General features: G+C 47.6%; 1 protein-coding gene across 7 annotated transcripts; it reads right to left on the minus strand.

Moving 5' to 3' along the window:
* Positions 1–74592: 74592 nt before the first annotated feature.
* DTX3 (deltex E3 ubiquitin ligase 3) lies at positions 74593–225138 on the minus strand. 7 transcript variants are annotated; one of them, XM_063952337.1, is made up of 6 exons: positions 224947–225137; positions 198308–198366; positions 197067–197145; positions 119630–120384; positions 91321–91538; positions 74593–75479 (listed from the first exon to the last, which is right to left on the minus strand). In XM_063952337.1, exons 4-6 carry the CDS (start codon positions 120362–120364, stop codon positions 75404–75406), a joined length of 1029 nt encoding a protein of 342 aa, XP_063808407.1. In that variant the 5' UTR covers positions 120365–120384; positions 197067–197145; positions 198308–198366; positions 224947–225137; the 3' UTR covers positions 74593–75403. The 7 variants fall into 7 exon arrangements, with proteins under 7 accessions (XP_063808407.1, XP_063808408.1, XP_063808411.1 ...); XM_063952338.1 differs by lacking the exon at positions 224947–225137 and adding an exon at positions 224717–224938; XM_063952341.1 differs by lacking the exon at positions 224947–225137 and adding an exon at positions 165679–165785 and having other exon boundaries at positions 198308–198457.
* Positions 225139–288358: the final 63220 nt, after the last annotated feature.

Below are 288358 nucleotides of genomic sequence, written 5' to 3' on the forward strand. Positions count from 1 at the left end.
ATTCTAGTCAAGTGGGACGGCCTGCCTCACCGGATCAGGTCTCAAATGATCTCTTTGACTCCGGAGGTCCGTCTGTCGCTGCTCTGGTGGCTCCAGGACCGACAATTGTGCAGAGGCCATCCCTTCTGGATATCCAACTGGGTCCTGTTGATGACAGATGCCAGTCTAAGAGGTTGGGGTGCGGTGCTGGAGCAGCACTCCTTACAGGGTCGGTGGACCATGGAGGAATCTCTCCTCTCGATCAACATTCTGGAATTGCGGGCAGTCTTCAATGCGTTGAACCTAGCCCAGCATTTGATTCAGAACCGTCCTGTTCAAGTACAGTCGGACAACGCCACCACAGTGGCTTACATAAATCATCAAGACAGCACTCGAAGCCGTTTGGCAATGAAGGAAGCCTCACGGATTCTACGTTGGGCAGAACGCCTACCGGCAATATTCATTCCAGGAGTCCTGAATTGGGAAGCGGACTTTCTCAGTCGTCAGGACGTGCATGCCGGCGAGTGGGGCCTCCATCCAGAAGTGTTTCAACTCCTCGTGGAAAGGTGGGGTCTTCCAGATGTGGATCTGATGGCGTCTCGTGAATGCGCTGGCAGTGCCGTGGAGATTTCGGCTGCCATACGTGTTCCCTCCGGTGTCACTACTGCCCAGGGTAATTCAGAAGTTCAAGCACGAAAAAGGAAATCTGCTTCTCATAGCTCTGGCGTGGCCAAGACGGCACTGGTTCTCAGACCTGCAAGGCCTATCGTCAGAGCGTCCACTTCTACTTCCACAATGCCTAGACCTCCTCGTTCAGGGCCCCTGTGTCTACCAGGACCTAGCCCGGCTGTCTTTGATGGCGTGGCTCTTGAAGCTTCCGTCTTAAGAGCTAAGGGTTTTTCTGAAGAGGTCATTAAAACTATGTTGCGGGCCCGGAAATCGGCCTCTGCTCGGATTTACCATCGGGTCTGGCATTCCTACTTTGTTTGGTGCGCATCTAACCATTATGACGCTTCCAAGTTTAGTACAGCCAAACTTTTGGCTTTTCTACAGCAGGGCCTAGATTTAGGCCTGCGTCTGGCCTCCCTCAAGGTTCATATTTCTGTCTTGTCAGTGTGGTTTCAGATAAAAATTGCAACTTTACCTGATGTTCATACTTTCACTCAGGGTGTGTTGCATATCCAACCTCCCTATGTCCCGCCTGTGGCTCCTTGGGACTTGGTGGTTTTGGAGGCGTTGCAGGAGCCTCCATTTGAACCTCTTGGTTCAGCTGACCTTAAGTGGCTTTCCCTTAAGGTGGTGTTCTTGCTGGCTATTGCCTCTGCTAGAAGAGTGTCGGATTTGGGTGCCTTGTCTTGTAGTTCCCCATATCTGATTTTTCACCGTGACCGGGCGATTCTTAGGACTCGTTCCGGATATTTACCTAAGGTGGTTTCTTTGTTCCACCTTAATCAGGAGATTGTGGTTCCAGCTTTTGTCTCTCCTGATTTGTCTCCCAAAGAGCGGTCTTTGGATGTGGTACGGGCTCTCCGTATCTATGTGAAGAGAACTGCTTCTATTCGAAAGTCTGATTCTCTCTTTGTTTTGTTTGGATTTCACAAACGTGGCTGGCATGCTCACAAGCAGACCCTGGACAGGTGGATTAGAGTGGTGATTGCGCATGCTTATGTGAAGGCTGGTCTGTCAGCTCCTGTTCACATTACGGCCCATTCTACTCGGTCTGTTGGACCTTCTTGGGCAGCCCAACGTGGTGCGACCCTTGATCAATTTTGCAAGGCGGCTACGTGGTCTTCCGGGAACACGTTCATAAGGTTCTATGCCTTCGATACTGCCGCTTCCCAGGATGCTTCCTTTGGACGCCGGGTTCTTGTGCCCGCTACAGTGCGTCCCCTCCCATAAGGAACTGCTTTAGGACATCCCCAATATCCAGACTTGTGGAGCCCAGTGTACCCCGCAGCAGAAAACGAGTTTATGGTAAGAACTTACCCTTGTTAAAACTCTTTCTGCGAGGTACACTGGGCTCCACAAGGCGCCCACCCTGACGCACTTAGCTTCTTTGGGTTGATATGGCATTAGCCGCTGACACTTCTCTTGTCGTGAGAGTGTGGTGTATGTGGCTACTAACCGTTGTCGTCTCTTTTCCTGCTACTGCATCGGGCTGGTTAACTAAACTGAGCTCCTGTGCTGGGAGGCGGGGTGATATAGGAGGCGGCGCTGTGCATTCTGGGAACAGTCAAAGCTTTGAGCCTGTTGGTGCCTCGGATCAAGATCCTACTCTACACCCCATTGTCCAGACTTGTGGAGCCCAGTGTACCTCGCAGAAAGAGTTTTAACAAGGGTAAGTTCTTACCATAAAACTCGTTTTTAAATGGGATGCGGTCAAGATCCCGCCGGATGGAATCCCGGTGGTCGGAATACCGACACCGGAATCCCGACCGGCACAATCCCGACATATTCTCCCTCTGTGGGTGTCCACGACACCCATAGAGGGAGAATAAATTAGTGTGCCGAGCGTAGCAAGGCACCGTGCCCGCAAGGGGCTGCGTTGCGTTCGCCTCCGTGTTGGGATTGTGCCGGTTGGGATTCCGGTGTCGGTATTCCGAACGCCGGGATTCCGTTTGGCAGGATTACGTACTGATACCTTTTAAATACATATACACACTTAAAGCACATACCCCTTGTGTAAATTAGTGATGTGCACCGGAAATTTTTCGGGTTTTGTGTTTTGGTTTTGGATTCGGTTCCGCAGCCGTGTTTTGGATTCGGACGCGTTTTTGCAAAACCTCCCTGAAAATTTTTTGTCGGATTCGGGCGTGTTTTGGATTCGGGTGTTTTTTTTTACAAAAACCCCTCAAAAACAGCTTAAATCATAGAATTTGGGGGTCATTTTGATCCCATAGTATTATTAACCTCTATAACCATAATTTACCCTCATTTCCAATCTATTCTGAACACCTCACAATATTATTTTTAGTCCTAAAATTTGCACCGGGGTCGCTGGATGACTAAGCTAAGCGACCCAAGTGGCCGATACAAACACCTGGCCCATCTAGGAGTGGCACTGCAGTGTCAGACAGGATGGCACTTCAAAAAATAATCCCCAAACAGCACATGATGCAAAGAAAAAAAGAGGCGCAATGAGGTAGCTGTGTGACTAAGCTAAGAGACCCAAGTTGCCGACACAAACATCTGGCCCATCTAGGAGTGGCACTGCACTGTCAGACAGGATGGCACTTCAAAAAAATAGTCCCCAAACAGCACATGATGCAAAGAAAAAAAGAGGCGCAATGAGGTAGCTGTGTGACTAAGCTAAGCGACTCAAGTGGCTGACACAAACACCTGGCCCATCTAGGAGTGGCACTGCAGTTTTCTAGCGAGAGGATGAGTGCTTCCATCCTCATGTGAATCTGAACCACTAGCCATGAACATAGGCCAGTGCCTCAGCCGTTCCTTGCCACTCCGTGTCGTAAATGGCATATTGGCAAGTTTACGCTTCTCATCAGACGCCTTTCATTTTGATTTTTGGGTCATTTTACTGAACTTTTGTAGTATACTTGACGACACAGAGGTAGGTACAGCAGTGGCCTACTGTACATACTGCTATATATTATATACTGGTAGTCAGCAAAATTATGCACTGTCCTCCTACTATATATATACTGTGCAAAACTTAAATGCACCACAGGTATGGATGGATAGTATACTTGACGACACAGAGGTAGGTAGAGCAGTGGCCTACTGTACCGTACTGCTATATATTATATACTGGTGGTCAGCAAAATTATGCACTGTCCTCCTACTATATATATACTGTGCAAAACTTAAATGCACCACAGGTATGGATGGATAGTATACTTGACGACACAGAGGTAGGTAGAGCAGTGGCCTACTGTACCGTACTGCTATATATTATATACTGGTGGTCAGCAAAATTATGCACTGTCCTCCTACTATATATATACTGTGCAAAACTTAAATGTACCACAGGTATGGATGGATAGTATACTTGACGACTCAGAGGTAGGTAGAGCAGTGGACTACTGTACCGTACTGCTATATATTATATACTGGTGGTCAGCAAAATGATGCACTGTCCTCCTACTATATATATACTGTGCAAAACTTAAATGCACCACAGGTATGGATGGATAGTATACTTGACGACACAGAGGTAGGTAGAGCAGTGGACTACTGTACCGTACTGCTATATATTATATACTGGTGGTCAGCAAAATTATGCACTGTCCTCCTACTATATATATACTGTGCAAAACTTAAATGCACCACAGGTATAGATGGATAGTATACTTGACGACACAGAGGTAGGTAGAGCAGTGGACTACTGTACCGTACTGCTATATATTATATACTGGTGGTCAGCAAAATTATGCACTGTCCTCCTACTATATATATATACTGTGCAAAACTTAAATGCACCACAGGTATGGATGGGATCGTATACTTGACGACACAGAGGTAGAGCAGTGGACTACTGTACCGTACTGCTATATATATATACTGGTGGTCAGCAAAATTCTGCACTGTCCTCCTACTATATACTACAATGCAGCACAGATATGGAGCGTTTTTCAGGCAGAGAACGTATAATACTGGTGGTCACTGGTCAGCAAAACTCTGCACTGTCCTCCTACTATATAATACTGCTAGTCCCCAGTCCCCACAATAAAGCAATTAGCACACTGAGCACAGATATTTGCAGTACACTGAGCACAGATATGGAGCGTTTTTCAGGCAGAGAACGTAGATATTTGCAGCACACTGAGCACAGATATTTGCAGCACACTGAGCACAGATATTTGCAGCACACTGAACCCAAGAAACTGAGAGGATGCCAGCCACATCCTTTCACGATCATCTCCAAAGCACGAGTGAAAAATGTCGGCGATGCGCGGCTCCTTATATAGAATCCGAATCTCGCGAGAATCCGACCACGGGATGATGACGATCGGGCGCGCTCGGGTTAACCGAGCAAGGCGGAAGGATCTGAATCTGCTCGGACCCGTGCAAAAAAAGGGTGAAGTTCGGGGGGGGGGGGGGGGGGGGGGTGTTTGGATACCGAGGAACCGAACCCGCTCATCACTAGTGTAAATGGCGAATTTAAAGCATTTTACACACACAAATTAGTCAATTGGCACAGCCATTCTCCTCCAAAGCCCGCATGTAAAAAGGCAGACTAAAGCATCTGCAGAGAGAAGCCTCATAAAGGCAATAGCCCTTCCCTGCGAGGAATGTGGCTTTGAATGTGTACGCATGTAAGCATGATGATGCAGGTATAAATTCTCAGAGGACCCACATTACAACATCCACTGCACAATGGATCCTATTGAGAAATACTTCACCAGTGAGATCCAGGCTGCTGAGGAGGCTGAAAGAACTTGCAATGCCCCTCAAGCACTAACTCCAAATGAGGACAGCAGCTGCTATAATCCAGGAACCAACAGTAAAGTGGTGGATAATGGTAAAGGCTCATCTCTATCTATGGCTGCCAACCCCAAGTAGTACAATGAATACTTCCTCGCTACTTACATCTAAGCTGTATTATGTTTTGAGAATTGTGGTCCTCTTTGTTACCTGTACTCTATTTTTGTTATTTATTTACTGTAATGCTAAGTTTTGTCTCCCTGTACTGTCCTTTATACGGCGCTGCAAAACACTTGTGGCGCCCTATAAATAAAATGTAATAGTAATAATAATGGTTATATTCCAAGGCCAAGTCATGTAGACACTTGTGCACAATGCAGGAGTACTGGCAAACACAGCAGGCCATATTTCAGCCAAAGGAGCTTGAGATCCTTGTGGCACTAGATATGCCAAATGTTCAGCATAGGCCACAAGAATTTGGGGCCAATAGCCAAGGATAAGATCTGGCAAGAGATAACAGAGACAGTAAATTTGGATGAACTAGTTGTCCGCACATTTGTCAAAGTACGCATTTGGGCCCTCATTCCGAGTTGTTCGCTCGTTATTTTCCTTCGCATCGGTGCGATTTTCCGCTAACTGCGCATGCGCAATGTTCGCACTGCGGCTGCGCCAAGTAAATTTGCTAAGAAGTTTGGTATTTTACTCACACATTACGAGGTTTTTTCTTCGTTCTGCTGATCGTAGTGTGATTGACAGGAAGTGGATGTTTCTTGGCGGAAACTGGCCGTTTTATGGGTGTGTGTGAAAAAACGCTGCCGTTTCTGGGAAAAACGCGGGAGTGGCTGTAGAAACGGGGGAGTGTATGGGCGAACGCTGGGCAGGGCCGGTGCAAGGTTTCTTAGCACCCTAGGCAAATCTTCAGCTGACCCCCCCCCCCCCCCCCAAATATATATATAGATATAGACACACACACATTAATGTTTTGCCATGCTATTTTGGCCATCTACAGCCAGCTGACACCTCTCAGGGGTACTGAGGGGTACTTAGAGGTACTGTTGCTGCAAATCTCCTCCCGGTCAGATGATTGACAGCCAGCTGAGGTGTGAGGCACTGACTGTGGTTGTCCTTCTGGCTGATGCTGTGGCTCTGGTGAGGGTGGAAAGTGGGCGGATATTGCCCTTTAAAATGCACTTGTGCACGGGGTAGAAACTGCCAGGCTTGGACTCCCTGTCGCTGGTACCTGTCAGGGCCGGCTGGGAGGGGGGGCAGATCATCTGGTGTTTGACAAAGCCCTTGCCACCCTGGGTGCAGTCGTGGCCTCCTCCTCGGAGTCCAACAGCTCCCCGCAAGGCTGAGGGAGTCCAGTAGATAGCAGTTGGGGCAGTACTCATGGCAAGCAGGGGATTAGGGGCAGAAAGTGTTGGGGGCAAGGGTAGAAAGCAGTTTGGTCAGTACTAGGGGAAAGGAGGTGACTGCTAGCGGTTCCGGCACTGGAGGAATGACCGAGTCCTGCAGGACACCCTATGAGTCGGTCCTGTGTGCACCTCAGCCAATACCATTCCTCAGCATTGGCTGAGGTACATACAGGACTCTGACTCACAGGGCATCCTGAAGGACCCGGTCTGTTGTCCTCTAGTTACTGTACAGCTATAAATAAAAGATAATAATAATGCAATGCCCAGCATGCCGGCAGTAAAAGGCTCTCTCTATTCTAACATCCAGATTTACAACCTGAGCTACTATCTATAAAATACAACACAGACTACACAGAAGATACTGTAGGCCTGATACGCAACCTGCTCAGGCTCCCAGGTGCAGTACCCATCAGTAAGCCTGGTTCTAATACTTGCACCATAGCCATAGAGAGCCACAGATTGCCTCCTCCTGCTGTACAGGCCAGAAAGGGAGAGACCAGAGCAGCATGGGAAAGGGACAAGGGACGGCTGTATTTATGTGCGCTCCGTGGTCACAAGAACGGGTGACAGAGCCACCCTCTGTGACAGCGTCGTCACACTCCTGCCCAGCCCAAGGCTGCCCCCTCCCGTGTTACCTGGCGCTGCTGCTCGTTCTGCACTGATGAGATAGACACGCACCCCCCACAGCGCTGCAGTGGCGGATCTAGATAAGTAACTGTCTATGCATATATTAAGTCCAGTGTTTCAAGTGACCATGTGTATGCATTAGCATTTATAGATATATCGGCCCTGCAGCACAGCTGACGGCCAATACATCTACCGATCTATTGGCACATCGTGCTGTGTGTACTGGCGGTCAGCCGACCACCCGTACACTTGCTGCAGACGCCGGCGGTGATTGACAGCAGAACTGGGTGTGCGCATATAAATGCCCGCCCAGTTCGTGATGGCAGTCACAACAGATCAAGCAGTGTGTATGCACAACACATTGCTTGGTCCGTCTATAGATATAGCGGATATCGTGTACCCAGCATTACTCTCTGATCTTACAGGAAACTAAAAACACTAATTACACACTGAACACACCATCCACAGTTGCTTGACCAAATGTGTGCAGACAAACAGCACTTCTCCAAAAAAAGAAAAAAAGCTTAATATGGACAAGAAATGTAAATAAACACAAAATAATTTTTATCTGCTAATTTGTTTTCATTTTAAATAAACAATAATCTGAGAAACACAGTAAGTGGACATATCTTTCGGTTTGGGTATCCTGCAGAGTGATTTACACTGCAGCTGCTGCCCGGGGGAGTGTGAGCGTTAGCAGAGTGCCGGACAGGCAGCTCAGCACTCGATACAGACAGACTGTGGCAGACATAATCAATCAATGTGTGACCCGGAAAAGTACTGCAGCATGCAGAGTTTACTAACAACGGAGGACAAGTTGATGACAGCCACACAGTGCCCTATCCGCCCCCCACCCGACACTGCTGCACAGCGCACCACAAATACCTTTCTAGTCTCCCCTTCTGCTGCAGAGGCAACAAACGACCAGGACCAATCCGGCTCCGGGTTCCCGCCCTGATATGATAGACAGCCTATGCGTTGCACGGAGGGGCATGCTGCCGAAGGTGATTGACATGGAAAACGGCCACTGAGGAATGACCGGGTCCTGCAGGACGTGCTGTGTGTCAGAGAACTGTGTGCACACTCTGACTCACAGCGCGTCCTGCAGGACCCGGTCATTTTTAAAAAGTGAGTTAAGGGAAAAATAAGGAAGGCATTCTTTCATCGGCATTGTGCGGTGCCGCCCTCCAGCGGCCGGCGCTCGTAGGCAGCTGCCTAAAGCTGCCTAATGGTAGCGCCGGCCCTGACGCTGGGTGTGTTTGTGACGTCAAACCAGGAACGAAACTGACTGAACTGCTCGCAGTGGCAGAGTAAGTCTGGAGCTACTCAGAAACTGCTAAGAAATTTCTATGCGCAATTTTGCTAATTTTTCGTTCGCAATTCTGCTAAACTAAGATACACTCCCAGAGGGCGGCGGCTTAGCGTGTGCACTGCTGCGAAAAGCGGCTAGCGAGCGAACAACTCGGAATGAGGGCCTTGGTACGATATATTGAAGTTCACATACATTTGTGTGAGTGCGTAACCTAACCTAAACCAGAGGTTTTCAAACGCAGTCCTCAAAGCACCCCAACGGTCCAGGTTTTAAGTTTATACATGTTTGGCAGGTGACTTAATTAGCACCTCCGTCAATTTGATTTAACCATCTGTGCTGAGCCATGGCTATACCTAAAACCTGGACCATTAGGGTGTTTGAGAACCTCTGACCTAAACAATGTAAAGTGTACTCCTGAAATTAATCTCAGTAAACTGGACTCAATTTGAAGAGGACCCAATGGTACACATGCAGTGATCTGCAAGACAGCAGTAGTGCATCTTTGAGTAGAAATTTTGGCAGGCTATGCATATTTGTTTTTCAAATGATGCACTTTTATAATGTTTTGGATGCTTTGTCAGATGAATAAACATATTCTATGATGTTGTTCTTTTTTTTTTTTTAATATTAAATTTTTATTGAATTTTCACACAGATTACATGTACGTGTATATGTAAGTTAGTATTCAAAATCTGGGTGGGGGGTAAAGAGACATACATAAAAAAAAAACATAACTAGTAAAGACATAAGATGGGGGGGAAAGGTACATATCAGGGATTCTGTAATATTACAATGCAAAACATAGTCGTGTGTAAAGCAAAAGTTCTACTTCGCTTAACCTGTTAATGCCCGGGATGAACCGGGGGATCGAAGCACGGAAAGGTCTGGAATAGTAACTGAATTTCTGGAAACACCTGTCTGGCCCGGGCTCTTCTTATATAGGGACCATTTAATCCATTTTTTGTTAATAGAGGTATTTCCTAAGGGATAGTTGACCTGTGCTGTTTCAAAAACATAATGTTGATGGACTTTATTTTCTATCATAGAGATAGTGGGGATGACCGCTGATTTCCATTTGGAGGCGATGGCGGCTTTGGTGGCTATAAGGATATGGCCTAAAAGATATCTATCACCGCTAGACATTTCCGTACCATGGTAATGGAAAAGTGCCAAGAGGGGCTCAGGCCAAAGGACCACACCCAGGATGTGGGAAATAAGTAGAAACACTTCCCTCCATGACGCCCTAATTACTGGACACTGCCAGAATATATGTAGGATATCTCCCACCATTCCACAGTTTCTCCAACAGCTAGCGGAGACATCAGGCCAAATTTTGTGCAGACGATCTGGCGTTAGGTATACCCTGTGGACCAGTTTGTAATACATTTCACAATGGTTTACGCATTTAGAAATTCTAAAACTAGATTTAAAGATATCTCTCCAAGCATCTTCAGTGAAAACTGTAGGGAGGTCTTTTTCCCATTTGGTCTGTGCAGGGAAAACCCCACGATGGGCCTTAGTCACAAGATGTTGGTACCATCGGGATATGCCTCCCCTATTGCCGCTGGGAATAAGGAGTGACATCAGTAATTTAGGGAAATCAGTATGTGTGACTCGATTTGGGGAGCAGCTTTGAAGCCAGTGTCGCAATTGTAGATATTTATAAAAGTCCTGCTTGGGAATCTGGAACTGTTCTCGGAGCAGGGAGAAGGGAACTAAGGCGCCGTCCCGAAGGACATCCTTTAGAGTAGTGAGACCTAAGGCCTGCCAGTGATATAGTTGCATATCTGGTATCAATAGGGCTATAGTGTGGAGGGACATCTGGGGGGAGGGGATAGCACCGGGAGGGAGATACCCAATTACTTCCTTCCATGCCATCAGGGTTGTGTGTACTGCGGGACATTCAGCAATACTGGTTGGAACGGAATTGGTGGGCAACCACAATAACTCCGATAATGTGAAGGGGGATATCGCGTTCCGCTCCAGGGATACCCATGGTTTAAAATTACTCTGAGTGAACCAGTCTCTGGCCTGTGTAAGTAAACAAGCAATATGATATCTCTCTAGATCTGGATACGCGACACCCCCGCCCCACTTAGGCGCAGTCAGCGTGGATTTCGCTATTCTTGGTTTCGAGCCCCCCCATATATACTTAGACAAAAGACGATTGAATCTGTTACAAACATCTTTGGGGAAAGCCCTTGGGATGGTACGGAAGAGGTACATCAACTTTGGCAAGAGAACCATCTTTGCTGCCGCCACCCGTCCGACCCAGGAGACCTCCTGCATCATCCAATCTTTAATTATCAGTTCAAATGTACGATAGAGAGGATCATAGTTGCACCCTATTAAGTCCCGCCCCCTAGATAAATGAACACCCAGGTATTTGAGCGATCTAAGTTGCCACGCATACTTATAGTCGTTCTTTAGGCGACTAAGAGCGCTGTCGGAGATATTCAAAGGAAGGGCCTCGGTCTTGGTAGTGTTCAGTTTATAATACGAAACTGCTGCGTATGAGTCTAGTAGTGAATGTAAATGGGGTAAGGAAGTTTCAGGCTCTCTAAGACACACCAGAATATCGTCCGCAAAAAGACAGATTTTATGCGACATCCCCCCTACCTCTGGGCCTATAATTGAATCTGACAGCCTAATTCGTTCCGCCAGGGGTTCCACTGCTAGTACAAAGATAAGGGGTGATAATGGGCAACCCTGCCGGGTTCCATTAGTAATATTAAATATGGAGGAGTTGCACCCATTGGTGAAAACCGAAGCCGAGGGTGAGGAGTATAATGCCAATATAGAATCGAGAATCCTACCTGCAAATCCAAAATGGCCCAGGGTAACCTTAAGGTAGTCCCAATGGAGCCTATCGAAAGCCTTCTCTGCATCCAGGGAAAGTAGCAAGAGAGGCTCATGCCGGGCCTGGCACCGGTCAATTAAGTTAATAACTCTACGCGTGTTATCTGATGCTTGCCTGCCCAGGACAAAGCCCACCTGGTCTGAGTTAATCAAACTTGGCAGGAGAGGGGCGATCCTATTTGCAACCATCTTAGCGAACAACTTAAGGTCAGTGTTCAGCAATGCTATAGGGCGGTAGTTCTGAACCACTGTAGGGGATTTCCCTGGTTTAGGGATGGTAACTATTCTGGCCTCCAGCATCTCTCTCGGGAAGCATGTAGAGTCAGAGGCTTCATTATATACTGACGTTAAGAGTGGAGCAAGGGATAATTTAAATGTTTTGTAGAAGTTGGAGGGATATCCATCCGGGCCGGGCGCCTTATTTATTGGACAGGAATCTATGGCTGCTATGACTTCGTCCAGTAACCAGGGGGCACTAAGGGATTCACGGGTCTGGGCATCTATAGTGGGGAGTGGTAACCCGTCTAAAAACCATTAATGTCTGCCAAAGTAGGCTGAGGGGTGCCAGGGTCCTCCTTGAGGTTATATAGCTGTGCGTAATATTCCGCAAACGCATTCGCTATCTCTACCGGGTCAGTTACCTTGACTCCAGAAGATGTATGGATAGCGTGAATGCGTTCCTTGGCTCTACGTCCTCTTAATTTGCACGCCAATAACCTTCCTGCTCTATTACCAAGCCTGTAGTAATTTTGATTTAACCGCTGCAGGTTGCGATGTACTTCAGTTAAGGCAAAGGCGTTCACTTTGTCTCTGGCAGAAAGGAGTTGCTTAAAAAGAGATTTATTATCGGGGCTTATTTTATGTGCCGCTTCCAACCGCGCAGCCTGTCAGCTGATTCTTGTCTCTTCCTGTATTCGCGTTTAAGTCTAGCTGCGATTTGAATTGCGGAGCCTCTAATTACGGCCTTCAGGGAACACCAATGGGTGAAAACAGATGTGTCTCCGGGGCAATTAGTGGACAAGTATAAGTCCAGAGAGTGCTGAATGGCCTGATGGGCCTCAGGGTGAGTCAATAAGTGCTGACCCATTCTCCAGGGACCGTGGGGAACCGCCCTCTTACTGATATCCCAGACAACCATAAGCGGTGAATGATCAGACCAAGACATTGGTAATATATTTATCTTGCTAATGGTCGCTAATGTCCATCTATCCGCTAATGCTAGGTCTATTCGAGAGTACGAACTATGTACATGGGAATAAAATGTGTAATCCCGTTCTCCCGGGTGTTTAGCCCTCCAGACATCATACAGCGCATACTCAGCCAGCAACTGGCTAAATTTGGCTGAGGGTTCCTGAGGCGGGCTGCTACGGAGGGCCTGGGTCGGACGGGAGCGGTCAACAACGGGGTCCAGTACCATATTGAAGTCCCCTATGATCAAAAGGGCTCCCTTAATACGTTCCTTGAGGTTTCTACAGAAGGTTCTAAGAAATGGGATTTGTTTGGCGTTGGGCGCATAACAGGAGACCAGAGTAGTCTCTATATTATCTAATTTACCCACTAATATTAGATATCTCCCGTCTGGGTCTTCATATTTATCGGACAGAACAAACGAGCAATGTTGTGCTATAAGGATAGCCACGCCAGCTTTCTTGGTGGGCCCATTTGCCATGTAGCAGAGGGGGAAACGTGTGTTAGTGAATGAGGGGGGGGTTTTGGCTCTGGAAGTGTGTCTCCTGCACAGCCACCACATGCGCCTTAAGTTTATAAAAATAATTTAGGGCAACTCTCCTTTTATGGGGGGAATTGAGCCCTTTGGCATTGATAGAGACTATGTTAACCATATTCTTTTGGAAAAGAAGCTAATAATTCCAGTGACCAAATTCCGTGCTTCAACTGATATATCTGATATGGGGGGGGGGGGAACCTTTCCGGGGACAGGATGATAGACAGAAAAAAAACTAAAAAAACAAAACTAAATTGATCTCCCTTGAGATCATAACCAGTCGCCATAGTAAGGCAGCTGTGTAGGCTAAAGGGGGGGTTGGTGGCATAACACCTACCCATTGCCATACTTCATACTATACTTTATATTGAACACATAAACATCTTGGTGGTATTAAGGCATATAGTGACCTATATATGTAAATATAACATGACATGCGGGGTGAACATTACATATCAAAAACTGACCAACCTGGACACAACGCATAGAAACAGACCCTGAAGTCAGAAAAATCGCTAGGGTCTCTCCAGCAACTCATCTTAACTATCAAACTCCGAATAACCAGAACTGATGAGTCACCGGAGTCAATATGATAACGAAATAGCATCTGTAAAAGATATCCACTCTCGAGCAGGGCACCTCACTTCACCGCGGACCAGTCCTGCTGAAGTCGACGGGGTGAGGCGTCCACTGAGGATTCCGTAATGTTCCAGGATTTGAGCAACTTTGCCCCTTCATCTATGGTAGATATAGAAACAGTGGAGCCATCCCGATGAATCAGTAGCTTGGTGGGGAAACCCCAGCGATAAGGGATATCCGCCTTTCTAAGAGCTGTCGTGATGGGGTGGAGGGAACGTCGTTTGTAAAGAGTAGCTGCGGACAAATCTCCGAAAAGCTGAAGTCCTTTAAGGGCAGAGGAGTTGTCCGAAGTCGGGCTTGATGCCTTCAGTAGAGCCTCTTTAACGTGAAAATAGTGCATTTTCATTAGGACGTCTCTAGGCGCGTCTCCTGGGGCCGCTCTAGCCTTTGGCAGTCGGTGTATTCGGTCAATTATGAAGTCAGCCGAGGGGGACTGGGGTAATAGAGCTTTAAATAGGGCTACAGCAAAATCGTGTAAACTGCTGTGTGACACAGATTCAGGAACACCACGCAATTTTAGATTGCTGCGACGTGATCTGTCCTCCAGCTCTGTAACTTTGTCCCGCAGAAGCTTTACCTCCGCCTCTAAGGCGTCGTGGGAGTCGAGCAGGCAATTATGTGACCCCACAACCTCTTCCATTTTGTTTTCCAGATGGTCAGTGCGTCCACCTAGGTCATCTATGGATTGCTGACACGCCGTTAATGTGGTACGAAACTCCGCTGCCACATCTTCCTTGAAGCGAGACAGAAGTAGTTTCATAGTACCCACTGTCAAAGCATCTCCATCTCCGACTTTATCCAGGCTTGTAGCAGTAATGGAAGCGGGAGGGGGCACCTCCAGAGGGGGGGGGGTGTTTGCGGGACTTTATCTGTTGTGGTGGGCCCGGTGGATTTAGGGCCTGACATTTTCGGGGATGCCTTGAAAAAAGACAGCTGCTGCGCGGGCTTAGGCGGCTTGCTACGTCTGGAAGGCATGCTAAGACCAGGAAAAGATAGCTTGACGGTTCCGATCACGTATGATAGGGAGAATTGAAGGCTTCGTTATCCTCGGGGTCACCAAGATGTCACGTAGATATTGGCAAGGGTAGGGGAGACTGCTCGTTTTACATTGGCATGAGCAGGGTTGGCAAGGCTGTGAGACTAGCCTTCATCTTCTATGAGCCTGTATAGTATTGGGGGGGGACTTCTGTCCCGCACCCCCCGGTCACCCAGGTATTCTTAAGGTCAGACCGCAGGTTGTGGAAGGTCGGAATCTAGCCCAAGGGCTCACAAAGGGATGGTATATCGTGTAGAAGAGAGGTTCTTGGTGGCCCCAGTTGCAGGACCAGGTGCGTTGCCTGCCGTATTTCCTGGATTCCTTTTTACCGCACCTGGGTCTAATGCGGGGCGCCAGCGAGTCGCGGGGCTATGTGTCTCCCCTCCGCTCCGTCCAGCAAGCCACCCACAGCCGCTGGTAAACCTGCTGAGGTACTGGGGTACACGGGCTCCTCCGGTATCCACCGGTATGCCAGTGCGCGTGGAGTGCGTGGGTGAGGGGAAGATCCCGTCCTCCGCTCGATGGGGGTCTGCACCCCAGAGTATTTCCCTGCTGACCACGGACCTCTGTATTCTGGCTGCACACTATTAATCTACAAGCAGGGGGGGAGGGAGGGGGGAGCCCCGGCCGGGCCCGCACTCCCTCACGGCAGCGCGCTGCTGGCGGATGGCACAGGCACCCGGGACTCGGGTAGGGGGACGAGCAGCCACTATAGTAGGGTGGGCGCTGCGAACCGCTCACCTCCGAGGGCCGTCAGACGTCTCCTCTGTGCCTCCGCCGCTTCACCTCCTGTGCTGCGTCTTCCAAGATGGCCGCCGCTCGCGCTCCGGAGCTCACTTCCCGGCTTCTATTCAGTCCAGGCCTCCCTCCGCTAGCCACCAGGGACCCCCGGGGAGTCCGGAACGGCGTCCCTGCGATGGACCGGGTGTAGGCAGGTCCGTTCAGCATCCTTGGCAGGCCCGTCTCTCTGCTTGGGGACGGTGTACAAATTTAGGCCCCGGCTTCTGGGCGACAAGTAGGCCGCAATCCGCGGGAGCCAGGAAACCGGCTCCCCGATTCCGCAGCTCAAACTCGCCACCTGCACCAACACTATAGGGTGTAATCCAGTTGTTTTAGGCAGCAAAATATCGTGGGAAGGCTGTGACTTTATATGGAAACTCCCAGATCCCTGGGAGCTCACCAAAAACACAGCCTGCTCATACAGCCTCCAGGCCACGCCCCCTATGATGTTGTTCTTATGGAAGCACAGCATTTCAAGATTGAAACAAAAACTATGGGGGTAATTCCAAGTTGATCGCAGCAGGACATTTTTTTAGCAGTTGGGCAAAACCATGGCCCTCATTCCGAGTTGTTCGCTCGCAAGGCGATTTTAGCAGTATTGCACACGCTAAGCCGCCGCCTACTGGGAGTGAATCTTAGCTTCTTAAAATTGCGAACGATGTATTCGCAATATTGCGATTACACACCTCGTAGCAGTTTCAGAGTAGCTTCAGACTTACTCGGCATCTGCGATCAGTTCAGTGCTTGTCGTTCCTGGTTTGACGTCACAAACACACCCAGCGTTCGCCCAGACACTCCTCCGTTTCTCCAGCCACTCCCGCGTTTTTTCCGGAAATGGTAGAGTTTTTATCCACACGCCCATAAAACGCCGTGTTTCCGCCCAGTAACACCCATTTCCTGTCAATCACACTACGATCGCCGGAGCGAAGAAAAAGCCGTGAGTAAAAATCCTATCTTCATAGCAAATTTACTTGGCGCAGTCGCAGTGCGGACATTGCGCATGCGCACTAAGCGGAAAATCGCTGCGATGCGATGAAATTTACCGAGCAAACAACTCGGAATGAGGGCCCATGTGCACTGCAGGGGAGGCAGATATAATATGTGCAGAGAGAGTTAGATTTGGGTGTGGTGAGTTCAATCTGCAATCTAATTTGCAGTGTAAAAATAAAGCAGCCAGTATTTACCCTGCACAGAAACAAAATATCCCACCCAAATCTAACTCTTTCTGCACATGTTATATCTGCCTCCCCTGCAGTGCACATGGTTTTGCCCAACTGCTAAAAAATTTCCTGCTGCGATCAACTTGGAATTACCCCCTATGTTCAAACGTACTCCTGGTAAAAAAATAAGAATTTACTCACCGGTAATTCTATTTCTCGTAGTCCGTAGTGGATGCTGGGAACTCCGTAAGGACCATGGGGAATAGCGGGCTCCGAAGGAGGCTGGGCACTCTAGAAAGATCTTAGACTACCTGGTGTGCACTGGCTCCTCCCACTATGACCCTCCTCCAAGCCTCAGTTAGGTACTGTGCCCGGACGAGCGTACACAATAAGGAAGGATTTTGAATCCCGGGTAAGACTCATACCAGCCACACCAATCACACCGTACAACTCGTGATATGAAACACAGTTAACAGTATGAAACAATAGAGCCTCTCAACAGATGGCTCAACAATAACCCGATTTAGTTAACAATAACTATGTACAAGTATTGCAGATAAACCGCACTTGGGATGGGCGCCCAGCATCCACTACGGACTACGAGAAATAGAATTACCGGTGAGTAAATTCTTATTTTCTCTAACGTCCTAGTGGATGCTGGGAACTCCGTAAGGACCATGGGGATTATACCAAAGCTCCCAAACGGGCGGGAGAGTGCGGATGACTCTGCAGCACTGAATGAGAGAACTCCAGGTCCTCCTCAGCCAGGGTATCAAATTTGTAGAATTTTGCAAACGTGTTTGCCCCTGACCAAGTAGCTGCTCGGCAAAGTTGTAAAGCCGAGACCTCTCGGGCAGCCGCCCAAGATGAGCCCACCTTCCTTGTGGAATGGGCATTGACAGATTTTGGCTGTGGCAGGCCTGCCACAGTATGTGCAAGCTGAATTGTACTACAAATCCAACGAGCAATAGTCTGCTTAGAAGCAGGAGCACCCAGCTTGTTAGGTGCATATAGGATAAAAAGCGAGTCAGATTTTCTGACTCTAGCCGTTCTGGAAACATATATTTTCAGTGCCCTGACAACGTCTAGCAACTTGGAGTCCTCCAAGTCCCTAGTAGCCTAGGCACCACAATAGGCTGGTTCAGGTGAAACGCTGACACCACCTTTGGGAGAAACTGGGGACGAGTCCTCAATTCTGCCCTATCCATATGAAAAATCAAATAAGGGCTTTTACAAGACAAAGCCGCCAACTTTGATACTCGCCTGGCAGAAGCCAAGGCCAATAACATAACCACCTTCCACGTGAGATATTTCAGATCCACGGTTTTTAGTGGTTCAAACCAATGTGATTTTAAGAAACTCAACACCACGTTGAGATCCCAAGGTGCCACAGGAGGCACAAACGGGGGCTGACTCTGCAGCACTCCTTTTATAAATGTCTGAACTTCAGGTACTGAAGCTAGTTCTTTTTGAAAGAAAATCGACAGAGCCGAGATCTGTACCTTAATGGAACCCAATTTAAGGCCCATAGTCACTCCTGCTTGCAGGAAATGCAGAAATCGACCTAGTTGAAATTCCTCTGTTGGGGCCCTTTCGGCCTCACACCATGCAACATATTTTCGCCATATGCGGTGATAATGAGTTGCTGTAACCTCTTTCCTGGCTTTAGTAAGCGTAGGAATGACTTCCTCCGGAATGCCCTTTTCCTTCAGGATCCGGCGTTCAACCGCCATGCCGACAAACGCAGCCGCGGTAAGTCTTGGAACAGACAGGGCCCCTGCTGCCGCAGGTCCTGTCTGAGTGGCAGAGGCCATGGGTCCTCTGATATAAATTCTTGAAGTTCTGGGTACCAAGCTCTTCTTGGCCATCCACGAGTATCGTTCTTACTCCTCGCCTTCTTATTATTCTCAGTACCTTTGGTATGAGAGGCAGAGGGGAGAACACATAAACCGACTGGTACACCCACGGTGTTACCAGAGCGTCCATAGCTATCGCCTGAGGGTCCCTTGACCCGGTGCAATATCTTTTATAGCTTTTTGTTGAGGCGGGACGCCATCATGTCCACCTGTGGCCTTTCCCAATGGTGTACAATCCTATTGGAAGACTTCTGGAGGAAGTCCCCATTCTCCCGGGTGGAGGTCGTGTCTGTTGAGAAGATCTGCTTCCCAGTTGTCCACTCCGGGAATGAACACTGCTGACAGTGCTAACACATGATTTTCCGCCTATCGGAGAATCCTTGTGGCTTCTGCCATCGCCATCCTGCTTCTTGTGCCGCCCTGTTGGTTTACATGGGCGACTGCCGTGATGTTGTCTGATTGGATCAGTACCGGCTGGTTTTGAAGCAGAGGCCTTGCCGGCCTCAGGGCATTGTAAATGGCCCTCAGGTCCAGAATATTTATGTGTAGGGAAATAACCTGACTTGACCAAAGTCCCTGGAAATTTCTTCCCTGTGTGACTGCCTCCCAGCCTCAAAGGCTGGAATCCATGGTCACTAGGACCTAGTCCTGTATGCCGAACCTGCGGCCCTCTTGAAGATGGGCACTCTGCAGCCACCACAGTAGAGATACCCTGGTCCTTGGAGACAGGGTTATCAGCCTATGCATCGGAAGATGCGATCCGGACCACTTGTCCAATAGGTCCCTCTGAAAAGTTCTTGTATGGAACCTGCCTAATGGGATTGCTTCGTAGGAAGCTACCATTTTTCCCAGGACTCGCGTGCAATGATGCACCGCTACCTATTTTGGCTTCAGGAGGTCTCTGACTAGAGATGACAACTCCTTGGCTTTCTCCTCCGGGAGAAACACTATTTCTGGTTTATGTCCAGAACCATCCCCAGGAACAGTAGACGTGTCATAGGAACCAGCTGTGACTTTGGACTGTTTAGAATCCAACCATGCTGTTGTAGCACTTTCCAAAATAGTGCTACCCCGACTACCAACTGCTCCTTGGACCTCGCCCTTATAACGAGATTGTCCAAGTACGGGATAATTACAACTCCCTTTTTTTGAAGGAGTATCAACATTTCGGCCATTACCTTGATAAAACACCCTCGGTGCCATGTACAGTCCAAACGGCAGTGTCTGGACTTGGTAATGGTAATCCTGTATCACAAATCTGAGGTACTCCTGGCGAGGATGGTAAATGGGGACATGCAGGTAAGCATCCTTGATGTCCCAGGATACCATGTAATCCCCCTCGTCCAGGCTTGGAATAACCGCCCTGAGCGATTCCATCTTGAACTTGAATTTTTGTGTTCAAGGATTTTAAATATAAAATGGGTCACACCGAACCATGCGGTTTCGGTACCCCAACCCGTGTGGAATAGTAACCCCGTCCTTGTTGAAGTAGGGGCACCTTGAGTATTACCTGCTGGGAATACCGCTTATTAATTGCCTCTAGCACAGCCTCCCTGCCTGAGGGAGTTGTCAGCAAGGCATATTTTAGGAAACGGCTGGGGGGAGACATCTCGAATTCCAGCTTGTACCCCTGAAATACTACTTGAAAGAAACAGGGATCCACCTGTGAGCGAGCCCACTAATTGCTGAAATTTTTGAGACGGCCCCCCACCGTACCTGGCTACACCTGTGGAGCACCCGCTTCATGGTGTGGCCTCACAGGAGGCGGAAGAAGAATCTTGATTCTGGGAACAGGCTGACTGGTGCAGCTTTTTTCCCTCTACCCTTGTCTCTGTACAGAAAGGAAGCGCCATTTGTTTCTGAAGCCGAAAGGACTGTACCTTTGTCTGTGAGGAAACCTGAGGTAAAATTATTTCTTCCCAGCAGTTGCTGTGGATACGAGGTCCCAGAGACCATCCCCAAATAATTCCTCACCCTTATAAGGCTCTCTATGCGTTTTTTAAGTCAGCATCACCTGTCCAGTGACAGGTCTCTAATACCCTCCTGACAGAATGGACATTACATTTATTTTGGATGCCAGCCGGCAAAATATCCCTCTGTGCATCCCTCATATATAAGACGACGTCTTTAATATGTTTTTATGTTTGCCAACTAGTATCCCTGTTTGACAGGGTCACCGACCACGCTGCAGCAGCACTATCTGCAGGTCTCAGTCTAGTACCTGAGTGTGTAAATACAGACTTCAGGATAGCCTCCTGTTTTTTATCAACAGGTACCTATTAAAGTGGCCGTATCCTAAGACGGCAGTGCCACCTTTTTTGACAAACGTGTGAGCGCCTTATCCACCCTAGGGGATATCTCCCAGCGTAACTTATCCACCTGGCGGGAAAGGGTACGCCATCAGTAACTTTTTATAAATTACCAGTTTCTTAACGGGGGAACCCACGCTTTCACACACTTCATTTATTCATCTGATGGGGGAACAAAACACTGCCTGTTTTTTTCTCCCCAAACCTAAAACCCATTTTTAGAGGTGCTTGGGTTAAAGTCAGAAATGTATAACACATTTTTTATTGCCGGGATCACGTCACGGATGTTCCTAGTGGATTGTGTATATGTCTCCACCTTGTCGACACTGGAGTCAGACTCCGTGTCGACATCTGTGTCTGCCATCTGAGAGAGCGGGCGTTTTTGAGCCCCTGATGGCCTTTGAGACGCCTGGGCAGGCGCGGGCTGCGAAGCCGGCTGTCCCACAGCTGTTACGTCATCCACCCTTTTATGTAAGGAGTTGACACTGTCGGTTAATACCTTTCACCTATCCATCCACTCTGGTGTCGGCCCCACAGGGGGCGACATCACATATATCGGCCTCTGTTCTGTCACCATATAAGCCTCCTCATTCGACATGTCGACACAGCCGTACCGACACACCGCAGACACACAGGGAATGCTCTAAACGAGGACAGGACCCACAAAAGCCCTTTGGGGGGACAGAGTAAGAGTATGCCAGCACACACCAGAGCGCTATATATATACAGGGACTAACTGAGTTATGTCCCTAATAGCTTTTATATAATATACTGTATACAGTGCCAATTTTAATGCCCTCCCTCTCTTTTCCCTCTTACTGTACTGTAGAATTGCAGGGAAGAGCCAGGGAGCTTCCCTCCAGCCGAGCTGTGAGGGAAAAATGGCGCCAGTGTGCTGAGGAAATAGGCTCCGCCCCTTTTTCGCGGCCTATTCTCCCGTTTTTTATGGAATTCTGGCAGGGGTATTTACCTCATATATAGCCCCTGGGGCCATATATTGAGGTATTTTAGCCAGCCAAGGTGTTTTTATTGCTGCCTCAGGGCGCCCCCCCCAGCGCCCTGCACCCTCAGTGACCGGAGTGTGAAGTGTGTGAGAGGAGCAATGGCGCACAGCTGCAGTGCTGTGCGCTACCTTGGTGAAGACAGAGTCTTCATGCCGCCGATTTTCCGGACCATCTTCTTGCTTCTGGCTCTGTAAGGGGGACGGCGGCGCGGCTCCGGGACCGAACATCAAGGCTGGGCCTGCGGTCGATCCCTCTGGAGCTAATGGTGTCCAGTAGCCTAAGAAGCCCAATCCGGCTGCAAGCAGGCGAGTTCGCTTCTTCTCCCCTTAGTCCCTCGCTGCAGTGAGCCTGTTGCCAGCAGGTCTCACTGAAAATAACAAATTCTAAGACTATAACTTTCTAAGAGCTCAGGAGAGCCCCTAGTGTGCATCCAACCTCGGCCGGGCACGAAATCTAACTGAGGCTTGGAGGAGGGTCATAGTGGGAGGAGCCAGTGCACACCAGGTAGTCTAAGATCTTTCTAGAGTGCCCAGCCTCCTTCGGAGCCCGCTATTCCCCATGGTCCTTACGGAGTTCCCAGCATCCACTAGGACGTTAGAGAAAAAACAGTTTACTATGGGGCATATTCAAGTGTGCGCATTGTTTTTTCCCAAAGCCACAGAGTTTTTCCTATTCAGTTGAAGGACAGAAAATGAGCCACTGTGATTTCTAAAGAAATTTTCTATAGAAATCACGGACTTTGATTTTTTCTAAAATCGTAATTTTTAAGAAAAATCATCAGGACTTGCTCTGGCACCCATGCAACACCCCCCTTAATGACTAATTAAGTAATTGGAAGTTTCCAATTAGCTTAATTAGTCCTTAATTACTCACCTAAATTACTCACCTTCCGAAGCGGTGTCTTCTTCCTCCAGCCTGTCGAGATCTGGTCTTCTGTAACAGCGGTGTGTGTAAATATGCGTGAGTGTGCGTGAGACCTCTGTCAGGTGTGTGACACTGGTGTGTGTGAACTCATACCCAACCCCGTGTGTGCGTGACCACAGTTATCGGGAGCGCACATACCTACGCTAATCAGAAATTGGATACCCTCTAAGAGTTGACGTTGTATGCTGTACGTATATGCAGGGGCAGAAACAGAAATATTGGGGCCCAGTACACTAAAGTTTTTGGGGCCCTCTATCTCTCCCCAGTAGGTACAGGGCCAGAGTCCCTGTCTCTCTCCAGCCTCAAACCCTCCCACCCCGTTGTCTCTCCGAGATCCCAGCGTTCTGGATCCTGGCACTCAAAATACAGACGCCAGAAACCCGGCACTACTCGGCCTAAACTAGAGTCACAAGCCCAGCGCCGGAATCCTAACGCCAGAATCCAAAACAAGCGTGTATCGCCGCATTTGACAGGTAAGTCATGCAGGGCGGGTTATGTTTAGGCTGTGGGGGGGAGGGTTAGAGTAGGCTACTAGAAGGAGTGGGTTAGGTTAAGGATGCCGGGAGGGGGGTTAGGTTTAGGCTCCACCGGGAAGGGTTAGGGTAAGGCTGTGGGGGTTGGGGGGCTTTAGGTTTAGGCTGCTGGAAGGGAGGGTTAGGGGTCCATTCTTAACCTTGGGATGCTTTGGTCGGTATTCTGACCGCCAGCATCCCAAACGCTGGCATATCAATCCCCTGTGTCTTTTGGGCCATCCCCCTCCTCCTGTGTCTCAGTCTCAGTCATCCCCATGTCTCTCAGCCTCCCCTTATGTCTCTCAGCCACAGCCTCCTCTTGTGTCTCTCAGCCTTAGCCTCACCCCATGTGTCTCTAAGCCTCCATGTGTCTCTCAGCCTACACGTGTCTCTCAGCCTACACGTGTCTCTCAGCCTTCCCATGTCTCTCAACCTCCCCCTGTGTCTCTCAGCCTCACCATCCCATGGCTCAGCCTCCCTTTGGGTTTCAGCTTTCCCCTGTGTCTTTCAGCCTCTTTCTGTGCCTCTAAGCATAAGTAATTTTTATTCATGGGATCACAAATGCAAACAGATACCAACAGATAGTGATTTCAGCAAGTTACATTACAAATATAGCATAACAGTTGGCAATTATAAAGATAACTGAAAAAGACAGTGACCCATTTTTGACCCAGAAAGCGGGTAGTATAAAATAGAAAAAAGGCCAGTCAGCAGCGTAGCTAACTGACGAACAGTAAAGAGTAAGAGTAGAAGAGGGTCGAGACGAGAGAAAGAAGAGAAAAAAGGAGAGGAATGGACAGAATAGGATAGGATAGATTCCCCGGGTGGGGTCCCATCAAATATTGTGCAGGGTATCACAGATTAAAGGGTGAAGGGGCATGCTGGGTGGCCAGCCATGGACTCTAAACCTTCTCGAATGACTTAGGGGAGCAATTTATGATGCTAGTCATGTAATCCATGCGGTAAACGTACCAGATACGGGCAACTATAGATTGCATGGAAGGCGGGATAGGGTTTTTCCAATCTGCAGCTAGTTGACATTTTGTTGCGGATACTATATGACGTAATAATTTATTTTGAGATTTTGTTAGTGTTGGTAGGTTTAAGGGGAGGAGAATGTATTTAGGGTCAGAAGGAATAGAGACCTGCAACAAACTAGATATAAAATTAATCACTTCCCTCCACATATGCACTATTTTAGGATATGACCATCATATGTGTAGGAAAGAGCCCTCTGCGCCACATCCTCTCCAGCATCTATCCATCGTGTCCGGGTACCTTTTGCTCAAGCGAGATGGTACATAATACCATCTATATAATCATTTATAGACATTCTCTTTGATTCTAATGCAGATGGAACTAGATGCCGCGTTACCCCAGGCCTCAGACCATTCCTCGTCATCTAAAGCCGAGCCTAGGTCTGTTTCCCATGCTCTCTCATGAGGATCACACTGAGAGGGAGTATCCCCAGTAAGAGTAGTATATATGAGGGAAAATAAGCCTTTGGTTGAGTGACGTCTGAAACATATAGTTTCAAACGTGGTCAGGGGTCTTCTAGAAAGGACGCGGCCCATTGAGGAGTGAAAATGTCTAAGTTGTAAAAATTTATAGAATACCTAGAGGGAATATCAATAGTGTCTTGAATCTGAGAAAACTGTGGAAAACTAGTATCCTTGGTAATATCATTCAGATATAAGATACCTCTATCTTGCCAAGGAGCAAACAGTGATTTATTTGTACCAGGAGGGAATGCAGGGTTGTGTAATATTGGGATGACAGGGGATGGGGCCGGGGGCCAAGCCATATTTCCTATTGGCAAAGTCCCAAATCATTAGTGAGCGGGAAACTACGGGATGGGATACTATAGTTCTGGGGCGACAGGATTTCGAAAACCAGAGAAGAGAAGAGAGAGTAGAGAGACCCACTTCGGCGGCTTCTATAGATACCCAGACCCTTCTAGATTCGGGGTTGCACCATTGTACGCAGTGGGAGAGCTGTGTGGCTAAATAATATCTTCTGAAGTCTGGGATGCCTAGGCCGCCACTAAATGTTGGGCGCTGTAAGAGTTTCAATCGAACACGGGGACGTTTATTCGCCCATATGAATTGTGAAGTATGATATTGTAAGAATTTAAAAACAGATGGAGGAACAAATATCGGGAGGGTCTGAAACAGGTAAAGTATCTGAGGGAGCACGTTCATCTTCACCGAGTTTACCCTACCTATCCAGGAGATAAAGAGGCTAGACCAAGAAGACAAATCTGACTTAATGCGATCTAGAAGCCTAGGGAAATTAGCTTGGTAAAGTTGATGATGGCTATGTGTTAGAAAAATATCTAGGTATTTGATCTTTTGCTTGTGCCATTGAAATGGAAAGGAATTTTCCAATGAGAGCTTAGTCGGGCCGGGGATATAAAAATTCAATACTTCAGTATTACTCGTATTGAGTTTATAACCTGAATATTTAGAGTAGAGGTCTATCTCAAAGAGGAGCGGCTGTAACGACTGAGATGGCGATCCCAGAGATATTAGGACATTGTCAGCATATAATGCAATTTTATGTTCAGAAGGGCCTACCCGCACTCCAGCTATATCTATATTAGCTCGGATCCTGGCTGCCAGCGGTTCCATAACCAGGGCAAATAGTAACGGGGAGAGCGGGCATCCCTGTCTGGTGCCGTTAGTGATGTTGAACGCGGAAAAGGTGAGGCGATTAACAGAAACCGTGGCAGTAGGGGATCTGTAAAGTGCCGAAATACCTTCTAGGAATTTGCCAGAAAAGCCCATCCTCCGGAGTACTGAGAAAGCGAAGGGCCAGGAGATTCTGTCAAAAGCCTTCTCGGCATCCAATGCTAGCAACAACGAGGGTAGCTTCTGTTTATGGATAGAGTGAATCAAATCTATGGCTCTCCTGGTATTATCGGAGGCCTGGCGGCCAGAAATGAAGCCCACTTGGTCCGGGTGTATCAGTTGCGTAAGCAGGGGAGCTAAGCGGTTGGCTAAAATTTTAGCGTATATCTTAAGATCTACATTCAGCAAAGAAATCGGGCGATAGTTGGAACAACGTGATGGATCCCTCTCCGGTTTCGGAATCACAATAATGTCAGCTTGTACCGTCGCTGGCGCAAATGATGCTCCCCCTAGAACACTATTAAAGAGCGAGGTAAGGTATGGGGCCAATCCCGTATGGAATGTTTTGTAATATTGAGCAGTAAAGCCATCTGGACCAGGGGCAGCTGACGACCGCATGGATTTGATAGCGGCAACCGTCTCTTCCAGCGATATATCCGCATTAAGAAGAGAAATCTGTTGCTCAGTCAAACCCGGCAAGGGGGCACCCAACAAGTATGAACATGTTCCCCCCAGACCAACGGAGGGAAGAGGGGGGGCAGGGAGATTATATAAGGAGCTATAGTAGTCCCGAAATTCCTTCACCATCAATTTAGGATCATAAGTAAGTGTGTCTAATGTAGAAGAATGCAATTTTTCTATCAGTCCCATAGCTCGCTTACTTCTTAACTTATTAGCTAAGAGACTATCAATTTTATCCGCTTTATCGTAAAATTTTTGACGGAGCTTCTGTAGTATAGCTGCCGCCCTCCGCGATAAAAGGGTGCTTAGCTGACCTCTGAGGTTATTTATCTGGGAAAGTAGGGAGTCGCACGGGGCAAGTTTATGTTGGGCTAAAAGCGCAGAAATTTTAGATTCCAATGAGGAAACTTCCTGTGCTGCTTTCTTACGTATGGCTGAGGCCTTAGACATAAAGTGGCCACGAATAGTGGCTTTATGTGCTTCCCAAACTAGGCTAGGAGAGACTTCTGGGGAGGCGTTTTCCTCAAAGAAAAATTTCAGGTTCAATTTAGTGTCTTAGAGGGTGGAGGGGTGTGAAAGAAGAGTATCATCAAGACGCCATTTACGGGATTTATTAGGGGATCCATAGAGGTCCACCAGGATATACACCCCTGCATGATCCGTCCATGAACAGGGAGTGATGCCTAAATCAGATATTAACATCGAGAGTGAGTGAGATACATGTATCATATCTATTTGAGAGTAATGCTGATGAGGTGCAGAGAAGTGGGTATAATCTCTGGCGTTGGAGTGTTTAAGACGCCAGGTGTCTCGTAAATCAAGCTGTGTGAGGGAGGATGTCAATGTGAGGGCAGCATCAGATGGGAGTGCATCCTTCTTAGTTTTAGGAGGAAAGGATTTATCTAAGGAGGGATCAAGCACAGTATTAAAGTCCCCACCTAAAATAATGTGGCCTTGCGCTACTCTATTAAGCCGCATAAAGAGTGTGCAAAAAAAAACGGGATTGGTCTTGATTAGGGGCATATACAACACGAACGTTAGGATATCAGTGCGGAGCGTACCAATCACTATCAGGTACCGGACGTCAGGATCAGCTACGGTTGTAGTGTGGACAAATGGGACGTTACGGTGAATCAATATAGCTACCCCCCTTTTCTTACAATCAGTAGAGGCAAAAAAGGTCTGGGTAAATTGCTTACCGTAAAGTTGAGAGTGTGTATCGGTGAAGTGGGTCTTTTGGAGGAAAACTATATCAGCCTTCTCTCTCCGACAGGCAGATAACATCACTGTACGTTTCTTGGGAGAATTAAGCCCGTTAACATTTATAGAAAACAATTTAAGCGCCATGTGATAGCAAAGAACAAAAGAGGAGCCGTGGAAACCCAACCCGGGGAAGAAGGAAAAGGAAAGAAGAAGAACAGCAAGAAACAAGAATCAGAGACATAGAAGAAAAGAAAGTGATAGAGAACCCATACGGGAGAAAACCCTGAGTTATAGGGTCCCAATCAGGGACCACTACACAAATATAAAACATCATATTCTGAATTAGCAAATAAAGGGAGCACGGGGACAGCAAGATAATGCAGGAGAAGCGAGTCCCTCTGGACCGCAATGGTTGAGTCGGCCGGAGCCGAAGAAACACAATAATGTAACCCAAAATATGAATAACAATAAACAAAAACTTACTGTGTCATAACCAACAAAAAAATAAAAAAAGGGGGGGGGAGGGGGGAGAGGAAAGGGGAACAAGGGGTGACAAGGCAAACGAGATAAGCCTAGCGTGATCGCACCAGGCTAGGCATAACAGATGATAAACATTAAAGCTTGGTGAGCAACATCAGAGCCCACGATAAGCACATTAAAAGATGGAAGATAATAACAAGAGTCTCCTCCTGTCAGGAGACGCATTCCTAAAGTATTGAGAACTGTTCAAGTGTAGCCAAAAAGAGTTCGTCAAAATCAAGGAGGGTCATTGGTGTCATTGCGATGACGAGTTACCCTTGTCCATTCAGGCGAAGGGACTTGGGAGCGTCGTGACCCAGAGGAAGAGGCAGTCCCACCATCGGATAACGGTACAGGGAGGAGGCCAAGTTTAGCCAACAGATCTTGACCTTGATTTAAGGTTTTGATGGAGTGGGTAGAATTGTTCGCTGTAACTTGTAACATGAAGGGAAATCCCCATCTATACAGTATTTGTTGTTGGCGTAGTATACGAGTAACAGGCTGGAGATCCCGTCTCTTGAATGGTGGAGGGGGCCAGATCCTGAAAAACTTGCAATTGCATATCTGGGAAGTTGATCACTGGATAGTCTCGTAGTGACATCAGAATATGTTCCTTTGAACGAAAATAATGCAGACGGACTATGACGTCCCTGGGTTGGCTGTGTCAGGGCAGGCTTCGCTCGGAGCGCGCTGTGGGCTCTATCACAAAGACAATCAGCATCTGAAAGGTCAGGTAAGACGTGTTGAAAGAAGTCTTTCAGGAAGGACGGTAGAGCTGAGCTAAGCATTGAGTCCGCCACATTGCGGATGCGCAAATTGTTGCGACGGGAGCGATTCTCTTGATCTTCTTGACGTTCTTTGAGGTCCTTCAGCTCATCATTGAGTCTGGAGAGCTCAGAATCAAGACATTGTTGAGAGCGGCAAAGGTCTCCTGTCTTTGATTCAAGTGCGTCTGTACGATTACCAAGGGCCGTGAGATCAGATTTGAACTGGGCGATAGCTGTGGAAAGTTCTTGCTTAAAAGCGGACTGTACCCCTTCAAGTAAACTGGTCATAACTTCTTGGATCTGTGGGTCAATACAGGGGGAGGAAGGAGAATCCGTGAGCAATGCAGGAGTTGGGGGGCCCTTAGATTTTTGTCCCAAAAAAATTGTGGGGGCCTGCGTGTTTTTCTTGTTTCTTTGCACCATTATGGGAAAGTGAAGAGGATAGGTGGTATATCACAAATGTAAAAAGAGACACAGACATTGTTTGTCAGATGTAGAAGAGGGAAAGGTATAAAGAAAACCATCACGGTCCAGGTAGGACAAATTGTGTTGCTAGGCCAGAATCCTAGACATTGCAGAGGGGGAGATGAGGGCCAGTGACCCTATCGCTATCCTCCTAGGGCAGCTGACAAATATTGGGTGGCCTTGATAGCAATGGACAGCAGCAGGACACCAGAGTCGGGGAGAGTAAGGACCAGGCAGTGTCGGGAGGGACAAGGATAGGTGGTCCCACAATCGTGCCTGGTCGTCCGTATGCGAGTGTTCCCAGAAGATGTCCACCGCAGTGTGGCATCGAAGCTTGTCCCCTGTCAGGTCTGTCGGCAGGCAGTGTGCGGCGCCGGGCACCGGCGGATATATCACGGCTCCAGAGGCTTATATTTCTCTTAGGGCGGCTGGCAGACGTGTGGTATTGTAAGCTGGGAGCTGTACTGTGGCTCTGGGCAGAGCAGGGGCTGTGCAGCACCTAAAAAACGGCTTTTTGGTATTTACATGGAGATGGATCCCGAATACCACCCCCAAGATGGCCGCCGTCACTGAGCTCCAGCTGGTCTGCAACATCGGGTAAGTCAGCCCAGGAGTCTTCTGAGCCGAAGCACTCCGCCAGCCCTACAGAGGGATATTTGCAGCGGGAGAGTCCCGGCCAGTACGAGCCGCTCGGGCGCTCACTTCGTCCGCGCAGCTCTCTTTGCCCCCTCCAAGATGGCCGCCGGCACCGGACGTTCCCAGGCACCTCGCGGCTCCGTTCAGCGCTCGGCTCCAGGGGCCCGTGCGTGCTTTCTGCAGCCCTTGGTAAGAGTCCATGGGGGGGGGGGAGAGTATGGTCAGCTAGGGCCGCTGAGATCCGCGCGACTCCCGCAGGCCCGAATCGCCCGGCCGGAAGGAATGTAAAATCTAGGTCCCGGCTTCTGTACAGGAGGAAGGCCGCAACCTGCAGGAACAGGAAAAACCTGTTCCCCGGCTCCGCAGCTCTTCTACTCTGATTGCCCTGCCTCAGGGACAATATAACAGGGCTCTAGGAGCTAAATAAACACTGATGGCTGGTTTATAATGGGGCGAATATGAGGCTTTTACTAGGAGCTCTCCAGAGACACCTCTGATCAGTCAGGCTGCAAGCCACGCCCCCAGTGGTACTGGTGTTTCATTGTGATACATGCCACTGTCGCCGATGGAAGAGAAGAGAGACCGGACTGACTGCTGGGAAGTAGAGGGGCAGGAGAGGAGAGCCGCATGCTGTACTCTCCTCTCCCTGACGCAGTGGCTGCAAGGTGGCGGCCCATTGGTGCTGTGTACTGGCTGCCATACTTGCAGCACTGCACAAAGGCTAATGGGAATATGCATACAGGTATGCTGCTCTTCTTGGCCAAGGAATGCCTGGCCTTCCAGCAGCATCAAGACCGGCCACACAGCTCTTCACCTCCTGTCAACATCCCCCCAGCCCTGGTCCCATCCCTGTACAGGGGCAAATAAGATATATCTAATGGTCACCCCTTGTAATGCTAAGTTTTCAGCAAAACATGGGTGCCACAAGTGACTGCACAGTAATCTCTTGCCAGATCTTAGTTGTAGATCCCAAATTTCTGATGTGCAGTTTTCTATCGTCACAGGGGTCCTAAGCTTCTTGTGGTTGAAACGTGGCATTTTTAAGTTATTGTTTAGCCCATACCTGATGCAGCAATTGTCAGATGAGTTGGTCCTGGAATCTCATGTTCCTGTAGCACTGATTCCTGGTTTTGTTGCATTTGGAGTGGGTGCTTGACAGGCATTGCAAGACTCATGTATAATTTTTGACAAACAATATAAATTTAAAAAATATGTTTGAATGGTATCCATATGAAAGAGCGACAATGTCTAAGTTGACAATGAAAAGGTTGACACTACATGGTCGACATGCATTAGATCAGGGGTGTCAAACTCAAATTCATCGGGGGCCGCATCAGCAGTTTGGTCCCCATCAAAGGGCCGGTTGTATCTGTAGGTCTATCCAAAATTTACCGCTCCACCTGCCTTATATGTGCCCAGCCATCTGCCCCCTTTTAAAGTGCCCAGCCATGTGCCCCCTTTTATAGTGCCCAGCCATGTGCCCCCTTTTATAGTGCACAGGTCCCCATTTTACACATTGCGGCAGGCACAGGTCCCCATTTTACACATTGCGGCAGGCACAGGTCCCCATTTTACACATAGCGGCAGGTACAGGTCCCCATTTTACACATTGTGGCAGGCACAGGTCCCCATTTTACACATAGCGGCAGGTACAGGTCCCCATTTTACACATTGTGGCAGGCACAGGTCCCCATTTTACACATTGTGGCAGGCACAGGTCCCCATTTTACACATTGTGGCAGGCACAGGTCCCCATTTTACACATTGTGGCAGGCACAGGTCCCCATTTTACACATAGCGGCAGGTACAGGTCCCCATTTTACACATTGTGGCAGGCACAGGTCCCCATTTTACACATTGTGGCAGGCACAGGTCCCCATTTTACACATTGTGGCAGGCACAGGTCCCCATTTTACACATTGCGGCAGGTGGTGGAAGGAGGGAGAGAGAGAGAAAGAGAGGAAGGGAGAGGGGCTGACTTACATTTGAAGCGGTTCTCGCCGCTCTTCAGCCGCCTCTCCCTCCTCGTCTGCGCGGCTCCCTTCTCCCTCCTCCGACGGGGTTTCGTTGAATGACGCGTTTGCGCCGTGACGTCACGACGCAATCGCGTCATTCCGCGAAACCCCGCCCCCCCCCAGCTGGGCACTCGGGAGAAGGGGGTTTCATGGCGGCGGCACCGCGGGCCATCAGACGAGGTCTGGCGGGCCGGATTTGGCCCGCGGGCCTTGTCTTTGACACCCCTGCATTAGATCGACAATTTTTCTTCTTATTCTTTTTATTATTATTAACGGTTTCTTATATAATGCAGCAAATTCCGTTGCACTTTACAATTGGAAACAACAATGATAAAACAAAAATTGGGTATTAACAGACAGTCATAGAGGTAGGAAGACCCTGCTCACAAGCTTACAATCTATAGGGAAATAGGCATTGACACACAAAGGTAGGCATTATCTATTGCATAATGGTCCACCAGATTGCAAAGGTTCTTGGTGGGTTGTAGGATATGGTCACACAGCAATGTTGGCCTGGGGTCAGGAGAATGGGAAAGTGAAGAAAGAGAAAATATATGGTTATCTGTGGACTGTACAGTGGGGATATAATTGGATAGGAAAGCTTATGAAGGTTGAGTGAGTGGTTCTGGATGTGGTAAGCCAGCCTGAAGGAGTGAGCTTTCAGGGAATGCTTGAAGGTTTGGAGACTAGGGGAGAGTCTAATTGTGAGTGGTATGGCATTCCACAGAGTGGGTGCTGCCTGAAGAAAGTCTTGCAATCGTGAATGGGAGGAAATAATGAGTGTGGATGAGAGACATAGATCTTGTGAAGAGCGGAGAGGTCTATTTTGAGATAAGTGAAGAGATGTACATTTGTGTAGTTTGGTTAATGGCTTTGTGTGTGAGTACAAGTATTTTATATTGATTAAGGTAGAACACAGGTAACCAATGGAGGGACTGAGAGAATGGATCTGCAGCTGATGAAGGTCTAGCTTTGCAGCTGAATTCAGAATGGATTGTAGTGGTCTCTTTTAGTAAGACCAACAAGAAGATTATTGCAATAATCAATGTGGGAAATAATGAGAGCATGGATTAGAGTTTTTGCAGTGTCTTGTGTAAGGTATGGATGTATTTTGGATATGTTTTTAGATGCATATAGCATGATTTTGAGACAGATCGAATGTGGGGAACAAAGGACAGTTCAGAGTATAATACCTAGTGTCACCATGACCACCCTATAATATAGAGAGTATTGCAGTGCAGAGGCGTAACTAGTGTCTTCGGCGCCCAGGGCAAGATGAAGAATCACACACACACACACATATACACACACACACACACACACCTGCCGAAAAAGTGGGCATGGCCACATGCCAGAAGTGGTGTGGTCACTGAAAATGGGCCAATGGTCTCTCGTCACTCTGGGAACATTCCTTTCCATTGCATATGCACCTTACATATATGATGGTTTCTCACAATGTGGAAATGTATCCTCCCTGGGAGGTATTCACTAAGTATTCACTATTCATGTACAGTAGGTCACATTGTCCAGAAGATGCCTGTTTGTGTAGGAATTTTAACAAGGTCATCATCATACAATAGCGGTTCAAACAGACTTGTGCCCCGTGTCACTTCCTGACTCCTACTTCATCTCTCAGCACACTATCATCTACCCCCTGTGTCTCTCAGCCACACCATCTCCCCCTGCGTCTCTCAGCCAGACTATCCCCTCGCATCTCTCAGCCACACCATCAACTCCTCCCTGCATCTCTCAGCCACACTATCATCTTACCCCTGCATCTGTCAACCACACCATCATCTCCCCCCTGTATCTCTCAGCCACACCAGCATCTCCCCCAACATCTCTCAGCCACACTATCATCTCACCCAACTGTCGCTCAGCCACACCATCATCTCCCCCCTGCATCTCTCAGCCACACCATCATCTCCCATGCGTCTCTCAGCCACACTATCATCTCACCCATGCATCTCTCAGCCACAACATCATCTCCCCCTGCGTCTCTCAGCCACACCATCATCTCCCCCTACATCTCTACGCCACACCATCATCTCCCCCTGCGTCTCTCAGCCACACTATCATCTCACCCATGCGTCTCTCAGCACACCATCATCTCCCCCTGCATCTCCGCCACACCACCATCTCCCCCTGCATCTCTCAGCCACACCATCATCTCCCCCCTGCGTCTCTCAGCCACACCATCTCCCCCTACATCTCTTAGCTACACCATTATCTCCCCCTTCATCTCTTACCACACCATCACCTCCCCACCGCATTGTTTCTCAGCACACCGTCATCTCCCCACTGCATCATCTCTCAGCACACCATTATCTCCTCCCTGCATCGTCTCTCAGCACACCATCACCTCCGGATGTGTCGTCTCTCAGCACACCATTACCTCCCACCCTGCATCATCTCTCAGCACACCATCACTTCCATATGAGTCATCAATAACCCATATGTAACACAGATATGAATACACCCACACATAATATTAATACTATACGCCCACCACAGACAGCATTAAAACACACATCAACCTCCACATAAAAAAACACTTCTCGATTTGTATAAACATACCAGTCCCCCCAAGATAACATTGAAACATTTTCACACATCCACTGGTACTTACCTGTTCAGAGGGAGGATCGGTTTGTTCCAGAGTGTCCTGCATCTGCAATGCTCCTCTGTGACAGGAAAGGAATAGGCAGGGACAGGCTACAGAAAAGGAAAGGTAGGGAGCTTGCTGTGAGGGGGTGGGCTCTCGAGCAGTGATAGGAGGGATTATCAGACCTGACAGAGCGAGCAGGGAAGAGGAGGGTGTGGGAATCAGGGTCTCAGTGGAGGTAGTACTTCGCATCACAGTTCATGTGCTTTTCTTCAGAGTAGGAACCAGCTACCATTAATTAATCAGTTCACCAGCAGGGTCCCTGTGTTCTGACACAGTGAGAACATGCTGTGCAGCATCCCCTGAACACCCTGCACCACAAGACACAGCTCGCTAACCAATACCACTTCACAGAAGGGACGAGGCCTTGAAGCAGTGGGGTTGACAGCAAATATATGGGTCCTCAATACGTCTAAGGTCCTGGAACATAGCACATAAACACATATGCCACAATTTTGCAACAAGGGTGACACTTTGATAAAAAGTTACTATATATTCATGGAGAACATGTAAAATAAGAATGCATTATTGTATTTGCTTATGAAAACTGCACTAAAAACGTGGCTGGAAAAGTGTCATCAAAATTGGTATTTGTGTTTCCTTACAGCATACTGAAGGTTTAACTTTAAAAGTTACAAATTTTGCCAACATTGTATAAGCTAATCGTGCTAATTTCCAGCACTTTCTCACATGAGGCTTTTCAACTACAGGGATCCTAAAGGCTTTAAAATTCCTGGAAACAGTGCAAGATTATTGTCCACACCCCTTGCTGGCACAGTTATAATTTACTGACAGACATGCCTTACTGACACAGACACCACTTACTTAAACAAACATAGTTACTGACACAGGCACCACTTAATGACTAATGCTGACACCCACACTTACTGATTCAGACACAACTTACTGACTGACACACAACACAGATACATTTACTGACACAGAAACCCCAGGGCCTCGTGTGTGCTGCGTCTCGCCGGGTGTGTCGCAAGCCCGCTCCACTCTGATATCCACAACAGTGATGATATGCACGGACCTGGCTTTCCTCACAGACACTGACAGTAGCCTCCTTCCTCAGACACTTCCCCTCTTTAACCCCAAATTTGATTGACGTAGGAATGGTAATCAACAACCGTGGACAGCCCATGGGGTGGAGCTTTAGACGGTTCTGGTGGCAGAGCTTCAGACAAAATCAGGCCAGAGTTTCAGAAAGGCCGTGGGGTGGTTGGGACTTCTGCCAGCCAGTTCGGGGTGGGGACTAATTTGGGCAGCAGGGAGGTGAGTAATTTGGGCAGCAGGGAGGTGAGTGAGCTGAGCTCCTGGTGATGACTGGATTTTTTTTCCTGTCAACACTGGCTGCACTGCATGGGATCATCTGGGCCTATTTTCAATGGGAGGCCTGGAGCTGGAGCTCCTTCCACCCCATTGTTATTGTGGCCCTGTCTGAAGTACACTTCAAACTAATAGCTAAATGTTGCGCAAATTCCTAACATCTGTGTGTAATCGTTTTTTGTTAAACCAGCATATTAGGTGACCTGTTACTTAAGCTATTAACAGCATTAAGAGTAATCACACCTGCATCTGATGGTGTTTGCTATGGTCTGAATGATGTTTCATATGAACAGTTATCATTAGTATCATATTCTGAGCAAGACCTCAGCTGCTCAAGTTAAGTATATTAGATGGTCCCAAGTAAGAACATATGTGCTGTGCGTCAAGACACAAATCTCCCAATACACACCCATGGTCTTGTGACTGCCACCAGGGCTCACGCCCATATTTCCAAAACCTCTGTTGAGGACCGTGAAATGACTTAAGAGAAGGAAATAATCTCCATAGGACATCGCATATGTTTTTGTGAGTATACAGTAAATAGTTTTTTGTCTGGGTTGCACGTGCACAGTTTTCTGATTATGACTCGTAACATGCCTCTCTCAACTGCATCCACCTCTGAAAAAGGCACAAATTGTCCACCAGTCAGAGCATATGACTTCTACCCACAGCCCTAGCGGAGGGACTCATTAAACCCCATTAATCTCAAAATGTAAAAAAATAAAACACATCATGTGGCTTTACCAGGACAATCCTTTGTAAGGCCTATGGGTAATCTGCTCCTGGTGATGCCCCACAGATTTATATGCCCTCGTCTGCAGGCTGTCAGGAATCGACTCACCACAGTTACATCTGTCCGTCGGTGCGGACTCCGTCCGGGGTCCCTACGTTTTGCTGTCACCCGACTCCCTGTTGCCGGACGTCATCCTAGGCCTGGGAGCACTCCTGTTGTCAGCAGGCGTGAGAGCACGCCGCGTTCCCGCCGGGCCGCGGCATGGGCGCCGCCATGACAGTCTCCATCAGTCTGAGTACGGCGGCCAATCCGGAGCTTGGCCGCACCTCCTTGTTCCACTCCAGCCAATGTCTGCACTCCAGGGGGTATATCAGGAGCTGCAGGATGAGCCTGTAGTTGTCCTGAACTTTGTGTCACTCCTGTGATCCATGTGCCTGGATCCTCCGTGTTCCTGGTTACCTTCCTGTTCCTCCGTGTTCCTGGTTACCTTCCTGCATCTCCGTGGAACTCCAAGCATCAGCAATTCCTGCGTTTGCTATCTGGCTTCACACCTATCTACATCTACAGTGTGCTTCAGCCTCAGCAGTAGAGACTCTCTCGTTCCAGGTGCATTCCATCACCTCACCTGTGAAGCAGCTTGCTAGCTGCCTGTGCCTCATCAACTGCACTGTGAACTGTTACCAAGTCTCCTGCATCTGCTACCAGGTTTGCTACCATATATCACCATCTCTGCTGGCTCCACGTTTTAATCAACTCTGGTTTCCATACCAGTGAACTCATTCATCATACTGTCATATTACATTTGCCATAGACTCTCAGCTTTTACGCTGCACCATTATCATTGCATTCCTTACTGTTTATTTCTGCTGCCTTATTGTGTGAACTTTTCAGTTAATAAAACATCATTGTGCCCATGCGCAGAAACCCAATCCAGCCTCCTCACTTCTTCCCTCCAACCTCCACTGACCCACTAGCGCCCCCTCCGGGGACACAAACAAAACCGAACCTGACAGTAAGTTCAGGACCCATGGACTCGGACGGTGTTCAGAGTGTGGGGTCAGTGGCCTTACAAAATCTGGTCTCCCGCTTGGATGGTCAAGAGGCTGTGCAGCAGCAGATGTTTCAGTTCCTGCAAGGAATGTCTTCCCGGATTGATACACTGCAACAATCCCTGCCTAGTGTACCTGCTTCTCCAGTTCCAGTTACCCCAGCACCTGCAAGTGCTGTGAGTTCTTCTATGTCGGCTGCATCAGCTCCAGTGTCACGCTTGCACCTGCCCGTGCCCAGCAAATATGATGGCAGTCCGAAGCTATGTCGCGGGTTCCTTAACCAATGTTAAATCCAGTTTGAATTATTATCACACAATTTCCCCACGCCAAGATCCAAGGTTGCCTACATTATCTCACTGCTCTCTGGTTCTGCCTTGAGTTGGGTGTCTCCTCTGTGGGAACGTGCTGACCCTCTGATGAACAACTACGCTGAATTCGTGTCAACCTTCAGACGCATCTTTGACGAACCGGGTCGTGCAACATCAGCCTCTGCAGATCTTATTCAGCTTCGTCAAGGTACCCGGAGTATGGGCCAATATGTCATCCAGTTCCAGACTTTAGCCGCAGAGATCCAGTGGAATAACCAAGCCCTGGTAGCAGCCTTCTGGCATGGACTTTCGGATCGGATCAAGGATGAACTGGCAACCCGTGATATCCCTGAGCAATTGTCTGAACTAATCTCTCTGTGCATCAAGTTGGACTCTCGCATTCGCGAACGCAACAGTGAGCGTGCTCGTAGTGAGCCTCGCAAGTCAAGAATGGTACCTTCAGTACAATTTCAGCCTCCACCTTCTGATGAGCCTATGCAAATTAATAGGTCCCGCTTAACTCCTTAGGAGCGGTCAAGAAGACTCCGTGAGAGACTGTGTCTTTATTGTGCAGCTACAGGTCACCAGATTAATTCTTGTACAGTGCGTTCGGGAAACGCCAGATCCTGACTTGTAAAGAAGGAGTCAAGTTGGGATCTTCTAGACAAGCTCCTTCAAATCAAGACCTTATTCTTCCTGTGACTTTAGAGACTACGGCTGGACTCCAATCTGCAACTGCGTTGGTGGACTGTGGAGCCGCGGGAAACTTTATCACTCAAGCTGCAGTGGATAAGTTTCATTTGCCTGTCTGCGAACTCTCATATCCAGTCTACATTACTGCAGTGGATGGTAGCCGAATTTCCAAGGGCTATATCTCTCACCAGACCAAGCCAGTGGTACTGGGAGTCGGGTTCCTGCATTCTGAATTAATAAAGTTTTTAGTTATTCCTCAGGCAACCCAGGAGATTGTGTTGGGTATGCCCTGGCTCCAACTACATAATCCGCGGATTGATTGGTCCACGTTACAACTCACTTCCTGGGGTTCACATTGCCGTCAGTCCTGCTTAGCTCAAGTTTACCCTATAAGGTCTTCTGAAGTCAAGTCCCAGTCAAGTCTTCCTGTGGCCTACCAAGATTTCTCTGACGTCTTCAGTGAACAGGCTGCTGATGTTCTGCCACCCCATAGAGAGTGGGATTGCCCCATTGACCTCATTCCCGGCAAAAAAACACCTAAGGGGCATACGTATCCGTTATCTGTTCCTGAAACCGAGGCGATGAGCGATTACATCAGGGAGAACTTACAGAAGGGATTCATCCGCCCCTCATCTTCACCCGCTGGTGCGGGCTTTTTCTTTGTTAAAAAGAAGGATGGAGGATTACTTCCATGCATTGACTACCGGGGTCTCAATGACATTACCATCAAAAATAGCTATCCATTACCCCTCATCACTGAGTTGTTTGATAGAGTCAAGGGAGTCCGCATCTTCACCAAGTTAGATCTCCGCGGTGCCTATAATCTCATCAGAATCCGTAGTGGTGATGAATGGAAGACAGCTTTTAATACTCGAGATGGTCATTACGAGTACCTGGTAATGCCATTCGGGTTGAGCAATGCCCCAGCAGTATTCCAGCACTTCGTTAACGAAATCTTCCGTGACGTTCTGTATAAGTATCTTGTAGTTTATGTGGATGATATCCTCATCTTCTCCCAAGATATCTCTTCTCATTGTCTACAAGTCCGTGAGGTCCTCCGACGTCTTCGTGAGAACCGTCTCTACGGCAAGTTATCCAAGTGTACTTTTGAAGTTTCTTCCATACCCTTCCTGGGGTACATAATTTCCGGATCGGATCTCCAGATGGACCCGACAAAGTTGGAAGCTATTGCCAATTGGTCCATTCCGAATACTCTCAAGTCCATTCAGCGATTCCTGGGATTCGCTAATTATTATAGGAAGTTCATCCGAGGATTCTCAACTCTCATCGCTCCTATTACCAGCTTAACTCGGAAGGGGGCAGATCATTCCAACTGGTCAGAAGAAGCTTTAGCTGCGTTTCAAAAAATCAAGCTGGCTTTCATGTCTGCTCCAGTTCTGTCTCAAGCAGATGTTAACAAGCCATTCGAGTTGGAGGTGGATGCTTCCACAGTAGGAGTTGGAGCTGTTCTCTCCCAGAAGGGAACTGATGGGAAGATTCATCCTTGTGGATTTTTTTCTCGTAAATTCCTTCCTGCAGAAGCTAACTATTCCATTGGTGACCAAGAACTACTGGCGATCAAGCTGGCCCTTGAGGAATGGAGGTATCTCCTGGAAGGGGCCAAATTTCCATTCAACATCTATACGGATCATAAAAATCTGCTTTACTTAAAGGCAGCCCAGTGTCTTAATCCTCGCCAGTCCCGGTGGGCTATGTTCTTCTCTCGTTTTAACTTTAAGCTTCATTTCCGCCCAGGTTCCCAGAATATCAAAGCAGACGCTTTGTCCCGATCTATGGAAGAAGGGACGTCCGATCCAGTTCTGCATTCCATCCTGAATCCAGTCGTATTTGCTTCATCTCAAGTTTCTCCTGCTCCGCCTCCTGGTAAGACTTTTGTTTCCCCAGAACTGCGTCCCAAGTTGCTGTCTTGGGCTCATCAGTCCAAATTCACTGGGCATCCTGGTGTCCTAAAGACCTTCAAGTTCCTCTCCGAGACATACTGGTGGCCGAAGATGAAAGTCGACATCAAAGACTTTGTGGCATCCTGTCCTAAGTGTGCGCAGCACAAGACTCCTCGTCAGTCTCCAGCAGGTCAGTTACAGCCATTATCTATTCCCAGCCGTCCCTGGTCACACCTGTCCATGGATTTCATCTCCGACCTTCCCTCTTCTCAAGGATATAATACCATCTGGGTTGTGGTTGACAGGTTTACCAAAATGGCTCATTTTGTTCCTCTCCAGGGTCTCCCTTCTGCCCCAAAACTTGCTCAAATCTTCCTACGGGAGATTTTCCGTTTACATGGACTGCCCACTGAAATTATATCTGACCGTGGAGTTCAGTTCGTGGCAAGGTTTTGGAGAGCCCTTTGTTCTGCCATGCAAGTCAGTCTCAAGTTTTCGTCGGCTTACCACCCTCAGACAAATGGGCAGACAGAGAGGGTAAACCAAGAGTTGGAAACCTTTTTAAGACTTTATGTTTCATCTTCTCAGGATGACTGGTTGGACCTGCTTCCGTGGGCCGAATTTGCCCACAACTTCCGCTACCATACTGCTACAGAAACAACTCCATTCTTTGCTGTATATGGACAACATCCTCGTGTTCCGGATTTTCAAGATCTTCCTAACATCGATGTTCCTGCCACCACTGTTGTTTTGGGTCAGTTCTCTTCAACTTGGAAGAAGATTCATGCTTCCCTCAAGAAAGCTTCCAGTCGTTATAAGTTCTTTGCAGTTCCTAGCCTGAAGCCTGGTGACAAGGTTTGGCTCTCCACTCGGAACCTCCGTCTTAGAATGCCATCGATGAAGTTCGCACCGCGCTTCATCGGTCCCTTCACCATCGAAAGAGTCATCAGTCCTGTGGCTTACAAACTCAAATTGCCTCCTTCGTTATGAATTCCTAATGCCTTTCATATCTCTCTCCTCAGACCGTTAGTCCTGAATCGCTTCCAAAGAGCTCTTCCAGTTGGTCCCAGAATACGAACCCAGCGGGGCGTAGAGTTTGAAATAGAGAAGATTCTGGATTCTCGTTGCCGGTACGGTCGTTTGCAATACCTCATCGACTGGTCCGGTTATGGTCCTGAGGAGAGAAGCTGGATGAATTCTTCTGACGTCCATGCTCCAAGGTTGGTCCGTGTCTTCCACAGGACTCACCTTTCCAAGCCACGTGGGTGTTCGGTGCCCACCCATAAAGGAGGGGGTACTGTCAGGAATCGACTCACCACAGTTACATCTGTCCGTCGGTGCGGACTCCGTCCGGGGTCCCTACGTTTTGCTGTCACCCGACTCCCTGTTGCCGGACATCATCCTAGGCCTGGGAGCACTCCTGTTGTCAGCAGGCGTGAGAGCATGCCGCGTTCCCGCCGGGCCGCGGCATGGGCGCCGCCATGACAGTCTCCATCAGTCTGAGTACGGCGGCCAATCTGGAGCTTGGCCGCACCTCCTTGTTCCACTCCAGCCAATGTCTGCACTCCAGGGGGTATATCAGGAGCTGCAGGATGAGCCTGTAGTTGTCCTGAACTTTGTGTCACTCCTGTGATCCATGTGCCTGGATCCTCCGTGTTCCTGGTTACCTTCCTGTTCCTCCGTGTTCCTGGTTACCTTCCTGCATCTCCGTGGAACTCCAAGCATCAGCAATTCCTGCGTTTACTATCTGGCTTCACAACTATCTACATCTACAGTGTGCTTCAGCCTCAGCAGTAGAGACTCTCTCGTTCCAGGTGCATTCCATCACCTCACCTGTGAAGCAGCTTGCTAGCTGCCTGTGCCTCATCAACTGCACTGTGAACTGTTACCAAGTCTCCTGCATCTGCTACCAGGTTTGCTACCATATATCACCATCTCTGCTGGCTCCACGTTTTAAACAACTCTGGTTCCCATACCAGTGAACTCATTCATCATACTGTCATATTACATTTGCCATAGACTCTCAGCTTTTACGCTGCAGCATTATCATTGCATTCCTTACTGTTTATTTCTGCTGCCTTATTGTGTGAACTTTTCAGTTAATAAAACATCATTGCGCCCATGCGCAGAAACCCAATCCAGCCTCCTCACTTCTTCCCTCCAACCTCCCCTGACCCACTAGCGCCCCCTCCGGGGACACAAACAAAACCGAACCTGACACAGGCTGATCAAACTGTTGGTTGAACAAGTGTGGTACCCCTGTAAAACCTGTGGAACTACAGGTGCCAGCATGCCTCTGCAGCCAGAAAGGCTGAGAAATGCTGCACACAGCCCTTACTACAGAAAATGCAGGAATAACAGGGGTTAATGCAGCCAAGGGACAATACATTGTTGCCAGCCACAGGTCTTCTTGCTCTCACCTGATTGGATGTCAAAAGAACAGGAATCCCAGGCATGGAATGTTGCCCTGGGAAGCCAGAGAGGTTATCTGGTGGAAGGTGTGCAGTGTCAGCAAGGAGTGTTCTCTGCGGTGTCCAGCTGTCGGTAGTGAGAGAGGGGTGAGTGTTGCAGCAGACCCAGACAGACTGCACCCTATCTATTGGAAATGAGCAGAACAGAGTGACAGCAGTGTTGGAAGCTGTAAACCTTCACCAGGCAGAAGTTAGCATAGCCCTGGAGCCAAAGACTTGCAGTACTGATGCAAGCTGCATCCAGTTGACAGCAGAGGGAGATATGAGCTGCCACTACCTTGGAAGCTGTGTGTGGTGAGTCTGAACTCTAGTATTACACACTATTCACAGACACTGTCCTTATTGAACTTTTTCAGACAATATCAACCTCCTTAAAGTGTACCTCACCCTGTGATGAGTGAGTCCTCAGCCAGTGCCACAGTTAAGCTCTAATGCTTGCTGCATATAGAGACTGAGAGACTATTGGTTAGACAGAAAAGAGGAGCACCTAGCAGCTATTAGCAGCCTATAACTTGCCTCCCCCTCCCAGTATGAAACAATCTGTAAGACAAGTACATACCCTAAGTGTCGGACTGGGGCATGTAGGGCCCACCGGGGGAATACAGTGGTAGGGGCCCATGTTTAGGGGTGTGGCCAGTCTCTAGAGGGGGTGTGCCCAGCCACCACATTGGTTTGCCTAACCATTTTGCATGGGTTGGTCCCCTAGATAAACATATACAGTAAATACTGTAGTGTATGCATGATAAATAATGTACTAGATTAGTTAACTGCACAGTCTGGAACCTGATCCCGAGAGTAGGGTGTGGGCCCCCAGGCAGTAGGGCCCACCGGTGGTTTCCCCTTTGCCCCTGTGGGCGAGTCCTACCCTGCCACATCCTGCATGGTGTGAGGGATTATGCAAGTCACCATACATTGAATGTGCAAATAAATGGATAGCATTATCATAACTTCAGGATTGTTCATCTCTAAAGCCACATCATATACCTCTATTGTCTGTAGCTGAGTTCAATTGCCTGTAAATCGGAGGGTTGTGGACAGGAACTCACTGTGGAGCTCTGATTTACAGTTATGCATCTGTGCGGTGCAAATGTTTCCTAGGCTGATTGAAGTTTAGTAATCTCCTGCTGCAGCTTGCACCATGTAAAGTGTTCACTAGCACATCACTGATCAAAAGAGCACCCTTCAGAGCTGCAACACTGTTCACTGTTACATTGCTTCTTGCAACAAACGTGGATTATGGATTATATTCTGACAAGTAGTGAATACTTCTAAATCGCTCTACCATCTAGTGGCTAAAACCATGCTTAGACCTTTTCTGGGTTTTATATATATGAATATATATCCCGATTCAAATTGCTATTGATGTCATACTGGGATCTCTTATCTCACCCTGAACTCACGTGTGCCGGAACTATGGGGGTCATTCCGAGTTGTTCGCTCGCAAGCGGATTTTAGTAGATTTGCTCATGCTAAGCCGCCGCCTACTGGGAGTGAATCTTAGCATCTTAAAATTGCGAACGATGTATTCGCAATATTGCGATTACACACCTCGTAGCAGTTTCTGAGTAGTTCCAGACTTACTCGCCATCTGCGATCAGTTCAGTGCTTGTCGTTCCTGGTTTGACGTCACAAACACACCCAGCGTTCGCCCAGACACTCCTCCGTTTCTCCAGCCACTCCTGCGTTTTTTCCGGAAACGGTAGCGTTTTTCCCCACACGCCCATAAAACGGCCTGTTTCCGCCCAGTAACACCCATTTCCTGTCAATCACATTACGATCGCCAGAACGATGAAAAAGCCGTGAGTAAAAATCCTAACTGCATAGCAAATTTACTTGGCGCAGTCGCAGTGCGGACATTGCGCATGCGCATTAAGCGGAAAATCGCTGCGATGCGAAGATTTTTACCGAGTGAACAACTCGGAATGACCACCCATATTCCGGGGACATTTGTATGTTGAACTGTCATAGTGATATGGTATATATGGTTCTTGCTAATGTACTGAAATATTACTGTAATAATTGAAAAGTAATTCATATTATTTGATATGCTGATTGATTCTGACTATTTTTACTGAAAGTGCTTAATATTTACATGACAGGTTTTCAGATTGCATTCATCGTATTCTACGCTCTATTATTGCATTTATGTTATTTAAATAAAACGCTTCATAGAGGCCTAAAATGCCATATTCCAGACTGGGCTTGTGCTTCTCATCTATATCTCCGAAACCACTAGCGAATCTGTAATGGAGACCGTAACCTGATAACTCGGCTGAAGAACTGAGAGAACCAGATCAGGTCAGTGAATTACCTCTCACTGCACACGGCAGGATATCACACAAGCACTGTTTAAGGTGCCATTGTTTTCAGGGCTGGATTAAGGACTGTTGGGGCCCCAGGGAAACTAATTCATGGGGCCCCACCAATAAAATTGATCCCACTTTTAAAACCTGCTTACAAATTGACCCCCCTTGCCATTGTGGGGAACCCCCCCAATAAAATGGAGCCATCATTTAAATCCTGCTCACAAATCAACATATAGCAGGTTAACCTACCTTAAACTGTCCTGTGCGGCTCTTCAAGTCAACTCCTCCAGTCTCCATTGATCGGCACTGGTAGCAGTGCAACATAATTGCATCACATATGAGATGCTGCCAGGAGCCGGCAGGCACTCAGTAGAACTGGGGGACTGGGACTCCAGTCCAGATGCTTGGCACCATAGGGGTACCCATTGTGTTGGGGGGGGGGCTCTCTATAATCCGGTCCTGATTGTTTTCAATTTTAACATTTAGACCATAAAAACAATTATCTTTATTTATTTAATGGCCATAATATGAATAACCTGCAACTAACTAACTAACTAACTAACTAACTAACTAACTAACTATCTAACAAAAATGAATAATGGTAATATATCAACAACAGCTTAGGGATTGGAAACTCCTGGTTCTCCAGTTTGTATGGCAATTTGTATTACAGCCTGCCTGCTTGTACTTTCCTTTGTCCAAGCCATTGGATAAACTTTCCTCCCATAATTTTAATATTTCCCAATCCTGCATCCTGCTCTCCCACTCCTGCTTCCTGTCCTCCCACTCCTTCCTGCCCTCCACTCATGCTTCCTGTCTTCCCATTCCTGCCCTCCCACTTCTGCTTTTTGCCCTCCCACTCCTGCTTCCTGCCCTTACACTCCTGCTTCCTTCCTTTAGCTTCCCTTACATTGACTTAATGGGGAGATGTACTAAGCAGTGAAAAGAGTGGAGAAGTGAACTAGTGGAGAATTTGCCCATGGCATCCAATCAGCTGCTCTGTATAATTGTATAGTATACAAATTATAAATGTTACTTCAATGCTGATTGGTTGCAATGGGCAACTTCTCCACTGGCTTACTTCTCCACGCTTTTTTCTGCTTAATTACATCTTCCCCACACTCCTTACGTCTTCCGTTTGTATCCCCATTAACTGTAGTCTGTAAGTTGCAGGGCCCTCCTACCTCACTCTCATAACCTACTTCTCTTACACACCAGCTTCATTCTACACCTCCTCCTTGAGCTCTCTGCCCCAAGACTCCACCCCTTCACTGTTTGAGCTTATGTTGAATATTTCCATTGTACTCTTTGCATCAGTTGGCTGTGTTGAGAGTTGTAGTGCTATTTGTAAATTGTCTACTGTGTTGTACTGTTCTCTGTACTGTACTTTTTTACCCTGTACTGTTTTATTGGTTGCCCTCTGTATGGCGAATATGGGAAGTATTCTCTCTAATGATAACTGTAGATCACAGAAAAAATATTAACACTTCATTTTCTATCTTCCTGGAGAGTTCAAAAGACCAGTTAATAAAAGTGGTAGCCATTGTAATTAGTCTTATTGCTTAATGCATAAAATTCCACAATTATTTAGCAAATGTCATGATTAAAGAGAAGAGTATTAACAATTTTGTGGTCCTTGTGTAATATTAACACACAATATACTGTAGCTTTGATTGCACAGGAAAACTGTATTGGCTGCATTCACACCTGCATATACTGAGTGATGACAGGTCTTGGGGTAGGTAGCACGCATACTTGCCTACCCTCCAGGAATGGCAGGGAGGCTCCCGAAAATCGTGTGGCACTCCTGGCCCCCCCGGAAGGGCAGACATTATAGCCCGCCCCCCACTACACAGTACCTAATTTCTTGACACTGCAGAATGGGGAGGGGGGGCCACAATGACGCAATCGTGCTGCCACGCCCTCGGACAGCCCACCAATATGTGCCAACTGAGCTTCCCTCTCCCGGAAAAGGGGACAGCTAAGTCGGTAAGTATGGTGGCATGTCAATCATAATACATTATATATTTTCATTCCCTAATACCCCAAGTGGTTAATAAACATTCAGGTTATAATAAAGAAGCTCAAGAGCTGCAGCCACATGGACCTGTTTATTTAAACTGCATTTTTTCTTTTGTCACTTAAAAGTTAAGCAGATGTATACATGCGTTTAGTATAGTAAATGCCTGCATAAATTAGCTGTGTTGCGAGGAGACTCCTCACCCACTTACATTTGTTTTTGGTCGTGTCTAAGGGGGGTACACACAGAGAGATTTGGTATCAGCGCGATGTGTGCTCAGCCCGATGTGGATTTAGAACACATTGCAGCGGGTGTCTGTACACACGCTGTGATGTGTGATAGCCTGATCCTAACTACACTGCATGGCTCAATGAGAGACTTGCGATCTAGCCAGATCTTGACTGCATGCAGTCAAGATCTGAGCCGACGACAGCGGCACACGGGGCCATGCATCTCTATCGCTATGGGGGATACACACGGAGCAATGTGTGCTTAATTTCTAAGTAATCTGGTCAGACTGCTTAGAAATTAAGCAAAAATCGCTACGTGTGTTCCCCCCTTAAAGCTCTGCAATTTGCCAGCATTCAAGATGGCTCCACCTGCAAAGTAAATGTTAACTATAAATAATTAGTATTGCTCACTAAGGGCTAATTTTATCAACCAGCGGTATCTTCTATTTTTATTTTCTTATGTTTATTTTGTATCCCTGCTTCTCGTATTCATTAATTATCACCAATCCAGTGACGTTGGGTCGACAATATGCATGTTGAACATTGTCATGTCAACATTTTGAGCCTTTCAACCATTTGTACCTGTTGGCCTTTTACGGGTTGACCTAATGACCAGGTTAACCTAATGCATGTTGACCATTAGTGATTGACCTATTGACTGTCAACCTTTTTACTGCCTCCTATAGACCGGATACCATTTGAATGATGATGGGGTGCATCGTGCCAAAAATGACACACCAGCATTGTAGACATTACCCTGTGAAGTGCATCATTTTGCTTGTGCTTGACGCTGCAATGAGATGCACTGTTTTAAGCACCACTTAGTGGTGTTCTCTGGCCTTTGAGTATGGAAAGAAAAAAATCCCACTTTGTCATGCATTGCAGTCTGGTTCTCACACCTCTTTACAGACAACCCTCAGGCATTTGACAATACTAGTTATTTTTTACTTATCAGCTTACAGGGTGTAAATGTAAGATGATACAATTCTATGACACCTCTGACACATATTTAGCTCTATGGGAATTCCAAATACCAGACAACTACTGTAGATGAGCAAGAACACAGCACTGAATAACGAGTTTTATGGTAAGAACTTACCTTTGTTAAAACTCTTTCTGCGAGGTACACTGGGCTCCACAAGTCTGGACAATAGGGTGTAGAGTAGGATCTTGATCCGAGGCACCAACAGACTCAAAGCTTTGACTGTTCCCAGAATGCACAGCACCGCCTCCTATATCACCCCGCCTCCCAGCACAGGAGCTCAGTTTTAGTTAACCAGCCCAATGCAGTAGCAGGAAAAGAGACGACAATGGTTAGTAGCCACATACACCACACTCTCACGACAAGAGAAGTGTCAGCGGCTAATGCCATATCAACCCAAAGAAGCTAAGTGCGTCAGGGTGGGCGCCTTGTGGAGCCCAGTGTACCTCGCAGAAAGAGTTTTAACAAAGGTAAGTTCTTACCATAAAACTCGTTTTCTGCTGCGGGGTACACTGGGCTCCACAAGTCTGGACAATGGGGATGTCCTAAAGCAGTTCCTTATGGGAGGGGACGCACTGTAGCGGGCACAAGAACTCGGCGTCCAAAGCAAGCATCCTGGAAAGCGGCAGTATCGAAGGCATAGAACCTTATGAACGTGTTCCCGGAGGACCACGTAGCCGCCTTGCACAATTGATCAAGGGTCGCACCACGGTGGGCCGCCCAAGAAGGTCCAACAGACCGAGTAGAATGGGCCATAATGTGAGCAGGAGCTGACAGACCAGCCTTCACATAAGCATGTGCAATCACCATTCTAATCCATCTGGACAGGGTCTGCTTGTGAGCAGGCCAGCCACGTTTGTGAAATCCAAACAAAACAAAGAGAGAATCAGACTTTCGAATAGAAGCAGTTCTCTTCACATAGATACGGAGAGCCCATACCACATCCAAAGACCGCTCTTTGGGAGACAAATCAGGAGAGACAAAGGCTGGAACCACAATCTCCTGATTAAGGTGGAACGAAGAAACCACCTTAGGTAAATATCTGGGACGAGTCCTAAGAACCGCCCGGTCACGGTGAAAAATCAGATATGGGGAACTACAAGACAAGGCACCCAGATCCGACACTCTTCTAGCAGAGGCAATAGCCAGCAAGAACACCACCTTAAGGGAAAGCCACTTAAGGTCAGCTGAACCAAGAGGTTCAAATGGAGGCTCCTGCAACGCCTCCAAAACCACCGACAAGTCCCAAGGAGCCACAGGCGGGACATAGGGAGGTTGGATATGCAACACACCCTGAGTGAAAGTATGAACATCAGGTAAAGTCGCAATTTTTATCTGAAACCACACCGACAAGGCAGAAATATGAACCTTGAGGGAGGCCAGACGCAGGCCTAAATCTAGGCCCTGCTGCAGAAAAGCCAAAAGTTTGGCTGTACTAAACTTGGAAGCGTCATAATTGTTAGATGCGCACCAAACAAAGTAGGAATGCCAGACCCGATGGTAAATCCGAGCAGAAGCCGGTTTACGGGGCCCGCAACATAGTTTTAATGACCTCTTCAGAAAAACCCTTAGCCCTCAAGACGGAAGCTTCAAGAGCCACACCGTCAAAGATAGCCGGGCTAGGTCCTGGTAGACACAAGGGCCATGAACGAGGAGGTCTGGGCGTTGTGAAAGTAGAAGTGGACGCTCTGACGATAGGCCTTGCAGGTCTGAGAACCAGTGCCGTCTTGGCCACGCCGGAGCTATAAGAAGCAGATTTCCTTTTTCTTGCTTGAACTTCCGAATTACCCTGGGCAGGAGTGACACCGGAGGGAACACGTACGGCAGCCGAAACCTCCACGGCACCGCCAGCGCATCCACGAATGCTGCTTGAGGGTCCCTTGTCCTTTCTCCGAAGACCGGAACCTTGTGATTGTGTCGAGACGCCATCAGATCCACATCTGGAAGACCCCACCTTTCCACGAGGAGTTGAAACACTTCTGGATGGAGGCCCCACTCGCCGGCATGCACGTCCTGACGACTGAGAAAGTCCGCTTCCCAATTCAGGACTCCCGAAATGAATATTGCCGATATTGCCGGTAGATGGCGTTCTGCCCACTGTAGAATCCGTGAGGCTTCCTTCATTGCCAAACGGCTTCGAGTGCTGCCTTGATGATTTATGTAAGCCACTGTGGTGGTGTTGTCCGGCTGTACTTGAACAGGACGGTTCTGAATTAAATGCTGGGCCAGGTTCACATTGAAGACCGCCCGCAACTCCAGAATGTTGATCGAGAGGAGAGATTCCTCCTTGGTCCACCGACCCTGCAAGGAGTGCTGCTCCAGCACCACGCCCCAACCTCTTAGACTGGCATCTGTCGTCAACAGGACCCAGTTGGATATCCAGAAGGGATGGCCCCTGCACAATTGTTGGTCCTGGAGCCACCAGAGCAGCGACACACGGACCTCCGACCTGATCCAGTGAGGCAGGCCGTCCCACTTGGCTAGAATCAGCTTCTGGAGGGGGCGAGAATGGAATTGAGCATACTCCACCATGTCGAATGCTGACACCATGAGGCCCAGCACCTGCATAGCCGAATGTATCGACACTTGCAGACGAGAAAGGAAGCAACGAATCCTGTCCTGAAGCTTCAGGACTTTCTCCTGAGACAAGAACAACCTCTGGTTGTGAGTGTCTAACAGCGCTCCCAGGTGCACCATGCTCTGAGCAGGGACCAGGGAGGATTTCTTCCAGTTGAGCCACCCGTGGGCTTTTAGAAACCGGACCGTCATATCCAGATGACACAGGAGAAGATCTGGGGAATTTGCCAGGATTAAAAAGTCGTCCAGATACGGCAGTATCCTGACCCCTTGACGGCGGAGTACCACCGTCACCACCGCCATAACTTTGGTGAAGACTCGCGGAGCCGTTGTTAAACCAAAAAGGTAACGCCCGAAACTGGTAATGAATGTTGCCAATAGCAAACCTCAGGTATTGTTGATGTGACACTGCTATAGGAATATGCAGGTAAGCATCCTGTATGTCCAAGGAGACCATGTAGTCCCCAGGTTCCAAGGCCAGAACTATAGAGCGAACGGTTTCCATACGGAACTTGGAAATCTTCACAAACCTGTTCGATGCCTTGAGGTTGAGAATGGGCCGGGAGGACCCATTCGGTTTCGGGACTAGAAACAGCGGAGAATAGTACCCCCGGCCCCTCTGAGCAAGAGGCACCTGTACTACGACTCCTGTATCCAGGAGGGTCTGTACCACCGAGTGTAGAGTTTTTGCCTTTGTCCGGTCCAAAGGGACGTCTGTCTGGCAAAATCGATGAGGGGGTCGGTTTTTGAAGGCAATGGCGTAACCTCGAGTGACGACTTCCCGTACCCAGGCATCTGAAGTAGTCTACATCCATTCCTGGGTATACCCTAGAAGCCGGCCTCCCACCCTGGGATCCCCCAGGGGGAGGCCCACCCTGTCATGCGGCAGGCTTATCGTCTTGGCAGCTGGCTGACGGGCTGCCCAGGCTCTTTTGGGCTTCGGCTTACCAGGTTTGGAAGTGCGGGCCTGCTTATGGTACGCCTGACCTTTTGCTTTACCTGAAGGACGAAAGGGTCGAAAGGACGTACCTTTAGCCTTCGACACAGAAGGAGCGGTATTAGGCAGATAGGCAGTTTTGGCAGTAGCCAAGTCAGCCACTATCTTATTTAAGTCCTCCCCAACCAGAATATCTCCCTTGAAAGGGAGTACCTCCAGGGTTTTTCTAGAGTCCAGATCCACAGACCAGGATCTCAGCCACAATATCCGGCGAGCCAGGACTGACGTAGTAGATGCCTTGGCTGCCAGGATACCGGCATTAGATGCCGCCTCTTTAATATATCGAGAAGCTGTGACAATATATGACAAGCATTGTCTAGCATGGTCAGAGGAGATTTCAGCTTCTAACTACGAGGCCCATGCTTCAATAGCCTCAGCAGCCCATGAAGCTGCAATAGTAGGCCTTTGTGCAGCACCCGTGAGGGTGTAAATCGCTTTTAGACAACCCTCCACACGTTTATCCGTAGGCTCTTTCAGAGACGTGACGGTAGTGACCGGTAGAGCTGAGGAAACCACCATCCTAGCCACATGTGAGTCCACTGGAGGAGGTGTTTCCCAATTCTTAGACAGCTCTGGCGCGAGGGGATAGCGAGCCAGCATCCTCTTTTGAGGCACAAACTTCGTACCCGGGTTTTCCAAGGGTTCCTGACGTATATCCACTAGGTGATCAGAGTGAGGTAAAACCTGTTTAACCACCTTCTGACGTTTAAACCTATCTGGTTTCTTAGGAAGCACGGATGGCTCGGGATCATCCGTAATCTGCAGAATTAATTTAATAGCCTCCAAAAGGTCAGGAACATCCACATGTGACCTACCCTCCCCATCAGCCGTATCTGAGTCAGAACCTGTGGGGTAAGTGTAAGTGCCGTCCTCATCAGACGAGGTGTCAGTGACAGCAGTGGATTGTGAGGAGACGAGCGCTCGCTTAGAGGACCTCTTGGACTTAGGCGAGCGTTGGTCAGACTTTTTAGTAGTCAAGGACTGGTTCAACTTCTTTAATTGAGCAGATAAATCGTCCGCCCATGGCGGGTTAGCTGCAGGGCCAACATACGGTTGTACCGGCATTGGGGGTCCCATAGGTGGTGTTAGTTTATGAACTAGCGTATGCAGAAGCGTGGAAAAAGCGGCCCACGGTGGGTCAGTATGTGCCTCCTTTGCCACAGTCCCACTGGGGGGCAAGGAGCCTCCAGAACCAGAGGCCACAGCTGCTATATTCTCCTCATATGTGCCTGTGGCTTCAGCAACACCAGCAGTGTGTTCCGCCACAGAACCGTTACCCTCAGAAGCAGACATGATATAACTTGCAGTATGAGGTAACAGTACAATTATCAGCAGCACAATATCCCAAACCCAAACCCCTGCGCAGTGTAGTCAGCACTAGCAGAGATAAAGGAGAGATATGGTAACCAAATCACAGAGAAAAATACGTAATACAGTATATCTTTGTGAAAATCCTATATTAGATAACACCTGACGCACCAAGCCCCCTCAGGTTATAAAATATAGGGATAGCAAGTTGAGTGAAAGACACAAGATGGACAACACTCAGCTATCAAATGCACACACAGAAGGTCACAGTTTGTACAATGCAGAGGTTATTACAGACAATAATACTGCACTGGACTAGCTTACACAGCTATATAACAGTAGATATAACAGTACACAGTAAGAACTGGATGTATATCACAGGGTAATTGTACTATAAAACCATGACTAAATGCACTCTTTCTTAACTATCACTGTCTAAAAAGGCAGGTAGAATACTTAAGTGTCATGTAAGGGCACAGCGCTGACAACCAGGCGGCTTTACATAGGAGGATTTGCCCAAGCAGTCCCAGGAACAGTGAACTGAGGGATAATGGCGTCGCAGACACTGACTGGGAGTGAGGAAAAGACAGATATGCAGCTCCAGGGCGGGAACATTTGCGGGAAATGGCGCCCTGGGGCTGGGGGAGGGGCTTCAGGTCTAAGCCTTATCCCCCTTGCTGGCAAAACCAACGGGTACTGTGGGCGATATAAGAAGTGGTTTAGAGAGAAAACCTGACCTGCGCCCATGCCCTGGTGATCTAGTGGGATCGCCTGTACTGCCACAGTGTCCACCGCCAGCGCGCGAGGCCCGACTCCCACTGACCGCACCGGATCACGATAAAGACCGGGTCCCGCGAGCGGGACCCACTTACCACCTTCCGAAGCGCAGCCACGCGATCCTGGAGAGCCCCAGCCGTGTGTGTCTAGCATGAAGAAAACCGGAGCCTCCGCTGTAGGTACCCGGCAACCAGGGCTCGGGAGTGTACAGCGCCGCTGGGGAGAGCTGGAGCTGCAGCAGTGAATGTCACAAAACATTTACCACCGCTGCTGCCCTTGAAGTCTTCACTTTTTACCTCATAAAAAGCTTTCTCAGGGCTGCTTGGAGCAGCCCCTCTGTTATGTGCCTGCTTACTGCAGCACCAACTGACAAACTGAGCTCCTGTGCTGGGAGGCGGGGTAATATAGGAGGCGGCGCTGTGCATTCTGGGAACAGTCAAAGCTTTGAGTCTGTTGGTGCCTCGGATCAAGATCCTACTCTGCACCCCATTGTCCAGACTTGTGGAGCCCAGTGTACCCCGCAGCAGAAATATACCCTTGCTCTACTCTTTGGTCACTGTGTATGGGAATGCAGGTGAACAAAAAACATCTTTCATAAAAAAAAAGACTTTCTGGTTAAGCAATGGAGGTTAGATTTTAAGGATTAAGCGACAAAACGTATAATGTTTTCCTCATGACATTTCTATTCCTGCTGAGAATATCGTTGCATGTGACCACCCCCATGGCCGAGCTGTTTAATCCCAAACAAAAAACTTGTTTAATGAGAAAAAAGCAGAGAATACAGAAACTAGGAAACATATTCTAGGAAATCAGGGCCAGTCTCACACATTAAGAATAGATCACAAACCATTACTTACACACAACTAAGGCAGGCATTTTGTGAGTCCAACATTCAGCCTATCAACTCGCTAGGAAGGGTGTGAGGCTTGGTGCACAAAGTACCTCAGTTATGTCAAAGTGTACAATATGCTGCACGAAGTGCGGCGTGCCATTGAAGGGGCATGAAGTGCTCTGCTCAAAGGGCGTGTCTAACTTCACCTATAGGCGTGTATATTGCCAATCAGGGCTGTGCCCAGTAGTGGCAGGTGAAAACTATTGTACTAAAACAAATACATGGCTGCTGCCACTGGAGAGATCTGTTGGGCAGGGTATTCCAGGGGTATTAATTAACCAGAGCATCATTAGTCACTGAACTGGGAGTTGCTGGAGAGAAGGGACATATGCCCCTTACCCACACAGTGAACAGCATACACACAATGCCCATACAGGGTACAACATGCACCCTTAAACGCACACAGTGCCCTGTATACACCCTCCGTACGCATAGTGCATGGCATTCAGACATACATATATACATACATACATACATAATAACAGCAGCAGCACAGTGATACTCAACTGTATAGTACCTGTAGCACAGCAACTACAGCCATAGCCATAGTCCCTAACGAGAGGCAGAAAGCAGGGATATCTGGAGGCAACATTAATGACCGCATTGCAGGAGGGTAGTGGCCATGTTACCAGAGTCTCATAATACCGAACACCACTCTGTCATTTGCTCTTTCTCTGGTGGCTGCAACTACTTTAATACTGTAATCTCTGTACATTCAGAGCATACTGTACCCGTGTAAACACACACAACTAGTTAAGAGACGGCAGCATGCAGGAGATTAGAAGAGAGACACGGTCCAAGCTACACAGACACCTCTGGTGGCTGGTGCACACCGCCGCGAGGCGCATCCGTCCCGAGCAGCAGGGGAACGGTAACTGTATACGGAGGCACACCTGACCCCGGACACTCCCGCTGCGGAGCAAAATTTGCATCAGGGGGTTAAAGTGTTCTCATTCACCTGCTTTTTGACAGCACACTCTGGAAATAGACAGTATACGGACACAATAGAACAAAGACAGGTGAGCCCACAATCAAATGGAGACTTTGTTGCATTCTGGTTTAATCACAGTGCATCACTACATCGGATCACAGTTAAGATACATATTATCTATTTGATGAATCCAGCCATATAAATATGGAATTTTTTTTAATTTTATTATATTATATTATTATGTCTATAGCAGACACGATAACAGTCACATGACCATTTTTTTAATATAACATTGGATGCCGTTTACGTATTAGTTGTTAATAAATGTTTGTGAATATACATTTTTTAAGATACATAAAAGGTATACAAATTAATTGATTAAAGTGTGTGTGTGTTCAGTCATTTATTATTATTATTATCCTTTATTTATATGGCGCCACAAGGGTTCCGCAGCGCCCAATTACAGAGTACATAAATAATCAAACAGGAAAACAGCAACTTACAGTTGATGACAGTATAGGACAGGTACAGGGTAAATACACAGTTACATCAGCAGATGACACTGGAATAAGTATCAGGTGGCAGAAGACTGCTGGAGTTGATGCAGTTGAAGATTATTAAAGTAAGAAAGGATAAGCACATGAGGGAAGAGGGCCCTGCTCGTGAGAGCTTACATTCTAAAGGGGAGGGGTAGACAGACAGAGGTGACACAGATGGGGTACATAGAGAGTGTAGAACAGAGGGTTAGGATGAGATTTGGCTGGGTTTGGTGAAGAAGTGGGTCTTGAGAGCCCGTTTGAAGTTTTGTAGAGGTGGAGAGTCTGAGGGGGAGAGGTAGGGAATTCCAGAGAAGTGGTGCAGCACGTGAAAAATCTTGGAGGTAGGAGTGGGAGGAGGTAATCCGTAGGCAGGAAAGTCGTCAGCATTAACAGAGCGAAGAGGACGGGTGGGAGTGTAAAGGGAGATAAGATCAGAGATGTAGATGGGAGATGAGTGGGTGAGGGCTTTGTAAGCGAGTGTGAGAAGCTTGAAATTGATTCTGAAAGGGAAGGGGAGCCAGTGAAGGTCTAGTAAGAGAGGAGAGGTAGACGTAGTGCGTTTGGTGAGGAAAATGAGCCGGGCAGCAGCATTGAGGATAGATTGGAGTGGAGACAGGTGTTTGTCAGGAATGCCAGTCAGGAGGAAATTACAGTAATCCAGTCTAGAGATGACCAGTGAGTGGATAAGAGTCTTAGTAGCATCCTGGGTCAGAAAGGGTCTGATCCTGCAAATATTTTTTAGATGAAAATGGCAGGTTTGTGAGAGGTGCTGAATGTGTGGTTTGAAGGAGAGGGAGGAGTCAAGGATTACTCCAAGACAGCGCACTTGGGGGCTAGAGGAGATAGTAGTGCCATCAATAGATAATGAGATTGTAGGAGGTGAGGTTATGCGGGAGGGAGGAAAGATGATCAGCTCGGTCTTAGACATGTTAAGTTTAAGAAAGCGCTGGGACATCCAGGAAGAGGTAGCAGAGAGACAGTTGGAGATACGAGTGAGGAGAGCAGGGGAGAGGTCTGGAGAGGAAAGATAGATTTGGGTGTCATCAGCATAGAGATATTGGAAACCAAAAGAACTAATGAGCTTACCTAGTGAGGATGTGTAGAGAGAGAAGAGGAGAGGACCAACGACAGAACCTTGGGGTACACCTACAGTTAGTGGAAGTGAGGGGGAGGTGAGTCATGAGAAGAGACAGAGAATGAATGGTCAGAGAGGTAAGAAGACAGCCAAGAGAGGGCAGTGTCGCGCAGACCAATGGAGTGAAGGATTTGCAGTAGGAGAGGATGGTCCACAGTGTCAAAAGCAGCAGAGAGATCAAGTAGAATAAGTAGAGAGTAGTGTCCCTTAGATTTAGCAGCATGGAGGTCATTGCATACTTTTGTAAGGGCAGTTTCAGTTGAGTGGAGAGGACGGAAGCCAGACTGGAATGGGTCAAGTAGTGAGTGTGAGGAAAGAAAGGAAGTAAGGCGGTTGTAGACAATACGCTCAAGGAGTTTGTAGGCAAAAGGGAGGAGAGAGATGGGTCGGTAGTTGGAGAGAGTGTTTGGATCAAGGGTAGGTTTTTTAAGAATAGGAGAGATGAGTGCATGCTTGAAGGCAGAGGGGACAGTGCCTGATGAGAGGGAGAGATTGAGAAGGTGGGAAAGATGGGAACAAGCAGAAGGAGAGAGGTAGCGGAGGAGGCGGGAGGGGATAGGGTCAAGTGGGGAGGTGGTGAGGGGACAGGAACGAATGAGGGCCATGACTTCCTCTCCAGTTGCATGGGAGAAAGAGGTCAGAGTAGGTGGGAGGGATGGGGAGGGGTGGTAAGGGATGGGGGAAAGGTGGTTACTGATGGTCTGGTGTGATGTCCTTACGTATGGAGTCAATTTTGGATGTGAAGTAAGTGGCAAAGTCAAGAGCAGAGTGTGAGGAAGGGAGACGAGGTGGAGGTAGGCAGAGGAGTGAGTTGAGAGTGGCAAAGAGGCGCCGGGGGTTGGAAGACTGGGAGGAGATGAGGTTCTTGAAGTATGACTGTTTAGCAAGAGAAAGGGCAGCACTGAAGGATGAGAGCATAAGTTTGAAATAGAGGAAGTCTGCCTTAGAGCGTGATCTCCTCCAGTGTCGCTCAGCAGTACGTGAGCATTTTTGCAGATATCTGGTGCATTTGGTGTGCCAGGGTTGAGGTGTTAATTTGCGAGGGTGAATAGTGGTTGCTGGAGCAACAGAGTCAAGAGCAGAAGTAAGGGATGCATTGTATATGGAAGTGGCTTGTTCAGGGCATGAGAGAGAGAGAATAGGAGAGAGGAGTGAGTCAAACAGGGAGGAAAGGAATGTGGTGTCAATAGCCTCAATGTTACGCTTAGTGATGGTAGCCTTGGGAGGTAGAGATGGGGAAGTCGAGAGAGATAGGTTAAAGGAGAGCAGGTGGTGGTCAGAGAGTGGAAATGGGGAATAGGAAAAATAAGAAATATCACAGCGGTGAGTGAAGACCAGATCCAGTGAGCTCCCATTCACATGGGAGGGTGAGGAGGTCCACTGGGAGAGACCAAGTGAAGAGGTGAGGTTAAGGAGTTTAGAGGCAGGGGATTGTGTGGGGATGTCAATAGGGATGTTAAAATCGCCTTGGATAATGGAAGGAATGTCAGAAGAGAGGAAGTGAGGAAGCCAGGAAGCAAAGTTGTCGATTAATTTGGAAGCAACGCCAGGGGGGCGGTAAATGACAGCTACTCTAAGATGGACTGGTTGGAAGAGGCGTATAGTATGGACCTCAAATGTAGAGAATGTAAGGGATGGTTCTGGTGGTATGAGTTGGTAGGAGTAACTAGAAGGTAAAAGGACCCCAACACCACCCCCATGGCGACCCCAAGGTCGGGGTGTGTGTGTGTGAATGTGAGGCCCCCAGCAGAGAGAGCAGCAGGAGTAGTGTCAGAGGGCGTAATCCAAGTTTTAGTAATGGCTAGTAGGTGCAGGGAGTTGGAAATGAAAAGGTCATGAGTGGGGACCAGTTTGTTACAAACAGATCTGGCATTCCACAGGGCACAGGATAGGGGGTATGAGTTTGTGGGAGAGATGTGAATGAGATTATCAGGGTTGCTGTAGCGATGAGGAGAGATTAACTTTGAGGGCAGGGATGATGAGAGAGTAGTCATGGTGCGGGTGCCAGAGCTAGGGAGGGAAACTGCAGGAGGTGGGCAGGGAGGGAGGTCAGTGTGATGTGGATGGGGGTGTGGGGAGGTGACAGGGAAGGGAGAGAGGGAGCAGGGCTGAGTTGTGGGGTAGCAGGACCATGGGGCAGACGTGAGTGAAAGTGGGGTAACAGGAAAGGAGGGGAAAGAATACAGAGAGATGGAGGGGAGACAGAGGAGGGGAGGGAGCAGGTGGTGTAGGAGACTAGGGGGGAAGGATAAAGACGCATGATTAGGTAGACACTGAGTAATGTGGGGAGTATAAGAAAGCCTTGAAATAGTGTTTAGTAGGTAAATAGGTTGAGGGAAAGTGGAAGTAGGAGTGGAGGCTGTAAGGAATTCAGAGTTGAAGAATTGCAGAAATGTAGGAAAAGCAGTGTCGGCTCAATGGGTGTAGATTTAGTATGAAATGAATCAGAAGCGTAGATAAAGTGGGTGTTGAAATGTATTTGGACCATATGTAATGAAAAGATTGTGAGGTTTAAGCAATGGTGGCTATGTAAGATTTTTTAGGTGTTTGTAGGTAAGATGGCATTGGTGCAGCTGTGCATGAAAAACAAAATTCCAATAATACAGATACAAGCATTTGTTGGTAAAATGGATGGTTTATGAAATGTCCAAGTAAGGTAGTTCCGTGCTATTTAATCAGATGCAACAATCAGGAGGTGAGTGGTCTGAAGAGTAAGTGACTCATATTTGTTATTAGTTCCTCTGGTTTCTTTGTTTTGTTAGATTGGTGTGACACCTTAGAGGTACATAGCGCATAAAGTAAAAAATAAATTGTACCCGTGTAAACCTGTCTGTACACAGCATTGCGGCACGGCAGGGGAATCTGGGGAGGGTGTTAATTAGCTTTCCAGGGCAGCGGGAGACTACACCCTGTTCCGGGAGCCTCTTGCAGGATGCGGGTATGTAGACAAGAATTATTCAATTGAACAGCGAAAAAATTATTATTTTAAAGGTAACGATGTCAGGATTTGGTTCAGAAACCCTGTTGAATCCCATCTCCCCAATGACAAATTAGGCAATAAGAAGTTCATTACTAGCTTAATTGGGCCTATATACATGTCATTATTGGGGTGAAATTCTGCAAAGTGCAGAATAAAGGGTTAAAAGATGTGGGTCAGATATATGAGGGTGTTGTATGGATGGAACAGGAGTTTAAAACTTTGCAGGTGGAATTTACAGGTGTTTTTTTAAACGGCCTAAAAGAGTCCAACTTTTTTACATTTTTAAGCACCCCACAATTAGCTACAGTATTTATTTAAAGTAAAAAAAAATACTTTTTATCCTTTTTAAAAATGCATAATAAGCCATATTAAGTGGTCAATCCAATTGAGGCCGATATTCTCGCCCCTGTTATCGTGGAAACAGCCGCACTTTACAGCAGATCAGACTAGCACAATTTTGTTCACAGTCTTTAGGGCTGTGTACAAAAATTTTGAAAATTTGGGGTGAGTTTGAGCTGCAAGATGCATTTTTTGAAAGCAAAAAAATTTTTTTTTTGGGACAAAAATACCCCTTTCACACAAAGCTTCTGACCCGGGATATTACAGATGCAACCCAGGTCCTGGCTTGGTGTGAAAGGGTCTACCTGTGTCGTGTGTCCAGGGACTTTGACCCTGGTCGTGACTAGAGTCAAACCCGGGTATGCTGCAGTGTGAACTGAGTTACGTTAAAAGGACCAGAGAGGCGGATCAGCTGCGCTTGGAGATGACGTCATCTCCAAGTGCAGGCAGATCAGTCAGCATGAGACACAGGTGCAGTCTGAAAAGGAATGATCCCGCAGTAACCCTGTCTAGCCTGCAGTGTGATTTCAACAGCTGTGACATGGCTTGAAACTGTGTTCACTAACCCAGGTTGGACCCGGGTTTTCAGTGTGAAGGGGTATAACAGACATCCATACTGTTACCCAATACATATTTGTAGTTTTCTGGAGACAGGCTGTTTCCCCCCTTCTTTTTTTTCAAATTTCCTGCAGGATTTTGCCAGAAAAATGCCCATGCCCAATTTATTACAATTGGAACTGGTAGTGCGCACAGCCGTAGTAATGAAAGATTGAGCACAATACCTGCATTACGTTTTGCAGGATAACCCTTGCGTTCAATTGAATATGCCCCAGTAAAAGCTGACAATATGTGGGCTGAAGGAATATTCATGAGACTGCAGTGTATCAACTCCACAGGAGCTAGCACTAGTGATAACAGTGAGGCGCAACTCAAGTAAGTCATTTGTACCTAGTGAGTGCATAGGCTTCATTTCTCAGAAAAAAAATGAATCAAGTCTCTGAATGGCTGCCCTGTTAGAAAGTGACAGGTACGCTACAGAGAAGCAGCAAAATAAAGATCAAGGTCAGTACTTTACATACAGTTATTAAACACTGATATCTATCTATCTATCTATCTATCTATCTATCTATCTATCTATCTATCTATCTATCTATCTGATAACTCAGCTTTCAGATGTTCAAAATAAAACAAAATCAAGTTGGAGTCAGTTTCTGAGATATGTCTTTTATTACTGCATAAGTGAATACATCAAAACCATACTGTACCCACAATGTCCCATTAAGTGATCTGCAATTATGTACAATATAGTACAGTACAATGCACACAGGTAAGATCTAGATGCAGTTCTCAAAAGCCCTTCTGGTTTTCAATGAAACGTTACACTTTTACTGCCAAGCAGGCCAACAACGCATTGACATTTACGCTGGCATTTAAGGGTATAAATACAATACAAATCCCTCCCACCCCCCCAGAAAACATATTTGTTCTACAAATCTCACAATACCCTTCTGACATAGGAGATATATTGCAATAACATATTGTTGCCTTTCAGGTAAGGTCCCCTTAATAATATTTATTTTTAAGTAAGCGTGTAAGACTTATAATGGTTTCATCATCTACAAACAGTTATTTTATGGTCTGAGCTAATATTCAGTCTATTAAATCATTAAGACTAAGTGACGTTACTGTGGGATGAGCCATAAAATGGCGTCAAACCAACAAAATGGCTGCCTGATCTGTGTGTAGTTTGAGATCACCTTAACATTTAAAGTTGCCTACAACGGATGTCTCTATTGCATCAACCTAAGAAAACTATATACCAAACACCACTGACTGCAGAAATTGCGTATGCACCCTTGGCAAAAGAACATATACAATATGAAATGTAGAAAGTGTTGAGACAGTAATTAATGAGGAACTTGTTGGCATCTTAAATTTACCATATGCAACATACCCAAGAAAGGCTCAATTGCTGTACAGCTGTTGAACCTGACATACTTGTCATCCAATTAAATGAACAGTCTAAATCTGTAGCACTATTAAGCAAGTTATTGTTGCCCCAGATTGCTGTGTTTGGAACATGTAAACGGATTGGTCCTTTGAAGCCATCAAACATATTTTGAGGCTAGAAATATATATTGTAGTTCTGTACAACTAACCTACCCGGAATGAAGGTAATATATTAATATTAGCTCAGCCATTGGAAACCTGTAGCTGTCCATCTTATTTGGAAAGACATAGTACAGCCTGCCCACTTGTACTTGCCGGGACTAGGCCCTTAGTTTCCCTTTAAGGTGGTAATCCCATAATTTTAATACAGATTTTAAAATTGTGTAAACTGTAGTAAGTGCAAGGGTTTTAACTCTTTAGACCAGGCTTAGACCAGGGGCATCTTTCTGGATCATATTGTCTTACAAGTCCCAGAAGGTTCTGGGATTTCACCCCTAGAGTGTCCTATATGGTCTACCTCTGCTGTACAAGGTCATTTGGGGTGTGTTCTCTGTATGGAGAACTGTAGATAGCACCGAAAACATGATGCACAGATTTTACTGGTTGAATTGAACATTTTGTAACAATGAAATGGTTTACAAACGATAATGAACTTTTAGGCTTTATTGGAAAAATGAGAATACTCAGGCTACAGCTTCTATGTTCCCGGTAGCCACTATAAACTGCTTACAGTCATTTGAACATGCATGTATGTAATTAGTCTTATACTTAATGCATACCATTGTATAATCATTTTGTAAATGTCATGAATAAAATGAACATCATTAATAATTCTGTGATATTAGAAAACAAAATACTTGTGTTTGCAGAGAAAGATGGCATTGGCTGCACATAGTGACTGAAAAAAGGTTCTGGGGTATGAGGTACATTGTCAGGTAATACTATCACATCCCTAATTTTTTTTATTAAACATTTAGGTTGGAAAAATAAGCGCTACAGCCTGATGTATGTTCACTTTAACTGCACTTTTATTTAGTCACTTCAAAGTGTTTGGGCACATTTTGGAAACAGTAAATGCATGTTTGCTATTTGAAAAGGAACACACCCCGCCCATTATTTACATACGTTCTTGGAAGTGTCTTCAGCCCTGCAATTTGCCAGTGTAAAAGACAGCTCCGCGAAAACAGAAAACAGGAAAAGTTGCAGTGGACATGGGCTTATGGAAACTGACTAAGCGTTTCTGTGTGCGGTGTGCAAACAGCCACACATCAGATATAGGGGTCTATTTACTAAGCCTTGGATGGAGATAAAGTGGACGGATATATAGTACAAGACAATCAGGTCAGAACTGTAATTTTTCAAACCCAGCCTGTAACATGGCAGTTTGGAGCTGATTGGCTGGTACTTTATCTCCATCCACTTTATCTTCATTCAAGGCTTAATAAATAGACCCCAAAGTTTTCAAAGCAAAACTATTAGTTTTACTACCCTACGATATGGAAGCTGAGAGCTGAAACTCTATTGGAGGTGTGGTGGTCCCAAAGTCTCAAGAACACTGCATGAGCAAACCAATGGCTTACATTTTAATCCTCAATCTGCACAATAAAACTCAGAATAACTTTTGCATAACCCCTTGCACTGGCCTATCTATATGGGTGCATGGTGCACCGCCCCCCCCCCCCCCCTCCTCCGCCTGCAAGCTAAATCTTGGGATTCTGGCATCGGTATGGTAACCGGCGGGATCCCACACACCGGTCACCCAAATCCAAGCCATATTGCGGTATTACATGTAACACATTGTTATCATCACAGATTAATTTCCACAACTCTTTACTGACATCCCTCAGGCACTTGAAAATACTAGTTATGTTTTCTATTAGCTACTCGTTAGTATGTAAATGTAACAGTATAATTATTTTACTCCTCTGACATGTTTCCAACTACCGGACAACTAAATAAGTAAGAACACAACACGGAACCTATAGATTCAAATCTAGTTGTCCTGCTCTTCTGGTTTCATCACTGTATATAGGAATTCCTAATAGTGCTACAGGGCACCAGAAAACATCCTTCATACTAATGGCACTGAGGCTACATTATAGAAGTTACAGTTTAAGGACTGAGGGGCAAAATAATATATATGTTTTCTTCATGTCATTTATATTTCTCTAGATACTGTCTTTTCAAATCATATTATGAGCAATAATACCCTTTTCAGACAGAAATGTCTGAAATCCCGGCTTTTAGTTTTGACGGTCCCTGTCTGACCCCCCCTTTTACACAGACAAGTAAATTACCGGGTCCAGAATTTCTACCCGGTAATTTCGTCTGTGTGAAAGGGTCAACACAGGTCGAAATTCCCGGGTCTTTGACCCTGGAAAATTCCTGGGTTGAAGTCCCGGAAATTTCAACCTGGCTTGACTCTTTTACATCGAAAAAGGACCTGTGTTAATCTGCAAATTACCGGGTAGAATCTCTTCACCTGGTAATTTGACTTTTCTGTGTGAAAGGGTATATGACATACTGTATGTTACACCTTTATCCATCTAGCTAATGGCCTGTAGACACATGGCCAGTAGTATAATGTGCACTTGGTGGACATGTCACCAGAGAATTGAATGTGCTACAGTATAACTTTCTCTGTTATTAGTAACACTAACTAACTTATTTTTATTCAGCTGGCAGTCCTGTTCTGTGACCTCACCGAGCAAGTGCTGGATGTCAGGTTTCACAGCCTTATCTTCCAAATAATACAAGAGACTCAAAAGTAAAAAAAAATAAGAATTTACTTACCGATAATTCTATTTCTCATAGTCCGTAGTGGATGCTGGGGACTCCGAAAGGACCATGGGGAATAGCGGCTCCGCAGGAGACTGGGCACAAAAGTAAAAAGCTTTAGGACTACCTGGTGTGCACTGGCTCCTCCCCCTATGACCCTCCTCCAAGCCTCAGTTAGGATACTGTGCCCGGACGAGCGTACACAATAAGGAAGGATTTTGAATCCCGGGTAAGACTCATACCAGCCAAGACCAATCACACCGTACAACTTGTGATTTGAACCCAGTTAACAGCATGATAACAGAGGAGCCTCTGAAAAGATGGCTCACAACAATAATAACCCGATTTTTGTAACAATAACTATGTACAAGTATTGCAGACAATCCGCACTTGGGATGGGCGCCCAGCATCCACTACGGACTATGAGAAATAGAATTATCGGTAAGTAAATTCTTATTTTCTCTAACGTCCTAGTGTATGCTGGGGACTCCGAAAGGACCATGGGGATTATACCAAAGCTCCCAAACGGGCGGGAGAGGGCGGATGACTCTGCAGCACCGAATGAGAGAACTCCAGGTCCTCCTCAGCAAGGGTATCAAATTTGTAGAATTTTGCAAACGTATTTGCCCCTGACCAAGTAGCTGCTCGGCAAAGTTGTAAAGCCGAGACCCCTCGGGCAGCCGCCCAAGATGAGCCCACTTTCCGTGTGGAATGGGCTTTTACAGATTTTGGCTGTGGCAGGCCTGCCACAGAATGTGCAAGCTGAATTGTACTACAAATCCAACGAGCAATCGTCTGCTTAGAAGCAGGGGCACCCAGCTTGTTGGGTGCATACAGGATAAACAGCGAGTCAGATTTTCTGACTCCAGCCGTCCTGGAAACATATATTTTCAGGGCCCTGACTACGTCCAGCAACTTGGAATCCTCCAAGTCCCTAGTAGCCGCAGGCACCACAATAGGCTGGTTTAAGTGAAATGCTGAAACCACCTTAGGGAGAAATTGAGGACGAGTCCTCAATTCTGCCCTGTCCGTATGAAAAATCAGGTAAGGGCTTTTATAGGATAAAGCCGCCAATTCTGAGACACGCCTGGCTGAAGCCAGGGCTAACAGCATTACCACTTTCCATGTGAGATATTTTAAGTCCACAGTGGTGAGTGGTTCAAACCAATGTGATTTTAGGAATCCCAAAACTACATTGAGATCCCAAGGTGCCACTGGAGGCACAAAAGGAGGCTGTATATGCAGTACCCCCTTGACAAACGTCTGAACGTCAGGAACTGAAGCTAGTTCTTTTTGGAAGAATATTGACAGGGCCGAAATTTGAACCTTAATGGACCCTAATTTGAGGCCCATAGACAGTCCTGTTTGCAGGAAATGCAGGAATCGACCCAGTTGAAATTCCTCTGTAGGGGCCTTCCTGGCTTCACACCATGCAACATATTTACGCCAAATACGGTGATAATGTTGCACAGTTACATCCTTCCTGGCTTTGATCAGGGTAGGGATAACTTCATCTGGAATGCCTTTTTCCTTCAGGATCCGGCGTTCAACCGCCATGCCGTCAAACGCAGCCGCGGTAAGTCTTGGAACAGACATGGTCCCTGCTGGAGCAGGTCCTTTCTTAGAGGTAGAGGCCACGGGTCTTCCGTGAGCATCTCTTGAATTTCCGGGTACCAAGTCCTTCTTGGCCAATCCGGAGCCACGAGTATAGTCTTTACACCTCTCCTTCTTATGATTCTCAGTACCTTGGGTATGAGAGGCAGAGGAGGGAACACATATACTGACTGGTACACCCACGGTGTTACCAGAGCGTCCACAGCTATTGCCTGAGGGTCCCTTGACCTGGCGCAATATCTGTCCAGTTTTTTGTTGAGGCGGGACGCCATCATGTCCACCTTTGGTTTTTCCCAACGGTTCACAATCATGTGGAAGACTTCTGGGTGAAGTCCCCACTCCCCCGGGTGAAGATCGTGTCTGCTGAGGAAGTCTGCTTCCCAGTTGTCCACTCCCGGAATGAACACTGCTGACAGTGCTATCACATGATTTTCCGCCCAGCGAAGAATCCTTGCAACTTCCGTCATTGCCCTCCTGCTTCTTGTGCCGCCCTGTCTGTTTACGTGGGCGACTGCCGTGATGTTGTCCGACTGGATCAACACCGGCTGACCCTGAAGCAGAGGCCTTGCTTGACTTAGGGCATTGTAAATGGCCCTTAGTTCCAGGATATTTATGTGAAATGACGTTTCCATGCTTGACCACAAGCCCTGGAAATTTCTTCCCTGTGTGACTGCTCCCCAGCCTCTCAGGCTGGCATCCGTGGTCACCAGGACCCAATCCTGAATGCCGAATCTGCGGCCCTCTAGGAGATGAGCACTCTGTAACCACCACAGGAGAGACACCCTTGTCCTTGGAGATAGGGTTATCCGCTGATGCATCTGAAGATGCGATCCGGACCACTTGTCCAGCAGATCCCACTGAAAAGTCCTTGCGTGGAATCTTCCGAATGGAATCGCTTCGTAAGAAGCCACCATCTTTCCCAGGACCCTTGTGCATTGATGCACTGACACTTGTCCTGGTTTTAGGAGGTTCCTGACTAGCTCGGATAACTCCCTGGCCTTCTCCTCCGGGAGAAACACCTTTTTCTGGACTGTGTCCAGAATCATCCCTAGGAACAGTAGACGTGTTGTTGGAATCAGCTGCGATTTTGGAATATTTAGAATCCACCCGTGCTGACGTAGCACTACCTGAGATAGTGCTACTCCGACCTCTAACTGTTCCCTGGACCTTGCCCTTATCAGGAGATCGTCCAAGTAAGGGATAATTAAGACGCCTTTTCTTCGAAGACAAATCATCATTTCGGCCATTACCTTGGTAAAGACCCGGGGTGCCGTGGACAATCCAAACGGCAGCGTCTGAAACTGATAATGACAGTTTTGTACCACAAACCTGAGGTACCCTTGGTGAGAAGGGTAGATTGGGACATGGAGATAAGCATCTTTGATGTCCAGAGATACCATATAGTCCCCTTCTTCCAGGTTCACTATCACTGCTCTGAGTGACTCCATCTTGAATTTGAACCTTTTTATGTAAGTGTTCAAGGATTTTAGATTTAAAATTGGTCTCACCGAGTCGTCCGGCTTCGGTACCACAAACAGCGTGGAATAATACCCCTTTCCCTGTTGTAGGAGGGGTACCTTGATTATCACCTGCTGGGAATACAGCTTGTGAATAGCTTCCAATACTGCCTCCCTGTCGGAGGGAGACGTTGGTAGAGCAGACTTCAGGAACCGGCGAGGGGGAGACGTCTCGAATTCCAATTTGTACCCCTGTGATACTACCTGCAGGATCCAGGGGTCCACTTGCGAGTGAGCCCACTGCGCGTTGAAATTTTTGAGACGGGCCCCCACCGTGCCTGAGTACGCTTGTAAAGCCCCAGCGTCATGCTGAAGACTTGGCAGAAGCGGGGGAGGGCTTCTGCTCCTGGGAAGAGGCTGCCTGGTGCAGCCTTTTTCCCCTTCCTCTGCCCCGGGGCAGAAATGAGTGGCCTTTTGCCCGCTTGCCCTTATGGGGACGAAAGGACTGAGTTTGAAAAGACGGTGTCTTCTTCTGCTGAGAGGTGACCTGGGGTAAAAAGGTGGATTTTCCAGCTGTTGCCGTGGCCACCAGGTCCGATAGACCGACCCCAAATAACTCCTCCCCTTTATACGGCAATACTTCCATATGTCGTTTGGAATCCACATCACCTGACCACTGTCGCGTCCATAACCCTCTTCTGGCAGAAATGGACATCGCACTTACTCTTGATGCCAGGGTGCAAATATCCCTGTGTGCATCTCGCATATATAGTAATGCATCCTTTAAATGCTCTATAGTTAATAATATACTGTCCCTATCCAGGGTATCAATATTTTCAGTCAGGGAATCCGACCAAGCCACTCCAGCGCTGCACATCCAGGCTGAGGCGATTGCTGGTCGCAGTATAACACCAGTATGTGTGTATATACCTTTTAGGATATTTTCCAGCCTTCTATCAGCTGGTTCCTTGAGGGCGGCCGTATCAGGGGACGGTAACGCCACTTGTTTTGATAAGCGTGTGAGCGCCTTATCTACCCTAGGGGGTGTTTCCCAACGCGCCCTAACCTCTGGCGGGAAAGGGTATAGTGCCAATAATTTATTAGAAATCAGCAGTTTTTTATCGGGGGAAACCCACGCTTTATCACACACCTCATTCAATTCATCTGATTCAGGAAAAACTACGGGTAGTTTTTTCACACCCCACATAATACCCTTTTTTGTGGTACTTGTAGTGTCAGAAATGTTCAACGCCTCCTTCATTGCCGTGATCATGTAACGTGTGGCCCTACTGGACATTACGTTTGTCTCCTCACCGTCGACACTGGAGTCAGTATCCGTGTCTGGGTCTGTGTCGACCATCTGAGGTAACGGGCGCTTTAGAGCCCCTGACGGTGTTTGAGACGCCTGGACAGGCACTAACTGATTTGCCGGCTGTCTCATGTCGTCAACAGTTTTTTGCAAAGTGCTGACATTGTCACGTAATTCCTTAAATACGACCATCCAGTCAGGTGTCGACTCCCTAGGGGGTGACATCACTAAAACAGGCAATTGCTCCGCTTCCACATCATTTTCCTCCTCATACATGTCGACACAATCGTACCGACACCCAGCACACACACAGGGAATGCTCTGATAGAGGACAGGACCCCACGAGCCCTTTGGGGAGACAGAGGGAGAGTTTGCCAGCACACACCAGAGCGCTATATCTGTATAGGGATAACCTTATATAAGTGTTTCTCCCTTTTATAGCTGCTGTATTTATATTAACTGCCAAATAGTGCCCCCCCTCTCTTGTTTTACCCTGTTTCTGTAGCAGGACTGCAGGGGAGAGTCAGGGAGCCGTCCTTCCAGCGGAGCTGTGAGGGAAAATGGCGCTTGTGTGCTGAGGAGATAGGCTCCGCCCCCTTCACGGCGGCCTTTTCTCCCGCTTTTTTTAGGAAAACTGGCAGGGGTTAAATGCATCCATATAGCCCAGGAGCTATATGATGCATTTCTTTAGCCATATAAGGTTTAAAACGTGTTTTATTGCGTCTCAGGGCGCTCCCCCCCAGCGCCCTGCACCCTCAGTGACCGGAGTGTGAAGTGTGCTGAGAGCAATGGCGCACAGCTGCGGTGCTGTGCGCTACCTTATTTGAAGACAGGAACGTCTTCTGCCGCCGATTTTTCCGGACCTCTTCGCTCTTCTGGCTCTGTAAGGGGGCCGGCGGCGCGGCTCCGGGACCCATCCAGGCTGAACCTGTGATCGTCCCTCTGGAGCTAATGTCCAGTAGCCAAGAAGCCCAATCCACTCTGCACGCAGGTGAGTTCGCTTCCTCTCCCCTTAGTCCCACGATGCAGTGAGCCTGTTGCCAGCAGTACTCACTGAAAATAAAAAAACCTATTTAAACTTTTACTCTAAGCAGCTCAGGAGAGCCACCTAGCATGCACCCTTCTCGTTCGGGCACAAAAATCTAACTGAGGCTTGGAGGAGGGTCATAGGGGGAGGAGCCAGTGCACACCAGGTAGTCCTAAAGCTTTTTACTTTTGTGCCCAGTCTCCTGCGGAGCCGCTATTCCCCATGGTCCTTTCGGAGTCCCCAGCATCCACTAGGACGTTAGAGAAAAACTTTTTATTTTCAGTAATTGGTGGTCCCATAGTGAGAAGGGACGTAGTGAGAGAAGGCTGGAGCTTCAGCTCCATAAAGCCTATATGCACGAGAACACAAAGACCAACATCCCACTGCTTAAATAGAAAAGCCATTTCATTCATCCTCCTTTCAATGAGCTGTCATGAATATTGGGATAGCTCACAAAACTGGTGTAGGCGACAGACACACTTCAAGGCGGTCCTGCTAAGATTATAGCAAAATGTTCCTTTCAATACTTTACATTTTACAGATTTGTATTTAAATATATTTTTCTTTGGGCTTTTTTGACAAGATCATTCTGCCGCCTCATACACTATTCCCAATTTGTATGTTCTCCATACCTACCTGACATTCTGCAGCAGCAACTGCTGTTTTCTGCCTATGTGCTTGTGGCCAACAAGAGACAGCAAGATCTTACAATCACAGATACTGCTGGTTACAGCAGCGCTTCTGTCACTACAAGCACATAATAACAACAGGGTTCCATGTACCTAAATGTCCACAGGGGATGCGTTCAGCATCCCAGCGGTTGGGATGTCGGCGGGCAGGAGACCGCTGTCGGAACACCGAAGGTAAGTATAGGGGTTTGGGTTAGGGCCCAAAGATGGAGAGGGGGGGTTAAGTTTAGGAACAAGGTGGGAGGTGGTTAGCCCTAGTTGCCACCCCCTGAGGTTTATCCCTACTAATAGCCACCTCCGGGGGGTTAGGGAGGTTAAAAATACTTACCCACTCCGATGTCGGAATTTTCAGAGTCGGGATGCCGCTATCAGTCATGTGACTGCTGGCATCCCGACCAACGGTATGTCATACCAAACCCGTCCACAGTTATATAAGTTATGATGTCTTTTGGATATGGCATCCACTTCTAAGTGATGTCAGAGGGATATTGAGCAGATAGAATGCTGCTAAGGTAGGGAGTGAAGATTGTCAAAACCTACGATTGTATGCCCTCCAAAACATAGAATTTTAAAAAACAATGGCTGTACAAGACACTGTATTGTAAGGTATAGTTGTACTATCCTGTTGACATAAATACAAAAGGTCTTTAAAATGGAAAATATCTTTTTTAACTTGGCCAACATAATCCTTCCCACCAACTAATAAATGGTGGGTTCATTCCTCCTGGAATCCAACAAGTCAACATTTACTGAACCCCATCACTATTGTTATTTATGCAAAAATCTGCAGTACCGTACAGTGCAGACTATCAAGTTTTCCTCTTGCCTGCATCAATGGGAGAACGTTGAAAATGTGCAGACCTTATACAAGTTTTCTAGATGCATCTGTTCCAATCAGCGGAAGGTTGTCCAAATATGTTCAAAATTCTCTAGCAGTTGCATCGCAGCCAGGAGAATGGCCCAAGAAGAGCTGCAGCTTGCAGTGTAACTAGTGGTGAGGAGAGTGTTGGCCAGCAAGGAGAGCGGAGCACACCTTTAAGATGTTACAGCACAAGTACACCCATCAAGACAGTACATTAAGGGAAAGTAACAAATTGCTAGAAAAAGACTGTGATATAACTAATATACAACTAGAAATGTTTGAGTCAACATTATATAAAAGGGATCAGTATGAAATACCTACAATCAAAATCCGAAGGTCGAAATCCCGACAACAATTGACAGACGGTCAAAATACTGACAAGGTCAAAATACCGACATTTAAAATACAGACAAGGCCAAAATACCGACATTTAAAATATCGTCAAGTCAAAAAGTCAACAAGAGTTTTTCATTGTTTTTTGGTGTGTATGTCAACATGTACACCGTATAAGTGTACCGCGTCCCCTCGCATGGCGAGCGGCTTCGGGCACGGTGCCTCGCTGCACTCGGCACACTATTATATTCCCCCCTCCAGGTCCACTGGGATGGTAAAGTATGAACAAGTCGGTTTCAATTAAAAACTCATGTCAACTTTTTGACCTGTCAACATTTTAAATGTCGGTATTATGACGTTGTTGGTATTTTAAATGTCGAGATTTTGACCTTGTCGGGATTTTGACCGTCAGTCAAAAGTTGTCGGTATTTTGACCGTCTGGATTTTGATTGTAGGTAAATTGACCGCATCCCATATAAAACGGTTTTGTACTTGTGAATACATGCAGCAGAGCTGGGAACCTTTCTTAGAAGCAAATTACCAAATGTGGTGTAAATGTAATAAGCCCTTTGTTCTCTAGCTGTTGTCTAATCAAAAGTTTCTGCAAGCTATTGAAGTTTCAAAACTTTGGAGAGGGGTCACACTTGGATAATGATGTCCTATTACAGAGATATCCCTAATATTAATAATAAAGAAATGAGAAGACTTCCTAAAGAGACACTTGGAGGATTACATTACTGCTATAAGGCCCTAATGTGATCAATAAAAATAGACACTTTATCTGCTGTGGCTACCAGGGGAAAATGCCAAGCCACAAAAACTATCAATGACACATTTTGCTAAACAAAACTAAACTGTCAAACCAGCCTTGGCAAAGTTTTTCAATAAGCAATCACTGCAATAAGTTACTGTTTCTCTAATCTTGTGGCTAAATATTATGGCCATGCATTCTTGTAAATGACGAGACAGCCAGAATTCTCTGAAGAGTGAACGAAAAAGAAAGTCCTTTGTTTATTGTTTTGAATTAGACCAGAAAAAAAATCCCAGTTACGTAAGAAAATGAAACAGAGAATGTAAAAGTAACACGAGGACTGCAGGAGTTGTATTGCAGCATCTAGTACAATGGGCATTTATAGTCGTGAAAATAAGATCTAGAATGCATTTAAACACAATGACTAAGTGATCCGGGCTACGTATCCAGAATGCGCTGAAACAAGTAGACTGGTTCTTTCTAATGGCTTTTAAACTACAAAGCTCAGAACATGAAGTCATTACAGATAAATGGATAGAACTGCCCGAACCGGAATGCACTGTAAGATCACAAACACTTGTCTTCTCCTTCTCAGAACTACAGCCATACACTACAGGGGAATCAAACTGATGACTAACTGCATTGACAGCTTCAGGAGGCAGCTCCACAGGGTACTCATCAGTGGTCCTGTTAGTGTTCCACCCACAATAATCTTTGATAAAGACAATTGTCTCTCCAGCCATCTTCTGATTTACCAGAAAGGTAAACTGACAAAGAAAGGTCATCAACACATAACAGATTAGCAGAACTTTGTAATGTCCCAAATGCTCTGTGCTCAATCTGGCTTGTCAACTATTTGCTGTTATCTCCTTTCTTAGTTCAAAAGGCTATCAGACCAGCAAAGGAGTAAAGGGACATAATGCAAAGAAAAACGAAGGTGACATTTTCTCCATGGGAAAATAAGTTTTGTCCACCTGGACAAGTAAGACTCCTCCTCTCTCTGTTCCACTTACAGATGGCAAAGTGTCTTCTCCTCTAGTCAGCAGTGATGCCTTTGGCTCGCAATTCCTCCTGGACTCTCAGCAAATAGGTGGGGTCTGGGTACCCAAATCTGAAAGTAATCCAGAGATTGTTTTACCATTAGCTTTGAGGTACATATGTAATGAGTATGACTATGTTAACAGCTTATTCAGATAGTGAACTACATTGTTATATAAATTTATATACAAAAAGATGCCCATTTTATGTTGTTCGTGTAACTTATACCCCTTTCACGCATACAGCAAAAACACAGTTTTTTCCCTGTGAATGCGGATCGACACGGGTTTTGCTAAGTGTGAACAGAAACGAACCGGATCTGTGTCCCGGGTCAACGACCCTGCTTGTTACCAGTGTTTTTTCCCCGGGAGTGACCTGGTCACCTGTAGTGTGAACGCATTCAACCCAGGTATTTAGACGCAGGTTGCAAGAAGTGACTAATACCCCTTTCCCACTAGAAGAAGAATCCTGGGTTATTGCCCATGAATGCGCAGCAACCAGGAATTTTGCTTAGTGTGAAAGCAAACTACCCGGGTACCACTTTACCAGGGTTGGGGCTGAGACCCAGGAATTTGCCAGCTTGCTAGACCCAGCAAATTCCCAGCAGTGTAGTGTGAAAGGAATATAATTGGCTGTTTGGTGCAGTTTTCAATTTTATCATTATTGTGAGCCAAAAAAAAAAGCATCCCTTTTTAATGACACACCAAATTCCCTGGCAGACCTGGGTTCAGTGATAATGCATGCTACCCGGGAACTGTAGAATTGATCTCAGGAACAACACACAGCACATATGTGCTCATCAGGCTGTAGGCAACTACCCTTCAGTAACTGCTGACAACACAGCATTGAGGAAGAGCTGCGATAAGTGTTTTTTGCTACGGTTGTGGTTACTAATCCAATGGTGACATATTTAACATTGTGGATATATATGTATCTGATTGTTCTGGAATAAAATCTGTATGTTGTTTTGGAAAAACAATGGAGTATTTACTGACATGTGGTACCAAAGAGTCAAAGAAACCATTATATGAGGATCCAATACCACTTATACGTAAGCACACATGTAAGCAACTAGGATCTGTGTTTCACGTGGTGTGAAAGTTAATGTAAGTAAGACGACTGATAAAGAAACCTCTTTGGGCATATACCATTCTAGAAGAAGTCAGCATACCTGTGAGCACCTATACAGATACGTTCATCACTGGGTGACCAACTACCGATAATAAACACACCCATAGGATAAACACACCCATAGGATAGAAGGAAAGATGGACATTTCAGAAACTGCTGTGATACCAAACCTACTATTCTATAAGAAAATGTTTTTGTCTGGTTTTTCATATCCACATTTATGAGGGATATCCAAAGAGAAACTGTTTAAACGGACAGTACCTAGAGGAATTGTATAGGAGTGATCTTGTATGGAGTAAAGGTTTAATGGAGTGTGGAATACCAACAGTTGAGCGCTTTTATTTTGTATTTGTTGTATATATTATGTAGCTGCTCATTCTGTGTGCAACAACAGATCATTGTTGTTTTACTTTACTATATCAGACCATCGCCAGTAATATAACACCAGTGTCTCTCCAATAATAATAATCCCATATATTCTACACAGAAGCGTGATGATTTTATATTAGGTGGTTTATAAAACAGCTTAATTGGGAATGAAACGCAGGAGTTATAAATATAGCAAAACTAACAGAGCTGTTAAATTTTGGATATACACTGAATACAAGAACTTGAATGGCAGACTGTTTCAGCCAAAAGGTTTATTCAGTGTCTGCCACATTTTAGACAAGCTGACCGTAAACTACTGTACCAAAATCCCAGGACAGGTACACTCAGTTTATCACACAGCGCAATACTGAGATACTTTGTTACACCAATCGTTCTGTTACAAACTACCTTCGATGTCGTTTTTTCAGAGCTGTGAAACCCGACTTCTTTCAAGGCATTCAAAGTACAATTGGTACTTTTATTGGGATGTAGTTATGTGACCGGCAGTGCGTCGGCCAAGCATAACCAACCCCTTTTATTAACAGTGTATTTTTACATAGTGAGACAGCACCCAGCCACCAATCCCACTATCACCCCCACATGTATGCTATGTTTCTCCACAGTAGGAGTAAAAAGGATTTCAAGATAAACAATTCAGCATACTGGCGGGTTTTAATACAGGGCAGGTGATCATACTGTACTGTATATACTGCATTTTCCCAACTCTCCAGGGGCCAATAGAGCATCATATCATATTGGACATAAATGAATAAACATTACTATTATATTTTGGTAATTACAGCATTGTGGTATATAGGTGCTCCTAAGTTGTGCAATACTTTCCACCATTTACTCACATTTGTTAATTCTGTCTTTCACATTTTTATGTTTGTTATATTTCCTATTAATAATTAATGTGTGCCATAAATATTTAATTTATATCAATAAAATTAATTTTAACATAACTGTTCATTTCTGTGCAGGCACCTCAGAACAGAAAAAATGGAACGATTCCCAATCGCTGTTTTCTACATATACATGTATCCTTCTGATGGCCTCCAACCACAGGTGTCCTCAAAGAGAAAAAAATGTTTGAACCATATGTACAGCTTGAAATATTAAGGATAATATTGTGAAAAGCGCAATAACTAAATGCAAAAGGACTACCAGAATAAAATCTAAGGGCTTCTATCTTTGTGGTATGTGTAGTATGTGTAGATCATGTAGGAGTGTAGAAAATAAAATTACCACATACAGATCTACACAGACTAATATCACTTATCCTACTAGAGACTTTATGACGTGTAGTACCAAAAATTGTGTCTATCTGTTGGAGTGCGTTTGTGGTTCCCAATGTGGGACGCACCACGCGGCCTCTGAACACGCGTATGGCAGAACATGTACGAAATATTAAAAAGGGCCTAGAGAGTCATAGTGTATCGGCCCATTTTAAGACTAAACACGAGTGTAAAATAGAAACACCTAGTTAGTTTCTGTGGCATTATGAATGTAATGTCAGATTGGCATAATAAAAATGGAGAGGCCAAATTAGCCTGGGCGGAAATGAGAAAAATCTATGAACTTCAAACTCTGGTCCCTAAAGGACTGAATGTGAAGTTCGAGACTAAATGGTTTCAGCAAAAAGTACATCACTATATAGGTGGGAGCCTAGACCATATATATATAATTTTTAGTATGTCTTTTGGATAGGGATTTGTCTTAAATTTATTTGAATTACTGCCATCTATGTAAATAAGTATATGAAGAAGAGATATTAGCTGCAGATGGTCAGCTAATTTGGTATTATAATGACTATGTTGCCTGATTTATACACAGAATAATATGTGGTCCGATATTAATCTATTCTTTTTTTCACATGGTGATCTCCGTATAAACAACGATGGAAAAGCACACTATGTGTAATCCATATGGAGAAATGGTTACTTGCTGATCCAGCTTTATAAAATGAATACAGCCCAAAAGGACCCCCAGGACAAGGGACGCTGCCGTAGCTATAGAAACATAAGGAAGTCGATGCGTCTCACAGCGGCGGTGTTGGACTTCCTGTTTGTGGTTCAGCAGCCGGAAGTGTGTGGATGTGACTTCCGCCAGCGGCATCCTTATTAATGGAGACGAACGGACGTGCGGTTACCTAGGTAACCGAGATCAACAAGAAACCAGATGACTGTTGTTCTGGACACATGATTAGAAAGACTGCATTATGGGACCCCAGTAAAATGCAAAAAATTATCCGGAATTAATAAGGAATGGGTCTTTTTCATACCAATTAGAATGGATTTTTGTTCCACTCTCTATTCCAGTACACTTAAATGTCATAACCAATTTATGAATTAATGTATTTTTATCATCATTTACCGGTACTTGTAATAGTGGATTTAAACCGGCTTTTTATGATATTAATTAATATTATGGTGGAGGTTTGATGTTTGTTAATAATGTTTATATAATATATATGGGTGTTTTAAGTGAAACAAATCCCATTGGTTGTTCTTGGTCATGTGATCTGGCCAGAGGGATAAAAGGACCGACAGGGCCACTTTCATCCCACAACCTGAGGAAGGAACACCAGTTCCGAAACGCGTTGGTGAGAGTAAGGGTATCATCCCTAGGCTTGACAATATCCCTCACTAGAGTATTTGTGGATTTTATTAATATTACTTAATTGTTGGCAAATTTATTTTTCACTTGAACTCCCCCTATACTTCCATCTGAGGATTGTGAGGTGATTTTTGGTCTTGCCGTTCCTTTTGAGGTTTTTGATATGCTGTATTTATGGACTGTTTTTTATGCCTTTTTTTAAAATAAAAAATATTTTTATGTACCTATAATATATGAGGTATATACTTTATTGCCGGTGTATACGATATTGAGAGTGGACTACATCCAAACCGTCTGTCTGTGGTGGAGTTGGAGAGAAAGATACCTTTCAGTGCACATAGGGTCTTGACTAAAGGTGAGCTATGTACCAATGAGACGAGTAATTATGTTGGGTTGGAACACACTAATGGTGAAGATTTGAAAGAAACCTTTATAGGAATATAAGGCTCTGCCCACAGGTTCTAAAATAGTGGAACTGAAAATTGAATGTACATATGGTTCAAACATTTTTTCTCTTTGAGGACACCTGTGGTTGAAGGCCAGCAGAAGGATACATGTATATGTAGAAAACAGCGCTTGGGAATCGTTCCATTTTTTCTGTTCTGATTGTATTAAGAAGTAGTGCTCTTAGGATTGGAGCCCGAGCTGCTGTTGGGGCGCAAGTTACTATTGTCTATATTGACTCCTGTGCAGGCACCTATCTAGAGGTATCCACCTTTTACCTGTGGGGAATTCAATTAGGTGCCGGGAGGATATGCCTGATGAATCTGCCCGACACTGCTGTACTTTACAGCGGCAGGGATATCGATTAAAAGTGCTCATTGACCCATAGGCAGCAAGCACTTTTAGTCGAATCCAGCATTCGGCCGGCTGGGTGAAGAAGGGGGCTATTCATCCCCTTCACATCTACCTGAATCCCCCCCGTGTCTCTGAGTCTGTATATAAAGTGTTACAATGTAACAGCCGCAGCTTTTTTCCATGCCAGATTCCATTGTACTTAGTATACATCCTCAGTCGCACATACAGATGTGTCCTTTTGCGCTGTTGCTGCGATGGGTTTGCATCGCAGCGCACAGGTTGGAGCTGCGCACACGCTCCCATTCATTTTAATGGGAGCCGCTTGTGATGCATACATACGCGGAATGCAGCGTTGTGTACGCATCGCAGTCCCGCTGTCAGCTGACTCGTGCCAGGCATCTCATGCTGCGTGGCATATTGAGGCTAGATATATGAGGACACATCTGTACTTCTCAAGTGTTTCTATTCCCAGTATCAGAATAGATGAAATGGCAGATTTCAAACATCTCTACTTTGCTGCCCTCCTAGGTATTTGTATGCAGGGAGCCATGGTCCCTATTCAGCTTGCATCAATTTTTGGCCCAGTGCGCATGCGCAGGTACCGTTCTGCGTGTGTGCAGGTCGGCCAATGCGATCGCATCGCATTGACGCGAACGACTCTGCCTGATCGACAGACAGTTGTGTTCGCAGGGTGGCGACTTAGTGTTGTGGGATCATGGTGACGGAAATGGGGGCGGCCACGTGATGTCACACACGGCCATTGCGAACAGGAAAATGGCGGCGGCTGGACTGCCTTTGCAGCCAGGCTGTGGAGGCAGGGGGCTTTCCTTAATCAGCAATGTGATTGCAATTGAATTGCAATGACATTGCTGGCTGCTATTAACATGCTGAGGGAAAACCGCAACTGAAGCTGAATAAGGCCCATATCTGTAACGGATCATGGCAACCATGCCAGACAACTTTTTAAAACATTTTTGGGGTGCTTATATTACAGCCTCTATATGTACGATGAATGCTATTATAGACATGACTAATATTGGGCTGCTTGAGCACCCACAGAGTTGGTTTCAATGTGTATATGTGGCAGGTTTAGGGTCAGAGAAGGGGCTCCAGCAAAATTCAAGGCTTGTGATCCACTTGGGTAAACATAAACCTTAGGACAAAGGGGGTCATTCCGAGTTGATCGCTTGCTAGCTAGTTTTAGTAGCCGTGCAAACAAAGTATGAACAACGAACGCATGTGCAGCCGAGCTCTGCAAAAACAGTTTGTGCAGTGTCAGAGTAGCTCTGAACCTACTCAGCGCTTGTGATCACTTCAGCCTATTCGTGTCCGGAGTTGACGTCATACACCCGCCCAGCAAACGCCCAGCCACGCCTGCGTTTTTTCAGACACGCCTGTGTTTTTGCAAACACTCCCTGAAAACGGTCAGTTTACACCCAGAAACGCCCCCTTCCTGTCAATCTTCTTGCGGCCGTCAGTGCTACTGAAAAATTCGCTAGAACCTGTGCACAACCACAACGCGCGTGCACATTGCGGTGCATACGCAGAAATGCCGATTTTTAGCCTGATCGCTGCGCTGTGAACAACAGCAGCAAGCGATCAACTCGGAATGACCCCCAAAGTTCCTATTGATGCTTGCACAATATGGTAATCCAGCCTTTATTCACCATGAGCTTACTTCAGGCCTGGATAACCGGTGACTCTCCAGCTGTTGTGAAACTACAAGTCCCAGCATGCCATGTCACAGTTTTGCTATTAGGGAATTCTAAAACTGTGGCAGGGCATGCTGGGACTTGTAGTTTCACAATAGCTGGAGAGCCACAGGTTGGCCGGGCCTGGCTTACTTAATCTAAGCAGGACAGAAATATTTCCCACTTCTAAAGTCAGACACATGTGGGTTGGTCCACAAGTCAGGCTTCATTTCCATAGGGCCACATCTCTGAGTGACAATGAACTTAGTGATATGCCCATAAATGATCTTTTTCAGCAGCACGGTAGTGCGTTTCACACTGCTCACCTATTCTGTCATTTTCTGCCATATGGCTATATTTGTCAACAGCATAAGCATGGTTTATTTTATACCCAGGTACAGAATCAGGTTAAGTAACAACTCGGACAAAGTATATTCTCTGTACGGGTTGGTATTGGGAAACCGGCGTTTGGGATCCAGAGGTCACCGTATCAACCCCGGGATCCCGATCTCAAGAATGCCGGCAGAGGGGTGAGCACAAGGAAGCCCCTTCTGTGCTCGCCACAGGTTCTATTCCCACTCTATGGGGGTCGTGGACACCCACGAGTGGGACTAGTCCCTGTCGGCATGCTGACTATCAGGCTGTCCAACGTGCAGGATTCCGGCGTCGGTATAGTGACCGGTGGTTACATGACTACATCTACTCTACATATACTATATGATTAAAAGTTCTAATAAAACAACACTGTCATAAAAGGGTATTTAATGACAGTGTTGTTTTGTTAGAAATTTTCATTGTGAATGCGGGTTACCAAATCATATATATTTATATAGTACATGCAGACAATATATATTCTTTTCTTTTTCAATTTGTTACTGCTAAAATAAGCTTGAGGAAGATAATAAGATTTTAAACCTACCGGTAAATCTTTTTCTCCTAGTCCGTAGAGGATGCTGGGGACTACGTAAGGACCATGGGGTATAGACGGGCTCCGCAGGAGACATGGGCACTATAAAGAACTTTAGAATGGGTGTGCACTGGCTCCTCCCTCTATGCCCCTCCTCCAGACCTCAGTTAGAGAAACTGTGCCCAGAGGAGACGGACAGTACGAGGAAAGGATTTTGTTAATCCAAGGGCAAGATTCATACCAGCCCACACCATCCACACCGTATAACCTGGAATATACGAACCAGTCAACAGAATGAAACAAACAGCATCAGTCAGAGACAGATCAAAACTGTAACATAACCCTTATGTAAGCAATAACTATATACAAGTCTTGCAGAATTTAGTCCGCACTGGGACGGGCGCCCAGCATCCTCTACGGACTAGGAGAAAAAGATTTACCGGTAGGTTTAAAATCTTATTTTCTCTTACGTCCTAGAGGATGCTGGGGACACCGTAAGGACCATGGGGATTATACCAAAGCTCCAGACCGGGCCGGAGAGTGCGGATGACTCTGCAGCACCGATTGAGCAAACAGTAGGTCCTCAACAGCCAGGGTATCAAACATGTAGAATTTCGCAAAAGTGTTTGAACCCGACCAAGTTGCCGCTCGGCAAAGCTGTAATGCCGAGACGCCTCGGGCAGCCGCCCAAGAAGAGCCCACCTTCCTAGTGGAATGGGCCTTTACTGAATTTGGTAACGGCAATCCAGCCGTAGAATGAGCCTGCTGAATCGTGTTACAAATCCAGCGAGCAATAGTCTGCTTAGAAGCAGGAGCGTCAACCTTGTTGGCTGCATACAGGACAAACAGAGCCTGTTTTCCAAACCCGAGCCGTCCTGGCTACATAAATTTTCAAGGCCCTGACTACATCAAGGGACTTGGAATCCTGCAAGTCCCCCGTAGCCACAGGCACCACAATAGGTTGGTTCATATGAAACGATGAAACCACCTTAGGCAAAAATTGAGAACGAGTCCGCAATTCTGCTCTATCCACATGAAAAATCAGATAGGGGCTTTTGTGAGACAAAGCCGACAACTCAGACACCCGCCTTGCAGATGCCAAGGCCAACAACATGACCACCTTCCAAGTGAGAAATTTTAATTCCACTGTTTGAAGTGGCTCAAACCAGTGAGATTTCAGGAACTGTAACACCACGTTAAGGTCCCATGGTGCCACTGGAGGCACAAAAGGAGGCTGTACGTGCAGCACTCCCTTTACAAAAGTCTGGACTTCTGGGAGAGAAGCCAATTCCTTCTGAAAGAAAATTGATAGGGCCGAAATCTGTACCTTAATGGAACCTAATTTTAGGCCCATATCCACTCCTGTCTGCAGAAAGTGGAGAAAACGTCCCAGATGGAAAACTTCCGCAGGAGATTTCTTGGTTTCACACCAAGATACGTACTTCCTCCAGATACGGTGATAATGCTTCGCCGTCACCTCCTTCCTAGCCCTTATCAGAGTAGGGATGACTTCTTCCGGAATGCCCTTCCCAGCTAGGATTCGGCGTACAACCGCCATGCCGTCAAACGCAGCCGCGGTAAGTCTTGGAACAGACAGGGCCCCTGTTGCAACAGGTCCTCTCTGAGAGGAAGAGGCCACAGATCTTCTGTGAGCATTTCCTGAAGATCCAAATACCAGGCCCTTCGAGGCCAATCTGGAACAATGAGTGTTGTCTGCACTCTTTTTCTTCTTATGATTCTCAATATCTTTGAGATGAGTGGAAGAGGAGGGAACACATAGACCGACTGAAACACCCACGGTGTCACCAGGGCGTCCACTGCTACTGCCTGAGGGTCCCTTGACCTGGCACAATACCTCCGCAGCTTCTTGTTGAGACGTGACGCCATCATGTCTATTTGCGGAAGCCCCCACAGACTTGCTATCTCTGCAAAGACTTCTTGATGAATTCCCCACTCCCCTGGATGGAGATCGTGTCTGCTGAGGAAATCTGCTTCCCAGTTGTCCACTCCCGGAATGAAGACTGCTGTCAAAGCGCTTACATGATTTTCCGCCCAGCGAAGAATCCTGGTGGCTTCCGCCATTGCCACTCTGCTTCTTGTTCCGCCTTGGCGGTTTACATGAGCCACGGCTGTGACGTTGTCTGACCGAATCAGAATCGGTAGGTCGCGAAGAAGATTCTCCGCCTGACGCAGGCCGTTGTATATGGCCCTCAATTCCAGTACGTTGATGTGTAGACAAGCCTCCTGGCTTGACCATAGTCCCTGGAAGTTTCTTCCTTGTGTGACTGCTCCCCATCCTCGGAGGCTCGCGTCCGTGGTCACCAGAACCCAGTCCTGAATGCCGAACCTGCGACCCTCTAGAAGGTGAACACTCTGCAGCCACCACAGGAGAGACACCCTGGCCCTGGGGAACAGGCTGATCTTTTGATGAATGTGTAGATGGGACCCGGACCACTTGTCCAGAAGGTCCCACTGAAAAGTTCTCGCATGGAACATGCCGAAGGGAATGACCTCGAAAGACGCCATCATTTTCCCAAGAACTCGCGTGCAGTGATGGACCGACACATTTTTCGGTTTCAACAGGTCCCTGACCAAGTTCTGGAGTTCCTGGGCTTTTTCCACCGGGAGAAAAACCCTCTTTTGTTCCGTGTCTAGAATCATGCCCAAGAAAGTCAACCGGGTTGTTGGAACCAACTGTGACTTTGGTAGATTGAGAATCCAGCCGTGTTGCTGCAGCACGCATAGGGAGAGCGACACGCTTTTCAGCAATTGTTCTCTCGATCTCGCTTTTATCAGGAGATCGTCCAAGTACGGGATAATTGTGACTCCCTGCTTGCGCAGGAGCACCATCATTTCCGCCATTACCTTGGCGAAAATCCTCGGGGCCGTGGAAAGCCCAAACGGCAACGTCTGAAACTGGTAATGACAGTCCTGTACAGCGAATCTCAGGTACGCCTGATGAGGCGGATATATGGGGACATGAAGGTATGCATCCATTATGTCTAGTGATACCATAAAATCCCCCCCTTCCAGGCTGGCGATAACCGCCCTGAGCGATTCCATCTTGAATTTGAACCTTTTCAAGTACAGGTTTAGGGATTTTAAATTCAGAATGGGTCTGACCGAGCCATCCGATTTCGGGACCACAAACAGGGTTGAATAGTACCCCTTCCCCTGTTGAAGTAGGGGAACCTTGACAACCACTTGTTGATGACACAGTTTTTGAATTGCAGCTAAAACTACCTCCCTTTCTGGGGAAGTAGCTGGTAAGGCCGATTTGAAAAACCGGCGAGGAGGCTCGTCTTCGAATTCCAGCTTGTAACCCTGGAATACAATTTCCATTGCCCAGGGATCCACCTCTGATTGAACCCAGACGTGGCTGAAGTCGAAGACGTGCCCCCACCGGGGCGGACTCCCTCAGTAGAGCCCCAGCGTCATGCGGTGGATTTAGTAGAAGCCAGGGAGGACTTCTGCTCCTGGGAACTAGCCGTAGCCGGCAGTTTTTCCCCTCTACCTTTACCTCTGGCGAGAAAGGAAGATCCCCGACCTCTTCTGGACTTATGCGACCGAAAGGACTGCATCTATCTGTCCAAGCTGCTACAGTGCTACAAACCCAAGCCGACGCTATTGCCGGTCTGAGCAAGGCACCCGTATGTGTATAAATTGACTTCAAGGTAGTTTCCTGCCTGCGATCAGCAGGATCCCTGAGGGCTGCTGTATCTGGAGTCGGCAGCGCCACCTTTTTGGACAAGCGCGTTAACGCCTTGTCTACTCTGCGTGAGGATTCCCACCGTACCCTGTCCTTAGCCGGGAAAGGATACGCCATAAGAATTCTCTTGGGAATCTGCAGTTTCTTGTCTGGAGTTTCCCAAGCTTTTTCAAATAATTCATTCAGTTCATGAGATGGGGGGAAAGTTACCTCAGGTTTCTTTTCTTTAAACATGTGTACCCTCGTGTCAGGGACAGAGGGGTCATCTGTGATATGCAAAACATCTTTAATTGCAATAATCATATAATGAATACTTTTGGCCACCCTTGGGTGCAATCTCGCATCATCGTAGTCGACACTGGAGTCAGACTCCGTGTCGGTATCAGTGTCTGCTACTTGGGACAGTGGGCGTTTCTGAGACCCAGAAGGGCCCTGTGACACAGTTAAAGCCATGGATTGACTCCCTGCTTTATCTCTGGACTCTGCTTTGTCCAACCTCTTATGTAATAAAGCCACATTTGCATTTAAAACATTCCACATATCCAACCAGTCAGGTGTCGGCGTTGCCGACGGAGACACCACAATCAGCTGCTCCACCTCCTCCCTAGAAGAGCCTTCCGCTTCAGACATGCCGACACACACGTACCGACACCCCCACACACTCAGGGAAATTTCTATCTGGAGACAGTTCCCCAATAAGGCCCTTTGGAGAGACAGAGAGAGAGTATGCCAGCACACACCCAGCGCCAACTGACACTGGAAACAATTCCCAGATAAACAGCGCTTTTATATACATATGACAATATACACTCACTGCGCCAATTATAAGTGCCCCCCCCTCTTTTTGCCCTCTGTCACTGTGTTCAGCAGGGGAGAGTCCGGGGAGCCAGCGTCTCTGCAGTGTACTGTGGAGAAAATGGCGCTGATTAGTGCTGTGGTACCAAGCTCCGCTCCCTCAGCGGCGGGCTTCGGTCCCGCTCAAATTTACAAATACTGGCGGGGGATTGTATATCTACTGCCTCCGCAGCCTATATAATATATTAGCCAGTCCTAGAGGTATATTATTGCTGCCCAGGGCGCCCCCCCCTGCGCCCTGCACCCATTCGTGCCTGCAGTGTGTGGGAGCAATGGCGCGCAGCGTTACCGCTGCGAGTTACCTCAGAGAAGAACTGGAGTCTTCTGCCGCCTTTGAAGTCTTCTTTCTTCTAATACTCACCCGGCTTCTATCTTCCGGCTCTGCGAGGAGGACGGCGGCGCGGCTCCGGGACGAACGGCTAGGGTGAGACCTGCGTTCCGACCCTCTGGAGCTAATTGTGTCCAGTAGCCTAAGAAGCAGAGCCTATCACTTAAGTAGGTCTGCTTCTCTCTCCTCAGTCCCACGATGCAGGGAGTCTGTTGCCAGCAGTGCTCCCTGAAAATAAAAAACCTAACAAAATTATTTTTTCAGAGAAACTCAGGAGAGCTCCCCTGTAATGCACCGAGTCTCCTCTGGGCACAGGATCTAACTGAGGTCTGGAGGAGGGGCATAGAGGGAGGAGCCAGTGCACACCCATCTAAAGTTCTTTATAGTGCCCATGTCTCCTGCGGAGCCCGTCTATACCCCATGGTCCTTACGGAGTCCCCAGCATCCTCTAGGACAGAGGTTCTCAAACTCGGTCCTCGGGGGCACACACAGTGCATGTTTTGCAGGTCTCCTCACAGAATCGCAAGTGAAATAATTAGCTTCACCTGTGGACCTTTTAAAATGTGTCAGTGAGTAATTAATACACCTGTGCACCTGCTGGGTTACCTGCAAAACATGCACTGTGTGTGCCCCCGAGGACTGAGTTTGAGAACCTCTGCTCTAGGACGTAAGAGAAAATTCTGTTATTATCTTATATTTATTGTAAATGAGGCTTTTCTCTGTGGTAACAGGATCCTCATTTAATAGTTCCAGGGAACCATGAATGGTCAGATTACACCAGAGTCACAGTCATGTATCCTTTCCAAGGTTTTATAAAGCACCAGTTAATGGAAAATATTAATATGCATTTAGAATATACAATAGAATTATGATCCTAAGAACCAGACTGAACTGCCCTTGGTCACATTTTGTGTAAGTGCACAGATATAAAGGTCCATACACATGGAGCGATATAGCTGAGCGATTTTGACTATATAGTCAAAATCGCTCAGAAAGTTAGTGCATATCGCTCTGTGTGTATACAGTGAGCGATAGCGATGCGCGTCCCCGCCAGGTCGCTATCGCTGGGAAAAATAGACTGTGCAGGCAAGTCAATTTTGACTAGGTCGCTGCATAAGTTAGTTAAAATCGCTCATGTGTTTTCTCGCCAGCGATTTTTCCCAGCGATAGCGATCTTTAGCCACTCCCCGCCGCCCGTTTTGGTACCTCAGTGCGCTGAAAGTGAGTGCCTGCAGTGTCGTGTCGTGTCCGGGGGGGAGTTGGGGGAGGGGGGAGGCTGCAGTGTCGTGTCCGGGGTGGGGGAGGCTGCAGTGTCGTGGCCGGGGTTGGGGAGGCTGCAGTGTCATGTCCGGTCCAGCGGGGAGAGGAATGGCCGCTGCTCTGTACTGTCCGTCCCCTGGCCGATCTGTAGTGTCCGCGGTCCAGGGGGACGGAGGGGAGGAATGGCCGCTTCATACAGTCGGAGGGGGGGGCGGAGTAATGCCCGCACTGTAGTGTCTGCGGCCCGGGGCGACGGAGAGGGAGTAATTGCCGCTCTGAAGTGTCCGGCCGGGGGAGGGGAAGGACGGGCCGGCGCGGCGCACACAGGGTCACAGTGGGCCGGAGCTCAGGGGAGCAGCTCCTCTGGCTGACGTCCTGTGTGTGTGTGGGGGGGGAGAGATGGTGATGTTCTGTCTGTCGGGGGGGGGGGGGGGGGAGAGAGAAGGTGCTGTTCTGTCTGTCAATGGGGGAAGGGGGGGAGAAGATGATGTTCTGTCTGTCAATGGGGGGAAGGGGGAGAGAAGGTGCTGTTCTGTCTATGGGGGTGAGGGGTGATGGTACTGTCATGTCTGTCTATTAGGGGGGGTGCCGGCGCTGTCTGTGTGTGGAGGGAGGGCGGGGGTGCTGGCGCTATCTGTGTGTGGAGGGTGTGTGGAGGGAGGGCGGGGGTGCCGGCGCTGTCTGTGTGTGGAGGGAGGGTGCCGGCATTGTCTGTGTGTGGAGGGAGGGTGGGGGTGCTGGTGCTGTCTGTGTGTGGAGGGAGGGTGAAAGATGCGCTGTCTGTGTGTGAAGGGAGGGTGAAGGTACATGCGCTGTCTGGGGGCTAGATGCATCATCCCTTGGAAAGTGATAAAATGGCGAGTGAAAAAGTACCAGCCAATCAGGTCCTACCTGCCATATCACAGGCTGTGTTTGAAAAATGGTAGTTAGGAGCTGATTGGCTGGCACTTTTTCACTTTCTATTTTATCACTTTCCAAGCGATGATGCATCTAGCCCTGGGTGTGGAGGTGCATGCACTGTCTTGTGCGGAGGGAAAGGGGGCTGACCAGGGTGCCTGCGCTGAGTATGGAGGATGTAATATTAAACACTATGTGCGCTGCCTAGCTACAGGGACACACTCAGCACCATCCCACTGTTCAGCCACCCCCCACCCCCAAACCTGACACTACTGGGACGAAGTAAGCCGAACTCCATCGGATATGTGAGTATTTTTTTTTTTTTACAGGTACCCCTATTGGATTCTACTGGACAAGGGGACGTGATTGGCGGCGTGGGATGTAGGTAAGTATGTGTGAGTGTGTAAGTGTGTTTAAATAAAGTTTTACTTTCACGGTGTGTGAGTTGTGTTTTTATTTGGGTATTTCTTTTGTTGTGGAACTACAGGTACCAGCGGGCCCGTTATTTCCCAGCATGCTGGTACTTGTGGTCCTCCAAGTACCAGCATGCGGGGGAGGCTTGCTGGGACTTGTAGTTCCACAGCAAAAGACAATATTCTTTTTATGTCATTTTGAAAGGCTATCAGCCTCCCATCCACCGCCCACGGATGGGGGGGACAGCCTCGGGCTTCACCCCTGGCCCTTGGGTGGCTGGAGGGGGGGACCCCTTGATTTAAGGGGTCCTCACTCCTCCAGTGTACCCCGGCCAGGGGTGACTAGTTGGGGGGGTAATGGCACGGCCGCAGGGACCAATATAAAAGTGTCCCCCGGCTGTGGCATTATCTCCCTGACTAGTGGAGCCCGGTGCTGGTTTTAAAAATACGGGGGACCCCTATGTCTTTTGTCCCCCGTATTTTTTAAACCAGGACCGGACGCAGAGCCCGGTGCTGGTTGTCTAAATATGGGGGAACCCTACTCATTTTTTCCTCTGTATTTTAACAACCAGGACTGGCTCAAAGAGCCCGAGGCTGGTTATACATAGGAGGGGGGACCCCACGCAATTTTTTTTTAAAACTTTTAGCTATTTAAATACCAGCCACCCTGTAAAATCGTCCTATATATGACACTCCCCCACTCATCCCTTTATTTAAATGAGTCAAAATCTCCCATAGCCAAAATCTCCCATAGCCAAAATCTCTTGCATAGTTAGACAAAATCTCTGGTAAAGTTAGTCAAAATCTCCTACTGCCAGTTCAAGGGAAATCTCTCAGTCAAAATCTCTCATAGCCAAAATCTCTCCGTGTGTATGCACCTTTAGATTACATGAGCAATCAGGTAACAGGTACTGATAGGATAATAAGGGATACTTACAGCTGTGGACCTCCTGTGCAATTAGTTTTATGATGAATGTCATTCCACGTTATGACATTAGGTCTTCCTGTGGTCATTGAAGTCCCAATAGTGAAGGTCAAACGCTGATCAAATGCTTTCTTAAATAGGGTAAGAACTTTGTTCCCCTCCGGACAATCAGGTAAGTAAGCCACACGTGTTGTACCGGGATACCTCACGCCAGGATTTGGGTGCTCTGACTGCAGAAACAGAAGAAATGTCACATTTACAGGCATAACAATAATATTAACAGTAAACCAGGGCCAGTACCCTGTAAGTGTCTTTTCTCTTTACCGATCCATGCCAAACACCTTTAAAGTCTAGGTGTGTGTGTGTGTGTGTATGAAAGGGGGATGACGACGGGAACTAAATATTCAGGCGCAGGGTTGTCTGTGGGGCCCAGTGAGCTATAGAGGAGGAGGAATAATGTCTCAGCTCACAGCAGCGTGCATAGTATTTATCATTATTTTTCAGATGGGGGGGGGGTGACCACTGTTCCTGGGTTTGGCTATACACCCTTGTATCACACATAACGTCTTGAGAGCAGTGATTATAAGGACTGCTGTAACTACCTTTTCAATGTTCCATCAGCATTTGTTTTAAAAAGGACATATAATTATTTCCAAAAAGGAGATCATTATTGCAGTTTTGTAGAAAGGGTGCAAAATTCTAGGTTTGGAATATTAATACTGTTTCCAATTCCCACTTCCCACATCTTATAACAAATACTTATTCTAAAGTATACCTGTAACGTAGTTCAGAAAACTGTGACATCAATAATACAAACTGAATAAAAGGGTAATTGTACTGTACAATAATTACCACACATTTCTTATATAAAACTGTGCCATTCTCTCTTTCATACTTGTAGCTGTAATGCCGTAGGCATACTTAAGGCAGTAGCGTGGGCTGAAGGCCTGCGACAATAGTATCATGTGATTATTCAGAACCTATTATTATTGTCGTTGATTTGTAAGAGGCACAGTGCTCCGGAGTGCCGGACAGTGGAGGAAAACGGGATACACATAAGACAGACACAATCAATGCAGGCGTGAAAACAAAGGGTAGAGGGGACCCTGCGCACAAGAGCAACATGGTTTTATTCAGATGCAGATTTGCATCATTAAGCTGGTTTTACTCCTAACTGTAAATTATGTAAATGCAATGAGCCGGCTATATCCACTGCATGGACTGTGCACACTTATACCTCTTTCACATCGCACAAATAACCCGGTTACCAAATTGTCTGGTCAACCCGGGTGGAGGTGCGATGTGAAAGGGCAAAGTTGAAATATACCAGGTTGAGCCACCCGGCATTTCATCCTGGTAAAAAAGAAGGGGTTTACACAGGTTATTACCGCATCAGGTGCGGTGTGAATAACGTTACCCGGGTCGATGTGATCAAGGACCCACTCACACTATGGAGGTCAGCGCCGCCTCTGTCCCTCATGGCAACCTGACCCGGCATATTGCCAGATTGGGTTGCCAGTCTGAAAGAGGTCTCATTGCGGGTCGCACCCAGGAAGGACCCATGTACAATACCTGGCTGTGACCCGCCTTAGCGATGTGATGGGGGTATTACTAATACTCCTGAATATTCAAAGATGACCATGGAGTCACATGCTTTAGCTTCCAAAATTGTCTGATTGACACCCACACCTCTGGTATTACTTTCTAAATTGTTATTTTATACAAGAATATTTGTGTTTCAGTACATATGAGAGGCAATATAGGGATGATGCAGGTAATGTGCCGTCAGGACAGTGTGTGATCTCTGGCAACTACACCTTACATCATGCAGTCAAACTTGCATCCTCCCATAAGGGTGCACTAGAAAATGCACAATCATAGGCTACTGTATGAATGGTAGATGTGTGCCGGAACAAAGAAACGTAGGGGGATTTAAATTGTTCACTTGCGCCCGATCTCCTGTCTAAAATGACGGTACATCACGAGGCGATATTCAATTGCTTCCCCACATCGTGCCCTTATCAGTCGGATTTAGCTGCGTAAAACGACAAAACCCAACTAATGAATGGCCACCCCCAACGGTAGTGAGCTGAAATGAAGGCTTTGCACCCTCCAGCAGAAACATTTGAATAGCTGCTGTCGGGTGGGCGTGGGTGCAGGGACCCGCGATAACAATTGAATTATCCCCATAGAATTTTAAGTCAGATAAGAACCACTTGGCCCATCTAGTCTGCCTCCTTTTTTTTTCTTTTATCCTTTAGGTAACCTCAACCCTATTTGACCCTTAGTTCTTTCTAAGGATAGTCATGCCTATCCCAAGCATGTTTAAATTGCTCTATTGTCTTAACATCTACCATATCTGATGGGTGGCTATTCCACTTATCCACTACCCTTTCTGCAAAGTAATTTTTCCTCAAATTTCCCCTGAACCTACCTCCCTCCAGTTTCAGTGCATGTCCTCGAGTTCTAATACTCCTCTTCCTTTGAATGTTTCCCTCCTGTACTTTGTTAAAACCCTTGGTATATTTGAAAGTTTCTATCATCTTCCCACTTTCCCTTCTCAACTCCAAACTAAACATGTACAGTGACATTATTACTTATTTTTTTCCTGCTACTTAATCCTCTCCCTATGCAAGCATTTGACTTGCCTTTCTCATTGCTTTGTTGCATTGCTTCCATGCCTTTAAGTCACTGAAATAGTGAAACCCCTTTCCTCAGTAGTTTCCATTATAGTACCCTTAATACTATATTTAGCCTTTGGGTTTTTGAGACCCAAGCGCATTAGTTTGCAAGTTGCCATGTTCTTGACCATTCCTCAAGTCTACCTAGATCCTCAATCATTTGTTTTACCCCTCTCGGTGTGTCTACCCTGTTGCATATCTTTGTGTCATCAGCAAAAAGGCATACTTTCCCTTCAATATCATTTGCAATGTCACCAACAAAGATATTAAAGAGTACTGGTCCAAGTACAGATCCCTGGGGTATTCCACTGGTAACATTTCCCCCCATAGAATGCAGTCTATTTACTACATCTCTGTTTTCTATCCTGCAACCAGGTTCTTATCCATTTAACCATTTTATAATCCAACCCCTCCTTTCGGATTTATGTAGCAGTCTGCGATGTGGAACAGTGTAAAAAGCTACAGACCCCATTGATCTTTTATTTTAGACACTGCATGTAATTGAGTTGAGTCCTTAGTATTTTCTTTTGCCAACATAAACTTGCAGAGTTTCCCAGACTCCACCATTACAGTCCAGGTTTTAAGGATATTCATGCTTGGACACAGGTGCCTTAATTAGTACAGGTTGAGTATCCCATATCCAAATATTCCGAAATACGGAATATTCCGAAATACGGACTTTTTTGAGTGAGAGTGAGATAGTGAAACCTTTGTTTTTTGATGGCTCAATGTACACAAACTTTGTTTAATACACAAAGTTATTAAAAATATTGTATTAAATGACCTTCAGGCTGTGTGTATAAGGTGTATATGAAACATAAATGAATTGTGTGAATGTAGACACACTTTGTTTAATGCACAAAGTTATAAAAAATATTAGCTAAAATGACCTTCAGGCTGTGTGTATAAGGTGTATATGAAACATAAATGCATTCTGTGCTTAGATTTAGGTCCCATCACCATGATATCTCATTATGGTATGCAATTATTCCAATATACGGAAAAATCCCATATCCAAAATACCTCTGGTCCCAAGCATTTTGGATAAGGGATACTCAACCTGTACCTCAGTAAAATAGGATTTTAATTACCTACCGGTAGATCCTTTTCTCGTAGTCCGTAGAGGATACTGGGGTTCCATTTAGTACCATGGGGTATAGACCGGTCAACTAGGAGCCATGGTTACTTTAAGAATTTGATAGTGTGGGCTGGCTCCTCCCTCTATGCCCCTCCTACCAGACTCAGTCTAGGAAACGGTGCCCAAGGAGACGGACATACTTTGAGAGAAGGATAGATAACGATAGTGGTGAGATTCCGAACCAGCACACACAAAACAGAGGAAAGCTATGGTAACCCAACTTTAAACAGGAACAGCAACAGCTGAACCAACAATACTTAACCAAGTAACAGTGCAGGAAGAACGAAGCACCGGGCGGGCGCCCAGTATCCTCTACGGACTACGAGAAAAGGATTTACCGGTAGGTAATTAAAATCCTATTTTCTCTTACATCTTAGAGGATACTGGGGTTCCATTTAGTACCATGGGGATGTACCAAAGCTCCCAAACCGGGTGGGAGAGTGCTGAGGTTCCTGCAGAACTGATTGACCAAACTGAAGGTCCTAGCAAACGTGTTCGAACCAGACCAAGTAGCCGCTTGGCAGAGCTGTAAAGCCAAGACACCCCGGGCGGCCGCCCAGGAAGAACCCACCGATCTAGTAGAGTGAGCCTGTACAGATCTTGGAACCGGCAAACCTGCCGTGGAATAAGCATGCTGGATAGTGAGCCTGATCCAGCGTGCAATTGTCTGCTTTGAAGCAGGACACCCAATTTTATTGGGATCATATAGAACGAACAGCGAATCGGATTTCTTGTGACGAGCTGTCCTCTTTACGTATACCTTCAAAGCCCTCACAACATCCAAAGACTTTGAAGTAACGTAAGTGTCGGTGATAACCGGAACCACAATGGGTTGGTTGATGTGAAACGCAGACACCACTTTAGGAAAAATTTGCTGACGAATTTCACGTCCAGCTCCTGTAATGGTTCAAACCAGTCCGATTGGAGGAACTGCAGCACCAAATTGAGATTCCAAGGTGCCGTGGGAGGCACAAAGGGAGGTTGGATGTGCAGAACACCTTTCAAGAACGTCTGGACCTCAGGGAGAGAAGCCAATTGTTTTTGAAAGAAAATGGACAAGGCCGAAATCTGGACTTTTATGGAGCCAAGACGTAGGCCCACATCCACACCTACCAGCAGAAAAAGCAGGAAACGTCCCAGGTGAAATTCCACCGCAGAATAATTTCTGCTCTCACACACTTCCAAATACAGTGGTAATGTTTAGACGTTACCCCCTTCCTGGCTTGGATCAAAGTCGGGATAACCTTGTTAGGGATCCCTCTTTTGGCTAGAATCAGCCGTTCAACTTCCATGACGTCAAACGTAGCTGCGGTAAGTCCTGATAGACAAACAGGCCCTGTTGCAGAAGATCCTCGCGAAGAGGTAGAGGCCATGGATCTTCGAGGAGCATCTCCAGATGGTCCGCGTACCAAGCCCTTCTTGGCCATACCGGAGCAATGAGTTCTGCTTGAACCTTTTCTCTTTTTATTCTTTTGAGAATTCTTGGGATCAGAGGAAGTGGAGGAAACATGTACACCTGATAGACCCATGGAGTTGTCAGAGCGTCTACCGCCACTGCCTGTGGGTCTCTCGACCTGGAACAATACCGCTTGAGCTTCTTGTTGAGACGAGAGGCCATCATGTCGATTTGTGGATAGCCCCACCGACGTGTCAAGCACCTGAACACTTCCGGGAAAAGGCCCCACTCCCCTGGGTGCAGGTCATGTCGGCTGAGGAAGTCTACTTCCCAGTTGTTTACTCCCGGAAAGAAGACTGCTGACAACGCCACAGCATTTTTTCTACCCAGAGGAGAATTCTTGACACCTCTAACATTGCTGCTCTGCTTTTCGTTCTGCCATGTCGGTTGATGTACGTCACTGCCGTCACATTGTCCGACTGGACCTGAATAGCCGATCGTGAAGAAGATAAGAGGCCTGCAGAAGGGCGTTGTATGTGGCCCTGAGTTCCAGAATGTTGATTGGAAGGATGACTTCCTGACTTGACCATCTTCCTTGAAACTACACCCCCTGGGTGACTGCTCCCCAACCTCTGAGGCTTGCGTCTGTGGTTAACAGGATCCAGTCCTGAATTCCGAACCTCCGATGAGGTGAGAAATCTGTAGCCACCACAGAAGGGAGATCCTGGCTTTTGGCGACAGACAGATCCTCTGGTGCATGTGAAGATGCAATCCGGATCATTTGTCCAACAGATCGAGCTGGAAGAGTCTTGCGTGAAACCTTCCGTATTGAAGCGCTTCGTAAGAGGTCACCATTTTCCCCAGAAGGCGAATGCATAGATGTACCGATATCCAGGTTGGCTTCAGGACATCCCGAACCATCGACTGGATTACCAATGCCTTTTCCAATGGAAGGAACACTTTCTGTGATTCCGTGTTCAGTATCATTCCCAGAAATGGGAGCCTCCGTGTTGGCTCTAGGTGAGATTTCGGAAGGTTCAGAATCTACCCGTGATCCTGGAGAAGTTTGGTTGAGAGACCAATGCTGTCCAGTAACCTCTCCCTGGACGGCGCCTTTATCAGAAGATCGTCCAGGTACGGAATTATGTTCACTCCCTGCTTGCGGAGTATAAACATCATCTCTGCCATCAGTTTGGTGAATACCCTCGGTGCCGTGGAGAGACCAAATGGCAGGGCCTGAAACTGGTAGTGACAGTCCTGCAGTGCAAACAGTAGATAAGCCTGATGAGGCGGCCAGATCGGAATGTGAAGGTATTCATCCTTGATATCCAAAGACACTAGGAAATCCCCTTCCTCCAGACCTGAGATCACCGCTCTCAGAGACTCCATCTTAAACACCCTTAAGAACGGGTTCAAGGATTTGAGGTTCAGAATAGGTTGTACCAAACCGTCCGGTTTCGGTACTACAAACAAGTTGGAATAGTACCCCTTGTTTTGCAGATGAGGTGGAACTGGAACAATGACTTGAGTCTGTAACAGTTTTTGGATGGCCTGCTGTAAAGTTATACTTGCCTCTTGTGAAGCGATAAGCCTGATTTGAAGAATCTGTGAGATGGGAGCTCTTGGAACTCCAGTCTGTAGCCCTGGGAAATAAGATCTATGACCCAGGGATCCCGGCACGAGCTTGACCAGATGTGACTGAAGAATTTTAGACGGGTTCGCACGTGACAGTCCTCCAGGCACCGTGGTTCACCGTCATGCTGAACGCTTTGCGGAAGCAGAGCATGAGCTCTGTTCCTGAGCACCTGCAGTTGCTGGTTTGCGTGGTTTACTTCTTGCGCCTCTGGAGGCCGTAGAAACACCTCTGGATTTTCCCTTAAATTTGAAGCTGAATAAGCTTTCCTGGCTGGGGGAGCTGCGGAAGGAAGATACGTAGACTTACCCACAGTAGCTTTGGAGATCCATTTGTCTAGTTTGTCTCCAAACAAGGCCTCTCCTGTGAATGGTAGGCCTTCCACGCCTTTCCTGGAGTCCACATCAGCAATCCACTGGCATAGCCACAAGCCCCTGCGTGCTGACACTGGCATAGCGGTGGTGTGTGCATTAAGCAAGCCTATCTCTTTTATGGCTTCCACCATAAAGTTCGTAGAGTCCTGTATATGCTGCAGGAGTAAAACAACATCCCCCTAGACAAGGAATCTAACCCCTCAATTAGGTTACCTGACCATTTAGTACTGGCTTTTATGATCCACGCACATGCAATAGTGGGTCTCTGGGCCACCACAGCAGCTGTGTACAATGATTTGAATGTAGTCTCAATTTTACGATCAGTCGTATCTTTTAGGAAGGCTGCACCAGGGACAGGCAATACAATTTTTCGTGACAGCCTAGAGACTGATGCGTCCACTATCTGTGGATTTTCCCATTTTTTCCTATCCTCCAGAGGAAAAGGAAAAGATGAGAGCAACCTTTTAGGGATTTGAAATTTCTTATCAGGATTAACCCACGGTTCTTCAAACAGGGTATTCAATTCCTTTGACGCAGGAAACGTGACTGAGGACTTCTTTTTTACATTAAAATAAGATTCCTCACACTCCTCTGACACCTTATCTGCAGAACATCTCTGATAACTTCTATAAGAACCAATGTTCCTTGTGAGAGTAGCATGCCCCCCCCTCCAAATCCACCTCACCCTCCTCCATGTCTGACCCGTCAGAGTCAAACTGCAGGACATGGGCCAGACATCGCTCTTGCGGGCAAATGGGAGGGGATTGAGACGCTGGTTTGGGCACTGAGTCTCTATTCATAAACTCATCCACAGTCTGTCTTAAGTATTGCGTCTCTTTCTCATTGCGGGATAGTTTTGTAGAAATATTTGAGATCATTCCCTTAATGGAATTAACCCACTCCGGTTCAGCCCCGCTATTCGGGAAAGGTGCACTGCCCTGAGTACCCAGTAGTGAGCCCCCTGGTGAAGAGGAACACTCTGCTGTACAAGAAACACACTCTTTGCCTGACATAATGTAAATGTGACTGCACACACACACAGGAAAAGGTTAAGCACAATTAACCCACAAAGAGCCCTTCAGGGAGACACAGAGTTATTTGGAGCCAGCCCTTACCACGCATTTATCGCTAATATCAAGCTTAGCCGGGTCGCAGACTAAGTAACCTGATAGGGGACTTAGTACTCTAATAATCGCTCCCCCCCCTGCTATGACCCCCTGGTATCGCTGAGGTAATCTGGAGTCTCTCCGGAGGAGCTGCACGTCCCTATCAGTCAGCGTCTGTGTCCACTGCAGAGGGAAAATGGCTCTGGTGAGCTGCTAGATTCGCTCATAGTGAAGGCCCCCCATTCAATGGCACGCGGTCTTCCCGCTTTTTTTATACTTGCTGAGGTAATCTGGTGCTTAAAATGGTGAGAAAACCAGCCCTGCCTGAAAATAAACATATAAAAAAAATGCAGAAAACTCTTCAGGAGCTTCCATGAGCGTGACCGGTTCCTCCGGGCACATTTTCTAAACGAAGTCTGGTAGGAGGGGCATAGAGGGAGGAGCCAGCCCACACTATCAAATTCTTAAAGTGCCAATGGCTCCTCGTGGTCCCGTCTATACCCCATGGTACTAAATGGAACCCCAGTATCCTCTAGGACGTAAGAGAAATGTTATTTAACCATCTGGACTCAAGCATGGATATCCTTAAAACCTGAACCGGAATGGTTAAGTTTGGTCATCTATGAAATAGAGAAAACAGACACAAATCACAAAAAAATATTTATACACTTTTCCCAAAGGTGTTTTCTCTAACGTCCTAGAGGATGCTGGGGACTCCGTAAGGACCATGGGGAATAGACGGGCTCCGCAGGAGATAGGGCACTTTAAGAAAGCTTTGGATTCTGGGTGTGCACTGGCTCCTCCCTCTATGTCCCTCCTCCAGACCTCAGTTTTACACTGTGCCGAGAGGATGAAGGGCACACTGCAGGGAGCTCTCTTGAGTTCTTTGCTACAGAAAGCATTTTTGTTTGGATTTTTACTTTTTCACAGGGAGCACTGCTGGCAACAGGCTCCCTGCATCGAGGGACTGAGGAGAGAGGGGCAGACCTACTTAACTGATAGGATCTGCTTCCTCGGCTACTGGACACCATTAGCTTCAAAGGGGGTGAACACAGGTTCGTCCTGGGCGTCCACCCCCGGAGCCACGCCGCCATTCTCCTCACAGAGCCAGAAGAACAGAAGCAAGAAGACGTCTCAGGCGGCAGAAGCCTTCAGCTTCACAGAGGTAACGCACAGCACTGCAGCTGTGCGTCATTGCTCCACATCACCTCACACACTCCGGTCACTGTATGGGTGCAGGGAGCAGGGGGGGGGGGAGGAGGAGGGGGGGGGGGGGCGCCCTGGGCAGCAATAATAACACCTCTTAGATGGCAAATAGGTATATACATGTACAGCTGGGCACTGTACATGTACATAATTGAGCCCCCGCCATTTTACACAATTTTGAGCGGGACAGAAGCCCGCCGCCGAGGGGGCGGGGCTTTTCCCTCAGCACTCACCAGCATTTCTCTCTCCACAGAACGCTGAGAGGAAGCTCCCCGGACTCTCCCCTGCTTACACACGGTGAAGGGAGTTTAAAAAGAGAGGGGTAGGGGGCACATAATTGGCGGAATAAAGTATAATACAGCGCTGCTGGGGAAAAGCATTCTGTGTTGGTCTCCAGGTTGTTGCGCTGGGGTGTGTGCTGGCATACTCTCTCTCTCTGTCTCTCCAAAGGGCCTTTCAGGGGATACTGTATTCAAAAAAAGTTTCCCTGGGTGTGTGCAGTGTGTCGGTACGCTTGTGTCGACATGTTTGATGAGGAAGGCTCGCTTAATGTGGAGGGGGAGTGCTTGAATGTCAGGTCGCCGGCGGCAACGCCGACACCGAACTTGGTGGATATGCTGAATGTCTTGAATGCAAATCTCCTGCATAAAAGATTAGACAAGGCTGAAGCTAGGGATCAGTCAGGTAGCCAGTCCGTGCCTGTCCCTGTGGTGCCAGGACCTTCAGGGTCTCAAAAGCGCCTCATATCCCAGGTCACTGACACAGATACCGACACAGATACTGACTCTAGTGTCGACTATGAGGATGCAAAATTACAGCCGAAGGTGGCAAAAGGTATTAGGTACATGATTATTGCCATAAAAGAGGTTTTGCATATCACGGAGGAACCCCCTGTCCCTGACACGAGGGTTCACATGTATAAAGGGAAAAAGCCTGAGGTCACGTTTCCGTCCTCATTTGAGCTAAGCGAATTATGCGAAAAGGCTTGGGAATCTCCGGATAGGAGACTCCATGTTCCCAAAAGGATTCTCATGGCGTATCCTTTTCCACAGAAGGATCGGATACGATGGGAATCTGCGCCTAAAGTAGACAAGGCGCTGACACGCTTATCCAAGAAGGTGGCACTGCCTTCTCCGGATACTGCTTCCCACAAGGATCCTGCTTATCGCAAGCAGGAAATTACCATGAAGCACATTTACACACATTCTGGAAATATAGTTAGGCCGGCCATGGCGTCGGCCTGGGTTTGTAGTGCTGTCGTGGCATGGGCAGACTCCTTATCTACGGAGATGGACACCTTAGATAGGGATACCATTCTAATGACCATGGAGCAAATCAGAGATGCTGCCTTGTATATGAGGGATGCTCAGAGAGACATTTGTTTACTAAGCTCTAGAATAAACGCTATGTCTATTTCTGCTAGGCGGCTCTTGTGGACCCGACAGTGGACGGGAGACGCCGACTCAAAGCGGCATATGGAGTCATTGCCTTACAAGGGGGAGGAGTTGTTTGGAGAAGGCCTCTCGGACCTAGTCTCTACTGCTACGGCCGGTAAATCGAATTTTTTACCTTATGTTCCCCCGCAGCATTCTAAGAAGGTACCACATTATCAAATGCAGTCCTTTCGTTCCAATAAAAACAAGAAGGTACGAGGATCGTCCTTCGTTGCCAGAGGTAAAGGCAAGGGAAAAAAGCTGCACTCAGCTAGTTCCCAGTAGCAGAAGTCCTCCCCTACTTCCGCAAAGTCCACAGTATGACGCTGGGGCTTTCCGGGGGGGTGGGGGGGTCAGATCAAGTGGGGGCACGTCTTCGTCTTTTCAGCCACGTCTGGGTTCAATCACAGGTGGATCCCTGGGCAATAGAGATTGTTTCCCAGGGATGCAGACTGGAATTCGAAGACATGCCCCCTCGCCGTTTTTTCAAATCGGCTCTGCCGGCTTCCCCGTCAGAGAGGGAGCTAGTGTTAGCGGCAATTCACAAATTGTACATTCAACAGGTGATAATCGAGGTTCCTCATCTCCAGCAAGGAGAGGGTTATTATTCATCACTGTTTGTGGTACCGAAACCAGACGGTTCGGTCAGACCCATTCTAAATCTAAAATCCCTGAACCTGTACTTGAAGAGGTTCAAGTTCAAAATGGAATCGCTCAGAATGGTCATCGCCAGCCTGGAGGGAGGGGATTGGATGGTGTCCCTGGACATAAAGGATGCGTACCTTCATGTTCCGATTTTCCCCCCTCACCAGGCGTTTCTGAGATTTGCAGTACAGGATTGTCACTACCAATTTCAGACGTTGCCGTTTGGGCTTTCCACGGCCCCGAGAATTTTCACCAAGGTAATGGCGGAAATTATGGTGCTCCTGCGCAAGCAGGGAGTCACAATTATCCCGTACTTGGACGATCTCCGTATAAAGGCGAGATCTCGGGAGAAGTTGCTGGACAGCGTGTCTCTGTCCGTGAAGACGTTGCAGATGCACGGCTGGATTCTCAATTTACCGAAATCCCAGCTAGTACCTGCAACGCGTCTGACCTTTTTGGGCCTGATTCTAGACACAGACCAAAAAGAGTTTTTCTTCCGGTGGAGAAGGCTCAGGAGCTCATAGCCCTGGTCAGGAACCTTTTAAAGCCAAAAAAGGTTTCAGTGCATCATTGCACAAAGGTTCTGGGGAAGATGGTGGCTTCATACAAGGCCATCCCCTTCGGCAGGTTCCATGCGAGGACTTTCCAATGGGACCTTTTGGACAAATGGTCCGGGTCCCATCTACATATGCAGAAATGGATCACCCTGTCTCCCAGGGCCAGGGTATCTCTCCTGTGGTGGCTGCACAGTGCTCACCTCCTAGAGGGTCGCAGGTTCGGCATTCAGGACTGGATCCTGGTGACCACGGACGCGAGCCTCCGAGGTTGGGGGGCTGTCGCACTGGGAAGAAATTTCCAAGGTCTCTGGTCAAGCCTAGAGACTTGTCTCCACATCAATGTCCTGGAGTTAAGGGCCATTTACAACGCCCTACGCCAGGCGGAGGAGTGGCTTCAGAACAAACCGGTTCTGATTCAGTCGGACAATATCACGGCAGTGGCTCATGTAAACCGCCAAGGCGGCACAAGGAGCAGAGTGGCCATGGCAGAGGCGACCAGGATTCTGCGCTGGGCGGAAGGCCATGTAAGCGCACTATCAGCAGTGTTCATCCCGGGGGTGGACAACTGGGAGGCGGACTTCCTCAGCAGGCACGACCTGCATCCGGGAGAGTGGGGACTTCATCAAGAAGTCTTCACACAGATCGTGGATCGGTGGGGACTGCCTCAAATAGACATGATGGCGTCCCGTCTCAACAAAAAGCTAAAGAGGTATTGCGCCAGGTCAAGAGACCCTCAGGCGGTAGCGGTAGACGCTCTGGTGACACCATGGGTGTTCAGATCGATCTATGTGTTTCCTCCTCTGCCTCTCATACCCAAGGTGTTGAGATTAATAAGACTAAGAAGGTTCAGAACAATTCTCATTGTTCCAGATTGGCCAAGGAGGGCTTGGTATCCGGATCTGCAAGAGTTGCTCACAGAAGATCCGTGGCCTCTTCCTCTAAGGCAGGACCTGCTGCAGCAGGGGCCCTGTCTGTTCCAAGACTTACAGCGGCTGCGTTTGACGGCATGGCGGTTGAACGCCGGATCCTAGCTGAAAAAGGGATTCCGGAGGAGGTCATTCCTACCCTGATCAAGGCTAGGAAGGATGTGACATCCAAACATTATCACCGTATATGGCGGAAATATGTTTCTTGGTGTGAGGCCAGAGCTGCTCCTACGGAGGAGTTCCATTTGGGCCGTCTGCTTCACTTCCTTCAAACGGGAGTGAATTTGGGCCTAAAATTAGGGTCCATAAAGGTCCAAATTTCGGCCTTATCCATTTTCTTTCAAAGAGAATTGGCTTCTCTTCCTGAAGTACAGACTTTTGTGAAGGGAGTGCTGCATATTCAGCCACCCTTTGTACCTCCGGTGGCGCCTTGGGATCTTAACGTGGTATTAAGTTTCCTCAAGTCACCTTGGTTTGAACCACTCAAAACAGTGGAGTTGAAATACCTCACTTGGAAAGTGGTCATGTTGTTGGCCTTAGCTTCTGCAAGGCGTGTTTCGGAATTAGCGGCTTTATCATATAAAAGCCCATACCTGATTTTTCACGTGGAAAGGGCAGAGTTGAGGACTCGTCCTCAATTTCTGCCCAAGGTGGTCTCATCTTTTCATATGAACCAACCTATTGTCGTGCCTGTGGCTACACAGGACTTGGAGTACTCCGAGTCCCTGGATGTGGTCAGGGCTTTGAAGATTTACGTGACCAGAACAGCTAGGATCAGGAAGACTGAAGCTCTGTTTGTTCTGTATGCGGCCAACAAGGTTGGCGCTCCTGCTTCAAAGCAGACAATTGCTCGCTGGATCTGTAACACGATTCAGCAGGCGCATTCTACGGCAGGATTGCCATTGCCTAAATCGGTTAAGGCCCATTACACTAGGAAGGTGGGCTCTTCTTGGGCGGCTGCCCGAGGTGTCTCGGCACTACAACTGTGCCGAGCTGCTACTTGGTCGGGGTCAAACACCTTTGCAAAGTTCTATAAGTTTGATACCCTGGCTGAGGAGGACCTCCTGTTTGCTCAATCGGTGCTGCAGAGTCATCCGCACTCTCCCGCCCGTTTGAGAGCTTTGGTATAATCCCCATGGTCCTTACGGAGTCCCCAGCATCCTCTAGGACGTTAGAGAAAATAGGATTTAACTTACCGGTAAATCTATTTCTCGTAGTCCGTAGAGGATGCTGGGCGCCTGTCCCAAGTGCGGACTTCTTCTGCAAGACTTGTATATAGTTATTGCTTACATAAGGGTTATGTTATAGTTGGTCGGTCTTGAACCGAGGCTATGTTACTTGTTCATACTGTTAACTGGGTAGTTTATCACAGGTTATACGGTGTGATTGGTGTGGCTGGTATGAATCTCGCCCTTAGGTTACATAAATCCTTTCCTCGTACTGTTCATATCCTCTGGGCACATTTCTCTAACTGAGGTCTGGAGGAGGGACATAGAGGGAGGAGCCAGTGCACACCCAGAATCCAAAGCTTTCTTAAAGTGCCCTATCTCCTGCGGAGCCCGTCTATTCCCCATGGTCCTTACGGAGTCCCCAGCATCCTCTACGGACTACGAGAAATAGATTTACCGGTAAGTAAAATCCTATTTTAAGGGGGCGTGGCCTGACTGGAGAGACGACTGGAAGCAGGGAATTAAACCTCCTGCTTTCCTCTCAGAAAAAACAATATAACCAACATCAATAATTACCCCCAATCTACCCTCATTATCTACACTGAGGCTCAGGGTGTTGATGTGCCTGGTCGCGGAGCCGGGAGATCGTTTTTGCGGTCTCTGCAGGTTGTGGCCTGCACTGGACGCCGGAGCCGCGGCCTAAATTTCAACAGCTGCCCGCCGGGAAGCTCCGGGAGACGGACGCGGACGCCGGGACTACCCACGGCCGTGAAAACACCCCGGGGGACCCTACGACCTGCTGGGGAGCCTGGAAGGTACCCCCCCCCCCCCCCACCTGCATCATACCAGAGGACCTGCGAGACGGGAGTCGGGACCTGGCGCTCGGAGACGGAGAGAGCCGCGGAACCGCACTTCCGGTGCTGCACTGACACAGGTCTCCCTCGGCGTGCAGTGAAGCCTCTCTCACCAGGTGATAACCTCCCTGCACCTCACTCCCCATTACCCCGGGCACTATTATATACACCAGCGGTGGGACACAGGAGAGACCCGGAGAGGAGAGGATATATTTATATGATAACTATAGGAACACTCGCTTATATATAAACAAACACAGAACCACAACAGGTCTGCCATATCCTCCCTTCCCCCACCCTCTACAGATTGATATACCCTGGATAACATCACACTGAAACGGATCACTCTAATTATTACTACAGCTGATCCCAAGATATGACACTATTTCTCCAGTCCGCTGCCACAAAGTGAATTACATCTTCACCCCCCCTCCCCATCGCCGTGTATGCGGGAGGTGAGTGGGACCTACTCAATACCTACTAATTTGTCTCCAATTGGCGTGCTCACTCGGTGATGCCACGGGCCGGATTGCCGTTGTGATTGAAATACTACATTACCAACATTATCCACCACGCCCTCTGAGTCTCACTGCTACCACATATATTGGCGATAATAACTTTCTACCTGGTAGACACAATTACATCTTCCTGTCAATTTGACGTAATACAACCGCTCTCAGTTCTCCACTGATGGAAACATTTCACAGTATAATGTGAATTTACACCGGCCGTAACTGTAATGTAGATCTCCTCTCATTTTTATAACCAACGGCAAACCATATCACTCGTCCGACCCTCATGAGCTCATAACTACTAGTATGGACAAATACTTAAGATCTTCTACACCGAAACCCCAAAGAGGCAGGAGTGACGAGAAACGTGGAGAATCAGACAACACCTCCCTGCTACTGTCCCACCATCCTATCGGCCTAGATAACACAGTTGATTCATTGCCTGCCATGGCACCAAAGGCTCCCCCCGCTCCTCCCTCCTACTCGGATATAGTCAAGGCAATTAAAGAGACAGTGGAACCTTTGTTACAAACTCAGGCAGATAAATTTATGTCCGCAGTATCAGACCTGAAATCAGAGCTCGGCTCTATGTCCCGAAGAATTTCGGTGAATGAGAACAGAATTGGAGTTAACTTCAAAGAAATTGAAGACCTTAAAGAACAAGTCGTATCTCTAACAACTACACGTCAACATATGACGATGAAGATGGACGACCTAGAAAATCGTTCGAGACGTAACAACCTGAGAATTGTGGGTCTCAAGGAATCACTGAAGGGGCCGGACCTTCTGAAATTCCTCCTTTCCGATTTACCAGACCTCTTAGGTATCCCCGAGGAACTCTCGTCGTTGGAAATTGAACGAGCCCATAGACTGGGCCCCCCATGTGACTCTAACCAATCTAGACCCCGCCCAGTAATCTTCAAATGCTTAAATTTCAGACACAAAGAACTGATATGGTCTGCGGCCCGAAGCAAAGGTCCACTCCAATGGGATGGTCAACGGCTGTTCCTTTTCCAGGACTACTCCGCCGAAGTCTCTAGAGCTGGAAGAGAAATGTCTCCAATATGCTCTCATCTTGTGAAAAATAGTATCCGATTTGCTCTTCTTTACCCCGCGCGGCTGCGCATTTTCACCCCGCAAGGCCCGAAAGATTTCACATCGGTGGATTCGGCTAGAGGATTTATGACGGAACTGAGCAGATCCACACGGTCGCCCCTGACCTCAATACCATCTTCTCCAAGCAAGACAGTCGATAATGTCTGAAACCTGATACCGGGACTCGACTCATGTTCTTACACCAGTTGATATGGTTAATTGTTCTGCTTTATTGAGAGGTAATTTGGGTTCCACTCCTATCATGACCAATTAGAAAGGCACTTGCTTTTCTATACGGGTCATAGGGACGATCCCTTGAGTTTATTATCTTCAGAATGCCTGTTGGTTATTATGTTATTCTATTGTTCTACATTGCGGTGGCTTCACGTTGAAAGCTGTGACTGATGTCTGCTGATGTAGACGTTCGTATATGTTATTTTTCTCTTTATTTTTGTCTCTACCTTTCTTTCTTCTCCCTGACTTCCTTTACTTTCCTCTATGATACCACATGTTTGCAGATACTTAACTGGCGGGGGTGGAGGGTGTGTATCTTTATGATATTCTGGATTACTCGTATAACGATATTTCCTACCATAAGGCCCCTTACTATACTTCTATATTCCTCTGATGATGTAGTAGATGTCACAACTTAATATAATATCGTGGAATGTTAGGGGTATTAACTCTCCTATTAAACGGAGACGCATCATTACCTATTTAAATAAGATAAAAGCTGACGTCTCCATGCTCCAGGAGACACATTTGACCCCTCCTGAACATGCTAAACTTACTATGCTTAGACAAGAAGTTGTGGCGTCCTCTTCATTTTCATCTAAAGCAAGGGGGGTCGCTATTCTTATCCGTAAAGGGGTGTCATTTGACATACACCATCAGATCATTGACCCTCAGGGAAGATATATAGTATTAGATGTCACCTTGGAGGGTACCAGACTAACATTATGCAATATTTATGCCCCGGCTGTCTATGACAAATCATTTTATCTGGAGATAACGAATATTCTCCGCCCATATTCACATACCTCTCTTATCGTTGGAGGAGATATGAATATGGTATCCTCTTTGATTTTGGACAGGAAGGGTGCCTCGTCTCAGAGAACCCGATTACCCAAGATCAACCTTGAATACATATCCACACAGTTGGGACTGATTGATATATGGCGCCTTCATAACCCTGTAGAACTGGAATATACTTACTACTCTTCAACCCATAATTCCTTCTCACGTATAGATTATTTCCTTGTCTCCACTGACCTGTCACCCAGGATCATTGAGACAGCTATTAACCCTATAACAGTCTCAGACCATGCCCCTATCTCACTAGTGCTTCAAGGTAGACTCACTTTGGGTTCTAACTCACAATGGAGATTCCCTGCTAAGATGGCCGCCTCTCCAGACTTTAAAACTATGTTGGTGCATTCCTGGGATTCTTATGTTCTCAATAACTCCGACCATATATCTGACCCTGCCTTATTTTGGCAGACTGCTAAAGCGGTTCTAAGAGGGAATATAATTGCATACATGACAAAGTATAAACGGGACCAAGATGCCACATATAGAGCGGCACAATCTGCACTCACTTTCTCATTCCAGACCTTTAAATCCTCACCTACGATAGCTAATAAACAGAAATATAGAGACGCTAAAACCCAATTTGACCATACTCTGACACATATGGATAATAGATTCCTTATAGCAGGTAAACACAAACTCTTTCAATATGGAGATAAACCGAGCAGAATGCTTTCTAACTTACTTAAAACTGACAAAGGACCCCAATATGTGACAGCATTGAGAGATTCGACCTCAGCAATACGGACCGAAGGGAAGGCGGTCACTGACATCTTCTACACCTTCTTTAGCAATTTATACTCTCATAGTAGTATCAACCAACCTACCAAAACCTCTTTTTGGGACACACTACAGTTGCCCCAGATCTCCCCAGAACAATCAAAATCCCTTACGGCCCCTATTACTGTCACTGAAGTGACGGAGGCTATTAAAGCCCTTAAGACACTGAAGACACCAGGCCCCGACGGTTTGTCCGGGGAATTCTTTAAAATACTCTCACCTAAAATAGTAGATTCTTTAACAGCATTTTTCAATTCCATATTTTCCAGCCTTACTATCCCACATTATTTTAACTCGGCTCTAATCCGAGTGCTACCCAAACCTGGCAAAGACCCACTCCTCCCGTCTTCCTATCGCCCTATTTCCTTACTTAATGTAGATTACAAATTATTTACTAAGCTATTAGCAGACCGACTAAAATTTATCCTGCCTGACATAATCCACAGTGATCAAACCGGTTTTATCTCAGGCAGACACTCGGTGACCAATATTCGTAAAGTTCTAACAGTTTTACAATCCCTGAAGGAGGTTGAAACGGATGACCCTGCCTTCCTATTATCATTAGATGCGGAAAAAGCATTCGACTTGGTGACGTGGGATCACCTATTTGAGACACTCCGACGCTTCGGATTCTCAGACCAATTTGTGGCCATTATACAAACCATTTACCATAATGCATCTACACAAGTTTTCACAAATCGATATTTATCTCAACCCCTAACGATTCATAGGGGAACCAGACAGGGATGTCCTTTGTCCCCTTTACTATTTGCAGCAGCATTAGAACCCCTGGCGGTAGCACTGAGACAATTACCAACCTTCTCGGGAATATCAGTGGGGAAAAGGGAAGTTAAACTTGGACTATTTGCGGATGATATGATCTTATTTGTTTCCAACCCACGCACTTCGATACCCGCCATTTTTGACACCATACACCGCTTTAGTACCTTTGCTGGCTACCGCATAAATACTCATAAATCCGAACTACTCCCTTTGACTAACATAACAGACCCTCTCCTTTATTCTGACTTCTCTTCCCAATTCACGCTGACCCCTACTAAACTAAAATACTTAGGTATCTATATCCCCTCGGTACTCTCCCGATTATATCTATTCAATTATACACCCATTATCCAACAAATCAAAACACGGTTAGAATCTTGGAAAGACCTCAAACTTTCTCTGTTGGGGAGGGTAGTAGTAATAAAGACTATTATCTTCCCAAAATTAGCCTACCTACTTCAGATGCTCCCCGTCACGATCAATAAGCAAGACACCATACTCTGTTCGCAAATATTCTCAAAATTTATTTGGAAAAACTCAAAACCACGCATGCCCAAAGCCCGAACTTATGTTAATAAACGAAAAGGCGGGCTGAGTATGCCCAATATAATGATGTTTGCTAGGTCAGCACTATTTAAGTTCGCCTCAGATTGGCTTTTACAGTCAGACACATTCACGAATCTGGAACTGGAAGAGGCATTGTTCTCTCCTTACTCACCTGCAGCATTGCTTCACACACCAAAGGCCAAACTACCTCAGGAAGTTAAGACTAATATCTTGTTTTGGGACACTTATAGGGCCTGGGCCTCCATCCATAAACTATTTGGTACTGAACCATATGAGTCACCATACATACCCCTATGGGGAAACCCCAACTTTCCCTCCTCTTTAGACAACCACCACTTCTACACATGGAAATGTAAGGGGATACACACTATTAGAAATGTTTTTGACCCTGGTGGAAAGATGCTCTCCTTTTCGCAATTGCGAGACAAATTCTCTTTACCCCACTCCAACTTTTTCATGTTTCTCCAAGCTCGCCATTATATCAACTCTCTTAATGACCCCTTAGGTAAAATGGCCTCTACCCGAACAGTCCTCGACACTCTCACGTTCTGCAGACAAAACCCCTTCAAAATCCGATATCTTTACAATGACCTGGTTGAAGTGTCAGCCCCCTCTTGGTCCCCTCTCTCTGATTCCTGGCGGCGGGAACTCCCAGGGGCACCTGACATGGGTGAGACCTCCACGAACATTGACCGAGTCCTCAAGGCCTTAAAGTCCGCTAAGTTACAAGAAATACACCTAAGGGTAGTAAACAGGATGTATATATCCCCCTCCCAAAGACAACACTTCCGCCCGGATGAGTCGGGCAATTGCCCTAAATGCGGAATAAGTGGAGCTTCCCTGACACACAATCTTTGGTCATGTGGGAAAATTAAACGTTTCTGGTGTAAGATTCTCCAATATTTATCCCGACTACTCAAAGTAACTCTCCCTGCCCTGGTGGCCCCGTTGCTGTATGCTGACTTTTCACCCTGGTTGTCACAGTTAGATCTCACCCCGATGATCCCTCTACTGACTGTGATGGTCACGGTAGCAAAACAAGTGATACTGAGGCACTGGATATATAAAACAGCCCCATCAGTAGGTGAATGGGAGTCCGCTTTATTAGATGTTCTATTTTGTGAGAGAAAAATAGCTACCTTCCAAATTGAAAATGGAGTTATACTCTTTCATAAAAAATGGGGAATGTATATTGAGAGTCTGCCCTTGGACAGACGTGAATACATTTGGAGGGTATTCCGAGACACAACGTGGTATTGGACTAACAGGATAACGGGAACTATAAGCTGATCTCAAGTCCCTTAAAGATAGAACTACTGAGTGGACCCCACTTATAACATAGACCCTCCAGAAAGGTTATACTACACACGACAATGCTTACTCCAAAACCAGGACTTCACCTCCTAATCCAGACTGTACTTCTGACTAACCCCCCACTCCATCCACCCCCCCCCCTGACAATATATACACTATTTGTTTATAGTATCTCTGCAATACTTCTTTCTATTTACTTTCCATCTCTATCCTTTCCTTTCCTGTCTCCCTTTCTTCCTAACAGCTGTGATGTTTAGTGTACATTTTATGTATCTTACCTGATGTTGGGGGTAAGGATACACCCCGGTGAATCATACCCCCTAATATTGTGTCAGACAGCTGAGTAGAAATTACTCTAAGTGAAATGTTTTCCCTTTTCTTTCTCTCTTACTACAAAAAAAAAACAAAAAACCTGTACAGCCCTCAATTTACTCTACTTTTATTCTTATTGAATTTGATTGATCGGGTCACTGTTGAATATTCTTGTAACTCGACCCTGATAACTTATGTTGTGACTCTATGGCTGTCTAATAAAGAAATTTATTTTAAAAAAAATCCTATTTTAACATATTCTGATAGTCCTACAGAATACAGTACATTGAAATGTACTTGACTAGTTCTCCGAAGCACTGGGGTATCAAATATATGAACTTTTAGTATGCGTTTAATAGAGCCTTAAAAACAAAAATAGGGAGGTTATTTCTTCTTTCTTTGATGTTTAATTTTTCGTTCTTTAACCAACCAGTAGAAACCTATAGGAGTCATCAACTATTCCAACAGATCTCCTATATTTAATTTCTAGAAGATCTACACATGAATGTTCTAGTAATGCCTTTCATCCTCTAGACCAGTGGTTCTCAAACTCGGTCCTCAGGATCCCAAACAGTGCATGTTTTGCAGGTAACCCAGCAAGTGCACAGGTGTATTAATTACTCACCGACACATTTTAAAAGGTCTGCAGGTGGAGCTAATTATGTCACTTGTGATTCTGTGAGGAGACCTGCAAAACATGCACCGTGTGGGGTCCTGAGGACTGAGTTTGAGAACCTGTGCTCTAGACCACAGGATCTCAAACTCGGTCCTCAGGACCCCACACGGTGCATGTTTTGCAGGTCTCCTCACAGAATCGCAAAATAAATAATTAGCTCCACCTGTGGACCTTTTAAAATGTGTCAGTGAGTAATTAATACACCTGTGCACCTGCTGGGTTACCTGCAAAACATGCACTGTGTGGGGTCCTGAGGACCGAGTTTGAGAACCTGTGCTCTAGACCAGGCATTCCCAACCACGGCCCTCAAGGCACACTAATAGTGCAGGTTTTAGTGATATCCAGGCTGCAGCACAGATGGTTAAATCAAAATAACTGAGCTACTAATTAAGTGACCTGTGCTGTAGCCTGGATATCACTAAAATCTACACTGTTATAGGCCCTACACACTTGGCGATGTTACTGAAAGATATGAACGATCTCATTCATTAATGAACGAGATATCGTTAATATCTTTCAGTGAGGAGGCACCAGCGATGAACGATGCGCTGCCCCGCACTCGTTCATCGCTGGTGCCCCGTCGGCTGCGCATGTAGGCCATACTTGCCTACCTGACCCTCTCCATGAGGGAGAAAATGCTCTGTTCCTGGACTTTCCTGGTAATGTATGATTGCCATCACCTGTGTTGAAACACCTTTCTTATCAATTAACTAGCTCACCACATGTAATGGCAATCATACATTACCAGGAAAGCCCAGGGACAGAGCATTTTCTCCCTCATGGAGAGGGTCAGGTAGGCAAGTATGATGCAGGCCAATATGGACGATCTCGTCCATATTTGCCTTCACTTGTATGGAGCCGTGCAGAAACTTCACTCCCCCCGTCACTGCCCCGCCGGGACGCCCGTCTGCCGTATCGGCGGTCGGGCAGCTCGGCGGCGTATCGCCGTGTCTGTAGGGCCCTTTAGTGTGCCTTGAGGACCGTGGTTGGGAATGCCTGCTCTAGACCCTACTGCCTGGAATATCCTGTAACAATGTACTAATACTTCATAGAGAGGGCTTTATTCAGGTTTGTTAGCAAACCACAAAAGCAAGCAACTGGGCAAAACCATGTTGCACTGTAGGTGGGGCAGACATAACATGTGCAGTGCAGGTGGGGCAGATGTAACATGTGCAGAGAGTTACATTCGGGGGGATTATTTTGTTTCTATACAGGGTAAATGCTGGTTGCTTAATTTTGTACACTGCAATATAGATTTCAGTTTAAACACACCCCAACCAAATCTAACTCGATCTCAGCTCCCATGCCCCTCCAAGCTACTTGAGAGACTTGCCTACACTCGCCTCACACACTTTCATAACTCACACAGACTACCAGACCCACTTCAGTCAGGATTTCATGCCCAACACTCCACAGAGACAGCACTGACTAAGGTAGTGAATGATTTGGTCACTGCTAAATCTAAATGCCAATACTCACTACTTATTCTCCTTGATCTCTCTGCTGCTTTTGACACTGTTGACCACTCTCTTCTCATACAAACACTACAATCACTAAGTATTTCGTACACACCCCTTTCTTGGTTCTCATCCTACCTATCTAATTGCTCCTTCAATGTTAATTTCTCTGATTCCACCTCCTCTTCTCTACCTCTCTCAGTTGGAGTACTGCAAGGCTCAGTCCTAGGTCCTCTGCTTTTCACTATCTATACCACATCTCTTGGCAAACTAATCAACTCTTTCGGATTTTAGTACCATCTGTATGCGGATGATACTCAAATCTACCTATCCTCCCCTGATTTGTCACCATCTGTATTGGGCCATGTCACTGTGACTGAATGCCTTTCTGCCATTTCATCTTGGATGACATCTCGCCACCTCAAACTTAATATTTCCAGAATTAATTATATTTTATTTCCACCGGCCAATAGTAGTTACCAACCTGATATCTTTATCACTGTTGATAACTCAGCAATCATCTCTACCCCACAAGCTCGCTGCCTAGGTGTCATTCTTGACTCTGAACTGTCCTTTGTTCCCCTCATTCAATCTCTCTCAAAATCATGTTACCTGCATCTTAGAAACATATTCAAAATACGACCATATCTTACACAAGACACAGCAAAAACTCTAATCCATGCTCTCATTATCTCCCGCACTGATTATTGTAATAGTCTCCTGACCGGTCTTCCCAAACATAGGCTCTCACCACTACAATCCATTTTGAATGCAGCTGCGAGGTTAATCTTCCTCGCTAGACCTTCTTCTGCTGATCCGCTCTGTCAGTCCCTCCATTGGTTACCGGTATTCTACAGTATTAAATATAGAATACTTTTACTTACAAACAAGGCTATTAACCAAACTGCACCAACATACATCTCTTCACTCATCTCAAAATATCTCCCTACCCAACCTCTCCGCTCTGCACAAGATCTGCATCTCTCATCCACATGTATTACTTGTTCACACTCAAAATTACAGGACTTTATCCGGGCTTCACCCACTCTGTGAAATGCCCTCTCACGCACAATAAGACTCACCTCTAGTCTCCAAACCTTTAAACGTTCCCTGAAAACTCACCTCTTCAGACAAGCCTATCAAATTCCAGATCTACCCACATAACCTTCAGTGCTTCCCTGTCTAATTACATCCTCTCTGTACCGTATACATAACTTTACATATCTTGTCTTTCTTTACTCTCACACCCTCCTGACATTTGGCCAACATTGCTGGGTGATCATATCATACAACCCATTAAGAACCTAACAATCTGGTGGACCATTATGCAACAAATAGCATCTATCCTTGTGTATCAATGCCTATTTCCCTATAAATGGTAAGCTTGCGAGCAGGGCCTTCCTACCTCTATGTCTGTCTGTTTTTTACCCAGTTTTGTTCTATTACTGTTGTTCCCCAGTTTTGTTCTGTTACTGTTGTTCTATTGTAAAGCGCAACGGAATATGCTGCACTATATAAGAAACTGTTAATAAATAAATAAAACAAGAAGCCCCATAAGCGGTCACATAACCACCGCCCACTTGTGTCACACGACTTATTTTTATGTACCATGACAGACTGCATATATTTACATTTGCATATTGCTTAGTATAAAGACCTTTAAGTACTGTTAAATCTTTTTACTGACAGGAACAGCACCGACACTACCCGCACATGGCACTTTCCAGCACACTAAGCAGGAGCATTATAACAAGATAATAAATACTGTACTGTGTTATCAAATAGATATCTTTGGATTAATCTTGTAATATATAGGAAATATCCATGCTCACTCTCAATGGTAGGGACTGAGAAATATGGGTATGATACTGAACCTGTGGAACTCTAAATCTTCATGAATGCTAGCCTCACCAGGAGGGATGGTTGGGTGGGGACAAGAATAGGCCTGATTATTAAATATGAATGCTATTTTTTATTTTGCGAGGTGCAAGAGTGCAAAAGCACAAGAGACTAGTCTTAAGCAGTGACAGGGTACATAGCATGGCATGACAGACGCCTGTACATTATTTTGCACTCTCACATTTGGTGATTATTATTATTATTATTATTATTATTATTATGTGAACAAATTGGGTGTGGATCATTAGATCGACAGTGTCTAGGTCGACAATGTTCAGGTCGACCACTATAGGTCGACAGTCACTAGGTCGACAGGGTTTCTAGGTCGACATGTGCTAGGTTGACAGGTCAAAAGGTCGGCATGAGGTTTTTTTTTGGTGTCATTTTCTTCGTAGAGTGACAGGGAACCCCAATTAGTGCACCGTGTCCCCTCGCATGGCTTTGGGCAAGGTGCCTCGCTCCGCTACCGCCTCGCTCGGCACACATTACCGTACCAATCGTAGTCCACGTGGATCGTTAAGTATGAAAAAGTAAAAAAAAAATTTTTTTTTTTTTAAACTCATGTCAACCTTTTGACCTAGCACATGTCGACCTAGAAACCCTGTCGACCTTCCAACCCTGTCGACCTAGTGACTGTCGACCTATAGTGGTCGACCTAAACATTGTCGACCTAGACAGTGTCGATCTTCAGACCGGATCCCGAACAAACTATATAACAGCAGAGTTATTTCAAACACAATTGGGACAGTGGTGCCTAATATGAATTGCCTCAGCGGATTAGAAAAGATATGATATATCTGGAAAGAATGCCCCTTTAAATTAAATTCTATGGAACATCTATGTATATTAGGTCAGAATTGTATTATGATTGTGGGATGTGGGTTTGCTATGGGTGTTTTATTGGTTTATTGGCCAGTTATATAGTTATGTTACAAAAGGCAATAAACCATACCATTAAAAATAGCATCAGTCATAGCCATGATGTTTCATTTCTTTGAATTATCTCTTTTTTACTATTACCTTGTACAGAACAAAGCTGCAATATATAATATGAGGTGGAGTTTAGAGAACCTTCTGTTCTGCTGCTCAAACATGATGCAATCAAATATTTGTTACTGTTCTTCAAATCCTCCCTCCCTGGCAACAATGCACGTAAGTATCGCTCTGTTCTTGTCAGAATGTTATCTCCATCTTACAGTAATCAAGGTAAAAATGAGTCACTTGGTTGTGTTTAGGACCATTTCATCTGGATAGGCGAATAACTAAAGTAGGAGTACTATAGTTTACAACAGTGGCGGGACATGTGAGTGGTGGGCCCAGGTGCAAAACTATAATTGTGGCCCCTCTGCTCCATTCCAACCCAAGTTCACAATATGCCACACGGCAATGGGTGACAGGGAGAGGCAGAGGGTTACACTGTAAGGCAGGGGGAGGCAGAGGTTAACATAGAGAGGCAGAGGGTTTTAAAACAGAAGGCAAGGGGAGGCAGAGGGTGAGGTAGAGGCAGTGAGTAACGGGGAGGCAATGATTGACAGGGAGAGGCAGTGGGTGACAGGGGTACAAGCACAAAAGGGGGCACATATCTTGGTGGGTGCAGGAACACAGTGGCCTCTGCTCTGTCCCCACCCCTTGTGCTTTCCTCAGTTTGGCACATGATCAGGCTAATTCTGACAGTGCCAGTTACACCAGTTGTGAGCTGTCTTTAATTCACAGACAGCAGTGAATCAGAAAAAATGTACAGCTGCCTGTTAAATAGAGGCAGTATGTGGCTGTGATCATCAGAACTAATAGGTGGCAGGACTTCTCTATCAGTCCGGCACCCATAAGGCAGCCCTGCCTTCCTAAGGTAAAGGGCAGGTTCATCAGGCAGTGGGGCCCACTCTGCTATCTGCACTGGGCCATTCATCCAACATTGCTCAAAATGGTCTACGGGAGGACCAGGGGATAACTCATTGCCGGTCTGTGCAGCAGTGGGCCCCTTAGTTTTAAGGGCCCCGGTGCAATGCATCTGCTGCACCAATGGTAGTTCTGCCTCTGTATTACAATAATAAGGCCCTTAGATGGGGTTTCTGTATTAGAGACATCTGCAGCAAGGCTTCCTTAATGATGTATGATGGCAGCTAACTACATTTTTCACTTGTATGTTATGTATATTGGCTCTCACATATTATTACTGAAACTTTCCAGCAACTAATAGGAAGCATAGTACTTGGTGGCATTGAGAAAAGTCAGAGGTCCACATCAGGGATCCCACCGATGTTCTAATGTGGGAAAGGAAGGGTTTATTTGTCCCTGTTAAGGTGGAAGATTCAATACCCCAACCTCATAACTCCAAAACTGCATGACAGCCGCAACTTCCTATTTCTCCTCCATTATGTGAAAACTACATGAAATATAAGTAGAGGGTAAGAAAAATATGTTGCAAATGGCAAAATGCTATTAAATAAGATTATAGGATCACAATATGGAAATAGTATGCTCAAAATTTGGGCCTTCTGGACAGCTAAAATACCTTAGTGCCACCATGAAAATTCATTAGCAACTGCCCCTTTGAATTAAACCAAACTGTATCAAAATAAGAGTATTACATCTTTCTAAAGAGAGAACACATACAACAGCAACACAATCTATGCAAGAATTTTTAAATCAGTCTAATGATTTAAACGGGTACGACTGACCCCATATCAGCCATCTACAAGTGAAGTTAAACAGATCTTACCCCTTGGATGCCAGGTGGGAAGACATACTGGATGATAATGGTCCCATATTTCTCATAGCCAGGAAGCAAAAGGCCGGAGTCTTTGGATACCAACATTCTACCATTCTCAGGTTGATTCCCCACTAGTTGCCCATAGAAACGGCCACACATGGGACATGCTTTCTTCACCTGCAGAGCCCTGGTGATACAATCCTCACAGAATGAATGCTGACACTTTTCCAGTGTTTTTATGTTTTGTATCTCTCCCAGGCAGATGGGGCACTGGTTCTCCCGGTCATCTTCTGCTTCTTCTCTTCTGTGGTCACGAGAACTTCCATGACTACTACTTGCTCCCCCACTGGAACTTCCAGGTAAACCTCGGCTGCTCGTACTTTGCTGACCTCTGCCATAAGTACTGCGGATGTGCAGTTCACCCGCATGGTCATTGTTCTTATCCGCATAAGCCATGCAACCTGAATGTTGGTGCTGTTTGTAGGATTTCTTCAGCTCTTTCTCTGTATCCTTTAACAGAGATTTCAGGGCTTTTCTAGCCAGCGAGATAGCATTTGTTGGAACATTGCTGTCAACAGACAGTCGCAACACATAAATCTCTGATGTTTCACCATCAATCAGGATGCGAACTCCGTTGTCCTCTCTCAGCTGGTTTAATTTAGATGGAGTCTCTTTATTGAGGAATTCCCAAACTGGCTTGTTAACTGTGACTTTGTTCTTCGTGTTCACTCCACAGGCTGCCATTCTGGACCAGACAAAGGAAACTTAGAGAAAAAAAAGAGAACAAGAAATTAACAGCAAAAAGGAGTACAGGTTCCACTAGAGACATGGGCTGCTTATTGGAAAGACAATTCATGAGATCAAATATATTCCCCATGTTAAATGTATCATAGGTAAAGTACTAAGGGGTCTATGTACTAACCTTGGCGAAAGGTAAAGTGGATGGAGATAAAGTACCAGCTCACCAGTGCTTAACTGCCAGGTTACAGGCTGTGCTTGAAAAATGACAGGAGCTATTTGGCTGGTACTTAATCTCTGTTCACTTTATCTCAAGGCTAAGTATATATGTCTCTAAGGAGTTTATTTACCAAGTCTTGAAAAGAGATAAAGTGGACGGAGATAAAGATCTGCATCTCCGCAATAGTTTTATACCAACAATTATAAGTAGTGTCACATAGTTACAAGTAGCAGCCTACCTAAACAGAAGCAAATAGCTTCATGTGTAGGGTGTCTGACTGCAATGTGTGAGGTCCTTGGTTCAAGATCCGAGTATGACTGCTAAGTAATGTGTGACTTAAAATAAAGATGGATGTAACTGATGATTTGCTCTCAAGTTGGGAGCATGAATATGGTATAAGAAGATTGGTGTTCAAATGCCTTTTCTTGGAGTGTTCTAAAAGTCAGTGTAGATGTGTTTTATATATATATATATATATATATACATACATACATATATATTAATTTATAGTACACCTATATAGATTAGATATACACGTCATGTGGGAAGGGGCATCATAGTATGTGCTTTCATTGGATGCCAGGTTCCTTTGATTTAGGAGTCCAACAGGTCTATCTGTACTAGGTACATAATTACTTATGGCAGCTCTAAAAACTCATCAATTTTCATAGTAGAACATAACAATGCAGACTTAGGGCCTAATTCATGTTTGTACACAATGGCCAATGTTCATGCAACAGAGTGATTAACTGCACATGCGCTGAGATCACAATGCGCATGCGCCAAGGTGCCGCTGCGATCTCGCTTGCTATGAGGGTTTCACGGAGAAGTGAGTGACAGGAAGTGACAGTTTGGAGGTGTTAACAGGAAGTTTAAATAAGATTTTACTTACCGATAAATCTATTTCTCGTAGTCCGTAGTGGATGCTGGGGACTCCGTCAGGACCATGGGGATTAGCGGCTCCGCAGGAGACAGGGCACAAAAAGTAAGCTTTTAGGATCACATGGTGTGTACTGGCTCCTCCCCCTATGACCCTCCTCCAAGCCTCAGTTAGGTACTGTGCCCGGACGAGCGTACACAATAAGGAAGGATCTTGAATCCCGGGTAAGACTCATACCAGCCACACCAATCACACCGTACAACTTGTGATTTGAACCCAGTTAACAGTATGATAACAACGAAGGAGCCTCTGAAAAGATGGCCCACAACAATAATAATAACCCGATTTTTGTAACAATAATTATGTACAAGTAATGCAGACAATCCGCACTTGGGATGGGCGCCCAGCATCCACTACGGACTACGAGAAATAGATTTATCGGTAAGTAAAATCTTATTTTCTCTAACGTCCTAGTGGATGCTGGGGACTCCGTCAGGACCATGGGGATTATACCAAAGCTCCCAAACGGGCGGGAGAGTGCGGATGACTCTGCAGCACCGAATGAGAGAACCCCAGGTCCTCCTCAGCCAGGGTATCAAATTTGTAGAATTTTACAAACGTGTTCCCCCCTGACCACGTAGCTGCTCGGCAAAGTTGCAAAGCCGAGACCCCTCGGGCAGCCGCCCAAGATGAGCCCACCTTCCTTGTGGAATGGGCATTTACAGATTTTGGCTGTGGCAGGCCTGCCACAGAATGTGCAAGCTGAATTGTACTACAAATCCAACGAGCAATAGTCTGCTTAGAAGCAGGAGCACCCAGCTTTTTGGGTGCATACAATATAAACAGCAAGTCAGACTTTCTGACTCCAGCCGTCCTGGAATTATATATATATATATATATATATATATATTTATATTTTCAGGGCCCTGACAACGTCTAGCAACTTGGAGTCCTCCAAGTCCCTAGTAGCCGCAGGCACCACAATAGGTTGTTTCAGGTGAAACGCTGACACCACCTTAGGAAGAAACTGGGGACGAGTCCGCAGTTCTGCCCTGTCCGAATGGAAAATCAAATATGGGCTTTTGTAAGACAAAGCCGCCAATTCTGACAATCGCCTGGCCGAGGCCAGGGCCAACAGCATGGTCACTTTCCAAGTGAGATATTTCAAATCCACAGATTTGAGCGGTTCAAACCAATATGATTTGAGGAATCCCAACACTACGTTGAGATCCCACGGTGCCACTGGAGGCACAAAGGGGCTGTATATGCAATACTCCCTTGACAAATGTCTGGACTTCAGGAACTGAAGCCAATTCTTTCTGGAAGAAAATCTACAGGGCCGAAACTTGAACCTTAATGGACCCCAATTTGAGGCTCATAGACACTCCTGTTTGCAGGAAGTGCAGAAATCGACCTAGTTGAAATTTCTTCGTGGGGCCTTCCTGGCCTCACCCACGCAACATATTTTCACCACATGTGGTGATAACGTTGTGCGGTCACCTCCTTCCTGGCTTTGACCAGGGTAGGTATGACCTCTTCCGGAATGCCTTTTCCCTTAGGATCCGGCGTTCAACCGCCATGCCGTCAAACGCAGCCGCGGTAAGTCTTGGAACAGACATGGTACTTGCTGAAGCAAGTCCCTTCTTAGTTCCCGAGGCCATTAGTCCTCTGTGAGCATCTCTTGAAATTCCGGGTACCAAGTCCCTCTTGGCCAATCCGGAGCCACGAGTATAGTTCTTACTCCTCTACGTCTCATAATTCTCAATACCTTGGTTATGAGAAGCAGAGGAGGGAACACATACACCGACTGTTACACCCACGGTGTTACCAGGGCATCCACAGCTATCGCCTGAAGGTCTCGTGACCTGGCGCAATACCTGTCCCGTTTTTTGTTCGGGCGGGACGCCATCATGTCCACCTTTGGTCTTTCCCAACGGTTCACAATCATGCGGAAAACTTCCCGATGAAGTTCCCACTCTCCCGGGTGGAGGTCGTGCCTGCTGAGGAAGTCTGCTTCCCAGTCGTCCACTCCCGGAATGAACACTGCTGACAGTGCTATCACATGATTTTCCGCCTAGCGAAAAATCCTTGCAGTTTTGCCACTGCCCTCCTGCTTCTTGTGCCGCCCTTTCTGTTTACGTGGGCGACTGCCGTGATGTTATCCCACTGGATCAATACCGGCTGACCTTGAAGCAGAGGTCTTGCTAAGTTTAGAGCATTATAAATTTGCTCTTAGCTCCAGTATATTTAGTGGAGAGAATTCTCCAGACTTGATCACACTCCCTGGAAATTTTTTCCCTGTGTGACTGCTCCCCAGCCTCTCAGGCTAGCCTCCGTGGTCACCAGCATCCAATCCTGAATGCCGAATCTGCGGCCCTCTAGAAGATGAGCACTCTGTAATCACCACAGGAGAGACACCCTTGTCCTTGGATATAGGGTTATCCCCTGATGCATCTGAAGATGCGATCCGGACCATTTGTCCAGCAGATCCCACTGAAGAGTTCTTGCGTGAAATCTGCCGAATGGAATCGCTTCGTAATAAGCCACCATTTTTACCAGGACTCTTGTGCAATGATGCACTGACACTTTTCCTGGTTTTAGGAGGATCCCGATTAGCTCGGATAACTCCCTGGCTTTCTCCTCTGGGAGAAACACCTTTTTCTGGACTGTGTCCAGAATCATCCCTAGGACCAGCAGACGTGTCGTTGGAACAACTGCGGTTTTGGAATATTTAGAATCCACCCGTGTTGTCGTAGAACTACTTGAGATAGTGCTACTCCGACCTCCAACTGTTCTCTGGACCTTGTTCTTATCAGGAGGTCGTCCATTTTCTTTGAAGACGAATCCTCATTTCGGTCATTACCTTGGTAAAGACCCGGGGTGCCGTGGACAATCCAACGGCATCGTCTGAAACTGATAGTGACAGTTCTGTACCACGAACCTGAGGTACCCTCGGTGAGAAAAGCAAATTTTGGGACATGGAGGTAAGCATCCCTGATGTCCCGGGACACCATATAGTCCCCTTCTTCCCGGTTCGCTATCACTGCTCTGAGTGACTCCATCTGGATTTGAACTTTTTTAAGTGTTCAAATATTTCAGATTTAGAATAGGTCTCACCTAGCCTTCTGGCTTCAGTACCACCATATAATGTGGAATAATACCCCTTTCCTTGTTGTAGGAGGGGTAATTTTATTATCACCTGCTGGGAATACAGCTTGTGAATTGTTTTCAATACTGCCTCCCTGTCGGAGGGAGACATTGGTACAGCAGACTACAGGAAACTGCGAGGGGGAAACGTCTCGACATTCCAATCTGTACCCCTTGGATACTACTTGTAGGATCCAGGGGTCCTGTACGGTCCCAGCGTCATGCTGAGAACTTGGTAGAAGCGTTGGAGGGCTTCTGTTCCTGGGAATGGGCTGCCTGCTGCAGTCTTCTTCCCTTTCCTCTATCCCTGGACAGATATGACTCTTATAGGGACGAAAGGACTGAGGCTGAAAAGATGGTGTCTTTTTCTGCAGAGATGTGACTTAGGGTAAAAAACGGTGGATTTTCCAGCAGTTGCCGTGGCCACCAGGTCCCATGGACCGACCCCAAATAACTCCTCCCCTTTATACGGCAATACATCTTTGTGCCGTTTGGAATCTGCATCACCTGACCACTGTCGTGTCCATAAACATCTTCTTGCAGATATGGACATCGCATTTACTCTTGATGCCAGAGTGCAAATATCCCTCTGCGCATCTCGCATATATAGAAATGCATCCTTTAAATGCTCTATAGTCAATTAAATACTGTCCCTGTCAAGGGTATCAATATTTTTAGTCAGGGAATCCGACCAAGCCACCTCAGCTCTGCACATCCAGGCTGAGGCGATCGCTGGTCGCAGTATAACACCAGCATGTGTGTGTATACTTTTTAGGATATTTTCCAGCCTCCTATCAGCTGGCTCCTTAAGTACGGCCCTATCTGTAGATGGTACCGCCACTTGTTCTGATAAGCATGTGAGCGCCTTATCCACCCTAAGGGGTGTTTCCCAACGCGCCCTAACTTCTGGCGGGAAAGGGTATACCGCCAATAATTTTCTATCGGGGGAAACCCACGCATCATCACACACTTCATTTAATTTATCTGATTCAGGAAAAACTACAGGTAGTTTTTTCACATCCCACATAATACCCTTTTTTGTGGTACTTGTAGTATCAGAAATATGTAACACCTCCTTCATTGCCCTTAACGTGTGGCCCTAAAGGAAAATACGTTTGTTTCTTCACCGTCGACACTGAAATCAGTGTCCGTGTCTGGGTCTGTGTCGACCGACTGAGGTAAATGGGCGTTTTACAGCCCCTGACGGTGTTTGAGACGCCTGGACAGGTACTAATTTGTTCGCCGGCCGTCTCATGTCGTCAACCGGCTTGCAGCGTGTTGACATTATCACGTAATTCCATAAATAAGCCATCCATTCCGGTGTCGACTCCCTAGAGAGTGACATCACCATTACAGGCAATTTGCTCCGCCTCCTCACCAACATTTTCCTCATACATGTCGACACACACGTACCGACATACAGCACACACATAGGGAATGCTCTGATAGAGGACAGGACCCACTAGCCCCTTGGGGAGACAGAGGGAGAGTTTGCCAGCACACACCAAAACGCTATAATTATACAGGGACAACCTTTATATAAGTGTTCCTCCCTTATAGCATTTAATATATATTCATATCGCCAAATCAGTGCCCCCCCTCTCTGTTTTAACCCTGTTTCTGTAGTGCAGTGCAGGGGAGAGCATGGGAGCCTTCCCACCAGCATTTCTGTGAGGGAAAATGGCGCTGTGTGCTGAGGAGAATAGGCCCCGCCCCCTTTTCGGCGGGCTTCTTCTCCGGAGTTTGTGATATCTGGCAGGGGTTAAATACATCCATATAGCCTCAAGGGCTATATGTGATGTATTTTTCGCCATACAGGTATTATACATTGCTGCCCAGGGCGCCCCCCCCCGCGCCCTGCACCCTCCGTGACCGCTGTGTGAAGTGTGCTGACAACAATGGCGCACAGCTGCAGTGCTGTGCGCTACCTGATGAAGACTGAAAGTCTTCTGCCGCCTGGTTCCGGACCTCTTCAATCTTCAGCATCTGCAAGGGGGGTCGGCCGCACGGCTCCGGGACGAACCCCAGGGCGAGACCTGTGTTCCGACTCCCTCTGGAGCTAATGGTGTCCAGTAGCCTAAGAAGCCAATCCAACCTGCACGCAGGTGAGTTCACTTCTCTCCCCTAAGTCCCTCGATGCAGTGAGCCTGTTGCCAGCAGGACTCACTGAAAATAAAGAACCTAAAAACTTTTTCTAAGCAACTCTTTAAGAGAGCCACCTAGATTGCACCCTGCTCGGACGGGCACAAAAACCTAACTGAGGCTTGGAGGAGGGTCATAGGGGGAGGAGCCAGTACACACCATGTGATCCTAAAAGCTTACTTTTTGTGCCCTGTCTCCTGCGGAGCCGCTAATCCCCATGGTCCTGACGGAGTCCCCAGCATCCACTAGGACGTTAGAGAAATGGGGAGTGGTTAGAAAAATGCAGACGTGTCATGGCCGTTTTCAGGGTGTTTTCCGCAGTCAGCTGCAAGCTCGTACATGCTAAAACATGGCGCCTGCATCTGTACTGCTGTGTCCAGTCTGCGTAGCCATAGGCCAACCGCTAGCCTTGCTGTTCCTCGTCATTTCGTATAAGCTGTGACTGTCTATGCAATAACGAAAGCGTATGTGATGGCTCCAGTGGGCATCTCTTTTTATTTCAGCTTGACTTGCTAACATTGGGGCTAATTCAGCCAGCTCCGCAGAAGTGCGGAAATCGCTATTTGCCGATTTCCACACTTCTGCGCATGCACGGCGGTGTGCGCATGCGTGAGGTCTTAAACTGTGACTGCACATGATTGCAATTTATAAGATAGCGGGGGACGTTGACGGGGTGTCTAGTCTGTGTTTTGTGGGCAGTGATGCACCGTTTGGGGGGTGTGGTCCGGACAATGCAGGTGTGTCCGGACCATTTGCAGGGAGAGCCATGGCGGCTGCGTGACATCACACACAGCTACTGCGACCCAAAAGATGGATGCCCCCCTACTACTTTTGTAAGCTAGGCTGAGTGGGCAGGGGGCAACCCTAATCATCTCGCATGTTAGCGCGAGGGGGGGGGGGGGATGGGACAGGACCTGGCATGCGGGGCGGACTTGCCCTGTGCTGGGCGTCCCCCCGCATGTTAGAGAAAAGGGTTGTAACAAACCATGCTGAATCCGGCTCATTAGCAGTTCCATAGCCTAGAAAATAGCAATTGCAATTGCTTATAAACATGAATTAGGCCCTTAATTCCAACAGAGTAAAGAAAGATTTGCTATTATATTCTACATAATTTATTTTAGCCATTCTTCACTAGATTGTAGAACAGCTTTCCACAAGTATGAATGCATCACTTTCAGAGAGATGATTATTGACACTGGCTGCTGTAAAACCAAAGCCTTGCAGTTTTTGTTATGAGAGAATTGGTATTGGTCTCAGTCTCCTCTTTTTGAGGAAATGATTGAACTCACTTGACCTATTAGTCTGAATTCAATAAAACAGGCTACAAGCACTTGTGTCAAATCACTGGAATGTATAATATAACCAGTAAAAGCCATTATATTACTAGTATATGTACAAGCACGTCTCACAGAAGCAGAGGAGCAAACAGAAGCATTCAACCAACCACCAAGTCCAGTAACTGTATTGATAATTAACTGTATTAAAGGAATAGGTATTTTATTTTGTAAATCAGGTTACATACATTTATGGGCTCAGAGGAAAATTAGGCATAACCACAACAAAAGGTATACTTTTCCTATAAGTACTTTTGCATAATTTAAGTAACAATAGAAAATGACCCCTAATTTGAGTGCCACCTTGATCACTGGGACACACTATGCTTTACAGTAATATTAATATACCCGTGTATCGGACCTGTGTCACCTGATCCGAATTCGCTCCACGACCCCCTTGCTGCAGCTATATACTTACCCTGTGCCCTGCGGGTCCCCAGTCCTCTTTGGATAAGGTCTTTCCTGTTACGTGCTGCAGTGGGAGTAGTTGGAAGAAGGACTTCCTCTGCACATGCATGCTGGAAACAGGATTATTATATACTGTAGCAAAGTCTGTCTATAATTTTCTTTTTTGATCTCCTCAGACAACATTCTCCTTTGCTTTCTGTGATCCATGTTTAGTTTGGTGCACAGGATGATACCAAACAGCAGATGAGCGATGACTACTTTTCTCCATTTAAAAAGGCTTAACGATGACTGGTTAAAAAATGAAAGACATGTGTGATGCAAATCCAATAAAGAAATTATTTTGAAATATCACTATAGTCCATTTATATATTATCTTTTCTAAGGGGTACCAACACGTCTGTCCAGGCAATTTTAGAAAATCTTTGTGGAATAAGCAATAATCTATCTTCAATAATTTTATCTATATTCTTTATTCTATGACATAAAAGTCATGTAGGTATATATATGACAATAGCTTTTACACTTCATTACTTCTCAGGATGAATGAAGCATTATTCCACTGAGCCGTAAGGGTACCAACAAATTTGTCCGCATCTGTATAGAGCCAAGAGCAACAATACGATTTGTGTATTGCACCCATCTTAACCTGACCAGCTGCTGCAATGGACGGTCCAAAATACTTCCTGATTCCCATATAAAGCATCTGACGCAGGGAAGAAAAACCACAGTATATCATTCTCTCTGAAACTATAACATTAATCAGTTATGAAACTCTACTTCTCAAAAGTCATATCTTATATAAAAGTGGTACAAGTAACATTTACATATCTAAATGTATCTGTTGCCGTATCTTGATGGAGCTTTAGACATTTGGCATGTACTTACTATACATTTAAAGGGCCTGTGAGTTACATTTGGAGAGGAAAGGCATTAGTGCGCCAAGTCATATAGGGTAACACTGTACTATGCTCCACATTCTGACAGCAGAGCTTCATGGGTTGTATGTAAAGGCATGGCAGCCACAGTAGTAAAATAACGATTAGGTACAATTAATACTGAAATAAGGTAAGAGGCCTTAGGGTGCTGCTTGTCATCTAACTAAATGATGGAAGGTCCTGTTATGATCGCTCTAAGCATCAGTATACATTGACTGGCCTCCTATATTTAGAACAGGGTAAATTAAAAGGATTGTTATTTGTAACAGGGTAAATTAAAGGGTTGTTTCCCAATAGTGTCTCAGTGCACCCTCCTCCCAAAATCGCTGCCATAAGTAAACTGCAACCGTAGCTAAATAAGCACCCGTCATCCTCATAAAGTAAAACAGAGGTACTGTAAAACGCATTGGGTATGGGATCCCGGTGTTCAGCATACAGACGCCGGGATCCCAGCTGCCAGAATGCCTGCAGCGGGGCGAGAGCTATCAAGCTCCTTGCGGGCTAGCTGTACTCGACATGCAGCGGGTTTAGGATTTATTCCCACTCTATGGGTGTCATGGACAGAACAGCCCCTGTCAGCCGGCTGCCGGCATTGACAGAGGTCGGGATTCCGTCGTCGGTATCCTGACCGCTGAGATCCCAACTGCCTGAAATGTAACTGTATCCCTGTAAAACAAACCAGCCCAGGTGTTATGTTATTTATATGTCATCATTTTGGGCAGAAGATACATAAAGGTTATAATAGGATTTTAATACCTAGCGGTAAATCCTTTTCTCCTAGTCCGTAGAGGATGCTGGGGTCCACTTCAGTACCATGGGGTATAGACGGTTCCGCAGGAGCCATGGGCACTTTAAGACTTTTCAAGGGTGTGTACTGGCTCCTCCCTCTATGCCCCTCCTCCAGACCTCAGTTATAGGAACTGTGCCCAGGGTGACGGACATTTCGAGAAAAGGATTTACTTTTATACTAATGGTGAGATTCATACCAACTCACACCTCAACCATGCAGCACAACATGGCATTCAACATGACACACGCCAACAGGCATGAACCATTTACAGCAACATGCTGAAAACAAATGAAACACAACTTGTGTAACTATAAAGAACAAACTGCAGGTAAAGTACGCACTGGGACGGGTGCCCAGCATCCTCTACGGCAGGGGTGGGGAACCTTTTTTCTACCGAGGGCCATTTGGATATTTATAAAATCCTTCGGGGGCCATACAAGTCTGCCCCCGCGCGTGCCAAAAAAAATGGGTGTGGCCAGTTAAAATGGGACGTGATACACATATGCCCCCAATAGTGCAATGCCAGATCCACAATTGCCCCCACAGTGCCAGGTATACAAATGCCCCCACGGTGCCAGGTATACAAATGCCCCCACAGTGCCAGGTATACAAATGCCCCTCACAGTGCCAGGTATACAGATGCCTCCACAGTGCCAGGTATACAAATGCCCCCACAGTGCCAGGTATACAAATGCCCCCACAGTGCCAGGTATACAGATGTCCACACAGTGCCAGGTATACAGATGCCCCCACAGTGCCAGGTATACAAATGCCCCTCACAGTGCCAGGTATACAGATGCCCCCACAGTGCCAGGTATACAGATGCCCCCACAGTGCCAGGTATACAGATGCCCCCACAGTGCCAGGTATACAAATGCCCCCACAGTGACAGGTATACAGATGTCCCCACAGTGCCAGGTATACAAATGCCCCCACAGTGACAGGTATACAGATGTCCCCACAGTGCCAGGTATACAGATGCCCCCACAGTGCCAGGTATACAAATGCCCCTCACAGTGCCAGGTATACAGATGTCCCCACAGTGCCAGGTATACTGATGCCCCCACAGTGCCAGGTATACAAATGCCCCTCACAGTGCCAGGTATACAGATGCCCCACCACAGTGCCAGGTATACAGATGCCCCCCGTCCCCCCGTCCCGCTTACCGCTCCTTTCGGCTGAGACACGGAGGAGAGCGCAGCTATGTTGGGCGGCGGCGTGTAAGACTTGAAACCAGCCGCCGGTTCGAGAGCCAATCAGAGCTCGCGGACCGCCAGCCGCGGCTCCTGATTGGCTGCCGGTCCGCGAGCTCTGATTGGCTCACGAACCGGCATCTGGTTTCAAGTCCTACACACCGCCGCCGCCACCCGACAATAGCCGCGCTCTCCTCCGTGTGGTGACAGCTGAGACACGCTGCTGCCGGACTGTGCGGTGGTGTGTCTCACTGAGAGGAGCGGGTGGGCCGGACCAAACGGCTTTGCGGGCCTTATATGGCCCGCGGGCCGGAGGTTCCCCACCCCTGCTCTACGGACTAGGAGAAAAGGATTTACCGGTAGGTATTAAAATCCTATTTTCTCATACGTCCTAGAGGATGCTGGGGTCCACTTCAGTACCATGGGGTTATACCAAAGCTCCAGTAAGGGCGGGAGAGTGCGGATGACCCTGCAGTACTGATTGACCGAACTTGAGGTCCTCATCGGCCAAGGTGTCAAACTTATAAAATTTAGCAAATGTGTTGTTGACCCTGACCAAGTAGCTGCTCGGCAAAGTTGTAAAGCCGAGACGCCCCGGGGCAGCCGCCCAGGATGAGCCCACTTTCCTAGTAGAATGGGCCTTCACCGACTTCGGTACCGGCAAGCCTGCCGTAGAATGAGCGTGCTGAATTGTCCCTCTGATCCAGCGCACAATAGTCTGCTTAGAAGCAGGACACCCAATCTTGCTGGGAGCATACAGGACAAACAGAGCCTCTGTTTTCCGTAATCGAGCTGTTCTTGCGACATAAAGATCAGGTAAGGGCTCTTGTGAGACAAGGTCCCCAACTCAGACACCCGCCTTGCGGATGCCAAGGCCAAAAGCATCACCACTTTCCAAGTGAGAAACTTCAATTCTATCTCCTGTAGAGGTTCAAACCAATCTGATTAAAGGAACTGCAACACCACATTAAGGTCCCATGGTGCCACTGGAGGCACAAATGGAGGCTGGATGTGCAGAACCCCTTTCACGAACGTCTGAAATTCTGGAAAGGAGGCCAATTGTTTTTGAAAGAAAACTGATAAGGCCGAAATCTGGACCTTGACTGACCACAATCAAAGGCCCGCATCCACACCAGCCTGCAGAAAATGGAGAAAACGTCCCAATTCAAACTCTTCCGTAGGAGCCTTCTTGGATTCACACCAAGACACATATTTTCTCCAAATACGGTGGTAATGTTTAGACGTTACTCCTTTCCTGGCCTAAATAAGAGTGGGGATGACTTCCTTGGGAATACCCTTTCGGGCTAGGATCCGACGCTCAACAGCCATGCCGTCAAACGTAGCCGCGGTAAGTCTTGATACACACACGACCCCTGCTGTAGTAGGTCCTCTCGAGGAGGAAGAGGCCGAGGATCTTCCATGAGCAACTCCTGAAGATCTGGATACCAACCCTCCTTGGCCAGTCTGGGGCAATGAAGATTGCTCAAACTCTTGTTCTTATTATTATTTTGAGAACTTTTGGAATCAGTGGAAGTGGAGGGAAAACATATACTGACCGAAACACCCACTGGGTCACCAGTGCATCCACTGCTATTGCTTGAGGGTCTCTCGACCTGGAACAATATCTTTGAAGCTTCTTGTTTAGACGAGATGCCATCATGTTTACTTGAGGAACTCCCCAAAGACTTGTCACCTCTGCGAAGACTTCTTGGTGGAGGCCACACTCTCCTGGATGGAGATCGTGTCTGCTGAGGAAGTCTGCTTCCCAGTTGTCCACTCCCAGAATGAAAATTGCTGACAGAGCTCTAACATGTCTTTCTGCCCAGAGGAGAATCCTTGTCACCTCTGCCATTGCCGCTCTGCTTTTCGTTCCGCCTTGCCTGTTTATGTACGCGGCTGCTGTTACATTGTCCGACTGGATCGGCACGGGATCTTGAAGAAGATGTACCGCTTGTAGAAGGCCGTTGTAAATGGCTCTCAATTCCAGAACGTTTCTGTGAAGGCAGGCTTCCTTACTTGACCATTTTCCTTGGAAGCTTTGCCTCTGTGTGACAGCTCCCCAGCCTCGGAGACTTGCATCCGTGGTTATTAGGACCCAGTCGTGAATCCCAAACCTGCGTCCCTCTAGTAGGTGAGAACTGTGTAGCCACCACAGGAGTGAAATCCTGGCTTTGGGGGACAGGATTATTTTCCGGTGCATGTGTAGGTGGGATACGGACCACTTGTCCAACAGGTCCCACTGGAATACTCTGGCCTCGTAGGCCGCTACCATTTTCCCCAACAACCGAATGCAATGATGGATCGACACGATTGTTGGTTCCAATATTTGTTTGACCATTTCTGGATTTCCAGAGCCTTTTCCACTGGAAGAAATACTCTCCGTACTTCTGTGTCCAGAATCATCCCTAAAAAGGACAATCTTGTCGTCGGTTTCAACTGCGACTTTGGAAAATTCATGATCCAACCGTGTTGTTGGAGTATTGACAAGGAGAGTGCGATGTTCTGCACCAACTGTTCCCTGGATCTCGCTTTTATCAGGAGATCGCCCAGATAAGGAATTATATTGACTCCTTTTTAACGAAGGAGGACCATCATCTCTGCTATCACCTTGGTGAATACCCTTGGTGCCGTGGAGAGTCCGAACGGCAACGTCTGAAACTGGTAATGGCAATCCTGTACTGCGACTCTAAGATAAGCTTGGTGAGGAGGATAAATGGGAACATGCAAGTAAGCATCTTTTATGTCTACTGACACCATGAAGTCCCCCTCTTCCAGACTGGAAATCACTACCCTCAGGGATTCCATCTTGAACTTGAACCTTTTCTGGTAGAGATTCAGATTTTTCAGGTTTAAAATCGGTCTGACCGAGCCTTACTGTGCCAAGGGTACCAGGACAATGACCTGATCCTGACATAATTTTTGAATTGCCGTTGTTACTGCCTCTCTTCCTGGAAGAGAAGCTGGCAAGGACGATTTGAAAAATCGGCATGGGGGGACGTCTAGAAACTCTAGTTTGTACCCATGGGACACTATTTGTAAGACCCATTGGTCCAGGCCAGATTGAATCCAGATTTGGCTGAAAAGTTTCAGACGTGCTCCCACCCGAGCGGACTACCGCAAGGGAGCCCCAGCTTTATGCTGCAGATTTGGCAGAAGCAGGGGTGGACTTCTGCTCCTGCGATCCGGGAGACGCTGCGGATTTCTTTCCTTTTCCCCTTCCCCTACCTGCAAAAAAGGGGGAACCTTTGGCCTTTTTGTATTTGTTGGGCCGAAAGGACTATATGTGAGAGTGATGTGTCTTTTTCGCCGGTGTAGGAGCATAAAGCAAGAATGTCGACTTACCTGCGGTAGCCGCCGAGACTAACGCATCCAGCCCATCACCAAACAAGGCCTCACCTTTATATGAGAGAGCCTCCATATTTCTTTTGGAATCTGCATCAGCATTCCACTGGCGAATCCACAACGACCTCCGAGCCGATACTGCCATGGTAGCGGTTCTTGATCCCAGGAAACCAATATATTTCATGGTTTCTAGTACGTACGCAGCAGCGTCTTTGATATGACCTAACGTTAGGAGTATCTCGTCTCCATCTATTGTGTCAATGTCTAATGACAAGTTTTCTGACCACTTTTCAATAGCACTACTCACCCACTCACAGACAATGGTAGGCCTGAGTAGTGTCCCATTGGCCACATCAATAGATCACCTCACTCACTTGTGGTCTGTCGGCTCCTTGAGTGAAGCCATTCCAGGCGCAGGGAGAAACACCTTTTCTCTTTTATGACAGGGCCCTGTCTAAAATGTGGGGTGACTCCCACCTTTTTTGGAAAAAGGTAAGCTGCCTGAGGTGGAGGGAAAATTACATTACTTCTTTACTAAAGTAAACCCTCTCCTTGTGGTAAAAGAGGGGGCTTCGTAACTTCTAACACCTCCTTTATAGCTAAAACATGTTTTGAATGTTTTTTTGCTAACTTAGGACCTATTCCCCTGGAATCACTAGTGTCGACACAGGAATCAGAGTCCGTGTCGGTATCAGTTTGTACTACTTGTGCAAATTTGTATGTGACCCAGAAAGGTCCTTGTGGATGAAAGGCAGAACTATTAAAAATCACATCTTCAACAGATTATTTTCATTTTCTGTATGAGTTTCAGTCCAACCTCTTACTGATATGATTCACACTATCATGTAACCTTTCACCCAGTCAGGCTCTTGGTGTCATATTACACCTCTGTGTCCCTAACATGTCTCCACAGAGTTCCCTGCCACAGACATGTCACACAAGTGCACAACCACACCACAGACACTCCGGGACTTATAGGGGACAGACCCACAGTAAAATCTGTCAGAGGGACACAGACAGGATTTGCCAGTTCACAACTCAGCGCCAGTAACACAATGTCTGTGAACATAAAATGCCCACTGACATGCAGCACTTTTATAATGTTAATCACACAATTATATAGCACCAAATTCACTTTGGCCCCCCCTGTTTTGCACCCTGATACCTGTTCAGTAGTGGAGGAGGACCAGCGTTGTCTCTGCAGCCTGAGGAGAGAGAGAAAATGGCGCTGAGCAGTGTGCTGGCTGACTGAGGAGGAAGCTCCACTCTTCAATGGTGTGTTTCTCCTCAGCTTTTATGAGGTAATTTTTTATACCGGCGGGGGTAGGACTGTGCCTCAGCAACTTATGCCCCTTATTTATGCCAGTTTACATAGGTTTCATGCTGCCCAGGGCGCCGCTCCCCCCGCACCCTGCAGTGCCTGTGTATGTGTGGGAAACATGGCGCGCTGCGCTCCCGCCAGCCGCGCGGTATTTTTAGCCGTCACTTTCTTGATTGAAGATCTGTCTTCTAACACTCACCTGTCTTCTGACTTCTGGCTCTGTTAGGGGGGTGACGGCGTGCTGTGGGAGTGAGCATCTAGGTACGGCTAGCATTCAGTTCCCTTCAGGAGCTAATGGTGTCCTGTCAGCCAGAAGCAGAGCCATGAAACTCTTTAGGAAGTTGGTTCCTACTTCTGCCCCCTCAGTCCCACGTAGCAGGGAGACTGTTGCCAGCAGTTCTCCCTGAAAATAAAAAAATAAGAATTTACTCACCGGTAATTCTATTTCTCGTAGTCCGTAGTGGATGCTGGGAACTCCGTAAGGACCATGGAGAATAGCGGGCTTCCGAAGGAGGCTGGGCACTCTAGAAAGATTCATGACTACCTGGTGTGCACTGGCTCCTCCCACTATGACCCTCCTCCAAGCCTCAGTTAGGACACTGTGCCCGGACGAGCTGACATAATAAGGAAGGATTTAGAATCCCGGGTAAGACTCTTACCAGCCACACCAATCACACCGTACAACTCGTGATACTATATCCAGTTTGACAGTATGAAAACAACTGAGCCTCTCAACAGATGGCTCAACAATAACCCTTTAGTTAACAATAACTATTTACAAGTATTGCAGACAATCCGCACTTGGGATGGGCGCCCAGCATCCACTACGGACTACGAGAAATAAAATTACCGGTGAGTAAATTCTTATTTTCTCTGACGTCCTAGTGGATGCTGGGAACTCCGTAAGGACCATGGGGATTATACCAAAGCTCCCAAACGGGCGGGAGAGTGCGGATGACTCTGCAGCACCAATGAGAGAACTCCAGGTCCTTCTCAGCCAGGGTATCAAATTTGTAGAATTTTGCAAACGTGTTTGCCCCTGACCAAGTAGCTGCTCGGCAAAGTTGTAAAGCCGAGACCCCTCGGGCAGCCGCCCAAGATGAGCCCACCTTCCTTGTGGAATGGGCATTCACAGATTTTGGCTGTGGCAGGCCTGCCACAGAATGTGCAAGCTGAATTGTACTACAAATCCAGCGAGCAATAGACTGCTTAGAAGCAGGAGCACCCAGCTTGTTGGGTGCATACAGGATAAACAGCGAGTCAGAATTTCTGACTCCAGCCGTCCTGGAAACATATATTTTCAGGGCCCTGACAACGTCTAGCAACTTGGAGTCCTCCAAATCCTTAGTAGCCGCAGGCACCACAATAGGCTGGTTCAGGTGAAACGCTGACATCACCTTAGGGAGAAATTGTGGACGAGTCCTCAATTCTGCCCTATCCATATGGAAAATCAGATAAGGGCTTTTACATGATAAAGCCGCCAATTCTGACACTCGCCTGGCTGAAGCCAAGGCCAATAACATGACCACTTTCCACGTGAGATATTTCAGATCCACGGTTTTTAGTGGCTCAAACCAATGTGATTTTAAGAAACTCAACATCACGTTGAGATCCCAAGGTGCCACAGGAGGCACAAACGGGGGCTGAATATGCAGCACTCCTCTCCCAAATGTCTGAACTTCAGGTACTGAAGCTAGTTCTTTTTGAAAGAAAATCGACAGAGCCGAGATCTGTACTTTAATGGAGCCTAGTTTTAGGCCCATATTCACTCCTGCTTGCAGGAAATGCAGAAATCGACCTAGTTGAAATTCCTCTGTTGGGGCCTTTTTGGCCTCGCACCATGCAACATATTTCCGCCATATGCGGTGATAATGCTTTGCCGTAACATCCTTCCTGGCCTTAATAAGCGTAGGAATGACTTCTTCCGGAATACACTTTTCCTTTAGGATCCGGTGTTCAACCGCCATGCCATCAAACGCAGCCGCGGTAAGTCTTGGAACAGACAGGGCCCCTGCTGTAGCAGGTCCTGTCTGAGCGGTAGAGGCCACGGGTCCTCTGAGAGCATCTCTTGAAGTTCCGGGTACCACGCTCGTCTTGGCCAATCCGGAACCACGAGAATTGTGTTTACTCCTCGCTTTCTTATTATTCTCAATACCTTTGGTATGAGAGGCAGAGGAGGGAACACATAAACCGACTGGTACACCCACGGTGTCACTAGAGCGTCCACAGCTACCCCCTGAGGGTCCCTTGACCTGGCGCAATATCTTTTTAACTTTTTGTTGAGGCGGGACGCCATCATGTCCACCTGTGGTTTTTCCCAACGGTTTACCAGCATCTGGAAGACTTCTGGATGAAGTCCCCACTCTCCCGGGTGGAGGTCGTGTCTGCTGAGGAAGTCTGCTTCCCAGTTGTCCACTCCCGGAATGAACACTGCTGACAGTGCTAGTACATGATTCTCCGCCCATCGGAGGATTCTTGTGGCTTCTGCCATCGCCATCCTGCTTCTTGTGCCGCCCTGTCGATTTACATGGGCGACTGCCGTGATGTTGTCTGACTGGATCAGCACCGGCTGGTGTAGGAGCAGGGATTTTGCTTGACTTAGGGCATTGTAGATGGCCCTTAGTTCCAGAATATTTATGTGAAGGGAAGTCTCCTGACTCGACCATAGTCCTTGGAAGTTTCTTCCCTGTGTGACTGCCCCCCAGCCTCGAAGGCTGGCCTCCGTGGTCACCAGGACCCAGTCCTGTATGCCGAACCTGCGGCCCTCTAGAAGATGGGCACTCTGCAGCCACCACAGTAGAGACACCCTGGTTCTTGGAGACAGGGTTATCAAGCGATGCATCTGAAGATGCGATCCGGACCACTGGTCCAACAGGTCCCACTGAAAGATTCTGGCATGGAACCTGCCGAAGGGAATTGCTTCGTAAGAAGCCACCATCTTTCCCAGGACCCGCATGCAGCGATGCACTGATACCTGTTTTGGTTTCAGGAGGTCTCTGACTAGAGATGACAACTCCCTGGCTTTCTCCTCCGGGAGAAACACTTTTTTCTGGACTGTATCCAGAATCATACCCAGGAACAGTAGTCGTGTCGTCGGAACCAGCTGTGACTTCGGGATATTCAGAATCCAGCCGTGCTGGTGCAGCACCTCCTGAGATAGTGCTACTCCCACCAACAACTGTTCCTTGGACCTCGCTTTTATTAGGAGATCGTCCAAGTACGGGATAATTAAAACTCCCTTTTTTCGAAGGAGTATCATCATTTCCGCCATAACCTTGGTAAATACCCTCGGTGCCGTGGACAGTCCAAACGGCAGCGTCTGGAATTGGTAATGGCAATCCTGTACCACAAATCTGAGGTACTCCTGGTGAGGATGGTAAATGGGGACATGCAAGTAAGCATCCTTGATGTCCAGGGATACCATGTAATCCCCCTCTTCCAGGCTCGCAATAACCGCCCTGAGCGATTCCATCTTGAACTTGAATTTTTTTATGTATGTGTTCAAGGATTTCAAATTTAAAATGGGTCTCACCGAACCGTCCGGTTTCGGTACCACAAATAGTGTGGAATAGTAACCCCGGCCTTGTTGAAGTAGGGGTACCTTGATTATCACCTGCTGGGAATACAGCTTGTGAATTGCCGCTAGCACCGCCTCCCTGTCTGAGGGAGCAATCGGCAAGGCAGATTTTAGGAACCGGTGGGGTGGAGACGCCTCGAATTCCAGTTTGTACCTCTGAGATACTATTTTAAGGATCCAGGGATCCACCTGTGAGCGAGCCCACTGATCGCTGAAATTCTTGAGGCGGCCCCCCACCGTATCTGGCTCCGCCTGTGGAGCCCCACCGTCATGCGGCGGACTTGGCAGAAGAAGCGGGGGAGGACTTTTGCTCCTGGGAACCTGCTGTTTGTTGCAGCCTTTTTCCCCTACCTCTGCCTCTGGATAGAAAAGACCCGCCTTTTCCACGCCTGTTTTTCTGGGTCCGAAAGGACTGAACCTGATAAAACGGCGCCTTCTTAGGCTGTGAGGGGACATGGGGTAAAAATGCTGACTTCCCAGACGTTCCTGTGGAAACTAGGTCCGAGAGACCATCCCCAAATAATTCCTCACCCTTATATGGCAACACTTCCATGTGCCTTTTAGAATCTGCATCTCCTGTCCACTGGCGAGTCCATAAGCCTCTCCTAGCAGAAATGGACAATGCACTAACTTTAGATGCCAGTCGGCAGATTTCCCTCTGTGCATCTCTCATATATAAGACTGAGTCTTTTATATGGTCTATGGTTAACAGGATCGTGTCTTTGTCTAATGTGTCAATATTTTCTGACAGGTTATCTGACCACGCAGCGGCAGCACTGCACATCCAAGCTGACGCAATAGCTGGCCTTAGTATAATGCCTGAGTGTGTATATACAGACTTCAGGTTCGCCTCCTGCTTTCTATCAGCAGGTTCCTTGAGGGCGGCCGTATCCGGAGACGGTAGTGCCACCTTTTTAGACAAACGTGTGAGCGCTTTATCCACCCTAGGAGGTGTTTCCCAACGTGACCTATCCTCTGGCGGGAAAGGGAACGCCATTAGTACCTTCTTAGGAATTACCAATTTTTTATCAGGGAAAGCCCACGCTTCTTCACACACTTCATTTAATTCATCTGATGGGGGAAAAACTACGGGTAGTTTTTTCTCCCCAAACATAATACCCTTTTTAGTGGTACCTGTATTTATATCAGAAATGTGTAACACCTCTTTCATTGCCTCAATCATGCAGTGAATGGCCTTAGTGGGCATCAGATTAGACTCATCGTCGTCGACACTGGTGTCAGTATCAGTGTCGACATCTGGGTCTGCGGTCTGAGGTAGCGGGCGTTTTAGAGCCCCTGATGACCTGTGCGACGCCTGGACAGGCACGAGCTGAGAAGTCGGCTGTCCCACATTTGGCATGTCGTCAAATTTCTTATGTAAGGAGTCTATACGTGCATTCATTTCTTTCCATAAGCTCAACCACTCAGGTGTCTGCCCCGCAGGGGGTGACATCCCTTCTAAAGGCATCTGCTCCGTCTCCACATCATTATCCTCATCAAACATGTCGACACAGCCGTACCGACACACCGCACACACACAAGGAATGCTCCAACAGAGGACAGGACCCACAAAAGCCCTTTGGGGGGACAGAGTGAGAGTATGCCAGCACACACCAGAGCGCTATATAATGCAGGGACTAACTGAGTTATGTCCCCAATAGCTGCTTTTTCTATATAATTTATACAGCGCCTAAATTTAGTGCCCCCCCTCTCTTTTTTTTACCCTTTTCTGTAGTGTAGCCAGGGAGCTTCCTTCCAGCCGATCTGTGAAGGAGAAATGGCGCCAGTGTGCTGCAGGAGATAGCTCCGCCCCTTTTCCGCGGCCTATTCTCCCGCTTTTTTCTGGATTCTGGCAGGGGTATTTTCCACATATATAGCCTCTAGGGCTATATATTGTGGTATTTTTGCCAGCCAAGGTGTTATAATTGCTTCTCAGGGCGCCCCCCCCCCCCAGCGCCCTGCACCCTCAGTGACCGGAGTGTGAAGTGTGTGTGAGGAGCAATGGCGCACAGCTGCAGTGCTGTGCGCTACCTTGGAGAAGACTGATGTCTTCTGCCGCCGATTTTCCGGACCTCTTCTTGCTTCTGGCTCTGTAAGGGGGACGGCGGCGCGGCTCCGGGACCGAACACCAAGGACTGGGCCTGCGGTCGATCCCTCTGGAGCTAATGGTGTCCAGTAGCCTAAGAAGCCCAATCCGGCTGCAAGCAGGCGAGTTCGCTTCTTCTCCCCTTAGTCCCTCGCTGCAGTGAGCCTGTTGCCAGCAGGTCTCACTGAAAATAAAAAACCTAAATCTATACTTTCTTTCTGAGGGCTCAGGAGAGCCCCTAGTGTGCATCCAACCTCGGCCGGGCACAAAATCTAACTGAGCCTTGGAGGAGGGTCATAGTGGGAGGAGCCAGTGCACACCAGGTAGTCATGAATCTTTCTAGAGTGCCCAGCCTCCTTCGGAGCCCGCTATTCCCCATGGTCCTTACGGAGTTCCCAGCATCCACTAGGACGTCAGAGAAACCTAACATAAGTCTTTTCAGAGAAACTCAGTAGAGCTCCTCTGGAGTGCATCCAGTCTGCCTGGACACATTTCTAAAACTATGGTCTGGAGGAGGGGCATAGAGGGAGGAGCCAGTTCACACCCTTGAAAAGTCTTAAAGTGCCCATGGCTCCTGCGGAACCGTCTATACCCCATGGTACTGAAGTGGACCCCAGCATCCTCTAGGAAGTATGAGAAATACAGATGTGTACTTACACATTATTGCTGCTGTTGTCCTGTGAGTCTCTGCCAGCGCTGGGTGTCTTTTTTGTTGAAAATGGGTATAAGGTGCAATGTGATGTGACTAGGACGCACTAAAGTCTGTACTGATTAACTTGATAATTAATCTGCAAGTGTTACAATGCAGCGGCTGTGTTTTTTTTTCCATGCTAAGTTCCATTGTGCTTCATATACAGACTCAGTCGCACACTGATATACAAGTGTTGCATATTAAATGAATCAGCACAGTCTCCTGGTTCAATTGCAACAGAGATGCATTTCGACAGCAAACGATGCCCGACGCTAGATGAGTTGCATGGGACCTGGCGGCTCACTAACACCAGTCATCTCCTGCTGCGTGGCGTATTGAAGCTAGATGTATGAGGACACTTCTGTATCAAATGTCAATGAAGCAGAATGCTAAGATCCTATAGAGCTAGAGGGATTACGGCTCACATCTGACACAGGCTGAATAACAATATATGGCAGTAACTGGGACTCCCATTGGCTGCCAGCCAAATACAAGTGGTTTTCTATGCTGGCTGCTTAAAGGTCTCAATTACTCCAAGGTTATTCATCGTAAGCAGATGGTATTTTTTTAAAGAAAAAGAGATAAGATTTTATGTATTAAAGTGGTCAATGAAGGTTTGGGGTGTCTTTAAAAGTGTTTTATTCATTTTTCTCACTTGGGATTATTGGCAAGGTTCTTAGAACATTTGCCCCTTATACTGGGGCCATGGGGTGGTAAGAATGCCACTTCGGAGTTCCGACCCCCACATCCCAAGGTCATGAACTGAGTCTTGATGCTTTCAAGAATGTGATTAGTATTCTGTGGGAAAGGTGGGACACATTTTTAGTTTGCAGCGCCCAACCATTAAGGCGGCAGTGCTGCTCTGACCAGAGGGAGGTAGGCCATCCAGTGGATGTGCTACGTATTACAGTTTGTCAGCAGGAGATCGCATAAGGTGACAACGTATCGGGCTTCATCACATGACCTAGAGGGGCCCTTGCTAGAATGTGAGGCTCTCCAGTGGAAGACATGTTTGAAATAAACAGTTATTCATTTTTGTGTTGACCTAGTTGGCCTATTAAAAAGCTAAGATATCACACATCAGACATCCAATAAGATTAAGGGCCTACTTCAGAGATGTATGCAAACCTAATGTTTACAGGCTGCGGCCATTTGGGGGTGGGGCTGCGGCGGCGACAGGGAGTGGTTTTCAAAACAAGGGCATGTCACCTCTGTGTTGTAGGTGTTCAGAGGCCAAGGTCTGCTTCTTCCTACGCAGAGTTACTGGCCTCTGCATCGGGATTACACTGCACATCCTAAGCAACCTGAGGGTTACACAGATGTCTGATATCCTCGCAGATGATCTAATGCTCCATCCTCAGACGCAGTAGCGAACCAGACATACCTCCTGTGGCATCAGCATGTTGTTGCACAACCGCTACATACAAAGATCTTGGATCTGCGCCCATCTCTGAATCACACCCAAAAAGACTGCAAAGTTGCATGCAGATTTTCCTTGCATTGGGAACTTTACATGCCTATATTAGTGATTTTTCTATTATGTATTGTAATGAGACATCAACTTGTAACTTAGGTTATCATCCCTGAAGACAAACTGACAGCTCAGCAGCTGGTATGAATAACAAGATTATATTATCAATAAGATTTCTGTGTACTAAACACAAGAGGAACTCAGTGAATATAAAACTACCATTATGCCAATCAGTATCACGCATACAGAGTCATAAAGAGGAATTGCCTTATGGTGAATCCTTCGAGGTGTGAAGTGAACCCTGACACATCTACCATCTATCAGATCAAAGCTGTCATACTCTGTAAGGCATGGACACAAGGCCTAGTTTAATGTAAATAAATATAATCGCATTGTTCAAACATAGGGCTCCAGCTCCCAGCAGCGCACTGGAAACATTACATCGGACATGTTAAACACCCGTTCAGTCAATCACAGAAGAGAGCAGAGCTGCCACATCTCATAGGGAATAAATAGGGGGTGTGGACTTTTATCCCTAAATAAGGATTACATAAAACTGAAACAGACGCCATACACTTTTTCCCGTTTGTTTCTGTGTTATTAGATATTATTAAATGCAACGTGACACGGTTATGCTCATTTACTTACTGTAGATTTTGTACAAAGATGTGCAGTGATCTAGAAACACTGGGGGTAATTCTGACCCATTCGCACCCTGCAGTTTTTCGCAGCCGTGCAAACGGGTCACAACTGCGCATACGCGCGGTCGGCAAAGCGCAGGTGTGCAGTTGCCCGGCAATGGCTGTCGCCAGGCAGCGACGAGAACAGCAAAGGAAGCGATCGCAGCGGCAAGCGCAAGAAGATTGACAGCAGGGAGGCGGATCTGGGTGGCAACTGACCGTTTTCTAGGAGTGGTGAGGAAAACGCAGGCGCGTCGAGGCGTTTGCAGGGTGGGTGTTTGATGTCAATTCCGGGACCTGACAGGCTGAAGTGATCGCAGTGGCTGAGTGAGTACAGAGCTACTCAGAAACTACACAAAACTTATTTGCCCCGCTCCCCTGCACATGCGATCGCACACTTGCTTAGCTAAAATACACCCCCCCCATAGGCGGCGACTATCTGATCGCACGGGCTGCAAAAAGTTGCAGCGTGCGATCAACTCGGAATGAGCCCCACTGTTCCTGCAATCAGGGGTGTAGCCAGAACTTTGTGGGCTCCATCGCACCATTTTGAAGGACCTCTGATCCCAGTGACTCTAGAGCAGGGGTGGGCAATTATTTCAGCTGAGGGGCCATTTCACATTTCCTGTCAGTATCCGAGGGCCACAAACAAAATAGCATCTCCCCCCACTTGACAAAAATATAGGGACGTGGCTTCATGTGGAAGAGGAGTGGGCAAAAAATAATACAGATTCATATAAGGCTGCACAATAGTCTCCATTATTCAAATTGCGCCACACAGTGCCACTTACACACATTACACCAGGTAGAGACCCTTTTTACACACATTACAGCAGGTAGAGCCCCCTTTTACACACATTACGGCAGGTAGAGCCTCCTTTTACACACATTACGGCAGGTAGAGTCCCCTTTTACACACATTACGGCAGATAGGGCCCCCTTTTACACATTACAGCAGGTAGAGCCCCCTTTTACACATTAACATTTTATTTAGGATAATTATTGCGCAGCAAGCAAATTATCCAGTGTCTTATAGCCCCTGGGGAAAGGTGTGACACAGTGATAGAACACGGGGGGGGTGACACAGTGACAGAACATGGTGGAGGTGACACAGTGACAGAACACGGGGGGTGTGACACAGTGAAAGAACATGGGGGGTGACACCAGTGGTGTCAGAAGGCGGGTGCGGGGGGTGCGACCGGCAATCGGGTGTCCCCCTCGGACGGGGTGACACCAAAGTGCCAGCTCTTCTGCTGTGACAGGAGCCGAGTGCTGCAGTGAGATAATCTCCTGCAGCACTCGGCTCCTGTCACAGATAAGAGCCAGCGCACACACAGTCCAGTCTCTGGGGTCAGCCAGCATCTTTGGGGAAGCTGGACATGCCCCCGGAGCGAAAGAGAAAAGACCCGCCAGGCCACGACCCTTCAAAATTAGGTCACACCCCCTTTTCGGGCGCCACGCGGCCCAAGTGGGGGAAGGGGGGGTGTAATAGTACAGAGTGCGCTCCGGGTGATGCCTCTGGGCGACACGGTGACAGAACACGGTGGGGTTGACAGTGACAGAACACGGCGGGGGGTGACAGTGACAGAACATGGGGTGTGTGACACAGTGACAGAACATGGGGGGAGTGACAGTGACAGAACACGGGGGGGGGGGGGGGGGGTGACACTGTGACAGAACACGGGGGTGACACGGTGACAGAACATGGGGGGGTGACACGTGACAGAACACGGGGGTGACATGGTGACAGAACACAGGAGGGGATGGTACAGCGAGAGCTAAAGTTCTCTCCCCGCAACCTAAAAAAAGTCTGACGCCACTGCCCGCACACACAAATATACACACACACACACACACACACACACACACTTTCTTTCACTTTTCCCATTTACTTACTGATCTGGCTGGCAGTGGCAGGAAGGATGGATCTGTACCAGACTGCCTCTTGTCCCATGTAGCTCCGCCCCTGAGGTCCCATGTAGCCCCGCCCCCTCATCACCACATAGCTCCGCCCCCTTTTCGGCTGAACACAGCTGTTGTCACTGTGGACGGGAGGAGGAGGCTGCTACAACGCAGCAGGGGAGACAGGCGCCGCCGACAGCTAGGAGGTACTGCAGTGCAGAGCAATGACAAGCAGCTCAGCCGGTCGGGCTGCTTGTCATTACTTGCTGGTGGGAGGCAGTGGGCCGGGCAGGATCGGTTTGCGGGCCGCATCCGGCCCGCGAGCCATATTTTGCCCACCCCTACTCTAGAGAAACACCTCTCTACAGCAGATGTTCATTTTCTGAACCATAGTAGTGCTCTATTCAATATTATGCCCCATAGTAGTGCCCTAGTTTATTTTATTTACCATAGTAGTGACAGGATACGGTTGAGATGGCGGCTGTCAGCATCCCGGCAGCCGGAATACAGCCGTCAGAATACCGACAGCCGGCATCACGACCGTAAGTATATTGGGGGGTTTAGGGTTAGGCTGCAGGAAGGGGGGGGATTTAGGCTGCAGAAAGGGGGGGGGGGGGGGTTAGGGTTAGGCACCACCGGGTGGAGGTAAGGTTTAGGCACTAAGTGGGGGGAGAGTTAGGGTTAGGCTGCGGGGAAGGGGGGTAGGTTTATAATCCATATACCGTGGGCTTTCCGCACAAAGAAATGTGGCTTATAATTTAATAGCTCCGACCGTTGGCTGCATGTGGTAGGCACCGTGAATCTGCCCAGAAGTCTCCTACAGTCTGTGGTTTGATTTTGGAAACCGAAAGACACGTTTATATAATTTGCAAAAAAATAGCGGGTAATGAGTACCATATTAAAAATCATCTTTCTTTTTAATTGTGTATTAAATTGCAGCTCGAGTAATGTTTCCCTCTGCTCAGACTGTTATATGAGCCACAGAGAGTCAGGCGAAGACTGAACTATTGAACAATGTAACTGTTAGCAGAACATCAGTTCTGGATGAGAACACTTTAATATATAAATTATGGGGGTAATTCCAAGTTGATCGCAGCAGGAATTTTTTTTAGCAGTTGGGCAAAACCATGGCCCTCATTCCGAGTTGTTCGCTCGCAAGGCGAATGTAGCAGAGTTACACACGCTAAGCCGCCGCCTACTGGGAGTGAATCTTAGCTTCTTAAATGTGCGACCGATGTATGCGCAATATTGCGATCACAAACGAGTTAGCAGTTTTTGAGTAGCTTCAGACTTACTCTGCCTGTGCGATCAGTTCAGTGCTTTTCGTTCCTGGCTGACGTCATAAACACACCCAGCGTTCGCCCAGGCACACCCACCGTTTCCACGGCCACTCCTGCGTTTTTTCCGGAAACGGTAGCGTTTCCAGCCACACGCCCCTAAAACGCCGTGCATCCGCCCAGTAACACCCATTTCCTGTCAATCACAATGCGAACGTCGGAGCGAAGAAAAAGCCGTGAGTAAACTTACTTTCTTCATAGCAAAGTTACTTGGCGCAGTCGCAGTGCGAACATTGCGCATGCGCACTATGAGAATTCTCACTGCGATGCGTTGAAAAACTCCGAGCGAACAACTCGGAATGAGGGCCCATGTGCACTGCAGGGGGGGGGGGGCAGATATAACATTTGCAGAGAGAGTTAGATTTGGGTGGGTTATTTTGTTTCTGTGCAGGGTAAATACATGCTGCTTTATTTTTACACTGCAAATTAGATTGCAGATTGAACTCACCACAGCCAAATCTATCTCTCTCTGCACATGTTATATCTGCCTCCCCTGCAGTGCACATGGTTTTGCCCAACTGCTAAAAAAGTTCCTGCTGCGATCAACTTGGAATTACTCCCTATGTCCCATTGATCAATGATATCACACTGATGTATAATAAGTACAGCCAGACAGTTTTTTTGTCATTTAAACTTTTACTATATTGGTTTATTTCTGTGGACCAAATTTTTTTCAGTTGATGCAGATGGCCATTTATATTAGCTGCTGAATCAATTTTAAAGGAATTTTATGTTTTTTTTTAAATGATAAAAGGATGCAAATTCCCAAAGTTTTAGGGACTAACTGACTCTATGTCCCTTTTGAGGAGCATTACTTGCATGTTTTAACACTGCACATGCTCCAGAATTATGTGCACACAGGTACAGATAATGCTGGCCATTTAGTTACTGAACTGAATGGACTACATTACATGCATTAAACCAGTGGTGTTCTACAAGCGGCTCTCCAGCTTTTGTGAAACTACACAACCCAGGTGCTGTGGGACAGACTGCGATTGTTCCAGTAAGAGGGGGAATACCCAGGAATACCACGGCCAGAGGAGAAGCAGTACTGAGATCCCGGGAGGTATCTGTTTAAAACACCTCATAAGTGCTATAGGGTAACCTTCGTTGGGGACCCCACACATTCTGGTACGCATATTTGCCCCACTAAAAACTGGTGGAATTAATACTTTTATTTGTTTATGTTATTCACACTTCGAATAAAACTGTACTTCACTATATATTTCCTTACTTCTGTTTTTTTTAGGGAAAAAGGAGGAACTCTGTTCGACTTTAAAGGAAGGATTTGAACATTTGAATATTGAACGTTCTGTATAGAATATACAATTATCCTGCAATACCCCAGGGTGCGCATATCTGCATTCTGTACCTTGTTTAAAAGCTTCTTTGGAAGTGGGGGTGACCACTTCAGCAGAGTCTGCAGCACTGCTGTGTTGGAGCGCTGGTTTGAAAAAAGTTTTTTAATACACAACCCAGCATGCCCTGCCACAGTTTTAGCATCCCATAATACATACCTCCCAACATTCGGATTTTCGAAGCCGGGACTCCTGGGTGCACGAAGCCGTGCGGCACCAAAAAGAGGACGTGGCCTCTCGTGGATGATGCGATCGCGAGCCACGCCTCCAATTTCCATCACAGGGGGCACGGCCAGCGCTCTGTTAGCAGATGGCCATGCCCCCAGTCCCTCTACCTCACTGGAACAGACGCTGAGCAGCGAGTGATAGGGAACTTCCCAACTGCCCCCCACACACACACACCGCAGGACAATGCGGCACGTGGGGACAGCGGGACAGACCCAGAAAAACAGGACTGTCCCGCGAAAATCGGGACAGTTGGGAGGTATGCATGATAGAAAATTTGTGGCTGGTATGTGTAGTTCCACAACAGCTGGAGGGCTGCATGTTGAACACTTCTGCATTAAACCAATGTGTGAGACAAGAAATAAGGGTCAATCCAATTACTCTCAAATGGTGTGAGTTACTGATGCCATGGTGTTTAAACGCTGGTAACTGCATCGTATCTCGCACCCCTCGCCGTCCAATCTCAACACAAATTTGCACAGAACTGTTTTGGTTGTTTGCAAGTTCAGGTTACCATCAAGTGCGGCTCTTGCCAGTCTGACTTGCCCCTGCAATATATTCGTGGGTAACTGGATTGACCTCCATAGTATAAAAAAATGACATTATATTTGGAATGTTGTTGAAATTACTCACAAATTCACAAAGGTCAACATTTTATTTTAATAAAGTCTTACAAAAAGGAGCTATGAAAGTGGGAGTAATGATTCTCAACAATCAAGTCTAAATGCTTTTCGATATGTGGGGTATACTCTTAGCGTTGTTAATTTTTGGACAAAAAACCCCCCCAAAAAAACGGGCCGATATCTTAATAAAGCCGGTTTGTTTTTTTGGACAAAAATGTGCCGCTATCGACCGATAGCGTATGGGATCCGGGATAAGTTTCCGTACCCAAGTGTTGTCATGGGTCTGAAGGGCTGCTTATCGGGAATTATGCTTCGCATGCCTCATATACCTGATAAGTGCTTGCATCGGGGATCAGGGCGCCAGCATCGGGGCTAATAAGCACCTGGCAAACCTATTAGCAGTGGTAAATTACTGCTGCTAATAGGATATCCCCTTTGGTATGTTTTTATATGTTTTGTTATTATTATTACTATGTAAAGAAAGACAAAATGGGTTACAATAAAGTATTAAACATAAACATTCAAAAGATTTGTGTGCTTTGTCTTGGTAAATATTTTCTTTTTATGGTTTGGAAAGATGCTGAAGATAAGAAAGCAAACATCACTGCATTGACTATTAACTGGTGCTATTTGTGCTCTTATCACTTTAAAACCAAACACAGTGGGTCAGCTTTATGGACATATATAATGAAACTGCCAAGGGGGGTGTTCCACGGTTGGCTGAAGTGTTCCTATGCATGGAATGAAAAGGATGGGTGGAGTGTTAAAAAAGTATTAAAGCCATAACAGTATCAATGTCCTTTTATATAAGGACTCCAATCCATGGCACGGTAGGTGACTCACCTACTTATCCAGATAAAGTGTGTCTGACAATTAAGTTTTGTGTGTACCCAGCAGTGGGGAAACAGAGGACGCCTGATGTCTTAGAATCTATTTTTTGCAATGGTTACAAGACCCAGTAGTATGTGGTATGAAGCAAAAATCTCATAAAGTGGCAAGGTTTTATGTTTAAGGGCCGAGCTGAGTATATTACAGAGCTGAGTATAGCCGTATCTTGTGCGTTTTCGCACTGCACATGCTAGAGAGCCAAGACCTGACAAGGCTGAGTGCTACTTAACTCAGTAACGTCTCTACTTGTGGTTGGATGGGCGGAAATGGGTGATAATGACCAAAAATGGCATAGTCAGTGGGTAAAATCTAATTCTCTCTGAACATGTTATATCTGCACCCTTCCCCCCCACCCCCTGCAGTGCACATCGGGGGTCATTCCGAGTTGATCGTAGCTGTGCTAAATTTAGCACAGCTATGATCAGGGACTCAGACATGCGGGGGGACGCCCAGCACAGGGCTAGTCCGCCCCGCATGTCAGTGCCGCACCCCCACCCCGCCCCCTCGCAGGAGTGCAAAGGCATCGCACAGTGGCGATGCCTTTGCACTTCAAGAGTGGCTCCCGACCAGCGCAGCTTTAGCGTGCTGGCCGGGAGCTACTCGTCGCTCCCCGGCCTGCAGCAGCTGCGTATGATGTCGCACGGCCGCTGCAGGCCACTCCCTGCACGGTCCGACGACGCCTGCGTTGGCTGGACCGCGCCCCCTCCCGCCCAGCGACCGCCTCTGCCCCTCAGTCAGGCAGAGGCGATCGCAGCCCAGCTATGGCCTCCGGCTGTCTGGCATGCGCAGTGGGTACCCGTTCGCTCGGATGCGATAAAAAGCAGTGAGCGAACGGGTCAGAATGACCCCCATGGTTTTGCCCAACTGCTAACAAATTTGCTGCTGCGATCAGATCTAAATTAGGCCCAGAGAGTTTTAGTAAATGGAGTGCATTCACAGGAGGGACATTTTACCAGTAGAGTACCGCAGGGATCTGTACTTGGACCATTGCTTTTTAAGATCTTTATTAGTGACATTGCAAATGAAATTCATGGGAAAGTATGCCTTTTTGCAGATAACACAAAGGTATAAAACAGGGTAGACACACCAGGAGGGGTAAAACAAATGATTGATGATCTAGGTAGACTAGAGGAATGCTCAAGAGCGTGCCAATTACATTTCAATGCCACAAAATTGAAAATTATGCACATGGGTCTCAAAAATCCTAAGGCTAAATATAGTATTAATGGGAGTTATACATTTTACAGGGGTTCAGGATGCCGACAGTCACAAGACCAACAGCGGCATCCCGATGGTGAAGATCCCCAACAAGGGTTTGGTACCTTCCCCACCAACCCCCTAACCCTTCATCCCCATAGCCTATTCCTAACCGTCTCGGGTGTTGCATAAACCCCCCATTCCCGCAGTCTAAACCTACTCCCCTCCTTCCCGCACTTTAACCCTCCCCGGGGGAAGGAGATTAAACCTAGTAGCCCCCCCCCCCTCCAAGCAGCCTAACCCTAGCCCTTCCTTCCTCGCAGCCTAACGCTAACCCTTCTCGGTGACGCCTAAACCTACTCCCCCCATGCGGCCTAAACCTAAGAGTACCCGGAAAACTTGTGATCGGGATGCCAGCAGTCGGGATTCCGGTGTCGGCATTTCGAGTCATGTCGGAGTTCCAGCGCCGGTATTCTAGCCACAAGTCGGGTTTCTGGTGCCAGGATTTCAATTGCTGGCATCCCGACTGTCGAAGTCGGAAAATATTACAAACCCCGCACTACACATACAGACACCATTCAGAGTGGCTTCTGTGCGGTTGCGCATTAGCCGTGCGTGCGCACACCCGGACGCTGCATACATTGGCTCGTGAAGCCCTGCGTATTCAATCCTTATAGTACAGACTGTGTAATCTTCAAAGGCAAGTTACTGTTTACACACAAGCTAATCAAACCACACATACACGTTCTTCTAAAACAATGTCTTGTGTATATATATATATATATATATATTTGTGTGTATCTTGAGAATGGTTGGTCATTTCATGTGTAGGATCATGTTGCCTGGAGATAACATAAAGTAACCTAATGAACATGGAAATATCTGTCACACATTACATATTTCCCAAACTTGGTGCACACATTGCACATAGTCTCCCCTTTCCCCTCATGCAACTTTTACTTATTTACAAGGCACAACAAGGGAATTATACACCTTTACAGTATGCGAGGGGACAGTAAGTGATCAGAGCATCATGCATGGTATCTACGTGTTCGGATAATTATGAGTAATAATCCGGTGTTGATTTAGAGAAGATCGCATGTCGTTGCGAATAGTTATTCGCAAAGGCAGATTAAAGGTATATTTGTGTTTATTATGTACTTGGTATGCGGTGGGAATCCAGAGCTGACCAGCAGTACACACCCCTGGATCAAGGCATCGCCCATCTCTTCAAACCGACCAATGACCTCTCCTGTACTGTAAACGACCATCCCTCCAACCAATCGGTGGAGAGCATACAACCCCATTGTATTGTATTTTGGGCAAGGGTATATAAACCTTGCACCTGGGCCGGTCACTCTCTCTCTTGCTCTAAGGTCATCTTGCCAGATCGACTAGAGGACCGGATCCGGGTTACGCAGGCGAACAAACGTACGTATCATTGGGTATGACTCTCTCTCTGTGATTGAATTGTATTGTACCATTTCTATTTTAACTTATTGTAATCCCCTTTTACAAATATATTATTACTTGTTGCTGCTTTGGACCACAACATACAATCAAATACTGGTGTCGCATTCAGTTTCTGTTGAGCTTTTGTATAGTGTAATTGCCACACCTAGAGCTGCCTCGTGCTCTCAGCGTGTCGGTCTGTGTGTATGCACTGAGTGTAAGCTGCACGGCTATTCTGGCGTGTGTACGCAAAGTGCGTGCACAGTATGGGACTGTGTACGCTAACTGGGGACAGAGTGTCAGGATTTTGATTTTGTCTGTCCCCGGCGGGGGCGCTAGTGGGTCAGTGTTGGTGTGACGTAATACACGAGGAGACCAAAGAATAGTCCTGCGCATAGGCGCTGATATTTATTATGTCACAGGGATCACAAAGCAATTGAACAACAGGTGCAGTGGAATGCAATTGCAGTGGAATGCAAAACCAGAAATAACAGGAAATAAATATTCAAAAGTCACTGGTAACTATGATTGAAACAAACAGAACTCCGGTAATTGTAAAAAGCACACAGTCTCAGTATAACTCAGGATGAAATAACTTTGGAAAAACAGAACTCTGATAAATGTACAGTCTCTATGAAGCACAAGTCCAGATAGCCTAACGGCTGTGGCTGGCTGTGGCTGGAGTTTGTAGTTCCACAGGAACACTGGAACAGGGAGATGACGGAGATGCCAGAAATAGAAGACTGCTGGAAACAAAGGATTAAAGACTGGAACCTGAAACTGGAACTGCTGGGACCTGTAGTTCCACAGGTCCAATACACAGGGGTATCTCTGCAGACAGATGACTGCAAACAGGAGACACCTGTTCACAGAATGTGACGTGTTGTCCAAGGCAATGAGACTGAGCCAGGAACTGGAGTTTATACCCCTTGGTCTGTGATGATTGGATGTTGCATCTCTGTGAGGACACACCCTACTGGATTGGGTGTTCAGATCAGCTGTGAGTTAGCTGAAGCACTGTGTACTCCAGGCTGCAGTAGACTGAAAACTGGAACTGGAACTGAACTGAACTGCTGGAATCTGTAGTTCCACAGTAGTGATGCGATGGAGAATGCAGATTCCTGACACAGAGTACGTAGGTAAAGGATTTATTACAGCGGCCGCAGCTCCTTCAGTTACAGTGTGCAATAGGGGTTAGTGGCTACTTTCCAAGAAGTCTATCGAACTTCTCACGACTGCCGACATGCTGAGCATATCCCATATTAATGGCGCCATATTAGAAACGACTGAGGAGGAAACGGATCTAGAGTCACTTTTCCAGTTGACTTAGAGGCAGGTAAGCAATGTAACAAAGCAATGAGGAAGGCTAGTCAGATGCTTGCTTGCATTGGGAGAGGAATCAGCAGCAGCAAGAAAGAAGTAATAATGCCACTGTATAAGTCATTGGTATGAACTCATCTAGAATACTCTGTTCAATTCTGGAGGCCATATCTTCAAAATGATATAAATACATTAGAGACTGTAGAAAGAAGTGCAACTAAAATGGTGCATGGCCTACATCACAAAACATACCCAGAAAGACTAAACAAATCTCAATATGTATAGTTTGGAGCAGAGAAGGGAAAGGGGGAACATGATAGAAACTTTCTAAGGGTTTTACCAAGGTACAGGAAGGAGACATTTCTCAAAGGAAGAGAAGCAATAAAACACGAGAACATGCACGGAGACTGGAGGGGGGAGGGGGGGGTGGTTACTCACGGGAAACCTAAGGAAACTTTTCTTCACAGAAAGGGTAGTGGACAAATGGAATAGCCTCCCAGCAGAGGTAGTAGAGGCTAAGACAGTAGAGCAATTTTAACATGCATGGTATAGACATAAGGATATCCTTACAAAGAAATAAGCTTCAATAGGGTTTGAGCTAACAATATGGGTAAAAAAAAAAAAAAAAGTGCAGACTAGCTGGTCCAAGTGGATCTTACCTGCCGTCAAATTCTATGTTTCTATGTAATAGGGCGCTTACATGAAGGCTGAGTTTTGCAAGGGCATGTCAACAGAACTGTAGGCTACGCAGAATTGCACATAGAAGATATGTGTGTTTCCACATGGATCTCTTGCACCCAGGATACTGAAGACGGGTATGAATGAAACAAAGGGTATGTATAGCAGCTGTGCGGTCACTGAGATGCATATACTGTAGCTCAGCAAACAGGTTAATATCTGTATTTTTCCAAATGCAGGCAATGCTGATACATAGTACATACAGCTTCCGTATAACTCTGCATCAGCCCATGTTTTTATTGCAGCGTACAATACTCCAACCTATACTACCCACCCTAATGCATGACTTTCCCAATCTCGATTGTTTGCCACTCAGTCCTCTGGGGCTGCTGTGCCCCCAATTAGAATGTAAGCTCTCTCACGAGCAGGACCCTCCAGCCCTTTGTTTTCAGTTCTACATTTATTTTGTGTGTGACACTGGGAGGGCAGGAAGCGGGCGGCTGTTCTAGCAGGGCGCCGCAAAAGGGGCAGGGCGGGTTTTGCCTTTTAAAAAACGGGCAGGGCGCGGCGCCCTGCTAAGACAACCTAGAGTGAACACTATATTCAACACATATTTCATACCACACATAAATTAAACATGTCAAGCACCAGACATTATAATGTATTAAATTATATAATAGAGTATAACATCATGTATATGTATTATTGGAACGGAACAAGATAAACATGTCATGCTTGGTGTCAAAATGATCAAAGGAATGGGTGTGTTGGTTTGATAGCTGTGGTTAAGTTGTAGCTCATTGCAACAATTAGTTATGATTGAATGTATGAATATGAAGCCACAATTCAAATGAGAACAAAGAACAGCATGTGGGCAGGAAACCAGTGGCCAACTCCTATGTCTTCTTCAAGGCTGGACGTTGCTTGCATATGAACTGACCAATGACACATCATGAATGAGAGACCTCCCTCTCCTGTACCAATGGAAGGAGCCTGAAGCCAACAACCTGTTAACTCCCACTGTTTTGATATATGCAGTTTGTAGGACATACAGAGTTAGTTTTTTTTTTGCTTGCTGAGAGAGAGAGAGAGAGAGAAAGATGGAGCGGAGTGTGCATTGAGGGAAATGGTAACGTATGCTGGCTGTAATGGATTCTTTTGTAACTATCTGCTTCTTGTGTAATTGTAAATCTGTAACCATATATATACTGTACATGTGATATATTGTCTACATATCCTTTTAATATCATATATGGAACTCAGACAATGTGTGCGTGTACTTGTTTTATCTTAAGGGATGTAGTGTTTGCGTTGTACAGCGCACTTTTATCGTATATGGTAATAAGATGCGCCTTGCGTCCGCAACATATATTAACGCTGGTATTTTAAATATTTATTAGAAATATATTTGAACTTAACAACAAGTATGTGCAAAGCACAAATTTACAATAGATAGCACCAAACCCGATAGGTCTGAAATTAGTATAGTTTCAGAGATAAAACATTCACTGCTCATCTTTGGTTCTCACGGTGTAAAATAAATATATTGATTGTTGTTGAAAAGAAATCCATCTTGAGCCGTAATTTTGTTCTACTGCCAGATTTTCAGATCTTTTTCCCATATATAGGGACTGTAACATTATTCCTTCAGTGATAACTACAGGGGTTATACAAGGTAATTTACAAAGTGCAAAACATGTGGGTGAGAAGAGCTATTCTATTTCCACAAATAAGCGTAGCTCCTGCTTGGTACATCTACAGCCAACACTCACTTTCCAGTTTTGGGACCTGACCTTAGAAAACTAATCAGCATCCACCTTTATGGGACTGCAGGTCGTCCTGGAAATCCGCATGTTGGAAAGCATGAAATTGAGACTCTATTATCACTTTAGGACTTTATTCTTCATTAAGTTCAACCTTTATCTATTTTTCAGGTAATATTGCTTAGGTTAGCCCAGTTATCACATTAATCATGTAAGGAGTGCCTCTTTATGTGTAAAATGCACTTTCACACTGAGATATGATATATAATAGTCAAGGACGGACTGGAGCATTTCTGTGCACACGTGCCTTCACGTGAAAGGGGGCGCGGACACTGCTCGTGGGGTCTGACTCGCAGCACGCCCCCATATTTTTTGAACCAGACACTTTAAGCAGGATGGGGGGGTCAAAATGGAGAGCCAGAAGCTATGTTGCGCGCAGCCTTCCCAGCTCTCTGTGTGGTTGGACCGGCCCATCAGACAATCGGCTCCAGGTGGGCGGTCTGGCCCTCTATACAGTATAAAACGATGGCTGTTCTTTTACCATCTCGGAGGCCATAATAAATTTGAGTACTTTTTGAGACAGAATAATACTCTGCCACCCACTGTACACCAATGTAATTGTGTATTCTTCCACAATTCCATTTCAATAATGTATTCCCACAAAAACATGAGACATTATAAGTAATCCACAATGATGAAGGGACATCTTTGTCAATCACATTTTACTAGAAGATATCCTAACCGACACAAATCCATGGCCATAAAAATTGTGGTATTTAAGTAAAATGGCATATGAACTGTGAAAGGCCTAACTTTACACAGGTGGACAAGGTGCATGAGAAGACAAGAGGTAGGAGATGGCAGTTAGGGATGCCCGGGGGTGACAGTAAGGGCTAACCTCTCCCTTAGTGCTTAACCTTAACCCCTCCCTGGTCCCTCTGGGGGTGGCAGCTAGGGCTGGGGGTTTAACCCTAACAGTGACCCCGATACTTACCTTCAGGAGTGACCCCAATACTAGCCTTCCGGGTGTTGGCGTTCCGGTGCTGGTCTCCCGAGTGGCGTTGAGATTCCGCTGTTGGTCACATGACCACGGTCATCCCGTCCAACATCCTAAACGCATTCGATTCTTACAGTAAGAGGATATTGAGGAGCCCTGTCAATAATTGTTTGAGGTACTGTATATATATATATATATATATATATATACACACACACACACACACACACACACACACATACTGTACATATGGCCTGTGTTTGTGTGACAGGCGGTTGAGTGCCAGCTATTGTTCTCTCACACCATTTTAGACTTTAGATCACCTCATCTTGTTACCTAGGTTTCCCCAGAATTATAGTTTTAGTTCAGATAATCGCCATGAAACTTACACATGTTCCTGAATGCTATTAACAGCTATTTGACAAAAAATATATATTTATAGATATATATTTTGAGTCCCTACAAACAGCAACTAAGGGCAAACATGCAGAAACAAAAAGGTTTTTTTTGTGGAGAAAGTTATGTTCATGTTTTACAAAAGTGGAAACAAACATCAGTACTATACAGGGGATGCAGTTAAATTGCTGGAAGTTGGGATCCCGGCGGTCAGGATACCAACGCCGGAATCCCGACTGCTGACAATGCCACCAGCCGGAATCCCAGCTCACAGGAGCTATTCCCACTTGTGGGTATCCACGACACCCATAGAGTGGGAATAGAACCTTCGGCGAATGCAATGCAGCACATCCAACCAAGCATTCTTCACTAGCAACCGTGGGAGCGTGCAATCCCGCGTACACACTGAGCGATGTAGGCAATATGTCGTTACGAAACAGCATATTGTGCCGACATCGCTCAGGTGTGTACCCTGCATAACACTTGTAGATGATGTATCACCTCTTTGATGGACATACAACTCCAATTAAATGATTGTAAATCTATAGATATAACATATATGTTATTTGATCTGTTGTAAAGTTGCTGGTATGTTTGGCTTTTATAGATAACATTACGATAAAGGGGTAGATTTATCAAAACGTGAAGAGTGATAAAGTGAAGAGAGATAAAGTACCAACCAGTCAGACTCTAATGCTGGGGACACGCTAGGCAATATATATCGCCTATTTGAGTGAACGGATGATGTAACACTAGCGGGTCAAGGCAAATAATATGTCTGTGAATGACGTTCACAGGTATATCGCATTGTCTGATGGACGATATATATCTTCAGCTATATCGGCGCATCTGGTACAAGCAGTCGGTACACTTGTCAGCGTGACAACAGGTCCGCTGTCATGTAGTGACGGTGTGTACCCAGCCTGTCATCTTTCAAACACAGCCTGTAAAGTGATAGTTAGAAGCTGATTGGTTCATACATTATCTATCTCCAAGCTTTGATAAATCTCTTCCATAATGTGAAAAATAGGATTTTAATACCTACCGGTAAATCCTTTTCTCTTAGTCCGTAGAGGATGCTGGGGACTCCAAATGGACCATGGGGTATAGATGGGACCCGCAGGAGACATGGGCACTTTTAAGACTTTAAAAGGGGTGTGAACTGGCTCCTCCCTCTATGCCCCTCCTCCAGACTCCCCTTATAGAACTGTGCCCAGGGAGACGGACATTTCGAGGAAAGAATTTATCAGTTAAACACGGTGAGCATCATACCAGCTCACACCTCCAGCATGCCGCAGAACGTGGCATTCAAGAGAATACCAGCTGACGGCATGACTAAAACAGCAAAAACGCTGCCAGAACTGAACACAACTTGTGTGTACACATCACCAATAATAGCATAACCTATGCCACGGAAAACCGTCAGCAATAGGCTGACTGAAAAGAAACACAGCATGTGTGTAACCCAACTAATAACTGCAGATACAGTACGCACTGGGACGGGCGCCCAGCATCCTCTACGGACTAAGTGAAAAGGATTTACCGGTAGGTATTAAAATCCTATTTTCTCATACGTCCTAGAGGATGCTGGGGACTCCAAATGGACCATGGGGATTATACCAAAGCTCCAGAACGGGCGGGAGAGTGCAGATGACTCTGCAGTACCGATTGACCAAAAATGAGGTCCATACCTGCCAGGGTATCAAACTTGTAAAACTTCGTAAAGGTGTTTGAACCCCATCAAGAACGCCAAGACCCCACGGTTAGCCGCCCAGAACGCACCCACCGTTCTGGTAGAATGGGCCTTCACCGATCTCAGCAACGGCAATCCAGCTGCCGAATGAGCCTGCTGAGCTGGCAATCCAGCTGCCGAATGAGCCTGCTCGGCAACGGCAATCCAGCTGCCGAATGAGCCTGCCGAACGAGCACGCAATAGTCTGCTTTAAAAGCAGGAGCCCCAATCTTGTTGGGAGCATACAGGATAAACAGAGCGTCTGTTTTCCTAATCTGAGCCATTTTGGCAACATAAATTTTCAAACTTAGACCATATCGAGATACATCGATGTCGCCATGGCGGCAGTGGCCACCGGCACCACAATAGGTTGGTTCATGTGAAACGATGAAATCACAGATTTGGCAGAAAACCCTGACGAGTACTCAACTCTGCTCTATCTTCATGGAAGATTAAATAGGGGCTCTTGTGAGACAAAGCCGCTAATTTAGACACCCGCCTTGCGGATGATAAGGCCAACCGCATAACCACTTTCCAAGTGAGGAATGTCCACTCAACCGTATTGAAAAGTCCAACCAATGAGATTGCAGAAACTGCAACGCACGTTAAGATCCCATGAAGCCACAGGGCACAAGGGAGGATGGATGCGTAACACTCCTTTTACGAAAGTGTGAACCTCTGGAAAGGAGGCCAATTGATTTTGGAAGAAACCCGATAAGGCTGAACCTGAACCTTAATCGATTCCAACTTAAGACCTGCATCCACACGCTCTTGTAAGGAAGGAATGGAGAAAACGACCCAATTGGAATTCTTCCGTAGGAACTTTTTTGGATTCACACCAAGCCACATACTTTCACCAGAATTGGTGGTAAAGTTTCAACGTTACTTCTTTCTGCCTGAAGAAGAGTAGGGATGACTTCACTGGGAATACCCTTTCAGGTTGGGATCCGGCGTTCAACCTCCAAGCCGTCAATGGAACCCGCGGCAAGCCTTGGAACCCACACGGCCCTTGCTGTAACCGACCCTCTCACAGAGGAATAGATCAGGGATCTCCTATGAGTAATCCCTGAAGGTCCAGATACCAGCCCTCCTTGAACAGTCTGAAAGAATGAGGATCACCTGAACCTTTTTCTTATAATCTTTTAGCCTCTTTGGAAAGATTGGAAGTGGAGGGAACACATAGACCGACCGAAAACACCCACGGTGTCACTAGGGCGTCCACCGCTAACTTAAGGGACCCTCGACCCTGAACAAAATCTCCGAAGTTTCTTGTTGAGACGAGGCCATCTTGTCTATATGCGGAATTCCCCAAAACATGTCACTTCTGTGAAAACCGTTTGATGAAGACTCCACTCTCCTGAATGGAGAACGTGTCCGCCGAGGAAGACTGCTTCCCAGTTGTCCACTCTTGGAACGAACGTCTCTGACAGAGCGCGTAAACGTTTTCGTCGCTCAGCGGAAAATCTTTCTGTCTTCTGCCATTTCCTCTTCGGTTTCTGTTTGTAGAAAACCGATATAAATGGCCCTTAACTCTAAACCGTTAATGGGATGACCAGTATCCTAACTTGACACCCGTCCTAGTAGAGAATCACGCTGCCGCCACGGGAGTGATATTCTGGTCTTGAAATCATGATTATCCCAGGTGGAAACCGGACCACTCGTCCAACAAATTCTGCTAAAACTCTGGCATGCAAGCTAGCCACTGAATGGCCTCGTAGGCCACAACTCATTCAAGTAACTGAATGTATTGATGGATTGACATTGCTTCCGGTCTGACCAGCCTCTGAATCCTCAGAGCTCTTTCCACTGGAAGAAATTAATATTGGCCAACCCGACCCCCACGTCGTAGGGACCAACCGGTATTCCGCTAAGTTCTGAGAACTGTCAGGGAGAATTCAAGGTTTTTCACCATGTTGCATCATGATCTCTCCGTAATCCGGAGAATGAACCAGTACAGAATACTTCTGACTCCTTACCCTCGAAGGAAAAACCCCTCATACCGCCATCACTCTGGCGAAATGCCAATCCTGAATCGGAACCTCATGTAAGCCTAACGCGGAAGAAACCGTAATTAGACCTCCAGTCTACTTTTTCAGAGTGGAGAAACCTGCCATGAGAGATTCCCTCATGGAACTCGAGTAGAAATTTAGAGATTTCAGATATAGGATTCGAAAGGGCTCGAACCGTCCGGTCTTGAAAAGACAAAGAAGCTTGAAGAACAGCTTCTTCTTTTTTTTTTTTTTTTTTTTTGTGACCGGGACAGCCGGACAATGACCTGATCCTGACACAACTCTCGTATTGTGTCACATACTACCTCCCTGTCCGGAGGAGACTCTGTAAGGTCTATTTGAAAAAATCGTTGAGGGGGAACGTCTGGACCACTCCCGTATGTTCCCCTAGGGATGCTATCCTTAACTCACTGGTCCATGTCCTTTCCAGGGCTGATTCAAGAGTTTCCAACGCGGGCCCACCGGTGCGGGCTCCCGCAAGATAGTCCCAACGTCCTGCGGTGGACCTGGCAGAAACATAGGATGAATTCTGCTCCTGTGAACCTGAAAACAAGGTATCTGACTTCTTACCTCCTTTCACCCTCCTTTTCCTGCAAAGAAAAGGGGAATCCTTATCCATTCGGTAGAAATGACTGCATCCTACAAGAATGCGTCATTCACCTTAGTGAGGTAACCTAGGGCAAGAAAGTAGACTTACCAGTGGCATCCGCCGCGAGCATATTCACAAAGCTATCACCAAAGCAGGCTTCACTTCCCCAGGAAAGATACTCCATCTCATCTCGGAGTCAGCAGTAGCAACCGTTTAGTGAATCCGCAACGCCCTATCAACCGAGACTGCCCTGGACTTGGCTTGCGAACCCAAGAATCCCCGACCGTATGCTACCATGTTCTAGATATGACCCAACTTAAGGAGTATCCCATCTCTCCCCAGGGTAATTATATCGGATGACAAAGTAGCCAACCATTTCCGAATACAAGCACTCCCCCATGCGCATGTAATGCAAGTATAATCAACATATATAATTAAAATATCACTTAGCATCCTGTATAAGATCCTCTGTGACAGGGCCCCATGCCGGGCAGGGGTTGACTCTCACTTTATTCTATGCACGGCGGGAAAAGAATAACACTCGGCCTACTCGTGAGGATTCGAAGCCATCTTGTCACGGCTGACCTAGAGTATTTCAACAGAGCGACCAGCACATGAAAAGGAATAACTTTACTTCAGCATTCATTATAAAGTTTATATATATATATAAATTTGCCCATTTATATACACATATATACACACATATGTCACTGTATATATATAACTCATATATATATATATATATATATATACACCTAGTGACGTTAATACGTTCTTAATGTGTGTGAAACATGTACTGAACGCTGATTTGTGGATCTAATCAGGAAACTTTATGGTCGACATAAGAATTATTATTCTTGTCGATATCCGGGAGTAGCAACTATGCGAAATAAAATATCTAATAAGAATAATACACCCTCCACAGATATTACTATGTCTGTGCTACCGTACCATACATATATATACATACATACAGGTATAGCCTTTTGAAAAGCATCACAGTATCATGCAATGTTTACCCAGTTAGATTTGTTGGTGCCGACAAGGTCACCCACACACGTCTGTATATCATGCAATGTTTACCCAGTTAGATTTGTTGGTGCCGACAAGGTCACCCACACACGTCTGTATGTCCCATATAGTTTTCTCTTGTGAAAGCTATACATCTACTGACATTTTCATGAACCAAGTAGCATCAGGCGTCGGCGGTGCCGACTGAGACATTTTTGACAGAGTACTCAGCCGCAGACATGCCGACACACATGTACTAACCACCCACCGACATTACACTGATTATTTTATGTCAGGGAAACACAGAAGACGTTTTTCAGCTCTATTACACCACATTCCTTATATATTGTGCTTTTCTTATACATATAACACACTAAACCACTGTGCCCCCCCTTGTTTTTCACTGTGATATCATCAGCAGTGCTTCTGGCAGGGCCAGCGTCTCTGTGAGGAGAAAATGGCGCTGTGTAGAGCTGTGAGGGCTAAGCCATGCCCCCTTAATGGCGCGCTTCAGCCACGCTATTTTTTAGCTTTTTTACCCTGGTGGGGGTCTGTATACAGTGCCTATGCACTGTATACCTCTTGTGCCAGCCTGATATGGAGGTTTTATGGCTGCCCAGGGCGCCCCCCCTGCGCCCTGCACCCTTGTAGTGCCGCTTGTTTGTGGGAGCAATGGCGCGCAGCGCGACCGCTGCGCGGTACCTCTGCAGACTGAAGTCTTCTGCCGTGTTTATGAAGTCTTCTTTGCTTCTTTTACTCACTCGGCTTCTTTCTTCTGGCTTTGTGAGGGAGACGACGTCCCGGCTCCGGGAACGAGCAGCTAGGATATACCAAGTGATCAGACCCTCTGGAGCTAATGGTGTCCAGTAGCCTAAGAAGTAGAGCCTTTGAACTCACAGAAGTAGGTCTGCTTCTCTCCCCTCAGGAGAGCTCCCCTGTTTTGTGTCCAGTCTCTCTGGGCACAGAATCTAACTGGAGTCTGGAGGAGGGGCATAGAGGGAGGAGCCAGTCCACACCCCTTTTAAAGTCTTAAAGTGCCCATGTCTACTGCGGATCCCGTCTATACCCCATGGTCCATTTGGAGTCCCCAGCATCCTCTAGGACGTATGAGAAATAATTATATAAACCATAAACTATAAATAGGAAAGCTCAGAGGTTAGAAATGGAACAAAATAGTTTCTGGTATTTAATGTAGAGATAGAAATGCCCTTTAAGAGCTAAAAAGAACTGGCATGGAGCAGGGCGCTGCTAGGGAGTGATGGAAGACTGCTACAATATGCATACAGAATATTAAAAGGGTGGTGGCCGTAGGCTTTATTGGCCTTTTTCCTTGCTAACGCTCATTAACCCGTAGAGTCCGTGATAAGTTCAAGGCGCTCCTCTGGGTTGAACAGAAATCCACGTTAAATGATCGCGGACTCACATGGGCTATAACTGAATAGCCCCACCAGCTCAATTAGCCCGCAGTAATTAACAGCGGTTAATTGAATCCAGTCCTAAGTGTTTAATGTCAATATGCAAATTACAGTTTATATGCAGGACGGTACTGGACCAAGTATTAATAAATGAGCATACTCTATACACTGTAAAATCATCACTTTATATGTACGGCTAGACGCCTCTTACCTTGAGTTTTACAATTAGATTTTTAATTTTTTTTGTCATTAGTGTCACTCTAAGTACTCAAAAATCTTGGTCCTTTAGAATCTTGTAGAAACCTGGAAGTTCTGGAACTTTAAAGGGAAATTGCTTAAATTTAGATGTTATTTGAAACAACTGTCAATATATTAAAATAATTCTAAGGGTCAAATGTAATATTCTGCAAGTTGCAGAAACCGGCATGATTCCAGTGAGATAGTCACTAGATTTAAAGTGGTAATTAGTTTAAAGGCAAAACCAACCGGGTTTTATCTTTAAACAAATTGCCTCTTTAAATCTAGATATCACACAGGTTCACACAAATTGCAGGATATTGTATACCTGCTGGGATGAGCAGAGATGAAAATCTTCTTCTCGGATAGGATAAATAGACTCCTAGGGGTATATTCACTAAGCTCCCGATTTTGACCGAGATGGTGTTTTTTCTTCAAAGTGTCATCTCGGGAATTTACTAAACTCAAATCTCGGCAGTGATGAGGGCATTCGTATTTTTTTGGAAGTCAATGAAAAAAAAATCCGAATGAATACACCATCGGTCAAATACGACTGTTTTTTGATACAACTCGGTAATTTACTAAAAAGTGTATTTCACGAACACTGCCGGCAATAGCCAAACACTGCCGTGAAAAAATACAAATCGTAAAAAAAAAGCAGATTTAAAACAGACCTGCTTTTTTTTACCGTGTTCTGATAGGCATGCACGGATCCATGAGATCCGTGCATGTTTATCAGTGGGAAGGGGTGGGAAAGTGTTAAATTTGCAGGAAAAAAATGCGTGGGATCCCCCCTCCTAAGCAAAACCAGCCTCGGGCTCTTTGAGCCGGACCTGGTTGAAAAAATATGGGGAAAAAAATGTCAGGGGTTCCCCCATATTTAATCAACCAGCACCGGGCTCTGCGCCTGGTCCTGGTGCCAAAAATACGGGGGACAAAAAGCGTAGGGGTCCCCCGTATTTTTGAAACCAGCACCGTGCTCCACTAGCCAAGTACATAATGCCACAGCCAGGGGACACTTTTATACTGGTCCCGGCGGCCCTGGCATTACATACCCAACTAGTCACCCCTGGCCGGGGTACCCTGGAGGAGTGGGAACCCCTTAAATCAAGGGGTCCCCCCCCCTCCAGCCACCCAAGGGCCAGGGGTGAAGCCCGAGGCTGTCCCCCCATCCAAGGGCGGCGGATGGGGGGCTGATAGACTTTTGAAAAAAATGTGAATATTGTTTTTAGTAGCAGTACTACAAGTCCCAGCAAGCCTCCCCCGCAAGCTGGTACTTGGAGAACCACAAGTACCAGCATGCGGTGGAAAACCGGGCCCGCTGGTACCTGTAGTACTACTACTAAAAAAATACCCCCAAAAAAACAGGACACACACACCGTGACAGTATAAGTTTATTACATACATGCACACCTCCAAACATACATACTTACCTATGTTCACACGAGGCTCGGTCCTCTTCTCCATGTAGAATCCTAGGGGTACCTATGAAAAAAAATATACTCACATAATCCAGTGTACCTTCTGTTCTTTGTATAATCCACGTACTTGGCAAAATATAAAAACGGAAACCCGACCACGCACTGAAAGGGGTCCCATGTTTACACATGGGACCCCTTTCCCCGACTGCCAGGACCCCCCCTGACTCCTGTCAAAGAGGGTCCCTTCAGCCAATCAGGGAGCGCCACGTCGTGGCACTCTCCTGATTGGCTGTGTGCTCCTGTAGTGTCTGTCAGGCAGCACACGGCAGAGATACAATGTAGCGCCTATGCGCTCCATTGTATCCAATGGTGGGAACTTTGCGGTCAGCGGTGAGGTTACTTTCGGTCAACCGCTGACCGCAAGTAACACGAAAATGCAGAATACGACAGCTTAGTAAATTAGTCGTAATAAATTCAAAAAAGTTGCAAATTTACACTTTCGATGTCATTCGTGTTTGAACTTTAACCTCATTCTGAAAAATACGAATTTTAGTAAATATACCCCCTAGAAATGTAACAAACTTCATATCCTATTAACCCCTTCATTGGTGAGTTTTCAATTTAAAAACACACCCTGGGGGGTGTTTTTAAATTGGCGTGGGAGCGGTAGGGAAGGGGGGGTGAGATTATCACCTGGCGATCGCCCGCAGGGATCGCCAGCCCCAGTGCTGAATCCTGGCTGCCTTGTGGCGCCCGGGAATCAGCATAAGCCATTTTACAGCTAATAGAAGTCCGGGGTGGTGGGCTAAACTCCATAATGGAGCATGCTGATTCTAGGGCGCTGTGCACGCTGCAGGAGGTAATATGCAAAGAAATCTTCTGGGCTAGCCAGCGCTGTCAGCACACAACTGAAGAGGTTAACATAGGGCAGTACAGATGTGTAATGGTTAGCATTACTGCCTCACAGCACTAAGGTTATGGGTTTAGTGGCTAATTCAGCATGGATCGCTGATCTGCTGAAATCGCTATGGAGCGATTTCAGCACATCAGCACATACGCAAGTACGAGCTTGCACGAGGTCTTAAACTTTGTTCTCTTCAGAACGCAGTGCAATACCTGGAGGGGGGACGGGAATGCGGCGTAGACACTGCTTTTTGTGGGCTTCGATGCTCCTTTTAGGGGTGTGGCCCGGACAATGGAGGCATATCCGGACCGTTGGAGGGACAGGTCACTGTGGATGTGTGATCTCACACGCAGCCGTAGCGATAAAAAAGATGGTGGGTAGCCATCTGCCTACGCACCTAGGCTGCACGGGCAGAGGGCTACCCTTAACATGCGATTGCTGCAATGCCTAGCGAAGTGGTCGCATGTTAGCGGGGGATAGGACCCAGCATGCGGGGCGGACTTGCCCTGTGCTGGATATCCTCCCGCATGCTTGAGTAATGAGTTGTTGTTGTTGTGCGATACAACTCATTCTGAATTAGGCCCTTAGTTCCCACCATGACCCTAAAAATGTGGAGTTTGTGTGTTCTCCCTTTGCGCATGTTACTTCTGGGTATTCCGGTTTCCTCCCACAATCCAAAAATATACTGTTAGATTAACTGGCTCCCGACAAGAATTAACCCTAGTTTGTATGTACGCGGGCAGACTAGATGGGCCAAGTGGTTCTTACAGTATCTGTCATCACATTCTATGTTTCTATAACCGTTTTAGTAAAAAAGATAGGAGTCACTGCTTATATATAAGCCAAACTTACTGAGACTAAATTTACAGAAACACTTCTGATTATTTAGGTGTTACACTCTTTATAAAGAACACTCTCAATGACTATTTGCAATTAATGTGTAAATTGACTTTTCCCAAACAACTGAAGGGGAATGTGACATCTAGGTGTGTGGTGTGCTTCGCTCACAGATAAGGGTCTTGTAGGTTCAGGGTCTCCATGACAACTGTTTCAGTCAAGTAAAATGTTCCATGTTTGAAGGTGCTATAAAGGCATCAGCTGAAGTGCAATTACAAGGTCTGTGAGTTTTCCAGAACATAACATTTATAGCAACTGATGGAACAGCCTCAGAATGTTTATGAAGAAGGTATGCACAATAGTAAGTGTAAATCCTGCTTATTGTCATCTGTTCTTATGGGGACTTTTTGCAATGACTACATAAAAAAAAAAAATTATATAGCAAAAATTCCTTAAAAGCAAAAAAATTGCATTTACACAGGAACCTCTGCAGTGTAATGCTGAATGGCTTTTATAGCAGTCATCTATTATATAAACTGGCTGAATAGCTGAGCGCGGGGTACTGGCAGACTACACCAAGCACCCACCCAATCTATTTGATAATGCCCTTAAATTCTGACTCCACAGTTGCGCACTAGAGCTGAGCAGGCCCCGCCCCCTCACAGTCCTTATGCTGGCCATACATTAGGACGAAACGCATCCAATGCGAGTCGTCTCATGATGTCCCTTCAACTTCCCAGGAAGCTCCCTGGCAGTCCTGGCCTCATGAGTGACAAATGATGTACTAACCACCCCTCGTTAATCCATCCTGTGCCTCACAAAAAAAAATAAAAAATCCAGAGAAAGGTCACTCAAAATTGTACGATGCATCGTATGTGCCTAAAACATGGTACGATGTGCATACGATTGCGACAGATAATATGGGCAGCACGTATGATCAAAGGATGCGACATTCGACCCGCGGTGCCGCACATTGCATAATAGTCATACACAAATCATGGCCCTCATTCCGAGTTGATCGGTCGCAAGGCGAATTTAGCAGAGTTACACACGCTAAGCCGCCGCCTACTGGGAGTGAATCTTAGCTTCTTAAAATTGCGACCGATGTATTCGCAATATTGCGATTACTAACTACTTAGCAGTTTCAGAGTAGCTTCAGACTTACTCTGCCTGTGCGATCAGTTCAGTGCTTGTCGTTCCTGTTTGACGTCACAAACACACCCAGCGTTCGCCCAGGCACTCCCACCGTTTCTCCGGCCACTCCTGCGTTTTTTCCGGAAACGGTAGCGTTTTCAGCCACACGCCCCTGAAACGCCGTGTTTCCGCCCAGTAACACCCATTTCCTGTCAATCACATTACGATCGCCGGAGCGATGAAAAAGCCGTGAGTAAAATTACTTTCTACATAGCAAAGTTACTTGGCGCAGTCGCAGTGCGAACATTGCGCATGCGTACTAAGCGGATTTTCATTGCGATGCGATGAAAAATACCGAGCGAACAACTCGGAATGAGGGCCCATGTACGATGTGCACACGATGCATCATATGAGGCGTCGATATCGTGTATTCGTACACAATATCGACCTAGTGCATGGTCAACATTAGTACCAGCTGCAGAGATAGGGTCTGATCCATTGACCTTTGCCCACAGCCCATACACAATCCACTCTGCCCCACCACCATCAGCCGGCAATATAAAAGTCACAGAGGGGTATGCAATTAGCTCTGTTAACTGAGCTATTCGCTATTTTTAGGGCGAATGGGGATTCGCCTAGGCAAAAAATGCGGCAGGGGCGGAAACCATGTGGATTGGTGAATCCACGTGTTTTCCGTCGAAAACGCTGCCCATTTTCACCGATTTTGAGGCATTTTCGCCAATGCCTTGTCACTAAAACATAAGGTGGAAAGGCATTGGTGAAAATACCTTCAAAACGCACAAAAAGGGCCCTAACTGAATACTCAGTGGGGCATATTCATTAGCTCTGAAATGATCGGAGCTAATTGCATACCCCCCCCCCCACAGTCTCTTTTCCCTCAGTGAATCGGCAGCCCCCAACCCTCCCCCCTTACAGAAGCTTCAGTACCCCCTCCCACTGCAGAAGAAGGTCCTGAAATAACACATACCCACAGTTTGATACAGTGCCGAAATACACCCAGCTCCACCCCATGAGGCGAAAGTGATGATCAGCCACCATCCACCATTCAATAAAACCATGTGGTGCAGTCAAATAGGCGGTAATGCTCAAGTAGCCCATTATCTAATATTATTACTATTTTAGTAGAATTAAATAATGAAAAAGTTATTGGGATGTGTGTTTCAAAATAGGGTGCTGAATAATAATTTGTATAACAGGGACATCTCTAGATAACAAACTGCATGGGCTAATGCTATACACTAGGAATTCTAATAAAGAGAGAAAAGGGTACAGATAGACAAAAGAGAGGGAGACCAAAATAATGGAGAGAGGGAGAATGGCGGGAGAGGAAAGAGGGAGAGAAAGGGAGATGGAGAGATGCGGGAAAGGTTAAGGCAGGGGGAGATTGTAGAAGTGAGATGAAAAAAAATGCTGATACTATCAGGGACAGTAGCTAATGAGCCGGCTAACGATAGGTTCAAAATTCTAGTTCATATAACAGGAGCAGTTGTCAGACCATGCTAATAGATGTAGTCAGGGGCTTAACTAGAACTCTGTGGGCCCCATAGCAAAATCTTGAAAGGGCACAGAGAGGTAAAAAAACACACAAAATGGCCCCCACATGGAAAAAAAACCTGTAGCTGCAGCATGTCATTAAAGCACTTTGGGCGGATGGGGACAACGCAACCTATGACGTCACTCCGCCATTAGTAGAGTCACGTCTGGGCCACCTGGAAGTGCCTGGATAATAGCTGAGCATGGTGGGCACACTGTCAGATTAAGGTTCTCATGGGTCAGAAGCTGAAGTTTGTGAAGGGCCTTAAGTGTGCCACTGGGGGGACCAGTGCTGCGCCATGAAAAAAACGTACCTAAAATAGTGCTGGGCCATGGGGACAGTGTGTCTGTGTGTGTTAGGCTATAGAGCAGTGTGTGTGTGGTTATGGGGGCAGTATTTACAAGACTATGGGGAAGTGTGTGTGTGCGCGACTATGGGGAAGCGTGTGTGTGTGCGGCTATGGGGAAATGTGTGTGTGAAACTATGGGGCAGCGTGTGTGTGTGTATGTGCAGATATGGGGAAGTGTGTGTGTGTGTGTGTGTGTGTGTGTGTGTGTGTGAGGCTATGGGGCAGTGTGTGTGTGCGCGCGGCTATGGGGAAGCGTGTGTGTGTGTGAGGCTATGGGGCAGCGTGTGTGTGTGTGCGGCTATGGGAAAGTGTGTGTGCGTGAGGCTATGGGGCAGCATGTGTGTGTGCTGCTATGGGGAAGTGTGTGTGTGTGTGTGATTATGGGGCATCGTGTGTATGTGAGGCTATGGGGCAGTGTGTGTGTGTGTGTGTGTGTGTGTGTGTGTGTGTGTGTGTGTGTGTGTGTGTGAGGCTATGGGGCAGCGTGTGTGTGTGAGGCTATGGGGCAGCGTGTGTGTGTGCTGCTATGGGGAAGTGTGTGAGGCTATGGGAAAGTGTGTGTGTGTGCTGCTATGGGGAAGTGTGTGTGCGGCTATGGGAAAGTGTGTGTGTGTGCGGCTATGGGAAAGTGTGTGTGTGCGTGAGGCTATGGCCCAGCGTGTGTGTGTGCTGCTATGGGGAAGTGTGAGAGGCTATGGGACAGCGTGTGTGTGTGCTGCTATGGGGAAGTATGTGTGTGTGAGGCTATGGGGCAGCGTGTGTGTGCTGCTATGGGGAAGTATGTGTGTGTGAGGCTATGGGGCAGCGTGTGTGTGTGCTGCTATGGGGAAGTGTGTGTGTATGAGGCTATGGGGCAGCGTGTGTGTGTGCTGCTATGGGGAAGTGTGTGTCAGGCTATGGGGCAGCGCGTGTGTGTGCGGCTATGGGGAAGCGTGTGTGTGTGTGAGGCTATGGGAAAGTGTGTGTGTGTGTGAGGCTATGGGGCTGCGTGTGTGTGTGCGGCTATGGAGCAGCGTGTGTGTGTGTGAGGCTATGGGGCAGAGTGTGTGTGTGAGGCTATGCGGTATATGCAATTGCGGTCGAATTCCCGAAAATGTCGAAAAACGGGGCATTTTCGACACAGAAAAAAAAATTGACAATGCAATACAGTACTTTTCGACAAAAAAACAGACTTTTCAGATTCGACTTTTTGCAATTCGACATTTTGAAAATTCGACATGTCTGCAGTGGTAAAAATTCGGCAATTCGACAAAAGTATATTCAATTGAAGAATGTCGATTCGACTTTAGTGCTTTTCGACAGTAATATCGTCAATTTCCTTCCGCCTCACTTTGCTGGCGGAATCTAATAAAAAAAATGTAAAACCTTTTTTTTGTGTGTTTTTTTTTATTGCTCATAGCATATCTATTTATATTAGAAGGGATTATGTACTTGGTTTATCTATTAGAGGGACACAAGTATTATTTATATATTTTTAAAAAGAATATTTTTTTTTTTAACTGACTAAAATAGAGAGAGCATGGTTTTTAGTGGGAAGGGGTGGGAATGGGTTAAAATCAAGAAAAAAAATGCGTTGGGTCTCCCCTCCTAAACATAACCAGCCACGGGCTCTTCGAGTCGGTCCTGGTTGTAAAAATACGGGGAAAAAACGGACAGGGGATCCCCCGTATTTTAACAACCAGCACCAGGCTCTGCGTCCGGTCCTGGTGCAAAAAATACGGGGGACAAAAAGCGTAGGGGTCCCCCGTATTTTTTGTACCAGCACCGGGCTCCACTAGCTGGGGAGATAATGCCACAGCCGGGGGACACTTTTATACCGGTCCCTGTAGCCGTGGCATTAAAACCCCAACTAGTCACCCCTGGCCTGGGTACCCTGGAGGAGTGGCGACCCCTTAAATCACCCTGGCCCTTGGGTGGCTGGGGGGGGACACCCCTTGATTTAAGGGGTCCCCACTCCTCCAGGGTACCCCGGCCAGTGGTGACTAGTTGGGTATTTAATGCCACAGCCGCAGGGAGCGGTATAAAAGTCCCCCCCGGCTGTGGCATTATCACCCCAGCTAGTGGAGCCCGGTGCTGGTACAAAAAATACGGGGGACCCCTACGCTTTTTGTCCCCCGTATTTTTTGCACCAGGACCTGGCGCAGAGCCCGGTGCTGGTTGTTAAAATACGGGGGATCCCCTGTCATTTTTTTCCCCGTATGTTTGCAACCAGGACCGGCTCAAAGAGCCCGAGGCTGGTTATGCTTAGGAGGGGGGACCCCACGCATTTTTCCCCCGTGTTTTTTAACCATTTCTGCGCCGTCGGAAAAGTCGAATCCAGGACGTACTTATCCGTCAATTCCTCCGTTTTTCGACAGCGGGACTGTCGAATCCGTTTTGTATTGAATATGTCGAATTCCGGCACCCCCCGGCCGGAATTCGACTGTCGATTTGTGTCGAATTTAAAAACGGACCCCTATGGGGCAGCGTGTGTGAGTGTGAGGCTATGGGGCAGCGTGTGTGTGTGCAGCTATGGGGAAGTGTGTGTGTGTGTGTGTGTGTGTGTGTGTGTGTGTGTGTGTGTGTGTGTGTGTGTGTGTGTGTGTGTAAGGCTATGGGGAAGCGTGTGTGTGAGGCTATGGGGCAGCGTGTGTACAGATGTAACCATGCTCATCTTTGCTGTGATGCAGCATACTGCAAAACGTATTTCTGATGGCGCATCGGGCTGTGACTATTTAATGGAATTAAAGGATCTAATGGAGCGATTACACATGTATATAACATGTGCATACACATGTGTATAATAACTAAATGGGGTGAGCATACAGTAGGTGCTGGGCACTGTGCTCCTATCAGTGCTTGTAGCTTTAGCAACACAATGATTTGCATCAAATAGTTTTCCTTTCAAAATAAAAATGTGCCCTCCTCAGTGATCAACACCCTGCCCTAGAGTGAGCACTAGAGATGGATAGAATTACTCCATCTTGGAGGAGAAGCATTATACTTTGTAAAGTCACCAAAGGGATTACCAATATCAAACCACAGGGAGGTCGATGCCTTCAGTGAAAATAAGATTTTACTCACCGGTAAATCTATTTCTCGTAGTCCGTAGTGGATGCTGGGACTCCGTAAGGACCATGGGGAATAGCGGCTCCGCAGGAGACTGGGCACAACTAAAGAAAGCTTTAGGACTACCTGGTGTGCACTGGCTCCTCCCTCTATGACCCTCCTCCAGAACTCAGTTAGGATACTGTGCCCGGAAGAGCTGACACAATAAGGAAGGATTTTGAATCCCGGGTAAGACTCATACCAGCCACACCAATCACACCGTATAACTCGTGATACTAGACCCAGTTAACAGTATGAACAATAACTGAGCCTCTCAACAGATGGCTCAACAATAACCCTTTAGTTAAACAATAACTATATACAAGTATTGCAGACAATCCGCACTAGGGATGGGCGCCCAGTATCCACTACGGACTACGAGAAATAGATTTACCGGTGAGTAAAATCTTATTTTCTCTGACGTCCTAAGTGGATGCTGGGACTCCGTAAGGACCATGGGGATTATACCAAAGCTCCCAAACGGGCGGGAGAGTGCGGATGACTCTGCAGCACCGAATGGGCAAACTCTAGGTCCTCCTCAGCCAGGGTGTCAAACTTGTAGAATTTAGCAAATGTGTTTGACCCCGACCAAGTAGCTGCTCGGCAAAGTTGTAGAGCCGAGACCCCTCGGGCCGCCGCCCAAGAAGAGCCCACCTTCCTCGTGGAATGGGCTTTCACTGATTTAGGATGCGGCAGTCCAGCCGCAGAATGTGCAAGCTGAATCGTACTACAGATCCAGCGAGCAATAGTCTGCTTTGAAGCAGGAGCACCCAGCTTGTTGGGTGCATACAGGATAAACAACGAGTCAGTTTTCCTGACACTAGCTGTCCTGGAAACATAAATTCTCAGGGCCCTGACTACGTCCAACAACTTGGAAGCCTCTAAGTCTTTAGTAGCCGCAGGCACCACAATAGGTTGGTTCAAATGAAAGGCTGATACCACCTTAGGGAGAAACTGGGGACGAGTCCTCAATTCTGCCCTATCCATATGGAAAATCAGATAAGGGCTTTTACATGACAAAGCCGCCAATTCTGACACACGCCTGGCCGAAGCCAAGGCCAACAGCATGACCACTTTCCACGTGAGATATTTTAATTCCACGGTTTTAAGTGGCTCAAACCAATGTGACTTTAGGAAATCCAACACCACGTTGAGATCCCGAGGTGCCACTGGAGGCACAAAAGGGGGCTGAATATGCAGCACTCCCTTAACCAAAGTCTGAACTTCACGTAGTGAAGCCAGTTCTCTCTGGAAGAAAATCGATAGAGCCGAAATCTGGACCTTAATGGAACCCAATTTTAGGCCCATAGTCACCCCTGACTGTAGGAAGTGCAGAAAACGGCCCAGCTGAAATTCCTCCGTTGGGGCCTTCCTGGCCTCACACCACGCAACATATTTTCGCCAAATGCGGTGATAATGGTTTGCGGTCACTTCTTTCCTAGCTTTAATCAGCGTAGGAATGACTTCCTCCGGAATGCCCTTTTCCTTCAGGATCCGGTGTTCAACCGCCATGCCGTCAAACGCAGCCGCGGTAAGTCTTGGAACAGACAGGGCCCCTGCTGCAGCAGGTCCTGTCTGAGCGGCAGAGGCCATGGGTCCTCTGAGATCATTTCTTGAAGTTCCGGGTACCAAGCTCTTCTTGGCCAATCCGGAACAATGAGTATAGTTCTTACTCCTCTTCTCCTTATTATTCTCAGTACCTTGGGTATGAGAGGAAGAGGAGGGAACACATAAACCGACCGGTACACCCACGGTGTCACTAGAGCGTCCACAGCTATCGCCTGAGGGTCTCTTGACCTGGCGCAATATCTTTCTAGCTTTTTGTTTAGGCGGGACGCCATCATGTCCACCTGTGGCCTTTCCCAACGGTTTACAATCAGTTGGAAGACTTCTGGATGAAGTCCCCACTCTCCCGGGTGGAGGTCGTGCCTGCTGAGGAAGTCTGCTTCCCAGTTGTCCACTCCCGGAATGAACACTGCTGACAGTGCTAAAACGTGATTTTCCGCCCATCAGAGAATCCTTGTGGCTTCTGCCATCGCCGTCCTGCTTCTTGTGCCGCCCTGTCGGTTTACATGGGCGACTGTCGTGATGTTGTCTGACTGGATCAGTACCGGCTGGTTTTGAAGCAGGGGTTTTGCCTGACTTAGGGCATTGTAAATGGCCCTCAGTTCCAGAATATTTATGTGTAGGGAAGTCTCCTGACTTGACCATAGTCCTTGGAAGTTTCTTCCCTGTGTGACTGCCCCCCAGCCCCGAAGGCTGGCATCCGTGGTCACCAGGACCCAGTCCTGTATGCCGAATCTGCGGCCCTCTTGAAGATGAGCACTTTGCAGCCACCACAGCAGAGACACCCTGGTCCTTGGAGACAGGGTTATCAGCCGATGCATCTGAAGATGCAATCCGGACCACTTGTCCAACAGGTCCCACTGAAAAGTCCTTGCATGGAACCTGCCGAATGGAATTGCTTTGTAGGAAGCTACCATTTTTCCCAGGACTCGCGTGCAGTGATGCACCGACACCTGTTTTGGTTTCAGGAGGCCTCTGACTAGAGATGACAGCTCCTTGGCTTTCTCCTCCGGGAGAAACACTTTTTTCTGTTCTGTGTCCAGAACCATCCCCAGGAACAGTAGACGTGTCGTAGGGACCAGCTGTGACTTTGGAATATTTAGAATCCAACCGTGCTGTTGTAGCACCTCCCGAGATAGTGCTACCCCGACCAACAACTGTTCCCTGGACCTCGCCTTTATCAGGAGATCGTCCAAGTACGGGATAATTAAAACTCCCTTTTTTCGAAGGAGTATCATCATTTCGGCCATTACCTTGGTAAATACCCTCGGTGCCGTGGACAGACCAAACGGCAACGTCTGGAATTGGTAATGACAATCCTGTACCACAAATCTGAGGTACTCCTGGTGATGATGGTAAATGGGGACATCCAGGTAAGCATCCTTGATGTCCAGTGATACCATGTAATCCCCCTCGTCCAGGCTTGAAATAACCGCCCTGAGTGATTCCATCTTGAACTTGAATTTTTTTATATATGTGTTCAAGGATTTCAAATTTAAAATGGGTCTCACCGAACCGTCCGGTTTCGGTACCACAAACATTGTGGAATAGTAACCCCGTCCTTGTTGAAGGAGGGGCACCTTGACTATCACCTGCTGGGAATACAGCTTGTGAATTGCCTCTAGCACTGCCTCCCTGCCTGAGGGAGTTGTTGGCAAGGCAGATTTGAGGAAACGGCGGGGGGGAGACGTCTCGAATTCCAGCTTGTACCCCTGAGATACTACTTGAAGGATCCAGGGATCCACCCGTGAGCGAGCCCACTGATTGCTGAAGTTTTTGAGACGGGTCCCCACCGTATCTGGATCCGCCTGTGGAGCCCCAGTGTCATGCGGTGGACTTGGAGGAAGCGGGGGAGGACTTTTGCTTCTGGGAACTGGCTGTATGCTGCAGCTTTTTCCCTCTACCTCTGCCTCTGGGCAGAAAGGACGCGCCTTTAACCCGCTTGCCTTTATGGGGCCGAAAGGACTGTACCTGATAATACGGTGCTTTCTTTGGCTGTGAGGGAACATGGGGAAAAATGCTGACATCCCAGCTGTTGCTGTGGAAACGAGGTCCGAGAGACCATCCCCGAACAACTCCTCACCCTTATAAGGCAAAACTTCCATGTGCCTTTTAGAATCTGCATCACCCGTCCACTGCCAAGTCCATAATCCTCTCCTGGCAGAAATGGACATTGCACTTATTTTAGATGCCAGCCGGCAAATATCCCTCTGTGCATCTTTCATGTATAAGACTGCGTCTTTTATATGCTCTATGGATAGCAATATAGTGTCCCTGTCTAGGGTATCAATATTTTCCGACAGGGAATCTGACCACGCAGCTGCAGCACTGCACATACATGCTGAAGCAATAGCTGGTCTCAGTATAATACCTGAGTGTGTATATACAGACTTCAGGATAGCCTCCTGCTTCCTATCAGCAGGCTCCTTTAGGGCGGCCGTGTCCGGAGACGGTAGTGCCACCTTTTTTGACAGACGTGTGAGCGCTTTATCCACCCTAGGGGATGTTTCCCAACGTGACCTATCCTCTGGCGGGAAAGGGTACGCCATTAGTAACCTTTTAGAAATTACCAGTTTCTTATCGGGGGAAGCCCACGCTTCTTCACACACCTCATTTAATTCCTCAGATGGGGGAAAAACCACTGGTAGTTTTTTCTCCCCAAACATAATACCCTTTTTTGTGGTTCCTGGGGTAATATCAGAAATGTGCAACACATTTTTCATTGCCTCAATCATGTAACGTGTGGCCCTATTGGAATGTACATTTGTCTCATCGTCGTCGACACTGGATTCAGTATCCGTGTCGACATCTGTGTCTACCATCTGAGGTAGCGGGCGTTTTAGAGCCCCTGATGGCTTTTGAGACAGCTGGGCAGGCACAAGCTGAGAAGCCGGCTGTCCCACATCTGATATGTCGTCAAACCTTTTATGTAAGGAGTTGACACTTTCACGTAATTCCTTCCACAAGTCCATCCACTCAGGTGTCAGCCCCGCAGGGGGTGACATCACATTTATCGGCACTTGCTCCGCCTCCACATAAGCCTCCTCATCAAACATGTCGACACAGCCGTACCGACACACCGCACACACACAGGGAATGCTCTGACTGAGGACAGGACCCCACAAAGCCCTTTGGGGAGACAGAGAGAGAGTATGCCAGCACACACCAACAGCGCTATATAACACAGGGATTAACACTATAACTGAGTGATTTTTCCCAATAGCTGCTTGTATACACAATATTGCGCCTAAATTTAGTGCCCCCCCCCCCCTCTCTTTTTTACCCTATGTAGTCTGGAAACTGCAGGGGAGAGCCTGGGAGCGATCCTTCCAGCGGAGCTGTGAGGGAAAATGGCGCCAGTGTGCTGAGGGAGATAGCCCCGCCCCTTTTTCGGCAGACTTCTCCCGCTTTTTTCTATGTATATCTGGCAGGGGTATTTTACACATATATAGTCTCTATGACTATATTATGTGTTTTTTTGCCAGCCAAGGTACTTAATATTGCAGCCCAGGGCGCCCCCCCAGCGCCCTGCACCCATCAGTGACCGGAGTGTGAGGTGTGCATGGGAAGCAATGGCGCACAGCTGCAGTGCTGTGCGCTACCTTGTTTGAAGACCGAAGTCTTCTGCCGCCGATTTCCAGGACTCTTCTTGCTTCTGGCTCTGTAAGGGGGACGGCGGCGCGGCTCCGGGAACGGACGATCGAGGTCGGGCCCTGTGTTCGATCCCTCTGGAGCTAATGGTGTCCAGTAGCCTTAGAAGCCCAAGCTAGCTGCAAGCAGGTAGGTTCGCTTCTCTCCCCTTAGTCCCTCGTAGCAGTGAGTCTGTTGCCAGCAGATCTCACTGAAAATAAAAAACCTAAAATAAACTTTCTTTTTCTAGGAGCTCAGGAGAGCCCCTAGTGTGCATCCAGCTCAGCCGGGCACAAAATTCTAACTGAGGTCTGGAGGAGGGTCATAGAGGGAGGAGCCAGTGCACACCAGGTAGTCCTAAAGCTTTCTTTAGTTGTGCCCAGTCTCCTGCGGAGCCGCTATTCCCCATGGTCCTTACGGAGTCCCAGCATCCACTTAGGACGTCAGAGAAAATAATTTACATTACATCCAGTTGCCATATCCATGACATTTGGTAATATATGGAGAATGCTGGAATAGAGTAAGTAAGATTCTAATAGACCAAATGCACAGCTTTGTCACTAGTACATTTCTGTACAATATAGACTTACATTTGTATAGTACTGTATGACAATACCTGATTTGGTGAAGAGACTACTAAATATATGTCCACATAATCTCAGAGATTGTTATATTATTGCAAATGGATTCTGTAAAACTGGAATAAAGAACAAAAAAGTCTCTTAAACTAAATCAGATTTCTCTTACGTCCTAGAGAATACTGGGGTCCACATTAGTACCATGGGGTATATACCGGTCCACTAGGAGCCATGGGCACTTTAAGAAATTGATAGTGTGGGCTGGCTCCTCCCTCTATGCCCCTCCTACCAGACTCAGTTTAGAAAATGTGCCCGGAGGAGACGGTCACGCTTGGGAAGCTCCTGAAGAGTTTTCTGCATTTGTTTTCCTTTTTATTGTTTTCAGGCATTGCTGGGTGGCACCAGACTGCCTGCTTTGTGGGACTTAGGGGGATGACGACGACGGCCCAACCTTCCTAGGGTTAATGGTCCCGTTCCCCATACCTCCCAACTTTCCAGCAGCACAAGGAGGGACAATAACGCGCGCCGAATGCACGTGGCCGAATTTGGGGGCGTAACTTCGCTGAATGGGGCGTGGCCTTGCTGCAAACATAACGATCACAAACCATGCCCCCCGTTTTTGTCAATGCGGGGGCATGGACAGTGCTCAGAGAGCTGCTGGCCATGCCCCCTGTCCTCCTCTGTCGGGGAATAGACGCTGTGCGCATGCGCACAGCATCTATTCACCGCTGCTCTGATCAAAGCAGCGAGTGACAGGGGGGGATCTCCCAACTGCCCCCCACCTGCGGGACACTGCGACCCGCGGATGGGACAGCGGGACAGACCAGGAAAAAAATTTGGGAGGTATGCGTTCCCCGCTAACAGGACACTGAGCTCCTGAGGGTCCTATTCGCAAGCCCCACCACGGCGAGCGTACAGACCCGCAGCACGCCGCCTCCCCTAACAGAGTCAGCAGTAAGAAGAGTAGTGAGTAGGTGGCCGGCATCCCGGTTAGCGGGTCGCCGGCTGTAATGGCAGCACAAGGGGTAGGAGCGCAGCGCTGATAAGCAGGTTGCGGCTCCAGGCGCATACAGAGTGCTGTGTGTTCCACTGTGAGGGGCGAGCTGAAGCCACAACACACATATATCCACACTGGCAGCAATTCTACAGGGGTTTTCAAACCCACTGTAGAACAGAAATTACCTCAGCAAGTATTGAAAAAACGGGAAGACCGCATGCGATTAAGGGGACAGGGCTTCACTAGGAGCGGATCCAGCAGCTCACCAGCGCCATTTTCCCTCTGCAGCTGAACACAGACAGACTGGCAGGGAAGCGCAGCTCCTCCACAAGGACTCCAGAGTACCTCAGCGGTACCAGGGGGTCATAGCAATTGGGGGGGCAATATTTGGTATACTAAACCTTATTTAGGGTACTTAGTTTGTGACCCAGCTAAACTTGTACTATAGCTATAGGGGCGCTGTGTGGCTGGCTCCATTATACTCTGTCTCCCTAGAGGGCTCTGTGTGGGTTAACTGTGTTTTACCCTATTTTCCTGTGTGCATGTTTTCTTTCACATTTACTATGTCAAAGGAGTGTGTCTCATGCACAGCAGAGTGTTTTTCTCAATCTGGGGGATCACTGCCGTGTACTAGTCTCAGGCTAGTGGATCTGAACCAGTATGGTTAGATTCATTAAAAGGGATGATTTCAAATATTTCGAATAAATTATCCCAAAATGAGAAGGAGACGCAATACTTAAGGCAATCTGTTGATGACCTGATGAATAGAGATTCAGTGGTCATTCAAGCGTCCCAGACCCCTACCATTAGTTCACAGAAGCATACTCTGGCCCAAATCATGCAGGCTGATACTGATGATGATGATGTATCAGACCCGGAGGAGGGTGAGGTGGACTCGGGATGGGGGGATGCAGCTTTGTCACAGGGTATACAGGCCCTGATAGAAGCTATTAGAGATGTCCTGCACATCCCTGATAAGGTATCAGAGGACGAGGAGGAATCTTATTTAAATGTGAAAAGGAAATCCTCAGCTACTTTCCCTGCATCTAAGGTATTAAATTCCCTATTTGAAGCAACTTGGGTAAATCCTGACAAGAAGTTTCAGGTCCCAAAACGGTTACTCACATCCTTCCCGTTTCCTCAGGATGACAGGAAAATATGGGAAAACCCACCGATAGTTGACGCATCGGTTTCTAGGCTGTCACGTAAGATAGTTTTACCTGTCCCTGGGGCAGCTTCCTTGAAGGATGCTGCAGACCGCAAGATTGAGACCACTCTCAAATCTCTGTACACAGCTGCGGGGGTGGCCCAGAGACTCACTATAGCTGTGCATGGATCTCTAGGGCCATTGCTAAACGTTCAGGTAATCTAATTGATGGGTTAGATTCCTTATCCAGGGGGGAGATCATTTTACTCCTACAGCGGGTGTAGTATGAGTGGCCGGCGGCCAGGATCCCGGGGGCCAGCATACCGGCGCCGGGATCCCGACCACCGGCATACCGACAGCTGGGCGAGTGCTAATAGCCCCTTGCGGGCTCGCTGCGCTCACCACACTGCAGGCAGAGTGGCGCGCTACGCTATCTATTCTCCCTCCAGGGGAATCGTGGACCCCCAAGAGGGATAATATGTGTCGGCATGCTGGCGGTCTGGATCCCGGCGCCGGTATGCTGGTCGCGGCATACTGAAGACCACCCCCTACAGCATATACAGGATTCTGCTACCTTTATGGTGGAGGCCATAAAGGAAATTGGTTTACCCAATGCACGCAACAGCAACTGCAGATTCACAGGAACAGAACCCCGATTCTGCTTCCTCTAAGCCTTCAGCATGACGGTGGCCTGCATTGCCTGGAAGACAGGCAGGTGGGAGCCCGTTTGAGATTCTGCAGTCACACATGGGCAACGTCATGCCAGGATCCCTGGGTCAAAGATTTTATAGCCCAGGGCTACTGAGTGGAGTTTCAGGAACTCCCACCTCACAGATGTCAGCGTCCGGAGTCTTACCGGTACGCTGGGGCCGCTGGGCTGGCTTCCTTGGCGTTGTGCGGGCAGCGGCGGAGGTGGGCTGCTGCGCCGGATCCGTGGCCAGCAGTAGCGGCGGTGAGGGGGTCCGCTCGTGGCGGCGGGACGCCGCTACAGCGGGTCGCTCTTGCTGAACCGTTGCTTGGAGACCAGGGGCAGTGAGCAATGTGGCTTTGCAAAAAGGTCTGCATTACTGGGCGCCGCCATGTTGGAGACCAAGTTTTAAGCATAGTTCCTGTTTCCTGTTTCTTCCAGCCAATCCAGGGGAAGCTCTCCCTATAAAAGGGGGCTGGTTTAGGACAGGGATGCCAGTGCTTCAAGTTACAACCCTGTTGTAGGTGCTTTAGCCTGTGCTCCCAGGATTCCTGCTGTATCTTGGTTCCTCCTGATCCTGCTTGGTCGGTTCTCTGTTGCTGCTGCAGCCCTGCCGTTTCTAGCCTGCTACTGCCTGTGGAAGCGCTCCTGGAAAACCCGGTCCAGTAAGACTCTTTGGGCACAGTCAGCCCCGGGTCTTCTGCCTCGTCTTTCAAACCACACTCCACAGATCTCCTTCACCAGCCACGCCTTTGTACCACTGACCACAGCCTGCAGATTGTTATCTTCAAGCCTCGTTTTCCAAACCACAGTCCACAGTCCTTGTCTCCAGCCACGTTTTCAACTACCATCCACAGTTCCACAGTTCATCATCTACAGTCTCGTCTTTCGAATCACAGTCCGCAGTTCTTCACCTCCAGCCACGTCTTTAACCATTGTGCTTCAGCCTCGGTTCTCTACCTCAGCCCTGTACATAATAAATACTTTCCATTGACTCTCAAACCTCGCCTACGTTCTTCATTGCTACGTGTCCCATGCGAAGGAACTATATCCAGCCCCCTCATCTGGTTCATTCACAGCCTGCTACCTCCTCGGGCAAATCTCAGCTGCCGGATCCTCAAACCCTGCCAGACGTGACAGTAAGCACTGGCCCAATGGATTCGACGGGTGATCAGGCCTCAGGAGGGGATTCAACTGCAGATATCTGGTCTCGCTTAAGTAAGCAGGAGGCCACACAATCTCAAATCGTGCAGTTCATGCAGAGTATGTCCGAACGTCTCGATTCTCTCTGTGTTGCCATGACGGCCCCTCAAGTATCTACAGCTGCTCCCACATTGGCAATTCCTCTCCCGCTTCCACCTGTACCAGTACCACTTCCACGTTTGCATTTGCCACCTCCCAGTAAATTTGATGGGAATCCAAAACAATGCCGCGGGTTTCTTAACCAGTGCGAAATCCAGTTCGAACTACAGTCGGGATGGATCCCATCTTATCTAACTATCCAGAATTCATGGCCACCTTTCGAAGAATCTTCGACGAACCGGGCAGGACTTCTGCCGCCTCATTGGAGATCCTGCACCTGCGTCAGGGCACGCGTACGGTCAGTCAGTACGTGATCCAGTTTCGCACCCTTTCCTCAGAACTGAACTGGAACGAGGATGCTCTCATTGCAGCTTTCTGGAACGGTCTCTCCGAAAAGATCAAAGATGACCTCGCAACTCAGGACGTACCTGATAAGTTGGATAAACTAATTTCTTTATGCAATAAGTTAGATCTGAGGTACAGAGAACGCTGTATGGAAAGGTTGCGGTCAGATCGCCCTAAGCCTAGAGTTGTTCTTCCACCAATACCATCATCACCAACTGTGGAAGAACCCATGCAGATTAATCGCTCCCACCTCTCCAATGAAGAACGTCAGAGACGGCGACAAGGGAACCTCTGCCTGTATTGTGGTGCATCTGATCACTTTGTTAAAACTTGCAGTCTACGTCCGGGAAACGCCCGCTCCTAGTTTGTGCTGGAGAGGTCAAGCTAGGAGAATTCTCAGAATTACATACCAAGAAAGAGTCTGTCCTGTTAACCCAATTGGAGATCCCTTCTTCTCTTCTCATCCCTGCACTACTCGACTCCGGAGCCGCCGAAAGCTTCATTACGTCAGCTCTGGTCAAACGATCTGGAATACAAACGGTTCCTTTGGATCGTACCATTTCTGTTACCGCAGTGGATGGAAGTTATATCCCAGAGGGTATTATATCCTTTCGTACTTTTCCTCTCAAGATGAAGGTCGGAGTTCTCCATTCAGAAGAAATCTCTTTCCTTGTAATTCCTAAAGCCTCTCATGAACTAATCCTAGGGTTTCCATGGTTAATCAGACACAATCCCCACATTGAATGGCAAACTATGGATGTTCTCTATTGGGGACAAGACTGCTTTCGGAACTGTTTACCTTCTGTTAGACCTCTCTGTTCTTCCAACCCTTCCAGCCTTCCTGTGGAGTACCAATCTTTTCAAGATGTTTTCAGTAAGCATGGGGCGGACACCTTGCCTCCGCATCGTACTTGGGATTGTCCCATTGAGCTAGTACCCGGTAAGACTCCTCCCCGAGGTCGAATTTACCCTCTCTCACTTCCCGAGACACAGGCCATGTCGGAGTATATACGGGAGAACTTGGAGAAAGGGTTCATCAGGTCTTCTACATCTCCGGCCGGAGCAGGGTTTTTCTTCGTCAAAAAGAAGGATGGGGGGTTGCGGCCCTGTATTGACTATAGAGGTCTCAATTACATAACAATTAAGAACAGACATCCGTTACCTCTGATTCCAGAACTGTTCGACCGTGTTAAAGGAGCTACTGTATTTACTAAGTTGGACTTACGGGGGGCCTACAATCTTATACGTATTCACCCAGGGGACGAATGGAAGACGGCATTTAATACCCGGGACGGCCATTACGAATACCTGGTAATGCCTTTTGGCCTATGTAACGCCCCAGCCGTCTTTCAAGAGTTCGTTAACGAAATCTTCAGAGATCTCCTCTATGACTGCTTGGTAGTGTATCTGGATGACATCCTCATTTTTTCTAGAAATCTAAAGACCCACCGGGAACAAGTCAAAGAAGTGTTAACTCGTTTACGAAGGAATCAGTTATTCTGTAAATTAGAGAAGTGCACCTTTGAAGTACCCACGATTCCATTCCTCGGTTACATTCTTTCAGGGCAGAGATTACAGATGGACCCCGCTAAAGTCCAGGCGATTCAGGATTGGGCACTTCCAGCTACCCTTAAAGGAATTCAACGTTTCCTGGGGTTTGCTAACTTCTACCGAATATTCATTCAAAATTATTCTTCTGTCATAGCTCCTATAACTGCATTAACTAGGAAGGGAGCTGATCCTGCCAAGTGGTCTCCGGAGGCTTTGGAGGCTTTTTCATCTTTAAAGGAGGCCTTCACGACTGCTCCAGTTCTTCGACAACCCGATCTCAGCCGTCCGTTCTTGGTGGAGGTTGATGCCTCTACTGTAGGAGTAGGAGCAGTATTATCCCAGCTTTTCGAGGACAAGAAGGTCCATCCGTGTGCGTTCTTCTCGAGAAGATTCTCCCCCGCTGAACAGAATTACGCTATTGGGGAACAGGAATTACTGGCAATAAAGTTGGCCTTTGAGGAGTGGAGGTATTTGTTGGAGGGAGCTCAGCATCCAATTTCGGTGACCACGGATCACAAGAACCTCCTGTATCTACAGTCAGCCCGATGTCTGAACCCAGGCCAAGCAAGATGGGCACTCTTCTTTACCCGTTTTAATTTTAAACTCAGTTACCGACCAGGTTCCCTCAACAAAAAGGCAGATGCATTATCTCGCTCCCTAAGTTCAGAAGAACCCTCTGACCGTTCAAAAGAGCAATTTATCCTGGAATCCACCTCTTTTTCTGCAACTAATACCTCTCCACTTCCTCCTCCAGGGAAGATCTTCGTTGCACCAAATCTTCGCAAAAAACTTCTTACATGGGCTCACTCCTCCTCCTTTATGGGCCATGCGGGCGGTCATAAGACACTTAAATTCATTCAGCGCTCCTACTGGTGGCCTCATCTCAGGACTGACGTTCAGGAATTCGTAGCTGCCTGTCCAAAATGTGCCCAGCACAAAAGTCCCAAAGGTCCACCAGCCGGGTTACTCCATCCTTTGCCGGTACCACTAAGACCATGGACGCATATTTCTATGGACTTTATTACAGATTTACCTATGTCTGGTGGGCGGAACACCGTATGGGTCATAGTTGACCGATTCTCTAAAATGGCACACTTTGTTCCTCTGGCTAATCTTCCATCTGCATCCCAGTTGGCAAAATTGTTTATAGCAGAGATCTTTCGACTCCATGGTCTACCCCAGGAAATCGTGTCTGATAGAGGTCCTCAATTTGTGGCCAGGTTTTGGAGATCCCTATGTTCTGCTCTTGGCGTGAAATTAAACTTCTCCTCAGGATATCATCCTCAAACGGATGGTCAAACAGAGAGAGTGAACCAGGATCTGGAGACTTTTCTGCGTTTATTCATGTCCTCCTCACAGGACGACTGGCTGGACTTCCTCCCGTTCGCAGAATTTGCCCATAACAATCTTTATCACTCTGACTTCCAACTTCTGCCTACGCTCGAGGTTCCGGCCGCAGAGTCAACACTTCGTCAATTTACTAAAGCCTGGAAACAAGTTCACAAGACTTTGCTCAAGACATCCAAGAGATATAAGACCTATGCAGATCTGAAACGAAAAGCTGTACCAAGCCTTAAGGTAGGAGATCGGGTTTGGGTTTCCACACGTAACCTAAGATTAAAGGTTCCTACAAAAAAGTTTGCTCCCAGATTTATTGGGCCTTACCCAATCGAAAGAGTCTTGACTCCTGTGGCTTACAAAGTGAAATTACCTCCGCAGTTAAGAATTCCTAATGCATTTCATATTTCTCTCTTAAAACCACTGGTACTTAATCGGTTCAGAGCCGCTCTGCCTAAATCACCCAAGATCCAATCAGCACATGGAGATGAATTTGAGATTCACAAGATCCTCGATTCTCGCAGACGTTATGTTGATTGGAAGGGGTATGGGCCAGAGGAGAGATCTTGGGTAGATGCAGAGGATGTCCATGCTCCAAGACTTCTTCGGACATTTCATGCCAAGTTTCCAACTAAACCACATAGGTGTCCGGAGTCCACCTGCAAAGGGGGGGGGGGGTACTGTCAGCGTCCGGAGTCTTACCGGTACGCTGGGGCCGCGGGGCTGGCTTCCTTGGCGTTGTGCGGGCAGCGGCGGAGGTGGGCTGCTGCGCCGGATCCGTGGCCAGCAGTAGCGGCGGTGAGGGGGTCCGCTCGTGGCGGCGGGACGCCGCTACAGCGGGTCGCTCTTGCTGAACCGTTGCTTGGAGACCAGGGGCAGTGAGCAATGTGACTTTGCAAAAAGGTCTGCATTACTGGGCGCCGCCATGTTGGAGACCAAGTTTTAAGCATAGTTCCTGTTTCTTCCAGCCAATCCAGGGGAAGCTCTCCCTATAAAAGGGGGCTGGTTTAGGACAGGGATGCCAGTGCTTCAAGTTACAACCCTGTTGTAGGTGCTTTAGCCTGTGCTCCCAGGATTCCTGCTGTATCTTGGTTCCTCCTGATCCTGCTTGGTCGGTTCTCTGTTGCTGCTGCAGCCCTGCCGTTTCTAGCCTGCTACTGCCTGTGGAAGCGCTCCTGGAAAACCCGGTCCAGTAAGACTCTTTGGGCACAGTCGGCCCCGGGTCTTCTGCCTCGTCTTTCAAGCCACACTCCACAGATCTCCTTCACCAGCCACGCCTTTGTACCACTGACCACAGCCTGCAGATTGTTATCTTCAAGCCTCGTTTTCCAAACCACAGTCCACAGTCCTTGTCTCCAGCCACGTTTTCAACTACCATCCACAGTTCCACAGTTCATCATCTACAGTCTCGTCTTTCGAATCACAGTCCGCAGTTCTTCACCTCCAGCCACGTCTTTAACCATTGTGCTTCAGCCTCGGTTCTCTACCTCAGTCCTGTACATAATAAATACTTTCCATTGACTCTCAAACCTCGCCTACGTTCTTCATTGCTCCGTGTCCCATGCGAAGGAACTATATCCAGCCCCCTCATCTGGTTCATTCACAGCCTGCTACCTCCTCCGGCAAATCTCAGCTGCCGGATCCTCAAACCCTGCCAGACGTGACAACAGATTCTTCAAATCAGGCTTACCAGCTTCTCAAAAAGCAAGTATGTCTTTACAGAAAGCAATTCAGAAACTCAGGTCATTGTTCCAGTTCCACTTCAGCTGCAAAACCAGGGTTATTATTCCAACCTGTTTGTAGTTCCGAAACTGGACGGTTCGGTAAGACCCATTTTAAATCTAAAGTCGTTGAACCCGTACTTACGGGTGTTCAAGTTCAAGATGGAGTCTCGGAGAGCCGTGATCTCAGGTCTGGAGGAGGGGGAATTCTTGGTGTCTCTGGATATCAAGGATGCGTACCTTCATATTCCGATTTGGCCACCTCATCAGGCTTATCTAAGGTTTGCATTACAGGACTGTCACTACCAGTTCCAGGCCCTGCCGTTTGGCCTCTCTACGGCACCAAGGGTGTTCACCAAGGTAATGGCAGAGATGTTTCTCCTCCGCAAACGGAGTGAACATAATACCGTACCTGGACGATCTGCTGCTAAAAGCACTATCCAGGGAGAGGTTGTTAGTCAACATTGCCCTCTCAACCTGACTACTCCAGGATCACGGGTGGATTTTGAACCTACCAAAATCTCATCTGGAACCAACACGGAGGCTTCCGTTCCTGGGGATGATATTGGATATGGAGGCGCAGAAGATATTCCTTCCATTGGAAAGAGCATTGGTGATCCAGTCGATGGTGCGGGATGTTCTAAGACAAACCCGGACATCGGCGCATCTATGCATTCGCCTTCTGAGAAAGATGGTAGCCGCTTACGAGGCGATACAGAATGGAAGGTTTTACGCAAGGCCTTTCCAGCTGGATCTGTTGGACAAATGGTCTGGATCGCATCTTCACATGCACCAGAGGATCCGTCTGTTGCCAACAGCCAGGATTTCTCTTCTGTGGTGGCTTCAGACTTCTCATCTGACCAAGGCCCGAAGGTTCGGGATTCAAAATTGGATTCTGCTAACCGCAGACGCAAGCCTCAGAAGTTGGGGAGCAGTCACCCAGGGGGAACAGTTCCAAGGAAAATGGTCAAATCAGGAAGCCATTCTTCCAATCAACATTCTGGAACTAAGGGCCATATACAATGCCCTTCTACAGGCATTGCATCTTCTTCAAGATCAAGCCATTCAGGTTCACTCGGACAATGTGACGGCAGTAATGTACATAAACCGACATGGCGGAACCAAGAGCAGGTCAGCAATGTCAGAGGTAACAAGGATTCTCCTCTGGGCAGAGAGACGCTGTGGCGTTGTCCGTGATCTTCATTCTGAGAGTACACAACTGGGAATCAGACTTCCTCAGCAGACACGACCTCCACCCAGGAGAGTGGGGCCTTCACCTGGAGGTGTTCGGATGCTTGACACGTCGGTGGGGAATGCCACAAATCGACATGATGGCCTCTCATCAACAAGAAGCTCAAGCGGTATTGTTCCAGGTTGAGGGAACCGTAAGCAGTGGTGGTGGATGCTCTGGTGACTCCATGGGTCTACCAGATGGTGTACGTGTTTCCACCACTCCCATTGATCCCAAGGATTCTCAAAAGAATAAAAAGGGAAAAGGTTCAAGCAATTCTCATTGCTCCGGACTAGCCAAGAAGGGCCTGGAATGCGGATCTACTGGAGATGCTCCTAGAGGACCCATAGCCTCTACCTCTTCGCGAGGACCTTCTCCAACAGGGGCCATTCGTCTATCAAGACTTACCACGGCTACGTTTGACGGCATGGAGGTTCAGCGTCAAATTCTAGCTTGGAAAGGGATCCCGCTTAGGGTTATTCCAACCCTGATCCAAGCCAGAAAGGGGGTAACGTCTAAACATTACCACCGTATTTGGAAAAAATACGTCTCTTGGTGTGAGTACAAGAAATTTCCTGTGGTGGGATTTCAATTGGGAAGTTTTCTCCTTTTTCTGCAGTCAGTTGTGGATGTGGGCCTACGTTTGGGCTCCATAAAAGTCCAGATTTCAGCCTTATCCATTTTCTTCCAGAAACAATTGGCTTCTCTCCCTGAGGTTCAGACATTTTTGAAGGGGGTTCTGCACATCCAACCGCCTTTTGTGCCTCCTACGGCACCTTGGGACCTCAAAGTGGTGTTGCAGTTCCTGCAATCGGAATGGTTTGAGCCTTTACAGGACGTTGACGTCAAGTTTCTTACGTGGAAGGCCGTCACGCTGTTGGCCTTGGCTTCTGCGTGTGTGTCGGAGCTGGGGGCGTTGTCTCACAAAAGCCCCTATTTGATTTTTCATGAAGATAGGGCTGAACTCAGAACTCGTCAGAAATTTCTTCCAAAGGAGGTGTCTGCGTTTCATATCAACCAACCTATTGTGGTTCCGGTGGTTACCGACACCTCTGCTACTTCAAAGTCCTTGGATGTCGTGAAGGCTTTGAAGATCTATGTGAAGCGGACAACTCGTCACAGAAAATCTGACTCGCTATTTGTTCTCTATGATCCCAATAAAATTGGGTGTCCTGCTTCAAAGCAGACGATTGCACGCTGGATCAGGCTTACTATCCAGCATGCTTATTCCATGGCAGGTTTGCCGTGTCCAAAATCTACACAGGCCCACTCTACTAGATCGGTGGGTTCTTCCTGGGCGGCTGCCCGGGGTGTCTCGGCTTTACAGCTCTGCCGAGCAGCTACTTGGTCAGGTTCGAACACGTTTGCTAAGTTCTACAATTGGCCTCTGATAACCTTCAGTTTGGTTAATCAGTTCTGCAGGAACCTCAGCACTCTCCCACCCAGTTTGGGAGCTTTGGTACATCCCCATGGTACTAATGTGGACCCCCGTATCCTCTAGGATGTAAGAGAAAATAGGATTTTAATTACCCACCGGTAAATCCTTTTCTCGTAGTCCGTAGAGGATACTGGGTGCCTGCCCAGTGCTTTGTTTCTTCCTGCACTGTTACTTGGTTAAGTATTGTTGGTTCATCAGTTGCTGTTCCTGGTTTAAAGTCTGGTTAACTTGGCTTTCCTCTAGTTTGTGTGTGCTGGTTCGGAATCTCACCACTATCCTTTTGGGTGTAGTACGGTATGCCGGCGGTCGGGCTCCCGGCGACCAGCATACCGGCGCCGGGAGCCCGACCGCCGCCATACCGACAGCGGGGCGAGCGCAAAGGAGCCCCTTGCGGGCTCGCTGCGCTCGCCACGCTGCGGACACGGTGGCGCGCCACACTATTTTATTCTCCCTCCAGGGGGGTCGTGGACCCCCACGAGGGAGAATAGCTGTCGGTATGCCGGGATTCCGGCGCCGGTATACTGTGCGCCGGCATCCCGACATTCGGCATACTGAAGACCACCCATCCTTTTATAGCCTTCTCTCAAAGTATGTCTGTCTCCTCGGGCACAGTTTCCTGAACTGAGTCTGGTAGGAGAGGCATAGAGGGAGGAGCCAGCCCACATTATCAATTTCTTAAAGTGCCCATAGCTCCTAGTGGACCCGTCTATACCCCATGGTACTAATGTGGACCCCAGTATCCTCTACAGACAACGAGAAAAGGATTTACCAGTAGGTCATTAAAATCCTTTTATTTCCAATTTGAAGCCAAAGTATCTTCTATTCCCAGCTTATAGATGCATAGCTATTATTGTCGGCCTACAGATATACAGGTAAAGTGGGTTTAGTCCTACCAATGGAAAAGCTGGTATCTGTGCTAAACACTCTGCATCCAGAACATGATAATCAGCTCACATAAATACAGCACCAAGAGAAGGAAATCTAGTATGTAATGAAACCCGTATGTAAATCCTGGCTCTAGCAAAAATCTAATGATAAAAGTATATAAATTGTTTTCAATATATGTTAAACACTTTACCATGCTGCTCTTCCACATTGCACACAGACATCTCCGCAGCAATCTCACAGCCTAACAACCAGCTCCACCATCGCCGTCCAGGCATGGTGACCCTGGGGTTCAGAGTCTTGTAGCACATCAAAAGTTTATCTGGCTCACATATACATAGACACTGTATATGCCCAAATTCTAGTTTTTGGATTTGCCCCCCAAAACTCGCTATGCATCTATTTTTCAAATTCAAGGAACATCAGACTGTTTATAAATGTTCTTTTGCTCTGAGAAAAGGTTTGGTGGGCCCCACTAACCAGCGAACCCGCTATATATGAGCAAACTCCCCTCTTGAATTGTATTTTAACATCTCAACCAGAAAGCAAAATCTCATTAGTTTTGTGAAGCCCAGACCCTGAATTCAATGAACAATGCCTCAATCCATCCAGTATCTCTCATTAGGAAATACAAGATTTTCTACGCCAATGAACACTGCCACAACCAGCACACAGATCAAGAGTCACACGACATCATAATCAGTGGCGGCTCCTACATGGGTGGAGGGGGGCTGCCACTGGCTGTGATGCCTGGGTTATTCCCGCTGCCGCCGGGTCCCGGCATCTGCACAATATAACTGACAGGTGCCGGGGCCAGTACATGCTCACCAGCGGCATGGGACTGCGCATGAGCAAAACCTCTGCTTCTATGGACTGCATCGGCTGCAGCCCATAGAAGCCAGTCAGGGCTACCCGAAAGGCAGGGAGTGGCTTTCCACATGAAGCACATTCTCTGCTAATTGCAGCCCAGTCTGGCAGTCACAGAGGGAGGAAACACCTCCCAATGGGACTGACTGTCCTGAGGTTGACTGTCAGGTAGGACTTCCAATAGGAAGTCACTGCCAGTCACAGTGTAGCCAGTGCAGTCACAGACTGCATCTGAGGTGGTGGATTTTGCTGGGTGGAGCTGCAGTCCTGCAACTAATTATACAAAAGTTTGCTCTGCAGGCAGCTTTGCAAAGGAGTTTAATATAGGATTTCAACAAAACATATTTGTAGCATCCAGGTGACACAAAACAATGATGGACCTAATTAAAAGTTGAATATACAGATGTGTCCTCATGCATCATGCAACACGTGATGCCTAGAGTGAGTGAGCCGGTAGGTCCAGTGCAACTCTACTAATGTCAGGCACCTTTAATAGCAGCAAATGCGTCTTATTTGCAATGCAATGGACTAGGATGCTAGAGGATACCGTGCTGACTAATTTGATAAATAACACTTCTATATTGTGTGTAACTAATGCTGGGTACACACTAGTAGATATATCTGCAGATCAAATCACGTCACAAACTGGGCGGGTGTTTACACGCACCCGCCCAATTCAGCTGCCAATCACTGTCAGCATCTGAAGCAAGTGTACAGGCGGTTGGCTGACCGCCCGTACACACAGCACGATGTGCAAATATATAGTTAGATATATTGGCCGTCGGCTGAGCTGCAGGGCCGACGCCATACAGTATGTCTTTGAACAACTGCGTTCACAGACATATTGTTCGTACACACTGGCTGACGGACAAACGATATATCGGCTGTTCAATAGATTGGCTGATATATCAGCCAGTGTGTATGCACCATTAGTCTGCATACGGAGCACAATAGAACTTGTATTGGAAAAAAGCTGCAGCTGCTTCATTGTAGCACTTTGTGTACAGATTCAGAGACTCAGTTGCATACAGATATGAAAGTGTCTTATATCAAATTAATCAGCACTGTCTCCTCTTGCCTCATGCATTTTTGGCAAAAAAAGACGCATTTTTGGCAAAAAAAATTATGCATAAAATACGTCCAACGCTAGAAGATTCGCTCACGACCTGCCGTGCCAAGAAGGGCTGTAAGTCCAACTGCAAGTTACTTTTGCAACACAACCCCACATTTTGTCCCATCAGCTGCAGCATTCATTAGCAAACTGGGTGCTGTGGCAAGCTAAGGTGCTGTGGGTTACTTGCAGGGGTGACACAGGTTAGTGGACCTGGACCAAACCAAATTATTTATGGTGCATGTGGCTGGCAAAACCAAAGGCCAATATAAAATCTGTGGACAATCAGAGGAGCAACCCTGTCTACTACCACATAACTGAACATAAGGATGACATATTAAGCATAATTTGATACATTTAATAGTTTTTCAGAATTTTTCAATAAGTAAGTTTTGGCATAGGGGTGTCATGAAAAAAAAAAGTTTGGATACCTCTGGTCCAGACTATAGTACTGTTGTTAATTATTTGGGGAGGTGTGGCACAGTTGTTATATATTTTTGTAGAATAGCACTTATCATCCTCATGTTGCAGGTGGCTGTCATTATTTACTCCGCATTCTGAGTTGCACATATCGCTATAGGGGTCTATTCCGTCCGTGAATTGGCGTCAAGTGAGAAAGACGACAGTTGCCGACTTTTTTTAGGTCAAATCAGGATTCAACCTATTCAAATGAGTTGCAGTTTTTCCGACTTGTCGGAAAACACGTGGATTGGTGGATCAGCTGTGGATCCACGTATTTTGTGAATTTTGCGGCCACTTCCAACAGGTTTCTGGCCCGTTTTCGACAATGCTAATTCGACTTAACAAAAACCTGTCGGAAAAGCCCGCAAATTGAATACTGAACTGTCGGATCCCAGGCATTAAATTGACCACATTTTTCTACAGTTATGCAGCTATGATTTCACTCTTACATTCAGCACACAAAACTTCAGCTTACACAAAATGATGCTCCAAATGAGAAGGGTATTAATTAACAGATCATCAACCACAAGAACTCATATCTAGAAATGTTTAAAGTTATTTCTTACATTTCCACTACCCCCTTGTTACCTGTGGCACGTAGATAAAGGTATATACAGTAACCTATTCCTCACAAAACGACCACAGCGACACAGAGGGCCTGATTCAGAGATGGATGCTGCTGCTTGCGCTTGTCTGCAGAATTGCACCAGCGATATGCAAATGGTGCAAATAACTGCGCCGGAATGTGGAAGAACTGAGACGCTCACTTTCTGTATCCCTGTGCACAGTGGCGCCATCAGTGGTTCTGGTCTACCAACGGTGCACCATTGCATCAAGCACTGACAGTTGCACCTGCCTGTGGCCAACGCAGTGTCTCCATCTGCACATAGTCTCTATGGTTTCGCATATGAGAATGCAGGCCGCTCTCACTGACATGCCCACAACACACCCACTATACAGCCATCAGGCCATATCCCAGACACTGCCCAGGAACGCCCATCTCTCTGCTTTGCCACCTCTGATGCCAGCGCCTCTGTACGCAGCAGCACTTTTGTGTGTACAGTCAGGATAACACATCCGCCGTAGGGGTTCTCAGAATAATTTGCACATAATAATCTCTCAACTGCGCAAACATCTGCATTGCTTTCAGTTAGCGTCCATCTCTGAACCAAGCCCAGAGCTTATGGATGCTCAAACAGTGATATCAGAAACACATACCTCTGACCCCTCCCACTGAGAAATCAGGGACAATTCTCAGATTTAATCGGGCTCAGGAGACCGAAATCAAGGGAACTATCTGTGAATTGAGAACAAAGACTTAACTTCTACAGCAACATAGCAAACAGCGTGGGGCATTGCAGTAGCTGTATATCATTATACAATCATAAAATTGTCAGTTTTTACTGCAAATGATTACTCCTATTTTTGTGTATTTTTGTGTTTTATATCAAACATTTCTAGAAAATCAGCAGTATTTTTATTTCCACATAAATATTTAACGTGTTGGGTATGTGTGACCGGCGGTTAGGAGACCGGCAGTCACAATACCGATGGCGGGATGCCGGCAATTAGATGCGTGGTGGGGGGGGGGGGGGCGAGTGCAACAATGCCCCTTGCAGGCTCGTTGCGCTCACCACAGGTTTTATTCCCACTCTATGGGTGTCGTGGACACCCACGAGTGGGAATAGTCCCTGTTGGTCGGCATGCCGACCGTCGGGATAGTGAGCGGTTGGGATGTAGGTGCTGGTATTGTGACCGCCAGTCAGATAACTACATCCCATATTTAACATATTATAGAGAGTAACCAGTGAACAGTTTGTACTGTGTGACTTACAGGGTAGTTCTTCAAAATAACGATTTCCTATAAATGCATTAAATGATTTCATGTGTACAGGAGCCTCAGCTTTCGGAAAATAAATTACATACGTCGGTTCTCTAACAAAAACAAGTAATACATAAAAAATATACATTTACTTTCTATAGTGTGCGTTTTCTTGTCTTTATCACTCGTGATCCATGTATGATTGTCACACAAATTGCTAGTACCCCATTATACATAATGTGAGAAGCTCTTGAAATATATTCTAGGGCCCTCGTACTGTCGCTATGTAAACACAGCCAGCACTGTAAGGCACTTACTCATTTCTATAATATATGAGTGATTCGCCCCAAAATATCTCCCATTGTGCCCGTGACATGTTTTTTGCTCACTGTTTTACCTAAAATATAATTTACCTTGGCACTGGGATGAGCCCTTGCAATGAAACTTGTATAATTTTTAAACCATTAAAGTACAAGTTGACATACTATTAAAAGCAGACTTAGAGATTGGAAACAGCACTTGGCACAGCGATTTAATTTTCTCTGCAATCGTCTAGAGGAGATCTTAGCTTCAATGTAGTTATCCTCCTATAGCCTACTACTAAATTCTGTCACTAAATGAAATCAGAGCTGCTTACCTGGAGACCCCATGGGCTGTTTCCACGGAAGAAATCCCCAAGGTCCTATTACAGCTTAACTGGAAGAAAAACACATAAAAGAGATAATGGTAAGAATGCAATCACTCCAGCCTCAGCACTGTCTATGAGAACTCTCTGCTTGCACTTTCACATCACATATTTGTTATATAGTGTAATGCTGTCAGTGGGCGGAGACAGAGCTACTCATTGCAGGGAAAAGGCCCAGTGTTATAAGTAATTTCTGCTAACGTGAAAGAGATCTATGAGGAGGAAATAAAACAAAGCGGCCTTACACTGTAAACACATGCCCATCCCCCACCACACTGTATTCAGGAGAGTGTGAGCTGTCCCTCACACAACCGGTACCTGTCACTTTCTATGTAATGTAATGACCATTTTGTTTCCCAATTACCTCAGCACGGCTGTATGCTGGAATTATACAGGCAAGACCCTTGCCTTTGTTCTTGCCTGTAGAGAGCTATACACAGGGCACTTCGGAGCTTATCGGTTGCAGGTGCTCATATAATTCACTGAAGGAAACATCATGCTTAATATAACAAATTTGTGACTGACTGTTCCTCAGAGCACCAGCATTACACGTACTATTAGATATTAACTCTCTGCACACTGTACTGTCTGTGACCCAGTCGGTAAATGCCACAATAGCTGGCGTGCAAGAGACTCTGAGACAGAAAAGGTACCTAATATTAAAATGTGGATGATCCATAAGGAAAACATTTGTTTATACACACCACCTTTGCTATGTTTTTAACGGTCATTTGAAATCAGGCATATATCATTACTTTCGGCGGCTGACCTCTGGTAGCATGCAGATACGCTTGTATGCAGGTAAGCTGTGTACACACTAGGCGATTTTGGCCTAAAAAATAAATAACAACATAAATGTCGTTATCGTTTATTTTTAGGCTTCTATCGTCCAGCGTGTATAGGGATGATATTGGTGAACGATGAACGATACGCGCTCCCGCACATCATTCAGGGATCACCAATATTGAGCTGACATGCAGCTCAACCCGTCAATGTCGGGCTGAGCTGCATGTCCGGGGATGCCGGCGGTGACGTCACTGATCGTTATCGTTGAACGATAACGTTCAGTGTGTACGCACCATATCGTTGAACGCTATATCATTTAACGATATAGTCGTTCATCGACGGCATTTCATTACCGCCTGGTGTGTATCCGGCATATGGTCAACATGTACAGAAAGTTGATATTTAACATGATGGACTTCAATTAACATTGTCAGAATGTCAACAGCCAGAATGTTGTCACCCAGTTTTAGGGCTAGGGTGGGTACACACTTGGCAGGCAGCTCTGCCCATCTAGCTGACCCTAAAGATTGGTAAGGTTTATGTACAAATGATCTTGTATATGCACACTTACCAATTGTTCGCCTGATATGTGCCGGCATAATTGTGTTTGGCATAATATGTAATAGCCATTATGGTGTGTGGCATAATGTGTAATAAGTATTAAGGTGTGTGGCATAATGTGTAATAAACATTACAGTGTGTGGCATAATGTGTAATGGGCATTACGGTGTTTGGCATAATGTGTAAGGGGCATTACGGTGTGTGGCATAATGTGTAATGGGCATTACGGTGTGTGGCATAATGTGTAATAAGCATTAAGGTGTGTGGCATAATGTGTAATGGGCATTACAGTGTTTGGCATGTGTAATAAGCATTACGGTGTGTGGCATAATGTGTAATGGGCATTACGGTGTGTGGCATAATGTGTAATAAGCATTACGGTGTGTGGCATAATGTGTAATAAGCATTAGGGGGTGGCATAATGTGTAATGGGCATTACAGTGTTGCATAATGTGGCCATGCCCTTATTGTCATGTAGCCACTCCCCTAGTTTCATGTGACCACGCCGCACATGATCCGTGGTTTTCTACTTGCACCATTGGTCGGCAGAAGATTATTTTGCTTATGCCCACCTACTTTTTATTTCATATTCAATGGATTCTGTGGGCGATATTGTTTGGTTGGCAGGTTGCCCCTATACACAGCATCTGCCATGCTTTAGGGTCGACCTGATATGTCTGAACGACATTGTTCATAGACATATCGGTTGTACACACAAGCTAACGGTCCAGCCAATATCGCATTCATCAGCTGTATGAACTATATATCGGCAAGCGTGTACCCAGCATTATGCTGCAATTAGGGTTAGGGTTAGATCAGGGTTAGGCTGCATAGAGTAACCAATTAACAGTAACGTTTGTACTGCGTAACTTACAAGGAAGTTATTTAACATAATACATTTCTATAGAATGATCTCGTGTATGGAGGCCACAGCTTTTGGAAAATTAATGATATATGGCAGTTCATACATAAGTACAGGTACTACATAAAAATATATAAATCTTCTTTGGATAGTGTGCAGTTATGATTAGGGCTAAGTTTAGAGTAAGACTGAACAGGAAATCCCACTGCCAACATGCAGAGTGTCGACACTCTGTGCATGTTGAGATCCTTAATGTTGACATTCAAAACATGTCATCATTATGCTGTCGGCATTCTGACTGTCAACAAAATATACCACACCTGATACACTGCATGGCAAATTGCATGTTTAGGCCCATTGGGTAATGTATGGCGGCAGCCGGGATCCCGGCGGTCAGCATACCGACATCAGGATTCCGGCCGCCAGAATGCCGGCAGCGGGGCGAGTGCTTAAAGTCCGCTTGCAGGCTCGGTGGTTCGTTGCGCTCGCCACAGGTCCTGTGCCCACTCTATTGGAGTCGTGGACACCCATGAGTGGGAATTGTCCGTGGTCGGGATTCCGGCGTCGGTGTCCTGACCGCCGGGATCCCGACAGCTAGCAATGTAACCGTATCCCGTTTATGCAGGCTGACAACGATGTTATAAAAACATCAAAAGAAACAGTGCTGATCCTCCTTACTCTCACTGCTTATTTACTGTATACATGAACAGAATTTTAACATACAAAATGGAAATCTGTAAATAATTAAAGGGATAGTACAAAAATGTTAGGAGGCAGACTCTTAGGTAAGGTGATATTTTGCTACTAGGAGATTCATCACGCCCTACGGGTGCTCTTCACACCGTCATAAGGGGCTATGCCCCCTTAACCATTGCACGCCCCTGTGACAAGCAATATTTGTATTATATGGAGTATTACCTCTAATCATAATTGTGTGAGTTGGTAAATACTGCACGGACAAATGGCGTGCGATGGTTAAGGGGTCGTAGCCCCTTGCAACGGTGTGAACTGCGCATGCAGGGCCTGATGAATCACCTAGTAGGTGCTGTGGTTCGGGGAGTGGCTGGTGCGGGGGAGACGTGGATGGGTGAGGGGGTCCGGGGGTGCAGCGGGTGGGGGAGGGTCGGTTGCGTGGGTGCTGCAGGAGGGGAAGGGGGTGTGTGGGGGTGCCGTGGATGGGGCCCAGAGGTACTGCGAGTGTGGGAGGTGTGGGTAATGCTCCTCCTGCTTCACCTCCTGGAAGCAGCTAAGCTGCTGTCCTCCCTTTGGCAGTGGCTCTCCCAGAGACTCGCACAGCAACCAAGCAGCCAGTCACTATTGTTAGCGCCAGTGTCCCAATGCGCTGCATTACAGGGAAGAAGATGCATTCAATAAACTACAGCTCCCAGCAGGCCTTAGCACCGGAATGCTTTGGCGCTAAGGGCTGCTGGGAGCTGTAGTTTATTTAGTGCTTCTTCTTCCCTGTAATGCAGCGCGGTGTGACACCGGCGCTAACAATAGTGACTGGCTGGCAGAACTGACTGACTCGCTGAATCAATGTAAAAGGTGAGAGTGCCGTGCAGTGTCAGTGACACAGCACACTCACTCCACTGCACAGCACTGTCACCTTTTACATTGATTCAGCGTCCCGACACTACCCTCCGCGATATCACCCACTCTATCCGTTACATTAGCCATCTCGGGGCTACCAGGCCAGCAGCCCAGGTGCTGTGTTGCGGAATCAGGGCCTCTGGGGATCTGGACACGGCTGTGGCGGGGAGGCACTTCTGTGACATCACGCGCAGAGGAGGCTCCGTGGCTCAGAGAGTATGCGGCGCAGGGAGGCCTATGAAAGCCTTCCACTGCGCCGCTTTCATACACATCTATGCCGGTTGCTGCAGCAGCTTTTGTTCCACCTGTGCCGTGGCTAGGGAGTGGGGATTGTTGATGTCGGAGGGGACAGGCGGACTGGCAGCAGGACATAGCGGACGCTGCAGTAAATGTTTTGTTTTCCCCCCTATCTACAGCACAGAGACTTGCTGCAGATGCAGTGGCATACCCTCCAACTGTACCTTTTTGGCAGATACAGTACCTTCTTTTTATGGTCTGTACCGATTTTTGGCTCTCCAAACTTCCATTGAAAGTATAGGAAAAGGGGTGTGGCCACGCCACTTACCCGTGGTCACACGCCCTTTTCATACCTCCCCCATCAATCCTCCTCTCAACCACCCTCCCCCCTCAACAACCCTCCCCCCATCAATCCTCCTCCTCATCCCCCTCTCAACCACCCTCCCCCCATCAATCCTCCTCCTCCCCATCTCAACCACCCTCTCCCTCTCAATCTAACCCCCCCTCTCAACCACCCGCCCCCTCTCAACCTAACCCAACCTCTCAACCACCCTCCCCCTCTCAATATAACCCCCCCCTCTCAACCACCCTCCCCCTCTCAATCTGACCCCCCCTCTCAACCACCCTCCCCCGTCCAACCTCCCACCCCCTTTCAAGCCCCTTCTCCCAGGCAACCTCCCACCCCCTTTCAAGCCCCTTCCCCCATCCAACCTCCCACCCCTTCTTTGTACTACGAAAATGAGGAAGAGGGTGAGTGGGCCACTATGGCCCCAGAAGATGATGGTCCGGAAATGGAGCCTAGTAAGATTTATTTTCTTATTCACAAATATTTCAGGATTATAAATATAAAACAACATGTGTCTTCAACGGGTGGTCTTCTGTTTGCCGGCGGTCGGGCTCCCGGCGCTCAGTATACCGGCGCCGGGAGCCCGACAGCCGGCATACCGACACTTATTTTCCCTCGTGGGGGTCCACGACCCCCATAGAGGGAGAATAAAATAGTGTGGCGCGCGTAGCGCGCCACCGTGCCCGTAGCGTGGCGAGCGCAGCGAGCCCGCAAGGGGCTCATTTGCGCTCGCCAAGCTGTCGGTAAGCCGGCGGTCGGGCTCCCGGCGCCGGGATGCTGGTCGCCGGGAGCCCGACCGCCGGCCAGCCGTAGTGAACCCGTCTTCAACCTGTGTCCTTGCAGCTGCTGTGTGCAACCACATCCAACCATTCCCTGCCACAGTTAGACTATTAAGACAGGCTGTCTCTGTTGCAGGCCATGCTGGGATGTGTAGTTCCAAGCAGCTACAGACACACAGGGCCAACACACAGGTAGTGCTACGGATGTCATTTCAAGAAAAAAATGTTTGGCAAAGTTGGTCTGCACAGACATAGAGGTAGGAAGGCCCTGATTAATCATAATCGCGGGAAAATTATTTAGGAATTTAAAGCAAGACTAGTTTAAAATTGAAACAGTATCATAGTAAGCCAATCACATTGCTAAAGCATTAATTTAGCTAATGAAAATGAGTTTAAAAAGGAATAATAAAGGCCTAGGCTAATGAACTCATTTTAGTCTAACATCTTAAGATGTGTGTGGCCCCATTACCAAAGATGGGTTGTGGCCTTAAACAACCCATAAATAGAATTTGGAAAGAAGTGATACGGAAACATGACAGATGCAGTGTAGCTACCGTGTTTCCCCGATAATAAGCCCTACCCCAAAAATAAGCCCTACCCTTGCTTTTGGAAACTGGTCCAAAATAAGCCCTACCCCGAAAATAAGCCCTATCAAAATTCCCATTACCCGAGTCCGTGCACTAAATTCAATGCCCCCAGCTCCACCCCCGCTAACCCCCTTCACCGCCGCCCTGCTTGAGGGATGCTGTACAGTACTGAAGACTCCATCTCCAAGTCCCAGGGATGCATTGCGCCCTGCGCATGATGTCACCGCGCACATCACACGACTTCTGTACACGGCGGGAGCGGAGTAGCAGTGGCGCTGGCAGAAAGCAAGAAGAACAACTGGAACTGGAAAGTGCTGTAGGTGAGGAGCAGGACTGGGGGCATGGTGGCTGTAAAAGGAGGACTGGGGGCTGTGAAAGCAGGACTGGGGGCATGGTGGCTGTAAAAGGAGGACTGGGGGCTGTAAAAGCAGGACTGGGGGCATGGTGGCTGTAAAAGGAGGACTGGGGGCTGTAAAAGCAGGACTGGGGGCATGGTGGCTGTAAAAGGAGGACTGGGGGCTGTAAAAGCAGGACTGGGGGCATGGTGGCACCTAATTTTTTAAATTTGCTGTCAATGTTAATTAAAATAAGCCCTACCCCAAAAATAAGCCCTATGGTGTTTTTTGTTGGAAAAAAAATAATAAGACAGTGTCTTATTATCGGGGAAACACGGTATGTTTGATGTGTTTTGTGTACATAAGGACAGAGATATAATTCAATTTGGAATACAGTATCTCGACTAAAAATTGAGTGTAAATGTTGGGATCAATTTTTATGACATTAATAAGTAGCATATGTGACGTCCATAATCATCTTTACAGTGGAATTCAATATGTTTAATATTTATGTTTCTTAACAAAATATGAGATTGTGTGCTCATGTAATAGTGTACACATTCATCTCCACTTATTTCAGATCCTGACCTTGGAGATCGAGATCTGGCCATACGTGCGGAATTATTGGCCATGCAGGCCCTTCTGGCCAATGTTCAGACTTTGCTTTTGTTTTTTTTATATGCTTCTGTTAGAAAAACAGTCGAAATATTTAACAAATAACATTCTGTTTGTTTACATAAATAAAATAAATAAATAAATAAGCTATTGTGTTGTGTCTTTATTTTAAACAAAAAATTTTTTTTAATAAACATTTACACTATTTCATCTATCCTCAGATTATTCAATATGTGTTGATTTTAGATTCCTCCTACTTTTTAATTTTTATCATTATTGGTGGATCACTATTTTTATAAAAAAAAATAAAAAAACATGTATCTTATAAAAATAAGAATTTACTTACCGATAATTCTATTTCTCATAGTCCGTAGTGGATGCTGGGGACTCCGTAAGGACCATGGGGAATAGCGGCTCCGCAGGAGACTGGGCACATCTAAAGAAAACTTTAGGACTAACTGGTGTGCACTGGCTCCTCCCCCTATGACCCTCCTCCAAGCCTCAGTTAGGATACTGTGCCCGGACGAGCGTACACAATAAGGAAGGATTTTTGAATCCCGGGTAAGACTCATACCAGCCACACCAATCACACCGTATAACCTGTGATCTGAACCCAGTTAACAGCATGATAACAGAGGAGCCTCTGAAAGATGGCTCACAACAATAATAACACGATTTTTGTAACAATGGCCCTCATTCCGAGTTGATCGGTCGCAAGGCGAATTTAGCAGAGTTACACACGCTAAGCCGCCGCCTACTGGGAGTGAATCTTAGCTTCTTAAAATTGCGACCGATGTATTCGCAATATTGCGATTACTAACTACTTAGCAGTTTCAGAGTAGCTCCAGACTTACTCTGCCTGTGCGATCAGTTCAGTGCTTGTCGTTCCTGGTTGACGTCACAAACACACCCAGCGTTCGCCCAGGCACTCCCACCGTTTCTCCGGCCACTCCTGCGTTTTTTCCGGAAACGGTAGCGTTTTCAGCCACACGCCCCTGAAACGCCGTGTTTCCGCCCAGTAACACCCATTTCCTGTCAATCACATTACGATCGCCGGAGCGAAGAAAAAGCCGTGAGTAAAAATACTTTCTTCATAGTAAAGTTACTTGGCGCAGTCGCAGTGCGAACTTTGCGCATGCGTACTAAGCGGATTTTCACTGCGATGCGATGAAAAAGAACGAGCGAACAACTCGGAATGAGGGCCCATAACTATGTACAAGTATTGCAGACAATCCGCACTTGGGATGGGCGCCCAGCATCCACTACGGACTATGAGAAATAGAATTATCGGTAAGTAAATTCTTATTTTCTCTAACGTCCTAAGTGGATGCTGGGGACTCCGTAAGGACCATGGGGATTATACCAAAGCTCCCAAACGGGCGGGAGAGTGCGGATGACTCTGCAGCACCAAATGAGAGAACTCCAGGTCCTCCTCAGCCAGGATATCAATTTTGTAGAATTTTACAAACGTATTTGCTCCTGACCAAGTAGCTGCTCGGCAAAGTTGTAAAGCCGAGACCCCTCGGGCAGCCGCCCAAGATGAGCCCACCTTCCTTGTGGAGTGGGCATTTACAGATTTTTGGCTGTGGCAGGCCTGCCACAGAATGTGCAAGCTGAATTGTACTACAAATCCAACGAGCAATAGTCTGCTTAGAAGCAGGAGCACCCAGCTTGTTGGGTGCACACAGGATAAACAGCGAGTCAGATTTCCTGACTCCAGCCGTCCTGGAAAAATATATTTTCAGGGCACTGACAACGTCTAGCAACTTGGAGGCCTCCAAGTCCCTAGTAGCCGCAGGCACCACCAATAGGTTGGTTCAGGTGAGATGCTGAAACCACCTTAGGGAGAAACTGAGGACGAGTCCTCAATTCCGCCCTGTCCGAATGGAAAATCAGATAAGGGCTTTTTCAGGATAAAGCCGCCAATTCTGACACGCGCCTGGCCCAGGCCAGGGCCAACAGCATGACCACTTTCCATGTGAGATATTTTAACTCCACAGATTTAAGTGGATCAAACCAATGTGACTTTTGGAACCAAAAACTACATTGAGATCCCAAAGTGCCACTGGAGGCACAAAAGGAGGCTGTATATGCAGTACCCCTTTTACAAACGTCTGAACTTCAGGGACTGAAGCTAGTTCTTTTTGAAAGAAAATTGACAGGGCCGAAATTTGAACCTTAATGGACCCCAATTTCAGGCCCATAGACACTCCTGTTTGCAGGAAATGTAGGAATCGACCCAGTTGAATTTCCTCCGTCGGGCCTTACTGGCCTCGCACCACGCAACATATTTTCGCCAATTGCGGTGATAATGTTTTTGCGGTTACATCCTTTCTGGCTTTGATCAGGATAGGGATGACTTCATCCGGAATGCAGGGTCCTTGCTGGAGCAGGTCCCTTCTTAGAGGTAGAGGCCACGGATCCTCCGTGAGCATCTCTTGAAGTTCCGGTTACCAAGTCCTTCTTGGCCAATCCGGAGCCACGAATATAGTGCTTTCTCCTCTCCATCTTATCAATCTCAGTACCTTGGGTATGAGAGGCAGAGGAGGGAACACCTACACTGACTGGTACACCCACGGTGTTACCAGAGCGTCTACAACTATTGCCTGAGGGTCTCTTGACCTGGCGCAATACCTGTCGAGTTTTTTAATCATGTGGACGACTTCTGGGTGAAGTCCCCACTCTCCCGGGTGGAGGTCGTGCTGAGGAAGTCTGCTTCCCAGTTGTCCACTCCCGGAATGAATACTGTTGACAGTGCTATCACATGATTTTCCGCCCAGCGAAGAATCCCTGCAGCTTCTGCCATTGCCCTCCTGCTTCTTGTGCCACCCTGTCTGTTTACGTGGGTGACTGCCATGATGTTGTCCGACTGGATCAATACCGGCTGACCTTGAAGCAGAGGTCTTGCTAAGCTTAGAGCATTGTAAATGGCCCTTAGCTTCAGGATATTTATGTGAAGTGATGTATCCAGGCTTGACCCTAAGCCCTGGATATTCCTTCCCTGTGTGACTGCTCCCCAGCCTCGCAGGCTGGCATCCGTGGTCACCAGGACCCAGTCCTGAATGCCGAATCTGCGGCCCTCTAGAAGATGAGCACTCTGCAACCACCACAGGATGGATACCCTTGTCCTTGGTGACAGGGTTATCCGCTGATGCATCTAAAAATGCGACCCGGACCATTTGTCCAGTAGGTTCCACTGGAAAGTTCTTGCGTGGAATCTAACGAATGGGATTGCTTCGTAGGAAGCCACCATTTTTACCCAGAACCCTTGTGCATTGATGCACTGAGACTTGGTTCGATTTTAGGAGGTTCCTGACTAGCTCGGATAACTCCCTGGCTTTCTCTTCCGGGAGAAACACCTTTTTTCTGGACTGTGTCCAGGAACATCCCTAGGAAACAGAAGACAAGTCGTCGGACCCAGCTGCGATTTTGGAATATTGAGAATCCGATCGTGCTGCCTCAACACTACCTGAGATAGTGCTACACCGACTTCCAACTGTTCCCTGGATCTTACCCTTATCAGGGAATCGTCCAAGTAAGGGATAACTAAAATTCCCTTCCTTCGAAGGGATATCATTTCGGCCATTACCTTGGTAAAGACCCGGGGTGTCGTGGACCATCCCTACGGCAGCGTCTGAACTGATAGTGACAGTTCTGTACCATAACCTGAGGTACCCTTGGTGAGAAGGGTAAATTTTGACATGAAGGTAAGCATCCTTGATGTCCCAAGACATCATGTAGTCCCCTTCTTCCAGGTTCGCAATCACTGCTCTGAGTGACTCAATCTTGAATTTGAACCTCTGTATGTAAGTGTTCATAGATTTTAGATTTTAGATTTAGAATCGGTCTCACCGAGCCGTCTGGCTTCGGTACCACAATAGTGTGGAATAATACCCCGTTCCCTGTTGCAGGAGGGGTACCTTGATTATCACCTGCTGGGAATACAGCTTGTGAATGGCTTCCAAAACTGCCTCCCTGTCAGAGGGAGACGTCGGTAAAGCCGACCTTTGGAAATGGCGAGGGGGAGACGTCTCGAATTTCAATATGTACCCTTGAGATATTACCTGAAGGATCCAGGGGTCTACTTGCGAGTGAGCCCACTGCGCACTGAAATTCATTGAGAACGGGCCCCCACCGTGCCTGAGCTTGTAAGGCCCTAGCATCATACTGAGGGCTTTGCAGAGGCGGGAAAGGATTTCTGTTCCTGGGAACTGGGTAATCTCTTCAGCCTTTTTTCCTCTCCCTCTGTCACGAGCAGAAAAGAGGAACCTTTTGTCCGCTTGCCAACAAAGGACTGCGCCTGATAATACGGCGTCTTATTTTGAGAGGCGACCTGGGGTACAAACATGGATTTCCCAGTTGTTGCCATGGCCACCAGGTCTAAAAGACTGACCCCAAATGTCCCCTTTCAAAGGCAATACTTCCAAATGCCGTTTGGAATCCGCATCACTTGACCATTTTACTGGTAGAATTGGACAACGCACTTATACTTGATGCCAGTCGGCAATTATTCCGCTGTGCATCCTGCATATATAGAAATGCATCTTTTAAATGCTCTATAGGCAATAATATACTATCCTTATCTAGGATATCAATATTTCCAGTCAGGTAATCCGACCATGCCAACCCAGCACTGCACCTCCAGGCTGAGGCGATTGCTGGTCGCAGTATAACACCAGTATGTGTGTGAATACATTTTTGGATACCCTCCTGCTTTCTATCAGCAGGATCCTTAAGGGCGGCCATCTCATGAGAGGGTAGAGCCCTTGTTCTTACAAGCGTGTGAGCGCCTTATCCCCCCTAGGGGGTGTTTCCCAACGCACCCTAACCTCTGGCGGGAAAGGGTATACAGCCAATACTTTTTAAGAAATTATCAATTGTTATCGGGGGGAAACCCACGCATCATCACACATTTTATTTCTCAGATTCAGGAAAACTACAGGTAGTTTTTCCCTCACCGAACATAATACCCCTTTTTGGTGGTACTCGTATTATCAGAAATGTATAAAACATTTTCCATTGTCTCAATCATGTAACGTGTGGCCCTACTGGAAATCACGGTTGTCTCTTCACAGTCGACACAGGAGTCAGTATCCGTGTCGGCGTCTGTATCTGCCATCTGAGGTAACGGGCGCTTTAAAGCCCCTGACGGCCTATGAGACGTCTGGACAGGCACAAGCTGAGTAGCCGGCTGTCTCATGTCAACCACTGTTTTTTTATACAGAGCTGACACTGTCACGTAATTTTCAACAGTACATCCACTCAGGTGTCGACCCCCTAGGTGGTGACATCACTGTTACAGACACTCTGCTCCGTCTCCACATAATTTTTCTCCTCATACATGTCGACACAAACGTACCGACACACAGCACACACACAGGGAATGCTCTGATAGAGGACAGGACCCCACTAGCCCTTTGGGGAGACAGAGGGAGAGTTTGCCAGCACACACCAGAGCGCTATATATATACAGGGATAACCTTATATAAGTGTTTTTCCCCTTATAGCTGCTGTATAGTTAATACTGCGCCTAATTAGTGCCCCCCTCTCTTTTTTAACCCTTTCTGTAGTGTAGTGACTGCAGGGGAGAGCCAGGGAGCTTCCCTCCAACGGAGCTGTGAGGGAAAATGGCGCTTGTGTGCTGAGGAGATAGGCTCCGCCCCCTTCACGGCGGCCTTTTCTCCCGCTTTTTTTAGGAAAACTGGCAGGGGTGAAATGCATCCATATAGCCCAGGAGCTATATGTGATGTATTTCTTTAGCCATATAAGGTTTAAACATGTTGTATTGCGTCTCAGGGCGCTCCCCCCCAGCGCCCTGCACCCTCAGTGACCGGAGTGTGAAGTGTGGTGACAGCAATGGCGCACAGCTGCAGTGCTGTGCGCTACCTTATTGAAGACAGGAACGTCTTCTGCCGCCGATTTTTCCGGACCTCTTCGCTCTTCTGGCTCTGTAAGGGGGCCGGCGGCGCGGCTCCGGGACCCATCCAGGCTGAACCTGTGATCGTCCCTCTGGAGCTAATGTCCAGTAGCCAAGAAGCCCAATCCACTCTGCAGTCAGGTGAGTTCGCTTCTTCTCCCCTTAGTCCCACGATGCAGTGAGCCTGTTGCCAGCAGGTCTCACTGAAAATAACAAACCTAACTAAAACTTTCACTAAGAAGCTCAGGAGAGCCCCTAGTGTGCACCCTTCTCGTCGGGCACAGAAATCTAACTGAGGCTTGGAGGAGGGTCATAGGGGGAGGAGCCAGTGCACACCAGTTAGTCCTAAAGTTTTCTTTAGATGTGCCCAGTTTCCTGCGGAGCCGCTATTCCCCATGGTCCTTACGGAGTCCCCAGCATCCACTTAGGACGTTAGAGAAAATAGTATTAACTGTATGATGCAACTAGGCCAACAAACATATTTTAGGCTTTCAGTATGTTTGAGGGCTTAATTGCTGTATGTTATTGACCAATTATGTTGTCAAACACTTCCTTTTGCAGTGTTTGATGACTTAATTGAACAATCACATTACAATTTCTTCTTGTATTTGCTGATACATTTGCTTGCTTTGAAAAAGTGAAAAAAACCAAAACCATTGTGCGATTAGTTGCAAGGTAGCGAAAGCAACGCGACAGTACAAATTAAGTAGCTATGTTACAAATGCAATGCACACATGCAAAATAGTACTGTACGTACTGGTAGCGATGATGGGGGTCATTCCAAGTTGATCGTAGCCCAGCGCAGGGCTAGTCCGCCCCGCATGTCTGTCCGGCACCCCCCCTTCCCCCCGCACAAGTACAAAAGCGCTTTTGTACTTGTGGAGTAACTCCCGGCCAGTGCAGCTCCTGCGGCTGGCCGGGAGTTGATCATCGCTACCCCTGGTCGCAGCGGCTGCGTGTGACGTCACGCAGCCGCTGCGGCCCCCCCCCCCCCGCAGGTCCGGCCATGCCTGCGTTGGCCGGACCGCGCCCCCATAACGGCTGCCAAACGCTGCCATGCCACCCCCTCCCGCCCAGCGACCGCCTTTGCCTGTCAATCAGGCAGAGGCGATCGCTAGGGAATGATGGCCTTCGTCGCCGGGCATGCGCAGTTCCGACCCAATCACTGCGCTGCGATAAACTGCAGTAAGCGATCGGGTCGGAATGACCCCCGATGTTTGTAACATTGCACACACATCGCTACCGTGCAATGCCGAATGGTATACACCTCTTTTTTGCACTGCTGCACATGCGTTTGCAATAGTGCGCATAGGGCGTGATTTTGCAGTCTTGCGACGCGTTCACTCGCTTGCGAACGCTGCTAGCGTGCGTTCCGAATAGCGATCAACTCGGAATGACCCCCTGTGTCTTCTGCTGCAATTACATGCTGTAGCTGGAGTGATTATGCTTACACAGTGATCTCGCCAAGCAAAAAAATGTATAGGTCCCCTCTTTTAAAAAACTATATATTAAAATAAACTACTTTGTATTTCTGGGTTATGTATGATTTTGAGATCCCCATATGCCTGTCCACACAACATCAGACTACCCCACATGCCCATCTGAGCGCATTCAAATGCCCACCTGATTCCCCCATATAGCATCAGACCACTCAACATGCCCCTTAAATGCATGTTTAATGCCTTCATAATCCTACATGTTTTTATGTGTGTGATTTTTTTTTTTTTCCTTTTTTACCCACAAAGTAAGCAAATGAAGTTCCAACCAACATATATCCTAGGGCCCCATGAGGTTCTGATTTGCGGTTACAGGAATGGTCGGAGAGTTTGTGGAAATTGGGTGAGTTGGTTTTGTGTTGGGGTGTGTTTTATATGAAATTGGGGCTGGGACTTATTTTGTTCTTATTCTTCTGGGTAAATGTAAGGAACAGACATGCTTTTACATACTGTTTATGCATAATGTTCATTTATCCAGTTAGCTAATGGATTTGCCCCAGGCTATCGTATTGACCATGAAAAGCCGTCACGAGCTACAGCTTATCGGGGCTTTTGTTTCATCTGCCTCAGGTAGGCAAAACAAAATCCTCGATAAGCCCTGGCTTTTCGGGGATGCGACATCACACAGGTTTCACTGAGGGGAGTCCTAATAGAATTGGCCGAAAAAAATATCGGGAAACCGCTAAAAATGTCTGGTTTTTGTATTCGATTATTTTTTTCCGATAGCTGGATACCGCCATATGTATTAACATTTGGGGGATATTCCACGAAAACAGCCATTGCTTTGGGCGGTAAATAGAGGATGTTAAGGATTCCCAGGATATACTACATCTGATATCTGCCACAATCCCTCTGTTTCCATTGGCAAAGCAGCCCCCATAGGTTTCTAGCGTAATTACTAGAATAGGATTAACACACTTAAAACATACCTCCCAACATACTGATTCTTCAATGCGGGACTCTTTGTGCGACGAAGCGGTGTGGCGCCGAAAAGGGTGCGTGGCCTAATGGAAAGGGTGCGTGGCTTAGAGTGGATGCCACGATCGCAAGCCATGCCCTCAATTTTCGTCACAGTGGGGGCATGGCTAGCGCTCTGTGAGCTGCTGGCCATGCCCCCAGTCCCTCTGCCTCACTGGAATAGAGGCTGTGCACATGCGCTCAGCGTCTATTCTCCGCTGCTCTGAGCAGAGCAGCGAGTGATCAGGAGCCTCCCAACTGCCCCCCCCCACCACCACTGCGGGACACTGCGGCCCGCAGGAGGGACAGCGGGAAAGACCCCAAAAAATGGGACTGTCCCGAGAAAATCGGGACAGTTGGGAGGTATGCTTAAAAGGCGATATCCACAATGTAAGGGGCTGCCAGGATACAAACTATTTTCCTTTGCTGTGCTCACTTTTCTATGGCACTTTACAGACTTTCAATGGTTTCCTTGTCGTGCTTACCACTGTCCACTGATCCAGCCTACTGTGTACAATAGAAATTGGCACTGGGTTGGTCCGTGGCGCTCAGCTCAGTAACCATGGAGAAAGGTGTGAGAGTTGTCTCTGCTACCAGCCTTTCCAGACATACGCAAGTGGGAAAACCATTCTTTCTAGTTATTACCAATTTTCCCCTTCAGAATATTTGAATGCATAATCTTATGCATAGTTTCCTGCGACTTACAGTACTACAGTTTTCTGGCTAACCTCTGTTTTTTTTGTTCTCATTTATTAATATCAATAGGCACAGTCATAGCCAGATTAAGATGTGGGCACAGGGGATCGCTGGGCTGCATTTTCTGCTATCCTGCGTTCAGGTAGTTGCCGCCTACAGGGGGAGTGTATTTTCACTGTGGAAGTGTGCGATCCTATGTGTATGCCGAGCTGCTAAAATTCTTTTTGTGCAATGTGTGTGCAACCCAGGACTTATCCTCCAGTGCGATAAAGGCAGGCTGATCGGGGGCCGGAGCTGACGTCAGACACCCTCCCTGAAAACGCTTGGGAACACCTGCGTTTTTCCAGACACTCCTTGTAAACACTCAGTTGCCACCAACAAAAGGCCTCTTCCTGTTAATCACCTTGCGAACGCCCAAGCGATCGGATTTATCGCACCATCCCGTCACTGACCGGCGATTCCTGTTGTTGTTGTCCGAGGCGCGTGCGCATTGCGGTGCATACGTATGCGCTGTTATGACCTTATCGCCGCTGTGCAAAAATGCACAGCAGCTATCAGATCTGAATTACCCCCAGTATGCAGTGCAGGCAGAGACATAGGAGTATCAGGTATTATGAGCTTCCAACAGAGGATAGATAGGTAGGGGGAGAGAGCTTTAAGTGATCCAGGCATCACAGATTCTCCTCCTCTCTGCCTGGGTGTCTGGGTCCTGTGTATCCTGCTATCTAATGAAAGCATTCCGGTATAGAGAGAGACACACACAGAGTCCTCCTGAGTCCTGTCCCAGTGTGTAAGTAGTACAGAGGCTGATACTATTGCATTTTTGCAAGATAAAGTATAGATTTTAAGTTAGGCAATATTAAATTATTAGTTCATATCTAATATACTCCATTGGTTTAAATTTAATATACACAATCCATACCTGCCAACATGGCCCATTCCAGGATGGACAAAATGCTCTCTACCTGGGCTTCCCTCTTACTGTAATTTATGATTGCAATCACCTCTTTTGAAATACCTTTCTTATCAAATAGTTCTAATAAAATATTTCAACACAGGTGACTGAAATATATATTAAGAGATAAGTCCAGGTAGAGAGCATTTTGTCCCTCCTGAAATAGATCATGTTGGGAGGTATGCACAACTTAATATACACCCCACTTGCCTCAGGGCCCCCCTGACTTATGTGCCTCAGCTCTCCCCCCCGGCCCTGGGCACAGTTATTTTCAAATAGTAAATAATTGCATTAAGGGCAGTCTGGCAGGTGCATAAAAGACCTTCAATCCAAGTGCCACTACTAACAGATTGATAGCTCCAATAATATGAGTGAAGGAGACTTATTTGAGTCTCGGCTCTCCAGATACCATTACAGGGCATCCCTAGCAGGAAAATAAAGTAAAAATCCTATTGGGTGCGCCTGGGTGCTGGTACCCTGGGAGATCTGCTCTCACCATCTTCTGTTCTCTCCTTCCTTGCCCTTTCCTCCAAATTTAATTTGGGACCCTCTGCGTGGTTTTACGATTTACAGCTTAAACATTGGATCGATAGCCTATCTACAGATACTGCATTATTGGGCCTACCCTCGGATCATGTACTGAGTAGACTGACCAACCCTACCTCCCGAGGTGCCATATCATATTGGTACTGTTTAGTATCTCCCCCTGACTTCACTGAAAAGTCCTCAGTCCAGCTTACCTGGGAAAGGGATCTCCATCGGACATTTAACATGAAACAATGGCAGGCTATTCATCTCTCCTCCTTCTCCCTCCCCAAGTGCACTAACCACACAGAGATGCACGTTAAATTGCTTAATAGGTTGTATCTGACTCCCACCAAATTACACAAAATGTGGCCTGCAACCTCCAAATTTTGCTGGCGTCTCTCCCATGCAGAAGGTACCCTTTACCATATTTTCTGGGATTGCCCAGTTAAACAGCCCTTCTGGACACATGTGTTTTCCCTCATTTATGAAGTTTTATTATCAGCTAGGGCCACCATTGCGCAGCACTGGAAGTCCTCCTCCCCTACCCCATTCCAGAAAGTTACGTCCAAAACCCAGTTCCATTTTGAAATGGAGACTAGAGATGTTTCATACTCTACTGCTCCCTCTTCTCCCCTCATGAAATGGAATCTGTGGCACTTGTATGTCTCAGATGGTAAGGGAGTTCAATACTTGGAATTTCTATAGTCAAAAAAGCTAGCCAACAGAATGTTGCATCGCCCATTCTGAGTAAGCTCACTTACTAAGGGCCTAATTCAGAACTGGTTGCTGCTGCAGCAGTGTACGCAGGCTGAAGCCCTGTGCTGTCTGCGCACGAGCAGCAGCCACACTGCGCGTGCGCACACAGCGAGATGCAACGGCATCTCACTTGTGCGATCGCCTCTGCCTGATTGACAGGCAGAGGGGGTGGCGGGGCGTTTCATCAGTGTTGCGGTGGCGTTTTCGAGGGGGGGGGGGGTGGACAATGCAGGCATGTCCGGACCGTTTGCAGGGCGGGCTGCGACGGCTGCATGATGTCACACGCAGCTGTTGCGGCCAAAATCATGGCGGGTAGCCGTCTGCCTCTGCAACTAGGCTGCGTAGGCAGAGAGCTATTCGGCAGGTGTGAAAGCACTATATAGTCCATATCAGTAGAAAACATAGTGCATATCGCACCGTGTGCAAACACCTTGCAATGCCGATGCGCGGTCCCGCGGGATCGGCATCGCAAAGAAAAATAGTGTGTGCAAGCAGGGTCGATATTAACTATATCGGAGGTTCATGCCTCCGGACACAATGTAGTTAATTATAGGCCGTCACACCGTGTCGCACCGGGTGTATGCGGCTTTAGATAAACATACAATTATTTTTTAAAGCAGCAAGCCCATGAAAAGTTCATCATAAATCACTGAGGCAGGCTATAAAAAGAGTCTTGTTATCCCATTTTTCTTTGCTTTTCTTAATCCTGCTATAGATGATTTTTCAATTCTGTGCAATCATGGACTACCATGGCAACTACAGTCACATGTCACATGATACAGTCAGGGCCGTCCTAACAGCACTGAAGGCTCTGGGCAAAGCAATGCATTGGGGCCCCTACCCACCCATTCAAGGGAATAAATAATTAAAAAAAAATCATAACTTACTCCAACTGTAGTCCTGCACCATCTCTCCACACAGTGAATGGCTGTCAGCACTCTGATTGGTCTATGGCTTCAGTTATTCACCAATCAGCAAGCTGACAGCCATTCGCTGTCTGACTGCAGGCTGGGAGGCATGTAGAGAATGCTGCCTGGTCTCATTGATTGTGTGTAATTCACAATCAGAGTGGCTGGGCAGCTTTACCTGTTTCCCAAGAAGCACCAGAGTAAACAGCCAGGGGGGTCGTTGCCCACTGGTCCAGCCAATCCTGCTGGAAGTCCCCTACGATCTTGGGGTCCTGAGCCCATAAGTTATGACATCTTCCCCCTACTTCTCCTTCACTCTGCCACCACATGGTAAGCAGAAAGATGTGAGCCTGTGGCAGCCAATCCTGTTTGCCATCCAGAGAGGTACAGTATTAAAAATGATGCGATCTTTAGAAGCATAGCTAAGAACAATGGCTATCAGATGCATGCTTAAAAGGTACTAAACTAGCTATTTAAAGAATTGATAACAAAAAAATCCAATAAAAAAACTACTTGCAATTGCTGCTTTAACTTTCAATTTAAGGGTAAAAAAATCATTGGATTTGCCATCATCTGATGGAATACGTTAAGTGGACATTTCCTGTATGGCCACTTTGGTTCGCCTCTTGTGGATAAAGCTTAAAACATAGCCAAAGATATCAGCAATGTTTTGGGCAGAGCTTTGCACTTTATCAAGCAATTTTATAAGTCAATGCAAATGGTTTAAATAGGTTTACCAGGTGCACAAATTAGGGACAGAAACAGCTGCATCAATTAATGATGTCACATATGCAAATATATAACGAGTCACCTCACCCCTCCTTTTTGGGAGAACAACATACCCTCAAACGGTACCTTTTTAATAGGTACAGTACCTTTTTTTATGGTCTGTACCGATTTTTGGTTCTCCAAACTTCCATTGAAAGTATAGGAAAAGGGATGTGACCATGCCGCCTTTACCCGTGGCCACGCCCCTTTTCTAATTTGTACCGATTTTTATGTGTAAAGTGTTGGAGAGTATGGAACAATGAAGAACCAGCACTCACTTGATGCACAGCCACAAAGGGTTTACTCAAAAGCACATCAGAACATAACTTTCATAAGCTTTCTTATCCAATTGCATCCCCTCTATATAGTCCACGCATATCCTCACTATTTTCTCTTTCTTCACTTTCCCATCCTCCGTCCTGACCCCAGTTCATCATTGCTGTATGACCATATCATACAGCTCACCAAGAACCTTTGCAATCTGGCGGACAACTATTCAATAGATAGCACCTTTCCTTGTGTATCAATGCCTATTTCCCTATAGATTGTAAGCTTGCGAGCAGGGCCTTCCTACCTCTATGACTGTCTGTTATTACCCAGTTTTGTTTTATCACTGTTGTTCCAATTGGAAAGCACAGCGGAATATGCTGCGCTATATAAGAAACTTAATAAATAAATAATAAGATGCGTCTGTTTCAACTGTAGAAAAATTTCATCAGGGACCCTTTGTGATTGAGTACTGGTTTTTCATTCTTTGAAGTATATGATTTATTATGGACATGTGCACCACTTTCATTTGCTCTGTGGCAGAGTGCAGCTTGCTATATAATATATATATATATATATATATATATATATATATATAGAGAGAGAGAGAGAGAGAGAGAGAGAGACACTCTGAGCACACAATTACATATGGGGTCATTCCGACCCGTTTGCACGCTGCAGTTTGTCGCATCGGTGCGAACGGGTCAGAACTGCGCATGTGTGGCGGATGCATTGCGCACACGGGTCGTTGCCTGGCGACAGCCATCGCCGGGCAGCACCTCCGCCAGCGGAAAGAGTGATCGCAGCGGCGATTGCAAGAAGACTGACAGGCGGGAGGCGTTCCGGGGCATCAACTTACTGTTTTCCAGGCGTGGTGAGGCGAACGCAGGCGTGTCCAGGTGTTTGGAGGGCGGATGTCTGACGTCAATTCCGGGACCTTCGTTGCTGGATCCGTCGCACAGGGTAAGTAAGTCTGACCCTGGTCTTGTTTTGCAGGAAACTTTTTTAGCATAGCAGGGCTGCACAAGCTATCGCAGCCCTGCTATGCTAAAATACTCTCCCCCAGAGGCGGCGTCAAGTTGATCGCACAAGCAGCAAAAAGTTGCTACGTGCGATCAACTCGGAATGAGGGCCATAGATTGGCACACAGTGCCAGAGAGACACAGCATTAGTGGTAAACAGCCTCTCAGCCACCAGGTAGCTCCCAACGTGGGGCCTAATTCAGACCTGATCGTAGCAGCAAATTTGTTAGCAGATGGGCAAAACCATGTGCACTGCAGGGGGGGGGGGCGGGCAGATATAACATGTGCAGAGAGAGTCAGATTCGGGTGGGTTATATTGTTTCTGTGCAGAGTAAATACTGACTGCTTTATTTTTACACTGCAATTGAGATTTCAGTTTGAACACACCCCACCCAAATCTAACTCTCTCTGCACATGTTATATCTGCCCCCCCTGCACTGCACATGGTTTTGCCCAACTGCTAACAGAATTCCTGCTGCGATCAACTCTGAATTAGGCCCATGATAAGCAAAAAGGTGAGAAACCAGCAGTAAATTGGAAACAGTTAAAATGAAGAAATGTTTGCAGATGTTACTTTTTAAACACAACTAAAAAGATCTGCATAGATTGCAAAACATTTCTTTGTTGATGGACCAAGAAATGCTCTGTGAGGCATAACAACTATTATACATACTACACAAAAAATAGTTGCAGTTTTGTATAAAAGCATTTAGTTGTGCAGCATTATTCATATACTTTATGGGGCTGATTTAGACATGATCGCTGGGCTGCAAAGTTTGCTGTCCTGCGTTTGGAGAGTCGCCGCCTCCAGGTGGAGTGTAAATTCGCCCTGCAAGTGTGCGATCCCATGTGTACACCGAGCTGCAAAAATCCACCATGTGCAGTCTCTGCGCAGGCCAGGACTTACTCCTACAGCGCGATGAGAACAGACTGATCGGGCCAGGAGCTGACGTCACATACCCTCCCTGAAAACGCTTGGACACGCCTGCATTTTTCCGGACACTCCCTGTAAACGGTCAGTTGCCACCCACAAACGGCCTCTTCCTGTCAATCACCTTGCGAACGCCCGTGCGTTCGGATTTTTTGCACCATCCCGTCGCTGGCCCGCGATTCCCGTTGTTGTTGACGACGCACATGCGCATTGCTGTGCATACACATGCGCAGTTATTACCTGATCGCCCGCTTTGCGAAAATGCACAGCGCGATCATGTCTGAATCAGCCCCCATAGCAATGGTTGGTTCTATATCGGAGGGGCTGAAGGGACCTTCTGACGTATTGAGGGGAGGAGCTACGTCACCAGGGGGAGGAGCTACGGGCGAACAGGGTACCCGAAAAGTACCCTCGCGGGCTCGCTTCGCTCGCCACGCTTCGGGCACGGTGGCTCGCTCCGCTCCGCTCACCACCTAATTACTAAAGGTAATAGTTGGTGGCGTGGATAGTAGAGGAACTATCCCGCTGGCCTAGCTCCTCCCCCTTGCGTCGTAACTCCTCCCCCTTACAGAAAAGGTCCCTTAGCCCACTTGATTCTAGCATCTACCCCATAGCAATGGTTCCCAAACTTTTCTGAATCACGGCGCCCTAGAGCATAAGATTTTATTTCACGGCACCCCTAGGCCAAAATAATTTCATGTTTACGCAGATGCAGAAATATACTTTGATACACAAATCTAAAAGCTGAGAATCACTTTATTTATTCCTGCTGATGCACAGGACTGTGGGCCTAATTCAGCATGGGACGTAGATGTGCGAAAAATCACAGATCTACAACCCGCTACACTGACATGCGGGGCGACACCCCCACAGGGCAAGTCCGGCCCGCATGCTGAGTTTTGACCCCGCAAACATGCGAGCGCATCATACAACAGTGATGCTCTCGCATGTTTAGGGTTGCTAGCTGCTAAGGCAGATGGCAACCCACCATCCTTTAGGTCACAGCGTCAAAATTACGACGCATCACCCCTCCCGCCCCATGAACGCATATGCCTGTCAATCAGGTAGAGGCGTTTGCACACGTGAGACGCAGTAGCATCGCACTGTGTGCGCGTGCGCAGTGCGGCTTCTGCACGTGCGCACACTCCAGAAAGATTCAGCATACGAATGCATTTGTGCCTGCATTCCATGCTGAATTAGGCCCTGCAAGACTAGTTCCATTCATATATTCAGGAGGGAAAAGTGTAGCAGGAATTTAATATAAGGGCATTCATGGGCATCCTGATGCTTTAACAGATAACGCATTAGGGCCTAATTCTAAGTAGCATGTAGAAGCATCTATTGGTGATTGTCCATGTGCAACTTTATGCAAACATACCTCCCAAATTTGTGAAGTCTCAAGGAGGGACACCTCGCGCGGCGGAGCCTAAAAAGGGGTGTGGTCTATTGAAAAGGGGGCATGGCCTCGCGTGGATGACGCTATCGTGGGCCACACCTCCAATTTTCGTCACAATGGGGGTATGGCCAGCGCTCTGTGAGCTGGCCATGCCCCCAGTCCCTCTGCCTCACTGGAATATTCACCGCTGCTCTGCTCTGAACTGAGCAGCGTGTGCTAGGGAGCCTCCCAACTGTCCTCCCCCTTCCCCCCCCACCGCGGGACACTGCGGCCCACGGGAGGGAAAGTGGGGCAGACCCAAAAAAAGGGACTGTCCCGCGAAAATCGGGACAGTTGGGAGGTATGTGCAAATGCCACTTCGAACACCTTCCCTCGTGTACATCTGTGTGTCCATATGTGCAATAACTGAGATGCCCATTATCAGCATCCGTGCACCCTGCAAAACTGATTAGTGCACCCTTATACACCACCATCAGTCACAATATCGAGAGCTGCAACAGCCCTATGGCACCCCAGTTTCTTCATATGACCATGGTCTCCTGTACCACCACGACACTCCCATATAACGCCCACTGAACGGACCATTTTTGCATGCACTTCTAGCCACCTCCCAGTCACCGCCCTATAACGCCCATCACTTTTCCACAACATTTCTGATACCGTTTCTCTAGATCCCAACAGTGCCTGTGTGTGTAAATTCTAAGTAACGCATGCACCATAGGAATTCTTAGAAATCTTCGCACATGCCCACTACATGAACATCGGCATTGCGTGTAGCCCTGACTAAGGCCCTAGGGTGTATATATTTGCATGATAATGTTAAAATAGAATATATATAATATATGAAGCCTAATATTTAGAACATAAGCCAGTTTGTATAATACAATACTTTATATGATCTACAAAGTGTATGGTGCATTTAAATTTTGCTGTGCTCATTTAAAATACACTACTATAAAAAAAAAAAAAAAAAAGGCACCATACACTATACCAGGCATTCCCAACCGCGGTCCTCAAGGCACACCAACAGTGCAGGTTTTAGTGATATCCAGGCTTCAGCACAGATGGTTAAATCAAAATAACTGAGGTACTAATTAAGTCACCTGTGTTCAAGCCTGGATATCACTAAAACCAGGACTGTTGGTGTGCCTTGAGGACCGAGGTTGGAAAACACTGCACTATACTAACAAATATATAGATACCGTGTTCACATGAAATAAGCTATTAATGCCAATAAATGTAAACATGAACTGCTGAGTTTATGTGTGATGTAATACTGCTAAGGCAAAACAAAAGAAACATCTATGACATCATCTCTGGACTATACCACAGCTAACATGCACTATTAACCAGTGGCCTGCATGCTGTGCTGTATACAGTACAGTTTACATCATTTATATATATATAGAGGAAAGGGATGGGGGCAGCGACCGATGGTGTCTATAAATAATTACAGGATATTTAAAAAAATATGTAAAATATAAACATTTATTTAAAATCTTATAACAGAACTTTTTCTAAAAATGGGATAAAAAAGCAAATGCACAATTATACAAGCAATAAAAGCAATAAAGTGCAAATAACGTATTAAAGTGCTTATCTGAGTCAGAGGTCAATTGGATGCCCAACGCGTTTCGTCATAAAAGACTTCATCAAGGGGTACCCCTTGATGAAGTCTTTAATTATTTATAGACACCATCGGTCGCTGCCCCCATCCCTTTCCTCTATAAACACAAATCAATTCGTGGGTTCACCATCCCGATTGTATTTGGGGGCTTAGCTGACGCCCACAAACAGGGAGTGTCTGATATAATTTAACTACTCTGTGGTTTTTAAGAAAGGACATTATTTCCATCTGTGGCGCAGTACTTTTCTCTGTTTTCACATTATATATATATATATATATATATATATATATATATATATATAATGTAAACTGTGCATGTATAGATAGATAGATAGATAGATAGATAGATAGATAGATAGATAGATTTATATACATACATACACATATGCTATTTAAATAGGTTGATATTTTCTTTTCTGACTTTTTATTTCTCAATCTTGGATTTTCTTTCAGTAGCCTTTAAGGAAACTTCTTAGCAACAGCTTGGTAATAAACCAGACTCAGAATGTATTTCTCCTCAGGGCTTGAGGCCATAGACACATATTATTAATGTAGATTATTTGTATTAGAAATTTGTTTAACCCACTAGTTTCCACAGAGATGAACAATGATTTTTACAGTTTCTCACCGCAAACCTAAAAATAATCCCCACAGGGCAGTATTGTGTTACAGTTATCTAGTTAATGATCAGAACATACCTACAAAGAAGACAAAAAGACATCTGAAGAAGAGGCTCTTCTAATGTATGAAAATAAGATATGTAAGCCAAGCTATGTATTACATCACCACTTCCATTCATACATATATATGAATTCAGTTTCGGAATGCATATTTAAAACTGACAACAAAAAAGTGCCAACTCACATATAAACACATATAAACAAACCATGTACACCTGCATATTGTTATTTGTCATTTCATAACCGTAGATACACATTAAAATATAATAAAATGGAGATTTATGTTTCACTCTCTATAGAACCCATGCAATAATATTCCTAAAATCATTATAAAACACATTATGCCCTCTAGTGTATATGCTGTAAATGAATGTACATGTATTATGTATGCACAAAGATAAACATATATGTAATGAGTATTCACAAGACACAAAGAGCATGGAGGGGGCAGATTTGCACTGAGACGAGGGACAGCAGTCGGCTGGAAATGGCTAATCTATAACGCACTGATCCATCAGCTGCCACTGCCAGCCCAGTCCACTGCCCACCGTGTCTCACCCTGTATGCATGGCACAGCAGCAATCCCCTGTATGTGTGCATGGCATGCTCTCCGTATTTCCTGTACACAGAAGCCATGGCAGGATAATGCCTGCTACCTACACCTCCCCTTCCTCTCCCACCCAGGCTACGGGCCGTTAGTGACAGTGCTGGTGTAATATGCCAATATATTATTATAGAATAATGATATGAGATACGCACCCGGATGCCGGCGTGAACGTCCCAGCTACCCAGGCCAGGCACGGTATAAGAGATGTGCCCTGCTGTAAGCAGCCGCTATGACGGGCATCTCCCATAGCACCCGTCCGTCATACCCTGGGCCTGTCGCTGGCAGAGCCACACACAGTGTCTATACTAATTCAGCCGTGACATGCAAAGCCCGTGTCAGGCGGGGATGATGATGTGCAGAACATGTCTGTAGGATTACATACCTCCCATCACAGCAGCAGCCATAATACAGCAGGTCACATGGGTGTTGCGTTGCAGGAATGGTCATAGCCATAGCAACAGCGAGGAGCTTGCAGGGGAGGGAGAACGATAAGGCTGTGCCCAGGAGAATGTAGCGGTATGTCAGGGCATGTTAGGAGGAAGGGAGCATGGGGACGGGGTGGGGGGGGGGGGGGGGGGGGGTGATAGATGAAGAGGGAGCTAGGTAGCAGCAAACAAAAGAGAGAGGAGAGACAAGGAAAGGGTAGATGAGGAAAAGTGGGGGATGTGGGGGTGCCCCTCCCCACACACAGTGTGCCTATTAATGTACAAGGCAGTGCAGGACAGGCCACATGGAATCTGGAAGTCGCAGGCAGAGGATCATGCTGCACGTCTTGTCCTCCTTCCTGGTGAACTTTAGTAGGGCTCAATTGGAACGGAGCAGCCGGAGGACACTCAGGAACCTTTCCAAGATAAGTATTATGTATCTTAATTCTATGTGCCTGCCTTCTGCTATGGTTCCCCTGTCTATTCTTTACTCTGTCCTGTTTGTCTTTGGTCTCTACTTCTTTTCACCCTGTACTGGTGAGTTCTCCCCAGGGCCTCCTTGTGCATCCCCCTCTCTCCTTGTTTTCCTTTATTTGATGCTCACTAGAGGGGAACAGATGTAAGGTCAGCACCGTCCACTAGTATAGTGAGGACATAAGGGGGAGAGGTCGACCCACGGCGTCCCCCTTGGTTACCGCTCGCATAAGCTAATAAGCTCCCCTTTAAATAAGAGTCTGACACATTTCTTTTGGATCGAATTACTGGCCACAGTTTATTTCCATTACCTTATTCCATGTTACCTTACAAGGTTGCAGGGCACGGACAGAAGTGGTGGGCAAGGCGCCAATGGGTCCCTGACCCCTCCTGATTACCTGGGGGCGTGCCCTGCCTACCCTGTAGGCACCGCGGCAACGCCCCTGGGGAACCAGCCCTCCTGGCGCATATCACGCTCGCCTGGCACGCAGCTCACTGGCCCAACCGTCCAAAGCTGGAGCCGAGCGTGTGCCCGTTCACCGAGGGTGAATCTGCCAACCTCGGCTGGCTCCCCCCGTTCGCCATGCCTTGCGCACCGCTTCTTCCCGCCGCCCGCTGACTGTGACATACATATTTCCTGCATTTCTTTTCCTTAACACGTTAAACATACAACCATATTATAACTTGCAACGACTTATACAATAAAACTCTGAACTGTAAGTATATGTACATATATACACTTTTTTTTTTTTTAGTGGGTGGGTGGGTCACGCTCTGAGCTCTGCCTTTCTCAGTGGCCGCCTCCTCCCCCCGCCTTCCTATTTAAGCCGCCCGCTGTCCGGCCGGCCCCCTCGCCTCCTACTGGCTACCAGCGCCTGTAGGTGTGAAAGAGGGGACGGGCACACCTGCCCGCCCCCCCTTTCCTTCGCGCCGCTGGCCCGCGGGCCACCTGCCGCCCCTCCCCCTTACCTCTCTCCGACGCCATCCCGGGCTCGGCGCCTTTGTTCACATAAGGGGGAGAGGTCGACCCACGGCGTCCCCCTTTGTTACCGCTCGCATAAGCTAATAAGCTCCCCTTTAAATAAGAGTCTGACACATTTCTTTTGGATCGAATTACTGGCCACAGTTTATTTCCATTACCTTATTCCATGTTACCTTACAAGGTTGCAGGGCACGGACAGAAGTGGTGGGCAAGGCGCCAATGGGTCCCTGACCCCTCCTGATTACCTGGGGGCGTGCCCTGCCTACCCTGTAGGCACTGCGGCAACGGCCCTGGGGAACCAGCCCTCCTGGCGCATATCACGCTCGCCTGGCACGCAGCTCACTGGCCCAACCGTCCAAAGCTGGAGCCGAGCGTGCACCCGTTCACCGAGGGTGAATCTGCCAACCTCGGCTGGCTCCCCCCGTTCGCCATGCCTTGCGCACCGCTTCTTCCCGCCACACGAGGATCTCGGCTGCCCCCCCGAGACCCGAAGCCCCCACCCTGCAACCAGCTACTGACCCCCGGCCTCCAGTGCTTCCTGAAGCGCATTATTGAAAAGGTCAATCCCAATGTCCGACAAATGGACCCCGTCGCTCCTATACACGCCCCCGATCTTTTGGCTGATGTCCTTATGCCGTATGACCCGTCCCCCTAGCGCTGCCACGCACTTGCCCACGGCCGCGTTGACCCTTTTCCTGGCCCTCTCCACTCCTGCCCCTTTCCATGCTTCGCGCCAAGCTAGCCTGGGAATGATGTTAGACCATATTAGCTCTACGCCCGGCCATCGCTCGTTTACCCATGCTAGATCGGCCCGTATTGTCCTGATCAAGTCTAGGGATTTCATGTCGCCCAAATCGTTACCCCCCAGGTGTAATACTATGGTGTCAGGGCTGCTTGTCGCATCTTCCCCGGATAACAAGGTGCCCCTCAAGCCGTGCCACCTCATCCCTCTCTGCCCGAACCAGCGTACATTCCCCTTCTTCTCCGCTAGCCCCAACTGCTTTCCATACGACCTCCCGGCGGCCCGTGCTGCCGCCCAGTGAACGTATAAGTGACCGACGATCCATATCTGCCTCGCCTCCTTTTTTTCTTGCGGATGGGGCTGTGTGGGAGAGGGGGGGGGGATATGATAGTTAGATGTTTTCTGTTTCGTCGTTGAGGGGTCTAATGTAGCGCCTGTAGCTGTTGGACCCCCACCTGCCTAATGCTTTGATCTCTTCGATCACGCACCCTTCGTTAGCGGCTGACGTGGCCGCCCCTATTCTAAACGAGTGTGTCCCGAACCTCTCCGCCTGCCAGCCAAGTGCTCCTACGCATCTCTTCAACACTGCTGCGAACTGGTACCTAGTGAGCGCCGCCCCGTCCTTGTGTACCAGAAAATTCTCCCCTCCTGCCGGCCTTGTTATCCTAAAGGCTTCGACCGCCCTTACCGGGCAGACCGTAGCGTCGGCGTGCCTGCGTAGCTGCACCCATTTTCCCTTTCCGTTCTGGTCTGTCTTTGATCGGCGTATTTTACACAATACTGTGTCCTCCGCTACGGTAACGCTACTGCGCTGCAGCCCCGTTTCCCTTGCTGTTTTGGACTGCGCTACCAACTCACTAACCCTGAATGCCCCCCTAAAAGCCATAATAAAAGCCGTTGTAAACAACCTCGCCTCGCTCTGGTCGCGGCAGACGCTTGGGACCGCTTCTATCAGTTTCCTCAGCCTTTCGATTGTGATTGGTTCTCTAGCGTCTGGTTTCTTAACCTCCGCCCTTGCCCAGCCCTTCATTATCGTGCGTACTACGAAACTCTTCGTCTCGTCCCTTTTGCCTGCCAGTTTCTGAAAAAAGGATACCCCTGCTAGTATCGTGTTTGCTCTGGCCCTGGAAGTCTGCTCCCTTCTGAGCTTGTCCAAGAACGCCAACAATTGTTGCTGTAGAGGCTTGGATTCAATATCCCCCGCCCCCTGGAACTGCCGCCATTTTCTCCATGCGGCCTTGTAGGCCTTCCAGGTCTTTGGTGCCAGGGACCGCTCCACCAAGTTGTCTAGTTCTGATCGACTATCTGCCAGAGATAGGAGGGGCATGTTAAACCTACTTCGCTTGCTCCCGGCGCTGCGGCCCTAAAAACTTCCCATTTCTGCCTGGACAATGCGTCCGCTATTACGTTCTTCTCCCCTGGCACGTGTCTAGCTTTGAATGTTATGTTGTGGTGCAAACATGCTGCCACCAACCTCCTAAGCAACCTGACCACCGGCGGCGATGATGCCCGCTGGTTGTTCACGGCTTGCACCACCCCCATGTTGTCGCACCAGAATTGGATCTGCCTGTTTGCCAGCACTTTACCCCATATATCAACTGCCACGACTATTGGGAACAACTCCAATGCCGCTAAGTTCTTGGTGATCCCCGCGGTCTCCCATTCTGGTGGCCATCGCTGGGCGCTCCATTCGCCCTGCAAGTATGCCCCAAACCCCGTAGCTCCTGCTGCGTCTGTAAATAACTGCAGCGCACGGTTTGACGCTACTTCCTTGGGCCAGATTTGCACACCGTTGAAATGTAGGAGGAACTCCTCCCACACCCGCAGGTCCTCCCTAAGCTCCCTGGTGATACGTATGAAGTGGTGCTTTGCTGCCATGCCCGCTGTGGCTTGTTACAGCCGCCTCTTGAAGATTCTGCCCATTGGAATCACCCTGCAAGCAAAATTTAGGCTCCCCAGTAAAGACTGCAACTGCCCCAACGTGACCTTCTTGGCCTTTGCGCAGTCGCTCACTTCCCTGACCAACTTTACCACCTTCTCTGTTGGGAGTCTGCACTCCTGCCTAACCGTGTCGATTTCTATGCCTAAATAGGATATAACCTCCGTCGGACCTTCGGTTTTCTCCGCCGCGATGGGTACGCTGAATTCTTCCAGCATACCCTGTAGCTCGCGTAAAAGGTGGCTGCACTGCTCCGACTCTGGTGGGCCCGCCACCAAGAAATCATCTAGATAATGCACTATGGCCCTTGACCCAGCGCGTTCCTGCAAACACCATTGCATAAACGAACTAAATGCCTCGAAGAAAGCGCATGAAATGGCGCAACCCATTGGCAGGCATTTGTCCACAAAGAAAACCCCGTCAAAACTTAAACCCATCAGCCTGAAGCTCTCTGGGTGCAAGGGAAGCAGTCTGAAAGCCGACTCGATGTCTAGCTATACCATGAGAGCTTCTCACCATCTTGACCGCTTGGTCAAAGGATTGATACTGCACTGAACATTGCTCTTTGTCCAGTGCGTCATTTACTGACCCTCCCTCGGGCTAAGACAGGTGCTGAATGAGCCTGAACTTCCCCGGTGCCTTTTTTGGGACCAATCCCAAAGGTGACACTATCAAATCCTGTAATGGTGGGGCTGCGAATGGCCCCGCCATTCTACCTAACTCTAGCTCCTTTGCGATCTTCTCACGTACCACCCCCGGTTGCTCCTTGACGGATTTCAGGTTTCTTATTTTTTCTGTGGGCGGGACCTCTCTTATTATCGGTATCCTAAAGCCCTCCCTAAAACCGTCCCGCAGCAATTTGGCTTCCTGCTGCTTGGGATACCTGGCTAGCCACCCCAGGATCCTGCTTAAATTCACTGGGCTAACCGCTTTTCCCAGCCCCTGCTGCCGCGGGTAGCTTTCTTGGGTGATTAGCCCTCTTCCTATAGCAATCCTTTGCGGCATGACTTGCGTTGCAAAAGGAACATGCGTGCTTGAACTTGCACTGCGTGCGGGTGCACTGTGATTCGTTAAACGCCCAGCATTTGAGGTCATGTTTCTGCGTGCTAGGCCTCCCTGCGCCGGCTGCTTGTGCCGGTGCAGCCTTCTCCGCTATACCTATTGCTAATGCCTTGAGCCACGCGTCGAGGTCCCTAACTCCGAAGTCGATGGGCTTACCGCCCTCTGCCTTCGCTCTGAATCTCTCGTCGTACCTCAGCCAGACTGATCCCCCTTGCTCCTTGTACACGGAGTATATAAAATCCGTATATTTTAACATGCTCATCGCTACCTCGGGGAACGCTTCTATGTAACAGCCGGAGTAGGCGAACATTCCGCTCAGCCAGTTCTCAATAGTCTTGTAGCTATCGGCTTGTGTACCCCCTTTCGGTTTTGCCTTTTCCTTGTCGCTCAAGCCCTTCTCTGTCAATGAACATATATCCACAAAAACCCCTTTTTCAATCTCCTTTCTGGTTTGTTTTGGCAGGTGGCCTGCCACTGCGCTAAACTCGCAACCCACTGCGGACCCTGTCTGCAAAAATTTCTTAGCCGTTTCCTGCTGCACCTGCCCCATCCGTTCCCTAACCGCATCTGTCCCCGGTGTAAGCCCTTTCTTTTTCTTACAAGTCGCTCTGGCTAACTTTAGCTGCTCCCTCAACACTCTGCATGATTCGTCCTCGTCTGAATCCGTTGCGCTATCCCCCTGCTCCCTCGCCTGACCTGCTCCGCCCTTACCAACCACCCCCGTGAACTTAACCATAACATTACTAACATTTTGCGATATATCTGGGGACACCATAACATTGCACAAACTGTTCATATCGACATTGGTCTCACCCGTCCCGTGTGAGGATTCCCTCGCTGGACCGTCCGCGCTGGTCATTGCGCCGGACGCTGCCTTCGGTGTGGCGGCCACTTGGACCGTGTTGACTGCTGGGGCATCGCTGGCCGTAGCGTAGCCCGTGACGCTCTCTCCGCGATGGAATTCCGCGCCTCCTGACCGCTGCGTGTATGTCCGCTGCTGCTCCCGTGGCGTGATGGTACCGTGGACCGCCGTATTGCTCCCGTGCGTTGATCTTGCTGGCGTGGTGAAGACTTGCAAGTTCCTGTGCACTGCCTCCCTGTCGCCTTGTCTTGCCGGCGTGCCATGCTGGCTGCTGTGCTGCGCTGATCGCTGCCCTCCTCCCATCAACTGATAACGCTGCTCTTGCCTGTCTTCTCTCCTGCTGCAGCTGCACCCTCGACAGCCGTGATGTGATGTATGCCGCCGGCGGTGATGCGTGTCCGCTGTAACTCCTGACCGGTGATGACCTGCGTGCTGCGAAATGGTGGCTGTGCTGATGTCGGGAGCTGGGCGGTGGCGAATGGTAACGCGGGGATCTCCGGCCATAAGATGACTCCCTGCTTCCATGCCCTTTGTAATGCCTCTCCCTGCTGTGACGGTGTCCGGTGTACTGCCGCCCCCCGCCCAGTTGCCCCACCGCCGGAAGCTGTGACATCTCCTTGAACAGCTGGGTGGAAGCCTGCTGCACCCAAGCATCCCGGCCGCCTGATGATGGCCCGCCCTCGTATCCTGCTTCTCCTTTCTCCCATCTACGGGCTGGGGTTTGCGGTTGTATGGCGGGTGAAATGGGGTTGGCGTTGCTCAAAACTTTGCCCTAAACCTTCCGCCCCTCCCCCCCGGAGTCAGGTCCGTCTGACTCCGCTGCCGCGGGGATATCTTCATAAATAGGCGGCAGGTCACTCACCCCGTATTGCTGCTCGCTGGTGATCGCTGCTGCCGGCTGCTTCTTCCTCTTCGCAGCCCTGGCTGCAGGATTGGAGCTGCTTTTTCTTCTCTTCTGCTCATGCAGCCGTCCTCTTCCTTTCCTGCCGCCAGGGGGAGCTCCTGCCTCATTATCCCTGTGCTGCTGCTGCTGCTGACGTGCTCCTTCCCTCCCTGCAGGGTTAAAGTGCAAACCTGCGCTGTCCTCGGTCTCCTCCCTGAACCTGTGGGGTATGCTCCTCCTTCTGACCCCCCTCTCTGCTGGCCCCTCCATGCTGCTTTCCTTTTGCTATTTTGCAGGGGAGGCAATGTGGCTTGTGCCGCTGCCCTGCGGTGCTGATCTTGCTGGTGGCCTTGTCCGCCGAAATGCGCCCCTTTTCCGCCCCCCCCCCCCCCCCCGCCCCCCCCGCGCTGCACCCAGCCTCCGGAGCCGCCGCGCGACCGGAAGTGACCGGGAGTCGCTTCCGCGGCCTGTGCCCGACGTATCTCCGCCCCCCCGCTGCTTCCTCTTAATCGGACCCGCCGAGCCGCGTGCCGCGCTCACCCGCGAGCGACCTCTGCCTCCTGCTCGTCGGATGCTGGTGCCCTCCGTGGATCTTCTCCTCGCTGGCCGCCGCTGCTGCCGTCCGTAGAGCTGCCGCTGCTGCCGTCCGCTGCTGCCTCACGCTCTGAGCTCTGCCCTTCTCAGTGGCCGCCTCCTCCCCCTGCCTTCCTATTTAAGCTGCCCGCTGTCCGGCCGGCCCCCTCGCCTCCTACTGGCTACCAGCGCCTGTAGGTGTGAAAGAGGGGACGGGCACACCTGCCCGCCCCCCCTTTCCTTCGCGCCGCTGGCCTGCGGGCCACCTGCCGCCCCTCCCCCTTACCCCTCTCCGGCGCCATCCCGGGCTCGGCGCCTTTGTTCACATTCATGCAGGTATTTCTCTTCTTATGGTTAGGGATTGTTGTTACTTCTAGGGATGCTGACCGGTAAATAAGTAATGTAAAACCTTAATCCATTGGGCACTCCTTCCTTAAGTGAGGCATTGCAGAGTTACTGTGCTCTGCAGTCAGGCACAGGGGATGTTACACATCAGTTTCTGCAGTGTAGTGGCTATCATGTTCCCCTAACACACAAGTTTCTGCCCAGTTCAAAACAGGCCAGAGACAAACTTCCGTGGCTAATTCTAAATCTGATTGCACAGGACAAAGCGTTCCAGCTGCCGCATGGAAGTTTCAGCACACCATTTGTCTCTTCCCTCATAAAATCACTGCTCTCAAAGCTATAGCACATTGCTCTCCCCCTTCCTAATAGCTGAGGACAGGTTTTGCACACCCCTCCTTGACCTTTGGTTGTATCACCCCTTCCCCAGCAGTTTGGTGGTTCCCTTTCTTTCATGATCTGCCTACCCCCTCCCTCGATGGTGATCATTCCGAGTTGTTCGCTCGTTGCCGATTTTCGCTATATTGCGATTAGTTGCTTACTGCGCATGCGCAAGGTTCCCAGAGCGCATGCGCTTAGTTATTTTACACAAAAGTTAGGTATTTTACTCACGGCATAACAAAGCTTTTTCATCGTTCTGGTGATCGTAGTGTGATTGACAGGAAGTGGGTGTTTCTGGGCGGAATCTGGTCGTTTTCTGGGCGTGTGCGAAAAAACGCTGGCGTTTCTTGGGCGAACGCTGGGTGTGTTTGTGACGTCAAACCAGGAACGAAACTGACTGAACTGATCGCAATGGCTGAGTAAGTCTGGAGCTACTCAGAAACTGCTAAGAAATTTCTATTCGCAATTCTGCGAATCTTTCGTTTGCAATTCTGCTAAGCTAAGATACACTCCCAGAGGGCGGCGGCTTAGCGTGTGCAATGCTGCTAAAAGCAGCTAGCGAGCAAACAACTCGGAATGAGGGCCGATATGCAGATAAGTATATACAGTGGATGAGGGTAGAATTAAGAGCCCTACACATTAGCATACCCTCCAACATTTTACACTTAAAAATCGGTACAAATTAGGAAAGGGTGCATGGCCACGGGTAAAGGGGACTTCCTATACTTTCAATGGAAGTTTGGAGAGCCAAAAATCGGTACAGACCATAAAAAAAAGGTACTGTACCTGCTAAAAAGGTACAGTGGAGGGTATGCATTAGGCGATATGCCGCCGAGGTGGCCGACGGCTGATACAGCCAACCCGGCGGCGGGGGGGTGATGGGCGGAGTGAAGTTTCTTCACTCCTCCCGTCACCCGGCCCCATAGCAATGCATGCTAATATGGACAAGATTTTCTATATTGGCCTGCATGTATAAGCGGCCCGACACCAGTGATGAACGAGCGCGGGGCCGCGCATCGTTCATCGTTGGTGCCTACACACTGAAAGATATGAACGCGTTCTCGTTCATATCAGTCAGTGAAATCGCCTAATGTGTAGGGCCTATAAGGATGTAAAATGGGTGTGGATTATTGCATCGACAGGTTCTATGTCGACAATGTTTCAGTCGACCACTATAGGTCGACAGGTACTAGGTTGACAGGGGTTCTAGGTCAACAGGAGTTTTTCATGTTTTTTTGGTGTCGTTTTCTCCGTACAGTGACCAGGAAGTCCAGATTACCGTTACAATCGTAGTCCACGTGGATCGTTAAGTATGAAAAAGTTCAAAAAAAGAAAAAATTTTGAAAAAGTCATGGCGACCTTTTGACCTGTCGACCTCTAGTGGTCGGCCTAAACATTGTCGACCTAGACAGTGTCAATCTTCAGACCGGATCCCATGTAAAATACCATGTAGCACAGATCAGTGGTTATACTACTGCATGTATTTATTGAGTATAATAATGATATAGTGGTATATTCAATTGACATCGAAAGCTGCCGTCTGTCGAAAAGACGGCAGTTTTCGACCTTTTTCTCTTTTGTCCTAGAGGATGCTGGGGACTCCGTAAGGACCATGGGGTATAGACGGGCTCCGCAGGAGATAGGGCACCTAAAAAGAACTTTGACTATGGGTGTGCACTGGCTCCTCCCTCTATGCCCCTTCTCCAGACCTCAGTTAGATCTTGTGCCCAGACGAGAATGGGTGCACTGCAGAGAGCTCTCCAGAGTTTTCTGTGGAAAAAGAATTTTGTTAGGTTTTTTATTTTTAGGGAGTCCTGTTGGCAACAGGCTCCCTGCATCGTGGGACCGAGGAGAGAGAAGCAGAGCTGGCTTGTCAAATTGGGCACTGCTTCTAAGGCTACTGGACACCATTAGCTACAGAGGGAGTCGGAACACAGGTCTCACCTGGGGTTCGTCCCGGAGCCGCGCCGCCGTCCTCCTCACAGATGCCGAAGATAGAAGCCGGGTGAGTATGAGAAGGCAGAAGACATCATAGGCGGCAGAAGACATCAGATCTTCATGAAGTAAGGCACGCAGCGGTAAGCTGCGCGCCATTGCTCCCATTCACACACACAGAGCAGCACTGAAGGGAGCAGGGCGCAGGGGGGGCGCCCTGGGCAGCAATAAACCTCACATTTGGGCACTGACAAGGTAGATTAGGCTGCTGGGCAGTAATTCTACGATCCCCCGCTATTTTCTATAAAAAAATCGCCAGGACCGAAGCCCGCCATCGGGTGGGCGGAGCTTGATCCCCAGCACTAACCAGCGCCATTTTCTCCACAGAAGCTGCATGAGGAAGACGCTGGCTCCCTGGTCTCTCCCCTGCTGAACATTCAGGCTGGAAAAAAGAGGAGGGGGGCATTTTGAGCGCAGTGAGTAGGAATCTGGTAATTTTATATATATATATATATATATATATATATATATAAAAGCGCTATCTGGTCATATTTTTCCAGTGTTATTAAGCGCTGGGTGTGTGCTGGCATACTCTCTCTCTGTCTCTCCTAAGGGCCTGGTTGGGGTTTTGTCCCCTTATAGGTTAATCCCTGTGTGTGTGGGGTGTCGGTACGTGGTGTCGACATGTCTGAAGCAAAAGGCTTTTCCAAGGAGGAGGTGGAGCAAATGAGTGGTGTGTCCCTGTCGGTTGTGCCGACTCCAGATTGGATGGACATGTGGCATATGTTGAATGCAAGTGTGGCATCTTTACATAAAAAGCTTGATAAGGCTGATTTAGGGGGGACATCAGGGGGTCAATCCTCAGATTGGACCGACTCACAGGGCCCGTCGGGGTCTCAAAAGCGTCCCTTAACACAAGACACTACTACCGACACGGATTCTGATTCCAGTGTCGACTTTGACGAAGTAAAATTGCACCCTAGGGTGACTAAAACCATTCAGTGTATGATTGTGGCAATAAGGGATGTGTTGCATATTGTGGATGAACCCTCTGTCCCCGACACAAGGGTACACATGTTTAAGGAAAAGAAACAGATTATTAACTTTCCCACATCTCATGAATTAAATGAATTCTTTGGAAAAGCTTGGGAGACTCCGGATAAGAGACCGCAGATCCCCAAAAGAATTTATATGGCATACCCTTTCCCTAAGCAGGACAGGGAGATTTGGGAATCACCCCCCACTGTGGACAAAGCCCTGACGCGCTTGTCCAAGAAAGTGGCGCTACCGTCTCCTGACACAGCAGCCCTTAAGGACCCTGCAGATCGCAGGCAAGAAACTACCTTAAAGTCTATTTATTCTCATACGGGTGCTGTGCTAAGACCGACAATTGCGTCGGCATGGGTGTGTAGCGCAATTGCAGCTTGGACAGATGAGCTGACAGATCAATTTGATAATATGGATAAGGATACTATATTCCTAACTCTAGCCCATATCTAAAGACGCAGTCTTATTTATGAGGGATGCTCAAAGGGACATTGGATTGCTAGCTTCTAGGGCCAATGCCATGTCTGTCTCAGCGAGAAGATCCTTATGGACTCGCCAATGGACGGGTGATGCGGATTCCAAGAAACATATGGAAGTACTACCCTACAAGGGTGATGTATTGTTTGGGGATGGGCTGACGGACCTGGTTTCCACAGCCACAGCAGGTAAATCACATTTTTTACCTTATATACCCCAACAGCAAAAGAAAGTAACACCCTATCAGATGCAGTCCTTTCGGTCGCACAAGTCCAAAAGAGGTCGGGGATCCTCTTTTCGCCAGAGGTAAGGGCAGAGGCAAGAGAGCACCTGCAATTTGCCCTTCTCACCAAGGGTACCTCAGGTTCGTGGTACAGAACTGTCACTATCAGTTTCAGACGCTGCCGTTTGGATTGTCCACGGCACCCCGGGTCTTTACCAAGGTAATGGCCGAAATGATGATTCTTCTTCAAAGAAAAGGCGTCTAAATTATCCCTTACTTGGACGATCTCCTGATAAGGGCAAGGTCCAGAGAACAGTTGGAGGTCGGAGTAGCACTATCTCAAGTAGTTCTACGACAGCACGGGTGGATTCTAAATATTCCAAAATCGCAGCTGATTCCGACGACACGTCTGCTGTTCCTAGGGATGATTCTGGACACAGTCCAGAAAAAGGTGTTTCTCCCGGAGGAGAAAGCCAGGGAGTTATCCGAGCTAGTTAGGAACCTCCTAGAACCAGGCCAAGTGTCAGTGCATCAATGCACAAGAGTCCTGGGAAAAATGGTGGCTTCTTACGAAGCGATTCCATTCGGCAGATTTCACGCAAGAATTTTTCAGTGGGATCTGCTGGACGAATGGTCCGGATCGCATCTTCAGATGCATCAGCGGATAATCCTGTCTCCAAGGACAAGGGTGTCTCTTCTGTGGTGGCTGCAGAGTGCTCATCTACTAGAGGGCAGCAGATTCGGCATTCAGGACTGGGTCCTGGTGACCACGGATGCCAGCCTGAGAGGCTGGGGAGCAGTCACACAGGAAAGAAATTTCCAAGGATTGTGGTCAAGTCTGGAGACTTCTCTCCACATAAATATACTGGAGCTAAGGGCAATTTACAATGCTCTGAGCCTAGGAAGACCTCTGCTTCAAAGTCAACCGGTGCTGATCCAGTCGGACAACATCACGGCAGTCGCCCACGTAAACAGACAGGGCGGCACAAGAAGCAGGAGGGCAATGGCAGCAAGGATTCTTCGCTGGGCGAAAAATCATGTGATAACACTGTCAGCGGTGTTCATTCCGGGAGTGGACAACTGGGAAGCAGACTTCCTCAGCAGGCACGACCTCCACCCGGGAGAGTGGGGACTTCATCTGGAAGTCTTCCACATGATTGTGAACCGTTGGGAAAGACCAAAGGTGGACATGATGGCGTCCCGTCTGAACAAAAAAAAAAAAAACTGGACAGGTATTGCGCCAGGTCAAGAGACCCTCAGGCAATAGCTGGGACGCTCTGGTAACACCGTGGGTGTACCAGTCGGTGTATGTGTTCCCTCCTCTGCCTCTCATACCCAAGGTACTGAGAATTATAAGACGGAGAGGAGTAAGAACTATACTCGTGGCTCCGGATTGGCCAAGAAGGACTTGGTACCCGGAACTTCAAGAGATACTAAGAAGGGACTTGCTTCAGCAAGGATCATGTCTGTTCCAAGACTTACCGCGGCTGCGTTTGACGGCATGGCGGTTGAACGCCGGATCCTAAGGGAAAAAGGCATTCCGGAAGAGGTCATCCCTACCCTGGTCAGAGCCAGGAAGGAGGTGACCGCACAACATTATCACCGCATTTGGCGAAAATATGTTGCATGGTGTGAGGCCAGGAAGGCCCCCACGGAGGAATTTCAACTCGGTCGATTCCTGCATTTCCTGCAAACAGGAGTGTCTATGGGCCTCAAATTTGGGTCCATTAAGGTTCAAATTTCGGCCCTGTCGATTTTCTTCCAGAAAGAATTGGCTTCAGTTCCTGAAGTCCAGAAGTTTGTCAAGGGAGTACTGCATATACAACCTCTTTTGTGCCTCCAGTGGCACTGTGGGATCTCAAAGTAGTTCTGGGATTCCTCAAGTCACATTGGTTTAAACCGCTCAAATCTGTGGATTTGAAATATCTCACATGGAAAGTGACCATGCTGTTGGCCCTGGCCTCGGCCAGGCGAGTGTCAGAATTGGCGGCTTTGTCTCACAAAAGCCCATATCTGATTGTCCATTCGGACAGGGCAGAGCTGCGGACTCGTCCCCAGTTTCTCCCTAAGGTGGTGTCAGCGTTTCACCTGAACCAGCTTATTGTGGTACCTGCGGCTACTAAGGACTTGGAGGACTCCAAGTTGCTAGATGTTGTCAGGGCCCTGAAAATATATATTTCCAGGACGGCTGGAGTCAGGAAAACTGACTTGCTGTTATCCTGTATGCACTCAACAAACTGGGTGCTCTTGCTTCTAAGCAGACGATTGCTAGTTGGATGTGTAGTACAATTCAGCTTGCACATTCTGTGGCAGGCCTGCCACAGCCAAAATATGTAAATGCCCATTCCACAAGGAAGGTGGGCTCATCTTGGGCGGCTGCCCGAGGGGTCTCGGCTTTACAACTTTGCCGAGCTGCTACTTGGTCAGGGGCAAACACGTTTGCAAAATTTTACAAATTTGATACCCTGGCTGAGGAGGACCTGGAGTTCTCTCATTCGGTGCTGCAGAGTCATCCGCACTCTCCTGCCCGTTTGGGAGCTTTGGTATAATCCCCATGGTCCTTACGGAGTCCCCAGCATCCACTTAGGACGTCAGAGAAAATAAGAATTTACTTACCGATAATTCTATTTCTCGTAGTCCGTAGTGGATGCTGGGCGCCCATCCCAAGTGCGGATTGTCTGCAATACTTGTACATAGTTATTGTTACAAAAATCGGGTTATTATTGTTGTGAGCCATCTTTTCAGAGGCTCCGCTGTTATCATGCTGTTAACTGGGTTCAGATCACAGGTTGTACAGTGTGATTGGTGTGGCTGGTATGAGTCTTACCCGGGATTCAAAATCCTTCCTTATTGTGTACGCTCGTCCGGGCACGGTATCCTGACTGGGGCTTGGGGGAGGGTCGTGGGGGGAGGAGCCAGTGCGCACCACCTGATCCTAGGGCTTTTACTTTTGTGCCCTGTCTCCTGCGGAGCCGCTGTTCCCCATGGTCCTTACGGAGTCCCCAGCATCCACTACGGACTACGAGAAATAGAATTATCGGTAAGTAAATTCTTATTTTCTGATAGTACCCCAGGTACCACAAAAAAGGGTATTATGTTCGTTTAGAAAAAACTACCAGTAGTTTTTCCTGCATCTGAGGAATTAAATGAGGTGTGTGAGGAAGCCTGGACTTCCCCCGATAAGAAATTGATAATTTCTAAACGGTTATTGGCAACGTACCCTTTCCCGCCAGAGGATAGGTCACGTTGGGAAACGTCCCCTAGGGTAGATAAAGCGCTTACACGTTTATCAAAACAGGTGGCACTACCGTCTCCGGATACGGCCGCCCTAAAGATCCTGCTGATAGAAAGCAGGAGGCTACCCTAAAAGCTATATATACACACACGGGCATTATATTGCGACCAGCGATTGCATCAGCATGGATGTGCAGTGCTGCTGCTGCGTGGTCAGATGGGATGCGGTCAGGATGCCGCCGGACGGAATCCCGGCGGTCGAAAATACCGACGCCGGAATCCCGACCGCCACAATCCCGACATATTCTCCCTCCGTGGGTGTCCACGACACCCATAGAGGGAGAATATAATAGTGTGCCGAGCGTAGCGAGGCACCGTGCCCGCAGCGTGGCGAGCGAAGCGAGCCCGCAAGGGGCTTCGTTCCGCTCACCACCCCTGTCGGGATTGTGTGGTCGGGATTCCGGCGTCGGTATTTCGACCGCCGGGATTCCGACCGGCGGCAATTAGTACTGATCCCGGTCAGATTCCCTGTCGGATAATATTGATACCCAGGATAGGGACACTATTTTGCTGACAGTAGAGCATATAAAGGACGCTGTCTTATACATGCGTGATGCACAGAGGGATATTTGCCGGCTGGCATCAAAAATAAGCGCAATGTCCATTGCCGCCAGAAGGGGGTTATGGACTCGGCAGTGGTCAGGTGATGCCGATTCAAAAAGGCACATGGAAGTTTTGCCTTATAAGGGGGTGGAACTGTTTGGGGATGGTCTTTCAGACCTCGTTTCCACAGCTACGGCTGGGAAATCGACATTTTTGCCACAGGCTACCCCACAGCAAAAGAAGGCACCGTATTATCAAGTACAGTCCTTTCGGCCCCATAAACACAAGAGGGCGCGAGGCGCATCCTTTCTGCCGAGAGGCAAAGGTAGAGGGAAAAAGCTGCAGCATACAGCCAGTTCCCAAGAGCAAAAGTCCTCCCCCGCGTCCGGTAAGTCCACAGCATGACGCTGGGGCTTCACAGGCGGATCCGGGTACGGTGGGGGCCAGTCTCAGAAATTTCAGCACACAGTGGGCTCTCTCACAGGTGGATCCCTGGGCCCTTCAAGTAGTATCTCAGGGGTACAGGCTGGAATTCGAGATGTCCGTTCCCCCCCCCCCACCACCCCCCGCCGTTTTCTAAAATCTGCCTCACCAGCAACTCCCTCTGCCAGGGAGGCAGTGTTGGTGGCTATCCAAAAACTGTATTCACAGCAAGTGATTGTCATGGTACCCCTCCTTCAGCAAGGGAAGGGTTACTATTCCACAATGTTTGTGGTACCGAAACCAGACGGTTCGGTGAGACCCATCTTAAATTTAAAATCTTTGAACACTTATATCAAAAGGTTCAAGTTCAAGATGGAATCGCTCAGGGCGGTTATTGCGAGCCTGGACGAGGGGGATTACATGGTCTCCCTGGACATCAAGGATGCGTACCTGCATGTCCCCATTTACCCTCCTCACCAGGAGTACCTCAGACTTGTGGTACAGGACTGTCACTATCGGTTCCAGACGCTGCCGTTTGGGTTATCCACGGCACCGAGGGTCTTTACCAAGGTAATGGCCGAAATGATGATACTCCTTCGCAAGAAGGGAGTTTTAATTATCCCGTACTTGGACGATCTCCTGATAAAGGCGAGGTCCAAGGAACAGTTGGTAGTGGGGGTAGCACTTTCTCGGGAAGTGCTACAACAGCACGGCTGGATTCTCAATATTCCAAAGTCACAGCTGGTCCCGACGACACGTCTTCTGTTCCTGGGAATGATTCTGGACACAGACCAGAAAAAAGTGTTTCTTCCAGTGGAAAAAGCAGAGGAGTTGTCATCTCTAGTCAGAGACCTCCTAAAACCGGGACAGGTGTCGGTACATCAATGCACACGAGTCCTGGGAAAAATGGTAGCTTCGTACGAAGCGATTCCATTCGGAAGGTTCCACGCAAGGACTTTCCAGTGGGACCTGTTGGACAAATGGTCCGGGTCCCATCTCCAGATGCAACAGCGGATAACCCTGTCGGCAAGGACCAGGGTGTCCCTGCTGTGGTGGCTGCAGAGGGCTCATCTACTAGAGGGCCGCAGATTCGGAATACAGGACTGGGTCCTGGTGACCACGGATGCCAGCCTTCGGGGCTGGGGCGCAGTCACACAGGGAAGAAATTTCCAAGGACTGTGGTCAAATCAGGAGATTTCGCTTCACATAAATATTCTAGAGCTAAGGGCCATTTACAATGCCCTAAGCCAAGCAAGGCCCCTGCTTCAGAACCAGCCGGTACTGATCCAATCAGACAACATCACGGCGGTCGCCCATGTAAACAGACAGGGCGGCACAAGAAGCAGGAGGGCAATGGCAGAAGCCACAAGGATTCTCCGATGGGCGGAAAATCATGTGTTAGCACTGACAGCAGTGTTCATTCCGGGAGTGGACAACTGGGAAGCAGACTTCCTCAGCAGGCACGACCTCCACCCGGGAGAATGGGGACTTCATCCAGAAGTCTTCCAAATGCTGGTAAACCGGTGGGAAAGACCACAGGTGGACATGATGGCGTCCCGCCTCAACAAAAAGCTAAAAAGATATTGCGCCAGGTCAAGGGACCCTCAGGCGATCGCTGTGGACGCTCTAGTAACACCGTGGGTAATAATGAGAATAATACGAAGGCGAGGAGTGAAAACTATACTCGTGGTTCCGGATTGGCCAAGAAGAGCTTGGTACCCGGAACTTCAAGAGATGCTTTCAGAGGACCCTTCGCCTCTGCCGCTCAGACAGGACCTGCTGCAGCAGGGGCCCTGTCTGTTCCAAGACTTACCGCGGCTACGTTTGACGGCATGGCGGTTGAACACCGGATCCTGAAGGAAAAAGGGCATTCCGGAGGAAGTCATCCCTACCCTGATCAAAGCCAGGAAGGATGTCACCGTAAAACATTATCACCGCATTTGGCGGAAATATGTTGCTTGGTGTGAGGCCAGGAAGGCCCCAACGGAGGAATTTCAACTGGGTCGATTCCTGCATTTCCTGCAAGCAGGGGTGACGTTGGGCCTCAAATTGGGGTCCATTAAGGTCCAGATTTCGGCCCTGTCGATTTTCTTCCAGAAAGAACTGGCTTCACTGCCTGAAGTTCAGACTTTTGTCAAAGGAGTTCTGCGTATTCAGCCTCCTTTTGTGCCCCCAGTGGCACCTTGGGATCTCAATGTGGTTTTGGAGCTCCTGAAATCACATTGGTTTGAACCACTTAAGACTGTGGATTTGAAATATCTCACGTGGAAAGTGGTCATGCTGTTGGCTCTGGCTTCGGCCAGGCGTGTGTCAGAATTGGCGGCTTTGTCCTATAAAAGCCCTTATCTGATTTTCCATATGGATAGGGCAGAGTTGAGGACTCGTCCTCAGTTTCTCCCGAAGGTGGTATCAGCATTTCACTTGAACCAGCCTATTGTGGTGCCTGCGGCTACTAGGAACTTGGAGGATTCCACGTTACTGGACGTAGTCAGGGCCCTGAAAATTTATGTTTCCAGGACGGCTGGAGTCAGGAAAACTGACTCGCTGTTTATCCTGTATGCACCCAACAAACTGGGTGCTCCTGCTTCTAAGCAGACTATCGCGCGCTGGATTTGTAGCACTATTCAGCTGGCGCATTCTGCGGTGGGACTACCGCAACCTAAATCTGTAAAAGCCCATTCCACAAGGAAGGTGGGCTCATCTTGGGCGGCTGCCCGAGGGGTCTCGGCTTTCCAACTTTGCCGAGCTGCTACTTGGTCAGGGGCAAACACGTTTGCAAAATTCTACAAATTTGATACCCTGGCTGAGGAGGACCTGGAGTTCTCTCATTCGGTGTTGCAGAGTCGTCCGCACTCTCCCGCCCGTTTGGGAGCTTTGGTATAATCCCCATGGTCATTACGGAGTCCCCAGCATCCACTAGGACGTCAGAGAAAATAAGAATTTACTCACCGGTAATTCTATTTCTCGTAGTCCGTAGTGGATGCTGGGCGCCCATCCCAAGTGTGGATTGTCTGCAATACTTGTAAATAGTTATTGTTACACAAATCGGGTTGTTATTGCGAGCCATCTGTTCAGAGGCTCCGTTGTTATCATACTGTTAACCGGGGTTCCTATCACGAGTTATATGGTGTGATTGGTGTGGCTGGTATGAGTCTTACCCGGGATTCAAAATCCTTCCTTATTGTGTCAGCTCTTCCGGGCACAGTGTCCTAACTGAGGCTTGGAGGAGGGTCATAGGGGGAGGAGCCAGTGCACACCAGATAGACCTAAATCTTTCTTTAGATGTGCCCAGTCTCCTGCGGAGCCGTCTATTCCCCATGGTCCTTACGGAGTCCCCAGCATCCACTACGGACTACGAGAAATAGAATTACCGGTGAGTAAATTCTTATTTTCAGACGTTGCCGTTTGGACTCTCCACGGCCCCGAGGATTTTCACCAAGATAATGGCGGAAATGATGGTGGTCCTGCGCAAGCATGGAGTCACAATTATCCCATACTTGGACGATCTCCTGATAAAAGCGAGATCAAGGGAGAAATTGCTGAACAGTGTGGCGCTCTCGTTGAGAGTGCTCCAGCAACACGGTTGGATTCTAAATCTACCGAAGTCACAGTTGATTCCGACAACTCGACTACCGTTCCTAGGTATGATACTGGATACGGAACAAATGAAGGTCTTCCTCCCAATAGAGAAAGCCCAAGACATACAGAACATGGTCAGAGACCTGCTAAAACCGAAAAGGGTGTCAGTTCACCAATGCACTCGAGTTATGGGGAAAATGGTGGCGGCCTACGAGGCCATTCCCTTCGGCAGGTTCCATGCAAGGACTTTTCAATGGGACCTTCTGGACAAGTGGTCCAGGTCCCATCTGCACTTACATCGGAAAATAACTCTGTCCCCAGAGACCAATGTGTCCCTCCTGTGGTGGTTGCAAAATGCTCACCTCCTGGAGGGTCGCAGGTTCGGAATTCAGGATTGGATCCTGGTTACCACGGACGCGAGCCTCCGAGGATGGGGAGCGGTCACACAGGGAAAACATTTTCAGGGTCTTTGGTCAGACCAGGAGTCCTGTCTACACATCAATGTGTTGGAACTCAGGGCCATTTACAACGGCCTTCGACAAGCGGAGAGTTTTCTTCGAGACCTACCGGTTCTGATTCAATCAGACAATGTCACAGCAGTGGCTCATGTGAACCGCCAAGGCGGGACAAAAAGCAGAGTCGCGATGGCGGAAGCCACAAGGATCCTTCGCTGGGCGGAAAATCATGTAAGCGCTCCTTCAGCTGTCTTCATTCCGGGAGTGGACAACTGGGAAGCAGACTTCCTCAGCAGACACGATCTCCATCCAGGAGAGTGGGGACTTCATCAAGAAGTCTTTGCAGAAGTAACACGTCTTTGGGGAACTCCTCAAATAGACATGATGGCGTCACGCCTCAACAAAAAACTTCAGAGGTACTGCGCCAGGTCTCGGGACCCTCAGGCAATAGCAGTGGACGCTCTGGTAACACCGTGGGTGTTCAAATCGGTCTACGTGTTTCCTCCTCTTCCTCTCATCACAAAAGTGTTGAGGATCATAAGACGAAGAAGAGTACGAACGATACTCGTTGTCCCAGACTGGCCTCGAAGAGCCTGGTACTCGGATCTACAAGAGATGCTCACAGGAGATCCCTGGCCTCTTCCTCTGAGGGAAGACCTGTTGCAGCAGGGGCCCTGTGTATTTCAAGACTTACCGCGGTTACGTTTGACGGCATGGCGGTTGAACGCCGAATCCTAGCGAAACAGGGGATTCCGGAAGAGGTCATCCCTACTTTAATAAAGGCTAGGAAGGAGGTGACAATAAAACATTATCACCGTATCTGGCGAAAGTATGTGTCTCGGTGTGAGACCAAGAATGCACCTATGGAAGATTTTCATCTGGGTCGTCTTCTCCACTTCCTACAGACAGGAGTGGATATGGGCCTGAAATTAGGCTCTGTTAAGGTACAGATTTCGGCCCTCTCGATTTTCTTTCAAAAGGAATTGGCTTCTCTTCCAGAAGTCCAGACGTTTGTAAAGGGAGTGCTGCACATCCAGCCCCCTTTTGTGCCTCCAGTGGCACCATGGGACCTGAACGTGGTGTTGCAGTTCCTAAAATCACACTGGTTTGAACCGCTTAACAAGGTTGAGTTGAAATTTCTTACCTGGAAGGTGGTCATGTTGTTGGCCTTAGCATCAGCAAGGCGAGTGTCAGAATTGGCGGCTTTGTCACACAAACGTAGTCAGGGCCTTAAAAATTTATGTAGCCAGGACGGCTAGAATTAGGAAAACAGAGGCTCTATTTGTCCTGTATGCGGCCAATAAGATTGGCGCTCCTGCTTCGAAGCAGACTATTGCTTGCTGGATCTGTAATACGATTCAGCAGGCTCACTCTACGGCTGGAATGCCGGTACCAAATTCGGTAAAGGCCCATTCCACTAGGAAGGTGGGCTCTTCTTGGGCGGCTGCCCGAGGCGTCTCGGCTTTACAACTTTGCCGAGCGGCGACTTGGTCGGGGTCAAACACTTTTGCTAAATTCTACAAGTTTGATACCCTGGCTGATGAGGACCTAGCGTTTGCTCAGTCGGTGCTGCAGAGTCATACGCACTCGCCCGCCCGATTGGATGTTTTGGTATAAACCCCATGGTCCTTACGGAGTCCCCAGCATCCTCTAGGACGTAAGAGAAAATAAGATTTTAAACCTACCGGTAAATCTATTTCTCCTAGTCCGTAGAGGATGCTGGGCGCCGTCCCAGTGCTGAAACTCTGCAAGACTTGTATATAGTTGTTGCTTACATAAGGGTTATGTTACAGTTGACATCGGTCTGGGACCGTTACTGTAGTTTGTTCATACTGTTAACTGGTTATGTATGTTCCAGGTTACATGGTATGATTGGTGTGGGCTGGTATGAATCTTGCCCTTGGATTGCTAAATCCTGCCTTGTATTGTCCATCTCCTCTGGGCACAGTTCTCTAACTGAGGTCTGGAGGAGGGGCATAGAGGGAGGAGCCAGTGCACACCCATAGTCAAAGTTCTTTTTAGGTGCCCTATCTCCTGCGGAGCCCGTCTATACCCCCATGGTCCTTACGGAGTCCCCAGCATCCTCTACGGACTAGGAGAAATAGATTTACCGGTAGGTTTAAAATCTTTTTTTTTTAGGTCAGAAGGGGTTCCAACCTTTTTTAATATTTTCGACAAGTTGAGAAATTCAACTTGTCGAAAAGCACGTGGATCGGCGGTATAGCTGCCAATCCACGTGGCCCTCTTTTCGACCATCTCAGTCCGACATAAAAAAATGTCGGACTGAGATGTGGACCCAGAGAAGGAGATCAGCGCTACAGCAGTATGTCAAACAGCAACGCCGCTCATGGTAGCATCCACCCGGCTCCAGCAAGTGAGGTCACGCCGTGAGGTCGGGCGGCTGTCTGACATCCTTCTGCAGCGCTGATCTCTTCCGTCTGCCGGCGGCTGTCTCCCCGCGCCTCCTCTGGGTCCCTCATCTCAATTCGACTTGAAAAAGTCGAATTGAGATGAGATTTGAATAGGGGTTTGTCGGATCCATTCCGACAAATGCATGTCGGAATGGATCCGACGCCAATTGAATATACCCCATAATGTCCAATATAAGGCAGTTCAGTGACTGCAAGGATGAGTGCGCATATATTGCAGTGTATGGGGTATAATAGGAGGATAATACTGTATATAGGGTAAGGGAGATCAGTGATTCCTGGGCTGCATGTGTATATACGACAAGGTTATAATAACACTATTATCCTTAGGGTATCCGGTCTCTAGGTCAACAGTCATTAGGTCGACATGGTCTATAGGGCGAGCCATGTGAGGGGACACGATGCACTAATTGGGGTTCCTGGTCACTTTATGAAAAAAATGACACCCAAAAAAAATGGGAAAAACTCATGTTGACCTTTTTTCTATGTCGACCTTGTTCATGTCGGCTTAATGACCATGTCAACCTATTTCAGGTGTCGACCTAGTCACTGTAGACCAATAGTGGTCGACCCAATGACTGTCAACCTAAGTGTGGTCGACCCTATGATCCACACCCTGGGGGTAATTCAGACCTGATCGCTCGCGTTTTTTGTAACGCTGCGATCAGTTCAGAACTGTGCAGGTGCATCAGACGGGTACAAAGCGGATCGTTGCTGTGCGATAGGTTTTACAAAGAATCCATTTGCACAGCCGATCTGAAGGCGATTGACAGGAAGAGGGCATTTGTGGGTGGCAACTGACTGTTTTCAGGGAGTGTTTGGAAAACGCAGGCGTGTCCAAGCGTTTGTAGGGCGGGTGTCTGACGTCAATTTCCGGCCCCGGACAGGCTGAAGTGATAGCAGCGGCTGAGTAAGTTCTGAGTAACTCAGAAACTGCACAAAGTTTTTTTAGACCGCTCGGCCTCACATGCGATCGCACACTTGCACAGCTAAAATACACTTCCCGGTGGGCGGCGACTATGCGAACGCTGGACTGCAAAAAAACACTAGCGAGCTATCAGGTCTGAATTACCCGCCCCTATCCTTAGTATAATACCAGTCAGGGCTTACATTGGGTGAATTGGGTGAGTTGTGACATAGGGAGTAGGATTATAGTATAATATGTAGTAATATATTACATGGCTGGGGCGTGCATATTTTATCAGTGATAATTTTACAGTTTCTCTATCGTCCTAGTGGATGCTGGGGTTCCTGAAAGGACCATGGGGAATAGCGGCTCCGCAGGAGACAGGGCACAAAAAGTAAAGCTTTCCGATCAGGTGGTGTGCACTGGCTCCTCCCCCTATGACCCTCCTCCAAGCCTCAGTTAGATTTTTGTGCCCGGCCGAGAAGGGTGCAATCTAGGTGGCTCTCCTAAAGAGCTGCTTAGAGAAAGTTTAGCTAGGTTTTTTATTTTACAGTGAGTCCTGCTGGCAACAGGATCACTGCAACGAGGGACTTAGGGGAGAAGAAGTGAACTCACCTGCGTGCAGGATGGATTGGCTTCTTGGCTACTGGACATCAGCTCCAGAGGGACGATCACAGGTACAGCCTGGATGGTCACCGGAGCCTCGCCGCCGGCCCCCTTGCAGATGCTGAAACATGAAGAGGTCCAGAATCGGCGGCAGAAGACTCCTCAGTCTTCTAAAGGTAGCGCACAGCACTGCAGCTGTGCGCCATTTTCCTCTCAGCACACTTCACACGGCAGTCACTGAGGGTGCAGGGCGCTGGGAGGGGAGCGCCCTGGGAGGCAAATGAAAACCTATTTGGCTAAAAAATACCTCACATATAGCCTCCGGGGGCTATATGGAGATATTTAACCCCTGCCAGAATACACTAAAGAGCGGGAGACGAGCCCGCCGGAAAAGGGGCGGGGCCTATCTCCTCAGCACACAGCGCCATTTTCCTTACACAGCTCCGCTGGTCAGGACGGCTCCCAGGTCTCTCCCCTGCACTGCACTACAGAAACAGGGTAAAACAAGAGAGGGGGGGGCAAAATAGTGGCAAAAATTATATTATAAAAGCAGCTATACAGGGAGCACTTATTATAAGGCTATCCCTGTCATATATAGCGCTTTTGGTGTGTGCTGGCAAACTCTCCCTCTGTCTCCCCAAAGGGCTAGTGGGGTCCTGTCTTCGTTAAGAGCATTCCCTGTGTGTCTGCTGTGTGTCGGTACGTGTGTGTCGACATGTATGAGGACGATATTGGTGTGGAGGCGGAGCAATTGCCAAATATGGGGATGTCACCTCCTAGGGGGTCGACACCAGAATGGATGCCTTTATTTATGGAATTACGGGATAGTGTCAACACGCTAAAGCAGTCGTTTGACGACATGAGACGGCCGGACAATCAGTTAGTGCCTGTCCAGGCGCCTCAAACACCGTCAGGGGCGGTAAAACGCCCTTTGCCTCAGTCGGTCGACACAGACCCAGACACAGGCACTGATTCCAGTGGCGACGGTGACGAATCAACCGTATTTTCCAGTAGGGCCACACGTTATATGATTTTGGCAATGAAGGAGGCGTTACATTTAGCTGATACTACAGGTACCACTAAACAGGGTATTATGTGGGGTGTGAAAAAACTACCTATAGTTTTTCCCGAATCAGAAGAACTAAATGATGTATGTGATGAAGCGTGGGTTGCCCCCGATAAAAAGATGCTAATTTCAAAGAAGTTATTAGCTTTATACCCTTTCCCGTCAGAGGTTAGGGCGCGCTGGGAAACACCTCCTAGGGTGGACAAGGCGCTCACACGCTTATCTAAACAAGTGGCGTTACCCTCTCCTGAGACGGCCACACTTAAAGATCCAGCAGATAGGAGGATGGAAAATATCCAAAAAAGTATATACACACATACAGGTGTTATACTACGACCAGCTATAGCGACAGCCTGGATGTGCAGTGCTGGAGTAGCTTGGTCAGAGTCCCTGGTTGAAAATATTGATACCCTGGATAGGGACAATGTTTTACTGTCTTTAGAGCAAATAAAGGATGCATTTCTTTATATGCGTGATGCACAGAGGGATATCTGCACACTGGCATCACGGGTAAGTGCTATGTCCATTTCAGCCAGAAGAAGTTTATGGACGCGACAGTGGTCAGGCGATGCGGACTCAAAACGGCATATGGAAGTTTTGCCGTATAAAGGGGAGGAGTTATTTGGAGTCGGTCTATCAGATTTGGTGGCCACGGCTACAGCCGGGAAATCCACTTTTTTACCTCAAGCTACTCCCCAACAGAAAAAGACACCGACTTTTCAACCGCAGCCCTTTCGTTCCTTTAAAAACAAGAGAGCAAAGGGATATTCATATCTGCCACAAGGCAGAGGAAAGGGGAAGAGACACCAACAGGCAGCTCCTTCCCAGGAACAGAAGCCCTCCCCCGCTTCTACAAAAGCCTCAGCATGACGCTGGGGCTTCTCAAGCGGACTCGGGGGCGGTGGGCGGTCGTCTCAAGAATTTCAGCGCGCAGTGGGCTCACTCGCAGGTAGATCCCTGGATCCTGCAGATAATATCTCAGGGGTACAGGTTGGAACTAGAGACAGATCCGCCTCGCCGTTTCCTGAAGTCTGCTTTACCAACGTCCCCCTCCGAAAGGGAGACGGTTTTGGAAGCCATTCACAAGCTGTACTCTCAGCAGGTGATAGTCAAGGTACCTCTTCTACAACAGGGAAAGGGGTATTATTCCACTCTATTTGTGGTACCGAAGCCGGACGGCTCGGTAAGACCTATTCTAAATCTGAAGTCCTTGAACCTATACATAAAGAAGTTCAAGTTCAAAATGGAGTCACTCAGAGCAGTGATAGCGAACCTGGAAGAAGGGGACTTTATGGTGTCCTTGGACATCAAGGATGCGTACCTCCACGTTCCAATTTACCCCTCACACCAGGGGTACCTCAGGTTCGTTGTACAAAACTGTCACTATCAGTTTCAGACGCTGCCGTTCGGATTGTCCACGGCACCTCGAGTCTTTACAAAGGTAATGGCCGAGATGATGATTCTTCTTCGAAGAAAAGGCGTATTAATTATCCCATACTTGGACGATCTCCTAATAAGGGCAAGGTCCAGAGAACAGCTAGAGAGGGGATTAGCACTGTCTCAAGAAGTGCTAAAACAGCACGGCTGGATTCTGAATATTCCAAAATCCCAGTTAATGCCGACAACTCGTCTGCTGTTCCTAGGGATGATTCTGGACACGGTTCAGAAAAAGGTTTTTCTCCCGGAGGAAAAAGCCAAGGAGTTATCCGAGCTTGTCAGGAACCTCCTAAAACCAGGAAAGGTGTCTGTACATCAATGCACAAGAGTCCTGGGAAAAATGGTGGCTTCTTACGAAGCAATTCCATTCGGCAGATTCCATGCACGAATTTTCCAGAGGGATCTGTTGGACAAATGGTCAGGGTCGCATCTTCAGATGCACCAGCGGATAACCCTGTCTCCAAGGACAAGGGTATCTCTTCTGTGGTGGTTGCAGAGTGCTCATCTATTGGAGGGCCGCAGATTCGGCATACAGGATTGGATCCTGGTGACCACGGACGCCAGCCTGAGAGGCTGGGGAGCAGTCACACAAGGAAGAAACTTCCAGGGAGTGTGGACGAGCCTGGAAACGTCTCTTCACATAAACATTCTGGAACTAAGAGCAATCTACAATGCTCTAAGCCAGGCAGAACCTCTGCTTCAAGGAAAATCGGTGTTGATCCAGTCGGACAACATCACGGCAGTCGCCCATGTAAACAGACAGGGCGGCACAAGAAGCAGGAGTGCAATGGCAGAAGCTGCAAGGATTCTTCGCTGGGCAGAGAATCATGTGATAGCACTGTCAGCAGTGTTCATCCCGGGAGTGGACAACTGGGAAGCAGACTTCCTCAGCAGACACGACCTTCACCCGGGAGAGTGGGGACTTCATCCGGAAGTCTTCCACATGCTGGTAACCCGTTGGGAAAGACCAATGGTGGACATGATGGCGTCTCACCTCAACAAAAAACTGGACAGGTATTGCGCCAGGTCAAGAGATCCGCAGGCAATAGCTGTGGACGCGCTGGTAACGCCTTGGGTGTACCAGTCGGTGTATGTGTTTCCTCCTCTGCCTCTCATACCAAAAGTATTGAGAATTATACGGCAAAGAGGCGTAAGAACGATACTAGTGGTTCCGGATTGGCCAAGAAGGACTTGGTACCCGGAACTTCAAGAGATGATCACGGAAGATCCGTGGCCTCTACCTCTAAGGAGGGACTTGCTTCAGCAGGGTCCCTGTCTGTTTCAAGACTTACCGCGGCTGCGTTTGACGGCATGGCGGTTGAACGCCGGATCCTAAAGGAAAAAGGCATGCCGGAAGAAGTCATTCCTACTTTGATTAAAGCAAGGAAGGAAGTAACCGTGCAACACTATCACCGCATTTGGCGAAGATATGTTGCGTGGTGCGAGGATCGGAGTGCTCCGACGGAGGAATTTCAACTGGGTCGATTCCTACATTTCCTGCAATCAGGATTGTCTATGGGTCTCAAATTGGGATCTATTAAGGTTCAAATTTCGGCCCTGTCAATTTTCTTTCAAAAAGAATTGGCTTCAGTTCCTGAAGTCCAGACTTTTGTTAAGGGAGTGCTGCATATACAGCCTCCTGTGGTGCCTCCAGTGGCACCGTGGGATCTCAATGTGGTTTTGGAATTTCTAAAATCTCATTGGTTTGAACCACTAAATAAGGTGGATTTAAAATATCTCACATGGAAAGTGACCATGTTACTAGCCCTGGCTTCGGCCAGGAGAGTGTCAGAACTGGCAGCTTTATCTTACAAAAGCCCATATCTGATTTTCCATTCGGACAGGGCAGAACTGCGGACTCGTCCGCATTTTCTCCCTAAGGTGGTGTCAGCATTTCATCTGAACCAGCCTATTGTAGTGCCTGCGGCTACAAGTGACTTGGAGGACTCCAAGTTACTGGACGTTGTCAGAGCATTAAAAATATATATTGCAAGGACAGCTGGAGTCAGAAAATCTGACTCGTTGTTTATATTGTATGCACCCAACAAGATGGGTGCTCCTGCGTCTAAGCAGACGATTGCTCGTTGGATCTGTAGCACAATCCAACTTGCACATTCTGTGGCAGGCCTGCCACAGCCTAAATCTGTAAAGGCCCACTCCACAAGGAAGGTGGGCTCATCTTGGGCGGCTGCCCGAGGGGTCTCGGCATTACAACTTTGCCGAGCAGCTACGTGGTCAGGGGAGAACACGTTTGTAAAATTTTACAAATTTGATACTCTGGCTAAGGAGGACCTGGAGTTCTCTTATTCGGTGCTGCAGAGTCATCCGCACTCTCCCGCCCGTTTGGGAGCTTTGGTATAATCCCCATGGTCCTTTCAGGAACCCCAGCATCCACTAGGACGATAGAGAAAATAAGAATTTACTTACCGATAATTCTATTTCTCGGAGTCCGTAGTGGATGCTGGGCGCCCATCCCAAGTGCGGATTATCTGCAATAATTGTACATAGTTATTGTTAACTAATTCGGGTTATTGTTTAGGAAGCCATCTTTCGGAGGCTCCTCTGTTATCATACTGTTAACTGGGTTTGATCACAAGTTGTACGGTGTGATTGGTGTGGCTGGTATGAGTCTTACCCGGGATTCAAAATTCCTCCCTTATTGTGTACGCTCGTCCGGGCACAGTACCTAACTGAGGCTTGGAGGAGGGTCATAGGGGGAGGAGCCAGTGCACACCACCTGATCGGAAAGCTTTACTTTTTGTGCCCTGTCTCCTGCGGAGCCGCTATTCCCCATGGTCCTTTCAGGAACCCCAGCATCCACTACGGACTCCGAGAAATAGAATTATCGGTAAGTAAATTCTTATTTTTACAGTTTTATAATATGCAGTACAGTATAATACAGGTAAATGATCGATTCTGTTACTGGGTGTGAATATATCATAATGTATGAAGTATATATGTTATAAAATGTGCAGCATAACTCAGCTGAGGTATTGCATTGCAGTGTGTATGACAAGGGCCCTCATTCCGAGTTGATCGCTCGCTAGCTGTTTTTAGCAGCAGTGCAAACGCTAAGCCGCCGCCCACTGGGAGTGTATCTTAGCTTAGTAGAAGTGCGAATGAAAGGTTAGCAGAACTGCTCGAAAATATTTTCATGCAGTTTCTGAGTAGCTGCAAACCTACTCCTACCTTGCGATCACTGCAGACTATTTATTTCCTGTTTTGACGTCCCAAACACGCCCTGCGTCCGGCCAGCCACTCCCCCGTTTCCCCAGGCACGCCTGCGTTATCTTCTGACACGCCTGCGTTTTTTAGCACACTCCCGGAAAACAGTCAGTTACCTCCCAGAAACGCCCCTTTCCTGTCAATCACTCAACGATCAGCCGAACGACTGAAAAGAGTCGCTCGACCTTGTGTAAAACTGCATAGTTTTGTGTGAAATTACTTTGCGCGTGCGCACTGCGGCCCATACGCATGCGCAGAACAGCTTTTTTTTTGCCTGATCGCTGCGCTGTGAACAACGGTAGCTAGCGATCAACTCGGAATGACCCCTAATGTACTGTATGAGGGGATCGGTATGAAATCCCGACAGCAATTGACCGACGGTCAAAATACCGACATGGACAAAATACCGACATGTAAAATGATGGCTGGTCAAAATGCCGACATTCTTTTTTTCATTGTTTTTTTGTGTGTGCATGTCGACATGGACACCATATAAGTGTGCCGCGTGCCCTCCCATGGCTCGCTGCGCTCACCATGCTTCGGGCGCGGTGCCGTGCTGCGCTCGACACACTATTATATTCCTCCTCCAGGTCCACTGGGGTTGTAAAGTATGAACAAGTCGGTTTCAATGAAAAAAATCAGGAAAAACTCATGTCGGCATTTTGACCTTTCAACATTTTACATGTCGGTACTTTGACCTTGTCGGTATTTTGTCCATGTCGGGATTTTGACCGTCGGTCAATTGCTGTCGGGATTTTGATTGTCGGTAAATTGGCTACATCCCCTGTATTAGATGTATATAGGGATATAGGCATACTTGCCTAGCCTCCCGGAATGGACGGGAGGCTCCCGAAAATTGGGTGGCCCTCCCGGCCCCCCGAAAAGGTGGGCAAGCCTCCCATTTTCCCTGTCAGGCCCACCACTCTCCCCCTTGGCCACCCACAGCAGAAAACAAGTGGGTGGCCGAGGGGATCCGATGACGCGATTTGCGCTGAATCGTGTCATCGTAGCTCTGCCCCCCCGCTATACAGTGCCTATTTTCTCGGCACTCTATAGCAGGGGGCGGAGCCACGATGATGCTATCGTGATGTCACGTCCCCGGACTGGCCACTTCCCCGTCGTCACGCCCACGGACAGCCCACATTGGCTCGGACCACGCCCTTGGACGGCCCATCATGCCGCCGACCATGCGCCTACAACGCAGCAAGGTAGGCAAGTATGGATATAGGGCTTCAGGCATGCCGTGGTTTCGTGATATACGGTATTATACAGATCAGTGATTACATTGCTGTATGTCCAGATGGGATAGAATGAGGTGTAATAGTATATAAAATGCAGTATAATTCAGTTGGGGGATTATAGTATTTGCAGTAGGTATTACAGGGTATGATGTGCGGTAATAGTGAGTATAAGGCGGTCCAGTCAGTGCTTTGCTGTGTGTGTATACTGCAGCGTACAAGGTATAAGGGTGATACAATATACTGCCTATAGCAGATCTAGGGGTATAATGTGCAGCACAATACAGATCAGTGCTTCCATTGCTTGCCGTAGATGTGTTGCAGGGTATGAGGTATACTAGTGATTGTGTGTCCCCGGTAAGTCCGCAGGACCTCGATCAAATAGCTCCCCATTAACAGGACTACACTGCGTAAACTGGATGATATGGGTGAGTAATGGTACGGAAGTGGAAGGCGGAAGTAATATTCTTTCTTGTATTCACGCATTTGGGAAGAATTGGGGTACAGGTCTGCTATAGACCTACTGTATGTGACGCAATGCTTATCTCCCCTCCCCCCCCTCCCCCTCTCCATTTAATCACTTAATCTAGCACTGACCAACTAAATTCTGCTCTAGCAGTTTGCAGGACACGGTGGTAAAGGCCGCATCACTGATCGACTCGCACCAGGAGGTTAAGATGTCAACGGGGCATGTGCAGTGGGCTCACCATGGAGGAACAGTGGGGGCGTATGAAGCAGCACCCAGCACCCGAACGCATAACACAGATGTTCCTGTCCAGATCATCCTTATACACAGCACAGGCAGCTTGGCACAAGGCTACTGCCCAAATGGTGTGAAGAGTCCCTAGAACTTATCTACATAGCAGGTCATCTTTTGCGGATGGAAGGAGCCTCTACCGTACCTTCTGGTCTAAGTATGGATAGTACCTTGTGCAAGGTAAAGGTTGATAACTGCTGAAACTCCCATCGACAGCTAGGGGGGTCAGCACACAATTCACATTCCAGCCTCAACAATTAATACAGTAAGACACCTGATGCTGAGACGCATGTATCATGGTACGCAGTGCAAAGTGCAGGGCATACCACATAAGGGTGGCACCATAGGCTTCACGCTGGCAAGGGCGCACAATCTATTATGCATGTTGCCCTCACATGCAGCGCCTTGAGACCTGTTGGAGAAGGAGCGCTACATAAATAAAATTACTATTTCTCTGACATCCTAGTGGATGCTGGGTACTCCGTAAGGACCATGGGGAATAGACTGGCTCCGCAGGAGACTGGGCACTCTTAAAAGAAAGATTAGGTACTACATCTGGTGTGCACTGGCTCCTCCCTCTATGCCCCTCCTCCAGACCTCAGTTAGAATCTGTGCCCGGCCAGAGCTGGATGCACCTAGTGGGCTCTCCTGAGCTTACTAGAAAAGAAAGTATTTGTTAGGTTTTTTATTTTCAGTGAGATCTGCTGGCAACAGACTCACTGCTACGAGGGACTGAGGGGAGAGAAGCAAACCTACCTGCTTGCAGCTAGCTTGTGCTTCTAAGGCTACTGGACACCATTAGCTCCAGAGGGATCGAGCACAGGGCCCGAACTCGATCGTCCGTTCCCGGAGCCGCGCCGCCGTCCCCCTTGCAGAGCCAGAAGACGGAAGAACCAGGAGAAAATCGGCGGCTGAAGACTCCGGTCTTCAATAAGGTAGCGCACAGCACTGCAGCTGTGCGCCATTGCTCCCACATCACACCACACGCTCCGGTCACTGGTGGATGCAGGGCGCTGGGGGGGGCGCCCTGGTCTGCAATATGTATACCTTTTTGGCAAAATGCACATAATACAGTTATAAACTGTATATGTGCCTAATCCCCCACCATAAATATTATTAAAAAAGCAGGAGAAGCCCGCCGCTGAAGGGGCGGGGCTATCTTCCTCAGCACAGCCAGCGCCATTTTCTCTTCACAGCTCCGCTGGAAGGACGCTCCCCAGGCTCTCCCCTGCAGTATACACTACGAGAAGGGTAAAAAAGAGAGGGGGGGGGGCACATAAATTTAGGCGCAAAAGGAGATATAAGCAGCTATTGGGGGAAAATTCACTTTGTGTTAGTGTAAATCCCTCTGTTATATAGCGCTCTGGTGTGTGCTGGCATACTCTCTCTCTGTCTCCCCAAAGGACTTTGTGGGGTCCTGTCCTCAGTCAGAGCATTCCCTGTGTGTGTGTGCGGTGTGTCGGTACGGCTGTGTCGACATGTTTGATGAGGACGCTTACGTGGAGGCGGAGCAGGAGCCGATAAGTGTGATGTCGCCCCCTGCGGGGCCGACACCAGAGTGGATGGATATGTGGAAGGTATTAACCGACAGTGTCAACTCCTTGCATAAAAGGTTCGATGACGTAACAGCTTTGGGACAGCCGGCATCTCAGCCCGCGCCTGCCCAGGCGTCTCAGAGGCCATCAGGGGCTCAAAAACGCCCGCTACCTCAGATGGCAGACACAGATGTCGACACGGAGTCTGACTCCAGTGTAGACGAGGAGGAGACAAATGTACAGTCCACAAGGGCCATCCGATGCATGATTACGGCAATGAAAAATGTGTTGCACATATCTGACATTAACCCTGTTACCACAAAAAAGGGTATTATGTTTGGGGAGAAAAAGCAGCCAGTGACTTTTCCCCCATCTGATGAGTTAAATGAATTGTGTGAAGAAGCGTGGTGTTCCCCAGATAAGAAATTAGTGATTTCTAAGAGGTTACTAATGGCGTACCCTTTCCCGCCAACGGACAGGTTACGTTGGGAAACATCCCCTAGGGTGGACAAGGCGCTCACACGCTTATCAAAAAAGGTGGCACTGCCGTCTCAGGATACGGCCGCCTTAAAGGAGCCTGCAGATAGAAAGCAGGAGGCTATCCTGAAGTCTGTGTATACACACTCAGGTACTATACTGAGACCTGCAATTGCTTCAGCATGGATGTGTAGTGCTGCAGCTGCTTGGTCTGATACCCTGTCAGATAACATTGATTCCCTTGACAGGGATACTATTTTGCTAACCATAGAGCATATTAAAGACGTCGTCTTATATATGAGGGATGCACAGAGGGACATTTGCCGGCTGGCATCTAGAATTAATGCAATGTCCATTTCTTCCAGGAGAGTATTATGGACTCGGCAGTGGACAGGTGATGCTGATTCTAAAAGGCACATGGAGGTTTTGCCTTATAAGGGTGAGGAATTGTTTGGGGACGGTCTCTCGGACCTCGTATCCACAGCAACAGCTGGGAAGTCGACTTTTTTACCTCAGGTTCCCTCACAGCCTAAGAAAGCACCGTATTATTAAGTACAGTCCTTTCGGCCTCAGAAAGGCAAGCGGGTCAGAGGCGCGTCCTTTCTGCCCAGAGGCAGGGGTAGAGGGAAAAAGCTGCACCAGACAGCCAGTTCCCAGGAACAAAAATCCTCCCCTGCTTCCACTAAGTCCACCGCATGACGCTGGGGCTCCACAGGTGGAGCCAGGTGCGGTGGGGGCGCGTCTCCGGAACTTCAGCGACCAGTGGGTTCGCTCGCAGGTGGATCCCTGGGTTCTACAAGTGGTATCTCAGGGATACAAGCTGGAGTTCGAGGCGTCTCCCCCTCGCCGTTACCTCAAATCAGCCTTGCCAGCTGCTCCCAAGGAAAGGGAGGTAGTACTGGCGGCAATTCACAAGCTGTACCTTCAGCAGGTGATAATCAAAGTTCCCCTCCTTCAACAGGGACGGGGTTACTATTCCACAATGTTTGTGGTACCGAAACCAGACGGTTCGGTGAGACCCATTCTAAATTTGAAATCCTTGAACACTTATATAAGGAAGTTCAAGTTCAAAATGGAATCACTCAGGGCGGTTATTGCATTACCAAGGTAATGGCCGAAATGATGATACTCCTTCGAAAGAAGGGAGTTATAATTATCCCGTACTTGGACGATCTCCTTATAAAGGCAAGGTCCAAGGAGCAGTTGTTAGTCGGAGTAGCACTATCTCGGGAAGTGCTACAACAGCACGGCTGGATTCTGAATATCCCAAAGTCGCAGCTGATTCCTACGACGCGTCTGCTGTTCTTGGGCATGATTCTGGACACAGAACAGAAGAAGGTGTTTCTCCCGGAGGAGAAGGCCCAGGAATTGTCATCTCTGGTCAGAGACCTCCTGAAACCAAAACAGGTGTCGGTGCATCACTGCACGCGAGTCCTGGGAAAGATGGTAGCTTCTTACGAAGCAATTCCCTTCGGCAGGTTCCATGCAAGGATCTTTCAGTGGGATCTGTTAGACAAGTGGTGCGGATCGCATCTTCAGATGCATCGGTTGATCACCCTGTCCCCGAGGGCCAGGGTGTCTCTGCTGTGGTGGCTGCAGAGTGCTCATCTTCTCGAGGGCCGCAGATTCGGCATTCAGGACTGGGTCCTGGTGACCACGGATGCAAGCCTCCGAGGTTGGGGGACAGTCACTCAGGGAAGAAACTTCCAAGGACAGTGGTCGAGTCAGGAGACTTCCCTACACATAAATATTCTGGAACTAAGGGCCATTTACAATGCCCTAAGTCAAGCAGAACCCCTGCTTCAAAACCAGCCGGTGCTGATTCAGTCAGACAACATCACGGCGGTCGCCCATGTAAACCAACAGGGCGGCACAAGAAGCAGGATGGCGATGGCAGAAGCCACAAGGATTCTCCGATGGGCGGGGAATCACGTGCTAGCACTGTCAGCGGTGTTCATTCCGGTTGTGGACAACTGGGAAGCAGACTTCCTCAGCAGGCACGACCTCCACCCGGGAGAGTGGGGACTTCATCCAGAAGTCTTCCAGCTGATTGTAAATCATTGGGAAAGGCCACAGGTGGACATGATGGCGTCCCGCCTCAACAAAAAGCTAAAAAGATATTGCGCCAGGTCAAGGGACCCTCAGGCGATAGCTGTGGACGCTCTAGTGACACCGTGGGTGTACCAGTCGGTTTATGTGTTCCCTCCTCTTCCTCTCATACCAAAGGTACTGAGGATAGTAAGAAATTAGGAGTAAGAACTATACTCATCGTTCCGGATTGGCCAAGAAGAACTTGGTACCCGGAACTACAAGAAATGATCTCAGAGGACCCTTGGCCTCTGCCGCTCCGACAGGACCTGCTACAGCAGGGGCCCTGTCTGTTCCAAGACTTACCGCGGCTGCGTTTGACGGCATGGCGGTTGAACGCTGGATCCTAATGGAAAAGGGCATTCCAGTTGACGTCATTCCTACGCTGATAAAAGCTAGGAAGGATGTGACAGCAAAACATTATCACCGCATATGGCGAAAATATGTTGCTTGGTGTGAGGCCATGAAGGCCCCAACAGAGGAATTTCAGCTGGGTCGATTTCTGCACTTCCTACAGTCAGGAGTGACTATGGGCCTAAAATTGGGATCCATTAAAGTCCAGATTTCGGCCCTGTCTATTTTCTTTCAAAAAGAACTGGCTTCACTGCCTGAAGTTCAGACGTTTGTTAAGGGAGTGCTACATATTCAGCCCCCTTTTGTGCCTCCAGTGGCACCTTGGGATCTCAACGTAGTGTTGGATTTCCTAAAATCACATTGGTTTGAGCCACTTTAGACCGTGGAGTTGAAGTATCTCAAGTGGAAGGTAGTCATACTGTTGGCCTTGGCCTCAGCTAGGCGTGTGTCAGAATTGGCGGCTTTGTCCTGTAAAAGCCCATATCTGATTTTCCATATGGACAGGGCAGAATTGAGGACTCGTCCCCAATTTCTCCCAAAGGTGGTATTAGCGTTTCATTTGAACCAACCTATTGTGGTGCCTGCGACTACTCGGGACTTGGAGGATTCCAAGTTGCTGGACGTAGTCAGGGCCCTGAAAATCTATGTTTCCAGGACGGCTAGAGTCAGAAAAACTGACTCGCTGTTTATCCTGCATGCACCCAACAAGCTGGGTGCTCCTGCTTCAAAGCAGACTATTGCTCGCTGGATCTGTAGCACGATTCAACTTGCACATTCTGCGGCTGGACTGCCGCATCCTAAATCAGTAAAAGCCCATTCCACGAGGAAGGTGGGCTCTTCTTGGGCGGCTGCCCGAGGGGTCTCGGCTTTACAACTTTGCCGAGCTGCTACTTGGTCGGGATCAAACACTTTTGCAAAATTCTACAAGTTTGATACCCTGGCTGAGGAGGACCTTATGTTTGCTCAATCGGTGCTGCAGAGTCATCCGCACTCTCCCGCCTGTTTGGGAGCTTTGGTATAATCCCCATGGTCCTTACGGAGTCCCCAGCATCCTCTAGGACGTTAGAGAAAATAAGATTTTACTTACCGGTAAATCTAATTCTCGTAGTCCGTAGAGGATGCTGGGCGCCCGTCCCAAGTGCGGACTTCTTCTGCAATACTTGTATACAGTTATTGCTTCAATAAGGGTTACGTTATTGTTGCATCGGGCATGAACTGAATGTTATTTGTCATACTGTTAACTGGGTTGTTATCACAAGTTATACGGTGTGATTGGTGTGGCTGGTATGAATCCTGCCCTTGGATTAGCAAAAATCCTTTCCTCGTACTGTCAGCTCCTCTGGGCAAAGTTTCTCTAACTGAGGTCTGGAGGAGGGGCATAGAGGGAGGAGCCAGTGCACACCAGGAACTAAATTCTTTCTTAAAGTGCCCATGTCTCCTGCGGAGCCCGTCTATCCCCATTGTCCTTATGGAGTCCCCAGCATCCTCTACGGACTACGAGAAATAGATTTACCAGTAAGTAGAATCTTATTTTATTATTGCCTGCAGCAGGTAACGGTATATAATAAATGGGGGGGCAGGCTTTGGGTTGTAAACATGGTGTCACAACTGAGGGCCTGAGCTGACGGGAGGCAGCCTCAGTTGTAGGGGCTGAGATGTACCGGAACCTGGGAGGTTGTATCAGACCCCTGGACATGTAAGTAACATGGATAATAACTGCCCGAAGGCGTGACCACGACAACTTGGATAAAAGTCAATGATGTTTATTATGACAACTCCGCAACACAGCAGCAGTAAAAGAAAACGTAAAAGTCAGCAAAGAATAAATACAGTTCCTGGGTACTACAGGATGGCAGGAGCCACAGGGCACTGGTAGTGTGAGATAGTTCTTATGATCTTCTAGATGGAAAGTCCTTACCAGGCCCGACTGTAGAAATGGAGATAACCCAGGATTGTGCCAGCTGGTGTTCCAGGAAAAGCTGGGTTGCTGAAGATAAAACAGCTGCTGTGGATACTGGCTGGAACCAGACTGTTGTTAGCACAGAGTGGATACTGGCTGGAACCAGTTAAATAATAAATGAACTTGGGAGCGATGAAATATGAACTGAAATGTAGAACTTGAGAGCGGAGAAATAATAATACCGGTGGAGAGTGGTAAAGTGTAGAAAGGACACCGGCCCTTTAAGGGAAGCTGTACTCTGCTGGAAGCTGAGCTGGAAGCAGGTAATGTTGTAGCTGGAAACAGATGAATCCACAATGGATTGGAGAGTCAGGCTACACCGCAGGTGGAATGCTGGTGCGGGTCTCTATGGTGGAAGTCTTGAGACAGGAGCTGGAACCTGGAAGACAATCACAGGAGAGAGACAAACAGGAACTAGGTTTGACAACCAAAGCACTGACGCCTTCCTTGCTCAGGCACAGTGTATTTATACCTGCAGCAAGGAAGGGATTGGCTTGGCAATTATGCAGATTAAAAATACTGACAACAGATTGGAGGAAATGATCGGCTGACAGAATCCAAGATGGCTGCGCCCATGCAGACACTTGGAGGGAAGTTTGGTTTGTAATCCATGTGGTAATGAAAACAGTAATGGCGGCGCCGGCCACTGGAGACAGGAGACGCCAGGCTGACAAGTGCACATCCAACCACGCGGACACAGCGGAGGCCGCGGCTGACGTAATCGCCACTCTGACACTCTGCATGCAGAAGCTCAGGGACGGCGGCGGAGGCCGCGGGAGACGCCATGCCAGATGTAATAAGGCGTTACTGTGACAGCGTCTCAGAGAGACAGGAGAGGATGCAGGAATGTGAACATTAGGATAACAGATGGGATCCGGTCCTGGAGCGCTGAGCCAGCCTTAGGAGGCATCTGATGGGTAAGAAATGGCGTCCAGATACCCGGATCGTGACAGCACCCCCCCCTTTAGGAGTGGCCCCAGGACACTTCTTTGGCTTTTGAGGAAACTTGGAATGGAATCTCCGGACCAAGGCAGGAGCATGGACATCAGAAGCATTGGTCCATGAACGTTCCTCAGGACCATAACCCTTCCAGTCAATAAGATATTGTAGTTGACCGTAACGGTGACGTGAGTCCAGGATCTTGGCCACTTCATACTCAACGCCTCGTTGAGTTTGGACTTTCGGAGTTGGAGGAAGTGAGGAATGAAACCGATTCAAGATCAGCGGTTTCAACAGGGAAACATGGAATGTCCTGGGTATTTTTAAGAAGGGAGGCAACTGGAGTCTGTAAGCAACAGGATTGATGACTTGTTCAATCTTGAAAGGACCGATATAGCGAGGTGCAAACTTCATACTGGGAACTCTTAACCTCAAATTCTTCGTGGATAACCATACCCGATCACCCACCTTGAGAGCAGGAACTGCTCGACGCTTCTTATCCGCAAACTTCTTGTACCTGAACGATGCCTTGAGCAGAGCTGATCGTACGCTCTTCCAGATATTGGCAAACTGATGCAAGGTGATATCCACTGCGGGAACAGAAGTTGCTGGAAGCGGTTGGAACTCAGGGACTTTAGGATGGAATCCAAAGTTAGTGAAGAATGGTGTTGAAGCAGATGAAGAATGATACTGGTTGTTATGACAGAACTCGGCCCAGGGAAGTAATTGAACCCAGTCATCTTGAGAGGAGGACACATAGATGCGGAGGAAGGCCTCCAAGTCCTGATTCACCCTCTCGGTTTGACCATTGGTCTGAGGATGGTAAGCCGTGGAAAACTTTAGCTTGACTTGGAGGACTTGACATAAACTTCGCCAGAATTTGGCTGTGAATTGAACTCCTCGATCTGATATAATTTCTTCAGGAAGACCGTGGAGTCGGAAGATCTCTTGTATGAATACTTGAGCCAACTTGGAAGCTGACGGAAGACCGGTGAGAGGAATGAAGTGTGCCATCTTGGTGAACCGGTCAACTACCACCCAGATGGTATTGAACATGTTGCACATGGGTAAGTCTGTAATGAAATCCATCGACAAGTGGGTCCATGGTCGACGGGGAACGGATAGTGGAACCAGTTGCCCCGCAGGCGACTGGCGGGATACTTTATGTTGGGCACACTTTGGGCAAGATGCAATAAACTCCAAGACGTCCTTTTTCAGAGTTGGCCACCAATAGGACCTAGAGATAAACTCCAGGGTTTTTTGGATACCTGTATGTCCGGCAAAACGGGAAGCATGGGCCCAATGCATGAGCTTCTTCCTTAGCATCGGCTTCACAAAACTTTTCCCTGATGGGGGCGTAGAGTCCATCCCTACCGTGGAGAATGCCAACGGATTTATAATAGGATGCTTGTCTGAAGACTCTGACTCATTTTCTTGCTCCCATGAGCGGGAAAGGGCATCGGCCTTGCGATTCTGAGAGCCTGGACAGAACTGGAGTTTAAAGTCGAACCTGGAAAAGAAAAGTGCCCATCTGGCCTGACGAGGGTTGAGACATTGTGCGCCCTTCAGGTATAAAAGGTTCTTGTGGTCTGTAAGTATGGTGATTGAATGAGAAGCTCCCTCCAACAGATACCTCCACTCTTCTAGAGCGAGCTTGATGGCTAGCAACTCCTGGTCGCCAATGGCATAGTTGCGCTCAGCTGGGGAGAACTTCCGGGAGAAGAAACTGCAAGGGTGTAAATGGCCATCTTTAGCCCTCTGAGATAACACCGCTCCTACTCCAACGGAGGAGGCATCCACCTCTAAGATGAAAGGAGAGTCGATGTCAGGCTGTTTCAGAACAGGCGCAGAGATGAACCTTTGTTTTAAAAGATGAAATGCTTGCATGGCTTCTTCAGACCACTTGGACGGGTTAGCACCCTTCTTAGTGAAAGCAGTAATAGGCGCCACAATGGTGGAAAAGTCTCGTATAAACTTTCGGTAATAGTTGGCGAACCCTAAGAACCTCTGGACCCCTTTGAGGGTTAAGGGTACCGGCCAATTTTGGATTGCTTGTAGTTTCTCAGGATCCATCTCTAGTCCGGAACCGGACACAATGTACCCTAGAAACGGAATGGACTTGACTTCAAAGACGCATTTTTCTAATTTGCAATAGAGATGATTGACACGGAGACGGGACAGAACCTCTTTAACCCAAAAACGATGTTCCTCTAAATCGTTGGCAAAAATGAGGATATCGTCTAGATAGACCACGACATGACGGTATAGAATGTCTCTGAAGATCTCATTGACAAAATGCTGGAAGACAGCTGGAGCATTGCTCAATCCGAAGGGCATGACGAGGTACTCATAATGTTCGTCACGGGTGTTAAAGGCGGTCTTCCACTCGTCACCCTCACGGATCCAGATGAGATTGTATGCACCTCGCAAGTCCAGCTTTGTAAAGATGGTAGCTCCGCTAACTCTGTCAAAGAGCTCAGTAATCAGGGGTAAAGGATAACGGTTCTTGATGGTAATGTCGTTCAAACCTCTGTAGTCGATGCACGGCCGCAGACCACCATCTTTCTTTTTTACAAAAAAGAAGCCTGCGCCGGCTGGAGAAGAAGAAGGTCGAATGAACCCCTTTGCTAGGTTCTCTTTAATATATTCCTCCATAGAATGCGTCTCAGGCAGAGACAACGGATAAGTTCGGCCTCGAGGTGGAACCTTCCCTGGAACGAGATCAATCGGACAGTCCCATTCTCTATGAGGAGGAAGGATATCAGCAGAAGCTTTACTGAACACATCCGTGAAATCTTGATATGGAGGAGGTGGAACATCAGACGACCTGGGGGAGGAAGAACAGACAGGCAATACTTTAAACAAACATGTCTCAGCACAGGAGGAACCCCATGCCAGGATTTGCGTAGTCGTCCAATCAATTGTAGGATTGTGAAGACGGAGCCATGGAAGGCCCAGGACCACAGGATGTGTGGCTCTTGGAATCACTAAAAAAGAAATAAGTTCGGAATGAAGAACTCCCACTCTCAGACGAACTGGTAGAGTCCTTAAAGAAATAACTGCATCAAAAATTTTGCTGCCATCCACGGCAGTTAAAAAAATGGACGAAGGAAGTCTCTCGGTGGGTAGGGGCCACCGTTTAACATAGGCTTCGGTAATAAAGTTCCCAGCTGCTCCGGAATCAAGGAGGGCAATGACGTTCCGATAACGTTGAGCAACTTGAAGCGAGACTGGGAGATTACAATCTTGAGGAGATGGAGAGGAGATCATTACTCCTAGCCGGCCCTCTCCTTGGCGAGCTAGGATTTGGAGTTTCCCGGACGTTTGGGACAGGCATTAATGGTGTGAGACGGAGCTGCACAATAGAGACAGAGAAACTCGGAGAGACGTCTTCGGCGCTCAGCAGGAGTTAAACAGGAACGGCCAAGTTGCATGGGCTCATCTTTAGATGGTGACAGTTGACGAGGAGGAGGAGCAGAAGATTTTGGAGCAGATGATCTTCCACGCTCAGTTGCTCTCTCTCTGAAACGTAAATCCACTTTCGTGCAGAGTGAGATTAGCTCATCTAACTGAATGTTGACACGAAGGCAGTGTAGGAAGATAGCAGGGTGTCGGACCTCTCCCATAACGGTGATGCCCAATCAAGGGCTGAGCCACTGAGAAGAGAAATAATGTAGGCAATTTTTGTACGGTCACTGGGAAAATTGCCAGGTTGTAGCTCAAACTGAATCTCACACTGGTTGAGAAATCCCCTGCAGAATCTTGGAGATCCGTCAAATTTTGCTGGCGTTGGAAGATGAAGACGTGGAGCAGAAATGGGTAAGGTGGGTGGGGTTATAGCTGGAGTCACTGTGGTTGACGCACCAGACGCGCCTGATCCACGGAGAGTTGTCTGAATCCCATCCAGCCGAGTAGAGAGATCCTGGAGACAGCGGATGATGTGGCCCTGTGCAGCCTCCTGATGTTCTAGTCGGGCTGCCAGTTCTTGCATCGGCCTGGCCGCTTGATCCTGGTCTCCGGCTGGATTCATTAGGTCAGTGCTTACTGTCACAACTGAGGGCCTGAGCTGACGGGAGGCAGCCTCAGTTGTAGGGGCTGAGATGTACCGGAACCTGGGAGGTTGTATCAGACCCCTGGACATGTAAGTAACATGGATAATAACTGCCCGAAGGCGTGACCACGACAACTTGGATAAAAGTCAATGATGTTTATTATGACAACTCCGCAACACAGCAGCAGTAAAAGAAAACGTAAAAGTCAGCAAAGAATAAATACAGTTCCTGGGTACTACAGGATGGCAGGAGCCACAGGGCACTGGTAGTGTGAGATAGTTCTTATGATCTTCTAGATGGAAAGTCCTTACCAGGCCCGACTGTAGAAATGGAGATAACCCAGGATTGTGCCAGCTGGTGTTCCAGGAAAAGCTGGGTTGCTGAAGATAAAACAGCTGCTGTGGATACTGGCTGGAACCAGACTGTTGTTAGCACGGAGTGGATACTGGCTGGAACCAGTTAAATAATAAATGAACTTGGGAGCGATGAAATATGAACTGAAATGTAGAACTTGAGAGCGGAGAAATAATAATACCGGTGGAGAGTGGTAAAGTGTAGAAAGGACACCGGCCCTTTAAGGGAAGCTGTACTCTGCTGGAAGCTGAGCTGGAAGCAGGTAATGTTGTAGCTGGAAACAGATGAATCCACAATGGATTGGAGAGTCAGGCTACACCGCAGGTGGAATGCTGGTGCGGGTCTCTATGGTGGAAGTCTTGAGACAGGAGCTGGAACCTGGAAGACAATCACAGGAGAGAGACAAACAGGAACTAGGTTTGACAACCAAAGCACTGACGCCTTCCTTGCTCAGGCACAGTGTATTTATACCTGCAGCAAGGAAGGGATTGGCTTGGCAATTATGCAGATTAAAAATACTGACAACAGATTGGAGGAAATGATCAGCTGACAGAATCCAAGATGGCTGCGCCCATGCAGACACTTGGAGGGAAGTTTGGTTTGTAATCCATGTGGTAATGAAAACAGTAATGGCGGCGCCGGCCACTGGAGACAGGAGACGCCAGGCTGACAAGTGCACATCCAACCACGCGGACACAGCGGAGGCCGCGGCTGACGTAATCGCCACTCTGACACTCTGCATGCAGAAGCTCAGGGACGGCGGCGGAGGCCGCGGGAGACGCCATGCCAGATGTAATAAGGCGTTACTGTGACAGCGTCTCAGAGAGACAGGAGAGGATGCAGGAATGTGAACATTAGGATAACAGATGGGATCCGGTCCTGGAGCGCTGAGCCAGCCTTAGGAGGCATCTGATGGGTAAGAAATGGCGTCCAGATACCCGGATCGTGACACATGGCCAGCTCACCTTGGGCTGATTGGCAGGAGACAGTTGGTAAGGTAAACCGCCCTGGCAAAAGAGCGACAGTTCACCAGGGAGGAAATGAGAAACATAAGAATGAGGGGAGAGAAATGGAAGGAATGGGGTGACAGCAGAAATGTTCCTATGAACTGTACCGGGGGAAATTGGCGTCACTGAAACGTTAGAGGCTACAGAGCAGCGAGAGGATGGAAAAAGGAAACCCACCTGTGTTAGACAAGACATGCCACATCTCAGGGTGCATGCTCAAGCAGCTAATAAAGCAGCGGGGGGGGGGGGGGGGTCAAGGAAAGCATGAGATCACGCTACTTAGGGCATCCCCCCACCCCCATTTTTTTAAAGAAATAAGCAAATTAGGGCCAGTATCCAGGATTTGCAGTGTCTGGCACGTTAGTACACTGGACCAGGGCAGGCCAGCCAGTAAAGGTAAAGGGGTAACTATCCAGCAGAACAGGAATGCTGCAGTGTGGCAGCAGAACTGGGTAAGCAGTGCATGGCACACAGAGGCAGGCATTGCTATTCCTCACTGATATGTCACCATTAACTATAGACCAGTGCAAAACTGCGGAGAAGGATGCGGCATGCGTTCATGACGTCAGAGTGCAACCACTCAAGGGGAACAATCACAAAGCATAGGCAGATGGCAGTCCATCAGTTGTAAGAAGGGGACCCTATGCCCCCAGGTCGGTTACATGATTCAGTTGCGATAAAGGCTGGTGTCCCACTGTGCTATCTAGGCCACTAAAAGAAGTATGAGTCATTTTGTTATCAATTTTAATAAATTGTGACCTTTTAATTTGCCGCATATACAAGTCTCCGTCTGCTTATTTCCGGTGTGAGGGATCGGGGTGGGGGGGATATAGGGGCAGTAGGTAGAGGTTTATGATGAGTGTCAGGGGCATCAGACGCTCAGAGGTTTGAAGAAACTGAGCGAAGAATAGTCGCCATGGCTGATAATGACAAGGATATGCCCCGAAGAACGTAACAGCATGTCAGGGCATGTTGGGAGGAAGGAGGCAGGGACGCGTGGGGGGAGGGGAGGGAGCTAGGTAGCAGCAAACAAAAGAGAGAGAAGGGACTAGGGCCAGTATTTACTAAAAATCCGAGTTTGGACGATTTGTGTTTTTTTTTTCTAAGTCCCAACACGGGAATTCACTAAGCACAAATCTCGGCAGTGTTTGGGACATTCGTAATGGTTTGAACGGCAAAGTACACAAATACGAATGAATAGACCATCGGTCAAACGCGCCTGTTATTTCATACAATACGGGAATTCACTATTCACTAATTCACTAAGCGCCTTGAGTCCTATTGGAGAAAGAGCGCTATATAAATAAAATTATTATAATTATTATTATTATATTATTATTTGGGTGTTAGTCTCTGAGTGCTCAATTGCGGTCGGATTTGTTTGCGATTCGTTAAAAACCGCAGCAAAAAAATAGACCTGCTTTTTTCAGCCGTGTTTACATGTGTTGACACTTACAAATCATTCTAACCTGAATTAGGATGCCTATAAAAGGAACACAAACTTCTCTCATGCAAAATAATTTATTTCCTTATGTTTGCTGGCCAAAACTTGTAGATTTGTAAGGCAATACACATTTTTCAACATATATCCATTATTACACACATTTGTGTTCAACTTTCAAATATTTCAAATGTTGTTTCTGCATCATGTTTTTAAATCTGATTACTTATTTTTAACACACACAAACATGGCACAACAATAATGTCAGTCATTTTTGGACTGAATTATCTAAATATTACCCCCAACATAGTAGAACACTTTTAGCCAACTCAATTGTGTTTTTCTTGTCAGTTCGTCTAGAGAAGAAATGTAAAACAGTTACAATTCACATTGTAAATTGTATTGGTTATGGATGAATCTGCCTGGCTGCCAATTAGTCTGTCTGCTGACTCAAAGAATGATTAGAATCTAGAAAGAGTAATGATTAGAAAAAAATCAAGTGGTCTGCTTTCTGCATGCTAACATCTATGTGCAGCTCAAACAACAGTTTCCTGCTAACAAAAAATACAAAGATGATAAAGAAGAAATGTGCGTACAAAATTCCTGTTGTTGTTTGTACCAGTTATAATTAATGATGTTGTACAAATTGTCAAGGAGCTAAGTGTTATATATATTCTGTTAATCATACACTTGGTAAGTGTTTTGTTTCTCTTCTCTTTAAAGAAATGGGTGTGGGGTTTTTTATGTTTATTTGGGTGGTTGCTTGTCCTGGCCTTTGCCTTTACCACTGTCGTGTTGACGTGCTCTGGTGGAGCGCCTTGGTGGTGATGACACTGGCGTTACATTTGGAGTAGTCGTACCAGAACTGCTGCTTGTTTGCTGTTGCTGCAGGGATCTGAGTGTTTCATTGAGGTTAGTGAGGGTGGCATTGAGTTCACGTGTTGCAGCATTTTGATTGTCTACAATTCTGGACATGGATTCATTGATCATTTGATTGCTTTCTAAAATGTTGATATAGCTTTGCTGGTTGCCTGTGCTGTTCTTCCATTATGCGCTGTAAGTTGCCCATGACATGTGTAATGTCTGCACGCATGATTTCCATGGTATTTGCAATTCTTGTGTTTGTTTCATTTTGTCTACTCAGATTTCTGCTGATTCGTCTGAGGTGAGATGGTAGGCTTGCAAACATTTGGGTCTGCCTACGCAGGCAATCTTCATTAGTGGCCTGCTGTCTAGCCCAAATGGTCCAGAACACTTGATCAGGGCCTTGTGTTACTGGTGTTGTTGGGCTGTGTTGGGGTGGTGGTGTGCTTTGCTGTGGTGGAGTACTCACAGGTGCTGGGGGGCTGATTCCTTCGATTACTGGATGCATTTCTAACATGATTGTGTCATCCATGTCACTGTGTTGCTGTTGTTGCGGAGGGATGCTGGTACCAGGACTAGAAGCTGAAATTAAAAACATTTATCCGTTACTTATCCATATGTTTAATACATTGGTACAAAGCACTAAACATGGAACACATGTAATGGACTGGTGCTTTCAGATATCCGGCCTAGCAACATCATCACTCATTACTTAAATACATACATATGCCTGTTTGTGGCAAATGTGTCTGGTTACTTCATTCTGAAAGCAAACACATGAGTTGTATGGTACATCAGACATACTCCTGCCTAAAAACACATTGTAATCCATAATGTGTTGCCTTATAGTGTCTCCAACCAAAACATAGTAATGTTTTTGTATGCAGTTGGCAATGTTAGGACAAACACACATGTGTAAATGATTCTAACAACCTTACTATTTGCAAAGCTTACACATGAGTTTCTGTTGCAGCATCTTCCACACATTGTGCTACTGTATGGCTGAAGTGGACATACATATCTTTACTGGATGTTGTGAAGGCCATTTTGTTAGGTTTCCATTTCATGTTTTACTGACTTGGGTAAGTATAGCAGATTTTGATGGGTATTTACTTAATGAGTTTAAGTAAATGGTTTTTTAAAGATCTGACATTTTTAATTGTTATCACAGTTTGTTACTCACAATCAAGATGAGGGGAGTGTGGTTGGCGTCTTGGAGGTGTGTCCAAAATTTGGAGTGGGGGCACCGAACAAACAGTAGATAATCTTCGTGGCGGGGTAGCCTGCTGTGGTTGGCCCTGGACATCAGACCTTGCTTTCTTTGCTGGCAGATGTTTTTTGTGGTGTGTTCCAGAAGTGCGCCTTCTGCTGCTTAAGACTTCTTTGGATGGACCTAGTATTGAAAGTGACATTTTGTTATGGCCATTCATTTACAAACCTAACCTATACTACAATGGACACTTTACCTGCTTCCGCAGCATCATCATCATCAGATGTGATGGGAGTGACTGTAGGACGACCAGTACTGCTTTTTTTCAACACTGTAATTCCAAAAAAAAAAAAAAATATTCATGCTATTGTTAATACATCCACCCATTATGCTTATAAACATTACATCTTTAAAAAATGGATGTTTTATTATGAATCTAAAAATAAGGACATTAAACACAAAAAGCACAACATCAAACCCAAAACATTGTCCAATAGCCATATGCACTATGGAAAGTGCAACACAGGGAATCATATACAGGACACAGACATAGGACACAATTTCAAAAACATACACTAACAAGCCAAAACACACACAGCTTCATTTTCTAATAAAAGGAAAAAAAATTACAGATGTAATATAGAAATAGGTCTGTGATGTGGCACTCCAAACACACATTACCACAATATGAGGCCAACAAAAAAAAAAAAAATACAGTAAGGTAACTAAGTCTGCAGTTGTTGTGTCAGTGTACAAATACAGACTCAAAATGAACCAGCAAATAGTGCCCTTGACTTAAACAATAATAAGATTTTAAACCTACCGGTAAATCTATTTCTCCTAGTCCGTAGAGGATGCTGGGGACTCCGTAAGGACCATGGGGTATAGACGGGCTCCGCAGGAGATAGGGCACCTAAAAAGAACTTTGACTATGGGTGTGCACTGGCTCCTCCCTCTATGCCCCTCCTCCAGACCTCAGTTAGAGAACTGTGCCCAGAGGAGATGGACAATACAAGGCAGGATTTAGCAATCCCAAGGGCAAGATTCATACCAGCCCACACCAATCATACCATGTAACCTGGAACATACATAACCAGTTAACAGTATGAACAAACAACAGTAACGGCCCAAGACCGATGTCAACTGTAACATAACCCTTATGTAAGCAACAACTATATACAAGTCTTGCAGAGTTTCCGCACTGGGACGGGCGCCCAGCATCCTCTACGGACTAGGAGAAATAGATTTACCGGTAGGTTTAAAATCTTATTTTCTCTTACGTCCTAGAGGATGCTGGGGACTCCGTAAGGACCATGGGGTTTATACCAAAACATCCAATCGGGCGGGAGAGTGCGTATGACTCTGCAGCACCGACTGAGCAAACGCTAGGTCCTCATCAGCCAGGGCATCAAACTTGTAGTATTTAGCAAAAGTGTTTGACCCCAACCAAGTCGCCGCTCGGCAAAGTTGTAATGCCGAGACGCCTCGGGCAGCCGCCCAAGAAGAGCCCACCTTCCTAGTGGAATGGGCCTTAACCGAATTTGGTACCGGCAATCCAGCCGTAGAGTGAGCCTGCTGAATCGTATTACAGATCCAGCGAGCAATAGTCTGCTTCGAAGCAGGAGCGCCAATCTTATTGGCCGCATACAGGACAAATAGAGCCTCTGTTTTCCTAATTCTAGCCGTCCTGGCTACATACATTTTTAAGGCCCTGACTACGTCCAGGGATCTGGAATCCTCCAGGTCACTTGTAGCCACAGGCACCACAATAGGTTGATTCATATGGAACGAAGAAACCACTTTAGGCAAAAATTGCGGACGTGTCCTCAATTCAGCTCGATCCACAGGAAAAATCAAGTAGGGGCTTTTGTGTGACAAAGCCGCCAATTCTGACACTCGCCTTGCTAATGCTAAGGCCAACAACATGACCACCTTCCAGGTAAGAAATTTCAACTCAACCTTGTTAAGTGGTTCAAACCAGTGTGATTTTAGGAACTGCAACACCACGTTCAGGTCCCATGGTGCCACTGGAGGCACAAAAGGGGGCTGGATGTGCAGCACTCCCTTTACAAACGTCTGGACTTCTGGAAGAGAAGCCAATTCCTTTTGAAAGAAAATCGAGAGGGCCAAAATCTGTACCTTAACAGAGCCTAATTTCAGGCCCATATCCACTCCTGTCTGTAGGAAGTGGAGAAGACGACCCAGATGAAAATCTTCCATAGGTGCATTCTTGGTCTCACACCGAGACACATACTTTCGCCAGATACGGTGATAATGTTTTATTGTCACCTCCTTCCTAGCCTTTATTAAAGTAGGGATGACCTCTTCCGGAATCCCCTGTTTCGCTAGGATTCGGCGTTCAACCACCATGCCGTCAAACGTAACCGCGGTAAGTCTTGAAATACACAGGGCCCCTGCTGCAACAGGTCTTCCCTCAGAGGAAGAGGCCAGGGATCTCCTGTGAGCATCTCTTGTAGATCCGAGTACCAGGCCCTTCGAGGCCAGTCTGGGACAACGAGTATCGTTCGTACTCTTCTTCATCTTATGATCCTCAACACCTTTGTGATGAGGAAGAGGAGGAAACACGTAGACCGATTTGAACACCTACGGTGTTACCAGAGCGTCTACTGCTACTGCCTGAGGGTCCCGAGACCTGGCGCAATACCTCCAAAGTTTTTTGTTGAGGCGTGACGCTATCATGTCTATTTGAGGAGTTCCCCAAAGACGTGTTACGTCTGCAAAGACTTCTTGATGAAGTCCCCACTCTCCTGGATGGAGATCGTGTCTGCTGAGGAAGTCTGCTTCCCAGTTGTCCACTCCCGGAATGAAGACAGCTGACAGAGCGCTTACATGATTTTCCGCCCAGCGAAGGATCCTTGTGGCTTCCGCCATTGCGACTCTGCTTCTTGTCCCGCCTTGGCGGTTCACATGAGCCACTGCTGTGACATTGTCTGATTGAATCAGAACTGGTAGGTTTCGAAGAAAACTCTCCGCTTGTCGAAGGCCGTTGTAAATGGCCCTGAGTTCCAACACATTGATGTGAAGACAGGACTCCTGGTCTGACCAAAGACCCTGAAAAATGTTTCCCTGTGTGACCGCTCCCCATCCTCGGAGGCTCGCGTCCGTGGTAACCAGGATCCAATCCTGAATTCCGAACCTGCGACCCTCTAGGAGGTGAGCACTTTGCAACCACCACAGGAAGGACACTCTGGTCCCTGGGGACAGAGTTATTTTCCGATGTAAGTGCAGATGGGACCCGGACCACTTGTCCAGAAGGTCCCATTGAAAAGTCCTTGCATGGAACCTTTCCGAAGGGAATGGCCTCGTAGGCCGCCACCATTTTCCCCAGAACTCGAGTGCATTGGTGAACTGACACCCTTTTCGGTTTTAGCAGGTCTCTGACCATGTTCTGTATGTCCTGGGCTTTCTCTATTGGGAGGAAGACCTTCATTTGTCCCGTATCCAGTATCATACCTAGGAACGGTAGTCGACTGTGACTTTGGTAGATTTAAAATCCAACCGTGTTGCTGGAGCACTCTCAGAGAGAGCGCCACACTGCTCAGCAATTTCTCCCTTGATCTCGCTTTTATCAGGAGAACGTCCAAGTATGGGATAATTGTGACTCCATGCTTGCGCAGGACCACCATCATTTCCGCCATTATTTTGGTGAAAATCCTCGGGGCCGTGGAGAGTCCAAACGGCAACGTCTGAAATTGGTAATGACAATCCTGTACAGCGAATCTCAGGTATTCCTGATGGGGGGCATATATGGGGACATGAAGGTACGCATCCTTTATGTCCAGAGACACCATAAACTCCCCCTCCTCCATCTTGGCTATTATCGCTCTGAGAGATTCCATTTTGAATTTGAATCTTTTTATGTACAGGTTTAGGGATTTCAGATTCAAAATAGGTCTGACCGAACCGTCCGGTTTCGGGACCACAAATAGGGTTGAGTAGTAACCTCTTCCCTGCTGGTGCAGGGGAACCTTGATTATCCCTTGCTGTATACACAGCGTTTGAATTGCAGCTAACACTACATCCCTTTCCGATGTGGAAGCTGGTAGGGCGGGGGCACCTCCTCGAATTCCAATTTGTAACCCTGGGAAACTATTTCCACCACCCAGGGATTCAGGTCCGAACTGACCCAGGCCTGACTGAAAAGTCGAAGACGTGCCCCCACCGGTGCGGACTCCCTCAGGGGAGCCCCAGCGTCATGCTGTGGGTTTTGGAGTAGCCGGGGAGGACTTATGTTCCTGGGCACCTGCCGATGCAGGTGCTCTCTTGCCTCTGCCCTTACCTCTGGCGAGGAAAGAGGATCCCCGACCTCTTTTGGACTTGTGCGACCGAAAGGACTGCATCTGATAGGGTGTTACTTTCTTTTGCTGTTGGGGAATATATGGTAAAAAATTAGATTTATCTGCTGTAGCTGTGGAAACCAGGTCCGTCAGCCCATCCCCAAACAATACATCACCCTTATAGGGTAGTACTTCCATATGTTTTTTGGAATCCGCATCACCCGTCCATTGGCGAGTCCATAAGGATCTTCTCGCTGAGACAGACATGGCATTGGCCCTAGAAGCTAGCAATCCAATGTCCCTTTGAGCATCCCTCATAAATAAGACTGCATCTTTAATATGGGCTAGAGTTAGGAATATAGTATCCTTATCCATATTATCAAATTGATCTGTCAGCTCATCTGTCCAAGCTGCAATTGCGCTCCACACCCATGCCGACGCAATTGTCGGTCTTAGCACAGCCCCCATATGAGAATAAATAGACTTTAAGGTAGTTTCTTGCCTGCGATCTGCAGGGTCCTTAAGGGCTGCTGTGTCAGGAGACGGTAGCGCCACTTTCTTGGACAAGCGCGTCAGGGCCTTGTCCACAGTGGGGGGTGATTCCCACATTTCCCTGTCCTGCTTAGGGAAGGGGTATGCCATATAAATTCTTTTGGGGATCTGCGGTCTCTTATCCGGAGTCTCCCAAGCTTTTCCAAAGAATTTATGAGATGTGGGAAAGTTAATAATCTGTTTCTTTTCCTTAAACATGTGTACCCTTGTGTCGGGGACCGAGGGTTCATCCACAATATGCAACACATCCCTTATTGCCACAATCATACCCTGAATGGTTTTAGTCACCCTAGGGTGCAATTTTATTTCGTCATAGTCGACACTGGAATCAGAATCCGTGTCGGTAGTAGTGTCTTGTGTTAAGGGACGCTTTTGAGACCCCGACGGGCCCTGTGAGTCGGTCCAATCCGTGGATTGACCCCCTGATGTCCCCCCAAAATCAGCCTTATCAAGCCTTTTATGTAAAGATGCCACACTTGCATTCTACATATGCCACATGTCCTTCCAATCTGGAGTCGGCACAACCGACGGGGACACACCACTCATTTGCTCCACCTCCTCCTTGGAGAAGCCTTCCGCCTCAGACATGTCGACACATACGTACCGACACCCCACACACACAGGGATTAACCTATAAGGGGACAAAACCCCAACCAGGTCCTAAGGAGAGACAGAGAGAGAGTATGCCAGCACACACCAGTGCTTAAAAACACTGGAAAACATATGTCCAGATAGCGCTTTTTTATATATAATATGCCAATTCCCACTCACTGCGTCGCTAATGTGCCCCCCTCCTCCTTTTCAAGCCTGTGAAGTTCAGCAGGGGAGAGACCAGGGAGCCAGCGTTTTCCTCATGCAGCTTCTGTGGAGAAAATGGCGCTGTTAGTGCTGAGGATCAAGCCCCGCCCACCCGACGGCGGGCTTCGGTCCCAGTGATTTTTCAATAAAATGGCGGGGGATCATAGATTTACTGCCTCCACAGCCTAATCAAACTGTATTTGGCCAAAATGTGAGGTTTATTGCTGCCCAGGGCGCCCCCCCCCCTGCGTCCTGCACCCTTCAGTGCTGCTCTGTGTGTGCGTGACTGGGAGCAATGCTGCGCGCCTTACCTCATGAAGATCTGATGTCTTCTGCCGCCTAAGATGTCTTCTGCCTTCTCTATCCGGCTTCTATCTTCGGCATCTGTGAGGAGGACGGCGGCGCGGCTCCGGGACGAACCCCAGGTGAGACCTGTGTTCCGACTCCCTCTGGAGCTAATGGTGTCCAGTAGCCTTAGAAGCAGTGCCCAACTTGACAAGCCAGCTCTGCTTCTCTCTCCTCGGTCCCACGATGCAGGGAGCCTGTTGCCAACAGGACTCCCTGAAAATAAAAAACCTAACAAAATTCTTCAACAGAAAACTCTGGAGAGCTCTCTGCAGTGCACCCATTCTCCTCTGGGCACAAGATCTAACTGAGGTCTGGAGGAGGGGCATAGAGGGAGGAGCCAGTGCACACCCATAGTTAAAGTTCTTTTTAGGTGCCCTATCTCCTGCGGAGCCCGTCTATACCCCATGGTCCTTACGGAGTCCCAAGCATCCTCTAGGACGTAAGAGAAATTACATTGAGTACTAATGAAATTACACATGTAACTGCCTTCAAAGACACTTTGCACTACTCCAGCCTCTAACATATCAACCACTGATTTGGAAACATTGCACATGGATAACTGAAATAAAAAACATAGTCCAACTTTCAAAATGTACAATGTGCAAAAGTAAAACATTATTGCTGGACAATTCAATGACACACCAAGTCCAAACTACACATGGAAAATGTACTGTCCAAAAACCACATGACATACAAGCAAGTAAGACGTTACATTGACTTTTGTATGAAACATGACCCAAAACAATGTATTTGATGACGCACACTTGAAGATGGGAATAATATGCAACGTCACATGACAAACATTTAAAACATACAGTAAGCCAGAAGTAATGTCATAGAATGTTAAGGCAAATACACATGCTCACCATCCTTCCTGGGGCGATCGGAATCCCGGACATGGGTTGCAGACACTACTTCTGGAGGGATTATAGTCCGCATGGGCTCCTCATAGTCCAGATATGTGGCAATAAAGGGCGGACCACCACCGGTTTTGCGAGCCGACTTCGCCTCTTTGGCCATTTTGGACTTGACACGTCGCTTTATGTCATAGTACCGTTTGCGGCACGTGTCCTCCGTCCGCTTCACCACCCCCTCACTATTTACAGCAGCAACTACTTTCGCCCACAACACCGTCTTCCGTGTTGGCACCTTGGCGGACTCAGGCCCAAACAGCTGCCGCTGATACTTCATCAGCTCCCGCACCAATGCCACATTTTCTGCATAACTAAACTTTACATTACGCCCAGTCTTAGTAGTGGTGCGTGGCTGCGGAGCTGTCTGACTGTCACTATCACTGTCACTTGAGGCTGCTGCAGCAACCTCAGCAACCTCACCAACCTCCTCCACCTCACTAACCTCACTAACACTCACCTCCTCCACCTGACCGACCTCCTCCCCCTCACTAACACCCTCCACCTCAGCCACCTCTGAGTCACACATAATTGTGTGACTAAACAATTAACACAGAAAAAAAAAAAAGACAAAACACTCCTCCACTACCACTACACTAATCACACACACACACACACACACAAACACTGACAAGGGACTATAAATAAAAAAAACTTGGACAAAAATTGAGACAAAACCAAAAAATACAAGACAACAAAAATGACAAAACTACTTTCAAACACAATACAACACTCAGAACTCGCAAAAAATACTCCTCCAAACAAACACTACTCACCAAACTCCACTGCACAACCTCTCTCCTCACCACTAACTAAACCCACGAGGTGCGGACGGTTTGGGGCGTATTTATATGGTTGCGCACAGACACTCCTACATCTGAAACACAACCAATCACGAACGGGGATGAAAACCCGAAACTAAAAGTGAAAATGCGGCCGTGGTCTAAAAAAAACACTGCCGCGTTTAACATAGAAAAAAAAACAAGTACAAACAATAAAAACCCGTACGCAAACGTTAATGTCGGCCGTAAATGACCCCAAAAAATACGAATGCCAACGACATCGGAAAACACGAAAACAAATAAGACGACAGCTTCATAAATTAGCGTATCTCAATTCAAAAAGTTGCATGAAAATGCACCCGATAACAAAGGAGTTTAAACACTCCACAAACCGACTCAAACACGAATATTAGTAAATACTGGCCTAGGAGAGAGATGAGGAAAGTTGGAGATGTGGGTGCTGTCCAACCACACACGGAGTGTGCCTATTTGTGTACAAGGCACGCTTCAAACACCTTCCCTCGTGTACATCCGTGTGACCATATGTGCAAAAGCTGAGATGTCCATTATTAGTATCCGTGCACACTAAAACTGATTAGCGCACTCTTATACACCACCGTCAGTCACACCATCGAGAGCTGCAACAGCCCTATGGCAGTTGCAGTTTCTCCATATGACCATGGTCTCCTGTGCCCCCATGATGCTCCCATATAGCACCCACTGAATGGATCATTTTTGCATACACTTCTAGCCACCTCTCAGTTACCAAAAACTAAAAAGAAATTTTTAGGCGCTATTAAGAATATAATAAAAATTACTATATATCTAGATTATTTTAATAGCAGCAATTAGCCCAGTCGTGTCTGTGTGAACACTGACTAAACGGAGCAGCTCAAATGTCCAATTAAATGGATCTCTAGCTTCCCATATATGCAAAGGAAATTGATGTGGGTATTGCACTGATTTACATTACTGTTACCAAGCAATAAATTCTGGCTGAATAAAGATGCATAAGATGAAAAATCAGTATCTTGATATTTTAATTTTTGTTTTCCACATAAAAAGTAATTTCTCTTACGTCCTAGAGGATGCTGGGGACTCTGTAAGGACCATGGGGTATAGACGGGCTCCGCAGGAGACATGGGCACCTAAAAGAACTTTAGATGGGTGTGCACTGGCTCCTCCCTCTATGCCCCTCCTCCAGACCTCAGTTAGATCCTGTGCCCAGAGGAGACTGGGTGCATTACAGGGGAGCTCTCCTGAGTTTCTCTGAAAATAATTTTGTTAGGTTTTTTATTTTCAGGGAGCACTGCTGGCAACAGGCTCCCTGCATCGTGGGACTGAGGGGAGAGAAGCAGACCTACTTAAGTGATAGGCTCTGCTTCTTAGGCTACTGGTCACCATTAGCTCCAGAGGGTCGGAACGCAGGTCTCACCCTTGCCATTCGTCCCGGGCCCGCGCCGCCGTCCCCCTCACAGAGCCGGAAGATAGAAGCCAGGTGAGTATCAGAAGAAAGAAGACTTCTAAGGTGGCTGAAGACTTCAGATCTTCTCTGAGGAAATGCTGCGCGCCATTGCTCCCACACACAGCGGGCACAGAAGGGTGCAGGGCGCAGGGGGGGCGCCCTGGGCAGCAATATTAAACCTCTTGGGACTGGCTAAAGTATATAGATATACTGGGGAGGCAGTATATAAGATAATCCCCCGTCAGGAATGTGAATTTGAGCGGGACCGAAGCCCGCCGCTGAGGGGGCGGGGCTTGATCCGCCAGCACTAACCAGCGCCATTTTCTCCACAGCACACTGCAGGGAAGCTGGATCCCCGGACTCTCCCCTGCTGAACACGGTGACAGAGGGCAAAAAAGAGGGGGGGGGGGGCACATTCGATTGGCGCAGTGAGTGTATATACATATATTGGTATAAAAGCGCTGTTTAACTGGGAATTCTGTTTCCAGAGTCAGGTGGCGCTGGTGTGTGCTGGTATACTCTCTCTCTGTCTCTCCAAACGGCCTTAGTGGGGAATTGTCTCCATATAAATATATCCCTGAGTGTGTGGGGGTGTCAGTACGTGTGTGTCGGCATGTCTGAAGCGGAAGGCTCATCTAAGGAGGAGGTGGAGCAAATGATTGTAGTGTCGCCATCGGCAACGCCGACACCGGATTGGTTGGACATATGGAATGTTTTAAATACAAATGTGTCTTTATTACATAAGAGATTGGACAAAGCAGAGTCCAGGGATAGAACAGGGAGTCAGTCCATGGCTTTGACTGTGTCACAGGGCCCTTCAGGGTCTCAGGAACGTCCCTTGTCCCAAGTAGCAGACACTGATACCGACACGGATTCTGACTCCAGTGTCGACTACGATGATGCGAGGTTACACCCAAGGGTGGCCAAAAGTATTCATTACATGATTATTGCAATAAAGGATGTTTTACATATCACAGATGACCCCTCTGTCCCTGACACGAGGGTACACATGTTTAAGGAAAAGAAACCTGAGGTAACCTTTTCCCCAACTCATGAGCTGAACGCGTTATTTGAAAAAGCTTGGGAAACTCCAGACTGGAAACTGCAGATTCCCAAAAGAATTATTATGGCGTATCCTTTCCCTGCACAGGACAGGGTACGGTGGGAATCCTCGCCCAGAGTGGACAAGGCGTTAATGCGCTTGTCAAAAAAGCTGGCGCTGCCGTCTCCAGACACAGCAGCCCTCAAGGAACCTGCTGATCGCAGGCAGGAAACTACCTTAAAATTAATTTATACACATACGGGTGCTTTGCTCAGACCGGCAATAGCATCGGCTTGGGTTTGTAGTGCGGTAGCAGCTTGGACAGATACCTTGTCAGCTGACTTTGATACCCTAGATAGGGATACCATTTTATTGACCTTAGGTCTTATATATGAGAGACGCTCAGAGAGACGTTGGGCTACTAGGTTCAAGAGCCAACGCTATGGCGATTTCTGCTAGGCGAGCCCTGTGGACCCGCCAATGGACGGGTGATGCCGACTCAAAGAAGCATATGGAAGTTTTACCTTACAAAGGTGAGGATTTATTTGGGGAAGGTCTCACGGACCTGGTTTCCACAGCTACCGCGGGTAAATCTACCTTTTTACCTTATGTTTCCCCACAGCAAAAGAAAACGACGCAATATCAGATGCAGTCCATTCGGCCGCATACGTCCAGAAGAGGTCGGGGCTCTTCCTTCCTCGCCAGAGGTAAGGGTAGAGGGAAAAAACTGCCGGCTACGGCTAGTTCCCAGGAGCAGAAGTCCTCCCCGGCTTCTACTAAATCCACCGCATGACGCTGGGGCTCCACTGAGGGAGTCTGCGCCGGTGGGGGCACATCTTCGACTCTTCAGCCACGTCTGGGTTCAGTCAGACGTGGATCCTTGGGCGATGGAAATTGTATCCCAAGGTTACAAGCTGGAATTCGAAGACGTGCCTCCTCGCCAGTTTTTCAAATCGGCTTTACCAGCTTCTTCCCCAGAAAGGGGGATAATTTTAGCGGCAATTCAAAAATTGTGTCAACAACAAGTGGTTGTCGAGGTTCCCCGGGGTCAACAGGGAAAAGGGTACTATTCAACCCTATTTGTGGTCCCGAAACCGGATGACTCGGTCAGACCCATTCTAAATTTAAAATCCCTAAACCTGTACTTGAAAAAGTTCAAATTCAGGATGGAATCGCTCCGTGCAGTAATCTCCAGCCTGGAAGGGGGGGATTTTATGGTGTCGCTGGACATAAAGGATGCATACCTTCATGTCCCCATATATCCCCCTCATCAGGCGTACCTGAGATTCGTGGTACAGGACTGTCATTACCAGTTTCAGACGTTGCCGTTTGGGCTTTCCACGGCCCCGAGGATTTTCACCAAGGTAATGGCGGAAATGATGGTGCTCCTGCGCATGCAGGGAGTCACAATTATCCCGTACTTGGACGATCTCCTGATAAAAGCGAGATCGAGAGATCAGTTGCTGAAAAGCGTAGCGCTCTCCCTGGGAGTGCTGCAGCAACATGGCTGGATTCTAAATCTACCAAAGTCACAGTTGGTTCCAACAACTCGACTATCGTTCTTAGGCATGATTCTGGACACGGAACAAAAGAGGGTTTTTCTCCCAACGGAAAAAGCCCAGGAACTCCAGAACATGGTCAGAGACCTGTTAAAACCGAAAAGAGTGTCGGTCCATCAATGCACTCGAGTACTGGGGAAAATTGTGGCGACCTACGAGGCCATCCCCTTCGGCAGGTTTCATGCAAGGACTTTTCATTGGGACTAGTGGTCCGGGTCCCATCTTCAAATTCATCAGAAAATAAGCCTGTCCCCCAGGGCCAGGGTGTCTATCCTCTGGTGGCTGCAGAGTGCTCATCTTCTAGAGGGTCGCAGGTTCGGCATTCAAAACTGGGTTCTGGTGACCACGGACGCTAGCCTCCGAGGTTGGGGAGCAGTCACACAAGGAAAAAACTTTCAGGGGATATGGTCAAGTCAGGAGGCTTGTCTACACATCAACGTACTGGAATTGAGGTCCATATACAACGGCCTACGTCAAGCGGAGAATCTTCTTCGGGACCTACCGGTTCTGATTCAATCAGACAACGTCACAGCCGTGGCTCATGTAAACCGCCAAGGCGGAACAAGGAGCAGAGTGGCAATGGCGGAAGCCACCAAGATTCTGCGCTGGGCGGAAAATCACATAAGCGCTTTAGCAGCAGTCTTTATTCCAGGAGTTGTCAACTGGGAAGCAGACTTCCTCAGCAGACACGATCTCCATCCAGGAGAGTGGGGACTTCATCGAGAAGTTTTTGCAGAGGTAACAAGTCAGTGGGGCCTTCCTCAAGTAGACATGATGGCTTCACGCCTCAACAAGAAGCTTTGGAGGTATTGTGCCAGGTCAAGGGACCCTCAGGCAGTAGCAGTGGATGCCCTGGTGACACCATGGGTGTTTTGGTCGGTCTATGTGTTCCCTCCTCTTCCACTCATCTCAAAGATATTGAGAATCATAAAACGAAAAAGAGTACAGACAATACTCATTGTTCCAGATTGGCCTCGAAGGGCCTAGTATTCAGATCTTCAGGAAATGCTCACAGAAGATCCGTGGCCTCTTCCTCTAAGAGAGAACCTGTTGCAACAGGTGCCCTGCGTGTTCCAATACTTACCGCGGTTACATTTGACGGCATGGCGGTTGAACACCGAATCCTAGCTGGGAAAGGGAAGAAGTCATCCCTACTCTGATAAAGGCTAGGAAGGAAGTGACGGCGAAACATTATCACCGTATCTGGAGAAAGTATGTATCTTGGTGTGAATCCAAGAATGCTCCTACAAAAGATTTCCATCTGGGCCGTTTTCTCCACTTGCTACAGACAGGAGTGGATATGGGCCTAAAATTAGGCTCCATTAAGGTACAGATTTCGGCCCTATCAATTTTCTTTCAGAAGGAATTGGCTTTTCTCCCAGAAGTCCATACTTTTGTAAAGGGAGTGCTGCACATACAGCCTCCTTTTGTGCCTCCAGTGGCACCATGGGACCTTAACGTGGTGTTACAGTTCCTAAAATCTCACTGGTTTGAACCTCTTCAAACGGTTGAGTTAAGATTTCTCACTTGGAAGGTGGTCATGTTGTTGGCCTTGGCATCTGCAAGGCGGGTGTCCGAATTGGCGGCTTTGTCGCATAAGAGCCCCTATCTGATTTTCCATGTGGATAGAGCAGAATTAAGGACTCGTCCTCAATTTTTGCCTAAGGTGGTTTCATCGTTTCACATGAACCAACCTATTGTGGTACCTGTGGCTACGAATGACTTGGAGGATTCCAAGTCCCTGGATGTAGTCAGGGCCTTAAAAATTTATGTAGCCAGGACGGCTAGGGTTAGGAAAACAGAGGCACTGTTTGTCCTGTATGCAGCCATCAAGGTTGGCGCTCCTGCTTCTAAGCAGACTATTGCTCGCTGGATCTGTAACACGATTCAGCAAGCTCATTCTGCGGCTGGACTGCCGCACCCTAATTCTATGTGTTCCCGTGTCAGTAATAATGTTAAAATGTGCAATTGATATACAAACATACATGTGAGACCTATAGTGCATTATCAGGAGCCAAACCTGCTCATTGTAGAGAGGAATCTTTAAACATATTTATATTCACCTGAGATTCCATCTGTATGCTGTGGGATAGCTGACATTAATATCAAACAAGAGAAACAACGGGGTTAATGCCAGATACAAAAATTTCTCTGTGTCTATTGGAGATTGAGTGCTAATGTGTGTGTACCGCAGCTAGTCGGCAAACAGGGGCATGATCCTCTGGTACCTATATAAAATATAAGTTACTTGAGTTTAATGAGCAATATTTAAGTGCTACTAATATGTCCTGCATGGACACAATTTAATATTGCTGAGTACCAGTAACGACTGCTGCTAATACTAACTTATACATAAGGTATAAAACATTGTGGATTAACATCATATTGGGATATATTAAACCCATTTCTCCAGCACATTTATTTATGCATTATTAATAGCAGCAACTGGGGTTAGAGATTTTTAAGTTTTATAAAGTGGACAGCCTTTAATATAGGGCAGTGAAATTGTTTACCCAGGCTCATCCCCATCATTTCTCTCAAACACCGAGTCTATTTATATAATGTCATACCAGCATTCTCTGCATTATGAGATATTTTAGGATCTCAGGCACAAGTTACATATTCAGCAACATTGTTTCACTCCTCCATTTGTAACATTACAATCAAGTTATCAGTATTACAGCTTTAAGGGCAGGAGTGGAGAGAAACTTGGCTACAATTTGATGTGACAGTTTGTAACTTCAAAGCAAGACAGCATATATCCCTCTATTGCAGCATAACAGGCTCCAATTAATAGGAAAACTTAGGTCTCATAAAAAGATAGCACTGATACAGTGCTGCCCAAATATATGTATGTGAATGCACAATTTAAATAAACACAGGAAAATATATGAAGGGACAAACACATTAGCTTTGTTTTAAATCTTTATTCACACATATTCCATTTCTGTCACTTTCTATTCTCTGTTTCTTACTCTATGAATTTTAATATTTCGCTCTTATTTCAATAAAGGACAATTTAGTCCCATATAAATGAATAATAAAATAAACCTCTATATCATTTTAGGTTATTGAGCATTTAAGCCTTTATGTGATATTGCTGCTGGGGATATATATGTTCTATAACAACAATCATATTGATGAGTTAGTAGTTGGATGAGTGCACCGTAAATTTATCTGGTTTCTTTTCCTTTTCCCCTTTCTATGGGGATTTGATTCCATGTCTGGTGGGTCTGTCCTCAAAGTGGCTCTTCACCAATCTGTCTTTAAGGTTTGGCGATCTCCTCCAACTCATAGAGACTTGTTCTTTTAGAACCTTGTCCAGGTCATTATCCAAACGTAATACAGGCCAGTGTTTTTGAATGATCTGTTTGATTTCTCGCCACTTGGTACAGAAATTTCCAACAAATCTTACTTCTGTATCACCCTTCTGTTTGGTTTTTTCTCCGAAA

The sequence above is a fragment of the Pseudophryne corroboree genome, chromosome 2, assembly GCF_028390025.1.
Source record: "Pseudophryne corroboree isolate aPseCor3 chromosome 2, aPseCor3.hap2, whole genome shotgun sequence".
NCBI classification, from domain to species: Eukaryota; Metazoa; Chordata; class Amphibia; order Anura; family Myobatrachidae; genus Pseudophryne; species Pseudophryne corroboree.

Bases quoted from the DNA above. Each gene is read 5' to 3' on its own strand.
- DTX3 (XM_063952334.1), bottom strand. The intron at 91,539-119,629 runs GTAAGATCTGTT...CTGTTTCTGCAG, and splicing joins TCCCACCTGGCATCCAAGGG to TCAGAGCACCCAAATCCTGG. The intron at 75,480-91,320 runs GTAAGTATCCCT...GATTACTTTCAG, and splicing joins TGCACAGGAGGTCCACAGCT to ATTTGGGTACCCAGACCCCA.